We start from the raw sequence: 288358 nt of genomic DNA, 5'->3' as shown, positions 1-288358 counted from the left end.
TCTCCATAAGCAACCAATTAAAAGGCCTTTTCTTCACCAGAAAGTAATCAGACAGGAAAGGGTTGGAGAGTGCTCTGAAGTGGAGAACCAGGCCTCTCCATTCCACATCATCATGAAGGTCCAAAAGTATGCTCACCCCCAGCCTCCTCCTGGAGATTACATTAAGCAGAGCATTCTGCACATGCTTTTCTAATACTATTAATTTCTCAATCTTGTATTTCTCAGCTTCCAAATCATGTTTCAAATTGTGTTGTCAGATCTAGCTTCCTTTTTTTAACTGACTTTTTTTGCAAATTAGAAAAAAAAATTTAAATCATCTTAATTCTGTTACATAGCTTTGTAAGCAGGTGGTCAGAGGTAAAACACAACAGATAAAATTACGGTCAAGGTTGAGAAAGGCAACAGTCTCTGAATAATAGTAATTTTAAATGTTGGTTCACCTTAGAACATTTCCCTAAAATCTTTCAGTCCTTTTTTAATCAATCCCACTAAAGATTCTTCTTTCCACCTGATCAAAGATGAACTAGAAAGACACTTCCATTAACTGAAATAGTCAAAGATTTCTTCTTTCTCTTAATCTGATGATGATCCTAACCCAGTTAAGGCATGAGGAAAGAGAATACTTCTCTTAACTGGATAAATCAAGGGCCTGTCTGTCCTAGTCCAGAAACTGCCCTTATCTTCAAGGGGAGTAGAGTTCCTAATTGAATTTTTTACCAAAAATATTTTTTAATTAATTAGCTTGTTTTATTCAGATACTGAATTGTCAAGTAATGGTTGCAATCAATGATTTAAACAATGCAAAATGATGATTTTAAGAAAATTTTCTAACAACCTTAAAGCTACTCCATATTTTGTTCCCAGAACTGTATTTTTAGCACCATCAAAACAAAATGCAATTAAGTTTGCTTTGAACTATTCATTATCAAGCCACAATCATTTAAAGTACGCAATAATATATTGTAAATATATTCTGCTGTGGTTGATGTGAATTCTTTTACAACAACACATGGCATTACTGATTTAGGAACTGATTGAACTAAATACTGTTCCTGCATTTAACAACCAAGCTCACAAAATTCCTGAAAAATTAACAACTGTTCAATCCAATTAACAAGTCTGCTCAAACAAACTACTGTTTAGCTAACAATCTCCAGTCCTACAATAGTAACTGGAGAATGGTGAACATAATCTGGTGATATGTGGAAGAATATGATTCTTGCTTCCTCTAAGAACAAGACTTCCACAATCTTGTGACAATATCAGAACCGGTAAGGCTGAGTTTCTATGACCCTCCTTTAGGAGTGAATTCCTGAAGAGTGCCTGATGTCTGAAGGGTGTGCTGGTAAGGTAAGACTCTCCTAGGATTCCTGAGACTTCCTACCTGGGAAAGAAGAAAAGTAAAGAATGATTTTCCCTTGGTATATTCATTTCTACTGTTAAGATCAAAATTTTGTGGTTCTCTTGAAAGGCAAGTCAAAGCTGTAAGGGAAGGTGTTTTGAGGATGGATAGATAGATAGATAAATAAAGATAGGTAGATAATGTTTCAGACAGAACAGACCTGTTGTTTGCCTTGGGCCTTTTCATAAAGAGGCCTGGGGTTCGGTCTTCAGACTTTGGATTGTTTCTGTTCATTCCTTTCAGAAGTGGGTGAGGAAGCCTCAGCCCTCTTGCCCCACTAAAACTGTAGCTCCTCCTACCCTGGAAAAGGAAGCTAAAAACAAATCTGTCAGGAAAGAAAGGATAGAAAAGCTCAAGTGAAAGTGTTGAGATTTGGGGGGGGGGTTTATAGTAAAGATGTGACTATAAATGTAAAATTTTTAGCCATCAGATCAACAGACTGATAAATGGAGCCAGCCCAAAGTGCTGAGAAGCTTGATTTTGGAGTGAAAAGACAATGAAGTCAGTTTAAAAAAAAAATACCGACCAAAAAAAACCCCATGCTTCCTGAGTCAGATATAATTAAATCAACGATCACCCAATGGTGGCCAAATGGCATCCAAGCTAACAAAGGCTGGAGATTCCACTTCTTGGACTTGACAACTTCCCAGTAGCCCATTCACAGCTAAAACCCTCTAAAAGTCAGTTAGCACTGAAAGGCTAACAGAAACCTGTCTTCTTTTTTTCTTACATAAAGTTAGGTTGGAGTCACAGACACAGACTATTTACAGACATTAATTTTGTCTGAGAGCCAAGAATATTTGCATATCTCCTGGGTGTGTGTATTTCAAGCCAGGAGTGCTTTAGGAGCTATAATTAGAGGCAGAGGGGGGAAACAAACCCAAATGCAAATGAATTGGCAAAGGGCCTTCAACTCCAATGCTGATCTTGGGAGAACTATTCAATGGTTAGCCTTTAATTTAGAGAAAGTGTTCAATAAAATTCAATCACCATCATCTTTACTGAATTAGTTTATGGCAAGTAACAATCCATTAGCGTGTGAATCCATTGGCATTTAGGTTAAAGAACTTTCTATCATGTAGGTGACTTAGTATTGGAACTATTCAGGGAGGTTATGAAACCTTTGCCAAACAGCCTTTCAAACCGGAAAATACATAGATGATTTAGGTTAAGTTGTATCTTGAGGCAAGGGGCTAGACAAGATGACCTTTTAAATCTTAGCTTGAGGATTATATTTAAAAAGCATGACTGTCAGAGTTAAATGAAGGAAAATAATATGCTACTATTTAAAAAATACTATGATGAGGTGTCACAAGTGGTTTGGCTGCTATTGTCGGCTATAATTGCAGAGACTCATAAATGATGCCTTATGTGTATATGGGCTCCTCCCAGTGGGTTACATCAAAACAAAACAAAACAAAAACCCTTAGTAAGTTCTGGTAGCATTTCTGTGAAGCATAGGATAGATAGGATGTCCATCTTGCAAATGGCCAAGAGACCAAGGGCCAGAGAAGTTTAAAAGTCTTTTTACAAGGTCACAAAGACCTTTGTTAACTCCCATACCAGTAATCTTTCTTGACAGTGTTTTTCTAACCACTGTGTCAATACACTTAGATTACACAAATATTCTTAGTTGTATCCTTGTTCCCCTTTGACAATAGAAGGGAGAAAAGTAAAGGCATAATGTGTAGAATACTAGGCCTAGAGTCAAGAACTGAGTTCAAATCCAGCCTCAGACACTTACTAGTTGTGTTGTCTTGGTCACAAGTCACTTAACCTTGGTATGCCTCAGTTTACTCAACTGTAAAATGGAGACAATAATAGCACCTACCTCCCAGAATTGTTGTGAGGAATAAATGAAATAATGTTTGTAAAGGAATATTTGGAAGTGCCTGCCACTTTATTAATGCTATCTATTTTTGTTGTTATTAGTATTCGGAAATCAAAGTTAGACAATTGAATGGTAGGAGTAAGGATAGGGATAGAAGAATGAGGCCTTCCTTCCTCTCCCTCACATGATTTGTCCCAACAAGTTCAAGGCATCATGGACTAAATGATACATTAGAAATTAACATCATAGGATTTAAAAGAGGAGAGGACTTTAGAGAATTGACCTGTTCAACTGTCTCTTAGATGAGGAAATTGAAGGGAAATGACTTTTCTAATGTCATTACAGTAAGTGGCAGAACTAATATTGGAACCCATGTCTTCCCACTCCAAATGATAGTACACAATTTAATTGTTTCTTTGTGTAAAAACCACAAGGGAAATAGATAAATTAAGCTACTTGTTGGAAGATTTTTTTTTAAATTATAGAAAATTCTTAGGATGAGTTGAAGTGGGAATCACATTTAATTGGTCTTCATCTGAATTTTGGGAGGCTGGGTGGTTGGTGACTTTTCTTTCATGTTATGTACATTGTACATAGCCAGCATTCAGTCCATGTTTATTGAATGAATAAATGAAACAGTCACATGCCCAGAGCCTCCACTGACTTCACTGTGGTTTCAGCTCCCTATAATTCAGATAGAAATCTTGGTTTATCTTATCACTTTCCTATGTAAACTCATCCTTCTTACAAGATGTCTCCAAACTATACCCATTGCACTTGTCAGTTGACTAACAGAACAAAACAGGCAGGCAGACAAAAAAATGTTAAAGGACTACCCAATAATAACATCCCAGGCCAACCTATAATCACCCCTTACAATAATATTAAATGTAACAGGTGGTGCTTTCTAAATATCTATCTAGAAGGGAAGTTATAGTAATGGATCTTTTGATTCTCACATAATCCTAGACTGAAAAGTGATCTCAAAATTCATATGGTCCAATTTGTGTCAAATAAGGACCTGGCTTCAAACCCTGCCTCAAACACTTTCTAGTTGTGTGATTAGTCATTTAACCTCTTTGGGCCTCAGTTTCCCCATCTGTTAAATTAAGGGATTGGACTTGATAATCTCTATGGTACCTTCCATCTCTAAATCTATGATTCTATGAACACTTTCCTCCTTTCCCCATCTTGACCTCTTAGTAAACAAGTTCAATTCTACACTGCCCTCTTCTTTTGAGTCTCTTTATCATATCCATGATCTTACCTTGCTAAACCTCAGCCTTGAATCACTTCCACCATCTTCTGCCTGTGCTCTTAGGCATGAGCATCTAAATGAAGGTGGAGAAAATCACAAAACTGTGCTGTCTGGATACATTACAAATTTAGGTTACATAACCTTCCCTGGGTCCTTCCTGCTGCTAAGCAAAATTTTGGCACCTCCCCAATTAACTCACTATCCCATTCACTACTGAAGCTTTTCTAAGCCTTTTTGACCTTCCTTAAACCACATGGTTTCCCCTACCTTCTCTCTTAGCTGAGAATCTTGCCTTATATTTTACTGAAAAAAATTGAGGTCATTGTCCATGAACTTCCCCTTCTCTTCTCTTCCACCCAGATGCCTTCTGCCACTATCTTTTCCTTCACCTCTGCCTCTCCTAAAGAGGTGGCCATGCTCTTTGCCAAGGCTAACCCATCTACATGAACAAGACAACCAACTCCATCCTATCTTCTTCAACTGATTATCTCTTCCATCATTCCCACTGTCTTTTTTTATCTTCAGTCTCTCTCTGTCTACTGACTGGTTCCCTACTGCCTACAAACATGCCCATGCTTCTCCCAACCTCGAAGCACCTTCACTTGATCCATCCATCCCTGCTAACTACCATCCCACATCTTTCTTCCCTTATGTGGCTTAGGTCATTAAAAATCCTGTATAGGGTAGATGCCTCCTCCACTTTGTAATGAAGCCTTAATACTTTTAGCTGTCATTGCTTCCCTTTCTGGGCAGCTAGGTGGCACAGTGGACAGAGTACGGGGCCTGAAGTCAGGAAGACTCATCTTCCTAAGTTCAATTCCGGCCTCAGACACTAGCTTTGTGATCCTGGGCAAGTTACTTAACCTTGTTTGCCTCAGTTTCTTCATCTGTAAAAAAGCTGGAGAAGGAAATGGCAAACCACTCCATTATCTTTGCCAAAAAAATCCCAAATGGGGTCTCAAAGAGTCAGATATGATTGAAACAGCTCAACAAGCTTTCCTTTCTAAATGCTTATAATAACACATTCTAGAATTTTGCTAGGAAAACTGAAGTCAAATTCACTGATTTACAGTGTTTACACTTTTCTTTGTTTTCTCTTTCTGAAAATCAGGATAATTGAATTTCTTTAGTCCTATACCACCTTTCCTGTTTAGTGATAATACTGACAAGTGTCCCATCAATAAGTGTCATAACCTCTTTGTTTCTCAGTGGGGATAATAATGCCAAATACAACATACTACTAATCTTTGATCTGTAGCACCACTTAAGTACAAGGTAGTGTTATAGCCAAGGGCAAATAATGCCCAATATAATGTATTATACAAATGGTCAAATTCCTTCCCTTCATCCCCTTCCTGTTATGCAGTTTGAAAACTGACTTTGGCTGGGGGGGAGGGGGGCCTAAATGTTTCCAAAACTGGTAATGAAGTTTAGTTCCCTAATCTTCCTAAAATCTCAGATATTTAAAGAATATAAACTCAGCCTTCCAGGAGTTTGAATTGGCAGTGTCCACTTGGCATGTGGATAACTATTTCAATCTGATCGGGACCTCCCTGGAGGTAGTACCAGAAGATGGCAAGAACACCGAACAACCCATGAAGGCTCTGAGCAGTACTTTCCCCTAGCAAGTGGAGAGAAGTTTGGAAAGGAGCAACCAGAGAATGATTTCTCCTACTGTAATTTTTCTGGAAGGATATTTTGAATACTTCCCTACAAAAATCTTTGGGTAAGAGATCAAAGAAAAAAGAAAGAACTCATGTGTAGAAAAAGAAGGAAGGAAGGAAGCTAGCTCATTAGGATATCTTTTTTTAAATGCAGAGAACAGGAAGCAGACCAGAAAAAGAAAAAACACAGACACACAGGACAACTTTAAAAGCTACAAGGTGAATTTATTATATACTTGAAAAGAAAAGAAAGGTATACAAAATAGAAATCTGAAGTTTCATGTACAATCTTTCCTTTTCATTTTATTATGAATATGGCAATACTCATTTCTAACACTTCATTATTATTCCTTATTTTATTTCGGTAAACGTATTCTATGTGGCAAAGTAGTTACTTCAGAGTCAAGCTAAAGTTGAGAAAGAGATTAGGATCATGTAGGATGGGAGCAAACACCAGGCATCAAATTATAAATTATGAAGGCTTTAATCATAAGGCCTGACTCAGGACTGAACTCTATCAGTTTAGGTTTGATGTTGGAACAAAATCTGACACTCATAAATCATTCCACAAAAAGAAGTTTACTTAATTCTAACATAGAAAGGCTAATCAAGAATACAGTAGCATTTAGCTCTGGTAAATACGTGATTCTCCCCACCCCCACCCCAGCACATACCCACTTCCTCATGGAAATACATCTGGTCAACAAGACAGAGTGTGGTGACTCATACAGCCTCAGGACAACCACCAAATCTGAAAGGTTAAGACTACATGTGGGCGGGCCTGACTGTCATCTTAGTTGACCTGGAAGCCAGTTAATATAGCCAGAAGCTACCAGAAAGCTAGGTCAAGGGAGGTATGATTTGAGCCTTGGTTCCTAGGGATAATCAAGTCCAGGGAGCAGCTTTGTTGCCTTTTAGGAAAACAACAACAACAATAACAACAACAGCTAGCCTAACTCATGTTGAAAGGGAGAAGGGAACTATGGATATCATTCCTATAACGTAACCCATGGTGACAAGGTCCTAAGGACCTTCTAGATGATCTTCTGTCAATTAAATGTTTTTAGGGTTTTTACTGGACAATTCTTCTGGCATAGGCAGTATTGAGGAGAAAAAGAAAAATAGAGAGGGAAAAAAAACAGCCTTCCTGAAAAGTCACCATAAAGAAAAAGAAGAAAATGTGGAGAATGAAGACCAGAAATCCTTGGCTTTTCTTTCCCACTTCAGAAGGACTGAGTCTCAGATCTCAACAATGTAGTTCATGTGGGGGTGAGGCCAAATCTTTGCAATTCACATTGGATTTTCTGATATAAGGTGATGATGAGTTAGAGCAGCACCAGAAATATCAGGGCCACAGCACTGGTGGTGTGACCTCTGTCCCAGTCAGCAATTTTTTATCATGCATCCAGGTCATCAGTGCTGAAGTACCTAAGAAGTCATAAGCCTCTTGCCTGCAACCTGTTCTGGGACCTCAATTAATACACAGGCTCTCCCCATACCTCCACTCACTCTTTAGTCCCTAGCCCACCACCAAAGCCTTCCTGGGAACCCTATCAGGCCAATGATAACAAATCTCTGCCTATTCAGAGACCTCTGTGCAGTGTGACATTCTTCTTCTGTAAGGCCTGCCTTTAATCAAAACACTCAAGTTTTCTCTTTTCTCCTTTCTTCCATGTAAATTCCAATCACCATAGTTAATCAGAAACATTTTTACCTCCCTCATGTCATTAGAAAGTAAGGCACCTCCTAACAATTCCACCCCATGGTGTCCCAACCCAAGCCCTCTATGGGAAATAAGTACCCAAACCATCCTAGGGCAAAAGAGACCTGCCGATGAAAGAAAAAATCTGCAGCTGTTTTCCTGGGGTATATGGCACCCCCAAGAGAACAAGGAAGACTAATCTTTCTGAGTTCAAATCTGGCCTCAGACAATTACGAGCTGTATGACCTTGGGCAAGTGACTTAACCCCGTTAGCCTTAGTTCCTCATCTGTTAAATGAGCTGGAGAAGGAAATGGAGAACCATTACAGTGTCTTTGCCAAGAAAACCTCAAATAAGGTCATGGAGAGTTGGACACATCTGAAGAATGACAAGAACAAAAGAGGGAACAAGGACCTTGAGTCCCAGGTGACTCCATGTAAGGAATGGAACAAGGAAGGAGCCGAGAGGATTAAATGGAACTATTTCTAAAAGCAATCCATCCTTATCAGGCCAGTCTTTCTGGAAGCTAGAACCAAAGAACTTCTGGGCTGCAAAGGTCTCACCTTTTCTGGAAGAGGGATGATTTGTTGAGGACATAGCCTCTGGCAGGTGGGACACCCAAGTATGACGGTCAAGGATATTGGATGAAGTTGCTGTTTCAAGAGCCCATCCAAAGTTCAATAATGCCAACTGCCTGACGACAGTATGGGAGGTATAAAACCTGGCAGATGTGATGATGGTAGGTCTAATTTCTTACCTCTTTCATGATGAAGAGGGTCTGCTGATCAGAAGCAATGGCGCAAGAGAGTTTATAAGAAAGGAATATAGACTCTACAAGAGCTTTGAGGGTTGTTCCAGTAAATGGCAGACAACTAGCACTGCTATGACATAACCTGAGTAGGTATCAGTAAGGGCAAACTTCTTGCCTGAACTGGTGGAAGGAGACCAATATAAGGCAGGATCAAATTTTTTTTTTTTTAGACAGGCTGGTCATAACATGGGACAGACATAAGGAGCCTGAATCTACCCAATCTATGGAACCCATTTCCTTTAAAAATGGAACCCTTTCCCTCATAATTAGATCCCTATGGGAAGCAGGCAATAAATTAATCTAGAGGCAGCTAGGTGGTAGAGTCAGGGAGGCCTAGAGTCAGGAAGACCTGAGTTCAAATCTGGCCTTAGATAATTCTTGGGCAAGTCCTTTAACCTTGGTTTGTCTGTTTCCTCAACTGTAATATGAGAATAATAACAGCACCTACCTCACAGGGTTGTGAGAATCAAATGTCATAATACTTGTAAAGTGCTTAGCACATTGCCTGAAACACAGAAGGTGCTTAAAAATGTTTATTTCCTCCCTTCCTTTGTAAGGCTAGGTAAGAGTAGTTCCGTATCTCAACCACCTAAAGACAAAGGGTGGTCTCCATCCGTAACCTCTAAGATTTAACTGAGTGCAAGAAGTCCTCAGGGAGCTCCCCAAGCCTATGTAACTCTGCTGTGGAAAAAAGTATCTGCATTGGCTCTCTTAGCCCATATCCTTGGGGGTCATTGCTCCAGTCACTCATCAGGTTGCCATTTGACCTTCTTTTGCACCCAGTTCTTTGGTGGTATCCCACCGCCACCCAGTCAGTGGAAGAAATCACATTCTAGTGTGTAGGAATAGAATAAGTCTGGGGCTTTCTTACCATCAGCAGGAGCTCCCAAGTCTCTTTCTCAGTTCTATTCTCATTCTCTTGTCTTATGGCTCTGATTTAAGCAGGATGCTCCAAAACCTCTGGGTCAGAGACTCTACTTTCATCCCAAGTCTGTAGGTTGTACCTTTTAAGTCCCCACTCCATCTACAGAGGATCCTTTACTCACCTAGTCATTACCTCCATTAGTTATCCCTTGGACTTCATTGTATGAATCTTAAAAGTAAGATCTCTGTCTCTAGTTACTGAATATGTTGGGCCATGCTATTTTCAATGTTATTCTGCAAGTCAACTTCAGCAGGATAGTCAACAACCAGGGAATGCTAGTTCTCCCTAGTTGTTTCCTCCATTTTGCTGCTAACTTGGAGGGAAAGCTGAGCCAACACATGACTGGCAACGGTGGAGCAGAAAAGCAGTGGGCAGCTTTGAGAGATCTGGTGCACAGCACCATATTGACTCATCTGGGCCAGAACACTCACAGACATCAAGACTGGTTTGATGAAAACGATGGGGAAATTCAGAAGCTGCTAAAGAAAAATGAGAACTCCACAGGGTTTTACAGCAGGAAACTTTTCTCTTTTTAAGAAGGCAGCATTTAAACCAAGATTAGAAGGAAAGTAGAAAATTGGGAAAGAATTTTTACAACCAGTCTTTCTCATAAGGGCCTCATTTCTAAAATACAGACAGAATTAAGTCAAATTTATAAGAATAAAAGTCATTCCCCAATTGATAAATGGTCAAAGGATATGAACAGGCAGTTCTCAGATGAAGAAATTAAAGCCATCTGTAGTCACATGAAAAAAATGCTCTAAATCACTATTGATTAGAGAAATGCAAATCAAAACAACTCTGAGGTACCACATCACACCTATCAAATTGGCCAAGATGACAAAATAAGAAAATGATAAATGTTGGAGAAGATGTGGGAAAATTGGAACACTAATGCATTGTTGGTGGAGTTGTGAAATGGTACAACCATTTTGGAGAGCAATTTGGAACTATGCCCAAAGGGCTATAAAAACGTGCATACTCTTTGACCTGGCAATAGCACTTCTAGGGCTATATCCTAAAGAGATCATACAAATGGGAAAAGGACACACATGTACAAAAATATTTATAGCAGTTCTTTTTGTGGTGGCAAAGAATTGTAAATTGAGAGGATGCCCATCAATTGGGGAATGGCTGAAAAAGCTGTGGTATATGAATGTAAGGGAATACTATTGTGCTATAAGAAATGATGAACAGGCTGACTTCAGAAAAACCTGGAAAGATTTGTATGGTCTGATGCTGAGTGAAGTGAGCAGAACCAGGAGAATGCTGTACACAATAACAGCCACGTTGTGCGATAACTAGTATTGATAAACTTAACCCTTCCCAGCAATACAAGGATCTAAGACATCTCCAAAGAACTCGTGATGGAAAATGCCATCCACATCCAAAGAAAGAACTACGGAGTTTGAATGCTATTTTTTTTCTTCTGTTGAGTTTTGTTTCCTCTTTCAGGTGGTTCCTCCTATTGGTTCTAATTCTTACTTACAACATTGCTAATGTGAAAATGTTTAATAAGAATGTATATGTATAGCCTATATCAGATTGTGTGCAGTCTTGGGGACAGTGGTGGGGAGGGAGGGGGAGAAAAATTTTAAACTCAAAAGCATATGGACGTGATTGTTGATAATCATCAAAATAAATTAATTTTTTAAAAAAAGGAGGCACCATTTAACTCTAAAAGTGAAGTGCAAACACAGTTTAGAGAGGTGTAGGATTCTTGGTTCAGTAAGAAGGTAGACAAAATTCAGTTTCCAAAGCACCTTAATGATTCCCTGAAGGCTACTTATAGGCCAAAGATCTATGGTACATCTCAATTACTCAGTACTAATGGAGCCACATCGATTAGTGAAAAGGACAGGCTCCTGGAAAGATGGGCTGAACACTTCCATAGTGTTCTCAACAGACTATTATCGGCCAATGCTGAATCCACTGAACGTTCACCTCAGGAATCAATTCCTCTCTAGTCAAATTTCCAATTGAAAAAGAATATCTGTATGCCATTAGACTCCTCCCATGTGGCGAAGAGCCTGATGCTGATTCTATTACAGCTGAGATTTCCAAGGCAGGGGATCCACTGCTCAGACAAAAACTGATGGATATCTGCCAGTTATATGACAAGAAAAGGTTATTCCCGAGAGTTCAAGGATGCCTCCATAGGCCATCTCTATACAGGTAAAGGAAATAGATTGTCCTGTGAACGTCAGGGGTGGTGGGGTCCTCTCTCTTAGCCATTGTTGGCAATATACTTGCCAGATTCCTCAACGTGCTGATCCTTCACCCGGCAGATGGTCATCTTCCTGAGAGCCAATGTGGCTTCAGAAAGGGCCAAGGAATGGTCCATATGGGGTCTGATCCCTGAAAACTCCAGGAGAAATTCCAGGAGCAGAACAGAGGTCTGTACACAATGTTCATCAATCTGACCAAGGTCTTTGATACTGTCAGTCATTAGGGCTTGTGGAAGATCATGGCAAAATGTGGTTTCCTGGAGAAATTCATCCATATTGTATGCTACTTCCACAATCGCATGCTTGCCTGAGTCTGGATAACGGACAATGCTTTTGTGCTTTCCCAGCCACCAATGAAGTGAAGCAAGGCTGTGTGCTTGCTTCCATGCTTTTTAGCATGGTGTTTTCAGCAATGCTATCAGAGGCCTTTAGTGGGGACAAAAATGGCATCAAGGTCAGCTGCTTCACTGATGGTACATTTAACTTGAAAAGGCTACAAGCTAAGACTAAAGTGGAAGGACAGTTGGTGCAGGACTTTTTGCTCACAGATGATTGTGCCCTCAATGCAGTCTCTGAGGCTGAGATGCAATAAAGTGTGGATTGATTCTCTGCTACTTCTGCTGGTTTTGGCCTAACAATTAACATCAAGAAAATACAGGTTCTCCACCAACCAGCAACACAGCATTCACATGTGAAATCATCAGTTACAGCCAATGGAGAAATTTTGAACACTATGGATAAGTTCACTTACCTTGGCAGCATACTTTCCAGGGACATCCACACAAAAGACGAGGTTGACGCACACACTGTCAAAGCTAGCTCAGTGTTTGGGAGGCTCCAAAGGAAAGCACGGGAGACAAGAAGTACTAGCCTGCCTACCAAACTGAAGGTTTACAGAGTCACTGTGCTGACCTCATTGTTGTATGCCTGTGAAACCTGGACAGTATACCAGCACCATGCCAGGAAACCGAATCTCTTTCATTTGAATTGTCTTAGGAAGATTCTAAACATCACCTGGCAAGACAAGGCAACAGACACTGAGGTCCTTTCTCAAGCTGAACTGCTAAGCATTCAAACTCTACTGCAGAAAGCACAATTCTGATGGGCTGGCCATATTGTTTGTTCTTCAAATGCCAAATGTATGTTGGCCTAAAAGACTGTTTTATGGAGAACTCATGCAAGTCAGGGGCTCACATGGTAGTCAGCAGAAGTGCTACGAGGACACTCTCAAATTGTATCCGAAGAACACTGGAAGCGATTATGAGACATGGGAGACACAGGCACAGGACTGCCTAGCATGGCATGCCTGCATCAAAGAAGGCACTGTGTTCTGTGAGTGAAGGTGAATTGCAGTAGCTCAAAAGCAACATAAGCTTTGCAAATGTAGAGACATCTCTGTTCCTAATGTTAACATGGACTATTGGTGTCCAACCTGTGGTAGAGCATTCCAAGCTCATCTTGGTCAGATCAGCCACAGTTGGACACACTGTACCCTGACTCCAAGTGATGTCATTTTGGTCCTCTTCAAGAACAAAGGACAGCAAGCAACAAACCTGAGTCCTCCCTCTTTTCTGTCAGTCGTCCCATGCCCCTTCTCTTATCCCTTTCCTCTACTACTTTCTGGTAGGGTAAGATAAATTTCTATACCCCACTAAGTATAGATATTATTCCCTCTTTGAGTCAATCTGATGAGAGGTTCAATTGCTCCCCCCTCATCACCCATCTTCCCCTTTATTGTAAAAGCTCTTTTGTGCCTTTTTTATGTGAAATAATTTACCACATTCTACATCTCCTTCCCCCCTTCTCCTAGTGCATTCCTTTTTCTCACCTCTCAATTTTATTTCTTTTTAGATATCATCTCATCATATTCAACTCACATCCATGACCTGTGTCTATGTATACCCCTTCTAACTGCCCTAATAATGATAAAGTTCCTGGGAGTTACAAATATCATCTTTTCATACAGGAAGTTAAACAGTTTAACCCTATTGGATCCCTTATGGTTTCTCTTTCCTGTTCACCTTTTCATGTTTCTCTTGAGTCTGGTATTTAAACGTCAAATTTTTTATTCAGCTCTGGTCTTTTCATCAAGACAGTTTGAAAGTCATTAAATATCCTTTTTTTTTTTTCTTGAAGGATTATCTTTAGTTTTGCTGGGTAGGTGATTCTTGGTTGTGATTCTAGCTCCTTTGCCTTCTGGAATATCATATTCCAAGCCCTCCAATCCTTTAATGTAGAAATTGCTAGACCTTGTGTTATCCTGACCATAGTTCCATGATATTTGAATTTTTTGTTTTTGGCTGCTTGCAATATTTCTCCTTGACTGGGAGCTCTGGAATTTGGCTATAATATTTCTGGTAGTTTTCATTTTGGGATCATTTTCAGGAGGTAATCAGTGAGTTCTTTCAATTTCTATTTTACCCTCTGTTGTAGAATATCAGTTTTTCTTGATAATTTCTTGAAATATGATGTCTAGGCTCATTTTCTAGTCATAGCATTCAGGTATTCCAATAATTCTTAAATTATCTCTCCTTAATCTATTTTCCAGGTCAGTTGTTTTTCCAATCCAGATATTTCACATTTTCATCTTCTTTTTTAATTCTTTTGATTTTGTTTTACTGTTTCTTGATGCCTCATGGAATCATTAACTTCTGCTTGCCCAATTCTAATTTTTAAGGGATTATTTTCTTCATTGAGCTTTTGTACCTCTTTTTCCATTTGGCCATTTCTGCTTTTTAAGGAATTCTTCTCTTCAGTGGGTTTTTGTGCCTCTTTTGCCATTTGACCTATTCTGTTAAGATGCTATTTTCTTTAGTATTTTTTTTTGCCTCCCTTATCAAGCTCTTGACTCTTTTTTCAGGATTTTCTTTCATAACTGCCATTTCTTTTCCCAATTTTTCCTTTACCTCTACCATTTGATTTTTAAAATCTTTTTTAAGCTCTTCCAGGAATTCTTTTTGGACCTGAGACCAATTCACATTTTTCTTTGAGGCTTTGGATATAATAGTTTAACTTTGTTGTCTTTTTCTGAGGTTGGTTCTGATCTTCCCTGCCCCCACAGTAACTTTCCACACTCTGGTTCTTTTGTTGTCGTTTGTTCATTTTTCCAGTCTATTTCTTGAATTCTACCTTGATGTTAAAGTTGTGATCTGCTCCTGTGGTCAAAGGGCCACTGTCCCAAGCTTCAAGGTTTTGTGCAGCTGTTTTCAGAACTAGTTCTGGGGGTCTGTAAGTTTTCAGTTCTTCTAAGGTGGTATGGTCTAAGGAGAGCTGTGTTTACTACTCTCCTGGCCTGTGCTCTGGTATACTACAGCTCAGGCACAAATGGTCCAGGTGAACATTAGGAACAGAGATGTCTCTAAATTTGCACAGCTCATGTTTCTTTTGAGCTACTTCAATTCCCTTTCACTCCAAAAGGTCTGCTCTTTTATGCCATGGAACTGTGACCAGGATCCCTGCATCCCTGCCAGTGTAAGCTCTAGTGTGTTGGTGTTCCTTCTTGCCCTGGGACTGTGATGCAGGACTGCAACTGGATCTGTGTATGGGCAATACAACAGAATCCTGTGCCCAGTACCAGCAAAGAGACCCCTGTAATCTCCCTCTGACCAGCTGCCCAACCCCCTGAGTGTCTCTGGGTTGAGAGCTCCAGAAGCCTCTACTGCCAATTCACTTGCCCCTAAGGGCTGTTGCTGGTTGCGGAGGCGAGGGATGGAGAGGAGAAAGGAGGAGTTTGTCTGTTCTGTACTGTGCTTCCTGTCTTGCCCTGGTGCGACAGACTTTTCTTGACAATCTTCTAGGTTGTCTTCTGCTAGAAAATTGTTTTACCCTTTCCTTTTGTGGGTTTTGCTGCTCCAGAATTTGTTTTGAAGTGTTATTTTTAATATGTTTGGAGGGGAAAGCAAGGGAAAGCCCCTACCTTTCCTATGACATTTTAGCTCTGCCAACTACTGGCTTTTGTTTTTGTTTTTCTTTTTGGTGAGGTAATCTGGGTTAAGTGACTTCTTCGGGGTCACACAGTTAGTAAGTGTCAAATGTCTGAGGTGGGATTTGAACGCAGGTCCTCCTGACTCTAGGGCTGGAGCTCTGTCCACTGTGTCACCCTAGCCACCCCAAACTATTGCCTTTTGAATGTCCCCTGAATTCCAAATATGTGGCTGTAGCCAATCAAATATAATTGTATTCAGCATATAGTTAGTAGACTGAAACCAGATATGGAATGTCTACACATGGTCCAAGTCTACATGGAAATTGTATCAGCCAAGCACTCTGTACATGCTCATAAGGACTGGGCTTGAGGATCAGTCCCCATTACACTTTCCATGTACTCTTGGCTTTATGTCAGCTCAGGGTGAAAGGGGGCCAGTCCTCTGTTACAAATGTATAAAGTAATTTTTTCATTTGTTTCAGAAAAACAATTCAATCAGTCAACTGAATTGGACCCAAGAGAAGGAGTATCTCAACTAAACTACAATTTCATTCTACAGAATTCCAAGTTTTAGCTCAATGAAAACATCCACAGTTTCTTTATAGTCTCTATGTCTGTGTCTGTTTTCTTCTGTGTTGTGTTCTGTTCAATAAATATTAATTACCTAAGTGCAAGACATTGTACTAAGCTAGGAATACAAACACGGAAAGTAATATTGCCCTTGCTCCCATGCACCTCACAGTCTACCTATAACATTTATCTGTATGTAGAAGTGGTGATGTAAAGAAGGTTTAACACCCTTATTTGTCCCCTTCACTCTACTACTAATTCATTGCCTACATAGGTTTCCAAGTATGACACTTCTACTTTGCTCTGGGAAGTTATCTCAAAGGACCGATCTCTCTCTCAGCTCCAAAACCTTAGCCATGGTATCCTACAAAAACATCTCGGTATTAGACCATAGGATCACATTTATCTTTCTTTCTTCTTTGGAAATGCTCCCCCTTAAATTACCTTCCTATTTCTAGTAACTATACTCAGACTAGTAAAGAGCTGTGGTTAACACTTATAAAAATAAAGTAAATGTTTAAAACAAAGACAGTTAAACTTTCCCAAGCCCAGAAAGAAAAACTTCTGTGTTCCAAGAGAAAGCTCAAGAGAAGAAAGGAAATATAGGATTATGACTTACGGATCTATAGTTTAGAGGGGGTTTCAGCAACACAGCATCTTTCCTTAAATTCCTTGTACCCTATTGACCCCAAAACCTCACATCCAGGATCTTGGCCTTGTTCATTCTGGCTTCTGCTCTCTCAGCTCCTTATGGCTTATCATAGCCCTCTTCATGTTCTGTGCACCTTCCACATATCTAGGCAGTGGCTTGGCTCTTCTTTGAACTTCTCTTCCTAGACTCACTGTACTGACTTTTAAAAGTCACCTGGAGGCATGGCCTATAATTTGTCATCCTATGGCATTGCTTGCCTTTGATTTGCTCAAGAGACTTATCTAAATTTCACAAATGGATGACCTGGTATGGCCAAATTTTTACAGTTAGTTTAACATGTCATTATCAGTCTCCTTTTCTATAAGTAGCTCCTTTACATGGATAAGTAGGAAATACAAGGTAATTTGGAGGGGGGAGGGGAGGCCAAGAAAGGCTTCCCAGAGGAGATGGTACCTGAAGTGAGTCAAGCTTTAAAGCAAAGAAAGAGGGTTCTGAAAGACAGAAGTGAGGAGGGAGCCTTTTCCCTACATGGGGGTCAGCCCACACTAAGGCATGGACCTTGAGATGGAACCCCAAGTTTAGGGAACAACTAGTAGACCAGTTTAGCTGAAACACAGAATGAATAAAGAGGAGCAAGACATGATCTGGAAAGGAAGGGTGGAGACAGTTTGTAAAGGGCTTTAAATGACTCGCAATTTAGTGATTTCCTTCCTCAGGCTCCCTTTGAACATATGTGCACATACACAAAGCACACACATAGAGGCAATGAGGCTGTCCCACAAGAAATGTGGATAGTCTGGAATGCCCAGTAAGATGTCTATAGTTGTTTTCTCTGCAGGGTGGCTGATCTGGAATTTTCCTGGCAAGATTCCAGCCATACACTGAAAGAACAAATTGAGAGAAGGGCGGGTTTAGGAGCGCCACGGTAGGGGAAATATGAAAATATGTGCCTCTCAACATCTGGGATTCTTCTTTTCCCTTTTTATATAAATATAATACAAATTAAAATTAATATTTCAACTCAGTTAAAAACATAATTATTATGGGCTAACTTTATTTGAAAAGCAATTTGTATTAACTTTTTGTTATCTTCATCAAGTTTCCAGTGCTTAGCACAGTGCTTGATACATTTTTTGTTTTGTTTTGTTGTTTTTGTTTCAGTCACGTCCAACACTTTGTGACCACATTTGGGTTTTCTTGGCAGAGGTACTGGAGCGGTTTGCCATTTCCTTCTCCAGCTCATTTTACAGATGAGGAACTAAGGCAAACAGAGTTAAGTGACTTGCCCAGGGTCACACAACCAGATTTGAACTCATGAAAATGATTCTAAGCCCAATGCTTTATCCACTGCACCACCTAGCTGGCACTTGGTACATAGTAGCTGGTTAATAAATGTTTATTGATCGATTATTGCTTGATCAAATGAGACAATATATGTAAAGAACTTTGAAAACTTTAAAGTGTTATAAATGATAGCTCAGCTATTATTGTTAATTCAACAGCAAATATTTACTGAGTATTTACAAGGTTGAAAGCACTGAATTGGTCCTGATCTAAGCCACTAAGACATGGTTATTTGTTCTCATGAAGCTTATGGTCTTTCTGGTTGGGAGGTAAAGTCCAGGTAAACATATCCAATCAATCAACAAGTATTTATTGAGTATCTACTATGTTCCAGTCACTGTAATAAGCCCTGCAGATACAAATACAATGAATGAAATAATCCCTACTCTCAGGGTGCCCATATTCTCACAAAGGAGACAAACATAAATAAATATATACAGAAAAAATATATAAAGAGAAAAAACCAAAGTAGTTTAAATACAAAATATTTTGGGTTTGGGGACACTAGCTGTTAAGTGAATCAAGTATGTCTTCATGTAGACTGATGCCTGCATATGAAGTCTATGAGGTAGAGGTAAAGAAAGAGTACATGCTATATATGTATACAGGATGATAGCTTGAAGGTATGCTAGAGCCTGGTGATGGAAGAGACTTGGGAAAGCTTGAGGGCATCAGGGAAGGAAACAGTAAATAAGAAGAGGTTGAAGATGAGGGACACAGAGAGAGAGAGAGAGAGAGAGAGAGAGAGAGAGAGAGAGAGAGAGAGAGAGAGAGAGAGAGAGAGAGAGAAAGAGAGAGAGAGAGAGAGAATAATACGAGGTTGCAATCTGCTGGAGAAAGGTGGAAATAGCATCAAGGGCACATGTAGCGGGGGGGGGGGAAACTCACAGGCAAGGAGAAAGGCTATTTGATAGTCAGTCAATAAACATTGATTATTAAATGTGTATTTTGTGCCAAGCACTGTGCTTGCACTGGGAATACAAAGAAAGGCAAAACAGTCCCTATTCTTTAGAGATCACATGTACAAACCACTACGTACAAACAAACTTTATACAGGACAAATTGGAAAGAATCAACAGAATTAAGGGGGCTGAGGCAGAGCCAAGATGGTGGAGTAAAGTCAACCAGCATCTCCCAAATTTCCTCCCAAACAACACTGCCTCAAAACAAATTCTGGAGTGACGAAACAAACAAAAGGACTAGGTGAAAAAATATTCCAACCAAAGACCAAGAAGGCCAGCAGGAAAGCTTTGTCTCACTCGGGTAAGAGGAGAGCACAGTCCAGTGCATGCCTTGCCCAGAAAGCCAGCAGCAAGGCTCCCTGTGCCTGTGCAAGCCAGAAGCGAGGCCCACCCCGAGCCCTGGTGTAAACCAGCAGCAAGGTCCCAAGACCTGGTGCAAGTCAGCGGCAAATCTTGGGGGCAACTGAATCTGCAGCAGCAACTTACAGAGCTCTCAGCCCACAGACAGTAAGGGGGCTGGACAACTAGTCACAGGGAAATTACAGGGGACCCTTCTTGGCACTAGGTGTAGGACTCTATTGCATTACCCATAGTGGATACCAGTCGCAGTCCCAGGGTAAGAAGAAGCAACAGTACACTAGAGGTCCTGGTCTTAGGGAAGTGGAGACCCTGGTCACAGTTCCAGGGAAGAAAAAAATCCTTATGGTCACTCCATATCAGAGTGCAGGCCAGGAGAGTAGTGACTACCCCTCTCCTCAGATCATACACGTCAGAACATCCAAAAACTTATAGACCCCCAGAACAAAAAAAAACTGAAGCCTGGGACAGTGCCTTCTCCATTCCAGGAACATAGTCCAACTTTAACATAAACTTGAAGGTCAAAAAATAGGCTGGGAAAATGAGCAAGCCACATACACATACAAAACAAAGAAACAAACAAACAAACAAAACCGTGACTACAAAAAGTTACTATGGTGACAGGAAGGATCAAAACACAAACTCAGAAGAGGCTAACAATATCAAAACAGCTAAATGCAAAGCCTCAAAGAAAAGAGTGAATTGGTCTTGGGCCCAAAAAGATTTACTAGAAGAGCTCAAAATTTATTTTTAAAATCAAATAAGAAAGGTAGATGAAAATGGGGGAAAGAAATGAGAGTGATGCAAGAAAATCATGGGGAAAAAAAGTCAACAGCTTGGTAAAAAGGAAGCACAAAAAATGGAAAAAGATGTACAAATATTCACTGAAAAAAGAACTCCCTAAAAAGTAGAATTGGCCAAACGGAAAAGGAGGTACAAAAGCTTAATGAAGAAAATGATCCCTTAAAAATTAGAACTGGGCAAGTGGAAGCTAATGACTCCATGAGGCATCAAGAAACAATAAAAAAAATCAAAAGAATGAAAAAATAGAAGAATGTGTGAACTATCTCATTGGAAAAACAAGTGACCTGGAAAACTGATCAAGGAGAAATAATTTAAGAATTATTGGACTACTTGAATGCTATGACCAAAAAAAGAATCTAGATATCATATTTCAAAAAATTACCAAGGAAAACTGTCCTGGTATTTTACAACCAGAAGGTAAAATAGAAATTGAAATAATCCACTAATCACTTCCTGAAAGAAATCCCAAAATGAAAACTCCCAGAAATATTATAGCCAAATTCCAGAGCTCCCAGGTCAAGGAAAATATTGCAAATAGCCAAAAAGAAACAATTCAAATATCATGGACCCACAGACAAGATAACAGAAAATTTAGCAACTTCTACATTAAAGGACTGGAGGTCTTGAAATATGATATTCTGGAGGGCAAAGGAGCTAATATTACAAACAAGACTCACCTACCCAGCAAAACTGGGTATAATTGTTCAGGGGGAAAATGGATATTCAATAAAATAGAAGACTTTCAAGCATTCCTGATGAAAAGACCAGAGCTGAATGTAAAATTTGACTTTTAAATACCAGACGCAAGAGAAGCATAAAAAGATAAATAGGAAAGAGAAACCATAAGGGATTCAATAAGGTTAACCTGTTTAAATTCCTATATGAGAAGATGATACTTATAACTCCTAAGAACTTTATCATTATTAGGGCAGTTAGAATGTGGATATACATAGACAATGAGCACGGGTATAAGTTGAATATGAGGGGATGATTATCTAAAAAAAAAATAAAATTAAAAGTTGAAAAAGAGAAATGCATTGGGAGAAGGGGGGAAGGGAGAAGTAGAATGGGGTAAATTATGTGTCATAAAAGATGTGCAAAAGAACTTTTAGAGTGGAAGGAAAGATGGGGAAGGAGGGGACTGTATATGAATCTTACTCTCATCAGAATTGGCTCAAAGAAGGAATAATATACACACTCAGTTGGATATAGAAATCTATCTTACCACACAGGAAAGTAGGAGGGGAAGGGATAAGAGAAGGGATGGTGGTGCTGACAGAAGGCAGAGTGGACTGGAGGAGGTAAAAATCAGAAGCAAAACACTTTTGAGAATGGACAGGGTGAACAGAGGGTGGGGGTTGGGGTATGGGGGGTTTAGGGTGGAGGGAAATGTGAATAAGATAAACATTTATAAAACAGAAGTGGATAGAAGAATGGATTAGAAACCAGAATCCAACAATATGCTGTTTACAAGAAACACACCTGAAGCACAGTGACACACACAGAGTAAAGGTAAGGGGCTGGAGCAGTACCTATTATGTTTCAACTGAAGTAAAAAACAAAACAAAATAAAACAAAAAGTGTTATGATCGCAGACAAAGCAAAAGCAAAAAATAGATCTAATTAAAAGAGATAAGCAAGGAATCTACATTTTGCTAAAAGGTACCATAGACAGAGAAGTAAGATCAATACTAAACATATATGCACCAAATGATATAGCATCCAAGTTTAAGAATTTTAAGAAGGAAAAGTTAAATGAGTTATAGGAGGCAATAGACATAAAACTATACTAGTGGGAGACTTTAACTTTCCTCTCTCAGAACTAGATAAATCTAACCAAAAAATAAACAAGAAAGAAATTAAAGAGATGAATAGAATTTTTTTTTTAAAGTTAGATATGATAGACCTCTGGAGAAAATTTAATGGCAATAGAAAGCAATGTGCCTTTTTTCTCAGTGGTACATGGCACCTATACAAAAACTTACCATGTATTATTAGGGCATAAAAACCTCACAGCCAAAGGCAAAAAAGCAGAAATATTAAATCCATCCTTTTCAGATCATAATGCAATAAAAATAACATTCAATAAAGGGCCATGGAAACATAGATTGAAAATTAATTGGAAACTAAGTAATCTAATCCTAAAGAATGAGTGAGTCAAAGAACAAATCAGAGAAATAATTATTTCATTTAAAAAGAATAACAACAATGAGACAACATGCCAAGCTTTATGGGATGCACCCAAAGCAGTACTCAAGGAGAAACATGTATCTTTAAATGCTTATCATCAGTAAAATAGAGAATGAGCAGATTAATAAATTGGGCATGCAGTTAAAAAAAAACTAGAAAAAGAACAAATTAAAAATTAAACACCAAATTGGAAATCCTGAAAATCAAAGGAGAGATTAATAAACTGATAGTAAGAAAACCTTTGAACTAATAAATACAATTAGAGGCTGGTTTAATGGGGGAAAACCCCAATAAAACAAACTATTTATTAATTTGATTAAAAAAAGAAAACCAAATTACCAGTATCAAAAGTGAAGAGTGAATCCCCCACCAATAAAGAAATTAAAGCAATTATTAGGAGCTATCTTGCCCAATTAAATGCCAATAAATCTAACAATCTAAGTGAAATGGATGAATATTTACAAAAATTTAATTGCCCAGATGAACAAAAGAGAAAGAATACTCAAATTATCCTATTTTAGAAAAAAGCAATTGAAAAAGCCCTCAGGGATGCCATTATCACCACTATTGTTCACTGTTGTGCTAGAAGTGCTAGATATAGCAATAAGAGAGGGAAAAGAAATTGAAGGAATTAAAATAGGCAATGAGGAAACAAAACTATTACTCTTTGCGGATAATATGATGGTACACTTGGAAAATCCCGAAGAATCAACTGAAAAAACTAGTTGAAGTAATTAAAAACTTTAGTGAAATTGCAGGATATAAAATACACACAAATCATCAGCATTTCTATGTTACCAACAAAGTCCAGAAGCAAGAGATAGAAAGAGAAATTCCATTTAAAATAATTGCAGGCAATATAAAATACTTGGGAGTCTACCTACCAAGACAAATCCAGGAACTTTATGTATACAATTATAAAACAAATAAAGTCAGATCTAAACAATTAGAAAAATATCAATTGCTCATGGATAGGGCCAAGCCAATATAATAAAAATGACAATTCTACCTAAATTAACATACTTATTTAGCACCATACCAATCAAACTACCAAAAAATTATAGAGCTAGAAAAAATAACAAAATTCATACGGAAGAACAAAGGGTCAAGAATATCAAGAGAATTAATGGGACAAAAAGTTTGAAGGAAGGTGGCCTAGCTATAGCAAATCTCAAATTGTATTACAAAGCAGTAATCATCAGAACAATCTGGTACTGGCAAAGAAATAGAATGATGGACCCAGTGGAATAGAATAGGTACACAATGTACAGTAGGAAAATGACCATAGTAATCTTGCATTTGATAAGCAGAAAGATTCATACTTTTGAGACAAGAACTCACTATTTGACAAAAACTGCTGAGAAAACTGTAAAGCAGTTTAGTAGAAACTGCGTATAGACCAACACTTTATACCGTATACCAAGATAAGGTCAAAATGAGTACATAATTTAGAAATAAAGGGTGATACCATAAGCAAATCATGGGAAAGTGGAATAGCTTATCTGTCAGATCTATGGATGAGGAAAGAATTTATTATCAAAGAAGAGAGAGCACATCATGGGATATAAAATGGGTAACTTTGATTACATTAAATTAAAAGGTTTTGCATAAACAAAACCATTACAGCCAAGATTAGAAGGAAAACAGAAAGGTGTGTGTGGGGCAGATTTTACAGCAAGTTTCTCTTATAAAGGCCTCATTTCATAAATACATAGAGAACTGAGTCAAATTTATAATACAAGTCATTCACCAATTGATAAATGATCAAAGGATATGAGTGGGTAGTTTTCAAATGAAGAAATCAAAAGCTAATCATAAGCATATGAAGAAGTGCTCTAAATCACTTTGGATGAGAGAAATGCAAATTAAAACAGCTCTGAGGTACAATCCCATACCTATCAGATTGGGAATATAACAGAAAAAGAAAATGACCAATATTGGAGGAGATGTAGGAAAATGAGACACTAATGCACTGTTGGTGAAGTTGTAAACTAATTCAACCATCTGGAAAGCAATTTGGAACTATGCCCAAATGGCTATAAAACTGTGTGACCTTTTGACCCAGCAATATCACTACTAGGTCTGTATCACAAAGAGATAGACAACAAAAAGGAAAAGAACCTATATGTACCAAAATACTTGAAGCAGCTCTTTTTGTGGTGGCAAAGAATTGGAAATTGAGGGGATGCCCATCAAATGGGAAATGGCTGAACAAGTTGTGGCATATGATTGTAATGGAGTACTACTGTGCTAAAAGAAATGATGAGCAAGATACTTTCAGAAAAACTTTTAACGACTTAACCTGAACTAATGCAAAAGGAAGTGAGCAGAACCAGGAGAATATTGTACATAGTTACAACAATACTGTACAATGATAAACTCTGGATGACGGCTACTCTCAGCAATACAAAGATCCAAGGCAATTCTGAAGGACCTGTAATGAAAAATGCTATCTACTTCCAGAGAAAGAAATGATGGAATCTCAGTGCAGATTGAATCATACTGGTTTTTTAAATTTTCTTTAGTTTTCTTGGTTTTTTTGGGGGGAAGGAGTGTTGTGTTTTCTTTCACAACATGACTAAAATGGAAAAATGTTTTGCATGACTGCACATGTATAGCCTCTATCAAATTGCTTGCCTTCTCAATGAGGGGAGAATGGAGGGAGAGTGGGAAAGAATTTGGAATTTAAAATTATAAAAAATGTGTTAAAATTATTCTACATGTAATTGAAAAAAGCAAATAAAATATTAAAATAGTTTTAAATTAATTAATTAAAAATAATTAAGGGGATTTGGGAAAGGCTTACTGTAGAAGGCATGCTTTCAGTTGGGATGTTAGTTGAAACTTGGAGGCCATGGAAGCAAAGATGAGGAGAAAAAGCATTTTAGGCATGGAGGATAGTTGCCAGTGAAAATGGCTGGAGTTTGGGAAATGGGATGTCTAGTTCAGGGAAAAGTAAGGTCAATGTCACTGTATTGCGGAGTATACGGAAGAAAGGCAGGTATAAGATGCAAGAAAGGGGGAGGGGCTGATTATGAAGGGTTTAGAATGCTAAACAGATTTTCATATTTGATCCTGGAGGTAATAGGGAGCTAATAATTTCTTTATTAGTGAGGTGACATAGTGACATGGTTAGATTTATACTTTGGAAAGATCACTTTGATAGCTAAGTGGAAAATAGACTGGAATGGGAGAGAATGGTGGCAGAGAGACCAACCAGCAGGCTACTGCAATAATTCAGGTATGAGGTACATCAGGCTGGTGGCAGTATCAGAGGATGGAAAAGGAAGAAGTTGCTAAGGTAAAATTGACAGGCCCATGACAACAGATCAGATATAAGTGAGTGAGAATGAAAAGTTGAGAATGACAGATTGCAAGCTTAGGGGACTAGGAGGATGATGGTGTCCTCAACAAAAATAGCAAAGTTTGGAAGTGGGGAGTATTATGTAGAGGAAGACAATTAGCTCAGTTTTGGACATTGAGTTTAATGTGACATCTTAAATATGACATTTAGTTCAAGATGTCTAATAGGCAGTTAGAGATTTGAGGACAGAGATCAGCAGAGAGGTCACTACCAAGAAAGAACAGTGTCATGAAAACCTAGAGAAGAGAATATCAAGGAGAAAAGTGTAATTGACAAAGTCAAAGCTGCACAGAGGTCAAGAAGAATGAAGATGGAGAAAAAGCCATTAGATTTGGAAATTAAGAGATTATTAGTAACTCTGGAGACAGCAGTTTCAGTTGAATGATGAAGTTGAAAGCCAGACTGCAGAAAATTAAGAAGAAAGGACATGGGGGTGCCTAATGTAGACAACCTTCTCAAGGAGTTTAAGCCACTAAAGAAAGAAGAGATATGGGATGATAGCTATCAGGGATTAATGGATCAATTGAGGGTTTTTTGAGGCATAGCAGCTAGTAGATAGAGATTGACATTAAGCAAGAGTGGGGATGATAGAAGAATCAATTTTCTGTAAAATACAGGATGGAATGGGTTCATTTGTGCAGGTAGAAGGATTTGCCTTGCCAAGGAGAAGGACCACCTGTGAGACAGGAATGAAGGAAGAGATCAGCAGAAAGCATCTGGGTGAAGTGAGATAAGGAAGAGGGGAAAAGAGGGAGTCCTTGGAAAATAGCCTCATTTTTTTCAGTAAAATATGAAGCAAAATTTTCAGCTGAGAGGATGGGGTAGGGAAACCTGGGAGGTTTGAGGAAAGATGAAAATGTTTGGGAGAGCCACTATTGGTAAGTGGGATGGCAAGTTAATTGAGGAGGTGTAAAAGGATTGCCTAGCAGACTTGAGGCTATGCAGCATAAATTTGTAATGGATCTAGTCAGCATGGTTTCATAATTTTCTCCGGTTTCATTCAGTAGCATATGTGTAGGAACAAAGGCAGCAGATGGAGGGAGTGATCCAAGGAGAACACTTGACAGGGCAATGTTGGAGATAGGCTACAGGGCCAGGGGACTCAAGAAGACAGTACAGAGTTGAATTAGTTCAAGAAGCGGTCAAGATGGGGAAAGGAGGAGAATGTATCTAGTGCAAGGTTGATGACCTGTGAGAGAACGGAGGGGTCTAAGGATTGGAGGTCACTGTGAAGACAAAAAATAGGTTTGGGGTTGCGAAGCAAAGAGGTAGAATGACAATCGATTGTGATCAAATAAGGTAATTTCAGACTTCATGAACCTAGAAGGGATTCATTTGTGGGTGATGGCAAAATTAAGGGTATGATCAATTTGTGTGGCTGAGTGAGGTGGAGTAGTAGGTCATAGGAAATAAGTAAGTTTAGGAACCATGAGGGTAGGATGTTTGAAGGAGTATCAGTATATGTTCATGTACCCTAGAATGAAGGCAGGAGTTGGAGTGGAGAGAAAAACTATAAGCCAGGCACTGAAGTAAGTGAAGAAAGAAAGGGAGTGTTCCAGAAGTTGGTACAACAGCCATCATCAGAGTGTTCTGGGCTGGTTCTGACTCAGCCAATTCTCTGGAAGTTTAGGTTTGATGTTGAAATGAAAGAAGACCTCAGAGTGAACAAAAAGAGATTTACTTGGCCATTTACACAACAGGTGGATATTCAACAAGTATACACTTTGAGGACACATCCAGTTGATTCAGCTGAGTGAAGCTCACCTCCCGAGTTGCACATTATGATCCAACTTCCATATATCAGAGACGGTGTCCCTGGAGCTCCTCATGGCTGCTTTGTACTTAGGTGATCAGGAAGTGATGTCAACAGCATGAGTTTTTACTTTTCTAAGACAGCCAAGTCTCAAGGATGGTCTCGATACCTTTTCAGGAAAAAACTAGTCTAACTCGCACAGGGGAAGAAGTTAGGATTTTGATCATAACACGTAGAAACTGAGGAAAAGGAAGAGGGAAGATAATGGCATGACATTTTTGAGATGAAGAAAAGGAAAGAAGATGGAATTCATGTTGAATGGCCTCACTTTTTTTCCAGAAAGAGGCAATGTCTTCATCTAAGAGGGAAGGTGTTTGAGTCTTGAGGAGGGAAGAAAAGATTTGGGAAAATGTTTGTGGAGAGTGAGATAGAAAGTCAAATAAGGAGGAATAAGAGAATTTCTTTGTTGCAGTGGATGCCTAGTTGAAATGGAATACCATGAATGTGTAATGGACCCAGTCAGCACAGTTGCATAATTTTCTCAAGCTACATTCATCAGTGAGTAGTAGAGTAGGAGTAGAGAAAGCAGATGATGGGAGTAATCCAGAGCTGAGGTTTGGCAAAGGATATACAGCACTAGGACAAGGGGGAAATGAATTCAAGAGCAGAGGACAATGTAGAGTTGAATTGGCTGAGTATGGGGTCAGTATTGAAGAGAGAAAGAAGTGAAATTAGAGCAGGAATAGTAGCTTTAAAAATACTGATGGGTGGAGCGACTAGAGGTCTTGATGAAGGTGAGAATGGTTAGGAAGAGCGAGGCATAGGAAGAGACAGAATGATAGCAGGTTATGTCCAGATAGAGGGGTGTCAGAATTCTTAATTAGGAAAGTGGAACATCTGTGGGTAATGGTGAGATCTAGTGTGTGACCCATCCCTACATGTAAATATAATAGAAAGCAATAGGATTAATACAAATAAAGACACAAAGGAGCTTTCCTCATCATTGGTTGATGACAGTCTGTTAAGAACACTATAGAAATGTTCTCTAGGATCACATCCTTATCACTAATCAATGTGGCTCCATCAGCACTGAGTAGTTGAGATGCATCATAGATCTTTGGCCCACAAGTAGCTTTCAGGAATCCATTAAAGCACTTTGGATTATTACTATCAGTAATAGTATTATTATTACTAAAAACTGAATTTCATCTGTCTTCTTATTGAGCCAAGAATTCTGCATCTCTCCCAGCTTTGCTTGCACTTTACTTTTGATAGAGCTAAACCTTGCCTTCTTAGAGACAGATAAAATATCCTGCTGGTAAACCCTTCTTCTTCTTGTTTTTCATTTAGCAGCTTCTGAATTTCCCCATCATTTTTGTTAAACTAATCCTGATGTCTGTGAGTGTTCTGACCCAGAAAGCTGTCCATTCCTCTTCTGCTCTACTCATACTGACGATTGTTGGCTCAGTTTTCCCTCCAAGTTAGTAACAAACTGTTCATGGTGGCAGAAGCACTCTAATCTGTTGGCATTAAGTCTTCTGGTAGTCATCTTGCCCTGGGATCTCTGCTTTTGTTGAATGCCAGTGGTCAGCTTGGAGAAGATGTCTATGATTGGTCCAGCACTTTGTGCCACACATTGCCTTCCTTACTCTCACATCCTGTCTGTCTCTTCTCCTTACAAAGACACAGTCTATTAAATGCAATGTTTACTGTGAAGGTGCATTCAGGAAGTTTTATTGTATTTAGGTAAAGATAAGATAGTGTTAGTGATAAGAAAGTCATGAGACACATAAGTCTTCCTTTGTAAGTGACCACTGCTGTTACTGTCGCTGTTTCTGTCTCCATTCCTCCCAAGGACTCCCTGCCATGTCTGGTAGTCTGTGCCTACTCTTGCATTAAAGTCACCTAGAATTACAAGCTTGTCCTCTTTTAGCATATTGATGATGAGGATCTCCAGGTCTTCATAAAATTTTTCTTTGACCTCATCAGGGTTCGTCATGGTGGGAGCAAAGGCACTGATGATGGCATGGTGCTTTCCTACAAGTGGCAATCACTTTTTGCCATAATCACATAATTTTGTCATAAATCACTTGTTGTCATAAGTCTGTCATTCACTCCTTTTGGGAGGCACACAAGCTTGTTTACTAGATCAGTTTTGATTTCAAAATGTAGGCAGCTTCACGGTACTCCTCATCACTCTAGCCACTCCAGAAAAACGTGTATCCAATTCCAACTTTGGTAATCAGTTCTTCATTTGCTAGCCTTGTTTCACTCAGGGCTGCTACTTGGATGCAATATCTGCTGAATTCTCTCTCAACAAGAACTGTTTGTCTTTTAGGTCTGCTGAATTTCATGTTATCCAGAAGTATGGCCATTCCATGTACTAATAGTGAGTGGAATCATCTTTGCAAAACATTTTTTGTACTTTTTTTGTGTTTCTACTGTAGGGTGGGATCCCTACCTGTTGCAGGAAGTAAGTCAGGGTTAGATTACATGAAGCAGACAATTTTTAGGGCACTTTTCAAACCCCTTCTTTGTGCCACGACGTAAGCAGTACAGTCCGTTAAAAAGGCTGCTCAAACATCCTGGGGGCTACTGAATCCTAGTGCTGCTTCAGTCCAGTGCGAGGATGACCCTCTGGCCTGGGCTGCCTGTGTGCAGGGCTGTGACTGCACCTGCTGCTTTGTCACTTGCTTGTTGCCGTAGGACTTTGAGGTAGGTAAAAATGTAAAACAGCATGGGTGGTATCTTAGGATTCCTGCCTAAATTGGATTTAAATGAGGAAGAGCTGTGTGAAGTCATCGCCTCACTCTCTCTCCAGAGTCATCAAAGTTCAATGGCAAGAGAAAGGTGAAGACGACCGGCAACGGCTTGGGATGCTGTGGATGACCTTGGTGTCTTCCATGTCTAACCAAGCTCTAAGCACTCCACGCTGCCTGCTTCAGCCACCTTCATGGCTGTTGGGACAAATTGTTCTTATCTGTCCTGTATGCTGGGAGAAGTCTTCACATGCTTGGGGCAGACACCCTCCAACTCACCGACTGGCTTAAGACCCCTCGGTTACTCTCAACCTGGGTTAACCCATCTGCCAGGACAGCTTTACCAAGGTGTGGCCACTGAACATGCTACAGCTTCTTGTAGCCACAGGTGAGAGTCGGGTGAATCAGATGGACACCAAAGTGAGACCTGAAAAGGGCTTGGCAGTCCTCACACCAGTGGTGCTAGTTTTCCCTAAACACCCTACATGCCAACATGCTAAGTACCTCCTAACAGAGGAGTGATGAATTCAGAATGCAGATTGAGACGTATACATTTTTTTTAATATGGCCAATGTGGGACTATACATAGTTTTGTTTGATTATACTTATTTGTTTTAAGGGCTTTGTTTTTTCTTTCTTTTTGAGGTGAGGGAGTAAGAAAAAGCAAACATGAATTTAGTTAATTGAAAAAATATTTAATTTAAACATTTTTAATATTCATCATTTCTTAAGGGCAAATAGGTGGTATAGCAGATAGAGCACTGGACTCTGAGTTAGGAAGGCCTGAGTTCTAATATAGTTTATTGACTTTTTTAATGTAATTCCAAATTGTTTTTCAAATAATTGGGCCACCAGAGCATTAATGTTCCTTCCTTCTCATAGTCCTTTCAGCATTTGCCATTTTTGCCTTTTGTCATCTTTGCTAATCCAGATTAGTACGAGATTAAACCTCATAGTTGTTTGAATTTATATTTCTCTTATGAACAGTGATTTGGAGAATTCTTTCTCATAGTTGTTCTCGGATTTCTTCTTCTGAAAACTGCCTGTTTATGTCCTAAGACAGATTAGTTATTGAAGAATAATAAGTACCTCCCTCACGGTACTTACCTTGTACAAGATTACTGGTTTCTGTATAGGGATAATTTGGATGCTAAGTACATTTCACAAGTTTATCTTATCTGAGATAGGAAGGGAACCTCCAAGGTCATCTAGAGTCAGTCTCAGTAACTATTAGCCAACTTGGATAAAGTCCATTTAAAAGTAAAACCTTAGGGGCAGCTAGGTGGCACAGTGGATAGAGCACAGCGGATAAATCCAGCCTCAGACCAAATGCTTGACAATTACTAGCTGTGTGACCCTGGGCAAGTCACTTAACCCCAACTGCCTAAAAAAAAAAAGAAGTAAAACCTTTAGCCAAGATCAGTGGTTCTCAAATGCTGGGGCCTCACAACTCTTTTACGATCTTAAAAATAAGTGAGGACACCACAAAAATCTTTGGGGAATGTTAATATTTACTGCATTAAAAATTAAAACATCTTAGTATTTCTATGAAAATAGTTTTGACCTCATGAACTCCTGGAAGTGTCTCATGAATCCCAAGGGGTCTCTAGATCATACTTAGAAAATAAGATTAAAGCAATTAGTAAAGAAATGGGTGGAAAGTCTCTTAATGAATTTGGAGGTCTAGGGTCTCTTCCCCAGATAAATGGGTGGGAATAAAACCTCTGCCATATATCTAGACCCAAGGTTGGGAAGACTTTGTTTTTTGTTCTCAGTCACCAATGGTGGGAGCTCTTTCTGTGCTCTCCTCCATTTAGTCTCATCTAGTATAGCCAGGCTCGCTCTGGCGCTGGGTGCTGCTGGCTCCCTCCACCTGGGCTCCTGGGTTCCTTTTCTTCCAAGTCTCTAGAATTATTCCATAATGCATATAGCTTGCTGTGGAGGCATCCACATGTCCCGCATCCTCCATCAGGCTGCTCCACTTAAACTATCCACACTCCGTAGCTCAGGAACGTCCCTAGAAACTATGCCTGGCTCCTTTTCCATGTGGCTCAGTTTCTTCCGTCTCCTTATCCTCTGATAAAATCTCTTGTATTTAGGTAAACTCTCAGTAAAGTTGCAGTCCTGAGAATTCTAATCAGGCTAGAACCTCATAGGAAATGTATTCTGTTCAGTCAGATGGGTCCCCTATACATGTGATATTTTATTAAAATATTTGGGATAACTTCTAAATTTTAAAATAATTTCCTCATTTTTGCATTATAATTTTGTCACTTCCTCTTTCGGAAGGAGTCTCAGTATATTTCAAGCCCCACAGTGATCTGGGCCCAGAAGGATAGGAAGGAATAGAAGGCTTGTGCCATGACAGGGTAAGGTTGAGCCAGGGTGAGGTGTTACATTGGCTGCCCAGTCCTGTTCATCCAGTCTCACTGCCTTAGGTGTAAGCAACAAGCCCATACTATCTCTTGGCTCCCTCATTTTTTTCTATTCTAATTACCCCTTACTCCTCCCTAGGCACACTCCAAGCCTTTTCATTAATTGTCTAGCCCATTCCATTGTGCTCTTTAGAACCCTGGTCTACTGATCACAAACTTCCCTACTTCCCTAACCTTTTAAACCAATTACCTCTTTCCTTTAACATACACCCAGATCTTACAAAAGGATTCTATATCTCCTATCTCCACTGGTGGCTATGCTTTCTCTCTCCCCTCAACTCACAAAGGTAGGAAAAAAAGCACTTATACTTTTGGTTCATCATCACCACCAGTCCTAGATCATTTCTCTACCTCCCTCTCTCACTGACCTTTCCTTTTGTGGAGTCTATGCAATACGCTAGTACCGTCCACTCTCTATTCCTGCTGCTGTCATTTGCTTACCTCCAGGCTATTCTAACTTTTTCAGTGACTTTTGTACCTGATTCACCACCTTCCCTATCATCTGGTCCCTTGCAATTAATCCTGGGGACTTCAGGATTTATATTGACAACATCTGTAACATCTGGCCACACAATTCCTTAAGCTCCTCAATTCCAGTTCATCCCATTTCAGACATACACTAGCATAGGTCACACCTTAGATTTCACCAACATCCAGAACCTTAAAATTCTACCCATCAACCACAATCTCCAATCCTAACACAATGCTAAACCTACTTTTAGACCTTATGATGATCTTGAGTTCCTTTTGTTGTTGCCATTAAGTTGCTTCAATTATGTCTGACTCTTTGTGACCTCATTTGGGGTTTTCTTGGCAAAAATACTGGAGTGGTTTGCCATTTCCTTCTCTAGCTCATTTTACAGATCAGGAAACTGAGGCAAATAGGGTTATATGACTTGCCCAGGGTCACACAGCTACTAAGTGTCTACCACAGGATTTGAAATCAGGTCTTTCTGACTCCAGGCCCAGCACTCTATACCCTGAGCCACCTAGCTGCCTCCTAATGGATTGGTCCCCTATGCCATCATTATCCTTCCAACTCATTTCCCTTACTTTGGATACAATAACTTCCATGTCTAGCCATGGTCTGTCACTTTAATGTTTCACTAGGCATTACCTTAAAATCTGTTTATCCCTTCCCTTTTCCCCAGCTACTGATCTTCCACCATTCTTCATTCCTGGGAGCCCCCCATCATAAAAGCAACATTTACTCTAATATAAGCTAAGCAAGTTTCTCTTTAAAAAGTATTGAAGTTATCCTTGAGACTTAGTTGGTCCAGGGGGCTGAGGTTTAAACTGTTGATGTAATTGCCTGATGGCCTAAGTATAAAAGCCAATTCACTAAGAGGCAGGAGTAACTTTCTCCTTCAGGCTTGACACACAATTTTGACTTGGCTCACCAGCATGGCTAATACCCATTTGGGGAAGCTGTGCCCAACTGAATCAATGCTGAATTTTATGCTGAATCAACTGAATTTGATCCTTGATAAAACTATTTCTTTGGTAGGTGCCTGGCACAGAGTACCTCAGATGGTGTTTCTCCACTTGGAGGGCTAGGGCTTCTGGGAAAGTCATGATGATGTGGAATGGAAATATCTCGGAGAAATTCTAGAGCATGTGGGGACATTCTGTATTTGGTTCTGGCTGGTTAATCTTGTGACAAAGAAGAAAGTCTTTGATTGCAGCGGCCTCAAAAAGAAACTGTCAGCCTCAGACATAGCCAAGAAATTCAGTGTTCCTGTTGCTTACAGCCACTGGTAAAGGGAGTACAGCCTTTAACCTTGTGAGTTCCTAAGGTTCCTAAGGCATCTCAGCACTCCGGCATTCCAGAGTTTGTGTCTGCAGTCAGCATGCCCTCAATGCCCCTAGAAGTAAGAAATAACCTTCCAGGAGTGATCTTCAGGACCCTAGTCCATCAATAAATGAGATAAGAATTCATCTAGCAGGGATACCACTTTTGGACTTGAATTTGATGGAACCAATGCTATGAAGGAACTGAGCTATGTCGGAGCCCCCCCCCAGACCTTAGGTAACCCAGACCTTAGGTAATGCCTCTGAGGTACTAGGGAAAGTTTTGTACTTTCTTCTTGCTATATCTTTGAAGTAAATATCCTTTCACAAAAGCTACCCAGTGTTAAGTGGTTAAATGGAACTGGGACCTAGTCACTGGTCCCTGATAATGGTGAGGGGCAAGATAATGGGAACTTGAGTTGGTAGTGGTAGAGAAGAGACATATCAACTCCTCAGAGTTACCCCCTGGAATTCCAAAGGACAGGTGTAGCCACCCTGACTCTAACAGAGAGAGAGCCTACACACTACATTTCCTCTTAATTGCTAGATGTGCCACATTTCATTTTAATCCTGAATCTGAAGCACTAGACCAACCTGAACCAGGCCTGGTGCACAATCTTCTAGCTTATGGAACAATGCATGCTCATTCACCTAAGATTGGAAAGAGTAAACACAGAAGAGGAAGCCCCAAACCCTGGATCTGGCTTGTCTATGCACCATAGGGCCTCAGCTCCCATTCGCTTATGGTACATAGCAACTGCAGGAGAGGGAGGAGGAAAGCCAATTTTTCCCTACTGTCCTAATGGGAAGTTCCAGGTAACATGACACTGCCAGAATGTACTTCCTCTGCAACAGGGTCTAATAACACCCTTGTCTCTACCTAAGCCTGAGCATTGCTAAAGGTGTTGACTCTGCCTCCTGTGCCAGGGATGGAGAGAACACTCCCAAAAACATTGCCACTGACCACCTGTACCAGTGAGAGAGCAGCCCCCATATCCTATCCATTCTGGGGCCAGAATGGTGCCTCACTATGCCAGGGCTGTATAACCCTTGCTGGTTTTGCGAGCCAGGATAATATTGTCCCTAGCTGGTCCACCCCATTGATGAGGTCAGGGTGGAAGAGAATGTTTGGGACCCGCTTATCTACCCATTACTAGAAATCTTGCGAAAAATGGGACTCACATTTTGTCAAAGTGAGCATGTAATCAGTCTGTCTTTTTAAAGTAGTGAAGTGCCCCTAGCCTCAAGAATCCTATTGAGGTATATTCATTCTACAAAGGTTTCTGGATTCCTGGATTCACTAATGTCCTTTCAAGTGTCTCCCTCAGTGTCTTCCATCAGAGTCCCAATGAAGTCAGTGTGGCAAAATTCTCAAAATGCCATATAAAAAGTCTTAAACAGTTCCTTCAGTAGAGATCTTAGAAATCCCCAAATTCTAGTCTTTAAGGAAGGTCTAGAGCAGGGGCAAGGAACCTGTGGCCTTGAGGCCACATGTGGCCCTCCAAGTCCTCAAGTGCAGCCCTTTGATGGAATCCAAACTTTACAGAACAAATCCCCTTAATAAAAGGATTTGTTCTATATAACTTGGACTCAGTTAAAAGGCCACACTTGAAGACCCAAGAAGGCAACATGTGGCTTCAAGGCCACAGGTTCCCCGTCCCTGGTCTAGACTCTAGACTTACCTGATGAGCATTGAGATACTATTATCTCTTTTTTTTAAATATAAATTTATTTATTTTTAGTTTTCAACATTCACTTCCACAAGTTTTTGAGTTCCAAATTTTCACCCCATCTCACCCATACCCCCACCCCAAGATGGCATGCATTCTGAATATCCCTTCCCTAGTCTGTCCTCTCTTCTATCTCTCCCCCCTCCCTTCTCTTATCCCCTTCCCCTTCTATTTTCCTGTAGGGCAGGATAGACTTCTGTACCCCATTTCCTGTATTTCTTATTTCCCAGTAGCATGTGAAAACATTTTTTTTAAACATATGTTTTTAAAACTTTAGGTTTTAAATTTTCTCTCTTCTTCCCTCCCCACCCACCCTCACTGAAAAGGCAAGCAACTTACTATAGGTTGTACATGTGCAGTTATGCAAAACATTTCCATAGTAGACATGTTGTGAAAAACTAACTCTATTTCCCTTAATCCTATCCTGCCCTCCCATTTATTCTACTCTTTCTTTTGACCCTGTCCCTCCTCAGAAGTATTCACTTCTTATTACCCCCTTTCCCAATCTGCCCTCCTCTCTATCATCCCCCTGCTCTCTTGTCCCATTTCTCCCCCTATTTTCCTGTAGGGTAAGACAGATTTCCATACCCAATTGAATGTGTATGTTATTCCTCCTTAAGCCAAATCCTATGAGAATAAGATTCACTCATTCCCTCTCACCTTCCCCTTCCCTCCACTGTAAGAGACTTTTCTTTTCTGTTTTTTTTTTGTGAGATAATTTACCCCATTCTACCTCTCCCTTTCTTCTTCTCCGAGTATATCCTCTCTCATCCCTTAATTTTATTCTCCAGATATGACCCCTTAATCTTCAACTCACCCTGTGCCCTCTATCTATCTATCTATACATACGTATAATTTTTTTCCTCCAACTACCCTAATACTGACAAAGGTCTCATGAGTTATAAATATCATCTTTCCATGCAGGAATGTAAACAGTTCAATCTTAATAAGTCTCTTATGATTTCTCTTTCCTGTTTACCTCTTCATGTTCCACTTGAGTCCTGTATTTGAAAGTCAAATTTTCTATTCAGCTCTGGTCTTTTCATCAAGAATGCTTGAAAGTCCTCTATTTCACTGAATGACCATTTTTTCCCCTGAAGGATTATACTCAGTTTTGCTGGGTAGGTGATTCTTGGTTGTAATCCTATCTCCTTTGCCCTCCAGAATATTATATTCCATGCCCTGCGGTCCTTTAATGTAGAAGCTGCTAAATCTTGTGTTATCCTGATTGTGTTTCCACAGTACTTGAATTGTTTCTTTCTGGCAGCTTGTAATATTTTCTCCTTGACCTGGGAACTCTGGAATTTGGCTACAATATTCCTAGGAGTTTTCCTTTGGGGATCTCTTTCAGGAGGAGATCTGTGGATTCTTTCAATTTCTATTTTGCCCTCTGGTTCTAAATATCAGGGCAGTTTTCCTTGATAATTTCTTGAAAGATGATGTCTAGGCTCTTTTTTTGATCATGGCTTTCAGATAGTCCAATAATTTTTAAATTCTCTCTCCTGGATCTATTTTCCAGGTCAGTTGTTTTTCCAATGAGATATTTCACATTGTTTTCTAATTTTTCATTCTTTTGGATTTGTTTTACAGTGTCTTGATTTCTCATAAAGTCACTAGCTTCCAATTGCTCTATTCTAATTTTTAAGGAAGTATTTTCTTCAGTAATCTTTTGGACTTCCTTTTCCATTTGGCCAATTTTTCTTTTTAGGGCATTTTTCTCCTCATTGGCTTTTTGGACCTCTTTTGCCATTTGGGTTAGGCTGTTTTTTAAGGTGTTATTTTCTTCAGTATTTTTGTGGGTCTCCTTTAGCAAGCTGTTGACTTGTTTTTCATGATTTTCTTGCATCACTCTCATTTCTCTTCCCAGTTTTTCCTCTACTTCCCTTACTTGCTTCTCAAAATCCCTTTTGAGCTCTTCCAAGGCCTGGGACTGATTCATATTTTTCTTGGAGGCTTTGGATGTAGGAGCTTTGACTTTGTTGTCTTCTTCTGGTTGTATATTTTGATCTTTTTCACCAAAGTAAGATAATATAGTCTGACTCTTTTTGCGCTGCTTGCTCATGATCCCGGCCAATTACTTGAGTTTTAAACTTCTTGTTAAGGTATTAATCTGCTTCCAATGTGGAGAATGTACTGTCCCAAGCTTCAGCGGGTTTGTACAGCTGTTTTCAGAGATACTTGTAGGGACCTGTAAATTTTCAGTTCTTCTAAGGTGGTATGATAAGGGGCGAGGTGTTTAAGAGGCGAGGTGGTCACTCCTTTCCTGGCCTGTGACCACAGGTATTCCTTTCTGTCCTGTAACTGTGAGGAGGGGTTCCTTCCACAGCCACTACAAGCTCCACCACCAGCGCTCCTCCTCACCCCAGCACCCTGCCCAGAACTGTGACCCAGATCCAAACCCGGGCAAAGCAAGAGATTCCTGCCTCAGCACTGGCAAAGAGATCCCTGCAATCCCTCTCTGATCAGTCACTGGATTCCCCCTCAGTCTATGGGCCATGCTCTCGGGGAATGGAGCTGAGACCCTGCCTTCCTGTCTCAGCACCGCAGAAACAGACTTTTCCCACTGACCTTCTAAGCTGTTTTTGGCATTTGTGGATTGAGAAGTCTGGAAACCTCCACAGCTGCCTGAGATTCAGTCCTCTGAGGCCTGCTCCAGGTTCACTGCGGCTTGCGTGCCCACGCTGCACTGTGCTCCCAGCCTGGCTTGATATACCTTTCTGATCAACCATCCAGGTTGTCTTGGGCTGGAAATTTGTTTCACTCTGTCTTTTTGTGGGTTCTGCTGCTTCAGAATTTGTTTAGAGCCATTTTTTATGAGTATTTGGAGGGGTCTGGGGGAGAGCTCAAGCAAGTCACTGCTTTCACTCTGCCATCTTGGCTCCGACCTACACTGTTATCTCCAAAAACAAAAAGTATGTGAATTCAACAAATGACAGCTGGCAGCATTTATCATCTTCCGGGCATGGTTCTTAAAGACACAAAGACTATTCAGATCTGTCCCTAGTTGCTAAATGCTCACAAACATTTTATTGTCTCATCTCCTTCAGTCAAATAAATGTATTTGCCTCACAGTTTATGGCCAGAACTTCTAGAAGCACAGAGGCCACAAGAGGCCATAGGCTTCAGTATCAGGGTATCCTTTGATTTTCTGATTCCTGTCCAGCCACTTATTAACCAAGTGCAATGTGCTAAAACTGCATCTTTTTCTGGTCCCCCTGACCATTCCTTCCCCTTCCAGTCTGTATAGTCTGTATATACATTTTAGCAGGAAATAAGATTGCAAAGGGGAACCTAGAAATCATATGCAAACCACCCCAAAGATCTAGGGAGTATAATTTACAAACTGAATCATATATTAACTAAAATTCAAATCCTGGTAATATGTGCTGAATCAGAGAAAACCATCTAGGCTCTGTCAAGGTTCTGGCCTATGATATGTAAATTCCAGACAAAATCCAGACCTCCACACCTCCAGATCAGCAGAATATCAAAAAGATGCTGATAATTTTGAGATAATTTGGTTATGTTAATGAACTAACCCCAAGGTGGCACAGATAGGAGTTGGTATATTCCTCCCCCCCAAAAAAAAACCCTATAAAAATGGAACCTCAAACTCCTTCCCCTCCCTCAGCACTCTTCCATCTCCATCAGGTCCATGCTGCCCAGTGCTCTCAACTCTAGTCCATGGTTACATGAGTGATATTCTCTGCTTCTCCTTCCTCCCATATTCTTCCGCATCAACTGCCTTCCTTCATCATCCCATTCCTTGTCCCTATGCCACCACCTGCCCCTACACCACTTTTCACTGCTTGTCTCTACCTTTCTGAGCTTTCAGCCATCACACCCCTGTGTTTAATTAAAGTGTGGTTTCCTGCTGCCTCATGCTCTTTCATGGCAAGTACCCAAAGAACTGGATGTGCCTATCCCTATTTCATAATTTCATAAATTAATTATCAATTCATGTGACCTTGGGCAAATTACTTTCCTTCTCAGAGTCTTGGTTATCCAATCTACAAAATAAGGGAGCTGGGTCTCTTTAAGGTTTAGCCCAGTTTGAAGGCCACAATTCTATGATCACCTGAGCCTCACCTTCCTTCACATTGTCTTTCCCCCACCTGACCAGTCATTCTGATACAATGCTGATGGCACCAAATATTGTAGGCCATATTGGTCCAGTGTTTCAGGTCTAGGCTTGGAATGAAATTAGACACTGATTGACCACCTAACAATTAACAGAAGGAAATTTACCTCTCTGTTGCTCTGAAAGAACATTTAACAAAAGTACAGTATTTATTCAGTTGGGCACAGCTTCCCCACCTTTGAATTGGCCATGCTGGGGAGCCTGTCAGAAGTATGTGCCAAGTCTGAAATAGGAGCTCTTTGTAGGGTGACATATTCTTAAGCCAACAAGAAGCTACATCAATGGCTTAAACCTTAGGCCCCTGAACCAATTAAATTTCAAAGATGGCTTCAATACCTTTTAAGGAAAAACTAGCCTAGCCTATGCAGGGTTAGATGTTGTTGCTTCTATAACATGTCCTGCATCTGATTTTTCTGTTCCTGTTCCAGACCTTCTGAACATAGCTGGAGAGAGTCACAAAATCAATCTGATTTCACCCGCTCTAAATTCACAGTATAGAACCTAAGCTAAAAGTAGCACACCATAGTGGTTAGAGAAGTGTGAAGTCAGCAATGCCTAAGGTCAAATCCTATCTGTGACACATAAAGGCTGTGTGACCCATGGGAACTTACTTAACCTCTCAATACCCCAAGAAACACCCTAAGAATATAAAATGCAGAGCTGGTGCACATCTGCATTGAAAGACGAAGCTGAATCACTTGAAGTTCCCTATCAATCAATCAATAAACTTTTATTAAGTGCCTACTATGTGCCATATATTGTGCTCAGTGCTGGGGATACAAAATGAGGAAAAAAGAGAGTCCCTGACCTCAAGGGGCTTAAAATCTAATGTGGGAGACATAAATATAAATATGTATAAACAAGCTATATCCAGGATAAATAGGAAATAAACAAAGGGAAGGTACTAGAGGATTGTGAAAAGCTTGTTGTAGAAGGTAGGATTTTAGTTGGGATTTAAAGGAAGCCAGGGAAGTGAATAGGCAGGGTTGAGAATATATTACCTATGCCAGTAACATCAGAGATCTGGTCCAAAATAAAAACAGACTAAAACAAAACACTCTAAGCTGAGCCCTCATTTCTCCTAGACAGTCCTTCTACTATTTCCTTATTGACTCCTTATCTTACTCCCTACCATGACTCTTTCCTTCTTCTTGCTTCCAACCTAACCTTTACTCCTTGCAATTACAGAAGATTACCTGGCCTCCTCTTTCAATGAGTAGATGAGATCATCCCAAGTAAACTTCTTCCTCAAAGGAGGGCCTTGGACTATCTAATCACCTGCCTCCCTCAGTGGCCTTCTCTCCAGCCTCAGATACTTTTCAGGGACTCATTCTTTAATGGTTAGCACATTTTCACCTGTCATACTCTCCTCATCCCACTGATTTTGAACCTCTCCTATCTTTGTTGAAACAAAGAAGCAGACAGGTGGAACAGTAATCAGAGTACTGGGCCTGGAGTCAGGAAGACTTGAGTTCTAATCCAGCCTCAGATACTTACTAGCTGTAACCCTGGGCAAGTCACTTAATGGCTATCTGCCTCATTTTCTCAAATGTAAAATGGGGATCATAATAACATTTATCTCCTAGGGTTGGTGTGAGGATCAAATGATATAATATTTGTAAAACATTTAGCCTAGTGCCTGGCACATAGATGCTTAATTATTGTTTGTTTCCTTCATTCCCTACCACCCACTCCTGTATTCCCATATATCCTAACCATTCTTCCCAAATACCTCACTCCAAATCTATGTGCCACTTTCACTGTACTTTCTGTAATGCCTGTTCTATAGTTAACAAAGTCGATTTCACCTTAAACTTTTCCTTTCTCCCTGTACTTATGTGTTGTGATTCTCACTGAGGCCCAGATGTCACTCCAGATGATACTCAGTCCCTGGCCAACCTTTCCAATACTGGTTGTACTTTCATTCATGCTCTTCCTCTTCCCTTCCCTGACCACATTGATCTGTGGTTGGAGAGTATACATATTAGCTCCTTACTGCAACTTCCAGACTCTCCCTCTACCATCATTGCTCAGTAATTTCTCTTTCTTTGAGATTCATTCAATACACTTTTATTACCAAATCAAGATCCTGGTAGCTACTATATACCAACCCCTAGGACACTCTCCTTCCTTATGATTTCAGGACCTGGCTCACAATCTTTCTCTCCAAACCAACACTTGCCCTCATGCTACTGAAATTCAAAATACATATTGATACTCCCTCAAGCACCAAAGGGCAGTTAAGGTGATGTAGTGGATAGAGTGCCAAGCCTGGAGTCAGGAAGCTTCACCTTCATGAGTTCAAATTTGGCCTCAGACACTTTCTAGCTGTGTGACTCTGGGCAAATCACTTAACCCTGTTTGCCTCAGTTTCCTCATATGCAAAATTTGTGACAGAAGGAAAGGGCAAACTACTTCAGTATCTTTGCCAAGAAAACTCCAAATGGGGTTACAGTGAGTTAGATATGACTGAAATGACTGAATAACAAAAAACCCCCTAATTTCCTAGTTCCTTAATCTACTGAATTCCCACGACCTCCATTCCACCTTAGCCACACACAAAGATGGTCATATCCTTGATCTTGCCTCACTTATAAATGTATCTCTCCCATGTTCAAGGACTCTGAAATTTCCTTATCTTATCACAATTCTACCTTTCCCTCTGCCTTACAACCTCAAATCCTGTTCTTCATTTTCATAGTGACCACCAATTTCTGGATGCCCCCAGTTCTCTCCTAGGCCATTGCACTGGCTACAGTCTCTTACCTTCCCTATCTGGGCCCTCTGGTGGACAAAATCAAGTCAATAAACATTTATTAAGTACTCACTATGTGCAATGCACTGTGCTAAGTGTTGGGAATATGAAGAAAGATGAAAACAATCCCTGCTCTCAAGAGGTTCACAATCTAATGGGGCAGATGACACGCAAACAACTATGTACAAACAACTTAGAAACAGGAAAAAATTGGAAAACAGTCAACAGAGAGAAGTACAGGGTTGGGGAATACAGAAAAAAGAAAATTTTACAGAGGGTGAGATTTTACTTGAGACTTGAAGGAAGAATGGGGAGGCACTGTGAATAGCTGGTGAAAACACATAGAGTCAGGAGATGGAGTGTTTTATTTGACAAATAACAAGGAGACCAGTTCACTGGATCATAAAGTACATGGAGGAGAATAAAAAGTAAGAATGCTGCATAAGTAGGAAGGAAGGGATCAGGCTATAAAGCAAAATGGAAGATTTTCCATCTGATCTTGGAAGTGATAGGAAGCCACTGAAGCTTATTGACCAGAGAAGAGAGAGTAACACGGTCAGGAATGAACTTTAGGGAGAAAGACTTGAGGTAGGGGAACCAACCAACAGGCTACCGCAACAGTCCAGGTGAGGTGATGAGGACCTGCACTTGGATGAAGGAAGTATTAGAGGTGAGAAGGGGTCAACAAACAAAAGATGTAACAAAGGTAGAAATGATGGGACTTGGAAATTATTTGGACACAGGGAGTGAAAGAGTGGAGAAAGTTAAGGCTGCCAATTGCCCTTTTTCTTTGGGGCAGGACTTGTTTTCTTCTCCCTCTCTTAGAACACAGAAACATCATCCTTGTTTTTCTCCTGATTGCTATATTTACCTTTTTCATATTTCTCTTGATTCTTATGTTTGTATTCCAAAGCTCCTACTGAGCTCAGGTCTTTTCAGCCAGATGTCTTGGAAGTTCTCTATCTGACTCATGATCCTTTTTGTCCCTCCTGAGGGATTATATTCAGTTTGCTCAATGTGTTATTCTTGATTGCAAGACCATAATCTTTTGATTTTTGGAAAATTACACCCCAAGTGCTCCTTTCCTTTGTCATTACCAAATCTTGTGTGATCTTGATTGTGGCTCCCAAGTCCTTGAATTCTTTATTTCTCAATGCTTGCAGTATTTTTATCTTTTAGAAGCTCTGGATTTTGGTTATGATACTGCTTGGAGTCTTCATTTTGGGGTTTTTTTTAGGACATGATCAGTGAAATCTTTCTGGTTCAATTAGATCTGGACAGTTTTTATTTATGATTTCTTTTTATAAATTCAATTTTATTTTATTTTCAGTTTCAAATTCTCTCCCTCAATCTTCCTCCCCTGTCCTCCTCCACCTTTTGAGAAGGCAAGAAAAATAAAGCCCATTACAAATATGTGTAGTCATGAAAACAAATTCTCACATTAACAATGTCCAAGAAAGAAAGAAATTAAGAAAGGAAGAAAGAAGAAAAGAAAGGAAGAAAGGAAGGGAGGAAGGGAGGGAATGGAGGGAGGAAGAGAGGCATGGGAGAAGCAGGAAGGAAAGAAGGAGGAAAAGAAAATGTGTTTAATCTGCACTTTGAGTCTATCATTACTCTATTAGGAGGTACACAGCATGTCTTATCATGACTCCTTTGGAGTTATGGTTGATTATTGTGTTGATCAAAGTTTCTAAGTATTTCAGAATGGATTATCTTTATATTATTGTTGTTATCATATAAATTGTTCTCCTGGTTCTGCTCACTTTACTTTTTATCAGTTCATAGAAGTCTTCCCAGATTTTTCTGAAACCATCCCTTTCATCATTTCTTACAGCACAATAGTATTCCATGACATTCATATACTATAACTTGTGCAGCCATTCCATAATTGATGAGTATCTTCTCATCTTCCAGGTCTTTGCTACCACAAAAAGAGTTGCCATAAATGTTTTTATACATATATATCTTTTCCTTCTTCCTCTGATTTCTTTGGGGGTATAGATCTAGTAGTTTTATTGCTGGGTCAAAGGGTATGCACAGTTTTATAGCTTTTTTGGACATAGTTCCAAATTGCTTTCCATAATGTTTGGAACAGTTCACAGCTCTACCAACAGTGCATTAAAGTTTCTGTCTCCTCACAGCCTCTCTAGCATTTCTCATTTTCCTTTTTTTTTTTTTGTCAACAGCCAATTTTATGGATGTGAGATGGTACCTCAGAGTTGTTTTAAATTGCATTTCTCTAATTATTAGTGATTTAGAACATTTTTTCATATGGCTATTGATTGCTTGGATTTCTTCCTCTGAAAACTACTGATAATTTATCAATTGAGGAATGCCTCTTACTCTTATAAATTTGACTCAGTACCTATGTATGTATATATATATATATGCATAATAAAAGAAATTCATGATTTCTTCAATATAATATACAGGCTTTTTTTTTGGTAAATGGCTGGCTTTCACAATGTTCAGTAAGTCAGAGTTTTTTTCCTGAGGTATCTTATTTTTTTTCTTTTATCAGTCTTGTGACTTTGCTTTCATATTTCTTGTCTCATGGAATCATTAACTCATATTTGTTTCATTATAATTTTTACTTAGTCTGTAACTTTGGTAAGGTTATACCTCTGGTAAGCTGTTAATTGTCTTTTCTCTAATGCTCTATTTCTTTTAATAATTCATTCTTCTAATTACAATTCTTCTTCCTCATCTGAAATCACTTAGATGCCTTCAGCCATTATTCTCTGCCTTTAACCCCCCCCACTTCCCCCCCCCCAATCTCTAATGAGAAAATGGCCCTTCTCCTTGCCAAGGCTAACACCTTTACTTGAACAAGTGATCTCAATCCATACTGTAATCTCCAGCAAATTGCCCACTCTATCACATCATTTTCTGCTTCCCTACTGCCTAGAAACACGTCCATGTCTCCCATATTTTCATAAAATTCTCATTTGATCCATCTATCCCCCATAGCTTTTGCCCCATATCTCTCCTCCCTTTCATAGGTAAACCCCTATAGGTGCCTCCACTTCTTTTTCTTTTAATCTCTTCTTAACTTTCTACCACCTAGTTTCCAATTTCATCTTTCAACTAAAACTGCTCCTTCCAAAGTTGCCAGTTATTAACTGCCACATCTAACAACCTTTTCTTGAGACTCACCCTTTTTGACCTCTCTGCAACTTTTAACACTGTTGAATCTCTCTAGGTTTTTAGATCACTCCCACTTATTTGACTGCTCTTTCTCAGTCTCCTTTGTTGGATCTTCATCCAGGTCATAACCTTTAACTTTGGTGATCCTACAAGACTCTGTCCTGGGCCCTCTCTTCTTCTTTTATACTATTTCACTTGGTAATCTCATCACTCCTGTGGATCCAATTTTCATCTACACAGATGACTCTCAGATCTACTTGTCCACCCAGAACCTCTCTGGCCTCCAGTTTTGCATCTCCAACTTCCTATTAGACATTTTGTTTCTTTTTTTTGTTTTTGTTTTTGTTTTTGCTAGGCAATGGGGTTAAGTGACTTGCCCAGGGTCACACAGCTAGTAAGTGTTATGTGTCTGAGGCCAGATTTGAACTCAGGTCCTCCTGAATCCAGGGCCGGTGCTCTATCCACTGCACCACCTAGCTGCCCCCCATTAGATATTTTGAAATTGATGTCCCGTAGCCATCTTAAATTCAACATGTCCAAAAGTGAATTAATTATCTTTTCCCCCAAACTCTTCCTCGTCCTAACTTCTCTATCATTCTCAAGGATACCATCACCCTCTCAATCATCCAGGCTTGCAACTTAAGTGTATCCTCAACTCTTTACTCTCACTCACTCTCCAAATCCAACCTGTTGCCAACTCCTATTGATTTTATCTTCATGATATCTCTCTCATATATATTCCCTTTTCTCTTCTGACATTGCTGCCAATCTGGTCCAGGCCCTCATCATCCCACACTTGGACTACTGCAATAGCTTGCTGGTTGGTCTCTTGCTTAAGTCACTCCCCACTCCAGTCCATTCTCCACTCCTTTGTTAAAGTGATCTTCCTGAAGTGCAGGGGTGACTAGATTATATCTTCCCCTCTCCCTTGTCACTCAATAAATTCCAATAGTTCTCTATCACCTCTGGCATCAAATACAAAATCCTCTGGCATTCCAAGCCTTTTATAACCTGCCCCACCCCTTCCCAGTCTTCTTGCACCTTAAACTCTCTTCTCCCCAGCATGTACTCTGTGATACAGTGACACTGGCCTCCTTGCTGTTGCTTTAATAAGAAACACCATCTCCTGACTGGGCATTTTCACTGGCTGTCCCCCATGACTGGAATATCTTCTCTCCTCATCTTTGCTTTCTGGTTTCCCCGACTTGCTTCAAGTCCCAGCTAAAATCCCCCCTTCTATAAGAAACCTCTCCTAATCTCCCTCAATTCTAGTGATTTTCTTTGTTGATTATTTCCAGTTTATCCTGTATGTAACTTGCCTGTACGTAGTTGTTTGCATGCTGTCTCTCCATGAAACTCTTTGAGAGTAGGAATTGTCTTTTCCCGTCTTTGCATGTAGTAATTGCTTAATAAATGTTTTTTGACTGACTACTGACAGATTATATTTATAATTTGGTTTTTAAATTCTCATTTAATTTCTTCTATGAATTCTATTTGACCTCGAATCCAAGCCATGTTTTCCTTTACGTTTTAACAGGAGATGTTGTCAAATCATTCTATTCTTGGTTTGTTTCTTGGGTGCCCCTGGTTCAACACTATTTCTTTACCAAAAGCATTTTTTGTTCATTAGCTTACTCTTTCTTTTGGCCTTACTTCCTGAACTGGGATGTTAGGTTAGGGATAGGCTCTCCACACTTCTGTAGGAAATGCCAGAATAATTTTTGGTCCTGATTTGTAGTCTCTGTTGATATTACTCCTGCTTTCTCTGGATATTGAGTGCTTCAAGGATCTCAGAAGTGGCTGAGGTCAGGGAGACGTAAGCTTTCTGTGAATCCTAAGTGCTATAATATAGGGTGACATCTGATCATCGCCCTTCAGATGTGAACTTTTGTCAAGCTTCTGATCATATCTGGGAAGTGCAACACAATTACAGGCTTGCCCTTAGTTGGAACCCCAGGGGTCTATTCTCTTCCTGTTCCTTATCTTGTACATGACCTCAGGTTCCCCTCCCTTCTAGATCCACTGTGGTTCTTTGTTCATATGTGCAAAGCTGCAGGCTCTGGCCCAGTCCCCATGTTGAAAGGCTCTGAGCAGACTCTTTTGGCTTTTACCCTCTTCCTGTGCCTGTGAGTCTCAAGCTGTTTCTCTGTGCTGACCTGGGCTAGAAAAGTGTCCCACTGTTATTTCTTCCTGGATTTCCCCCTCAGAAATCTAGTTGTAATGCTTCTTTTTCTTCTACCTTCTTTAATAGTCTTCCAAGCTTGTTACTTTTGGACCAAGATTTGAACCTTGGCCCTTTCTGTTTCTGTGTATACCAAAGCCAAACACTATTCCTCTCTTGTAGCCCTTTACAATTTAGGACACAGAATAATCAAAAACAGTTATTAATCTTGGATTTTCTTCTTATCCAGAGAAAGCTAGCTTTAAAATACTATTTAAATCAGCAAATAATGAACTTTAAAGAACAGATAAACTTCGGGTTTAACATATCCTTGGATATGGGAAGAAGGGGCAAGCCAATGATACTCTTTTCATCAAGGTCTCCACTGGGGGAAACAAGTTGTCTCATTCTTCTGAGAGCAACAGCTCAATTCCTGTTGCTCCCAATAACTGCCTTCCAGTCCTTGGGCTCCTGCTAGTACCTCCATTCAGTCTCTTCACTTAAATTACAGGTGCCAGCCATGTCTAACCCCACACAAGCTCTTGGAATCAGCTCTTTCTTTCTCCCAGGTAAGAAAGAAAACAAAGCTGTCTGTCGGTAACTATATTTCCTAGAAATCTCATCCAGGTAGACTCTGAAAACTTCTCTTCTGCCTGCAGAAATTCTTTCTCAAAAGCCCCTTACACAAGTAAATAAAACAATACAAAGGTAATTTCTTTTTTGGGGGGGAGGAAGGAGGTAACAGGAGTGGGGGTGGGAATTAATCTTTGAAGAAGGTTAAGTATTCTGAAAATCGGAGGTAAGGAAAGAGTGCATTCTAGGTATGGGGGAATAGTCTGTTCAAAGGGAAAGAGATTCAGAATGGCAAGATCGGGCAGAATTTGTGCTTCCTTAGCATAACCTTTAAGTTCTCTATATCATTTCCATAACATAGAAGCCATAAAAGCTTAGATGGAAAAGAGGTCATAATGAGTAGCTGACACTTAAATGCTTGTTGAATTGACTTCTTAAGCGGCTGGAACATATAGCCAGGCCAAACTCTGCATATTGTCTCTAGAAGGTTGTGGAGATGATTCCTTTTTAGGCAAGGATTGGACTAGATGGTATTTGAGGTCCCTTCCAACTTTTGCAATTCTGTGAATCCTTGAAGTAACGTGCCCAAGGTCACACACATAGGAAAGTGGTGAGCAAGACTTTAAAAGCAGATCCTTTGATTCCAAATCCAGTGCTCTCTCCATTTTGTTATGCTGCCTTTCATATAGTGGTGAAATTTATAAGTGTGGAGGGGACTGGGGGTGGATTTACGGAAAAAATCAGCTTTGGTTTTAAATCTGTTCAGTTTGAGATACTCAGGAGACATCCAGGTGGAGATGCCTATCTAGCAGGCAGCTGGAGATGCTCTCGGAGTCCTTTTAACTATGATAATTGAATAAATGAGGGCTAAGATCGCCCTGGCAAATAATAATTCCTCCAGGAAGCTTTTCCTAATCTCTGAGGAAGTTACGGAACTTCTCCTCTCCCCCCTCCTTCCCCCCGCTTTGTTTATATATAACAAGAACTCCTATTTACGAAGAACTTTAAGGTTAGAAAATGCTTTGTACTCTTCGAAAGTAGTTCACGTATTATCATTACCATTTTACAGATGAGGAGATTGTAGACTTGCCTAGGGTCTCAAAGCGAACTCGAACCCCCCTCCTCCTGGCTCTAAGTCTGCTTTCTATCATCGTAGGCTCCGCTGCCTCTCCCGGGCATTAGTAAAGTGCCCTGGGTTTGAGCAGTGTTGAGCGGTCAGCGCACACCGGGACAGCTGCACGCGCTGTTACGGCTCTAACACTCGGACCTGTCGGGACCCAACAAGGTTAGAGCCCCCCAAGCCAGGAAACGTGCAAGAAGCATCAGGTGGGGAGAAAGACCGAAGCGAGCCTAGACAAAACCTGCGGATCCGTTCCGGGCGAGAGGAGGGGCTTATCTGCAGCTCCGAGAGTCTGCCGCAAAACGGCTCGCGAGATTTTATCGGGGAGGGGGGCGGAGAGTGAGGCCCGCGGGGCCCTGCCGTGCTCTGCCTTTCCCTGCCCCGCCCAGGCAGAGCGTCGAGTCCCGCCCAATGAGCCTCGGCTCCGCCCCCGGGTTGATCGTCGCCTTCTCCTGTGAGCGTGCGCTGGCGCGGGTCCTCGCGCGGCGCGTGCCCCGGCCGTCAGCTTTGGCGAGGTGGGCGCGCGCGCGCCGCGTATAGTGCTGGGGGAGCGGGACAGGGTAGTGAGGCAGCATTGGCCGAGAGGACTCACTCGTTGGCCAGAACCTAGCAGCAAGTTACGGAGGCCCCAGCTCGGCCTGGGCGGGAAGGGACCGGACGCGCCCGTCACGGGCGCCAGCTCCACTCCGCTCACCGCCCCCGCGCAGACGATTGGGTTCGCGGCGGTCCCGGCTTCAGCCGCGCCGCCGTGTCGGGGACCATGAGCCGCCGGGCCCCGCCGCGGGCCCCTCCGGGCTGAGGGGCCGCCGCCGCGTGGGCTGCGGAGGGCGGACGACCCCGGCCACTGCCGCCGGGTCCCCAGCGAGCCCCTGGCCCCAAGGCTGGGGCCCCGCGCCGCGCCCCGGAGCCCGCGCGCCCGGAGAAAGAATGCACTCGCCCGTGGACCCCAGCGCCAAGCAGGCTCTGAGGAAAAAGCCCCCCGAAAGGACCCCGGAGGTGAGCGAGCCCCGGCTCCGGCCGGGCCGCCGGAGCAGGAAGCTGCGCTAGGCGGGGCGGGGTGGAGGCGGCGAGGAGTGGGGAGCTTGGCCGGCTTGTCCTGACAACTTTTCAGAGGGCAGCACTCCTGGGGGCAGTAGGGATTGGTATAACTGGGGGCGCCCCGCCAGCCCTCAACGCCCGCGCCGCCCCGGGGCGCGGGGTCCCACTTGGCCGGGGCGTCGGTGCAAATGATTGAAAAGTAGTATTCGAGACTTGTCAGCGCCCGGCCCGGCGGTCATGAAGCAGTCAGAGCTCCCCGGTGACAGGGGGCTTTGGGCCGCCCTGGGTAGTCTGGGCACATAGCGGCGAGAGGATGATGGTTTGGGTGCCACCTTTCTGGAGATGGGACCCGCTGGACGAGACACTTTGACCTTGCGTTTGTCCCAATGATGGCAACAACTGCTGTGGACACTTCACACAAAAGGAACCTGCTCCCCGGGTGTCTCGTACACATTGCCAGATTGCCACAAGGCACGGTCCTGAAACTTGACCCCTGGATCTACAGTGGCTTACTTGAGGTTAAGTCTCAATTTTGGCAGCATACCTTTAGCTAGATGGTTTGCGCCTCCCTGATCTTTCTCTGTGTCCAACTTGGAATATTTTCTCGAAATTGAGTCAGTTCAGTAGGTTACCTTTTGTAATGTAAGTGACATTTCTCTTTCAGAGCAGCTGCTCTCTTTACTTCCAGTCATTTCCTATTTTTCTGTAATCCCTAAATGTACTTTTGACAGAAATCTTGGGCAGCTTTGAGAAGCAGAATAGGTGAAGTATCATACTTTTCCTAAATGAAATTGTGCAGGCAGGTGACAAGGAATTAACCAAAAAATTAAGACTCCTTGAAGCATGAAATGAACCTGAAATTAAGTAATTACTTAAATAAGGCTCTCATAGTGTTTTAAAAGGTTTTTGTTTTTTAGCTAGGCAGTGGGGTTAAGTGACTTGCCCAGGGTCATACAGCTAGTACGTGTCAAGTGTCTGAGGTCACATTTGAACTCAGGTCCTCCTGACTCCAGGGCTGGTGCTCTATCCACTGCGCCACCTAGCTGCCCCTTAAAAGTATTTTTAAAAAAATATTTTTTAAACAGTTTCTGTAGTTGAACACTGACCTCAATGCATTTTCTGTTAAATTATGTAACCTTTGAGCTGGTGATGAAACTTGTCAAGAGACGAATTGCAGGCAGTTGTACCTTTTGTTTGGAAATTTGCCATCTGCTTTACCCGAATGCAGATTTCAAGTTTTTTGTTTTTGTTTTTAAGAAGTAATACAATCAAGTTGAGGTGTTTTAGTCTTAAGGTTTTCTAGAAGTCTGCTGTACAACTTGCATTGTAGTAGACAGTGTTTTGATTTTTGCCGTCTTTTGTCTTTTTATACTGAAATAATTTGTGTACTTAACTCTTGTGTTATATAGTGGAAAGAACACAGACTTGAGAGGTAGAGAGACCAATGTTGAGCACAGTGCCTGGCACAAAAGTAGGCTCTATTAAGAGCTTATTGACTGACTGACCTGGATTCAAATCCTGCTGTTGTGATCTGGACCAGATCATTTCATCTCTCTGAGCCTCAGTTTCCTCATCTGTAAAATGGGGGAGATTTGGGGTAGGTGGCCTCCAATATCCCTTCTAGCTCTTAAGTCTGTGATTCTGTAATTTCAATACTTTAAGGATCCATGCAGTTCCTGTCTAAGTAGGTGGTTTTCAGAAATTTCTCAAACTGAAAAATTCATCACCCAGATAATCATCTCTGTATTTAGCTAGGCTGGTTCTTAGCCTAGCTTACATAGGGCTCTATCACCAGGCCTATATTTGAAGCCTTTCTTAGCTTGGAAATTGCAAAAACTTGCATTCTGATTGAATAGATTTTTTGAGCCAAGGGTTGCTTGCATGTCAGAGGAATGGGAAGTGAGAAGAGAGACAATCATCTGTCAAGAACAGCAAATAAGACATTATGGCTAGATTATAGATTGTAAAAATAGATTGTGAAAGGATTTAAATGCCAAGGAAAAGAGGTTATATTTGATGCTAAAGGTAATAGGGAGCAGCTGAAGTTTTTTGAATATGGAAGTGATATCAGTCAATCAATATTTATTAAGTGTCTGATATGTGCCAGGCACTGTGCAGAGGATACAAAAAGAGCCAAAAGACAGTCCCTGCCTTAAGGAAATAATTGACATGGGGAAGCCACTAGAATTAAGAGGGGTTGGAAAAGGCTTCCTGTAAAAGATAGGATTTTAGGGGCAGCTAGGTGGTGCAGTGGATAAAACTCTGGCCTTGGAGTCAGGAAGACCTGAGTTCAAATGTGACCTCAGACACTTGACACTAGGTGTGTGACCTTGGGTAAGTCCCTTAACCCTGATTGCTGCCAACCCCCCCCATAGGATTTTGGTTGGAGCTGAAAGGAAGCTAGGCAAGTCAGTAAGCAGAGTTGAGGGTTAGACCTACACTTTAGGAAAATCTTCTTGACAGCTATGTGGAAGATAAATTGGAATGGGGAGAGACTTGGGGAAGGTTTTCTGTCCAGTAGTAGATTACAATGCATGTCTTACTTTTCTATCTTTGGGGCTATAATAATGGTAACTAGCATTTATAAAGTGCTTTAAAGTTTACCACAGTGGGTAAACTTCTGTCTCTTTTATTCTCATGTGTTCTTCCACTGCCATTTACATAGTTCTCTAAGGGAGATCCATAATTTTAATTTGTTGGAGATTTTGATTCATTTTTGCTGGACCTTATTCAAGCTGTTCTGGTGCTTCATGTTTTGAGATTAGAATGAAATGAGATACTTGTAGACTAAGAGTTAACAAAAGGAAGTTTACTTGTTTGTAGCACAGAACTCAGCAAGAGTTCAGTCTTAGTTCCCTTCATTTCCACATGGAAACACGTCTGCTCACCAGGGTGTGTTGAATATAGTAAGTCATACAGCAGTGGGCTGTCTTCAAAGTCTGAGAGCTGCTTTCTTTTGGGCTGGCCTTTTATGCCACAGGTGACCAGGAAGCTGTGTCAGTGGCTCAGACTTTAGCTTCCTGGACCAGTTCAGTTTCAGGATCAGAATTTCTGCCTTTTAGGGAAAAGAACCTAGCCTACCCTACATGCAAGATTCTGCTCCTAGAACAGTCCAGCCTTTGATGGCAAAGTCTTAAATGGCCTTAGTGGACAGTCCTCACTTTGAGGCTGGAAGAATACTGGAATAGATGGCACTGGAGGAGGAAATTAGCACTGGTAAAAGAAAAGAAAGAAAGGAAAAAAAGACAATATGAATTTCACTTAAAGTAGTGCAGGACCAGGGTGATTGAATTTGCAGGATAGAAAAGAGCAGAAATCCCAGCTTTGCCCTCTGTGCTTTGGGAGGACCGGATACTAGGCCTGTTATGTAGTAAGTGATGTTGAGTGCAGTTCACAGTGCATCTCCCATGTAAAAATAAAGACACTAAAAAGGAGAAGCAGTAGGAACATGAGTAGTATAGTGCAAATAATGACACTGTTTGCACCCTCAGTGATCTTCATCATTGGCCACGGTCATCTGTAGTAAAGTGGTTAAGAGGTCATTGAACCACTTCATGTAGGCTGCTCCAGTGCTACCAGCTTCTTAGTGCTCCCTGTCCCACCGGGCGGACTCTTCCCTCTCTGGGAGCCTCATCTGGGAGAGTTAATGGCAAGTCTCTGCTTCTCTGCTGAGGGGCTGCTGCCTTCCTGAAGGTGCGTCTTCTTTGGTTTTGAGGAGGCAGAATGTTAGGGCTGCAACCAGAGGCCTATACAACACAATCCTAAATTGTTTTCCCCAAAAGCTCCATCAGCAGAGAATTTGTGTCCATCTCTTAGTGCTGCTCATGATCCTTAAGACAGTCACTCCGAATAGTCTGCTTTATGCTTATGCTTTCAAAGAATACCGTTGGTGAACAAAGCTGAATTCAAGATAGCTCTTCAATACAAAACAAATTTGTTTAGCAAACCTTGATTCACTATAGGTTCATGCAACCCAATTTATTTAACTTATGCAACTCAGTAATTCTTTTTTTTTTTACTTATGTCCCAGACCTTCTCTTCAAGTTCTCAGCTCCACTTTCTCTCCTTACAAGCAGCAAATGTCCTCATGACCAACTTTATTAAGAAGACCATCTGGTGTGAATTCTCTTGTCTCTGTTGGATACTTATATTTTCATCCTCTCCAATGTCACAATAAATATTTTTTCTTTCTAAAGCCAAATCTTTTTTCCTACTATTTCTTAGTACTGTTGTCTTAAATATAAATTGGTTGTTTATAATATTCATGTCTTTGTCCTGCCAGTTACCTAAATCATTGTTTCTCTTTGAAAATTGTTAGTCTGATTATTCACTTGTATAAAGGGCTGTAGGGGGCCTTGTAATCTGCAGTTGAGTGTGAGTTTTCCTACCTTGATCTTATTTATATTCTTTTTTTTTTTAACTTCAGAGGATCAATCATTTTGTCTCTTTCCTTCAATTTATCTTCTTCTGTTTCCCTCCTCTGCTGACTCCTTTCCTTCTGCTTTCAAACATGCTCTACTATCTTGGGGAAACAAGCAGTTGCTTCCTTCTGTCTTTATTTTTCTCTTTTCAGATATTTGATAAGCCAGGCGTACTGTTTTTCCCATACATATAGAAGGAAATAGAAGTTAACATAATTCTTAACCATTCTGCCACTTGGTTACTCTTCTGGTTTAAAGTTTTAGATGTGTTAGTTTGTGAAGGCATCAGTTTATGATTATGTGCAAATATAAAGGCTTGAGAAGTTAGGGAGATTAGTCAAGTGAGAACTGCAGACTGGAAAGAGTAGCAGGGGGGGTAAGAGGGTTAAGGAATATGGAGTGTTGTGAATTTTAATTAACAGGAAAAAATGACTTTTGTTGCACATGTCATAGTCTTAAAGAGGTTAAATAGTTTCATATGCTTTTAAGCCCTTTGCATGCAAAACACCCTGAACTCTCTGAATGCTGAATTCTGAAAAGTCAAATAATAAAAAACTTTTTTGCCACTAAAAACATTCAGTTTCATGGCTGAAAGATTATCAAACTTTGTACAGTTAATGATGATTGCTATCTGTATGTTAACTTTTTATTGAAAGAAGATTGGCTGGTTGCATTCAGTTTATGTTTGTACTTTGGGGCTAAACAAATTTGTTTTGTATTGAAGAGCTATCTTGAACATTTAAGATCAGATTAAATTTTCAGTTTTCAAGAAAAACAGAAAAATAGGTCAGCATATATTGCTTTGAGGCAATGGTTTTTATCGTCAGATCAAGACCCAAAGTAATGTCTCTGATCAGCTGGGGGTTTTCAAAGCTTCTGACTCTGAAGCAGTCAAGGCAGACTTCATGGAGGAGGTTGTGCTTGAATAGGGCCTTGAAAGGGTTAGACTATGTGCAAATAAATCATCCTCTCAGTGTTACAGACAACTCTCCAAGATTTTAAGTTGCAATGGAGTTACTTAGCTGCATTCTTAGAGGAAATTTCCTCACCTGAAGTTCCCAGTGAAATCATAGATCCAGCTTTAAAAAAAGGTAGATTGCATTACTTACCTTTAGATGTAATGTCTTTGAATATTAGGGATTGGAATAGATTCAGAATGTTTCAGATGTCTCACTGGTTGGGAATTCTTATGGCTGACTGCAAATAGGTCTTTTAGAAACATGTACTTATAGATAGTTTAGTAGTAGAAATTTAGGTGAATTATAATCTCAGTGCTTGATTTTTTTGTCTTTGAGAAGTATAATCATTTTAGTGTCTTTGTATCTCAAAATATTTCCTAAGATTTAATTTTTTTAAAGAGAACTTTCATTCCTGATTTTTAATTCTCATTTAATTCAAGTAATATCTTACTGTAATTATACATTTTGTCACTTTAGGGAAAAATATGCACAAACAACCTTTTAGCAATAGGAGGGATATATAGTCTGATCAGTTTAGGTGAAGAAATGTCAAACTGGCAGGGTGAGGTGGCACAAGCCTGTAATCTTAGCTACCAGGGAGGATGAGGATGGTGATCTGTAGAGCGTGAGAATTCTCGTTTTCCGTGGACTACGCTGATCACTTGTTCTTACTAAATTCAGCATTGATATGATGAGCCCCCATTTGGCGGAAGGGACAAAGGAAGGAAGTGTAGATTGGGTCAGGTGGGAATTGGAGCTGGTTAAAGTTCCCATGAGGATCAGTAGTGACATCAGGCCTGTCAGTAGTGGACCCTTTACTTCCACCCTGGGTAGATGGAGAGAACCAGTCTTAAAGAAAAAAAAAATAGAAATGCCAAAATGAGAGAATTGAGATGCCTCAACTTGTTTTGAAGTTAGTCAGTGACGTGCATTAGCTTGAAAGCCTTGTCAGAGAATATTGCTTGAGGCAGTTTTGTCCTGACAAATTGAAGAAAATTTAGAGATGTGGTAAGGTTTAGGGGTGGGTGGGAGAAAGAAATAGTGTGGGAAAAGACAATTAAGAAAAAAATAATCTTAACCATTGAATGAAGAAGGCTTGTTGTATGAAAAATGTTATGTTCAGTGAAATGTGCATATCATCACATTAAGAGAAAAGCTAGGGTTTTTTATAATTTTATTTTACTGTGTACCATAGGAGACATTTAAGCAGTAGAATAGTGTTCTTAGATTCATCATTTCATTGTTCAGAACTTCATTTTAAACCTTATCTGTAAATGGATTTAATTTTACTTATACTTCCTATCTAATAAGTAAAGTACTTGTACATCTTAAAGGCTCCTACACACACTTGACTGCTTTTTCCTAGTCTTTGCTGCATTATCATCTATGCCCTGCCCCTACAACCATGGGTGTTCTCCTAGGCTATCATGGATCCTCTTTTTTCTCTCTGCTCTCTGTCAATGATCTCATCAGTTCCTAAGGGTTCAATATCATCTCCATGCAGATTACTCCTAGATCTTTATATCCAGCCCTAATCTCTAGTTGCCACATGACCAGCTGCCTGTTGGTTATTCCAACTGAATGTGCCATGGGCATCTTAAACTCTAGATATATAAAGCAAAAGACATTGTTGTTTCTACCCCCCAACCTCACTGGTCCTCCACATATTTCTCTGTGGAATCTACTACCATTCTTCCAGTCACCCACCCTCAGTCATCCCATACTCTTTGTTCTCCCTTTTCCCCTAATATCCAACCAGTTGGAAGTCTTGTTAATTTTGCAACACATCTTTCATTCCCATTCTGCTCAGATGTTCACTACTTTAGTTTACTCTTATCATCCCATGGCTTATTTATTATAACAGTCTGCTATTTAGACTCCTTTTAGTCTTTTACTTTTCCAATCTATCCCTCCATACAGCTGCCAAAATAATCTTCCTAAAGCAAAAGTCTGACCATGCCAATCCTTTGCTTATGATCTATTGCCTCTAGATTAAAATAAAAATACCTTAGTTTGACATTTAAAAGTCTTCAACATCTGACTCCAGTCTACCTGTCCAGGCTTGTTTTATATTTTTCCTTTTAATCACTCTTTGTTCCTACTAAACTGACTTAGTGGCTATCAAAGGAATGCTGTATTCCATCTCTTGCCTCTCTACCTTTGCAGAGGCTGATCCTCTCTCCTGGAATGTATTCTCTCCTCACCTTCACTTCTTAGAATTTCAGCTTCCTTCAAAGCTAAACAGTTAGTTAGAATTCTAACTTCCTTCTAAGCTTAACAGTTATAGAGACTCTGCTAAGGAGACTTTACTGATCCCCAATGGTGAGTGCTTGCTTGGGTACATGTTATGTAGGTACTTAATAAATACCTATTAGATTGAATTTAGTTGTTGGACTGAATCCAGCAGTTCCCAAACTGTGGTTTCCTGTACTCCCTAGGGATCTCTGAGACCCTTTTGGGGGGACCTATTAGTTCAAAACTATTTTCATAATATTACTAAGACATTTTAATTTCTAATATGGTAAATATTGGTAGATAAAAATCCATATAAACAAAAGCTCTTCGGAGTTCCTCAATAATTTTTAAGAATATAAGAGGATCCTGAACTATAGTTTGAGAACCATTAGATTAGATTATAGAAATGTAAGTCATGTGATATCCAGTAGTATTATGAGACTGTCATGAAAATGATCATATTTGATGGAGTCACAGGTAAAGAATGTTAAAGGTAACATTTTGTAAAACCTGTTTTTGAAAGGTGTTACTTCTATGAAAGGACAAAAATAGGGACATTTCAGATGTTTGTGGTGCATATCCATAAGTCCAGTTAAATTTAAAATTGACAAATGACAAAACTGATAGTAGATACTGAAGACGTTTTTAAGTTAATTTACAAATGAAAAAGATACTTTCACCTGACATATAATGTATTGAGGGAGATAAAGTTGTTTATAGTACTCAATACTTAGCACATGTATTTTGCTGTTGCTGAATTTGTAACATTTAAGTATTTTATTTGTCCAGTGGGGAAAATGTAGCCGTTTTCTTCCTTGATTGACCAGGGACTATTACTGTGTATTCACTCAGGTAATAGGGCTAGGGGTGCCCTAATGAGGATCTTCCATTTGCATGGCATGAATTGCGTCAACAAATTGGCAAAGAACTTCCCTTTACAATCCTCTAGTGAAGTCTTTCTAGCAGAGGGCATGGGTCTGTGGGGACATCTGACCTTGAAGTTTCCCTGATGGAATCTGCCTACACCTCTAAGAAAGACATTGGTCGGGCTTTGCAGGAACCCTAGCTGAGGGCCACCCAAAACCTATCATGTCATTGATATAAATGCTTTGTTATAGGTATCTGTTTTCCATTTTTATAGTGATATGTGAGAGGGTTGACTTTTCAGTGTCTTAAGAGCCTTGTAGTCTTACAATAATTGTGGTTGCTATTCTTGTTATAGTGCTCTGGCTTTTACTTTCCATAAGTACTTTTGATATTCAACTAGTGGCCCACTTTTTACTTTTCATATTAGAAAACTGTCTTTTATTTTTTAAATTAACAAAGATTTATTTTTTTCTTCTCTCCCTTTGGAAAAAGAATAATATAACAGTGAAACAAAAAAAAATTTCCGTGTTGGCGTCGTCCAAAAATGTATATGTCATTCTGCATCTTAAGTCCATAACCTTTCTGTTAGTAACTGGCTAGCATGCATCATCACTGGCCCCCTGGAATCAAGATTGTGCTTAGTTATCATCATCATTGGTTCCCTGGAATTGTGGTTGGTCATTGCATTGAACAGGAAGAAAACAAGCATTATTAAGCTAGGTACTGTGTGTTAGGCACGCTGATAAGAGCTTTACAAATATTATCTCATTTGATCTCTGTAATAACCTTGTAAGTAAGTGCTACTATTATCCCTAATTTCTAGTTGAGGAAACTGAGGCAGAGAGCAGTTATATGATTTGCTCAGGGTCACACAGCTAGTAAGTATCCAAGGTTGGATTTGAACTTAGGTTCTTAACTTCACGCCCTGTGCTCTTTTCACTACACCACCTAGCTTCAGTCTTCTAAAGCTGTTTGTATTTACAATGTTGTTGGATAAGTTCTTGTTCTTTCCATGCTTCATTTTGTGCAAGTCTTCCCAGGTTTCTGTGAAACCAATTCTTTCATATTTTAGGTTACAGTGGTATTTCATTACACTCATAATTTGTTTGGCCAATTCCCCAATTCAGGGGTACCACCTTCATTTCCAGGTCTTTGCCACTACAAACAGATCATCTATAAGTATTTTTGTATATATGGGTCCTTTTCTTCTTTCTTTGATTTCTTTGGGCTAAATCAGTGTAATGAACTGAGACACAGTAAATGCTGTGGTATATTGATTGGATTTCACCTTTTTTTTGTTTCTAGATACTATCATGATCTTTATACCTTGTGAAGGGGAAAATACTGAGGCTTCTATACAGAGGACCTCTGTAGTGGTCAACCAGTGAGGTCCTGTAAGAACTTCCAGTAGATATTTTATCTTTTACCACATCTACCTTTGACTTGTTGTAGCACCAGCTGACTGGTTCTGTATATCTTACTTGTCCTTTTATGCCGCTGACAACTTCAGTACTGACATGGACAAGTTCTTTCTTTTCTTTGGACTCCAGTTTTCCTACTTATACTATGAGGCTGACTAGAAAGACTTTGAGGTTCCTCAAACTCTAATATTCAGTACAATCATCTAGTTTTAAGTTTTAGAGATAGTTCCCTGCCATTCATTGATTACTGTGCTTACAATCAAAGTAATTAGGAGTACATGCATCCAAAAATTTGTTTTTGCATAGTTAGTAATCTTGTATAGTTTAGTTAAAATTTCTTAAATGAGCCTATTTTATAATTTTTAAAATTTTAAACAGTAAACACAGAGTAGAAAGATTAACTGTGGAAGGTGACAGAGGCAAGATTTTACCCTATTCTTTCATATTCTTTACTGTTTTTAGTTTCTTTTTTCTGTAAACTTTCATGTCCAAGTTGTTTTGAATCTTCATTTTTCCTTTTCACCTCAAGTCTTTTGCTGTCATAAAGTTAACAACAAAATAGTCTCTTCTAAGGGAGCCTAGTGGAAAAGTAGTGTAAGTGGGAATTGGTGATTACTTAGGCCTGGCACTTGGATTAACTGTTATTCTTGTGGGGTGGTATATTGTTGGGCAAAATTTTCTGGTCTAATAAACAGTTAGATAGAAAACCCTTTTGGTTGAAAATATTTGTAAAATGTACTGTATTTTCCTAAATAGAATGTAGGTATTACAATTTAATTTTTGGTAGATCAAGGGCAATAAAATACAGTATTTATATTGTCTTTTAGGTGTAGGATGTATACATTAGGTTATTAGGCAGAATTTGTTTTAGTCATATTATAATGGTTCTTGTTATTTTTTAAAGAAATACTTCATACAGATTTGTTGCCCCATCTTAAAAATGGGAATTAAAAATCTTCCTTAATTGGATTGATTCTTTTTATTAGGTATTTCTAACAATTAAGTGTTTTGTACATATAATTATTAAACTGAGAAGTTAGAAAATAAAACTGTAATGAATTCTGTGTGACTTTTGTTTGAGTAGTTTAATAGACTGGGAATGTGTGTGTGTGTGTGTGTGTGAGAGAGAGAGAGAGAGAGAGAGAGAGAGAGAGAGAAAATGTGTGTGTGTGTGTGTGTGTGTGTGTGTGTGTGTGTGTGTGTGTGCACATACTGGTGAAAGGCTTGCCACACCCTGGCCCTCCTGTTGGCTAACCCTTGGCAAGGGTGTGGTAGATCAATAAAAGGAAGTGCTGAGTCATCTTCCTTTCTCCCCTCCCCCCCCCCACCCTTTAGGGTGAGCATAAACTGTACCTTGCCCTTAGTTTTTTGTTGACTTCCCTGCTATTTACTAATTTCTTAGCCTGACATTGCAGCTTGCTCTTCAAGATTGAAGGTATCGGACTCGATGACCTTTAAATTTATTGCCTGCTGCAAAATTCTTTTACTGCTTCTAGATTACCAGACAAGTTTCTTTCATCTCATTTTGCTTAATTCCAAGTTGACGTCAGAAACAGAGTTCCTGCTGCCTAAGAGTGCTGCTCTGTGGTACACAGTTTGTACTTCAAAAGAAATTAAGTACTTGCTCCCTGCCCGTAGGAGGGTCGTAGCCTGATTGGAGATACAAAACATCATTTAAAAACTTTTCTATGAGATCTGAAGACAATAATATATTAGTAAACACTATATTTTTATCTAATTAGGCCAAGCAGATGAAGAGAGTTTGATGCAAGCGGTTTTTCATTGCCCATCTTGTATTATGATGGTTATGCTTTTTGAAAGGATATGTAAGCTTTTTGAAAGCAGGAACTGTTTCATTTTTTTACTTTCAAGCCACTGCACATAATAGAAGCTTAAGAAATATTTGATTTGAATTGCTGAATTGTAATCTCCTACAACAGCTAGGTGGCATAGTAGATAGAGCTCCTGGCCAGGAATCAGGAAGACTCATCTTGTGAGTTCAAATGTGATCTCAGACACTTATTAGTTGTGTGACCCTTGGGAAATCACATAACCTTATTTGCCTCAGTTTCCCCATTTGTAAAATGAGCTGGAGAAAGAAATGGCAAATCGCTCTAGCATCTCTGCCAAGAAAACCCCATGGACGTATGGTCCACTGGGTCACAAAGAGTCAGACACTACTGAACAAGTCGTACAATATGCCATTATATTCATACACCATGATTTAACTATTCCCCGGTTGACAGCCCTCTACTTTGTTTCCAGTTCTTTGCTACCACAAAAAGTGCTGCCATGAATATTTTGGTATATATGGAGCCTTTATTTTGTCAGTGACAAAACCATTCAAACAGATATTCGTAGTCAAGTGAAACAAATTTTGACATTGACCACGTTCAAAAATACATGTCTCATTCTGCATCTTGACTCTATCATTTCTGTCCAGAGGAGACTAACATGCTTCATTACAGGTGATCTGGAGCTGTGGTTGATCATTACATGTCATTTTTTAAGTCCCTAAAAGTTGTCTTTACAGTATTGTTATTATATAAATTGTTCTCCTGTTTTTACTTGTTTCTGTATCACTTCATTTAAATTTTCCCAGTTTTCTCTGGATCTACCCTTTTCACCTTTCATTATGACATGATAATATTCTTATGTTCACAAACCACAATTTTTGTCTAGCTAATTCATGTGGAATCCCGTAATTTCTACTTCTTTAGTATATAAAAAAGAATGGCTACACACATTTTTATATAATGGGTCATTTTCCTTTGCTCTTTTTTAGAATTGTAATTTTTTGGGCATAGTTGCATGTTACTTCCTAGAATAAACTCGATCAGTTCTCAGCTCCACCACCACTGTCTCAGTGTTACTGTTTTCAAAAGAGCCCTTTTACAGTTGTCATTTTTTCATTTTTTGGGAGGGGGAGGTCAAGTCCCAGAGTTGCTCTAATTTTCATTTCTTTAATGAATTATAACTGTTTTTTTAATATGGTCGTTGATGGCTGGGATTTCTTCTTTTGAGAATTGACTATTCTTATCCTTTGGCTATTTAGCCATTGAGAAATATTTTTATAAACTGGAATTTAGTACCTTATGTATTTTGGGCTATGAGATGATTATTGGAGAACCTTACTACAAAGATTTTTTTTTTATCCTCTAGTTAACAGTTTCCCTTCTAACCAGAAAACCTTTGATTTTACTTAATCGAAGTTATTCATTTTTCTTCTGTGATCCTTTCTATCTATTGTTTGGTCATGAACTCTTTCATTCTCAATGGATCTGACAGGTAATTTCTTCCCTTCCCCTCTAATTTTTTTATAATGTGACTCTTAAGTCATATATCCATTTGGAGTATACCTTGTTATGTAGTATGAGATACTGGTCTGAAGTCCAAATCTCATTTTTCTACCTTATTGTTTTACAGTTTTTCTAGCATTTTTTGTTGAACATTGAGTCCTGATTCTAGCAACTGAGGTGTTTGAGTTTATTGAACTTCGTTCTTTTGCTTCTGTATAGCCAGTTGACTCCACAGATTGACCTCTATTTCTTAATTAATGCTAAATCATTTTGATGATTACTGCTGTGTATAGCTTGAAATTTGGAACAGCTAATCTACCTACCTTCTCATTTTTTCCCACATTTTCCTTGAAATTTTCGACCTTTTGATCATCCATGTGAATTTTTTTAGATCTATTAAGTAATTTTTTTGTAGTTTAGTATGGTACTAAATAAATTAATTCATATAAAATTTAATTTTTATTATATTGGCACAGCCTTCCTATGAGCAATTAATTTTTCTCTAGTTACTTAACTTTTTATTTTTGTGCAATAGTTTGTAGTTGTGTTCATATAGTTGTTGTGTATGTGTCTTAGTAGGTAGATTACCAAACATTTTATACCCTCCATAGTTATTTTTGAATGCAATTTCTTTTTCTGTATGTTCATGATAGATTTTGATGGCAATATAAGCAAATGCTTTTGCTTTATGTGGGTTTGTTTTAAATCCTACAACTTTGTTGAAGATATTTATTGAAGATACTGTTTCACTCAATTCACTCAAATACTCCTGTATTTGACTTCTTTAGAATCACTTTATCATCTGCAAAAATTTGTAGTTTTGTTAATTTCTTATTGTACTGTAGCTATATAGTATATGTATATACACACTACATATATTTTGTACATATATAGCTAGCATTTCTAGAGCTATGTAAAATAATAGTGGCAATAATGATCATTCTTCCTTTATCCCTGATTTTTGTGGGAGAGGCCTCTAGTCTGTCTTCATTTCATGTAATGTTGGCTCTTGATTGTAGGTAGATAATATTCTGTTAAAGGCAGGTCCATTTATTCCTTGGCTTTTAGTGTTTTAGAAATGGATGTTGAATTTTGTCACAAGTTCTTTCAAAATCATATTTTAAAAATAAATTTTGTTATTTATGTATTCTTAATATAAAACAAAATATGTTTCTGTAGCCACTTTGCTTGTATCTTTTTTTTTTCTCTCTTTTTGGGTGTCGATGTTCATTAAGACTGTTGGTCTTTGGTTTCTTTCTCTGCTTTGTCTTTCCCTATGTTAGACCATTTGCGTAACAGAATTTGGAAGGATTCTTTCACACACACCCACACAGACACACAGACACACACACATTTTATTTATTATTATTTGAATGATAATCTAATTAACATAGGTATATAGTTTTAGGTTTTTTTTTCTTTGTAAGTTTATGGCTTTTTCAGAGTTTCTTTTTCTGATGGTAGGTTATTAAAATAATTTATTTCTTGTTCTAATTTGGATTTTTTATAGTTTTTAAATATTCATTTCATCTTATGTTGATATATAATTGGGCAATACAGTTTCTTATAGTTTAATTTATTTCATCTTCAATAGTAATTAATTCCCTCTTTTCATTTTTGATACAAATAGTTTGGTTTCTCCTCTGTTAAAAAAATCAGTTCAGTTAAATTTATCTATTTTACTAGCTTCTTTAAAAATCTAATATTCAGTTTTTTTCTTCCAATTTTGTTGATTTATTCATTGATTTTCACAATTTCTACTTCAGTATTTACTTGGGTTTTCTTTTTTTTTTAAATGATTATTCTTTTTCTGATCCTTTTCTCTCTTTTAAACTATACTCTCTCTTTTCCTCGTCCTTGACTATTTCTATGTTGAGTTTGATGTTTTTCTGCACCAAACTCTGTGTCTGGTTCAGATGAGTAAAGTTCATGGAATGCCTCTTATCCTCTACTCTTTCTCTACCTTTGTATGCTCTTCATCTTGTGAACTTGATCATGTGACATAGTAAATTGATCATGTGACATAGTAAATTCCCTCCTTTTTTCCTCCTTTTCTCCCCAGCATATTACTCTTCCCTCCCATTTCCTTCTTTTATTTTTATTTTTCTTAATTTCCTGGTTTAATTCTGTAATGCAAATTGACGGATTTGCATGTTGCATTTTCACTTAACCTTTTGTCACAGGATGGTAGTGTTTATCTATGCACCCATATTATTTTTCTAAAGATGATTTTTTTAGGAAAATAAATGTCATCCCTCTTTCTTTTTGTAACAACAAACCCAACATGTACTGCAATTAATGTTTCTATAACAATCCTTTTAAACTGTTCAGTTTTCTTGGAGAAATTGTAGTCAAATTGGTCCTACATAGACTGCCTTTATAATGCCACTTATTTTACCTTCTGACCTGGAAAGCGTGTGAAAGAGAACTGTTTTTCTTTAATAGATTGTATGTCAAATGTCTTCACAAAATGTGGATCGCATACATCATTTGTGAGCCCTCTTCATGTTCCACTGGAGTCCTGTATTTGAAAGTCAGATTTTCTGCTTAGCTCTGGTCTTTTCATCAGGAATGCTTGAAAGTCCTCTATTTCACTGAATGACCATTTTTTCCCCTGCAGGATTATACTCAGTTTTGCTGGGTAGGTGATTCTTGGTTGTAATCCTATCTCCTTTGCCCTCCGGAATATTATATTCCATGCCCTGCGGTCCTTTAATGTAGAAGCTGCTAAATCTTGTGTTATCCTGATTGTGTTTCCACAGTACTTGAATTGTTTCTCTCTGGCAGCTTGTAATATTTTCTCCTTGACCTGGGAACTCTGGAATTTGGCTACAATATTCCTAGGAGTTTTCCTTTGGGGATCTCTTTCAGGAGGAGGTCTGTGGATTCTTTCAATTTCTATTTTGCCCTCTGGTTCTAAACTATCAGGGCAGTTTTCCTTGATAATTTCTTGAAAGATGATGTCTAGGCTCTTTTTTTGATCATGGCTTTCAGATAGTCCATTAATTTTTACATTCTCTCTCCTGGATCTATTTTCCAGGTCAGTTGTTTTTCCAATGAGATATTTCACATTGTTTTCTAATTTTTCATTCTTTTGGATTTGTTTTACAGTGTCTTGATTTCTCATAAAGTCACTAGCTTCCAATTGCTCTATTCTAATTTTTAAGGAAGTATTTTCTTCAGTAATCTTTTGGACTTCCTTTTCCATTTGGCCAATTTTTCTTTTTAGGGCATTTTTCTCCTCATTGGCTTTTTGGACCTCTTTTGCCATTTGGGTTAGGCTGTTTTTTAAGGTGTTATTTTCTTCAGTATTTTTGGGGTCTCCTTTAGCAAGCTGTTGACTTGTTTTTCATGATTTTCTTGCATCACTCTCATTTCTCTTCCAGTTTTTCCTCTACTTCCCTTACTTGCTTCTCAAAATCCCTTTTGAGCTCTTGCAAGGCCTGGGACTGATTCATATTTTTCTTGGAGGCTTTGGATGTAGGAGCTTTGATTTTGTTGTCTTCTTCTGGTTGTATATTTTGATCTTCTTTGTCACCAAAGTAAGATAATATAGTCTGACTCTTTTTGCGCTGCTTGCTCATGATCCCGGCCAATTACTTGAGTTTTAAACTCTTTGTTAAGGTAAGAGTCTGCTTCCAATGTGGAGAATGTACTGTCCCAAGCATCGGGGGTTTGTGTAGCTGTTTTCAGAGATACTTGTAGGGACCTGTGAATTTTCAGATCTTCCAAGGTGGTATGATAAGGGGCGAGGTGTTTACTCCTTTCCTGGCCTGTGACCACAAGTATTCCTTTCTGTCCTGTAACTGTGAGGAGGGGTTCCTCTCCACAGCCACTACAAGCTCCACCATGCCAGCCCTCCTCCTCACCCCAGCACTGCCGCCCAGAACTGTGACCGAGATCCAAACCCGGGCAAAGCAAGAGATTCCTGCCTCAGCACTGGCAAAGAGATCCCTGCAGTCCCTCTCTGATTAGCCACTGGATTCTCCCACAGTCTGTGGGCCGGAAGCTCGGGAAGCAGCTGCCCCCCCAGGGCCCAGGCTCTTGGGGAATGGAGCTGAGACCCCGCCTTCCTCTCTGACCACGGACAGAAACAGACTTTTTCCCACTGACCTTCTAACTTGTCTTTGGCATTGGTGGATTGAGGAGTCTGGAAACCACAGCTGCCCGCGATTCAGTCCTCTGAGGCCTGCTCCCGGTTTGCTGCGGCCTGCGTGCCCACGCCATGTTGCGTTGCGCTCCCAGCCCGGCGCGACACACCTTTCTGATCAATCATCCAGGTTGTCTTGGGCTGGAAATTTGTTTCACTCTGTCTTTCTGTGGGTTCTGCTGCTTCAGAATTTGTTTAGAGCCATTTTTTATGAGTATTTGGAGGGGTTTGGGGGAGAGCTCAAGCAAGTCAGTGCTTTCACTTCGCCTTCTTGGCTCCGCCCCCCATTTCCTTCTTTTAACAAGACCATGGTAACAGAACAAAACCATCGTTGAGCCCTTTGCCTATCATATTTATCTTTCATTATGACTTTTAAAGACATTAGGGTTCTGTGATGACACTTGTTTCTTCTCCCTCCATTAGATTGTAAAAAAAAAATCCTCATTTAGTCCCTTCCAATTGATCAGATGTGTTTATATTTATGTGTTTCACTTGACTTCTACATTTGCATTTCATAGTTTCCAGTTATTTCTATCCTTTTCTTCAGGAATGTTTGCAATCCTCTATTTCATTAAAGATCCATTTTCTTCCCATATATATTATACTCAGTTTTGGTAAATAAGTAATTATTGGGTTTATGCCTTTATCTTTTGCTTTTTAGAATATTGTATATGAATCTATTTTCTCATGTATAGTAAGTAGCAGCTGCCAAGTCTTCTGTGATTCTGATTGTAGCTCCTTGTTAACTGAATTCTTTCTTTTTGTTTGCTTGAATTATTTTTCATACTGGAAGGTCTGGATTTTGGCTATGATGTTCCTGGACGTTTAGATTTTGTTTTGGGTGGCAGCTGAATTCTTTCCATTTTCATTTTTGCCTTCTGGTTCTAACACATGTAGTCAGTCTTATTTGTTATTATTTTTTTTTGGAAATATGGTATCCAGGATTTTTTTTTCTTAGAGATTTAAATAGCTTTCATTGTAACAGATAAAAGCCCTGTCTAACTGGGCCAGGACTTATAAACCCATATGTCTGGTCCCAGGAGATTGCTATAGAAATAGCAAGAAGTCATGATTAGTAAACTCATCAGGAATTCAGGGAAGAGTTTCTGGTCAGAAAGGGCTTAGGCAGATTATTAAATCACGAGAATTCATGGGTCCTCTTCCTTTCCTCCTGTTATTTGTAGCTGTCCAAGTTGGATAAGATCTGGCCAGCTGGCAAGAAAGCAGAAAGTCTAGCCAATGGTCACATCCACCAGGCTCAGCTTCTTTGTGGCTGGCAGTACTTTTTGTGGAGCTGGGTACTCGGGATGAGTAGGAGGCCATGACTGAGGCCATTCAGGCTAGTCAGTCTGTGGGGGAAGTTAGAGGAGTCAAGGGCCTGAGGAGCACAGAGGAGGATGTCAGGCTTGCTTAGGCTAAATACTAGTCTGATTATTCTTGAGATAATATCTCCACGACTTATTTTCCAGGTCAGCAGTTTTTGATGGGGTGTATATTAGTTTTCTTTAAAATTAAAAAAAATTGTTTTAATATTTTCTGTTGTTCAATGGAATCCTTGCTTTCTGGTTGGTTTATTGATTTTCTTAGAGTTTAATTTTTGGTAAGGTTTATTTCATTATATTGTAAGCTGTTAATTCACCTTGCAATTTTTTCCCCTTCCTAGCTGTTTTGTCATTTAATATATAACATTTTCTTATTTTTATGTCATTTCTTCCAGGTATTGTGGCCAGGATATTCATTTCTCTGAAGCTTTACTTAGATTTCTTATGTCATTACTCTTTTTCTTCTGGGGTTACCTCTTGGGCTTCTCTCAAACCATAGCAGTTCTTCATTATGTTCTGCGTTGTCTTCTGTTTGCTCATGTCCTCAGCCTCAGTTTCTGTACTGGAGCTTTGTGTTTTGGTCATTCTCTGTTAATCCCATTCTCTTGTATGGTATTGACAGGTCGTGCTTGGTTCTGGGTGTTGTGGCTCACACCTAGGCCCAGGCTTCTACGGGAATTTCTGGGTTTTAGTTCTGTCTCCTGGTGACTCAGCATAGGTTTTGCCTTTGGTTCTTTCTTTGTCTCCTTCTGTAGTCTGGAGTTTGCTCCTTCTTACTGGGAATCTGACAAACTGACAAAATATTGTTGATTGTATTGTAAGATGCTAGCTACTTATCTTCCCAGGTGGTACCTTGGCCTTTTTCTCCTCTGCTCCCTGCCCTGGGTTGTCTGGTCTGGTTTTGTCTCCAGTGAGGATGCCTAGGTAGTGTAGTTGGACACTAGACTGCCTGGGTGCTGGTCTGGGTTTGTCTATGTCAGATTGATTTGCCTACTTACTAGGCTTCCTAGGTGCTTTGCTTGGCCCTCTCTTCTGTGGCCACTGCACCCCTTCCAGCTGCCTGGGCCCTGTCTTCTGTTGTGTCTCTGAGTGGATTGTCCGGTTGGCTCTGTCTCCTGCTATGGCTCAGGCAGGGCTGCCAGGGACCAGCCCTGTGGACTGATCTGGCCCTGTCTTGTGCTCTGGATACATACTGCGCTTTGCCTTCTATTTAATGTGGCTTGTTTGTGCTTCCTTAGGGTCCTGGAATGGATAGAGGAGCTTATAGCTCTTTTTCTTTATCATTAATCTTGGTATGTTTTTAGAGCTTCATTTCAAATGTTTGTGGGGAATATCTGTTTTTTTAGGTTCTAACATGCTTCATTTTCCCATGATACCCCCTCAGAAGATACCTTAATTTTAATGAATTCTGTAGACCTGCCATACTGCCCTAATTGCTGTTCCTTATACACATCATTTCAGCTGCCTCCCTGGAATGCAATGCTCTCTTTCCTCATTTTTGCCTTTTAGACTCTCAGCGTTGCATGGAAATTTAGCTTAAGCTCTACCGTCTGCTGCAGATCTTTCCCATACTAGTGCCTCTGAGGTTACCTCTAAGGTTACCTTCTACTCTGTATATTATTACATCTCCTGTTTTTACCTATGTATATACATGTTTTCTCTCCCCCATTGGAATATAAATTCCTTGAGGCCAGATCTTCCTTTTCTTTCTGTGTAAGTGCTTAGTAATTGCTTATTGGTTGATACTTTCTACAGTGTTTCTGTCTAATTATTGTATAGACTTAATTTTAATTACTCCATATTTGGCACATAATTCCTTTTTTTGAGGTTTTTGGATTGGAGAAGTTATGTAGAAAACGACTTGATTTTGTGATCAGGAGTTTTCATTCTATTGGAGCATACAAAATGTAAATAGAGATGTGTGTATTCATTTAAGGGAGGAGAGAGATCTTATTACTAATTACTAGGGGAAGGTCAGGAAAGGTTTCTTATGAGAGGTTGCACATGAGTAAGGTAGTAGTCAGGAGAGAGTATATTCCAAGCCTGAGAGACAGCTTCTCAAAGGTATAGGCAGATTTAGAAGATGGATGAGTTTTGTATGGAATTGTACATGAAATTTGTGAACCGTACTATAATTCATGCTTATTCATCTGTATGACTTATTCTGTCCTGACAAAAATTAAAAGGAGGGAGATGAATTTTTACACATTGGTCACTGTGCCCAAGACCAGAGCTTGCCTTCCGAGGAATGTCTCCAACAACCATGGGGTGATGTGGGGGTAGGGGATGAGAGTGAAATATTTCCAATAGCCCCTTGTGCATGGTTAGATTAGGTTATAACTTCCTTGAGAGGTGACTTCCTTAGGGGAAGCAGAGAAGGGAATAAGCATTTATATGGCTCCTGCTGTGTACCAGGCACTATACTAAATGCTTTGCAGATATTTCATTTGAATATCATAATAACCCTATGAGTTAAGTGCTGTTGTTATCTTCATTTTACAGTTGAGGAAACTGAGGCAAACAGAGGTTAGGTAACTTGCCCAGGGTCATGTGGTAAGTGTCTGAGGCAAGAGTTGAACTCAAATCTTCCTGACTCCAGGCCTAGCACTCTATCCACTGTGCCACCTAGCTGTCTCATTCTTAGAAAGTGAAAGGTTGGAAGCTTGTACTTGCAGAAGAGGAACTCTTGGGCACTCTTGGTAAATAAGGGTAGATATGAGCCCTGTGATTGGCTGTTGCAGGAAGTTTTGATATATATCTGGCTTCCCACCTTTTGATTAGTTCTAATGAGGCTACGCTCCACTTAGGGTGAAGCCATATTTCTTAGAGATCCCCAGCCCCTGCTTTGGAGACTTCTTGTTTTAGAGGTCATCAACTTGTATATTGGAGTGCCTGAGTACAAGAGGGGAGGGTATGGGTTGATATGAAAACCAAGCCAGGTGTTGAACTACTTAAATGGGGGAGAATGACCTAGAGCCCTATAGATAACTTCAACCCAATCTGGATCAAGTGATATACATAGATGGGATGAATTTCAAGGGAGAAGGATGGTTGAGTGATAGTGGCAGAGAGAGAGATACATAGAAGTGAGAACCAAGGAGAATGTCAACAACTGCTATTATCTTTGTGTGTGGGTAGGCTGAAGAGAAGGAACACTGGGCCTTGGAGAGGATGGCCAGGTAGTGTCTTCTGGGGAGAATTTTGTTTCAGTCTTAAGTGCAAGACACTGGAAAACTTGTGAAAGGAAGAGTTCTGAGATGAAGGGAAATTTGTCAGCTTATAGAGTGGTATTTCCAGAGTGTACAGTGGAAGGAGAAAATAAGGAATTTGAAACTAAAAGTTAAGTAGCTCTTGGCTTTTCACAGGAATTAGGAGAAGATGGGAGTATGCCATAGAGCTCCTTTCCTTTCTCAATGATAGTGTAATGGCAGAGGGTGAGTCTTTGACTCTTTCACTAAGTGATAATTTATTTCAAATGTCAACAGATTGTAACATTTGTCTCAAAGAATGGTGCTGATTTGCTGCTTTTAGGAATTTTTGATTTTGTTCATTTTCTACTTTAATAGCATTTCTTGTAGTTGGTGGACTTCATTCTTGTGTTTTGCCAATATTCTATCCCTAAATGTAAAGAAACTGCTGATAGCTTGCTGCAGCACAGACTTATTTTGAATGCACAGATTAAGTTAGTAGCAGGACACACAGTATTTGGGAACCTAATAGGAATAGTTGTTTTTAACTGTTTTCAAAAACTGTAGTTGATCTGTCATATATACAAAAAAAATTTACACATTCACTAAAATTTACTATTTCCTACATTAGTAATCAACCTTGTAACTGTACTTTTGGAGCAGCTGTCTTACGTAGACTCTACAGATATGATGATTAGATGTAAAGAGTTGCATAAATATACCTTCTTTGGGTGATTTATATTTAACTAAGTGATCATTGACTTTTAATTATTAGAAAGGTCATATGATGGATTGTTATGTCATGCCAATAAGTCAGTTATTTCCTGAGAGGTCTTACTATGATGTTATTCATTATAGTAAGTAAAACAATTTAATCATAGTTTCTCTTATGGAGGAATTATTTTTGCTCACCATTTTATTCCTATTGACTGCTCATACCCATAATAGATTTTGGAGTCCCTCAGCAGCATCTCCATTTGGATATCTCTTTGGCCTCTCAAACTCAACATGTGCAAAATATAACTCATTGCCTTTCCACCTAAACTCATACTTTCCCCAAACGTACCTATTTCTTTTTAGAAATTTTCTATTTCTGTCCATCTTGTGATTCAAGTTTGCAACCTTGAAGTCATCCACCTTCCCTAAAGTTGACATCCAGTCAGTTGGCAAGTCTTGTCAGTTTGTCACTACCACATCTCTCATTTGTTCTTTTTTCTAATCATAAGACCACCTCCCTAGTACAGGTGGGCCATTGGGGTCTTTCATATGGATGGATAACACTAGACTTCTGCTTGAGTGACCTGCTTCCAGTCTCTCTCCCTCTTCGTTCCATCTTCTACAGATATGACCGTGCCATTTCCCTGCTCAAGAATCTTCTAAGGCTGTATATTGCCTCTAGGATAAAAGGCAAATTCTTTCATTGTTATTGAAGCCCTTTACAATCTGACTTTTCTCTACCTTCCCAGACTTACTTAGCTTTTCTCTCCTTCACACACTCTTTATTGCTGCCAGACTGGCCTACTTGTTGCTTTTGGAACTCTGCATCCTATCTCCTGCCTTTGCCTTTTCTGGGACCATTCCTCATGCATACTTCCTCTTTACCTGAAGGAGGCTGTTCAAGATTCAGTTCATGTCCTTCAAGGAAACCATCCTGGTCCTAATGGTTAATGCTTCCTTTAGAATCCCTGGCTTTTTTCGGGTTTCTCTTCCTACTGGAAGCCTTTGATAATCTTCCTAGTTGTCAGTGCTCTCTCCTTCCTAGATGTTTATCTCTCATATGGTTTTCTTCCCTGTCCTCCCAGTAGAATGTTGAGCTCCTTGTTCTGAGGGCAAGAACTGTTTTTCATCTTTGTATTTCCAGCATCTTGCACAGTGCTTTGCACTTAGAAATGTAATAAATTGACTAGAATTGAAATGACAACCTGAATTTGGGGTATTTGTTGGTATTTTCTTAATATATAATGGAGATTATTTGGAGTAGAGACTTCTGATTGGCAGATGTAATAATAAAACTAATGATTGTTTTTCCGTATTCAAGATTTAGTGCTGGAAGGGTCCCTTAGAAACCAGTCTCCTCATTTTATAAATGGGGAAATTAAAGCCCAGAGAGGGAAACTAACTTTTCTTACTCACCCAGGTAAATAAGCTTTAGAAGGAGAATTTGAATTTAGTTCCTCTGATTTCATATCAGATACTTTCCTGCTGTACTGAATTACCCTCCCTAATTTTAAAGGAAGAAAAATTAATTTTTTGGTGTGCCTAACACAAACTAGGATCACATATAAATTCCTTGTTTTGTGTTCCCTTTCCTCTTCCCCCAAGCATTTTATGCATAACTTAAAGATCAGTTGATCTGGACAAATGCTGTTTTAAGAGATGAATGTGTTGCCTTGTTCTTGGAAACAAGCACATGACTTCTTATGCCAGTGCTAAGGCACTTTTGTTTTCTTGTAGACAACTTTTAGCAAATATCATTCAGTATTGTCTGACTGAGTATAATAAAGAACTGGTAAGACTAACTAGACTGACTTTGAATACAGTCTGAATTTATTAGAACAGTAGGGTTCCTCAGCAATCTGTTGCTCCAGATCAAGGGAGGTTTATATTTCAGAAAGATTCTTAGGCTTTTCTTGTTGCTAGTTTTAGTGTAGGGAGTTGAGAGTTTTGATATGCAAAAGTTTATATAATACACATAAGAGTTTTTTTGAGTAGTCTGTAGCTATTTTATAGGTAATAGCTTGTGGCATATAATGATGCTATGCTAATTTTAAGTTCTTGATTTTACACATTTGATGAAAATAGAATTTTTGTGTTAAATTAAGTTTTTGTGACCAGGTAGTACTTTAAAGACACAAATCTTAAATTGCTGTGGATTCCTGGCTATTTTACCTTATTTATGAATATTATAACTAAAAAAAAGTTTTATTCATGCCTTTGGTTTACTTATTATAATTAAGCCCAGAATTGCTCCTGTCCCAGCCCTAGTATGTTATTTTTGTTTAAGTAAAACTCATTCTTCATTTACCTATAAATATAACCATTATAAATATATGTATGTATATATTTATATCTATATGGAAAATATATGTACTATAGAATATATATATAAATAAATATATAGAAAAAAATACATATTTTTTCCCTCCTATTTGCACTTTCAGGTATACTTAATACTATAAATTTACTTATAGGTTCGTAGATTCAGGGACCTTGGAGGTCACAAAGCCCATTTCCCTTATTTTATAGATGAAGAAACAGGTTCAGTGGTATTAAGGGACTTGCCCAAGGTAACCGAAGTAGAGATATATCAGGGGCAGAGCCAGTATTGGAACCCAGGCCGCCTTACTCCAGCCTCAATAAGAGCAAGTACTGACATTTTTTATATCCTCAGTGCCTAGTAGGCCCTTAGTAAATGCTTACTGGTTGACTGAAGATTGCTTAGTTGTCTTCAATCACAGTCCTTTAATTAGAATAGAAAATACATAATGAATTTTGTTAAACTTATATAAATAATTAAAATTTTATGGGACTTAATTTCTCTCAAACTGAGAATAACTTTTAGCAGATTTAATAAGCCCTTTTTATACTTTAGTACGGTAATTGTTTATTTAAGAGACTTTTAGCTTTAGCTTTGATTGTAGGGTATTTGTGGACATTTGTAGACACTAGTAAGTAGAACTGTTGTTTGGATTTCATGTTAGACAGTTATATTTCACAATTACTCAGCATTTGCATTACTCAGCAGTTAACCATTTCATGTTAATTTTTATGCCTAAGGTGTAAAACTAGCTGTTTCAGTACTGAAGTTTGAGATAGGCCAAGCATCTCCATGATATTTCATCTCCTGATACTTCTGACCGGAGGTAGCAGAGTATGCAAGAGAGAGCATTGGCTCTGGAGTCAGAGAAGGACTTAGATTTAAATGCCACCTCTGATACTTAACTTTATCTGTGAGGACAATCATTTCACCTCCATTGGCCTAAATTTCATCGTATCTGAAATGAAGAGGTTAGACCTGGGATGGGGAACCTGTGGCCTTGAGGCCACATGTAGCCTTCTAGGTCCTTGGGTGCAGCCTTTTGACTGAGTATAAGTTTTATAGAACAAATGCTTTTATTAAGGGGAAGTTCTGTGAATTTTGGATTAAGTCAAAGGGCCCCACTTGAAGACCTAGAGGGCCACAGGTTGCTCACCCCTGGATTAGACTATAGGTATCTGAAGTTCCTTTCTGTCCTAGATCTGTCATCATAATCAGGCCCCCCCCTTTTTTTTTAAAAAGAAATTTTACTGTCTAGCTCAGGGCTTCTTAAACTTTTTCCACTTGTGACTCCTTTTTGCCTGAGAAATTTTTATGCGACCCTGGCTATATAGGTATGTAAAATAGGTACACAAATGAAAACATGGTGATGATAAATCATAAAGAAATTTATTTTAAAACAATTCTTTGATATACATATAATTTTACCATTTATTAAAGATAAAAGCAAATTTGCACACTAAGGAGATGGATGTGCTTGTTTATTTTTACATAAAGAATTAAATCTTGGGGGAAGATTTGATATTGTAGGTCATAGAGCATCTTCAACATTTTTCCAGAATTGATCAATATTTTGATTTTATAATCATTGATGCTGAGAATGCCACTTCACATAAATACGTAGTATAAAATGGCAGAAGTATGGTTAGGGCCATTTCAGAAATTGTTGGAAAATATGCCCTAATCCCAAGTCAGAATTCATCTAATGATTTTTTAGGAAACTCAAGTTTTAAACCTGTGTTGCTTGATAACTCAGCAAATTCTGATTGAACTTTTAATGGCAAATGACTGACGTTTTTGATTTCAATTGAGTATGGTTTATGAACCCAACTTTTTTTTTTAGAATCAGAATTTGAAGGGAAGTATTTCTAAAACTGTCTCCAAACACTTCAGCTGATCAATTATAACTTACAATTAAATCTTTGGGAAGATTTTTTTCAATTATAAAATCATCTGTAGCTGTAAACATTTATAAAGAACCAATTTCCACACTATTCTTCCACATGTTAACTTTTTATAGTAAAAATTTTGAGTTTTACCTTTTAACATAAATGTGTTATAATTTTTTTCCTTGAAGCAACATGTTTAAATCATTGTTTTTTGAAAATATCTGACAAATAACACAGTTTTGAAAAACATGTCATTATGAAAAAAATTAACAAAATTAGATTTCTGCTCAGTCAAAAATATAACAACTTCATATTTCAATTTCAGTAAATCTGTTTAAATTTCGCTCTCTTGAGAGCCACTTTGCCTCCATATGGAGTAATAAGCTTTTGTAACTGGAGTCCACCTCTTTCTAAAGGTTTGAAAACAAATGACTGTTAAGGGCATGGCTTTTAATGAAGTTAATGGTTTTGATAGTATCATTAAGCCAGCTAATTCTGGTGATTTCTTTTTGGCTATGAGTGCCTCCTGATGGATCATGCAGTGAGTAAAAGTGATACGTTCATTGCCACCAGCTTTAACTTTTGCTACAAATCCAGCATTCTTGCCCATCATTGCTCCAGCACCATCTGTACAGACTTCCATGCAGTTTTCCCACTGTAAACCTTCATTTGTGAAAAATTCATCAACTTCAAGATATATATCTTCCTCTCTTGGGTTCCCTTCCAAAAGGTGACAAAACAATAATTTCTCATGTATGTTTCCTTCATAAACTTATCTTACATAAAATAACAGCTGTGCCATGTTAGAAATATCAGTTATTTTATCTAACTGAATTTCGAAGTTTGGGCTACTCTTAAGCCTCGTAATAAGCTGCTGGTATTTGTCAATGCTAATTTCAGAAATTCTTTTGGAAACAGTATCATTCGATAAAAGAATTTTATGAGTTTTTACTAGCTGTGTGACTCTGGGCAAGTCACTTAATTCCAATTACCTCACAAAAAAAAAAAAAAAAGAGAGAATTTTATGAATTTCATCCCCATACTTTTTCCCATGAACTATTTCTGACGTTTTAATAGCAGTAGGTAACGTGAAATCTTCTCCTATCATGTAGGGCTTTTTAGTTTTTGCAGTTAAATAAGAAGTTTCATAAGATGCAAGTCAATACTTTTTGTTGACAGTAACAAATTTTGCAAAACATTGTTTTTCTTTATTTGAAGATCTTAAAAGTCATTCAGAACCTTCCTTTGGTTTATTGCAGTACACTGCATGCTTGGTATTAAGATGCCATTTTAGTTGGACTGGTTTCATGCTTTCTGCAGCCAAAACTTCATTAAAACTTAAGCAAAGAAGTTTTTCCATATCATCATTATTAGAAGTAAATCCATGTTGCAAAAATAATCTGACATTTTTTTTTCTTGTCAGTTAGGTGCACTACAACCTGGTAGCAAAGACTCTGCTGCATTGTCATCAGTATTTTTACCTCTTCTGTCTAAATTTAACTACTTATCCATAGCTGAAAAATATTTTGTCCTAAAATATAAATAAATATTTCTAGTAATTTCTCAAATACTAGCTTTGGTTTATAAAATTACATTTGTGCTTAATTTGAAAAATTGATGTTCCAACTTATATACACATACAGTGGGAATGGTGGAGAAATATTATTAAAAGGCTTTTGTCTTTACTTGCTTCAGTTAAATGCTTATGTTTCTGTAAAAGAAGGAGATAACGGCAATTTTAAAAATCAAACATTCTGTTGCAGTCCAATCCAAAGATATACTAATTTGATACTTATATGCTGAGAAATGGTGGTAGGCAAACATTAAAAATCTTAATTTTCTGCAATTAAATTGTTATGTTTCTGTAAGAGCAGAAAACTTTGTATGTACAGTAAAAGCACTGCATTTCATAACATAGAGTAGTCTTGAATCTAAGGTGAAGTGTTTCTGGCAGTGTTTATTGGCATTGCATGGTGTGACATGGCATGTGTAGTGCAAAGTGCGCATGTTGTATGTTTAGGATCAAGGCTGCAGTGAAGTTGCATGATGCAACGTGGGCAAGTGCTGCCAGAAACACCTTGGATTCATTACACATTTGGTTTTGAATTAATTTTTAGTGATTGCTCATTCAGAAATCTTTCACTGTTGCCATATTTTTTGCAACCTCCACATTCAGGGGTTGCAACCCGCAGTTTAAGAAGTGCTGTGGGCTAGCTCAGGAGTTTTTAACTTCGTGTTCATGAGCATTAAAACATTTTTTTAACATTTAATATAGTTGGTTTCCTTTGTAATCCTACATATTTTACTCTATATATTTAAAAACATTATTCTGAAAAAGTCTGTAGTTTCATCAGACAACAGAGGGTCCATGACCCAACAACAGTTAGGAATCCTTGTAATATAAATATTTAGAATTGGTTTATCTAGCATTTAATTAGAAATAAATATTAACTAGTGTTACTCTGCCAGTGAAAGGTACTTCTGTCTCTGTCTCCCTTTTATCACTAAATTTTGGGGAAAATAGTCTACATTTTTCTTCCATTTATTTATCACTCCTGCTTCTACTACTTTACTGGGATTGCCCTCTTCAAGATCACTGATAACCTCCTAATTGTCAAATGGGGTTTTCACTTTCCACTCCCTGTCCCTTCTTGGTTTCCCCACATCATTTGATGCTGCTCAGTATTCTTCTCTTACTAGAATTCTTTTGGTTTCTAAGATCACACACTATCCTGGTTTTCTTTCTTCTGTGCCTTCATGGGCTGGTTATCTTCAGAAGCATAAATGTTGATGTTACTCAAAAGAGAATTAAAGAGGGCCATAAACAATCTGTATTTTCTCCCTTGGCATTTTTATTCACTTCCATGCCTCCAGCCATCATCTCTATGAAGATTACTCCCAAATCTTTGTGTTTAGACCTTGAGGGCAGAAGGGGATCACTTCTTACTGGAAAAAGCACCTACTTTGGTGTCAGAGGACTCTGATGCTTACCACTTTCATCACCTTAAGCAAGTCACTTTACCCCTTTGAGTCTCAATTTTTGTATTTGTAAAGTGAGGAGAAGTCTCTTTCTATTCAGAATTGTTTAAGGTGAAGCCACTAAACTGTGTGATGAAGAGAGAGAGAAGGATTTCAATAGGTTGAAATGTCTAGTCGATTCACAAATGTATAGGGACAGTGTAAGTCTATGCAAATGTGCCTGAGTGAGAGAAGACAAGTCAGTAGGATAGCATGCATGAAGAATAAGGTGAGATGAAGCTGGAAAGGTAGAGCCCCAGGCTGTAAGGCCTTGAATGATAAGATCAGGAGCTTATAGTAGGAAGTTAGGACCCACTGAACTATTTTGAATATCAAAGTGATGTGTTTGGATCCAAGTGTTAGGAAAATTACTTTAGAAGCCATGAAAAGCATGGTTTTAAGAGAGAAGAGACTGGGTATAATATTATACTTCAAAAGAGAAGGAATGAAGGCCTGAACCAGGTTTGTTTTAAAGTGAATGGTGAGGAGGAGACTAATGCAAAGGATGTTGAGGTAGAAATGACAGGACTTGGTAATTAACTCAGTGAGAGAGAAGGAGCAACAAGTCAAAGATTTCTTCTCATTCTCTTCTTTCCCAATCTCTACCTATTAAAATAACGACCAGCATTCAGGGTTCATTTGAGATAGTGCTTCCTTCATGAATCCTTTCCCATCCCTCTTCCTGAATTTCTCTCACCTCAGTGTGTTTTCATAGCATCACATTCGTACTCATCTTGGTACTCATCTTGTCAGTACCCCTAGTTGCTTCTTGCTTCAGCCCATCTTGATTGGATGGCTAGAGGGTAGAGCAAAAAACTCATTCCATAGCTTCCCTTTGTAGGGGGCACGAAATCCCAGCCATCGCACTACTTGTCACAAGCTTCTTTGGTTGTTTTCTGTGCCTTCTTTGTCAAGTAGTAAAATTGATGAGCTTTGTGACAGCTGTTTTACCTTTAAAGGGAGGGAGAAAAGGGAGGAAATACGTATTTATATAGTGCCTACTATATAGGCACCACTGGGCTAATCATTTTACAAATATTATCTTATTTGATCTTTATAACAACCCTAGGAGATTGATGGAATCTTTTACAGTTGAGGAAACTGAAGCAGATAGGTTAAATCACTTGCCCCATTTTACAGTTGAGCAGACAGGTCAAATAACTTCCCCAGGGTCGCATAGCTAAGTAGATGTTTCAAGCTGGATCTGAACTCAGGTCTTTTTGATTCCAAACTCAGCTGTCATCAAAGATCTGTTTCAGTTAACTGCAGATTTCACAACTATGTCCTGGGTGGTTGAGATTGCCAGAAATCTAAAGTCCAAATTAATGTGGAGACGGGGGTAGGGACTGAAGGTGGGGTACAAAGAAGGGAGGAGGACCTCTTTGTACTTAGAAATTTCTATTTGAATGAAAACCTAAAATCTCTGTTTTTCTTTCTACAGGATTTAAATACTATTTATTCTTATCTTCACGGGATGGAGATTTTGTCAAATCTCAGGGAACATCAGCTAAGGTAAATAGCCAACAAATACCCCAGAATAAGAAGAAAGATGTGAGTCATTAGAAAGAATAAAACTTACTAGCTGTGTGACCCTGGGCAAGTCACTTAGCCCCAATTGCCTAAAAAAAAAAAACCAAAACAAACAAAAACCTAGAAAGAATAAAAAGCTGTTTCCCTTTAGTGGTTTTCATTGTAGACAGGGCTTACTGAATAAAGATTAAATATTGTTATACAAAAAATCCATAATAGTGAAAAATATTTCAAAACTCCTTTTAGTTGATTTTGTTATAGTTATGAAATTCAGTATTGTGAACAATTAAGTTTAACATATTTTTTTTAAAAATCATCTTTATTTTGTAATAGTCACTTGGTATTTTTAAAAAGTGTAATTTATCTAGTGATATATTATAGAACTGAAGGATGTGAGTGTCCTACTCACTTATAGTTGAAGCCTCATCCTAGATTGTGACTATTAGAGGTGATGATAATGATAATATATTTCGATGCTGCTCTCTGCCTTTGAAAATGATGTGTTCTCTGTTGATTTCTTTATCTGTACAAGATTTGGGGTGTTGGGTAGAAGAGTCATCATCATTCCCATTCCTTGGCATTTCGGGGTCTGGGTAGCAAAGTGGTGCAGAGAATAAAAGCACCAGGCCTGGAGTCAGGCAGGCCTGAGTTATGAGGCTCACTTACACACCCACGGGAATCCTGACAAAGACACCGCCATTCTGCTTTGCTTGAATTCCCTTTCCAAACCCAGCGTGGGTGGGATGTCTTGATGCATTGGAAAGGCCAACTTATTTTTGTACTTATGGACTATTCTCTCTTGTCCAGCATGAGTAGATGACCATCTTATGACCATTTAGTGGAGATGCCCCATGCCTCACCCAACCCAAGACCCTTCCTGTTAATATGTCATTTTTGGCCCTCAAGAGCAAGGTGACCAATGAGATTCTGTATTTTACCATGCCTGTTTTGCATATTTGGGTATCAAACCCTATGAAAACAAGGTCCTGGAAGGAGGGATCTCAAATTGTGAGGAAGATCTGAGGTCCACTTCATTAGAGGGAACCATGGACCCTTTAATGAAGTGCCTTTGGCTCAGAACTCTGCCTCAGTTTCTTTTATTGTAGGTTGGACAATTTCAATCCCCACAGGCCTGCCAACCAAGGTTTACAGTCTACAACAGACGGCCTGCTTTATATTTCTCCTATTCTCAAGGCCCGGCAGGCATCGCTAGACCCCTTTACTCATGAAAAAAATTGAGAAGTGAAATTTAAGGCAGTGATACTTCATTCCTGTGTTTTTAAGCTTTTTTTAATACAACATACTTGAAAACTCAAGAATTTATTTTTGGTTGGGAGAAGGGGTCTTAGTTCAGCTTGCTTGCTAATGACACTTAGTAGAGTAGATTATGGGAAGGTTTTTTGAAAAGAAAAGTTTGACTAACATTGCAGGGAGTTTGGTGTAGGTCTGAGTGTTCTAGTTGCGGATACTAGAAACTGAGTTTGTATCTTGACTCTTTTACTAGAGCTAACATTTGATATAGCACTTTAAACTTTGCAAAGCATTTTATGTACATTAACTCACTTTAGCTTCACAAAAATGATGGGTACTATAGTTATCCCTTTTTTACAGATGAGGAAACTAAGACTGAGAGATGAAGTGGCTTGCCAAAGGTCACCTAGCCATTAGTGAAAAGAATGCTAGATTTGGAGTGCAGGACCTGGGTTAAGGTCTCATCTTTGTCACTTATTACTTGTGTGTCCCTGGCAAATTACTTTTCCTTCTATGGGTCTTAAGTTTATTTATCTGTAAATGAAAAGATTGGACTGCTGAATGGGTTAGACCTGACTCAAGCCAGTTTCCTGGTAGTTTATGTCTCATATTGGAATTAAATGAAACACTGATAGGTCAGAGTTTGGAAAGGATACTGAACTAGGATACAGGATGTGGCCTTCCCTTACCTCTGTGTGGAAACCATTCTGGTCAGCAAGACAGAGTCTGGTGCCTGCCAAATCTGAAGGGCCTATACTTGATACAGGTGGGCCTTTTTATGGCTTAGTTGAATATTAAGCTATATCAATACAGCTTGAAGCTGTATCAACAACAGCTAGATAACTTGAGCCTTATCCTCTTGTGTCAATCAAATCTTAGCTTCTTTGTCTTTTAGGAAAAGAACTAGATTAACCACATGGGGGATAAAGGAAAGAGGACCCTGTTTCTGTTAGAGACTGATTTCTATGGTGCCTGACAGCTCCAAATCTATAATTCTATGAAGTATCGGAGGCTGAATTTGAGCCCAGGTCTGCTTCATTCTGAAGTGTAGCATACTATCTAATGTGCTGTGCCATCCTGCTCTCTGAGCCTCTTTTGTACAAAGGAGATTAGTTGATCGATAAGCATTGGTTTAATACCTGCTATGTAACAGGCCCTGTGCTAGGCCTTGGGGATGCAAAGAAAAATTACAGTTATCCCTTTTGCATCACAACTTTGCATTGCGCTTTTGATATATTATGGATTGGCATAGGAAATTAAATGGGAATTTTTGGGGAGTTTTGTGGAAGCTCCAGAAGATATGTGAAGGCCAGCAGACAACACAGAGCCTGTGACCAAATACTTAACCCATATTTTTACAATAAGGTACTGTAAACACTCCATAAAAGAAAAAGAAAAAATTCAGACTTATCTGGTATGAAGGGAGGGCCAAAAGATTTTACACAGGTTTTCCAGATCATGAGGCTGTCACGAGCCCTTAACACCTTCGATGTGGAAGGGATAACTGTAATCACTCTTGCCCTCTTGAAGCTTATATTCTTTTGGAGAACAGTATGTCCATATATAACCATATACAGAATAAATATGTATAGAAAAAATATAAAATAAATACAAAGTAAATACAAAGTAATTGGAGAAGGGGAAATAGGGGAAGATTTCGTGTAGAAGTGAGAAAGAAACGATTCTCTGGAGGCAGGGGTAAGGAGGGAGTGGAGTGCATGCTGTACATGTGGGGTATGGAAGAATGTCTAGTTCAGAAGCATGTAGAGTTTGTTGTGTGACTTACAGAGACAAAGCTAGAGTGAACAAGGGAAATAATGGACAATGAGTCTGGAAAGATAGATTGGGGCCAGTGGTGAAGGGCATTAAGAACCAAATAGAGAAGTTTGTATGTGATCCTAGAGTCAACTGAGAGACAGTGGAGTTTACTGAGCAGGAGAGAAACATAGTTAGAACAGTGCTTAAGGAAAATTACTTTGACAGCTATGTGGAGGATGGATTGGCGAAGGGAGAGATTTGAGGCTGGAAGACCAATTAGGAGACCATTGAAATAGTCCAGGTGAGGGATCTCATGAGGCCTGAGTTGAGGGCCTGAACTTACGCTGATGGTTGTCTGAATTAGGGAGAAATTGGATGTCAGGAGATTTTTTTGGAGGTAGAAACTACAGGATTTGGCAACTAACTGGATGTGTGGCGTGAGGGAGAGTGAGGGATGGTGATGATATCCTTAGCACTTAGCTCACAAAGTTCTTTTGAAGACCAAATGAAATGAGGGATGTAAAGTGCTTTGTAAGTCTTAATATGTGATATAAATATCCATATCATTGCTAATAATATTGATGAAGGAGAAGAATATTGTAACACTTTGTACAAAATATTGTAGACCCCACATTCAGGGCAGATTTTGAGCTCAGGTTCTAATTTATTTAAAGATGTGGGTTGATCTAAAGAATTTTCTAACTTCTATACAGGCAGCTATTGTCTGGGGTAGGATGCAGTGGGGTAAATATTCAAAAAATAATTTGAACTTTTTTGAGCAGATTTGGAGCTTATTTTTTCATTTAGCTTAATATTAAAATTGGTGTGAATTCACTGAGCGTGTATGAACTTATGGCAGGGGCAGTAGTCTTAGGGCACTCTTGGTGCCTGAGGAATCTGGTCTGAAATTTCATATTATCTGCAAGAGTGCTGAATTTGTCCTGCTGAACATAGTCAGAGGACCTGATTCTCAGAGGACCTGGGAATTCTGACTGTCCCAATCGGTGACTTTGGGTAAGTCACTTAACTTCTCTAAGCCTCAGTTCCTTCATTTAAAAAAAAAAATCTTTGTGACCTATAAGGTCCTTTGTAGCTTTAGTTATGATTTTATGATCCTTTGGTTCTATTATATTTTATGTAAATGGTGACTCAGTAGTCTAGATGTGGACTCAGATTGTATCCTGGTTTCATCTCTTTTGTTGTGATTGTGTTACCTCCGTGCTGGTTTATTTTTCTTGTCTGCTTGTGGTTGACTGGCTGCTTTTCTCATTTCTCTTTTCCTGTCTAGCTGATTCTAACTTCCAGAGATGACATCCTTTATCCCTCAGTAACCATGTTATTCTTAAAGGCTTCTCGCCCTAGCCTTGGTGCCTTTTGCTGTAATGCTCTAGATATACAGGGAGTTTTTTATTTTCTTCTGGATAATGGAAATTATTAAATTGTTGCCATGTGTCAGATAAGGGCTCGACACAGGGAAAGAGCATGACTGACCTGAAGTAATAATGTTTTTAAAATGTAGAGATTAAGCCATGCTTTGTGTTTTAGTGATAAATTGATAAGCTTGATTTGTCAAAAAGGAAAGTTTAGTAAATATATTGTACAACAATATGATTTTTAAAAACATATTTGAAAGTGCTTCTTTGAACAGAAGATGGGATTTATAACTGATTGGATCTAATAATGTAACACTGCTCAGTGATAGCTTAGTTTATGTCAAAGGTCGTCCTTTAAGCTATGTAACTTGAATAATAGTCTGTTATAAAAGATTTAACTTATATTTTTGTTTATCAGGTTAATATCTGCAAGAGCACGGTATGAAAGATATAATGGCAATCAAATTCTTTTTTGGTAAGTGTTACTAACTTGGGTGGCTTTAATGTTTTATTAAATTTTACCTTTGGTATCAGTTGTTATGAAACAGAAATTATACAGACAACTAGAAATGATTGATTTTGTTTTGGTCATTTATGAATTATATAAAATTGTAAAGCATGATTACTTTTAGGTCTACATTTTGGCAGATTGGTACCAGTTGCCAAAGGAAAACCAGATAAACCAAAAAAAGTTAATACCTATATGAATGGAATTTTTTAGCTACCAAATTTATTTAGGGTCTCCAATTTAATGACATTGGTACACCCAATATTTAGACTGTTGCTAGATATCATGATTTTGGAACAGTTCCTACGCACACAAATGTTAAGCATTCAGGGACTGGGTGTATACGTAAAATATTTTATTTTGAGTACAGACATCCTTAGACCATCATCAGTAGGAAAGAAGCTTAAAGGGTTAATTTTTTGGGGTAGTTTTATGAAATGACATGACTCTTCACATGTATTCTTCTGGTTTATTTTGTAATTAGACCAGAGTTAGTATTTACTATGTAACAGAATTTTGTTTCTGTGAAGCTAGATAGCCAATATAGAAATGGAATATGTGACCTTTAGGCTGTGTCTAAAGTAATTTAGCCACATGAGTTAATAAACCCTATCAGTTAAATGTAATTTGAACAGTTTTGACCCGTGTGGTAATCTAGATACTGAAGAAATCTGAGTAGCATAACCCATTTGATTAGCAATTAAAAATTTTCTTTAAATCATTATACTGAGAACACTTATTGGCAAAGACTTTCGATGACTTGCATAAAGTTTGAATTCACCTAGTATTGAGACTAAATAAATGTGACTAAATATTTCTTTTTTATAGCCCTGAAACCATTGCCAGATGTTGGTATATTCTTCTTTCTGGATCTGTATTTATGAATGAATCTGTAATTTTCGCTCCTCAAAGGTATGTTATAAGAGTGTTGTTATAGTAGTGATTTCAGGTCAGATAATCTGTATTATAAACTGTTTTGCTTGGTTTTGTGATGCTTATGCTTATGTGAATAAAGAGACAGTTCTTTAGCATCTGTCATGGAAGATGCTTGACAGGGATCAGACTGTAGTTTCTATTTCTGATAGCATTATATTTAAATGTTTAGAGTAGGGGTTTTTAAACTTGGGCCTGTGAATTTTTTTTTTAAAGATAGTTACATTGCAGTATAATTGGTTTCTTTTTGTAATCCTGTATATTTTATTTCATGCATTTAAATATAACCTTGTAAGAAGGGATCCATGGGTTTCACCATACTGCTACACCATACTAGGGGTCAGTGACCCCTAAAAAGTTAAGGAACTGACCTAGAGCTTATTTGGTCAGTCTGTACTTTGAGCCTTCATTTGTAGTGCTTGCTCTTTTTATGTTACATTATTTCTACATTGGCCAAATTCAGATATACACCATAGTTTTGGAAACTAAAGTATGAGGGGTGCCTGTTTCTCTTCTCTTGGTAGAGAAGTGGTGGACCACAGGTGTGGAACAATGCATTTATTGTCAAGATAGCAGTTACAGTGCCTGTTTCTTATTGTGTCATAGCTTTCTTGCCATTCCTGGCTAAACTTCGTGAGAAAGCCATTTAGGATTGAGACCTTAGCGTGTTTCCTTACTCTCTCTGCTGAACTCTTTTCATTCTAGCTTCTGACCTCACCATTTGACTGAAATTGCTCTCTTCAAAGTCACCCACAATTTCTTAATTGTAAAAATCTAATTGCCTTTTCTCAATCCTGATCCTCCTTGACCTGTTTGTAGTGAATGTCTACAGCATTTGACACTGTTGACCTCGTCCTCTTGGATATTCTTTCCTTACTAGGTTTTCATGACATTATTCTCTTGTAGGTTTCCTTCTTATCAGACCTGTCTTTGTCAGTCTCCTTTGTTGGTTCTTCATCCATACCATGCCTGCTAACCATGAATGTCCTATAATGGCTTTATCCTTACCTTCCTCTTTCTGTTCTATATTATCTCACTTGATGATCTCATCAGCTCCCACAGGTTCATTTATCATCTCAATACACATGTCTATATATCTATTCACATCTATATAACCACTCTAGTCTCTCTGCTGAGCTAAACCACATATCTCCAACTACCCTTCCGACATCTTGAACTGGCTCTGCTGTAGACATGTCAATGTCAACATGTCTAAAACAGAACTCATTTTCTTTCCTCTCAAACCCTCTCCCTTCTGAACTTACTTATTATTGTCAAGGATACCACCATCCTTCCAGTCACTCAGGATGAGTATCATCCTAACATCAGTATCATCCTTCGCTCTTGACTTTAACTTATACTGCATTTCCAGTCCACTGCCAAATTTTGTCATTTCTGCCTTCACAGTATCCTGTATTTAACTCCTTCTCTTTATTCATGAAGCTACAGTTCAGGTCCTCTTTTCCTCTTCTCTGGACTACTGCATTAGCCTTCTAGTTGATTTTCCTGCTTTGAATTTTTGCCTATTTCATTAGGCTTATTTTTCTAAGGTATAAGTGTGACCATGTCAAGCCCATGCTATCCAGTGGCACTCTATTACTTCTAAAATCAAATATAAAGTCCTCTGTTATTTAAAGCTCTTCATAACTTGGACCCCTTCCTATTTTTCCAGCCTTCTTATACCTTAATCCTGGTCCTTGAACGTGACACTTTTATTTCCTGTCACTCTGCCTTTGCCCTGGTTATTTCACAGGGTGATTTCTCTCCCTTCCCCACTTTTATCTCTGGCCTTCCCTGGCATCCTCAAGTTTAAGTGGTCTTTCCCAATCCCAATCTTATTGCCAGTATCTTGTCCTTTCAGATTACCTTCATATATTCTATGTGTATATTTATGTTTGTGTGTGTGTATGTGTATATATGTATATATGTATATGACTATCCTATAGATTCACAGTCATTTGCATATTGTTTTGCCATGAGAGTGTATGCCACTTGAAGGCAGGGAACTAGCTTTTGCCCTTCTTTGTATCTCTAGCATTTACCCCAGTGCCTGGCACATAGTAAGGGTGTTAACTGACTGGCTCAACTTTTTTTCTGGATAATAAGAGAGAGTTCTTAGAGGATATGGGTTATTGGGAAGTGATATTGGTGTAAAAAATGTCATCAATAAAACATTTAAAAAATTAGCATGCTCTCCATTCAGGGGAGAAGAGAAAATAGTCTAGAAGATTAACTGTATATGTTACATCTGGATCAATGTAAAATGCTTCCATCCCTGGAACCTCTAATTAGCATAAAAGAACTAAAGTTAATGGATCTCCTAGGAACCAGATGCTAGTATAGTTTGAGTAGAATTAGGGGGAAAAAAGCAAAGATTATTAGGAGTATGAGTAGGTAGATCTTTCTGAGGTGAGTAAAGGAGTGGTAGTGGAAGAGCTATATTTAGGGAAGGTTTGCTAGTATCAGTTTATTGAACCCCAAGATCTTTTGAATTTTAGACTATGAGAATCTTAGAAGCTCATTTACCTTAGGCAATGTGAATTTTACCTTTCTTTTTATTTTTCCTTTAAACACAACAAAGTTTCCAAATTTTATTGATGTTAGAGCAAAGAAGGGCCAAGATGGAAAGAACCATAATATTTGAAGCTAGACATGATGTTAGAGATATTAGAGATGTACAGTCCAATGTTTGTAGCTAGAAAAATGGCAGTCTAAAGAGGGAAAGAGATTTGCCTCCTATAGATGATAGCTATGAATTACTGTTAGGGCTGGGTTATAATCTCTGCTTAATTTACCACATTGCTGCTGTGTACCATGTAGCTTCTTTAATGTTACTCTTCTGGTGAGAGAGCAATGTAGCTCTCACTTCTATAATTCTAGCTTTGCTTAATGATTCAAACAGTGCTATTATTTATTTACTTTATACCCAGTTTATTGCTTACCAGATTTTTCAAGGTAATTAAAGCTAAAGCTCAGGTCTTTTGTTACATATTAGCAGCTCTGGCAAAGTCGAATAATTGAAGTTAATATTTTATTGAAGTTGTAGTTTGAGATTTTATGTGAGTTACACATGCTATCCTCTCCTTTTGGCATCATTTCTAACTCTCATCAAGGGGTAGTTCTGTGTTCAGTTCCTTCGTTTTTCATAAAACTGATAATTCATGGGTGTATTATAAGATGTTAAAAAACCTTTAAAAATTGAAGTGATCATTTTGGCAGGTTTTTTTTAGGCTATTATTAACTCTTTGGTGAATGTGAGGAAAAATTGTAACTGAGTCCCAAAAAATTTAGATGTAGGTAAATGATGTCAATTTTCACAAGCTGCACTTTTAATGTGATTATTAGGAAAATTAGTAGCATACAGCATTGCAAAAGGTTAGAAAGGTGTTTGAGTTTAATAAAATGCAGCCATTTGCCACAGCTTTTAGGATACATGTTAAAAAACAACAACAGTGTAAGTATATTATAAAATTTAAACCCAAAGATTAACGATAAAATTTCACCCCAGAGTCAAAGGTTTCTAATAAGGCAGAACAAGTGTGAGAGAGTTAATTGTACATGATTATATTTGTCAGTGAATTTGTCGGTAGGCCATTTCCAAATTTCAGATCATGGTAACATACAAATATAGTTATGGAAGTAATAGGGTTTGTTAAATTATGTGGTTCATCAAAATGCCTGAGTGTCTTATATAATTATCTTATCAATCAATTGATTAATTATCTTAAAGGAATATCTGACAAATTCCTTTCATCACTTCAGTCTGCTGTTTGTTTAGGTATTATATTTCAGCCCAAATGAATTTGATCTTATTTTGGAGAACAGAAAAACTTTCTGAAATCTCCTGTTATTTTCTGGATGAGGTGGATGGGGGGAAGGTGAACAATGTAGATGATACCTATGATTCATGAAAGCTTTGCAGATTCTTGGTTTTTTCTTTTGTTTTTTGTTTTTTTGCTGCTGTAGATTGTGACTTAGATATTGCATGACCTTTAAGAATGCATTTTAACTGTCTTTGGGGGGAGATAGTCGCTTTACTTAATACGTTGTAAACAAAAGCACTTGTGAATGTATCAGTACTTACTCTTTATCAAATGTAAGCCCTGCCACTTGTAGATTAACAATGCTGTTTCTGCTTTAGTTGCTGGCATGTAGCCTGTATCTCCAAAGTTTTAAATAAGGCATTGTGATGTAGCCAGTTACTGAATCCTGCCATTTGTAGAACATCTCTCATATTTTTCCCTTTTTATTCCTACTGGTACTGCCTTAGTACAGGCCCTTAATACAGGCTATCGTAGGAGCCTCCTAATAGGCTCTCCCACCTTCATTCTCTTCCTTATCCTATCCATCCTTCAGCCCATTGCCAGATTATTTTTCGATACATAGAACTGAACATAGCAATCTTACACAGAAAAAGTCTTCATTGACTATTTACTGTCAAGTAATAATACTGATAGCTGACATTTTTATAGCACTTCAAGGCTTTCAAATTCTTTTACACACAATGTTATTTGACCAGTCTTGTAAGATGTAATTACCATGTCCCTATTTTTCAGATGAGGAAGCTGACACTTAGGAAGGTTGAGGTAATTGCCCAAGGTTATACAGCTAGTAAGTGTCATGGGGGAGATTCAAATTCAGATTTATGCAGACTCTGAATTTAATCCTTTTTTTTAAGGTTTATTATCCCCAGTGACTTTATTACAGTGCCCATACTGTATAATATGTGTGCATTTGTTCATTAGCTCCGTGATTTAGCAGACATTTATTAGGGCTTACTGTACATAGAATATTGTGTAAGGGGGAATGATAGATAAAAAGATGTTATAAGACATAGCCCTTGTCTTCATGGAACTTAATGTTTACTCGTTACTGTTTATATACATACATACATATATGTATGTATGTATGTTGTATGTTGTATGTATTGTATATACTGGCAAGATAAATCCCAGAGCAAGACTATCTATATAAACACTAGAAGTACGCCAAAGGAGTTAGGATTATCTTCTAATGCTATCAATTTGAGCCCCCATTTTGGTGTGTTCTTCCTAATATCAGTCACTTAGGTATCTCTTCCCTCTCACCTAACCTGTGCCTATTAATATCTTCTCAATAACTCATTAATTGGTGCCCAAATATCATTTAACTAATTAACATCAATTAGCCTTTATAAAAAGAATATTTACTGAAAAGATAGGACAAGTAAGGAAGTACACATTCCCCCGGGACTAGGAGCACACTCTCCCTTAAGTGCCTCAGTCCCTAGGGACAGTGGGCTTAAATTAAGATGTTTGTAACAAGGCACTAAATTCACCAAGTTTATTTCTGAATGTAGTTGGTAGACAAAGTCGTTCTATTGCAGGGCGGAGTGAAGCGTGTTCATTCTAGTTATTTGACCCCCTGATGCTCTCTTTACCTTTTTGGAAGCTCACAAGATCACACCCTAGTCTGTTTACTCTCTAATATTTCCTTTATCTAAGGCAGGAAAGAATAGACACAGCAGGAATCCTTCAATAGCAAGTCCATGTCCTCATAGCTTCATGTCAGCTCAGATTAGGAGAGTAGGCCATTGACATTCTTCGAATCCAGAGGCTCACAACAGTTACTGCCCCTTCACTCAAACACAGACAGTCAGGAAAGAAAGAACCCAGTGCTCTTTCCACTACATCATGTTGCAAATTCAAATGCCTAGCTTGGCATTCAAGGCCATTTTACAATTTGGTGCCACTGTACTTTTCTAGCCTTATTTTGTATTACTTCCTTCAATATATTCCACTAAATACTTTCGATTGATTGATCTAGCCAAACCTATCTTCCTTCTGTTCTGAAAAAACTCCATGTGTTTTTCCTCTTTCTTGCCTTTGCTTATGCTGTTCTTATGCCTTTTTGCATTTCTACTATTCTTTTAATGTCAGTCATTCAGCCAATCATCATGAATTAATTAAGTGCTAAGCCTGATGCTAGGTGCTTGGGATACAAATGTAAAGAATGATATAATCCTTGCTATTAAAGAGCTTACATTCTAATGGTGGATGAGTTCATTTAAAATGAACAATGACTTAATTTAAAAGCATGTACAGAAGAAATAAAAGACAATAGGGATAAATACAAGGTGTAGTTAAATGCAAATTACATACAATTCATATACCTCCTTCATAATACCTTCCCATGTTTGTAGTGACTGTCACCTTTAGGTCTCTCAAAAGTAGCATTTTATTTTGCAGCTTTCTGTTGGACTTATTATGTAATGTCCATCAAAATTCTTTATTGTCTTATCTCCCTTCTATTCTGTAAATTCCAAGATTTTTAAGTACCCTAACTTGGTTAAACTTTTTATCTCATATAGAACCTAATACACTACCTTTCAGCCAGTAGGTGCTTAACAAATGCTGTGTTGATCAAAGTAACTTAGCTTAGCTTTCTTCATTAAAAGTAAATGTTCTGCTATGCTGAAAGGGTTTTATGTTTGTTCTTAGATATTAGGTGAGTAGATTAATGTTTTAATTCTTTAAAGATAGACAATAGTTTTAGAGCTTTTCAAAAAAGAAATTGGCTGTTTGCCTTCTGTGCATTCTAAAATAGTTGTAATAATAATTGTTCATATTTGTCCATCACTTTATGTTTATAAAATGCTTTGCATATTTTATCTCATTTAATCTTCATAGTACATGATTTTATTTTATCTTCACAGTGACCGTGGGGTGAGGTAGGCGCCACATTTATCCCCATGATACAGATTAAGAAAACCAGGTACAAGGAGAGGTTAAAGTGATTTGCCCAAAATTAAACAGCTAATACATTGCAAAGCTGAAATCCCAACCCATGGCTTTTGAATTTGTTTGGTACTCTAACATATCATAAAATTAATGTTTAAAATTAAGTTCATAATACATCATTTAAAAATAAGTAAAATAAATACATAACTTTGTTAAGGTGCAGTAGGTGCCGTTTCCCTGGTTTTTGATCTATGGCTGGTTGTAGAGGATATTCCTGGCTTCTTTGATGAAGCTACCTCATTGACCACCTTATGCTATATTTCCTTATTTTGAATTACTGCCATACCATAATCATAATTTAATCACACCAGACTTTAACATAATTGATTTTTGAGTAATCTAGACTAGAGGGATCATTTTTTATATTGGTCTCAATTTCTGGACCATTGAAGGAGCTCTCTGCTATTTTTCTGTAGAAAGTCTTGTCAAAATGAGTGCTATTTTTTTTTTTAAACTCCGGATGGTTTTCTGAATCAGAACCTTAAGTTCTGGCTTTTCATATAAATTGCCTTGACTTGTATCAAAACCACTTAGTGTCTAATAAAACAAGATTATGTTTGTATCCCATAGCAACCCTGGAATTTCCTTCTTTAATTTTGATATGATGGTATTAAAGATGTGTACTCAAGTAATATCGAGCATCATAAGACTTGGTACTTGGATTTACACTTACTAATTATTTTTATTAGAGTTAGAAAAGTTAGCTTTCTTTAACTTCTTCATGTAATATTCTCTTTGTTTAGAAGGAAACAACCGTGTGTTAGAATAATAGAAAAGATTCACTGAATTGCTATTTTGTTTTGGATCGCTTTTTATTATAGTCTTTAGCTTATGACAATTATGGAAGAAACAGGAAACAGCATTAAGTTCAAAATGAAAGACAGATTGAGCCAGTATTTCAGTATAATTTCCAAATATTTATGAAGCATAGAAACAGTGTAAAAAAATAGAAAGAATAATATACTGCAAGTTGGAAGATCTGAATTCTATTTGACTCTTTTACTAACTGTGCGACCTTGGGAAAATCACTTCACCACTCTTTGTTTTGTCTTCATTCTCTATCTCATATGATTATTGTAAAAAATTAAAGGAGATAATGTCTGTAAAGTATTTTGTAAATTTAAAAGCTCTCTGTCAGTTACTGCCCATTATATTTCCTTAATTCAACGTAAATTGCAGTATTTAGGAAGTTCTGAGACTTGGGTACTTTTCATATCACTAATTAGAGACCAACTTAGAAAAAAAGGTGTTTATCAAATGGTATTCTGATAATTATAGTCTCTTTACTACATTGTTTTCTCACCATCCCACGTTGGTAAAAACAAACAACTTGTTTTTCTGTTTTCACAGTTTTGGTAAACAGTTTGGAGGAAAAAGAGGATGTGACTGTATTGTACTAGAGCCTTCAGAAATGATTGTGGTAAGAACTTTAAAGTATGTTGCATATGTTTTAATGTGCTTCAATAACTTCTCTCCCCCACCCTCCCTACTCCTATTTTGTGTGCATTTTTAGCAAAACTATATCCCATGGTTAAATGAATGAATAAATGAAAAAGTGCTCATAAACACCATGTGCAGATCACTGTGTACCTGGATGTACCAATAAGAGATGTTGTCAGTAGGAACATTAGAACTACTTCTTTCATTTAGACTGTAGTTTTTTTATTATCACATACCAAACCTCTTTGAATATGATACAGGCATTGGATGGTGGCTTAGATATGCTAGTTTCCCTATTGGCCTTAATGATGCTTATGCTGATTAAATCATTACTGTGATCAAAAGTTTTGAATTTGAAGGCATGGAAATAGGGACCATGATTTTTCAATAACTGATTTCTTCAATTGCTGTTAAATTTCATTAGCAGTTATTAAATACCTTCAGGCCTTGTAGCATCGGACTAGAGACGTTAGGGAAGAGTTAGAACCCAGAGAGACAGTTAAAAAATTTACAGCCTGGTTAAGCTAAGATCTCCATAGATGGTGGAAAAGAACAGTAAATTTAGTAGATATTTAACTTTATATACCCTTACTATCACTGTTTCCCAGAAGCTAGCTGAGTTTTTACATACTTCAGACAGTGTTAGGAAGATCAATCTGAACTTGAAGGTTAGAAAGCTATTCCCCTCTTCTAGAATTCTTCTAGAATTCTCCCTTCCCATCTTTTTTATCCAAAGATAAGCCCTACTTTAAGTTACCAGACATTTCTTAAGCACCTAACTCTAGCCATCTTTGATTTCTTGAACCCATGTTAAACACCCATTACTCTGTACTTCCCTAAATTGTAGCACTTAAATGTCCATTGCCACTCATTTGGGCCCATAATCTTATATTTCTTTGCAAGTTATAATGCAAAGGGTTCTTGTTTTAGCGTCAGAAAACTTAGCAGCTATGTGACCTCACATAAGTCACTAAAACTCTGATCCTTAGTTTCCTCATCTGAAAAATGGAGACAAAAATTGTACCCTGTATTAGGATAATTATAAGTATCAAGTCACATAAAGATGTAACTATCGTTACATAAATGTAAGATAATATAATTATTGTTTAATAATTATTATGTGTGGTTTGTATTTTATGGCCTTGTATAAGTTGTTATCTTCTAAATGGATGGAGGAATATAACCTCTATTTTTTCTTTATCTCTTCTGTCACCTAATGTGCTAAACACTTAGTGACCCTCAAATATTATGATATGCAGTATTCTCCCCATACCACTTCCCAGTCTAAAAATGTTGTGTGTTGGGAAGAAGAGGAGGTCTTATTTTTTCTTGACATAGAGCATAGTTATATGTGTCAGGAACTATGCTAGGTGCTGGGCATACAGATAAAACAAAATAGCTTTTGCCCTCAAGTTTACATTTTAAATGGGGGAAATAATACATATGTGTATAAGTATATACAAATCACATATAAGTTAAACCTTAGATGGAAAAACCTTAATATCTGGGGGGATCAGGAAAGGCCCTATGCAGAAGGTGGTACTTGGGCTGAGTCATGGAGGACACAAAGAATTTTAGGTGACAGCGTTATGGTGGCAGAGCATTTCAGTAATGCTCTGTGCATTATTGCCTGTGCAAAAACACAGAGATGAGAGATGAACTATTGTGTGTGAGAATCCTCAAGTAGATCAGTAAAGCTAGTCTTTAGAGAATATGGGTGGGAATAATGTCCTAAGTAAATAAGAAGGAAAAGGTCCAAGTTGTGAAAAGCTTTAGATGCCAAACAGAGATTCTGTATTTGATCCTAGAGGTAATAGAGAATCTGGGAGAGAAGGTAACATTGTCAGACCTGTTCTTTAGGAAGATCACTTTTGTGACTTTGTAGAAGATGAACTGGAGCAGGGAGAGACTTGAGGCAAGGAGACTTATCTAGAAGTTGTTGGACAAGAACAGATGAGAAGTGATGAGGGCCTGTACTAAGGTGTTGGCTGTGTAGATGAAAAAAGGGGGGGTGGTATATCTGAGAGATGTTGTGGACATAGAAATGACAAGATTTAGCACCTGATTAGATATGTAGGGTTAATGAGAGTGAGTTAAAGTTGATACTGAGGTTGTGAATCTGAATGAATGGCAGTATGTTGGTATCCTTAATGCAAATAGGAAAATTGGGAATAAGGGTAGGTTTAGGGGCTCGGGGAGTTAACAGTTTGAGTTTTAAACATTGAATCTGATTTGCCTATGGGACATCCAGTTCAAAATGGCCAATAAATAGTCTGTAATACAGAACTGAAGCTCAGGAGTGAGACTACGACTGGAAATACGTATGCATCTCAGATTCATCTATATAGAGATGATAATTAAACCCATGAAAGTTGATGAGGTTACAAAGTGAGACTGTAGAGAGAAAAGAGAAGAGGGCTCAGGGTAGGACGAAGGCCTATACGTCCAGGTAGTGGTCAGCAAAGGAGATGGAAGAATGTTTGGACAGATAGGAAGAAAACCATGAAAGAGCAGTGTAGTAAAAAACCCAGAGAAGAGAGAATATTTAGGAGAGAGTGGTCAGCAGTGTAAAATTCTGCAAATAGGTCAAGAATGGTAAGCACTGAGATATGGCCATTACATTTTTCAGTTAAGAGATTGTTCATGAAAGCAGTTTCAGTTGAGTAATGAAGTTGGAAACCAGATTGTAGAAGGGTGGGAAAGTGGAAATACTGAAGATAGACTGTTTTCCCAAAGAATTGGGTTGGGAAAGGGAGGAGAGCTATAGGATAATAGCTAGTGCAGATGGTAGGATTAGGTGAGAGTATTTTTAAGGATGGGGGAAATGTGCCTGTTTAGGAAGCAGGGAAGGAGATAGTAGAAAGGAAGAGATTGAAGATTAATGAGAGAGAAGAGATGATAGTGGGAGCAATTTGCTATAGAAGATGGAAGGAGATGGGATCCAGCATACATGTACCAAGGTTAGTTTTTTTGGGGAAAAAGGCCACTTCTTCAAAGACTGGAGTAAAGCATGAGATAATTGGGGATGATGTCAAGGGGATTTGAGATGAAGAAAAGAGACTTCTCAGCAAATGTCCCTGATTTTCTCCATAAATTATCAATTGAGGTCTTCATCTGAGAGGACTGGGAGAGGAGGGTCTTGAGAAGATGTGAAACCAGTGTTGTTAATGGGATAGGAAGTCATTTAGAGAGAAGTAGAAGGATTTCTTTGCTTCAATGAGGACAAGTTCTAACTGGAAAACATATATTAGTAGTGGATCCCGTCAGAACCCCCTCCTCCCCTCCAGGACTTTTCCCAGCTCTCTACAGCAAAGCAGAAGTAATTGGAGAATTCAAGTGATGGGAACATTCCTGAGTTGGAGCTTAAGATATGAGCAGCAATTTGGGGTATCAAGGAATTTTAGACTAGAGGATGTGTAGAGTTGAATTGATTTCATTAAGGCATCAGGATTATCAAAGGAGGAGAACATAGCATGTACAGGGGTGATGGCCCAGGAAAGAACTCAAAGAAATGTAAGATACTTAGGAGAGTTTTGGCTTAATGGACAGAGAGTTAGTTTCAGAGCCAGTAAGACTTTGGTCCGTGTCCAGCCTCTAACACATATTGGCTGCATGACCCTGGGCACATCACTTAATCCTTTAGTGCTTTAGACAACTCTTTAAGATTACGTATTTCATAGGAGGGGTCAACCTGCATTGGTAGAGGGAATTTCCTTCTTCTTGTTTTTCATCTCCCTTTTATGTGTTGTCTTCTCCCATAAGAATATAAGCTCCTTGAAGCCAGGGGCTGTCTTTCTTTTTTGCTTGTATTTGTTTTCTTGGCATGTAGCACAGTGCCTGGCACATAGTAAGTGCTTAATAAATGCTTTATATATTTTTATTTGTCTGCAGAATCATAGGTCTAGTTCTTAGTGTCTGAGACATAGGGAGAGATTTTATGATAGATCATGGTTAGATAAGAACAGCTTAGAGTTCTTGATCCTGGAAATGATGACAAGTTGTATAACTGATGTAGAATGGATGAGTTGAGTGGGTTGATGAATTGGGAAATTAAGATGTAAGAAAAACTACCTGTGTGTTTTAAGTCCCCTAATACGAGGGTAGGAGCAAGATGGTGAGCTAGGTACTGAATTTGTTGAGAAAGGAAGGAGGATATTTTGGGAGAGGTTTCCTGTGAATATTGCTCAATTATATCCAGTCTGAAATGATATTTTCTGCTTGAAGCTTTTTCTGCTATCTTCCTTCCAACTGGAGGTAACCCCTCCCTACCTACTTAGCCCTACCCCCCCAAATACTTATTGTACCTCTTATGGCACTTAACATTCTTACTGTAGTAATGTATTTTGTCTCATTCATTCCATTTGACTATGTATTTTAGAGATTGTATCTTAAGATCTCTGTCTCCCCATAGTGCCTAGCATGGGTCACTGCACACAGTACACTGATTGAATTAACTGGCCTTTTCCTATTCATAATGAAGAATGACACATAATTGATTCTCTGCTTAGGTTCTTCAAAGTGTGAAAGATTTTCTTATGAATGAAGGGTACAATTCTCTCCTTTATTTTTATTTTTTGCTTTTAGATTATAGTTATTAAATATTATGCTCAGTTTTTCTTAGTGCCAACATCATTATAGTTAGTATTGTTCCCACGACTTATGGTTCATATTTCCTGCTTTCCAATGTCACAGAAGATAAGGTTTTTTAAAAAAGTATTCTATCGTGTAGAAAACTCAACTTGTCTTTTTTTTTCAGCAAATTTTTGTCAAAGTTACCTGTGACCTGTCTTTTATCTTGTTTGCTAATTTATTAGGGTAGAAAATAGTCTACTAAAATTGATACTTTGCCTGCTTTAGTATTGAGATCGCAAACTTTTTATTAAACATGTCCCATGATATACTTTTATGGAAAAATGCCAATTTCCGGCAGACTGCCTGCCCCACTCATTTCCTTCTGTGAATAGCAATAGACTTTTCTTGCTAAATATTGATATGCTCTTTGGTAAAGTTAATATGAGATTTCATAAGATCATTCTGTTGGACACATTAGTTCAAAAAATCTTATTGACAGACTTTTAAATTTGTTATTTATATTTAAGTATTTGAGAAAGGCTTACTTCAATTTGAACTTTAGTTTTCTTCCCTAATAAAATAATTTTCTTCAAAATTATGACTATTCTGAATTATCTTTTATCACCTGAAAATTCTTGAAAAAGAAGAGTTGTGATGAGGCACTGGGTGATTCGGCTGCTGGAGAACACCGTTGCCCATGGTGGTTTTCCAAGCTGGTATCTACTGGTTCCCCTGCCTGTATTGAGACTCTTGGGGTAGGGGTGGGGTCCTGGTGTTGCCATTTGCCTGCTCCACCAAGGTGGGTCTCAGGGCCCCCCTCTGGTATTCTGAGGTGGGGCTTGCCACTGATTTTCTGGGACACCTCTTGTCCTATACTGCTCCCCCTCCCCCTGAGTGAGAGGGACCTTTCTTGTCAATCCCCAGAGCTTGACTTGTAGCTGGGCTACAAGACTGCTGCACCCTGTCTTTTGGCTGGCTCAGGGTTTTTCCTGGATTGATATTTTCTGGGCTTTCAGAGGTCAGTAAGAGAGGGTGAGAGTGACGTACTTCCTACTCCGCCATCTTGGCTCTGCTTTGTTCTCTACTAGTTAGTAGAAGCACTACCCCTTTTTGAAACATAGCAGTTATTTATCATAAGAGGGCTGTATCTGTCTGGGTAAGTTGCCATGGCTTGTAGTGAATGTGCATTTGCAAAGCTGAATCTTTCAGCAGGAAACTTCTCACAGATGGGGGTTAGAGACCTGTTGATGGAGATGGGCAGTCCTTGAGATTGAGTAAGAGTAAGGAGTGGAGGTGATGTACCTCACTTTATACACTATAGCAGATAAATGAATCTCTCTCTCCACCCCCCCCCCACACCTACGATTGTATTACATTGAATATCGTATAAGCAGTGGACTAGGCCTGTAATTTCCTTGGCATGGGGACATTCCAGATGAGGAGATTCTTTCCACCACTTCAGCTTGGCACTTTCTCTGCAACTTTTAGTCTTAGTTACTCAAGTCACTGAGAGGTGAAGGTCACATAGAAGTGAATGTCTGAGGTGGGGCTTGAACCCGGGTCTTGTTTAACTCTGAGGCCACTCTCTTACTCCTCATGCTGCCTCTTTGTTAGTATGGTAGCACATATGTCTGAGATAGGCACGTTGTTTAGTAACTTAGGTCATTGATTTGGAAAGAAGAAAATAGACTGGTTTACCTTTGGAAAACTGTACCATGCTTTTTATGATCCCAAACCATTAATTAGGATAATGATACAAATTTTAAATGCAAATATTTGCAAATATAATGTCATATGGTCATGAATTTTGCACAGCTACAGGCTCTGAAGAATCAAACTTGTGACTCATTGTGGCCTCAAGGGAGCTGCTATATATTCCAGTGATGACCTGTACAATAAAGTTGAAAAAAGGTAGTGGTGAGTCTATTAATGTTGTAAGATGGGGAGGAATAACAGATGGACACTCCTGATAGCTCTAGTACCTATGAAATGTTAAACTATGTAGAAGAATCCCTCAGTTCCCCTTCCCTGGCACATTAGGTGGGTCCTTTGTGGTGGATTTATGGTAGAATGAGGACAAAAAATCTCACAGGACAAGAAGGAATAGTTGGATTGGTCCTGGAAAGGGAAATATTTCAATCCTGCCATGAATTTGTAAACCTGTAGTTGTGAATGTTCTTATTATATATTGCTTACATATTATCTTAAAGCCATGTTTGTATAATATATAAGAGCATTCCATAAAACCCTTCTGGAAATGTCAGCAGAATTATTCTTACTGGTTTTTTTTTAATGGTGTGGTTATGAACAATTAAATGTTCTGTTTGTTTTATATGTTACAGTTTTTGAAATTAAGGATCTTTCTTTTATGTAAAGAAAGACCAGAGGTTGGATAGCATACCAGATACTTGTAAAGATCTCTTCAAACTATAAAGTGCTATGAAATGTAATTTATTATTACCAGCTTTTAGTTAAATATTCAGTGTGGTGTAGTGGCAAGGGGGAAGAAAACACCAGCACTTTGCAGATATTATCCCATTTGATCCTCATAGCAGCCCTGGGAGGTGAATGTTATTATTATCCTCATTTTACAGTTGAGGAAACTGAGGCAGACAGTGGTTTAAGTGACTTGCCCAGGGTCACACAGATAGTAAATATCTGAGGCCAGATTTGAACTCCATTTTGCCTGATTCCAGGCCCTGTGCTCTTTTCACAGTACCATCCAGCAGCCTATGGCAGTGACTATAGCACTGGATTGAAGTTAGAGGAACTAGGTTTGAATCCCAAGCTCTGCTGGTTCTTACCTGTGGGACCTTGGATAGATTTCTTTACCCTCTCTGGTCAGCTGCTATCTTATCTGTAAAATGAACGGGGTTGTATTAGATAATCTGAGAGCCCTTTCAGGTTGCTTATGGGATAAATTAAATATTTTAGTTGTAAGTCCAAGATTTTCCAGGTTTTTAAAAATGAACACATTTACTTTTTTTGTTGTTGTTGTTTTGTTTAGGCAGTGGGGTTAAGTGACTTGCCCAGGGTTACATGGCTAATGTTATGTGGCTGAGGCCGGATTTGAAGTCAGGTCCTCCTGAATCCAGGACCAGTGCTCTGTCCACTGCACCACTTCTTAAATTAAAAAAAGAAATCATTTCCCCAAGGTGTAAATGTACCCTTGGTCTGTAAGGCAATAATAAGTTTGTTTGGAAGAAAGATCTAATTATGATCATCTTTAAATACCATACTGAGTGTCAGACTTTATTCTGTATACATTGGGCGGGGGTGGGGAATTCAACAAGGGAATGACAAGAATGTAAGTGCTATTTTTGGAAGATTATTTACTTCAACAGGAATAGGAAGGATTATAAAGGAATAGAATAGAGACAGAAGAGTTGGTCCAATTGTGATGTCATAAGGGTTGCCAGAGAGCAGTGGAATAGCAACGAAGGACCAGTTGAGATACAGAATAGGAAGGAAGCAGCAGCAAAACTTGGTGGCTCTTTAAGGAGATGAAGCGTCAAGATTTTTGAGGTTTTGAACCTAACTGGAGATATGATGGCACTACAGAATGAAATAAGGAGGCAAGGAGGAGCTAGTTTGGGGAAGGTGAGGAGCGTTAGTGTTAGTACTGTTGACTAGGACAGCTAATGTTTTTCTTTATTCTGACAGTAAGTTACTAGCTACCTCAATGTCCGATACTGATTTGTTGTCAGAATAAAGAAAAACATTTCCAGCATTTAAAAAAATTTATAATTAAAAATAAGAGAAGAAAAAACTAAAATCCTCTAATAGCAAACGTTTGGAAGAAAAGCTTAAACTTGGGATGTCATTAAAACAGTAGTATTAAGTATAAGAAATTGTAATATTTGGCAGCAAATATCTTATTTGATACTTTGCTTTTATGTGAAGCTTTGGAAAATTATCAGTGAGCAGAAACTGATTTATTTTTCTTTAGAAAATATATCATTGGTTGATTTTAAGAAAGGCAAGAAGATTTTAACTCTTCTAATCCCTGAGTAAGCCATTTTATACTATGCCATTTCATTGCAAAGCTTAAATCTTTTTCCTCCATAGAGGTTGTTGAAGATGATAACTTCTTTTAGCAAATATGTGATGATTACTAACTGATAAATACATTTAATTTTTTTTAAGGCAATTAGGATTAAGTGACTTGCTCAAGGTCACCCAGCTAGTAAGTGTCAAGTGTTTGGTCTGAGGCCAGATTTGAAGTCAGGTCCTCTTGACTTCAGGGCCAGTGCTCTATCCACTGCATCATCCAGAGCCCCTTTGGTATCGTATTCAAAATGGCTTGGTAAATAACTGACCTCTCTTCATATTCACGAAGGGGATGACACTCATGTGTGCCAACTCGTGAAAAGGGGACAGTAGTAGGTGGTGATAAAAGTTATGATTGGGAAGTTGATGGCAGTTACTGGTAGGCAAGCTGTATATGTAGCTCTGAATCCTTTTGTATTCTTTGAATTCTTGACAGACATCCCTTAATTTCTCAAACTGACACTCCATTTTTTTTTATGATAGATATGTTCTGCTTTCATAGTATCTCTTGCTATCCTTTGCTTTGAACATTTCATAGCTAATGGGTACCTCCAGCAGATGGAAGATGGAGCCCTGAAAAGTAATAAGTTCAAAGGAGTTGCAAATTTTTGGATTTGAGGGGAGAGAGATTTTTTAATTTACTTATTATACCATAGAATTATTGAAGAGTCCAATTTGTAAACTGTAAAAAAACTGTATAAAATGAATTTTAATAATATCATTACTCTTTCCAGTTAGTACAATATAAAATCAATAATAATATATCCATTTGCCAATTATTTGAAAATGAACCTTTTTATTTATTTTAAAACAAATGCTTTTACATATTTATTTATACACTGTTTGGGGGAAGACTCTTGGCTTTGAATAGTTATTATCACAGTATATGAATACGTTATGTTTTAAAGAGTAGGTGGCCTAAAAAGGGTAAATGTCTGGAAAATACTCAGCAAATTACTTCTGCTGTTGCGAAGCCTGAAGGAATGAATTGGATTGAACAGAAAGTTGAAAGTCTTTTTGATAGCTTTAAATGTTAAATATAAAAATATTCACTTGGTTTTAAAGGGAAGATTTTTCTTCCTGTTCACAGAACCTAAAGATAAATATCCTTTTTTTAATTTTTAAAATTTTATTTTACTTAATTGAGTGTATTTGAGTGATATATTTCCACAAAAAATGAAAAGCCATATTATAGAAATCCTGGCATTATTAATTTTCAATTGAGAAAAGAACCAAAAACTAGTTCTTGAAAAGAATTTTTGCTCTCCAATTCTTACTCTCCAAAGACAGTAGTGTAGACTATTATTTGGATTACAGTGTTGTCTGATTTATGGGGAACAATTCTTATGTTCCATTTTGTTAACCTGACACTTAAAACAGTTTTTATGGTGTTTCATTGTAGCAATTATCAATATAAATAACTACTTTTTCTAAAGCCTTGAAATGCATTTCTTAGCCTCTTATGTAATTCTCTTTCTGGAAATGAAGCTCCTAATAATAGAGAATTTTCATAGGAAAAAAATTGGGTTATCAAAATATTATGATATCTTAGATTTATATAGGTAGCTGTAATCATCAAAAAATGAATTACCTTTATATGCTAGAGAGTTATTGAGTTCATAGAATTATAGAGTTGGAAGGGGCATTGTCTAGTCCACTTTGTGTTATATGATAAGTCTAACTTCTGTTTGAATACCTCCAGCAACAGTGAATTTTTTATTTCTTAAGGTAGGTAATGAGTTCTTTTATCCATTTGGATTTTTACATATTTAATAATTTTTCAAATCTTATTCTGTCAAAATATTGGCAGCTTCTGTTTCCTTCTTTCCATTTACATGGACACCTCCCAAATTCAGGCCCTAATTGTTTCTGATCTAGACCATTGCTGTTGCTTCCTAATTGGTTTCATTGTCTCCCACTGTCCCCTTTGTAATCTGCCCTCCATGTTGCTGCTAAAGCAATATTTCTTTTTTTTAACATTCTTTTTTTAAAAATTTCAAATTCCAAATTCCTTCTTCCCTCTGTCTCTGACCCCCCCTACCCCTGACAGCAAGCAGTTTGATATAGATTATACACATGCAATCATGTAAAACATTTTCACATTGCTCATGTTGTTAAAAAAAAAAGTAAAAAAAAAAGACAAAAATAAACAAAGTGAAAAATAGCATGCTTTAATTCTTATAGGATTTGGCTTAAGGAGGGAATAACATACACATTCAATTGGGTATGGAAGTTTGTCTTACCCTACAAGAAAATAGGGGGAGAAGGGAACAAGAGGGCAGGGGGATGATAGAGAGGAGGGCAGATTGGAAAAGGGTGTAATCAGAAGTAAATACTTTCTGCAGAGGAACAGGATCAAAAGAAAGAGTAGAATAAATGGGAGGGCAGAATGGGATTAAGGGAGGTGGAGTTGGTTTTTCCGCAACATGTCTGCTGTGGAAGTGTTTTGCATAACTGCACATGTACAACCTGTATTGAGTTGTTTGCCTTTTTGATGGGGTGGGGGGGGAAGGAGGAGGAGAGAGGGTTTGGAGCCTAAAGTTTTGGAAACATATGTTTAAGAGAAAAGTTTTCACATGCTATGGGAAATGAGAAATACAGGAAATGGGGTATGGAAGTCTGTCCTGCCCTACAGGGGAATGGAAGGGGAAGGGGATAAGAGAAGAGGGGGGAGAGAGAGAGGAGAGGACAGACTGGGGGAAGGGATGTTCAGAATGCATGCCATCTTGGGGTGGGGGGAGGGTGAGACGGGGTGAAAATTTGGAACTCAAAAACTTGTGGAAATGAATGTTGAAAACTACAAATAAATAAATTTACATCAAAAATAAATAAAATAGTGAATTCTTATCCCAGAAAAAAAAAGAAAAGAAAAATAGTATGCTTTAATCTGCATTCAGACTTCATTCATTCTTTCTCTGGAGGTGGATAATGAAATGACATTTATAAAATGCCTACTATATACCAGAGACTGTTCTGAGTGCTTCATCTGACAGCAGTCCTGTGAGGTAGATGTTGTTGTTAGCCCTGACCAAATGACCAAAATGCCACGGCAGCTCTACGACTGCATTAACTCTAAAAAAACCAGAGAGCTTACAGGTTATAAAAACCACAGTCAATTCTAAAAATAATAATAATAATAAAAAAGAGATAGCAGTGGTCGTAAGCAAAAAGTTTTATTCCATTGGAAGAGGGAAACTAGATACATATATGCCGGGTCTCCTAGTAGGAGATCAACTTTAGTGTGGACAGATCTCAATATTTAATGGCTGTAGCCCTGGCAGTAGAGGGGTAACAGCAATAATGAGACAATTTGGATTCATAGCAGGACTTCATGACTGGAACACAGCTACTACAGGTGCTTGTCCAAGCTCAGGGACCACTGATGCTGGTTTGAAAAAATTCTGGCAAAGCAATATTTCTCTTTTTTAGGCAGTTAGGGTTAAGTGACTTGCCCAGGGTCACACAGCTAGTAAGTGTCAAGTGTTTGGTCTGAGGCCAAATTTGAACTCAGGTCCTCCTGACTTCAGGGCCGGTGCTCTATCCACTGCACCATCTAGCTTCCCCTCAAAGCAGTATTTCTAAAGCATAATACTGGCCATAATATTTTCCTGCTCAAATCCCAGTGGCTTCTAAAATAAAATATAGGGTCTTTTGTTTGACATTTAAGGTCCTTTACGTTCTGGTTTCATCTTACCTTCTTAAAAAATTTTTTTTAAGGGTTTCAAATTTTATTCTTTATTTTTACCATTTAAAAATTTTTTTGAGTTACAGATTCTCTCTCTTCCTCAAACCCCCCCCCCCACATTGAGAAGATTGTTGTGTTGTCTGATTTATGAGGAACAATTCTTATGTTCCATTTTGTTAACTTGTTTGGTAACAGTTTTTGCATGCAATATGATATCAATTATATATGTGAAATCATGCAAAATATTTCTATATTACATGTCACAAAAAAAGCAAGAAAAATAAAGTGAAAAAGTTGTACTTCAATTTGCACTCAGAGTTCATTAGTTCTTTTCCTTTTTCTTTGATCTCTTTGAGATACAGACCTAGTAGTGATATTGCTGGGTCAAAGGATATGCACAGTTTTATAGCTCTTTGGGGAAAGTTCCAAATTGTTCTTTGAATGGTTAGAACAGTTCACAGCTCTGCCAGCAGTGCATTAGTGTCCCAGTTTTTCCATAAACTCTCCAGCATTTGTCATTTTCCTTTTCTGTCATATGAGTCAATCGGATAGGTATGAGGTGGTACCTTAGGGTTGTTTCAATGAGCATTTCTCTAGTCAGTAGTGATTTAGACCACATTTTCATATGACTATAGATAACTTTTATTCTGAAAACTTCTTGTTTATATCGTTTGACCATTTAGCAGTTAGGAAATGGCCCTTATTTTTTATAAATTTGACTCAATTCCCTGTGTACTTGAGAAATGAGATCTTTATCAGAGAAATTTGCTATACATTTAAAAAAATGTTTGTTGTCCATGATGCCTTTTAGAAAAATATAGTTTCTCTGATTATCTCTTTTAATTAGGTCCATTTTTGCTTTTGTTTCATCTGAGGTCATGATTGCCACTCTTGCCTTCTTTTTAATCTCAGCTGAAGTATAATATATTCTGCTCCAGTCCATTATTTTACCTCTGTGTGTGTCTTTCTGTTTCAAATGTGTTTCTTGTAAACAATATATTGTTTGATTCTAATTTCTAATCCTTTCTGCTAACATTTTATGGGTGAGTTCATCCAATTCACATTCACAGTTATGATAACTCTATATTTCTTTCCAGTCTATTTTCTTCTGTTTATCCTTCTTTCTTTCCTCTCTCTCTGTCGCTCTCTACTTCCCCCACCCCCGTCTCTCCTTGGAAGTCTGTTTTGCTTCTGATCACTGCCTCCTTTAATTTACCCTCCCTTTTATTGTCTTCTCCCCCTCCCCCATCTTTTCCCCCTTTTACTTCCTTGTTAGATTTCTATATCTTGCTGAGTGTGTGTATATGTTCTTCCCTCTTTGAACCAGTTCTGCTGAGAATGAGGTTCCAGTGTTGCCTGCCAGCCCCATCCCTGCATTTCTCCACTGTAAAGCCTCTTTCTTGCATACCCCTTCTATGTGAGATAATTTTCCCCATTCTTTTTCTCCCTTTCTCCTTCTCCCAGTGTATCGCTCTTTCTCAGTCCTTAATTTTTTTTTATCTTTTTTAAATAAAATTTTTTTAGATCATCTTAATATAATCAACTTACACTCATGACCTCTGTCTCCATAGACTCCTTCTAACTGCATTACTAATGATAATGTTTTTTTAGGAGTTATGTGTATCATCTTCCCATGTAGAAATGTAAACACTTTAAATTTATGATTTCTTTATGATTAACTCTTATGATTTCTTTTTCATTTTTACCTTTTTATGCTTGTCTTGAGTCTTATGTCTGAATGTCAGATTTTCTGTTCAGCTCTGGGCTTTTCATCAGGAATTCTTGAAAGTTCTCTATTTCATTAAATATGCAGTTAGCACTTGATACATTATACTCAGTTTTGCTAGGTAGATGTTTTTCTTGGTTGTAATCTTAGCTCCTTTGCTTTCTGGAATATCATATTCTAAGTCCTCTGCTCCTTTAACATGGAAGCTACTAAATCTTATATGATTCTGACTGGCTCCATGATATTTGAATAGTTTCTTTGTGGCTGTTTGCAACATTTTCTCCTTGACCTGAGAGTCCTGGAATTTGGCTATGCTATTTCTGGGAGTTTTCATTTTGGGATCTCTTTGAGCTGATTGGTGAACATTTTTGATTTCTATTTTAACCTCTGGACTTAGGCAGTTTTCCTTCATAATTTCTTGAAATATGATGTCTTGGCTCTTTTTTGGTCATTTCTTTAGGTAGTCCAATAATTATCTCTCCTTGATCTGTTTTCCAGGTCAGTTGTTTTTCTGACAAGATACCTCACATTTTCTTCAATTTTTTTCGTTCTTTTGACATGTTTTTTAAAAATTTTTATTATTTCATGATGTCCCATGGAATCATTAGCTTTCACTTGCCTAAATCTAATTTTTAAGGCATTATTTTCTTCAGATAGCATTTGTACCTTTATTTCCAATGGGTCAGTTCTGTTTTTTAAGGGGTTCTTAAGTGAATTTTTGTGTCTCTTTTACCATTTGGTTAATTCTCGTTTGTGTGTGTGTGTGTGTGTGTGTGTGTGTGTGTGTGTGTGATTTTCTTCTTTTTTGTGCCTCTTTTACCAAGCTGTTAATTTTCTTTTCATAATTTTCTTGTACCACTCTCATTTATTTTCACAGTTTTTCTTCTCTCACTTTTATCTCTTTAACTCCTCTGAGAATTCTTGTTAGGCTTATGTTTAATTCACATTATTTTCTCTGGGACTTTGCTTATGGCTGTTTTTACATTATTGCCTTCTGAGTTTGTGTCTTGGTTTTGCCTGACACCACAGTAACTTTGTATGGTCAGGTTCTTTTTTGTTTGCTCATTTTTCCAGCCTATTCTTGACTTTGAACTTTATGTTAAAGTTTGCTTTGCTCAGCTAGGGGTGGGGATGTACTGTCCCAAGCTTCAGGGTTTTTTTGTATTACTGTTTTCAGACTTAGTTGTGGGGGTGGTGGAGGCACAGGGAGATCTGTAAGCTTTTGGTGCTTCTAAGGTGGTGTGATCTGAGGACAGGTATGGTCACTGCTTTCCTGGTCTGTGCTCTGTTCTTTACCTAGGAAGGGCCCCTGTTCCCCTACAGTCACAAGTGCTAGTGAGCCTCTCAGCCATGGAACTCTGACCAGGTCCTCTGCTCCCTTGTGAGCAACCATAAGCTCTCCTTTCTGCCCTGGAAGTACATCTAAGAACTGGAGTTCTCAGTGGAGAGCAATGGGCAATGGAGTTGCCATATTAACAGAGCCTAGTCCTGTGCCCAGTGTCAGCTAAGGTTCTTCTGTAATCTCTTTCTGACTTGATGTCCAATCCTTTTACTATCTCTGGGCTCAGAGCTCCTGAGTATGTTGCTGCCGCTGTTGGTACCTCCAAGACCCACCACTGGTGTTGCTGCTGTGTGCGCTGTAGACCTGCCCTCCTCCCGATATTACTGTTTTGGACCAGAAAACTGTGTCACTCTAACCTTTTGTTGGCTGTGCTGTTCCAGAGTTCAATTTGATGTGTATTTTAAAGTTGTTTGGAAAGGACTGTTGGGAGAGTTCAGCTGGAATGCTCATTCTGCTCCATCATCTTGCCTCTGCTGACCTCAGCCTATCTTTCAATCAAATCAGTCAGTGTTTATTAAGAACTTACTATGTGCCAGGCACTGTGATAAGCCTTGGGGAGAGAGACAAAAGGCAGTCTCTGCCCTTAAGGAGCTCACAGTCTAATGGGGGAGACACCATGAGAACAAAAATTTACAGAGTAAGCTATATATAAGATAAATGGGAAATAATTGAAGGAAGCCACTGGAATTAAAAGGGGTTGTGGGAGGCTTCTTTTAGAAGGTGGGATTTTAGTTGGGACTTAAAGGAAGCCAGGGAGGTCAGTAGTTGGAGCAGAAGAGGGGGTACATTCCAGATATGAGGTCAACCAGAGAAAATACCCAGAGCCAAGAGAACAGCCCAGATGCCAGTATTGCTTTTATTATACATTATTCCACTTTATGCACTCTACCAACCAATCAAACTGAATGATTGCTGTTCTCCTCTTCTCTACTTCTTCATACCTAGGATGTGCTCCCTACTCACTTCTACCTAATCCCCAGCTTCCTTCAAAGCTCCAAGTGCAAATTCATACATGAATCCTTTCCTGATGACTCTTGCTGCTAGGCCCAAATCCTCTACTCACTGAAATTACTTTGAATTCACTTTGTACTTAATTGTGTACATGTTGTTTCTTCCATAGAATGTAAGCTCCTTGAGATCAGGACTGTTTCTTTTTTTGCATTTCTGTTATCCAGTACTTGGCATACAGTAGGTACACAATATTTATCAGTTATGCTGTTTAAAAATAGTTGCACTAAGCACATGGGATATAAAGACAGAGCAAAAACTACTCTCTAACCTCTAGGACATTTTACTTACTGGCCACTACCTGCCATGCTGCCTCTACTGAAACCATTGCTTCACTTTGCTTCCACTAGGTCCTTTGGCTCTGATAGGTCAGCTTTTATCTTACCCTCCCAGTCTCCATGACTTTTCTAGCTCATTCCTTGTCATACTCAATGTGTAGTACCTCGTTCTTCTGTTTTCCCCTTTTCCTTTCCAGCTTCCATTTATCCAAATCCCATTCCTCATCCCCCACTTTTAGATTCCTTGTTCCCATCCCCCTTCAATGCTGTTATCCCCAAGTCCGAACCGGATGCCTCCCACCTCTTCCATTTTGCCTTCTAAAATCCCTGTGTTGTAGGCATCAGATTTTCTTTCATCCTAAATATTTTCTTCTTCTACTCCTTCCGTCTTATATTAGTCACTTAAACCTTGCTCCCCCCAATTATACAACCTCTCTGACCACTCATTGCAGTACTGGCTACACCTTCACTCATTCCCTTTCATTCACAAGTCAAAGCAGAGAAGTTAGAATATTCCTTCTCTTCTCAGTGCCATTTCTAAGTTCTCCTCCTACTTTCCCCAGTGAGTAACGTGTTCTCCTTTGAAGTCCATGCTATTCATATCTATCACCCAATCAAAATCCTGGTAAATGTTATCTACAGATTCCTAGGTTACTACCATCCTTCCCCAGTGAATTTGGTGCCTGGTTCACCATTTGTCTCTTCTCTCCAGCTCTTGCCCCCATGCTAGGGATCTTCAGCAAGTATATTGATTCTCCAGCAAACACATAAACCACTTAGTTCCTCTAATTACTTGCTTTCCATGAGCTGCTCCTCCACCCAAACTCAGGCACATACAAATATGATTATACCTTTGATCGTGACATCATCCACAAATATATATATCACTTCCATGATCAAGAATTCTAAAATTCCCTTATCTGACCATATTCTATTGGTTTTCAATGTCTTTTGCCTTCCTTTACTGAATCTTATTCTTTTTCCACTCTGTGGCTTCTACTACCCTGACCTCTCTGTTCTCTCCCAGGCTATCTCCCCTCTAACTAGCCACACTCCTTCCTCTTTCCCTCATTTTGACCCCTTGGCGATTTAATTCAACTTTACACTTGCCGAACTAGTTTTACACTTGCCGAACTAGTTCAGCTGTACACTGCCCATTTCTCATGAGTCCCTAGACACCTTGTATCACCTATTATACCCTACCAAACTTTAGCTTTGAATCATTTCTACCATCTGCTACCTTTGCTCCTACACATGTGCTCCTGAACAGGGATGTGGAAAATCATGTAACTGTTCTGAAGGGAATCCACTACACATTTGTTATACAACCTGAAGTGGGCCCTCACTGCTATAAGGAAGTCTTTTTACATTTCCATTATCAACTTAACTATCCCACTCTGTAGTAGCTCCTCCAAACTTCCTCTTACCCTCCCATGGCCCCTTATCCCCACCCCCTCAGAACATTGCCTCATATTTGATTGAAAAAATTGAGGGCATTTGAATTCTCTCTTTTCCTCTTCCTCATCTCATATCACTCATAGCCTTCCACATGTGCAAGCAATCTCATTCTATCCATCTTCTTCAACAGATTACCTCCCTCTGTCATCTTCACTTTCTTATTTAACTTTAATGACTCTCTGTCTGCTGGTTCTTTCCCTACCCCCCACAAACATAAGCATGTCTCTCCCATCCTTAAAAAAACTCACTTAGTCCTTCCATCTCTGCTATTATTCCATATTTTTTCTACCCTTTGTGATCAAACTCCTTTCAGAGGCCACCTAAAATAGGTGCCTTCACTTTGTCTCTTCTCACTTTCCATTACAACCTGGTTTCTGACCTCATTATTCCACTAAAGCTGCTCTTTCCAAAGTTACCTAAGATACCTTAATTGCCAGATCCATGGCCTTTTCTCAATCCTCATTCTTCTTGAAATCTGCAACCTTTGACACTGTTGATCATCTTCTTGTCCTTAATAGTCTCTTCTCTCAAGGTTTTTGGCACACTGTTTTCTCCTGATTCTTCTCCAGTGTGTAAGACCACTCCTCAGTCTCCTTTGCTGGATCCTCATCTAGGTCATGACGTCTAACCATAGGTGTTCCACAGGGTTTTATCCTAGGCCCTTTTCTCTGTCTATGCCGTTTCACTTGTTGATCTCATTAGCTTTCATGGATTTAACTAACATCTCTATGCTGAGTCTCAAATATACCTATCCTGTCCTAACCTTTGCTGACCTCTAATCTCTTATTTCCAATTGCCCTTCTGAAATCTCAACCTTGATGTCCAGTAGACATCTAGATTAAATTTAATATGTCCAAAACAGAACTCGAGGGCAACATCATCTCCTCCCAGTCTCTTCAAGCTGGCAACCTCCAGTTTTCTTATACCTGACTTCCTACCACATACTCTTTGAGCCATTGACACCATCCTCATAGCTGTTCCACAAACAAGACACTCCATCTCTTAGCTCTGAGTATTTTCTTTAGCTGTCCCTCGTGCCTGGAATGCTTTCCCTCCTCATCTCTGCCTCCTGGCGTCCTGTAAGCCCCAACTAAAATCAGTCTTTTACCGGAAGCCTTTCCCAACCCCTCTTAATTCCAGTGCTCTCCTTCTTTTGATTAGTTACTATTTATCTGATATATAGCTTGCTTGTATATATTTGTTTGCTTGTACTCTCCTATTAAATAATGGGCTCCTTGAGTACAGAGACAGTGTTTTGCTTCTTTCTCTATCTCCTGTGTTGACCATAATGGCACATAATAAGTGCTTAATAAATAAATACTCTACCTACCTCTCATCCCCTTCCTACCGTTCTCTTCCCTCCCCTCCATCTGTTTGTCCTTGTCTAAGCATGTTAACCCATGATATACCTCATTTTCCTAATGTCTTACATTCGTACTTGGGTCTGAAAAGTTTTAAACCAAGTTATTGTTAAATGAAAAATTTATATGGTTTACTGTTTTCTTTAACTTGCCCAATAGCTGTTGCACAAATATTTGTCTTTTTATTTACTTAGAAATTTAAACTTATGATCTAAAATAAATAGTAATGAAATAATCATGATTTAATTAGATTTATTTATTCAGTGCCTTTTATCTGTAAGTCATTGTACTAGATTCAGTGTATGGGGGTATACAAAGATACACAAGCTGTACCTTCAAAGAACTTAAAGTAATAGGATAGACAAAAGCACACAACTCTTAGGACAGTTTGTGTTAAGTGTTTTCAGAGAAAATTATGAGGAGATAAGGATTTGGGGAGGATTGTTGAGAACTAAGCAGAAGAAAAATATATTGGAGAGGAAGATAATAAAGATATATTAGAAGTGGGTGCTTCGTTCACTAAGATCTTGGACTAAACTTGAGGGGTTGGGAATTGATTGGAAATCAAGGACATAGGTGAAAGGGTTTTCCTTGAAAAGAAAGGACAGGAGAGACCAAGTGAAGATACAGAGGAACTCTGAGGGAAGTTTGAGGGAAGTTCATTCCAAATATTCTAGGATATTCCAAAAGAGTAGAGGGCAAGGTAGTGCTAGGAGTAAGATACAAAACTTGAGCATAGAAAAAGTTTATAGTAGGTGTGTCATGTCACTTGCTCTGCTACTGAGCTTACTTCAGTAGGTTATAGTGAGCATTCATGACATAGGTGCTTTGACAGCAGAGTTACTGTGAATTCCCCAATGTATACATAATCAATTTGGCTTCATACTTATTGGTATATTGTGACTAGAATAAGTATAAAAATTAACCAAATCTTTATTAAATATGTAGTTATATAGACAAGATAGGGGGCTTGTGAATGTGTTTTTGTTTTTAGTATTTTATTTTTATTCTAGTGATTTACTGACTTTGATTTTATGTTGGCTAATAAAATGTCATCAGGCAGTATATAATTATATTCACTAATTGTAATTCTAGAATGTGTAATTCAGTTAGAAAAAGAGAGCAAGAAAGTCAGTTTTCTGGAAGCTAACCTGGCCTTCTCATAATGTCACTTCAGATTTTGTTGAACTAGTGAGTGCATAATTACATAACCTCCTTTTTTATGGTAACTTGTTGGGTCATAGCAAGTTATATATATGACTTCCTTATGAGCTTCATAAGACTCAATAGAATTTCAATGATATGGGAAAACTGGAAGTTTAACCAGGAGCTCCAACATGTATTTCAGGTAGAGAATTCCAAAGATAATGAAGAAGATCTCCTCCAAAGAGAAATTGCTGGAAGACAATCTCGAAGAAGGTTTAGGAAAATTAACCACAGGGGAGAACGACAGACCATTACTGACAATGTGGATGCTAACAGTTACCTTACTGTAAGTATGCTTGGAACCATCATATTATTCTGATTTTATTTTTATGAGATATTAGTATTTTTTGTAGATGTCAGAATGACTTATGATTATAGTCATAAGCCTTATTGTATGTAACCCATATCTTCCCTATCCTCAAAAAGCCCTCACTTGATTCTTCTGTCCCTGCTAACTATTGTTCTATGTTTCTTCTGCCCATTGTAGCTAAACTCCTTGAAAATACCATATATAGGCAGTGTTTCTACTTTCTCTCCTCTCATTCTTCTCTTAACCTCTTTCTAGCTTCTGACTTTATCATTCCACCAAAACTGCTCTCTCCAAAGAATGGTCTCCTAATTGCCAAATCCGATGGCCTTTTCTCAGTTCTCATTCTCCTTGACCTTTCTGTATCCTTTGACACTGCTGACTGCTTTTTCTTCCTTGATATTTTCTTCTCTCTAGATTTTTGGGACATTACTCTTTTCTGGTTCTCCTTCTACCTTTCTAACCACTCATACTCTATCTCTCTTGCTGTATCCTCTTCCAGATGATGCTCTCTATCCTTAAGTGTCCTTCAGAGTTCTGTCCTGGGCCCTCTTCTCCCTTTATACTGTTTCACTTGGTGACCTCATCAGCTCCCATGGATTTAGTTGCCATCTTTATCTCTTTTCTCACCTCCAATCTTGCCTCTCCAACTGCCTTTCAGACGTCTCAAACTGGATATTTGTAAAAGTAAACTAAGATAGAATCTGGATTATCTGTTAAATTTCTTTATTTGTGGCTTGTTTATATGTGGATGAACTTTGACCATTTCATTCCTGTTAACAAAAAGATGCCGTGTCTGTGGTATTTCTGATTTCTAAATAGAGTTGAAGTAGCAGACTTCACTTTTTGTTAAATCTACATTTTTGCATTTAGTACAATTTTTCGAAGGGAGGAAACTGTATATTCATCTGTAGATTGTTTTTATTCTGCTGAATATCATCTGTAGAAAGGTATTTGATCTGGCTACCAGGCTATTGGAGATGGCCTTTAGAAAATTGAGCTTCCTGTCTGTCTTACCTATAGGTATGGAATAGAAAAGAGAAATATTCTATTTTATTTGTATTTTTTTTTTAACTGATGGGATTGATCATTAGAAAAAACTGGCTTATGGTAGCTTAAATTTCAGGTATTGACTTAAAATGTCATCATTAATGATAATTTGTGGCATATGCAAACACTGTGGTAGAAAATTAATAATCAGTAAGCATTTATTAAGCATTTCTTACATGCCCAAAACTCTGGAAAGGTACAAAAGAGAGACAGCCCATGTCTTCAAGGAGCATATATTTCACTTGAATATATAATATATTCACTAATTAGTAAAATACAGGACATTTGCAGAATAAATATGCAGTGATTTGGGGACGGGACACTAAAAAGCAGAGAATTAAATGAAAGAGGCGGCACTTGAACTGAGCCTGGACAGGAGGCTTGGGGATCCAGGGGAAATGGAGGTAAGGGTGAGCATTTTCGGCCTGGGGGACAGGCTGTGTAAAGACACGGAGGCGGGAGTCACTGACTCGGAGGAAGAGCTCCTTATTTGTGAACTATCTTCATCTTGTTTTTTTTTAGTATAATCCGAATGTCAAATTAAATCCCTGGGAAGGGTATCAGCATTGGTATTTTTTGGTTGAATGGGTAGTATGAGGTATGTTTATATCCTTCAGAGAATATTTTCATTCAACAGACACGTAGGTTATTTCGTTCAACAGACTGTTTTATACTTTTGGTATTTTGGTATTATGGGTTGATAGATGAGATCTACCTGAATTATATGCCTAGGTTTTTAACAGACTTAACAAAATGGGTCCATCATTACACATATTGAAAATGACATTGAGCTGGGCTCAAAATTGAATAGGTGGAACTGAATGGGTTTTGGTTGTGTAACACTTTCATTGACTCTGATCTGTCTTAAACAAAAACCTGCCTTCACTAGTATTTTTCCAGTTAAGTGTGATAGCTTGGAGTACTACCTAGGGAACAGCTCCTCCTCTGACACCTATTCTGTGTGACCTTGGGCAGTTCACCACTTAACTTCTTATTGCTTGAGACATTTCTCCAGGATAATAAGAGCTGTGGCTGATCTCCATTTAGTGAAGAAGTTTCATCACCTAAAATCTTGTTATAATGGTGAAATCTCACTTCTACCCAGATTCTGGAGGGAAAGTGGATATATTCCTTGTTGCCCTTTCCCTGTCCCAGACCATCCCTTTTACCTCTGTCACTTAGCAGCCTCCTCCTTTGAAGTTTGTGAAATAAAAAAAATTTCATGCAAATCCAGATCATGGTGGCTGTTGTATACTATCCCCAGGTCATTTTCTCTTATTTCTCAAGGAGTTTGGCACGTGGATCATCATCCTCTTTTCCCCTATGATTTTGTTGTTCTTGTTTAGTCATTTCAATCATGTCCAATTCTTTGTGACTGCATTTGGAGTTTTCTTGGCAAAGATACTGGTGTGGTTTACCATTTCCTTCAGCTCATTTTATAGGTGAGGAACTGAGGCAAACAGGGTTAAGCCCAGAGTCAGATAGCTAGTAAGTGTCTGAGGCCAGATTTGAACTCAGGAAGATCAGTCTTCCTGACTTCTGCTTCCTTAACTAGAAACTCTGATACCCTTCTATCTGACTTTTTTCAAATTGTCTATATCAGATGGCACTGATGTACTTGACTCATTTGTGATTTTTTGAGTAAGCAGTCTTTAACAGGATAAAAAATTAAGACATCCCTCTTAATTTCAAAATTTTACAAAAGGAAGATTAAAAAACCCAACAATGGTGATTATTACATTTTTTGCTTTTATTTTTCTAGAAACTCAGCCTAGATTCATACATAATTTATCAATGTCCAAGTGACATATCTTTGTGAAAGATGACCCTTTCTTAGCTAACATAACAGCTGAGGAAAAAAATGGCTTATGCAGGCAGCTGCAAAGATTGTAGGGAAAATTGAATCTGTGCTGTCTTTTTATTATTCCTTCAGTTTTACTGGTTCTAATTTTAGAAGCTTACATCACCTTAGTTGTGATGACTGCTTCTGTTAACTGCCCGTCTTGGCTTACTTTCTCTCCCTCCCTCATTACCTTTTCTCTATACCTCCCTGAGGATGTATCATATTTTTATACTACATCTGGGTCCTACTGATCCTATTCACTGAGTTTTTCTGTAGCAGTTTAGTGATCATTTAGCAGTCATGGCAGCTAATGTACTTAAAGTATATAGTCAGAAGGCTGGAAAAAACTAAGGGCAGCTTGTGGCTTTTCTTTACTAGGCTCAGGAAGTTTGGGGAGAAATAAACTTTTGAGCCAAATGTTACAAAGGGCTACTACTCAGAGTTATTCATTTAAATGTTTCAGGTTAAACTTAAAGAATTGGAAAGCAGATCACAGTGATACTCATCAAAGAGGGTTGATCCAGGCTACTTGCAGGTGGTGCTACATCTTTTACTGCTATCGATTACAATCATTGTTTGCTCATTAACGTTCCAAAGGTTTTAAGTGACCCAGCATTATAAACTAGCAGTGCAACTTTTCCAGGTTTTAATTTCAGAACCCAAAATTCTTAAAAACTAGAGGAAAAAGCTTAACCTTTTATTTTAAGGATCTTGGCTTCTAAGTTCAGTGCCCCCTCCCCCCAAACCAAAAACCCTTACATTTTTATTTTTCCCTCTTGCTTCATTTCTCATCTATTGAGAGTTTCCCCTTAGTGTAGGTAATAACTGTTAAGATTAAAAACAAAATAATATATGCATATCTGAGATAGGTACAAAAACCCACTTGCACTTTACTTGTGGAACTCTTTTGTTGTTTAGTCATTTCAGTTGTGTTTGGGGGTTTTCTTGGCTGAGATATTCGAGTGGTTTGCCATTTCCTTCTCCAGCTCATTTTATAGATGAGGAAACTGACTTGCCCAGGGTCTAAGTGTCTGAGGCTGGTGTGCAACCTAGTTGCCCAGGGATCTTGATAATACTAGCAAATAGCCTCTCAAACAGTACCCTGTCTAGCTTGCCTGCCTTGAAATATATTTAGAAACAAGGAGTTTTTGTGCACAAGCACTTAAGAATTATTATTAGGTGTAGAATTGAGTCATCCTATATTATGATTTTATTAGAGGGCAGTGGAGTGGAAGATGCTAGAATCTGAGTCAGTTAATCATTTACTATTTTGCTGTGTGCTAAGAATACAAAGACAACAGTAAAATATTCTCTGCCCTCAAAGTGCTTATGATTTAGCCATGGAAAGCAACATGTACATAAATAGGTGTATATATAACACAGATAACAGGCTGTTTGGGAAGAAGGCACTAGTAGCTGTGGAGAGTGGAGTCAGGAAGGGCTTCCTGGAGAAGGTGGTCTTTGAGTTGAGCCTTGTAGGAAATTCCACAAGGCAAAGATGAGAAGCGAGTTTATCCTAGGCATGGACAACCAATGTTAAGGCACAGAGATAATAAGAAGGCTAGTTTGACTAGACTACAGTAAATGTGAAATGGATTGGCAATATGTAATACAATTTGAAGAATTTTTAATGCCATATTCACAAGTTCTCATTTGATCTTAGAAGTGATGGGGAGCACTGAAATTTTTGAGCAGGGATGTGGCATGGTCAAACCTGCATGTAATGAAAATCACCTTGGCAGCTGGGTGGAAGCATGGATTTGAGTAGGGAGAGATGAGACAAAGAGAAATTTGGAGAATGTTTGCAATAGTCCAGTTGAGAGATGATGAAGGCTTGAACTAGGTTAGTGACTTTGTGACTGGAGAGAAGGGGGAAGAATATGAGAGATTTTATGGAGGCTGAAACAAGATTTTACATCTGATTGGATATGTGCAGTGAAAGGAAGTGGAGAAACTAAGTATATCACCAAAGTTGTAAACCTGGGTTACTGGAACCCTTTGGTTAAAGTAGAAAAGTTGGGAAAAGGAGTGGGTTTTTGGGAAAAGATTATAAGTTTTATTTTGGACATAAGTTCTGTTTAATTTGATGTGCCTGAAGAACCTCTATTTGGAAATGTACAGATAGGTAGTTGCTAATGTGGGATTGGAGTTTAATAGAGAGACTTGGGCTGAATACATTGGAGTCATCTACATCTTGGTTGGTATTTAAACCCATTAGATGAAGTTACCCAGAAAGAGTGTAGAGAGAGAAAGTGGGTCCAAGGACAGAGCCTTGGGCTATGCAATTAAAGGATGTGATCTGGATGAGGAGTCAGCAAAGGAGACCTAGAAGTAACTTGGTGGGAGAACAAAGAGAGAGCAGCATCAGAGGACAGAGAGTGTAGGAGGAATAGCAGTTGTTAGTGTCATGATGCAGAGAAATTAAGAAGGATGAGAATTGAGGAAAGACTATTAGATTTGGCAATTAAAAGATCATTGGTGACTTAGGAGAGAAGCACTTTCAATTGAGTATTACTCAGATTTGAAGTCAGATTACAAAGGATTGAGAAGTAAGTGAAAAGGCATCTTTTTATAGGAGTTTGGCAGACAATTGCAGGTGATAGAAGCTCATCAGGAGAGTTTCTGAAGGCTGAGCGAAGTGGGGTGTATTTATAGGCTTTAGGAAAGATTGCAGACTAGAGCAAGGGAAAGAGAATGTATGAGGAGAATCAGGAGAGACTCAAATTTGACTTTTCCTCTGTGTGATCATGAACACATCACTGAGCTTCTCTGAGCCCTATTTTACACATCTGTAAAATGAAGATTAAATACTTGTGGTATGAGACAGTGTATGTAAAGTGGTTTGTGAACTTTAAAGTATTGTTAGTAATGATATTTACATCATTTAAAATTTTCTGTTTGTACTTTTTTGGGGCTACTGTCTGTCAGTGTTAATAACTGATAATCATTATGGTGACCCTGATACATTTCATGATTAGGTACCTTCAGACTCGGTTGTAAATCATTTAATCTCTCCAAGTGTCACTTTCTTCATCTGCAAAGTGTGGTTATACTAAATGGCCTCTGAGGTTCCTTATTGCCTCAAATTTAGGATACTGTAAAATACTCAGATGGGTCTGTAATTACCATCTTTTTTGTGATTTACCTCCAATGAAGCAGTTTGAAATTCACCCATGTCTACATACCCTGTGTGACTATTATCCATGGTGCCTGATTCTTAGCACCCTCTGCTTTCTTTCCCGCCACTCTGGCACCATCACATCAGAAATGGAAAAGGTCTATGCAAGACTGAATTTAGTTTTAAGTTTTTCTTTGTTTCACAGATTGTTGTGGCCAAAAAAAAAATTCATCATAAGGTGGTCAACCTACTTGTGATGTGCCTATGTGATTAGCTCAGTTGGTCCTCAGAAAACAGATTCAGTCTTTTAGTGGTGGAGCTATATTTGGAGCCTTATTAGAGTGATATAATAACAAATTATGTTCAGTACAGTTTAGTGTTAAATGTTTTGTAGTTCTTTGAAAATGGACATATCACATTTATGTGATGTATTACTTCTATGGAAGTATTCTTATTTAACTAGGAATATCAAGGTTCCATAATACCCTATTTCCTAGTCATCTTGAATAAACGAGTCTATTATAAATACAATAGAAGCATAAGATCCCTTATAAAATTTTCTTTCATGACATATTCAAATCTAAAGATCTTATTTGTAGAGTATTGCCAATATTTTTAATTTCTTTTTTTAAAAGTTTTTTTTTAAGTTATCTCTTTAAAACAAATATACACATGTCTTCAAAAGCAAAATAAACAGACCACTGGGTGGAGACAAGGGTCCAAACAAGTGAATGCCCTTAAAAGGACTTGCTGTCGCATTGTTTAAAAGTCCAGCTCAGGAGCTTTCTATAAAGTCCCTGGCTGGCTGGAGGCTGTAAGCAGAGTATGGGATTAATGGTAGCCTTTTGTTTACTTGGCAGAAAAGTCATGGGCTATAATCAGGTGCCTTAATTGTAGGTGCTGTGTGTAATCTGGTTTAAAAAAAGAGAGAAGAGTTCTCGAATTTGGGAAAAGGAATGTCCACTTATATACTCAAATTGATTTGGATGCAAGCATCTTCAGATTTGATAAGCTTGACATAGCCTATCACTTCATTAACTCTGAGAACCAGATCTCATGTAACCTGGACCACTACGTTAGCTCTAAAAGCGTGTGTGTGTGTGTGTGTGTGTGTGTGTGTGTGAGAGAGAGAGAGTGTGTGTGTGTGTGTGTGTGTGTGTGTGTGTGTGTGTGTGTGAGAGAGAGAGAGAGAGAGAGAGAGAGAGAGAGAGAGAGAGAGAGCGCGCGCAAGCATGTGAGCACTTGCTTTCATCTTGTATTAAAAGCCAAAAAGGCCAACATCTTATTTTCAGGCTCAAGTTGGTGGACAAATAAAAAAAATGTTGCGACCCGTTCTTCCCACCAAGACTTTTTGTCCCCTGAATTTCCTAATGGCCTGTCTAGCTTGTATATCTGAAGGTTGTGGAATCACAAAGATGGTAAGGGTTCTGGTTAGAGTAAGCCATCTGTTCATGGAGCAGCATATAGTCAAATTCCTGTCGGTAAATGGGCATATATTTGTAAAAGTAACTCTAGTTGAAGTGCTCGATCACTGTATAGGAGGGGAAGTGCACAGTATAGGAGCAGGGCAGAGTTGAGTGAGCACAAAAATCAAAGGCATTATTGTAGGAATCTCACATTCTTTTCCTCCCGTGGTCCCAGGGGCAGCTGGAGCCTTCCTGGCTCCTAAGGGCAAAAACAGCAGCTGTAGGGTGATGTTTTAGGTAATATTCGGTTGGGGGGGGTGTGTGTGTGGAAGGGACTAGTGTTGTGTGGGTATTCCAGCCTGAATTCCATTCTAAGAGTATAGTCAAGATCTTAGTTCTGTTTTGTGTATTATTTTTGAAGGCACAGCCATCAAGGCTTAGAACCTAGGTGTCACACTCCTCATTCTTTTTCACAATCAAGTCTTATTTCATTCTGCCTTTACATTATCTCTTGTATATGCTCCCTTCTCACACTACCACACCTTGGTGAAAGCCTTTGTCACCTCACCTAGCCTATTGTAATAGCATACTAATTGTTCCCTCTTACATAAACACACACACACATACACACACACACACACACACGTACGCATGCACGCACACGCGCACGTAAAATCCTCTATTTGGCTTTTAAAGCCTGTCATAACCTGGCTATTAGTTTTACTTTTCTAGTCTACTTATACCTTACTCCTTTCCCAAATGCTTTATAGTTCAGTGACCCTTATTTCCTTGTTCTTGCTCTCAAAAGACATGCCATCTCCTGACTGCATTTTCACTGACTTTTCTCTATGCCTGTAATTTTCTTCTTCCTCAGCTCTTACCTTTTGACTTTACTAGCTTCTTTTAGGTCTTAGCTAAAATGCTCCTTTTTTTTTAAAAAGTAATGCTCAAAACCTTCTTTCTTCTTATTAGTGCTTTTCTTCTGAGATTGTTTTCAATTTATCTGGTACATATCTTTTTTTTTTGTACATAGCTGTACTGGTGTTGTCCCTCTCCACCCTTCCCCTCTTTGCATTGTGAGTTACTTGATGGCAAGGATTGCTTTTTTATCTTCTTTATGTGAGATGCTTAAGAAAAATACTTGTTGAATTGACAACTTCTGGAGAGGTCACTGTTGACCTTGAAGATGGAGGTGAAGAGCTCAGCCCTGCGCATTGGTCCTTTAATGGAAAAATATTTTAAACACACGAAGTATTTCAGATTTTAAAAAAAGCTATTTAAGTTGTCTTGCTTTTCACTTTTCTGAGTACTAGGCAATTTGAGCGTATTTTCATGCTATTTTAAAATTTTAAAATTGTTATTTCCATTGACTCTTGGTCCTTTGGGGATCATTTATTAGTCTTACAGGTAAATACTAAAATTTCAAATTTTCAACAATGTTACATATTTTAATTCTTAATAAAAATGCTATCCTTTAGTGGGCATATACAGGATTTGGAATTCAGGAGATGTGGGAGAGATTGAGCCCTGCCATCAGCTTATGAAACTTTCATCATGGTTTTTTTTTTAAAAATATATCTCTGGGGCTTAGTTTCCTATTTTGTAAAATAAGTGGTTTGAAGGAAAATATGTAAGGTCCTTCCAATCCTATGGTTTAAAGCTTATTAAAGCCATGTGTTTATTTATGCTGTAAGTCTACAATTTTAAGATGAAGACAGGTTTGAACATTGCTATATTTTAAGTATTATATCATTCCAGAGAAGGAAAAAAATGTTCTTAAGGTGGCTAGACCATATACATGTTTCCTAGAAAAAACAAAGCAGAGCAAATCTTTTTTCTTTCCCTCATCCTTTGCCCTCTATCCCTTTTCTGCTAATGTTTTCCTGCAGCTGGTTCAAAAAAATTGAAAGGGTCTAGAGAAATTTAAAAATTAGGTACAGGAAAGGTACCTATTCTTCATTTTCTCTAGAAATGTCTCTGTCTCTAGAGGATTAGGTTAAGCAAATATTTGATGAAGCTACCTGTGGAATGTAGTGGCAAAAGGAGGTTGGGTAGACACATACCCTGGTATATAGAATTAGGTTACTTTGTTTCTGTTAGCAGCTGTGTTAGCCTGGAAGATTGTGGGTGTTGGTCTGCCATGAAATGGCTGTTACTGTGAGCTGATTGGTAGAAAAGAGGAATAGATGATGTCATCTTCACTTACAGGCAAAGCTAGAAGGAAATAGATTCCCCCCACCCCCATTATTGAGGTTTTGTTTACAGTGGTTATAAAATACATGCACATGCACGTGGTAGTGGGTTGAATCTTGTGTGCACTGAAGTAGCTTTTAAAATGTTAGGAGATGAACATCTCAGTAGCTAAGCTGTTAAGGGCTTATAAGTGTATAGTCAGCACATATACAACAAAGGGGGAAAAGGCTTCTTTTAGATTTTCCTTTCATATTTTGGGTTGTAATTAGTTCTATGACCATAGATTTGTCTGATATTCTTGAGATTGTAATGTTTTTATAAATATGACTACTTTTTTGAGTTTTTAATGAAACTAGGAAAGTTCATTTTATCCATTAAGATTACTGACCACTGTTGCCTAATGTATTTTTCTTTAATTCTGGAAAATAATAGTTAAGGTAGTTTTAATGGATTTTCTTTTCAGGACACTTGAAATCATTTTTAGTTTATTAGTTGCTTAAAACTCAAACTAAACATATAATAATTAGAAGCTAGATTGTTTCTTTGCTCCATCTTGTGAGATTTAATTAGTCTTAAATGACAGTTTTGTCTTTTCATGGCTACATTTCAGTGTTTTTAAAAAGTAATTATGCAGTTTGTGAGATCTTAGGTTCAAATCTCATTATATTTTTACCAGCTTGCTTCTTTGTTACTTTTGAGACAATATTTAAAGTTTTCCTAAGCTTAATTAAAGTCTGGATAATGACACCTTTATTTAGATTGACAGTTCCTTGCTGTTTACAAGATAACTTATCCTTTGCTCAGGGGTGTTAGGGAACTCAGTCTTTGGGTAATTGATAACTATCAGAGATTTTGGGGGGGATTCTTTTAACTAATAACCTTGTTCCTTAAGGTTCTATCTTTATGCCCTTCTCCCAAGTTGCTCCCTTTCCCCCAAACAAACCTCTCCTATAGGAAAAGTAAATTTTAGGTTGTTTACATGTTGTCATTACTCCAGTGAGTTTGCTGCATCAGAGTTTGCCGTTTCTTGCTGTTGATGTATATTTTACTCCTGGAAAATACATCTTATTTTGGCTACTGAGAGGAAATACTCCTACTTCCTTAAGTGCATTTTTTGTGTGAGATTGAAGTGGTTGGAAGAGTGGATATCCATCACGTGATAGGAACTCGTAGCAGTAATGATGACAACTAGAGGAATTATCCAGTAAAATATAGGGGGTGGTATTGGTGTGTGTGTGTGAGAATTAAGGAGTTTTCCATAGATTCTATAAATCATGACATTTTGGGAAGACATTTTCATTTTGTCAAAACGCAGAAGTGTTCAGACATTAGATATACCGTTTCTCTTTTGGTGTCATAGCCAGATTTCTTTCTAGGAACAAAGCTTCTCTTCAGTTTTTTTTCAGGTAACCCAAAAGGCTAGTTCTTTAGAGGAACTGTACATGATACCAACAAAATTATTGTACTGCTGGATCTTTTTGGTTTTAATTTTTGCAAGATTATATTTTCTTCCTACTTGTCAGTTAAATTGTCCCTCCTTGGCTAGCTGTTACTGCAGTGGTGACATTTGGCTTTTTTTTTTTAATCTTAGATGACTTGATTTCACTTTTAAAATTCATGTTTTCCATACATTAAAGTCTTGTTGAAGATCATTCTCTTCTGAATATTTATTTCCTAATAGCTATGAAGCAGAAGCTCTGGAAATGAGTATTACGAAGACAAACATGACAGCTGGGAGAGAGCAAGGGCTGCCTCAGATGCTTAGAAAGCAAGACTGAATTGCTGCAGCTCATTCTCTTTTCCCTTGGGATCACAGAAGTGTGTTAAATTTGAATACTAGAATTAGAAAGCACTATTCCCCAATGTACCCAATTGTGGATTCATTATGAATTAAAGCAAAGAAAAATTATAAAAGAAGAAAGGTTATGTGCTACCAGCGATATGTTTTATCCTGCAGGTTAGAACACTCAATTGACGAATTTTGAAGAAAATAAAGAGCATGCTGATATATTTCATGAAGGGGAGGGGTGTATGTATGTGTGTGTTGGGGTGGAGGTTTCAGTAAAGTTGCCCCGTGTGCTACATCTGCAGATACAGTAGCCAATTGATCTAATGCAGTTTCTGAAGGCTTTCTATACAGGTGATGTCATCCTTTTAGCTCCATTCCCCTCCCACTTTCTTTCCTCCTTATTAGATATTTCATCTTACTGCGGAGCATAGAATCGATAGGAGCTTCTCCTCAGGGAGCCTCTGGGAAGCAGACACAGATAGCAGGAATTAAGACACTAGCACTCAGTCTTGCTGTGGCAGAAGATGTAATATTTGTATTCATTGTATAAATGTTTTAATTGCAAAAGCGAAGCTTAGATTAACCATAGTATCTGGCTGGTGCTTTAGGATTGGAAACAGCACTGCAGAGTTGTAAATCGTGCGTGTGAAAAAGAAAAGGAAAAGAATTTGGATTACAAAGATTCAGAAGCAACACAGAATAAACCTGTTAGAATATTTCATTAGTTGGATTTTTCTTCCTCTCTTTTGGTTGGTAAGGAAAAAAAAAAGAAGAAACTTAATTTTAAGGAGACAGAGTTTGCTTCAGATGCAGAAGAATCATTGTAATGTTTGATTTATGGAATGAAATAAGTAGAAGAAAAGCAGGCATGAAGATATTCTCTTGTTAGTGATTCTACATTTTTGGGAACAAATGCTGGAAAGTATTGGAAGCTCAGGTTTGGTGTATGTTGCATTACTTGTTTAATCTGATCCAGAATTAACTGTTTGGTTACCACTGTGTAGGTATGTGCTAAGCGACTGAGGAAGCATGTGGATATCTGAATGCCCAGAGCCTGAAGCACAAAAACATCTTGATTTACATTTGTATGCTTGTTAAAAGGAACATTTTTATAGGAATTGAGTCAGTCTAAGGCTCAAAGGTACTGAAATCCAGTTAAGCCAGTAATTTTGAAATTCACTGTGGAAAGGAATCCTAAGTTTCCTTCATACATTACTACATTGGTTTATGATTTGTGAAGAGAAAACAGAAAGGATTTTGGCAGTATTCTTTTCCGTGTGCCTTCGGTTTAAAAAAAGGAAACTTTACTTTCTAGTCCAGGAAATGGCTTTTCTTGTTCGCTGTTATGCCAATTGTCTGCAGCCATGGGCCTCCAAAGTAAGTGATTATCATTGTTTTCCTTGAGCTTGATGAACAGTAATAGTATTTTTGTTTCCTAAAACTAAGCATGACATATATGCGGTTTTAAATTGTGAATGAGCTTTTAGTATTCCTGACAGCATCTATCTGATTTCTAAACTTTTAAGAATAAATATAAAACCTCACTCCTCTTATTTGAATAAATACCTCAATCCTCTTATTCAAAATAAAATGGAAAAAAAAACCCCTCTAAACTTTTGACTGAGCTAAGAGAAAAATTTAGAAAATGCCTGTTTCATAATGGGTAAAGCTTAAATACATTGAACTTCAAGTTTTATATTCTAGAAACCAGATATTGTCAGAATTTGGTGTTCATATAACATTTGTTCATGGCTTTGGGCTTTTTATTTGGATAAATGATGTTTCGCTACCAGCTTACCAAGATCTTTCTTATACAAAGCTACCACATTTCTGATCTTAGTTTGACTCTGCAGAAATGAAATTAGCTGGTATATAGAACTCTTATGTTTAACATTTTTAATTGTGATAAAATTATAAATATGTATTTTGAAATAAATCATAATTTAGTTATGCTATGTTTTGGAGTATGAATGATTACCATTACTGGTAATCGATATCCTTAGCAATATGATCTTTATGTAATGAACAAAAAATGCTACAGTAATATTCCTAAATGTCATCCAGTTAGTGATATGGAACCTTTAGCGACCTAACACTGGGTTTCTCTTTATACACAAGTTGTTCATGTGCAGCTTACAGCTTATGAAAAACCTTATTACCTTTTTAAGAAAAGTTTGTTAACTATTCTTCAGAAAGTTCTATCAGTGGACCCAACTAAAATAGTTTTATTTAATGTGGTTTGTTCTGTATGGGTCTGTCTTGAACGAGTTACTAGATATTAGATACAATGGTAGTGATTGCCACACCTTCCACCTTTTAAATTTTTATTTATTTGGAGTAATATGTTGTGTATTCTGATTCCTACTGTCAAAAAGCATACTCATAGTTATATGATTTAACACATTTTCTTCTTTATTGTACCATTGCATAAAGATAAGCTTTCCATGTAGATGTCTTGATTTGGTCAGGAACAATGGAAACGCTTTCTAGGATGGTCTAAAAGCTATGCCTTTGTTGAATAAAAGCTATCAAGATTAGACCTCACGTTTCCATTAAGTAATGACAAATGTCCTTTTGAACATTATTCAGTCAGAAGCATTTTACTGAACTAAATTAAGGGACAGATGTATCCCTTGGATTTGAGCCTTTTGCTCGTGACAAGACATGAAGATTGGTTTGAAGTTATTCGGTGAAAGATTGAAAATGAGAGAGAAAATATAATCTTGATTGGAAAAAAAGGGAAAATTTGACTTGATAATGTTTCAGTTTTTTAGGTATTTATGCAATTGTTATATGCTTTTTATTTACATAAAAATAATCTAATTATTAGATGATAAATTTTGATTCTTAAGTATATTTTGATTCCTTTTCTGCCACCCTGCTGCTAATGCCATACATTACTGAGGGCCATTTTATATTTTTCTTTGTTTTAATAGCTTACCATGATTAAAGAATTCATCACCAAGTGGGTAACCTTGATGGGATTAGCTCATTCTATTACTGGGGCCATGTTGGAAGTTTTTTCAATTTGGTAATACTTGCCAGATCTTTCTTTCTCTTACAGCCTTTGATCACCTATGATCACAACCCCTCCACATCTACTTCACATTAGAGTAGAACTTTGTGGAATCTTTTCATTTTGACTGATGTTACTCTAAATGTGAGAGCTTGTCAAATGGCCAGTTAGTGGATGTATTACTTGAGGAGCTGAATCATAGCAGTTTTTATATTCTTGGCTATAAATGAAATCAGAAGAAAGATGTTTAGCTAACTGGAAGGGTGGCTCACAGGTACTACTTGTAGAAGCAAAGAAGTTGGCAGAGTTGATTTTATCATGTGCCCAAAAGCAACATAAAACATTTTTCATGGAATATTTGGTTATTTATATTGTAGTATTCAAGACAGTTGTTTGCAAAAAGACTGCCATGAAAATAATTTCAGCATATTCACCAAAATTGGTTACAGAGGATGGAGGAAGTAGAGAACTTTTATGACAGATTTGATAAGACAGTCCAATTAAATCAACATACACTCTGATTGTTTTAGGGCAATCAGAGACTTCAGTGCAAAAGTGGGGAAAGGTGAATATTGTGAAAGGTATTTGGGAAAAAATGGTTGAAGAAATAGGAATGAAGAGAGGCCAAAGATGCTGCTTAGACTCCTAATGTCTTTATATCATGAACACTTTCTTCTGGAAAAAAGGTGGAAATGCTAGACATAGAAAGCATTAAATAACATCACAAAAATGAAATAGTTTATATTTTAACAGGCAAGGAAACTTTGAATGAGCTATATATATTTAGACCTCACTAATCAGAGCAAGGATCAGATTACATAAAAAGTAAGGAGAAAGAATAATGAGAAAAACATTTGTCGTTCAATTGACAGCTAATTTCGGAGCTATTTACATAATTGATCTTGAAAATGAGAAACTAACTGATTTTTATACTGATTTTGATAACTGATTTTTATGAATTTTTCCATAAGTAAAGTTGTTATAAATTAATTGCCACAGTAAGAAAATAAAAAGAACTCAGAAAGGATCCAGGTCAGCAAAAGCTTGACTTACTTGCCAACTGGAGACAAATAGTGGCCAAAGGCACTACCAGGTCAGATTGTAATTTGTTAGAATATGAATAAAGAATATAACAGATGATGGATGATCATCAGCAATATTGTGTCAAAGCTGAGAAGAGTGGAGGGTCAAAACTAGCTTAAAGAAATCTTGACAAGAGATCCAAAGCAAAATTATTGTATGGACATTTTAGGATGAAAATAGGATGGCAAACAAAAGAAAAATAGCGAAGGTCTACAGAAATTATTTTCACAAGTTATTTTCACCATCAAGATTAGTAGAGTCCCTACATGTAACATCGTAGTTCTTGATGTGCATATATGGGAGGTAGAAATGCTACTAAAAAGAACAAGGACAGGAAAAGGAACCAAATTGGACCAAATTTTTATAGCAAAAATCTGTATTGGAGAGGATTCAGTTTTATTGAGGGACTGATATGCAAGGTATCTGAAGGAAAAGGCAATAAAGAGATGTGGGAAAAAACTAAGACTTTATGAATAATGAACAGAAGATGACTGAGAACATCAACTCAGTGCTCAACTATATGCCTGTTTTCCAGCTGTTAAAATTGTTATGTGAATATAGTACATGTATAAATTAAAGGTATCCTTAATGAGAATATTAGTAGGAAAAGATTGGACTTCTGTAAGCGATATTAAACACTGGGTCACATCTTTACTATTTTGCAGTTGAATGAAAGATGTGGAGAATACAATATTCTGTTGACTTATTGTTTGTTGATTATGAATCAGTCAGCAAGTATTTATTAAGTATGTACTGTATGCTCTGCATGGTACTATGTATACAGTGATAATATAGTCTCTTCCGGTGCTCACAGAGCTTACATTCTAATGGAGATACCATGTACATAAATCTGTAATACAAGGTAGAGTATAGATAGAAGTTAAAGCACCTCCAGATTAAAGGCTTCTTGTAGAAGGTGGCATTGAAGCTTAAAGGCATCCAGAGATGCCAAGAAGTAAAGTTGAGGGAAGCATTCCAGGTATGGGGGACATCAGTGCAAAAGTATAGAGATGGGAAAATGGACCGTTGTTTGAGTAATAAGTAGGTCTGTATGACTTCTCCATGTTTTTGTGGACAGCAGTGTATATGAATACTGGACAGATTAGGTTGTTATGAAGAACTTTAAATGATAGAGAACTTTATATCTGGTCCTTGAGGGAACCAGTGCTATTTATTGAAAAGGGTAACGTGGTCATATGTACACTTTAGAAAAATCACTTTGGCAGCTGAATGAAAGATGGATTGGAGTAGGAAGAGGCTTGAAGCAAGGATATCAATTAAAAGACTATTGCAGTAGTCCTGGTGAGAAGTGATGAGGGCCTTCCTGAACTAGTGTTCAGTGCAAAACTAGATACTTCAGTGCAGAAGTGGGGAAAGGTGAATTAAGAGGAGATATATACAAGAGACATTGTGGAGGCAGATAAGATTTGACCACAGATTGGACATGTGGGTTGAGTGCAAATAGAAAATAAAGGATGACACTTAGCCACAAACCTGTGTAACTGGGAGAATGGCAGTGCCCTCTAAGGAAGTTGGGGAGAGGAAAGGATTTAGGAAGAAAGATATTAAGTGCTATTCAGGGAATATGGAGTTTGAGAGGCCTATGGGACATCCAGTTTACAATGTCACATAGGAAGTTGGTATTATGAGACTGGAGCTCAAGAGAGACTGGGGCTGGATATATATATACAACATATACATTTACACATACACATACGTATATATTTACATATATATATATATATATATATACACATATGCACACATATACAGATGTGTGTGTTTGTGTGTATATATCTGAACCCTCTGCATAGAGATAACAATTGAACCCGTGGGGGTTGATGAGATATAGCTAAGCAGCTAGGTGGTACAGTGGGATAGGCTGCTGGGTCTGGAGATAGCAGTTTTAAAGCACTTAGCCAAGTAAAATGAGATAATATTTGTAAAGCATCTGGACTTCAGTAGGTATTTAATGAATGCTTGTTTCCTTCCTTCATACTTGAGGTATTATAGAGAGAAAAGAGAAAATGTCATAGGGTACAGTTTTAGGTGACATCCACAGTTAATACATGTAACACGAATAAAGATCCAACAAAGGAGACTGAGAAGGATCAGTCAGACGGGAAGAGAATCATGAGAAACTCGAATCTGAGAAACCTGGGGAAAAGAAAATAGACAGGAGGAGAAATATCAGATGCTTGAAGAGTGGTTACAAAGAATGAGTATTGAGGAAAGGCCATTGAATTTGATAATTAACAGATCACTGGTCATTTTGGAGAGAGCAGTTTCAGTTGAATGATCAAGTCAGAAGCCAGACTGCAGAGAATTTGTAAGAGTGAGAGGATGGGAAGTGGAGACCTGTAGCATAGATGGCTTTTTAAAAGTTGAGGAGGGCAGGAAAAATGTAGGACAATAGCTGGTAGTTTTAGTAGGAGCTCTGGTGAAGATTTTTTTTTTTTAAAGACAGAATTTAGGGGCATGTTTGTAGTCAGGTACCAGTAGAAAGGGAAAGATTGAAGATGAGAATATACTTAGTATAGCGAAATCCTGGCTCTTTTCCAACAAGATGTCTCCCATCCATACATTAAAAATAATTCAGTGTCCTTGAAATTCAGATATAACAGTAGAAACAGCTCTGTGCAGAAGCCATTCATAAAAACAAAGTGGGTATAAAAGGAGATCTGTCTGTATGTTCACCAGTAATGAACATTTTGATGGAGGAGATTCAGCACAGACTCCAAACTGAAGGATGTTTCTATTTGGGTGATGATGTCCTCAAAAGGTTCCTTTTTGTCGATGATAATTGTGCTGCTTTTGTCCAGGCCTAGAACATTATAGATCTCCTGGAAAAGATCATTCAAAAGAATCTTGACATAAGAAAGGCAAAATTATAATGAACATTTATTTCCCAGATTATGACATGTGACACCTGTACAGCTTTTCTGTTAGTGTGTGTATCTGGAATAAATGGTATAAATTAGCAACCGGTTGGGTCCAGAGTTGAACAGGAGGAGGGGTAGAAGGCAGTCAGTAACATATAATCAAGAGGAACTTTGAAGGACAGGGATAAAAGATGTCTTCAAGGAAATATAAGATAGGAAGAAAAGATTGGCTGGTCACATGTGATGTTGAGAGATTGTAGGTGAACAGGCAGAGTACTCTACTGGTATCCTTGTTATGTCATGCTACAATCTTGACTTATTGAGCTTTTTTTAGTCTTCTAAAAGTCTGGGTCTCTAGACCTAGAATTCACTCAAATTGTAGTTTAGGCACATGTTACAATGTTACCCTAAATACAAAATTTTACATTTATAACAATTGTATGTCATCTAACTGGATTTGACCTGTTATAGTCAAGACCTTTTTGAATTCTCATTCTGCTTTTCAGCATATTAGCTGTCCTCCCATCTTCGTGTAATCTGTAGATTTATAATCAGTGTTATAGTCATTGTATGTTTTTCTTGGCTATGAATATGTCATGATGCATGTTACATAGTTCTCCTGGGTTTCTCTCAACCTATTCCTATAGTAATTTTTTTAAGGTGTGGTAATACTCTGTACCATTCATATGCCATAATTTGTTTAACCATTACCCAGTCAGTGGACACCCTCTTTGTTTCCAATTCTTTGTCAGTCAACCAGCATTTGTTAAATGTTTACTATGTGCCTGGCACAGTTATAGTTTCTCTAAAACAAAAAAGCATTGTTATGAATATTTTTGTATGTATGGGTACTTTTTCCTTTTCTTTTTTTTCCTTCAGTCTCTTTGGGCTGTAAGCCTAGTTGGTATCATGAAGAGCAATTCATAGTTTTAGTGACTTTTTGGTGACACCTCCATATTGCTTTCTAGAATAGTTGAATCAGTTCATAACTTATTGGTCCAAACCACATCCTTTTCAAAACTGTCATTTTCTCCTTTTTTTGGTCACCTTTGCCAATATAAGGATGTGAGATGGAACCTCAGAGCTATTTTAATTCTCATTTCTCAACATTAATAGCTTGGATTATTTTTTCCACATGGTTCCTGATAGCTTGCCTTTTTCTCTTTAGAAAACGTCATATTCTTTGATCATTTTTCTGTGAAGAGTGACTCATATATTTGTATTAGTTTCCTATATATCTTGATTGTCAGACCTTTATCAGAGAAGGGTGCTGCAAAGATTTTTCCCAGTTAACTGTTTCTCTTCTGTTTTGATCTGTTTGTATAAAATTTAAAAGTTTTATGTAATAAAAATTACCCATTTTAATTCTTATGAGCCTTTCTATGTCTTGTTTGATCAAAAACTTTTTTCTATCCATAAATGAGATGTCTCCTTCTTTGCTCCTCAGATTTTATTGTGATTTGACCTTTTATATTTAGGTCGTTTATGCATTTGGTAATTTTTCTGTTATTATCTGGAATGCCCCTATCCTCCTGTGCACTTACACTTGAAACCAAGGTGTCATCCTGACTCCTCACTTTATGTCAACCCCCATACCCAATCTGTTGCCAAGTCCTTGTTTCTGCCTTTGCAACATCTCATTTATAAATCCCCTTTTTTCTTCTGATACAGCCTACCACCTTGTTGGGAGCCTTCATTATTTCACACCTGGACCAATAGCATGATGGTTGGCCTCTCTGCCTCATGGAGCTTCCCACTCTAGTCCATCTGCCATCAGGAGGCTCAATATAAAGGATAGTTCTAACTATGTCACTTTCTCTTCTCCCTCCTTGGGCGCCCCCCCCCCATTTACCCTCTAGTTCAGTACATTCTGCTGGCTTCATATTATCTTCAGGATCAAATATAAAACCCTCTGGTTTTTTGTAATCCAGCTCCTCCTTTCTTTTGAGAAAAATCATTTTGCATCTGAGTCCCCTTGACATACTCTATAATCTAGTGATACTCTCTTCAAACAAGATACTGTGCCAATTTCAGGCGTTTTCATTGGATGCTCCCCATACCTGGAATAATATTACTTTTCATCTCCATCTTCTGGCGCTTCTATGCCTTTCCTAGACCTCCTCAATCTTAGTACTTTCTCTGTGAGATTATCTCTGGGGTGTGTGTGTGGTGTGTGTGTGTGTGTGTGTTTTGTACATAATTTACTTACCTCTTCCATTAGACTGTCTGCTTGGGTACAGGGACTGCTTTTTTTTTTTTTTTTTGCTTTTCTTTGTGTCCCTAATGCTTGAAACATATTCTTGTTTAATAAATGCTTATTAACTATGATTTGACTTTTTATATCTATGTCATATATTCATTTGGAACTTAATTTGGTATTTAGTGTGAGAAGTTAGTCTGTATCTAATTTACAAGGGTGCTTTCTATTTTCCTAGCAATTTTTGTGAGATAAAGAGCTCTTCTTTACCCTGGCAATTGGAAATTTATTCATTGAGCACTATACTGTTATGAGTGATTTCTTTTGGATTTTTTATACCTAATCTTTTGTATTGATCAACTTTTCTATGATATAACACAGTGCCATTATGTGCTTAGTCAATATTCTTTCTATGTTGAATGAAAAAACAAAACAAAACAAAAAGCCTCTTTTACTCGGAAGCCTTGTACAACAAATATTCTGCTAAAGTCCAGAAACATTTTTGTTTTGATGGAAGCAAGTATTTTTTTTTTCTGTATCCAGATTAGACAACAAAATAGTTTCATTTTATTGTTTCCCATTAATCAGGGAGATAACATCTAAAGTGAAATTGAAGTCATTTTTAAAATTTTTTCAGAGTTTCCTCCTCTGTTAGATGAGGGGGTAGATCATAAGATTTTTAAGGTCCTTTCTTTCCCCAAATCCTAGGGAGAAAAGATTTTTGCTAAAGGAGGAGGGTGACAAATTTTCTCTGTGAGTTGTATTGACTTCTTGTCTGAAAACTTTTCTGTGTCCTTAGAACTCTAAAACTGTATCTTTAATCATAGTAAAAGCATATTTGGATCATGCTGTTCTAAAAGAGACATTTATTTTCTTATTAAAATTTTGAGGTGCACTCAATATACCTAAAGTGAAAATTTATTTCATGTAGAAGTGTTAACATCACTAATACTATTTAAAAATTAATTTATTAATTTCTTTTGGGTTTTCAGCATTCATTTCCATAAGCTTTTGAGTTTTAAATTTTCTTCTCCTCCCCTCTCCCCAAGATGGTGTGCAGTCTCATATAAGCTCTACATATACATTCATATTAAACATATTTTCACATTAGTCTTGTTATAAAGAAGAATTAGAACCAATGGGAGGAACTATGAGAAAGAAGAAACAAAACAAAATAATAACAACCAAAAAAAGAGAGCAAATAGTATTCTTCGATCTGCATTCAGATTCCATAGTTCTTTCTCTGGATATGGACAGCATTTTCCATCATGAGTCTTAGATCCTTGCATTTCTAAGAAGAGCCAAGTCTATGAAAGTTAGTCATTTCACAGTGTGGCTATAACTATGTACATTGTTCTCCACATCAGTTCACGAGTCTTTCCATTTTTCTGAAGTACGCCATTATTATAGCACAATAGTATTCTGTTACATTCATGTACTACAACTTGTTAAGCCATTTTCTAGTTGATAGGTCCCCTCAATTTCCAATTCTTGGCCACCAGAAAAAGAACTGCTGTGAATATTTTTGTACGTGTGGTTCCTTTTCCCATTTGTATGATCTCTTTACTGGGTCAAAGGGTATGCAGATTTTTTTTTGGTTTGTTTGGGGTTTTTTTTGGTGAGGCAGTCGGGGTTAAGTGACTTGCCTAGGGTCACACAGCTAGTAAATGTTATGTGTCTGAGGCCGGAATTAAACTCAGGTCTTCGTGACTGAGGCAGATGCTCTATCCACTGCCACCACCTAGCTGCCCCAGGGTATGCAGTTTTAAAGCCCTTTGGGCATAGTTCCAAATTGCTCTCCAGAATTGTTGGATCAGTTCACAACTCCACCAACAGTGCATTAGTGTTCCAGTTTTCCCACATCTTCTCCAACATTTATCATTTTCTTGTTTTGTTATATTAACCAATCTGATTGGTGTGAGGTATTACCTCAGAGTTTTTTTGATTTGCATTTCTCTAATCATTAGTGATTTAGAGCATTTTTTCATATGACTAGATAGCTTTAATTTCTTCCTCTGAAAACTGCCTGTTCATATCCTTTTACCATTTATCAATTGGGGAATGACTTGTATTCTTATAAATTTGACTCAGTTCTCTATATATTTTAGAAATGAAGCCCTTATCAGAGACACTGGCTGTAAAATTTGTTTCCCTGCTTTTTGCTTTCCTTCTGATCTTGGTTGCACTGGCTTTGTTTGTGCAAAACCTTTTCAGTTTAATGTAATCAAAATCATACATTTCGCATTTCATAATGTTCTCTATCTCTTGTTTGTTCATAAATTCTTCCCTTCTTCATAAATACAGGTAAAGTATTCCTTGCTCTCCTAGTTTGCTTATAGTATCAGCCTTTATATCTGAATCATGTACCTATTTTGACTTTATCTCATCAAGAACACTTTAAAGGGTATACACTTGAATTTTTTTTCCTTTTTCTTTTTTCAGCTTCCAGCAGACCTTAACAAGTTGCACCTTACAGAAAACCCTCATCCACAGGTGACCCACGTCCCTTCTAGCCAGTCTGGATGTAGCATTGCCAGTGACTCAGGGAGCAGCAGTTTATCTGATATCTACCAGGTAATATTTTAAGAACAGCTGACTTGTGTGTTGTTACAGTAATCAAAAAGATTGTCTTTATCACTTTTATAAACAGCAAATAACTAAGTATTATTAACAGTTGTATTACCTCAGTCCAGTTATTGTCTCAATGAGTCTGTGACCTTATGTGATTTTTTTTCGTTTGATGAAATATATATGCTACTAGAGTATTGAAACACTCTAATTCAACAGTGTTTCAGAAGGTAGGATTTTAACTGGAGCTTGAAGAAAGCTGGGAGGTGAAGAAGAAGAGAATGCCAGAATTGGAGGCCAGCTAGTGAAAATGCCTGAAGTCAGTAGATGGAGTATTTTGTTCAAGGTACAGTAAGGATGATGGTAGTATTAGATTGTAAAGTATGTGGAAAGGAGTAAGGGGTAAGAAGACTGGAAAGGTAGAAAGAAGGCAGGTTATGAAGGGTTTTAAAAGCCAAGTAGGAGATTTTGCATTTGCTCCTAGAGGTAATAGGAAACCACTGGAGTTTATTGAGTAGGACGACATGATTAGACGAACTGCACTTTAGGAAGATCACTTGATGGTTGAATGGAGAAGCAGGAAGGTCAAGTAGCAGACTATTTAATAGTCCAGGAGTGAGGTAATAAGTGCCTACAACACTTGAAGCAAAGGTTGAATCAGTAGGACTTGGCAACAGATAGGTGATGAAGGATGAGAGAGAGTGCTGTGTCTAGAATGACATCTAGATTGGGAGCCTGGGGAAACAAAATGTAACAGTGGTAAAAACAATGATAATAATGGCATTTATGTAATGTTTTAAGGTTTGCAAGTCACTTTGTATATGTTATCTCATTTGATCCTCACAACGATCCCACTCTGTCCCTCATTTTTAAATCTTTCTCTGTTTATTGGCTCCTCCCCTGCTACCTACAAATTTGCCCATGTCTCCCTCATTCTTAAAAAAAAAAAAACTCATTTGGGGAGCAGTTAGGTGGCGCAGTAGGTAGAGCTCTGGCCTTGGAGTCAGGAGGACTTGAGTTCAAATCCAGCCTCAGACACTTAACAGTTAGTAGCTGTGTGACCCTGGGCAAGTCACTTAACCCCGATCACCTCACCAAAAAACAGAAAACCCCCCAAAATAAACAACTCATTTGATCCTTTCATCACCCTATTATCCTATATTTCTTTTGCCCTTTGTAGCTAAACTCTGATAAAGGCCTCCACTTTCTCTCCTCTCACTCTCTTCTTAAACCCCTTATAATCTTGTTTCCAACCTCATCATTCACTGAAACTGTTCTCTCCAAAGTTATCGTGATTTCTTGATGGACAGATCCAATAGACTTTTCACAATGCTCATTCTTCTTGAACTCTGCAGTGTTCGACACTGTTGATCTCCTTCTCCTGATACTCTCTTCTCTAGGTTTTTGAGGCATTGCTTTCTCCTGGTTCTCTTCCTATCTGACTTTTCCGTCTCAGTCTCCTTTGTTAGATCCTCATCCAGATCACACCCTCTAACTATAAGTGCTCCACAGGGTTCTGTCCCGGGCCTTCTTCTCTTCTTCCTCTCTACTGCTTCACTTGATCAGCTCCCAGATTTAATTTTCATCTTTATGCTGATGATTCCCAAATCTACCTACTCTGTCCTGATCTCTCTACTAACTTTCTATCTCACATCTCCTTTTGCCTTTCACACACTTCGAACTGGATATCCACTCGATATCTTAAATTCAACATATTCAAAACCTTTCCCCCTAAACTCTACTCCCCCCCCCCCCATTTCCCTTTCCTGTTCTTGTAGGGACCATGTTGTATTGCAACAGCATCTTCCCAGCCATAACTTAGGAGTCATCCTGGATATTATTATCTCTTATTATCTCCTGTTATCTCTTAGCCTCTCACTGTCTTGTGCGGGCCCTCTTCCCCCCCCCCCCATATTCAGTCCTTTACCAAGGGTCTGTTGATTTCATCTTTGCAGCAATATTCCCCCTTCTCTCTTCTGACATTGCTAGCACTCTGGTGCAGGCCCTCATCATCACACTCTGAATTATTTTAGTAGCTTTCTGATGAGTCTCTCTGCCTCAGGTATCTGCCCCTTCTAATCACTCCTTCATTCAGCCACCAAAGTTATTTTCCTAAAGTGTAGATATGACTATATCACTCCCTACTGAGCAAACTTGAGTGGCTCCCTATGCAATCAAATGCATCAATGGATCAAGTGCAAAATCATCTTTTTGAGGTTCAAAACCCTTCATAACTTAGCCTCCTTCAGCCTTTCCATGTTTCTTACACCTTGTGCTCATGTTTTCTTGGATCCAGTGACAGTTCTAAGCATTCTCTCACACTCCCCCCCCCCCCCCCCCCCCCCCCCCCGCCCTTGACCGCTCTGCCTTCCTTTAAATCCCTTCTATAGGAAGCTTTTGCAAACTCCTTTTAATTCTGATGTCTTCCTTCTTTAATTATTTCCTATTTAACCTATATGTAGCTTTTTGTATGTATTTGTGGGCTTGTCTCCCTCATTAGATTGCAAAACTATCTTTTGCCTCCTTTGTATCCCAGGACTTAGCATAGTACGTGGGACTTAGACGGTGCTTAATAAATGTTTATTGACTGACTGAGGTAGATTACTAATGTTATCTCTATTTTAAGTAAGGGGAAACAGGTTAAGTGATTTGCCCAAGGTTACATAGCTGTTAAGTATCTGAGGTAAGATTAGAACTCAGGTCTTCCTAGGTTAGCACTCTACAGGCATACCTTAGAGATATTATGGGTTCAGTTCCAGACCACTGCAATAAAACAAATAGCACAATAAAGCAAATAACACTAATTTCTTAGTTTCCCAGTGTATATAAAAGTTATATTTACACTCTAGTGTAGACTGTTTATGAAGTGCAATAGTATTATGTCTAAAAATATACATACCTTAATTTTAAAAAAACTTCATTGCTAAAAAATGTTATCATCTAATCCTTTAGCGAATAATAATCTTTTTGCTGGTTAAGTGTTGTGGTTGCTGAAGATTGGGACGGCTGTGGCAATTTCTTAAAATAAGACAACAATGATATTTGCCATATCAATCGACTCTTCCTTTCATTTGAACATTTAAAGGCCATTGTAGGGTTATTAATTGTGCTAATTTCAATATTGTTGTATCTCAGGCAATAGGGAGACCTGAGGAGAGGGAGAGAGAAGGGCAATGGCCTGTTGGTGGAGCAGTCAGAACACATACATCATTTATTAAGTTTGCCATTTTAACATGGGTGCAGTCTGTGGTACTCAAAACAGTTACAATAGTAACTTCAAAGATCACTGATCACAGATCGCCACAGATATAATAATAATGAAAAACTTTGAAATATTGTGAGAAATACCAAAATGTGACACACAGACATAATGTGAACACGAGCTATTGGGAAAAATGGTGGTGATAGACTTGCGTGCAGGGTTGCCACAAATCTTCAATTTGTAAAAAATGTGGTATCTGTGAAGCACAATAAATGGAGGTGTGCCTATATACACTTAGCCCCCAGCTGCTTCATCAGTTTTTTTATATGTAAATTTGGGTGTTAATTATCTCTAAAATTCCTTCCAGCTCTAAATTCTGTGATCTTATGAATTGCAGCTTAACTTGGCTTGTTAAATTGGTATACTTATCTAGAAATAATCTTTGAGCCATACTGTTTTGGAGGCTAGGAAATATAAATTATATCACTGTAAACCATATTGGCACTACTTCCATGCTGCAGACAGCAGCGCTCTACCCCGTAAGTTTGTTCAGGAGTAAGAATCAGAATTGTTTGGTAGCCTGAACCTCCTTAGTAGTGACTTTCAGTTCTTTGTCTTCCATTCCTCCTATGCTAGTTGACTCTATTTACTAAACTGAGCTTCTTTGGCATACCATTTGAAAACCAGGAATTGAGAACTGGCAAATAGAGAGAAGAACGTCTTGTAAAGACAATCAGCTTTTTTTAAAAAAAAATTTCACCCTTCTGTCATCTAGTGTATGTTGTAGTGAATAGTGAAATGGGCCGGAGAAAAGCCCAACCATATTGGTTTATGAAGTAAATAAAAGGGAATAGCTTTAAGTGACACTAATAACAATTGGTATATTATGCCTTTTAAAAATAATTGACAGCAATATTGAAGATTTCATATTGACCTTAGAAGAAATAGTAATGAGGGCAGCTAAGTGGCACAGTGGATAGAGCTCTGGCCTTGGAGTCAGAAAGACCTGAGTTCAAATCTAGTCTCAGACATGTCACTTACTAGCTGTGTGACCATGGGCCAGTCACTTAACCCCGACTGCCTCACCAAAAAAAAAAAAGAAAAGAAAAAGAAAAAATAGTAATGAGAAAGTAGTGAGATATGGTCTTGTATAACTTTTCTTTCTAAGCTTGAAAAAGGAGGTTTTTTTTTGTTGTTGTTTAGATTGTACTTTGAAATATTGTTCCCCTTATTTTCAACGTCATTCTACTTCAGGATGCTAAAACAGGAAAAGACCATCTGCTGTTTTTCGAAGGTGCTGGGTCATCAGAAAATTGCCATGGCCTGTTTGACTCATTCTGTTCATGCTGTAAAAAACCTTCCTTGGCAGAGGGGGGGAACATAATTAATGTGTCCTTTTACCTTTTTCTAGTAATGTAATCCACATGATTTTGGAAATTTGAAATAGTGCCAAATGATAAAACTTGTGATCTTTTTACTTAGGGTTAATGGCTTATGCCTGTGGCTTTGTATAGAGTTGATGGTTGCCTTTTAATGTATACTGAATTATATTTACTTTATAAATTACTTTTAAGTATTGCCTCTCTCTTCTATGCATATGACTTAGCATCACTACACTCCTTATAAAAAATATGCATTAGCATGAGGGAATGTTAAGAAATTCCTTTCTCTTTAAAATAAACTATACTTGCATTGATAATTGTCCTAAAATGGCTCATTTGCCTGTTGTCACAGTTTAATAAATACACTTAGAATTTATTTGGAAAGGATTTAAAACAAAAATAGAATTGTATCTTAAATATTGAGCTTCCTTGCTAAGGCACCATTGTAGGATACAAATCATAAGAAACACTCAATCTCTGTTCTTAACTTGGGGAGACAAGACTGAAAATATATGATGGTGCTTATGTAGCTAACATGTTCTAAAACTGTGTGATAGAAATTATAAGTGTTATGCCAGTTTGGAGAGAAAAGACGAAGTTAGTTGGGCAGTAAAGAGTAAGGAGGTCTTACGAGGTAGGAAGGAAACAATCTTAGCTGGCTGAATATATATAAAAAGCATCACAAGGCCTTTGGAAACCACTGTTTCTTATTATTCTAATTTTGCTGCCTCAGAATATTGAGTTTAAAAGTAAGAAATGCATTGTTTGGTCAGTACCTCAGACCATCCAACACAATGCGCTGTTTCTGCCATTGACACCAGAAGATTATATGTGGTGATAAGGCTTGTGGTCCTTTTCTTTACCTCAGAAATGTAGCCCTTTATTCCTTCTCTGTCTTTATCTTTGGTTCCATTCTTTTCTATTTCTTTTCTTTCTCTAGGATTAAACTTTGAACAAATAGAGGTTCAGTAAAGGTACTGATTACATTTATTTGATAAATACATGAAGACTGAAAGTGGGAGTACTCTGATTAGGGTTAAATCATCTTGGTTTGCCATCAGTTTAGGAGAGTACATGTAGAGAGTAATGTATACCATAATTGTATGTGTTGGGAAATAAGAGCTGCCTAAAACTTTTTTTTTTTTTTTTTGCTATGGAGAAAATAATCCTACTGACTTTAATGCATTACAGTATATAGTATGATTATTTTTTGTTAAAAGGAATGTTAAATTGATTTTTGCACAGAAGTTTCCTTTAGAAGAGCTCAGAGTACTTTCATATCTCTTAACAATTAAGCAATATTTATTGAATGTTGGTCTTATTTTTAATTATAATACCATGTGAGTAATGGAATAAAATTGCCAGCATTACTAGTATTGTAGAATAACTAAGAAAAGTTCATTGGTATACTTCTGATAATCAGAAATCGAATTGTGGTCTCCTGACATTATCCTAATATTGAGAGGTAATAATTCTGATTTGTTCTTGCCCTTATTATACCACATGTGGAGTTTTGTATTTACCTTTGAGTACTACATTTCAGAAGAGACATTGACAAGGTAGAACTTATTTGGCCATAGTGAAGGGTCTCGAAACCTTACTACATAAGGATTAGTTGAAAGATCTGAGAAAGTTAAGCCTATAGAAAGGGAAAGAAAAATTGGAGAGGATGAGAAAGGGGATATGGTTACTACTTTTACATATTTAGAGTGATGTCATATTGATAGGGATTAAATTTGTTTTCCTGGGTCCCAGTAGGCAGAGCTAGTCTGAGTGGTTGAAATTAGACAGAGACCAATTTTGGTTCAATATAAAGCAATAGTTTTAGGAGCTGTTCAAAAGTGAAAAAGGCTGCTTTGGAAGGTAATAAGTTACCCCATCACTGGTAGTAGTTAAGTCTAGGATGGATAAACCATTTGCTAGGATATTGTGTATATGTATGAATCTCAGCTCCTTTGTGGTGACTGAATTTAAGCATGAGGCAGTGAAGCCAGCTCTGGTTCATGAAGTGAGTGGAGTTGGTGTACAAATATCTCCCCTCTTTCTTACTTCACTATTACTGTTAATGGAACCACCACCTCCCAGTTATCTACGTTCTCAACCTAGATGTCATCCTCAACTCCTCACTTTCACCCCCATATCCAATTAATTGCCATGTTCTTGTTTTTATCTTTGCAACATGACCCCTTCTCTGTTCTGATACTGCCACCACCACTGCAGGTCCTCATCTCTTCCCACCTAGACTTTTGCAGTAGGTTTGGCCTTCCCACCTCAATTCTCTCCCATTCTAATTTAAACTCCACCCAGTTAAATTGCTCTTCCTAAAGTGTAAGTCTGATCATGCCACCCCCTATTCACAAAACTCCAGTGTCTCCCCGTTAACTCCAGCAGGAAATATAAAATCATCTGTTTGGCTTTTTTTTTAAATAATATTTTATTTTCCGGAAACCACAATTACATGTAAAAATAATTTTAAATGTTTTTTTTTTAAAGTTTTGAGCTTCAAATTCTATCCCTCCCTTCCTTCCCTCCCTCCTCCCTGAAAAGGTAAGCAATCTGATATAGGTTATACATGTACACTCATATGAAACATTTCCATATTAGTCATTTTGTGCAAAGAGACTTGAAACAAAGAAGAAAGAAAGTGAAAAATAGTATGTTTCAGTCTGTATTCAGATAGCATCAGTTCTTTCTGTGGAGGTGGATAGCATTTTTCATCATGAGTCTTTTGGGATTTTCTAGGATCATTGTATTGCTGAGAGTAGCCAAGTCATTCACAGTTCTTCATCATACAATACTGCTGTTGCTGTGTACAATGTTTTCCTGGTTTCTGCTCGCTTCACTTTGTATCAGTTCATGTAATGTCTTTCTGGGTGTTTCTGAAATCATTCTGTTTGTCATTTCTTATAACACAATAATATTCTGTCTTAACTGTATATCACAACTTGTTAATCCATTCCCCAATTGATGATCATCCCTTCAATTTCCAATTCTTTGCCACCACAAAAAGAGCTGCTATAAATATTTTTGTACATGTGGGTCTTTTCCCCCTTTTTTCTGGATCTCTTTGGGATACAGACCTAGTAGTGGTATTGCTGGATCAAGGAATATTCACAATTTTTTAACCCTTTGGGCATAGTTCCAAATTGCTCTCCAGAATGTTTGGATCAGTTCACAACTCCACCAGCAGTGTGTTAGTGTCCCAGTTTTCACACATACCTTTCGATATTTGTCATTTTCCTTTTTTGTCCCATTAGGCCAATCTGATAGGTAGGGGGTGTTACCTCTGGGTTGTTTTAATTTGTATTTCTCTAATCAATAGTGATTTAGAAAATTTTTTATATGACTATAGATAGCTTTGATTTCTTTGTCTGAAAACTGCCTGTTCATATTCTTTGACTATCAATTGGGGAATGACTTATATTCTTATGAATTTGACTCTGTTCTCTGTGTATATGAGAAAGAAGGCCTTTGTGAGGGATACTTGCTGTACGTTTTTCTCCCAGTTTTTTGTTTCTTTCAAATTCTGGTTGCATTGGTTTTGTTTGTTCAGAAAATTTAAAATTTTATATAATCAAAACGAGAGAGAGAGAGAGAGAGAGAGAGAGAGAGAGAGAGAGAGAGAGAGAGAGAGAGAGAGAGAGAAAGGGAGAGAGGGAAAGGGAGAGAGGATGCATGATAGCAGGCAGCATGAGGCAGTGGAAAAAGCCCTCAGTTTTGGAGGAGTTGTTGTTCAGTCATTCAGTCGTGTTGGCCCTTCTATCCTTCACAGTCTCCCAAGGTTTTTCCAACCTCATGTTCATCGCGTACATGACACTCTCCATCTCCTTCCTTGCTGTTGCACTTTCCTTTTCCTTTCAGTGTTTCCCAACATCAGGATCTTTTCCAGCATGTCTTTGTCTTCTCATTGTGTGGCCAAAGTATTTAAGCTTCAGCTTCAGTATTTGATGTTCTCATGAATGCTCTAAATTAATTTCTTGAAGTATTGCCTGATTTACCTGTAGTCCAACTCTCATAGTCATACCTTGCTTCTGGAAAAACCATAGCTTTGACTGTATGGATTTTTGTCAGCAAGATGGTGTCTGCTTTCTAACATGCTATCCAGATTCGCCATAGCTTTCCTTCTAAGGAGCAAATGTCTTTTAATTTCATGGCTTCAGTCACCATCTGCCTTGATCTTTAAGCCCAAGAATATAAAATCTGACACTGTTTCCACTTCTCTCTCTACTTGCCAACAAGTGATGGGACCAGTTGCCATGATCTTAGTTTTGTTTTTGTTTTCTTTTTTTTTTAATGTTAAATTTCAAGCCAGCTTTTACATTCTCCTCTTTCTCTCTCATCAAGAGGCTTCTTAATTCACTTTCTGCCATCAGAGTGGTATCATCTGCATATCTGAAATTGTTGCTGTTTTCCCCAGCAACCTTAATTTCTGCTTTTGATTAGTCCAGTTTAGCATTTTGCATAAGGTACTCTGAATGTAAGTTAAATAAATAAGGTGACAACATGCAGCCTTGTACTGCTTTTACAATCTTAAACCAATCAGTGGTTCAGTGTTTGGTTCTGGCTGTTGCTTCTTATTCCTAGTCTGCATGCGGGTTCCTCAGGAGACAAGTAAGATGATCCGGTACTTCCATCTCTTTGAGGACTTGCCACATTTTGTTGTGATCTGCACAGTCAGAAGCTTTAGCATAGTCAGTGAAGCAGCAGTAGATGTTTTTTCTGGAACTCCCTTACTTTCTCCACAATCCAGCAAACGTTGGCAATTTTGTTTCTAGTCCATCTGCCTCTTTGAAAATCAGCCTACTCTTCTGGTAATTCTCAGTTCCCATGTTGCTGAAGCCTAGCTTACAGAATGTTAAGCATAAACTTGCTGGCATGTGTAATGAGTGCAATTGTTTGGTAATTTGAACATTCTTTGGCATTGCCCTTCTTTAGGACTGGGACATAAACTGATCTTTCCCGAACCAGCGGCCACTGTTGAGTTTTCTGAATTTTCTGGCATATTGAGTATAGCAACATCTTTTAGGATTTTAAATAGCTTGGCTGGAATTCTGTCACCTCCACTAGTAGCCTTATTGTTAGAGTACATGAAGTTGGAGTACATGAATTCAGATTCTGCCTCTGATGCTTAGTACTTTTTTTGCCTTGGAGTAGCTTTTACCTCTGGGCCTCAGAGGGAGATGACCTTTAAAGTTCCTTCCAGTTCTAAAGCTACTGTCTGTGAGACACAGGGATTAGGCTGTAGCCAGGCCTGTACATATTACAAGGGAGTGATCCTGTAATACAGCTAGAATTTTAAAAGAGGAAGTCTCTAGTGTGCGGTTCAGCTAGAAATTCAAGCTCTGTGGGAATTAGGGAGTACTTCTGTTGGTAGAACCTGAAACGTGCGTGCATGGTACAAAGATTTCTTTACTTCAGGTATACTGGAAGGCTTTCTAGTATTGCTGTATTACCTCATGGACCCTGTGGGTGTGTAAAAAGCACCCAACACTTCTGTTTCTTGCACATGACATTTCATCTTTTATCTCCCTGTCTTTGCATTGGCTTTGCCCTGTGCCTAGAAATGCACTCTTTTATCACCTCTGCTTCATAGAAATCCTCTCTTCCTTCAAGATATAGCTCAAGTACCACTTTCTACTTGAAGCTCGGGTCTTCCTCAGCCTAGTGTTTTCAGGCCACACCCGTCAAATAACAAGTATTTATTGAGCACATACTGTTTTGTGGCAGACACTGTGTTAGGCACTGGGGATACAAATGCAATAAATGAAGTAGTCCTTGTTCCTTGTTTCTTACATAGTATTGTGGATTAAGCTCTGGACTGGAGTCGAGAAAACCTGAGTTCAAATATGACCTCAGGTACTTAGTAGCTGTGACCCTTGGCAAGTCATTTAAGCTTTATCTGCCTCACTTTCCTCATCTGTAAAATTCAGATAGTAACACCACCTACTTCCTAGAGTTGTTGTAAGCATAAAATAGATCATATTTATAAAGAGTTTTGCAAACCTTAAAGTGCTATGTAAATCCTAGCTGTTATTATTGTTATTATTATTCGAATGGAGGAAACCATAAAGACATTTGTAAGCACATACAGAAAAAACGTAAGTAGTAAATACATGGTAGCCTGAGAGGAAAGATACTAGTAGTTGAGGGGATTGGTGAAGGCTTCATGGCTTAAATTGCATTTTGAAGAAAAAGAGGGATTCTGTGAAAGAGAGGTGAGAAAGGAGTACATTCCAGGCAGGAGGGACAGCCCAGGCAAAGACATGGAGATAGGAGATGGGAAGAATATCTGAGGAACAGAAGTCCATTTTGGCTAGGGAAAATGATGTATCACATGTCTGGAAAGATAGGTTGGGGCAAGGTTTTGAAAGGCTTAAAGCCAAATGGAGACTATAGGGAGCCACTGGAATTTATTGAGTTAGGAGAATCACTTATCTGCATTTAAAATTATTATAGCAACATTGTGTAGGATGGAAAGGAGTCGTGAGCAGCTTGAGAAAAGGAGATCGGTTAGGAGGCTCTAAGGCAGTAATATAGCTAAGAGATGATGTTGACTTGAGCCAACATTGTAGTTGTGTGAGTGAAGAAAAGGGTCAAATGTGAAACATGTTGTGGAGTTAGAAATGGTAAGATTTGGCAAAGGATTGGATATGTTGGTTGAGGAAGAGTGAAGCATAAGATTAATGCCAAGTATAAGAACCTGGGACACTAGAAGAATAGTTGTACCTTAGAAATAGGGAAATTAGGAAGACAGGTAAGCATGTCTCTGTGGAAAAGAGACAAGGAAAATCAGGTACTCACTAGAGCTAACAGCATGTATCCTTCCTCTGTGTTTGATAGTTTTATCCTTACAAGATAAGTAAACCTGCTGTTATACCTCTTGCTTGTTTTGCATCTGTAACTTTTGCCACTCTGACACTTGAGTTTAGGATGGCTGCCTGTGTCTTCTTACAGCACTTCTAAAGTGATAACATGAAGCAAAGTGGGGGAAAAATGAATAAAGAGGCTCAGATAGAAGGACTAATCTTAGTTAAGAATAAGTAGTACATCTTCATTTGTGGCCAGATAAAGTATGTTTTACACCGAGAAGTTTTTAGGGAAATAGAGCATGTAGCCTGAGGAACTCACACCACGACCTCTATCTTCTCTCTGAAGTAAGTGACTAGGGAATATGCTAATGTGTGAGGGTTGAGGGTGGTATAGGAGGTAAGAGAAGAGAACGGGTTTGAAATAGGGAGTTGATAAATATGTATTAGAAGGATTGGTAGGATGAGGTAGTACATCTTTTGGTAAGGCCCTTCTGGGTTATATAAAATAATTTTTGTAGTAACTTCATCTTATTTTAATAATTTTCTCTAGCCATGCTCAGTAGCCCAGGTATGAAGATTTATATTAGGTGTGATGGAAAGTCAAATAATCAAGGGTGTCTGTGGTATAGCTAGTGAAACATTTAAGTGGCTAACCACAAGGTCAGTACTGGTTAAAGAGACAAGCATAACCAGAATGGGAAAGAGATTTAGAAGATTGATTTCAGTAAAGGGACTAAACGCTAAGGTTAGGTAAAATGAATAGTAGGTTAGTGTGAATGAGAGTAGTGTGGAAGAAAAACTCCTTAGTCTGGATTTTAGTTACTGTCTGTGAGGGACAGACTTGTTGCTTAAGTTTAGGGGTTTTTGTTTTGTTTTGTTTTATTTTTTATATATACCTGAACAAATCAAGGGTGGTGTTAATGCCAGCCCAGCCTTGGAGAACATATCTTTTCAACATGTGTCTTTAACTATTGCCTCTAAGAGTTTCTCTTTCATTGTAGTTGTACTTTGTACATCTTTGTAGCCAAAAAAGATACTTTGTTAATTGGATTAAATAAGAAGGCATTGGGGCAGGTAGGGGGCACAGTAAGTTCCAGGCCTCATCTTCTGAGTTCAAATGTGTCCTCAGACACTTAACTAGCTGTGTGATCCTGGACAAGTCGCTTAATTCTGTTTGCCTCAGTTCCTCATCTGTAAAATGAGCTCGAGAAGGAGATGGCAACCCCTTGCAGTGTCTTTGCTAAGAAAATTCCAAATGAGTTAATGAAGAGTCGGACACAATGAAATGACTAAACAGCAATAACAGCAACAAAAAGAAGGCATTCCTGTGTCTTAGTTGGGTCACCATAAACAAGAAAAGAGGCAGCATGACTTCTTTTAATAGCTAGAGAGCTGTTCTGGAATCTAGGAAGTCCTTGAGTTCAAGTCCTGCCTCTGACACATACTAGTTGAGTGACCCTGGACAGGTTCCTTAAACCTGTTGTCCTGTAGGCAGCTCTCTAAAATTCTAAGTGCCAACCTGAGTTGGTAAAGAGGAGTTTCTTTGCTTTAGCAATTTCACAAATCGTGAAAGCATAGGTCCATTTCCTCTTCCTGTGCCACAACTTTATCTTCATTTCAGGCATTGAGATCCCTCCCTGAACTTGATTACATCTGCTATTCGAGAAAGACTGATTACGCCTTTAATTTAAATGAGACCAAGGGCTTCATTTCAGAACATAATGTGCTTTCTTATTTTTTTATAAGACAACTGAGAATCTTATATACTTCCAAAGTAGGATTGGTGGAAAGGGATAGAATGTTTGTGAGCCAAGAGAGGGATTTCTGTTTTCCTTATTGTGGAGGTGGTAGAGTTTGAAGGTGACAGTGACAGTGTGGTGTTGCTGAAGGTGGGGTAAAGAAGGACTTCACTGCAGTTGAAGGCCAATATTGTTTAAAAGGCTGTTAGCATGGTATGGAAAAAGGGAAATCATGAGCTGAGTACAGAAGTTGTAAGAATAATCTGTTGGTTAGCAGATTACAGCAAGGATGGAGAAAAGATCATATAAACTGCATGCACCTCAAAAGAAGAAAGGTCATTTGGAGATGGTGGCATTGTAATGACTTTGAAATAGCAGTGGAGATTGAGGTAAATTGAGATTGATTGATCCTTGTTTTGTGGTTTTGGAGGATATTCTGTGAAAATGAATGAAAAAGGATGTTAGCGTCCTTGGAAAGGAGATGGGAAAAATTGTATGGTGTTGAAGAGTTTAAGGATATAGGGAAGTTTATATTGACAATAAGTCTGGCATTCCAAGGGGTCCAATAGAATGGGCAAGGAAATACGAGAGTTCGATTGATTAGAATGTGGATGGGAGTTTAGTCAACTCAGCAATAATTTATTGAACACTGACTATGCACTAGGCACTATACTAAGTGTGATACAAAGAAGGGCAAAAGACAGTGCCTGCTTCTAAGGACCTCACAGTCTAATGGGGGGAGATAATACCCAAACAAATACGTCCAAACAACTATATACAAGATAAATTGGAAATAATTAACAGAAGGAAGGCATTAGCTTTAAGGAGGATTAGGAAAGACTTCTTGTAGAAGGTAGGGTTTTATTTGGGATTTGAATAAGCCAGGGAGGTCAGGAAATGGAGGTGAAGAAGGACAGAGTTCCACATGTAGTGTGTAGACATGGAGTCAGAAGATGAGTGTTTTGTGTGAGGAACAGGGAGTACCTACGGCACTGGATCATAAGAATATGTGGAGGGGAGTAAATTGCTAGAAGACTGGAAAAATAGGAATAGGCCAGATTATGAAGGTTTTAAAAAACAAGACAGTGGATTTTATATTTGATCCTGAAAGTGATAAGGAACCACTAGAATTTATTGAATGGTGATTGGAGTGAGTAGGCAGGAGAAGGGTGACATAATCAGACTTGTACTTTAGGACAATCAATTTAATAAGTTTAGGCTTGTGGGTTGAATGAATGTTAGCTTTTGTTAGGATAGGGATAGGAACTAGACTGATGTTTTCATAAATATGGAGAATTCTGAAAGTTCCTTCTACAGAGCTGTCTCTATAGAGCAGTGAGAGATTAAGTAACTTGCTTAGGATTACAAAGGGTCAGTATGTCAGAAGTGGGACTTGGATCCAGGTTCTTCTGGTTCTAAGGCTGCTCCATCCATTATGTTATGCTGCCTCTGAGTTGAGCCATTTTGCCTCCAAAATTTGTATGGGAATTTTGAATTCTGGTGTACTGGAATACTTCTGCCAAGTCTCATACCAGGTGGTTTTTTTGTTGCTCAATAGTGGCACATGAACCCTAAATCATCTTCTGGCTCCTGATACGTGGGATTTCTGGTGGTGTTTTCAAAAAGTAGAGCCTGGCTGATTAGGTAGGCCTTATATATGAAATCTCAGGTTGTCTTTGTGTCCCTTAAACTACTAGGCATTTTCTACTGTTAGATTCAGGGAGAATAGAAGAAAGTGAGGGGCTCAGGGAAGGCCCGTATTATGCCCCATCCCAGGTTGTCTTCTGGCTCTTGATACCGTTGTGGGACGTCTGTATTGGAGTTACAGAAACCTCCTGCCACTTTGTACTGAAGTAGAGGAACCACCTCTATTACCTGATAGTCTGGCAAGTCCCGGGAGAAAATATGAGAAACAGAATAATCAGTGTTCACATCCCAGATTTGGAGATGTTTTCTCCCAACGCCTTTGTATTAAACCATGGCCTTTAGACCTGTTAGTGTTTTTGTTGGTGGAAAGTTGGTGCTTGCAGTCCAGACTCGGTGTGTGTCTGTGGGAGATTTTAGGGAGTGGCAGAGATAGTAAGAGATAACTGCAAATTGGGAACCATTCAGGGCAGGATATATGCATCTCCAGGATAAGAAAGACCTAGGCTTCTGGAAAACAGCTTGAACTTGGGTAGAGCATTGATTGTGTCCTGTACACCCTGTATTGTGTGCCTCACCAGTCTTCACATTCCATGTGCTTTGAATTCTGATTGGCAACCAGCCCATCCTTTTCATTTTAGACCCTTGAATATTGATGTGCCTTACAGGCTCTCTTGTAGTGAACCAGCTCGGTCTTTGGATTTAATATTTGCCCATCTCTCCAAGCAGAGTAACGGTCTGGAAACTTCTTCAGTTCTAGAATTGGCTCTTGCCTGATCGAAACCCGAAGTTCTGGAAGCTTATAGTTTCCCAGAACAGTTATTTATTAGAATTATATGCTCTCTGAGGGGAGGGACAATTTTTTGCTTTTCTTTGTATCCCCAGAACTTTTAGTACAGTGGCTGGCACATATTATGTACTTTATAAATGCTTCTTGTTGACTGATAACATTTTTTCTGAATTTGACCTGTTTCACCATGAAATAACTTTTTTTTTAGTGATTATAAAATCATTTGTTGTGCCAATGATAACTTTCAATATTTTTTATATGGGCCAGTGATTCATAGGTTATCTTTTAATAATAATCAAAATAAGCAGATATATATTATATATAATATTGTGTGTGTGTGTGTGTGTGTGTATGTAGACACACACACACATATGTTAGAAAAAAGTTGTGGAAATCCAGTATATCCTGGGCTCTCATTTATTCCATTTGAGGTCCTTCGGGAAAAAAAATTTAGTTGAGTTATCCTGGACCAAAGTACAGTATTCCTCTCTCCTCATCTCTGTCACACTTTAAAATCAGTACATTTTCCACTGTGTAAATTCTAACAAATCCTTCAGAACCCCATTCTTGTATTAATAAGATCATTTTATAGAAGTGATCTTTAAAGAAAAAAGTCTCGTTCTTTAACTTCATAGCAAATTCCACATTATAGCAATACTGGCTACAAATAACCATCAGCTTTTGAAATCATAGATGTTTATGTAAGCAAACAAATTCTCACTTCCTGCAGATAGATCTGGTGAATACTATCTGTCAGCAAACTTCTCACATGATATATCATATGATGTCACAGTGGAAGAACCCAATGTGGACAGTTTTACTTTTTGCAATCCAGCAGGGAACACAAAAAAGTAAGAAACAGATTAAACATTTTGCTAATGGTGAGAACACCTGCTTACCAAGTAACTGGCCTCATTCAACTGAAATTTAGATTTTTTGTTTGTTTGTTTCCTCTTGTGTGTTTTCAAAGATCATTGAAATCTATGGGTTTTGTTTGTTTTGCCCTTTCTTTCCCCTGTGGTCCCTCCCTCCAGATTGCAGAGAAGTTGATGTTTTTATTTTTTCATTGCTGGTTATTGGCTCTGCTCTTGTGTGACTCAATGCCTTGTTACTATTTCTGACCTTCATGATGCTTATCCTTCTTTCTTCTTTTCTTATCTCTTCTGTCTCTCATGCTTTTTTATACTTTTCAGCACTTGTGTTAAAAGGTTATTTTAAAAAAATGACTATTAATTAAAGCTAAGTTTTTCTTCAGGTTACTGAGTTGATCAGTTGCGATACATAAATCTTATCTTTAGCTCTTTGATTTTTATTGGTTCTTAATACATTTCTTTTAAACCAAAAAACTTTTTGATTCAGAGCAACACTAAAGAATTAGAGAAGAGCTAACACTGAAAAACTGAGTACACAAATAATGGATGTGCTCAGGGTAACCCAGTCTCTATCTTCAATCTAACGTGTCCTTTCCCTCACTCAATTCATTCAACAAACATTAAGTACCTACTGTGTGCCAGAATTTGTAGTTATAAAAGGGACCGTAATGATCACTTAGTCTAGTCTTTTGATTTTACAGAGGAGGAAACTGAAGCCTGAGTAATTTGCCCAAGGTTACAGAGCTGCTTAGTGGCAGAACATCAGGTTGTTGTAAATTTTTCCTGTTTCTTTTCTGAAAATTGTTTGCTTTTTTCTTTGTCTTAAGGGAAAAAAGCTATCTCAGTTTTTCAGGATAATGGTATATCTGAACCTTGCACTTTATATTATATTTCTGTTTCTTAGAATTTTCTTTGCATCCCCGGAAAACATGAAGCTTTCCTGACGATCTGTATTTTCTTCTCTTTTCCAGAAGATGCTTAAACTTGTGTTATTATAAACTATCTAGCTTAGCTAGATCACTCTCTTCTTTGTTGGACAAAGGATATGATTTATACACACAAGAAATGGGATTTTTTTTTTGCTTGTTGCTTTATGTCAGAGTATGCAGTCCTGTTTTATTTTCTACAAGTTTTTGCTTCACGCAATTGAATTTTGTCCCTATATTCTTAATGGAGAGTAATGACGTTTCTTTTAAAAAAAAAAACCAAAAAACCAAAAAACCAAGCCTTTATTTATGCCTTTAAAAAAGTCTAAGTGCTTTAAAATAACTCCTCTATAGTACTTTACCTTTTTTTTTTTTAAATTAAAGATAAGCAAAACTGTCCTATGGAGCAGTTATGAGTGACAGAGGATGTAATATTTTTTACCCATGGTTTTCCACCTTTATACTGAGAGAAAAAAGTGTGCTCTGTGTTTAATCTTTTGGAACCATCAGTAGTCATTGTATTTGGTTTCAGGTCTATTTGTGTTCATTTTTATAATTGTTGTTTATGTTGGACAACTTTTACCCTGGATCATTTTATATGACCCTTAATGTGTTTCTCCAGCTTTCTCAAGTTGGTGTTCCTTTTAGTAATGTTCTGTAATACTTATACTGCACAGTTGTTCAGAGCTGGATAACTTTCACCAAGAATGCTATAACTGAATTGGATATTAAAAACCTGGTGGTATCATTGTATATAGTGAATTGTAGAGCCATTGGCAAATGTTAAAGGTATTAATATTTTTGGGAATGTGATTGTGGTTCATAAGATTAATATAATGTAGCTATGACTTTTTGTATTTTTACAGTTTACCTGACATTGTTATTACTGTGGAATGTGCAGACATAAATATCTGATTTTTGACAGATCCTAAGTTTACTAAGTTAATAGTACCTTTTTAGGGATATTTGTAAAACAACCAGAGGCTTACTCTGCTCTCTTGCTCCATATGATCTCTATTCAGTTCCTATAACACTTGATATTGTAATACAGCATAATAAGAATTAAATTCCAAAGATTCCCTTAATTTTCTTTTATCATTTGGTAACTAGGTTGTCTTTTATGACAAGCATAATTATAGCTGTAGTGATGCTCTACTTGTTTGGAGGTTAATCCTTTATCACTCTCACCCCTTACTGTGGACCATTTAATAAAGATGGAAATAGCCCTTTATAACTATAGTCCCTATCAGAAACTAACATTTAGAGCTATCCAAAACTTAATTGACTTCCTGTAGAAAGATAATAGGTTTTTTTCTTACTCAAAATCATAGATGCTTGTGATGGAAACTTTGTCTTTAAAAAAAGGTTTAAATTATATTTAGTTTACTACTTTCTTTTGACTTTGAGCTAGATCTCCTATGACACTGATGAGGCGTTTCAGTAAATATACTCTCCTTTTTTAGAAATTAGCACTAGATAAAGATTGAGGAATCAATTAGGTAGAGATGATAATTGAGCCTGCTGAAGCAGATGAGATCACCAAAGAAGGAAATGTAGAGAGACATGAAAAGTCGCCCTAGGGGTATTGGGGTACCTGTACCAGATTATGACCTAGCAAAGGAGACTGAGAAAAATGCAGGTTGGTTAGGCAGGAAGAGAACTAGGAGAAATTACTGTTGTGGAAAACCCGAGAGAAAGGAGTATGTCTCATTCTCTGATATAATAATAGATAAATGTGACATTATTGTTTTTATCTGGAGTTTTGTGGAAAAGCCAACAATAATAAATAAACTATTTATAAAAAGATGACTAGAACTTTGCTTAGTGGGTTGTATATTTATCTGTGTGTGCATGTGCATATTTCAGTAAAAATTACCTGGTTCTTTCGATAGGAGGAAATAGAGATGAGGGAAGAAAGCATTTTGGGCATAAACAATAAGTGTGAAAGCAAGAAATTGTTAAATGTATAATTTAGAATATGTGATGTGGAGTAATAGATTGAGATTAAAGCTGCAAAGGTTAGTGTGGCGGTATAGTTGGGGGAGGCCTTAATGCCTGCTAATTAGATTTTATGGAGGAGTCAATGTGGAATCATTAAAGGCTTTTAAGTAGAGGAATCACTCAATCATACATAGGGAAGAAGGATAGATTAGAAATTAGCAATAGTATGATGGCAGTGAAAGGCCAGATAGTAAAGACATTGAAAAAAGATATGGTAAAGATATTGAAGAATTAAATTTATTTATGTATTTGGTTTTTTTTGGCAGTTGGGGTTAAGTGACTTGCTCAGGCTCACACAGCTAATAAGTGTCAAGTGTTTGGTCTGAGGCTGGATTTGAACTCAGGTCCTCCTGACTTCAGGGCTGGTGCTCTATCCACTGCGCCATGTAGCTGTCTGAAGAATTTAAATTGATAAGCTGTAGCAAGTGATTTTGTTAAATGTGATCATTAAGGAAGATGGATTGGGTATACCATTGACATGACTAGAGAAGTCAGAAAGAGACTAAGATTTTAGTCATGTTCAGTTTTTAGTGTTAGTAAGATATTCAAATAGAGATACCCTATGAGGCAGTTGAAGATGAAGGTCTGTAGTTCAAAAGACAGGTCAGGAGATAGATCTCTGGAAGTTATTTGCCTAGACTTAGTAGTTGACGTCTTAGATATGAATTAGAATGCCAAGGGAAAAAATAGAGAGAAGGAGAATAAGGGCACAACTTTGGCAAATAACACCTTTAAAAAAAGGGGTAAGGAACAGGAGCCAGAGAATTGTCAGAGAGACCAAAGTTATGTCACAAAATTAAGGAAGAAGAAGAGTGTAAAGGAAGATTGGCTGGTAAACAGTGTCAGATAGTAAAATGGGTAATTGGATCTGGCAATTAGAAGATCACTATTGACCTTTAAAAATGGTTTCATTAGTCTTTGGATTGGAAGCTAGAATATTTGTGGAGTAAGCCAAAAGAAGCATTAGATATGGACATGAAAATAATTTGGATGATGTTTCCACAGCTTCCTTTGATAACCTTGTTTCTGGGTTAAATTAGTTTTAATTCTGGTTCATCAAAATGGTGAATTCTTCATCATAACAAATATATATATTTTTTCACCATAACAAATATTGAAGACCATTTGTGGAATTATAGAGGCATGTGAATGTGGGGGGATACCTACTTGTATGAAATTACAGCTTCCTGAACTATTAATGTAATGCTAGGATATTTGTCCTTCTGTATAGTAAACTAAAGAGTCTTATTGTTTCTACAAGTTTTTCCATTATTTTCCATTTGTTCAATCTTGACGTAAGTATTTTGGCAATATTGTCTTTTATGCTAATGAAATCGATGATTTTGAGATGCAAATAAAAAAAGTCCAGAATTAGATATTAAAACAATTATGATTCTTTTGTACATTTTTCCCATTTAAGCAATTACATCTGAATGTACTAAAAAAATCAGTGAACTTCTTTATAGGAGCACGTCTTGGATTATTAAACAACTAAACTTTTAGTTTGACGAAAAAGTTCATATTAAATTTGAACACAAAATATGTTAGGATTTCATTTAGTGGGAGTGTTGGTTAATAATGGATGCTTATTTGATTTGTCAAGGAAGAATTGTGTAGAGAATTATAACTGTTCATAAAAAGTTTTTCCTGCACTTGTGTTAGAGGCCCCTTTCACCAAACACCATGTTGTTTTCTTTCTGATTTCTTGCTTAGAGGAGTATCTGACTAGAAAATAGTTTATTTTTTGCTATCCACATCCAAAGAAAGAATTGATGGAGTCTGACTACAGATTGAAGGATACTGTTTTCATTTTCTTTAATTTTTTCATGTTTTTTTTTCTTTTGCAAACTGTTACTTCTTTCACAACATGACTAATATGGAAATAGGTTTTACATGATTACACATAAATAACCTTTATCAAATTGCTTAACCATCTTAGGGAGCGGGGAGAGAAGGAGGGGTGAAAATTTGGAACTCAAAATTTTATAAAAAATGAATGTTAAAAATTGTCTTTATATAATTGGAAAAAAAATAAAATACTATAAAAAAGAAAATAGCTTATTTTTGTCATCATATTTAAATTGATTTACCCTATTTTGTATAAAACGTTGTGAAATGGAATAGTTAATCTGATATGGTTTCTTTTTGTAGGCTACAGAAAGTGAGATAGGAGATGTGGATTTGACAGGTCTACCTGAAGCACCTGTTGATTCTGAGGATGAAGAAGAGGAAGATGAAGACATTGATCGAACAGCTGATCCATTGCTAGGGAGAGATCTTGTCCGAGAATGTCTTGAAAAGGAGCCTGCAGATAAAACTGATGATGACATTGGTAGGATACATAATATGCCAATTAATTATTACCTAAAATTTAACTTGAAAGAAGTCATCTTAAAGCTGAAAATTGCTTAGAACTCTTTTCTTTATGTCCTTGTGTTGTGATCCTTAAGTGTTTAAAACTCCTGTAGTACTGTCGTATGGTGTCTAGTTTTCCCCCTTTCACATAACATACTGTATCATATATCGACTACACAAAGATTAACATTCTTTGTATTCTAAGAAGTATCACAATATGGCATTGTTATGCTAAGGAAAGTTACCTCATTTACATTTCCAATTATATTACTTAATACCATCATATTGACATGAATCAGTTAAAAATGTGTCTTAGAGCCACATATTGTAGGCCTTTGTATTAGAAGATGGGCTGCAACTGATAGTGACTGTGATGTTTGTGCTTCAGTGCCTCATAGAAAGCTTTCTGTAGTATGTCTTGTCAAATTGTATTCAAAACTCTTAAACTTAGACCATGTTATCCAAGAAAAAACTCTTTAATGATTATTTATAGATAACATGTATATAGATAGCACTTTTAAGATTTGCAGAGCACTTTATATACATTTTTTTCACTTGAATCTCACAACCCTTTGTTTAGTACAGCAATACCTGTACTGTGGGTATTATTATAATCTTCATGTTACAGATGAGGAAACGAGCTTGAAGTAAAGGGACTTGTCCATGGTTACGTAGCTAGTGCATGTAAAAGGTGTTATTTCAACTCAGGAATTTTTTTAAAATTTAGATCTTTCTGACTCCGGGTCCAGCGCTCACCAGTATCACACTGCTTCTCTGAATGAAGAAAAAATATATTTTGTGTTATTTAGCCAAAGCACAGACTTTGAAATGTAGTCAATTCTCAGTTATCTCTGAGTTGATTGTCATAGGACTGATTGTCTGGATCAGATAATGCTTTACATTTCTTATTTGTGTGATTTCTTACTCTGTTTAATTAAGTACATTTTTACATAAATGTGATCTTTTATTATAGCCTAGTAGTTCCCAGCCTGTTGACTTCCCTTGTAGGCAGTGAGATTGTTAGAAAGGGTTCTTTCATTAAATGACTCGGTATCATAAATAAATATATTTTCTGCAGACAGAATAATCTGTCTCCCACATATATTTATTACTGTTTTCAAATATATATAGCTGCTGTTGTGGTTACTAAAATACAAATTTAAAGGTATTTCCAAATCCATAGCAATTTTTTTGGCATGTATTTTATTAGTCAACAGTTACTATTACTATCATGTACAATATGTACAACAGTACAACTATTCTCATGTAAATCCGTCAATTTTTTTTAATGCTAAAAACAGGTCATCAAACTTGACAAGAGTATAAGAGCTAACATAGATGGCTTTTTAAAGCAGGTCATCCCAGAGAAGGTATGAACCAGTAATCTTGGAGAGAGACCAGCTTTTCTTTGGGAAAGGGGTGGGAGTGGTGTGTGCTTTGTATTAGACTCATAGGGAGAATACTGTCTTTAGTAGGTGAAGGAAGAATTCAGGTGGGTGCCAGGTTTGGGACTTTGGATAGCTCCAGAGTTCAGATGGTTTCATTATTTTGTTTTTGAAGGGTTGTGAATTCCCAGGTCATCATATATACCTCAGTTCACATGTAAGTATTGAACAATTTTTTAGTACCAAATAGAAAGGATTTTTTTTTATTGTATCTTTTAAAAATATCTATTCTACTGTGTTCCTCTTTTAGCACAAAAAATCAGCACTTGACTAAGAATTTTAAGCTCGTATTTAACTTGGGTTACTGTTTTTAAATTGTAGCCCTCCCTTACTGTTGTCATACTAATGTTTCATTTTCTATAGAGCAATTACTGGAAATTATGCATCAACTACCTGCCTTTGCAAATATGACCATGTCTGTAAGAAGAGAACTTTGCTCAGTTATGATCTTTGAAGTGGTAGACCAGGCTGGAGCTGTCATTCTTGCAGATGGTCAAGAAGTAAGTCATGGCAAATAAATGTTTGTTATATGTTAATGAAATGGTTTAAAAGATAGCTTTTCTTGAAACATATCTGCAAGTTAGTTTTTGAAATTTTTACAGAGTTGTAATATGCAGTCAGTATTTGTAATTATTTTTGTCTCGTAGTTTTAAAATTTTATACATTTTGAAAATGTCAGTTAGGTTTTCTGAGCATTTCAGTTGCTACACAGAAGAGTTTTTTCCTTTTTTCTATTGGGTTTGGTTTAACTTCTGTCTTTGGGCCCTATAGGTTCCTGTTTCAGTCTTAATCTGAATAAAATCATTATTAAAGCATGGTGCTATGGAAAGGGAACTAGATTTGGGGTCAGAGGCCCTTGTTTTGAATACTAAGATCTCTTTGACTTTGGACAAATTTTTAAATTTCTTTGGATCTCAGTTTCCTCATCCATGAAATGAGGTTGGAGTAGTTGATGTCTAAGGTCCCTTCTAACTCTGTAGCCTATGATTTTAAGATTACTTGAGCTGTAACATAGAAGATAGCTTGGAGAGGGAGAGACTAGAATCAGAAAATTGTAACCAAGAACTATTCTCAGCCTTATCCTTTTAAATATATTTTTTTTGTGTGTGTGAATTTCAGCTAAACTGAGCTGCTTGCTGTTCCATACACAATACTGTATCTTCCCTTTCTAGTATGTTGCACGGGCTACCCTCCCTTCTTACCTCTTGGAATCTCTAAGTCACTTCAAGACTTAATTCAAGTTTTACTTCCTCTGTGAAGACCTTCTCTGACCCTCCGCCTGCTGTTGTGCATAGTGCATCCCCCTAGCTCACCCAAAATTACTTTGTACATATTTTATATTTATTTTGCTTTGTACACATTGTCTTTCCTCCAGTAGATTGTAAACTCCTTGAAACTAGGCACTGTTTTCTTTTTTGACTTGAAATCTGGCGCCTGGAACACAGTAGATATTTAATGAACATTTGTTGAAGTTCTTGACTGAAAACATTGATGGATCATGCAAAGTTGGGAAGAACAGATAAAGGTTGGAACACAAAATTACTATGCAGAAAGTTTCTGACAGGCTGGAAAAATAGGCCAAATATAGCAAGTTATAATTTAATATGGCTAAATGTGTAGTTCTGCGTTTTATGTTTTTTAAAAAATCAATTCCATGAGTAAAATGGGTGCTTTTTGCTCTTATTCATATTGTGTCATGGACCAACTCTCTTAACTGATCTTCTTGAATCCGTTTGACTTGCTTGGTCCTCTGACCAGCATTCACTTCATGTGTATAACCAGGTTACCAGTAATATTGAGAAGTAGCTTGGTGTAGTGGCTAGAGAGCCAACTTTGAAGCCTTGAAGTCCCACCTCTGAAACATATTGACTATGTTACTCGAAGGCAAGTTCACTTAAGGGTTTTGGGAAGTTCTCTTAAGACGGTAAGTTATAGAGAAGGTGCCAGCATATATGGGCTGAAGGAATTTCCATACCCGGAAGTTCACTTTATAAATGAAATCACAAGTCAGGCCCTGTCTTTTTTTTTTTTTGGGGGGGGCAGTTGTGGTTAAGTGATTTGCCCAGGGTCACACAGCTAGTAAGTGTCAGGTGTTCGGTCTGAGGCCGGATTTGAATTCAGGTCCTCCTGGCTTCAGGGCCAGTACTCTATCCACTGTGCCACCTAGCTGACCTCAGGCCCTATCCTGTCTCGTATAACATCAACCATCCAATAACAAGCATTTCCAGACCATTTTCCAGGAATTAGGAATTTGAATACAAAATAGACATAGTCCTTGCCCTCAAGGAGCTTACATTCTTGTGGCTATTCTGGATGTTCAGAAAATGGTTTTTTTGGAGAGGAAAATACAGGGGAATCAAAAGCCTTTTGGAGGATGTGTCACATCAACTTAAGTCTTGAAGGGAGTGAAGGATCATGTGAGACAGAGGGGAAAGAGGTAAGCATTCCAGGTTTGGAGGATAGCCTGTCAAACAGCATGGAGATGGGGGATCTCTACTGTTGGAGGTAGGAGATGGAACATCTGGGGAACATGAAGCAGACAAATTCGTTCAGAACATAGAGTGAATGTTTAATATGCCTGGAAAGATAGGCTTGAGCTAGATTGTGAAAAGCTTTAAATAACAGAAGTAATCGGTACTGACTGAGGCTCAAAAACATTACACATTATAAAAATGAGAAAAAAGTGTTGTTGGATAAGTGGGTAAGTGAATGTGTGTCATAGAATAGCTAAGGTCTGGGGAAGGAAGAGAATACCTAGTGTTTTTAGATGAGACTGGTCCTGTGACTCTCATCCCTTCATTTTCTAATTGTTTTCACTTTCGTTCACCCAAAACAATTGGTCCACATACATTCTGGGATTTTCTAGTTGAATAGCTTTTAACTAGATGCAATATAGGTTCCCTATAATGAAGTTATTAAAGTCCTCCATAAAGCGACTTTGGGGTTGCTTTTTCCAGATAGAAAAATGCATTTTCCCTCACTCAGAATTGGTTGGGGAAAGGAGAATAGGCAAAAGAAATGGTAGAAAATCAAGCAGAGATTAGTAATTTTGAGTTGGAATCCTTTGTCTGAGAAACAGAACTAACAGTAGTATGTCAGATAATTGACTTTTTGTTATATTGATGTTTTTGGAGCATAATTTGACCTGTAATATCTGAGGTTTAGGAGGTAAATGAGTTTTATTGCAACAGCATTCATGTCTTAAATTTGGAATTCTGTCTTAGTAATTTCTACTTCTGTAAACTTCATGAGTCGTTTGACCCACGTGGCTCTCCTTCTTTCAGGCTTTCATGTAATTTCAGTTCCGTGTTTAGGATGCTACTGCTATTACTACTATTGCTACTTCTACTAATATAGCATGTTTATATGGCATTTTATAGTGTATAAAATACTTTCCTCACAACTATTTTATGAAGTAGATAGTATAAATATTACTATCGTCTCCATTTTATAGATGAGAAAATTGAGACCCAGAGAGGTTAAATATTCCCAAGGTTAATAATCATTCTTTCATTTATAAATTTCAGGGAATAATCACAACTTATGTTTAGGAGGAAATTATCTATCTATAATTTATTGATAACAGGATGAAGGACCTTAGTAATCCAGCTGACATTTATCTACCATTTAGAATTTACACACTTTATCTTATTTGATCCTCACAACAACTCTTTGGGGTTGGTGCTATGGATTTTTTTTTTTTACGATGATGCTATTGAGACTAAGAGACTTAAAGCAATTTGCTTAGGGTCACAAATGTAGTAAGTGGAGGAAACAGGAAACAGTTTTTGCATACAAATTTCTCCTAAATCACACACACACACACGCACACGCACACGCACATGCACACACACAAGTATGGCCAAATACAGCCAATTTGGACAGTTATCCAGAACCTTCCACCTAGGAAATAGCCAGGATTTAAGGCAGTTGGGGTTAAGTGATTTGCCCCTGATCACGCAGCTGGTCTTAAATAGCTAGAATGTAGCAATGTACTGGAACTAGCCAGTCAGGATTGTGCACTGAGCTGAATGGTCCATAAACATTGCAGTTTACAATTTTATAATTAAGAGGCAAGAAAAGGAGCCCATTACAAATGTGCTGATAATATTGTAAAGTTCCTCCTTTATCCCCCAAACTTTTTTGCATGCCCCATTAATGACTTAGTGATATACAGATGCAACTGAGATAGTTCTTTGTAACCATGTAAATTAATGGTTACATCTATATATTCATTTGTCACTTTGGCTGTTTCTTTCCATATGTGTTCTCTTCTCACTCTGGGAAAAGGGCTTTGTCAGACCAGACTGACACAAGCAGTGATAGAGCTAGGAGTAAAACCTAGGCCTTCAAGTCTGATGCACCTTTCAGTAGACTATTTTAAAGTATAGTCTTTATGGAGAGAAAAATGTTCTTTTCTGAAGGGCAGACTTTTAATTGAAAACAGTCATTCAAATGGAAGTAGTTTCTGTATGGGAAATGGTGTTGGAATTACTCCTGCTGTGAATAAGCAAGAAATATTTGAAGTCACTAAGATTTTGTCTTTTAAATGCTCTAAAAGAAAATATTAAAATATAAGTTTTTTCTTGCAGAAGCTTTGAAAAAAAAGTATTTTATATTGTCATTTATCCACCTAAAACTCAACATTAAGACTCCTTTTTTCCTACAAATGTTCCTGCAAAAACTTACTCTTGGGTAATTATGAAGGTAGTAGCTCTCATTTTCTGGTGGAAGCAGTGGATTAGACAAAACAGTCATTTTTTGCATGAGGCAGAATATGTTGGTAAAGTATTTAGTAACATGTAATCCTGTTTTGAAGAGAGTATTCATTATTACAAGTTATTTAAAAGTAATTTTCTATTTTTCTTCTGTAGCTTGATTCATGGTATGTCATTTTAAATGGAACTGTAGAAATCAGTTATCCTGATGGAAAATGTGAAAGCCTGTGTATGGGAAATAGCTTTGGAATTATTCCTACTCTGGATAAGCAGTACATGAATGGAGTTGTCAAAACCAAAGTAGATGACTGTCAGGTAAGCATATCTAAATATGCATGGATAGGAATGGTTGTGATTCAAAACGGCTGAGCAGACAGTTTCTCATTCCTTGAACTGTTAAAAAAACAACAACCCAACAAAGCTTTATTTAATAAATTGAATTTAAAAAGCTGTGACTTGTGAAAGGAAAACTAAAATTTATAAAGATTGTTTTGTAATGTTTCCACTCATGTGTTTAGTTGAATTATTCTGTTTCTAAGTTAAGAAATAAGAACTTGGTACTTACTGGCTTGCCTTGGAACACCCTCACTCTGTATTTATCAGGAATTAGATGTTTATTTCTGTGTTTTGGATGGCATTCTAAATTCATTGGATTTTCATGTTGAGATTATTAATTGTAGTTGAACTTTAGATAGTAATTGAAGGAGCTGATCAAGAAAGGTCTAATGCCCCTGGGTTTTTTACAGTTGTGCTCTGCTTTGGTAGATGATGATATATTTATGTATTATCAGTTTATTAAATGTCTCCATGTTATTCTTGGGCAGTTTGTGTGCATAGCCCAGCAAGACTATTGGAGAATCTTGAATCATGTTGAAAAAAATACCCATAAAGTTGAAGAAGAAGGAGAAATTGTTATGGTACAAGAGCACAGAGAGCTGGATCGTAGTGGAACTCGAAAAGGGCATATTGTCATCAAGGTAGGTTTTTTGGTGTTTTGTGTCAAAAGACCTAGAAAAGTCAAGAATAATGTCTGGTCTAATTCCCAGATATTAGAGGTGAAGAAACCATATCTATAGAGCTGGTGCCCTTTTATAGATATGGTCAGGTAAGAGAAATGAATTGTTCAAGGTTGCACAGTTAGTCCCATTCTTCTTATTTCCATTCTTGGCCTCCTTCTGTTGTATGAGGAATGTTAAAATTGCTCTTGCTGTCACTCTAGAGAAAAACATTCATCTTATGCTAAAGCTTTTTTGAATTGCTTTTCACGTTAGGCAAAAGTATTAGGGAAGGATTAGAATATATTTTTCTTAATAATAGAACAAGAGTCTGTAAATGGATTTTATTTTACATTTTTAATACTAAAATATTGCTACATTACTTTAGCATTTTAAGTCAAGAGAATTTTAGTATTTTGCTTACCCCAAATTAATATCAGAATACATTGATAATCCATTAATTCATTACTGATTCATTAAGTATTAACAATGATTAATAATTCATTAGTTAATAAATTATTAGAATAGTGTAGCTGCTCTATACAAATTAAGCCATATTAAAATGCAAAACAGAATAACCCCAAACTTAATAAATGCTGAGAAGCAATGCTATCTACTTTTGTAGTTCTTTCAGCTTTTGCAGAAGTGTCTCAGTACAGTTTTTATTAGTCTGGGCTTAGCAGAAGGTAGACAGTTCACCATGAGCAAAGTTGTGGAGTTTGTGTCATTTGTCTTCTCTCTGCAGTTTCTTCTTTCTCTACCTTTTGCCCTTTTTCTGTACCCTTTTTCTTATCTTTGTTGGCCTCAAGTCACAGGAAAGCAGAGGAGGACTAGATAAAAATGTATTTTTACACTTGTTGATTAATTGACTGATAATTTATATATAAAATTAATTTAAGAAATACTGAGAAAACATTGGGAAATAGTTTTAACTGAACCTGGCACTGAAGTATTACCTCAACCTCAGTTCACTGGTCACTAAAGTCCTCTTTAAATGCCTCATTATGTAGTGGAGGTGGCCTTGCATTCTGAAGGATATGCCAGTCAAGTATAAGCTCTGGCAGGTTCTACCAGTCAATCACCAAGCATTTGTTAAGTGTTTTCTGTGTGCCAGTTCTTGTGCTAAGTCCTGGGGATACAAAGACAAAGTCAAAACAGCCCTTGCCTCTAAGCACACAAATATAAATCAGAACATAGAAGATAAATGCAGAGTAGCTGGATGGTAACCTTAGAGTTGATGGCACCAAAAATAGAAGAAATAAAGGTTTTGAATTTTGATGACTAGAAGGATGTTGATGTCTTTGTCACAGTAATTGGAAGTTCAGAAGGATGGATTTTGTGGGGAAAGATAATGAATTCTATTTTAGACATGTTGAGATTTAGGTGCCTACAGGACATCTTCTTTGAAATATCTACCATATGGTTGGTGACACTGTACTCAGGAGAAACACACGGGCTGGGTAAATAAACCTGGGCATCATCACAGATATAAATATTGTATCATGGGCACTGAGCATAGTGATAGGAGAGAGAAAAGAGGAGAGGGACTGAGCAGAGCCTTGAGAGATACCCACATTTAGTGGGATTGACATAGATGAAGATCTAGTAGAAGAATTAAGAAGTTCTCTCTACTGAGGTGATCAGCGGTGTTAAATGTTACAGAGATACCAAGAAGGATGCCCATTAAGAAGAGGCCACTGGATTTGTGATTTAGTAACTTTGAAGAGAGCAGTTTCAGTTGAATGATGGAGTCACAAGCCAGACTGAAAACAGTGTAGAAGAAGGTGAGAGATGAGGAAGTGAAGGCACTGATTTGCTTTTTCAAGGAGTTTAGTTTGGAGGGGGAGGAGAGAAATATAGGATGATAGCTGGCAGGCATGAGCTAATGCCTGTTTGTAGGCATCAAGGAAAGAGCTAGTCGATAGGGAGAGATTAAAGATTAGGAAATGGGATGACAGTGAGGACAGTCTTCTGGAGAAGATGGCCATAGGTGGGATCAAGGGATAGAGGACTTATCCACACAGAAAGGCCACTTCATCATCAGAGGCTGGAATGAAGGAAGATATAGTGGTGGTCAATGCCAGAGGGATGTGAAGTAAGGAGAAGGAAAAAGAGGGAAATCCTGATAAAAGCTTCAATTTATTTTTGAACACTAATGAAGTGAGGTCCTCAGCGAAGTGAGCGGGGAAAGTGCTTATGTGAGAGCTTTAGGAGAAGGAACACTTTCAAATAGCTGCTATGCTGGATAGGCTGGGAAATCAAATGGAAAGTAGTAGAATTACCTTGCTGTGGGGAGGACGCAGTCAGCATGGTATTGTGATTTCTTCTAATTCTCTTCAGGATTGCATGAACAGTAGTGAAGAAGCCTAATCAGTGATTAGGATTTGGCAAAACATACTCAGCAATAAGATAAGGGAAGAAGGGATTCAATAATAGAGGATGGTGTAGAGTTGAATTGGTTTGATCAAGGGGGTCAAAATTGAGAAAAGGCAGTGGAGGAATGTAGCCAGAGCAGTAGTGATAGCCTGGAATAGTGCTAAGTATTGTTGCAGTCTGAGGTCAGAGTAGGTTAGGAGGAGTGAAGCATATTAAAAAGGCATTTTAGATCATTTGGAAATAGGGAGGTATTTGGGGGTGGGACAGAGGGGCCTCTAAAATTGAGTTTTTAAAGTTATTCATTTTAACTTCATTTTTTAGGGTGACTGGGGGAGTAATACATACTTTCTTCATTGGAGCACAGTTTAGCCCTCTTCCACCCTCTTTCCTAACCTTAAACTAATCTCTTATTTTTCCTCCCTTTGCTAGAAGGCACCTAGATATAGATATCCCTAGACTTAAAAACACCTTCTTTATAAATGACTGATTTACAAATACTGTTCCCTTCTCCTTCCCTCTCTAAGTCTGCCTAAAATGACATAACACCTCCTTTCTCACACTATGAGATTCATATTATGCAAATATTTAGAGTTTTTAGAGAACCTGTGAATTCAGAAGTGTGGAAAAAGGGGAAAAACTGTGAAAAACCAGGTTTTTAAAGCATGAAACATTTTCCTGACCTGTAGATGTGGAGTAGATGTTTCATTGTAGAGCTTCTAATAGCTTGAGAACACTATACTAGATGGAAGAGGAGTGCAGATATGTATATAATTAAAAACATTGTTTATAGGAGAGTTCCTTCTGGTACCATCCAACTAACTACATTAAGCATTGGGAAATGATTTGTTTTCTTATACATTTTAGTTCATATTTAAGGATTTTTAATACTCTACCCACAAGGTACTACATCTTATCTGATGTCATAGAAAAAATTCCTGTCTCCTACATTATTTCAACTTCTCTGGTCTTTTCTAACAAAATACAACTGTTCCTAGAATCTACTTTCCTTGTTCATAGGGGTATTAAGTTGGTATCATTTGCAAAAAAGATATGTGACAAGTAATTTGTGATTGTGTCCAATCTGATCATTTGAGAAGGAAATATTAATGTGAAGCCAACTTGCTTGTATAGTTTTCTAGAAATATTTATCTTTGTATTTTTAGGCAACACCTGAACGACTCATCATGCATTTAATAGAAGAACATTCAGTTGTGGACCCAACTTACATAGAAGATTTTCTGTTGACATATAGGACATTTCTTGAAAGCCCCTTAGAAGTTGGAAATAAGTTATTGGAATGGTTCAAACTTGACAGTTTAAGAGACAAGGTTAGTTTTAGAAAAAGAAAAATGTTCAAGTGACTATTTTTAAAGGTTGAATCTGGATGTATTTGTGGTATAAATCTAATAAACAGTTAGTTGATGGTCTAAATGTGAAATGATCTTTATAGTTAATTTTTATGGCATCAGTATTTTGTGTGGAAGTTGCTGGAAGAGTGTATTATCATTTAGTTTTGAGTTGAAATAGTATTATTGGGGATACTCTTTTTAAAAATTGTAAACTAAAATACAGAACAGCAATGCTAGGTTGCATTATGGCTGAGGATTATAGTAACCTCAGCTTTAAAGAAAGAGCAAGAAGTTTTCTGAGGGTCCTAATACAGTGGTTTTTTTCAATGGCAGAATGAATTCTGGGAAAAGAACACTTAACCTGAAGACTAAATCAGTCAGTTTCCAAGAGAGTATAAAGGAATTTTTCTAAAACCACAGACAACCAAACCAAACCAAAAAATCCCCTTCAAACAGTTGTCCAAAGAAGACTTAATGTTTTCTGAATATGAGAGTTCTATAATCATTTGACAATTATTTCAGTAAAAACTTAAATGATCTCAGAGGGCCTTCTTTAAAATTCTCTCGATTTTTTTCTCCAAATAAATGCCATAAATTAGAAATACTGTGTTAAAATGGTTCATTGCACTGTCTTAAATAGTATGGTTGTATTAAATAGGCTATTTTCTCTTTACAAGGTAGGATATGTTTATATTTTTAATGAAATAGAAATATCTTAGCAATCTAAGTGGAAAGCGACTTATTTTAAGAAAAGAGAAATTTGAGTCATAATTACCCTGATTTACTTCTAATGTTGGATTTTAATAAAAGTAAGTCATCTGCTCTTGTAGTAAGATTCTGTAATGCCATCTCTTATATACTCAGATTTAGAGATGAGTGGGTGCAGAATATGCCATTTCATCACAACAAATTTTGTTAAGTAGTGTTTAAACAGGTGAACATTAAACAAATCATAGAACCAGCAGTTTTGAAGTACGCAAATGTATTTATTGATCAATTAAAGGAATCATAGAGAATGAGGAGTGTATATGACTAAAGTTGCCTTTGATATTAGGTATATTGTACAGTTGTTAAGTAACCCATAATTTCCATCTGCTAATTTTTAACTTAACTTGAAGGAAAGCATATAAATGGGCTTGTTTCTTTGAAGACCCTTCCAATATTAATAAGAAAAAAGGAGAATATAGTCCTATTGTTCATATTAATATGCTTATAATGCACAATTATACCAAACATATTTACAGCAGCATGAAAAGAAGCATGTTGTAGTGCATTAAGGATCCTGTCTTGTAGTCAAGACGATCTGTATTCCAGTCCTAACATACATTAACCCCATCACCTTGGACTGATCACCTAACCTCATGTTGCCTCAGTCACATCTTTTAAGACAACAATTTACATAATATTTGCCAATATGCATTGGTACAATGGGTTTGCTGACCAGGATTTCCTGACACAAGTAAAAATCACAACTCCAGAATAAAAAAAGATTCCTCTTCATTCCAGCCACTCAGTTTACACTTTTATAGAGCTTTAAGGGTTACACAGCTCTTACCTCATTAAAAAGAACTGTGAGGTGTAGGTAGCATGATTATTATTATACCCATTTTGTGGACAAAAAAACCCCTAAAGAGTCAGAAGTTACATGATTTGTTATTGATCCTGTAGTTATTATGAGTTTGAGGCAGGATTTAAACCCAGATTTACAGACTCCCACGTCCATTGGTTTATCCACTATGCCAGAATAATATGGTAGTCTATCCCCCAGGGTTTTTGGAAGGTTTAACAAATATCATGGATTTTTAAAAATGTATTAGTAGTGTGTCTTTGTCAGTCAAATACAGCCCATAACAATAATTTATCCGTTTTGCCTATCCATCTAACAGAGGAATGCAGAATGCATTTCTAGGCTAAATGTGGCTATTCAGTTCCTGGTTCCTGAATCTAAATCTAAGATTTCTCCATAATAGTGCTAAGCCAACTATTCTTACAGACCCCTAAAACCAATATGGTCATTTGGTGGTGGTTACCTGTAGACACAATTAAGCCTAGGCTTATTTTCCTTAAAAGTGGGAACTGTGTTCTTCCCTGAAAAAATAATTGCTTTACAAAAGATTTTCAAAATTTGTTCTTTGGGAGAAATAACCTAATTACCCCACTGTTAGCATATGTTAGTATTCATGTTGCAATAGGGATTTAAAATAATTCAGTTTTCATTTATTTTGGCCAAGCTGCTAGAGTCATGTTAATGAAAATTCATTGAGGAAGTTCCTTTATCATAATTATATACCCTGATTTATTCCTTTTTCTTCAGGTCACACGAGTAGTGCTTTTATGGGTAAATAATCATTTCAATGATTTTGAAGGAGACCCTGCTATGACTGGATTTCTAGAAGAATTTGAAAAAAACCTAGAAGATACAGTAAGATGATAATTTTAATTTTCTAATCTCTTATGATTTTCTTTCGAAAAGAGTGACAGCTCAGTTAGTATCATTCAGATAACACACACACACACACATACACACAACTATTGTGACAAGTTTTATTATTCAGTTAATGTCTGTAGTTTATGACAGGTTACTGCCATTTTGGCTCAACCATGAATACCTCTAGGAGCAAAATAGAGGGCTGAAGGAGTACAAATATTGTACTGTAGGTTATTCACATTGACCAGTTATTATTAAACAGGAAAAGTGATAGCTTATGGAAAATTAGAGTTATAGTTGAAATGGCTGGTGGATTTTCTGAGTCCAGCTACTACTTCAGAAATCTTTTATTTTTTTACTTCCTTCTCTTTTGCTGTGTAATCAGTAAATCAGTATACTATATGTTTATCTTTGTACTGAGAATTATAAAGAATGAGGGGAATCATAGTCATAGAATTTAGGACTAGAAGGGACCCTGTGTATCATTTGGTCTCACCTCTTTATTTTTTTACAAATATGGAAATTGAGTCCCCGCATCACCTAAACCATAAATAACAGTGCCTAGAATATAATTTATGTCCTCTGAAATGCAGTGCTCTTTCCATTCTATCATACTGGAAAACAGTTCAGATGATAAGACTTAAATATATAAAGTCATCAGAAAATAATAGGGTTTTTTTTTTTGGTTTGTTTTTGGGGGTTTTTTTTTTTGCGAGGCAGTTGGGGTTAAGTGACTTGCGCAGGGTCACACAGCTAGTAAAGGTCAAGTGTCAGGTCTGAGACCGGATTTGAACTCATGTCCTGACTCCACAGCTGGTGTTCTATCCACTGCGCCACCTAGCTGCCCCTTAGAAAATAATGGCTAAGGGTGAAGCTGTTAGGTCATTTAAGGGAGAGTTTGAGGAGAGGATGTTGGAGCAATTGAGAGAGAATTAACTCATTCAGTGCGGGACCTAACCCTGTCTCTAGATAGAAAGAGGTTAATAAAGAGAATGCTTTATACAAAAAAGAACAGAGGCCCAGAGGTAAGAAGAAGGAGTCCTGTCTGAGGTAGAGGGCATCTCTGTGTTGGAACATAATACAGAATTAGTAGTATAAATGTATTCCTGCATAGAAACAGAGTGTATTAGATTAACTTTAAAAATCATTTCAAAGTGGTTTCAGGTTAATGATTCTGTGGCTGTAAGAGAGCTCAGGTGATTTCATCCCAGTGTTTTATACCTATCACTTGGTGTTATTCCATTTATTATCTGAAAAATAAAATTTTTTTAAATTTTGAACTTTAAACACCAAGTAAAGCATTCTGTGTATTTTTTTTGAAAGTTTTTATAGATATTTTCTGTCTTTTAAATCATCATAGTGTTCTAGGTATTCCCCTTGCCCTCTTTCTAGAGAGCCATTCCCTATAACAAATAACTTTTTTTTTTGAGAGGAAAAAAAGGGAAAAAATGTTAGCACAGCTGATTGATACATTGAAAAAAATCCGAAAAACGTATGTAATGTTTAATACCTGTGGACCTTCCACTTCCACAAAGGCGTGGGTTGGGGATGCCCTTTCCTATCTTTTCTTCTGAGTCCTACTTGTCTTTATAATTGTCACATTTATTTTTAATTTGTGTGTGTACAGTCTGCATCATTATTCTTTCAATTTACATTGTTGTAGTTACTGTGTATGTTGGTTTTTTTTTTTTAAAGGCAATTGGAGTTAAGTGACTTACTCAGGGTCACATAGCTAGTAAATGTGAAATGTTTGGTCTGAGGCCGGATTTGAACTCAGGTCCTCCTGACTTCAGGGCTAGTGCTCTATCCACTGCGCCACCTAGCTGCCCCTTGTATATTGTTTTCTTGGCTCTGTTTACTTTGCATTAGTTCATAAAAATCATTCCATGCCTCTATGTATTCATCACACATCATTTCTTATCCATCCCATTATACCCAATTAACACAGTTTAGCCATTCATTCCCCAATTGATGAGTGTGTACTTGTTTCCATTTCTTAGCTGTCACAAAAAGTGCTGCTTACAAATATTTTGGAGTGTATGGGAACTTTCTTCTTATCAATGGTTTCCTTGGGATAAAAAAGTCCAATAATGAGGTTCAAAGTGTACGGACATTTTAGTCACTTTATTTGCATAATTTCAAATTGTTTTTCATGAAATTAGTGTGCCATTTCACAGCTGAAACAACACTATATTAGTGTCTGTCCTTCTACAACCCCTCCAACATTGTTGCCATTTTTTGTCATTTTTGCCAATTTACAAGGTGTGGAGTGAGGCCTTATGGTTTTTTCAGTTGCGAATCTCTTCTTATTAGTTATTTAGAGTATTTTTTTTTCATGTGGCTGTGAATGCTTTGCATTTAGGGTTGAGAATTATTTGTTCATATCCTTTGATCATTTGCTATTGTAGAATGACTGTTAGTCATACTATATATATATTTATTACTTGTTTATATATCTCAGGTACCAGAGAAGTTTGACAAAGATTTTTTTCCCCATTCGACCTCTTCCCTTCTTATCCTAGATGTATTAATTTTTCCGTGCAGAAACTTTTCAGTTTCAAGTTCCCTCTTCTGCTGCAAACACTATTATGTTCCTTCAATTACTGTAATGGTTTTTTTTTTACCCAGTGGCTCTCTTCCTCTCCCCCTGCGTCTCCTCTTCATGTTTGATGTTTCCTCTTCCTCGCTTCCCCTTCAGCTAGTCCTGTTCATTAGTTTTTTAATTTCATAATGTTTTTGCATTCCTTTCCAAAAAAATATTTCTTGTACTCTTATTATCCATCTTCTCTTTCTGTTTACTCTAGACCTTCTTTCACAGATTCATCACTCCTGTAATTGTTTGATCTCTCTCTCTTTTCTCGTTATACTTCATGTTATCAAAGATTCCAGGGTATCCATTCTAGGCTCTTCCTTATAGGCACTTTCTGCTATTGCCTTGTAAGGCTTGCCCCATGGATCCCCCCTTTTCATTGTGCATCGTTTCCAGAACAATGCCAATTATTTATTGCAGGTGTCAAAGAGGACACTACTCCATGGTAGGACCCCTTCCCCACCAGGTCCCTAATCATGCACCCCACCACTGATCTACACCCTCTCTTGTTGACCTTTTTTTCTCCATTTGCCTGGAAAGCTCTTCCCTGTGTCCATGCCCTCCTCCTTCTCAAGATGCAGTTGCCCCCAGGTGTTCTAGGGCTTCCCTTCCTCCCCTTGAAGACTTTTCCAGCACTAACTTTCCCAGGACTCATCTAGTCCTTATCTCCCTTCACCAAGTATCTTTCTTCACTCACAGGAGCATTCATTTGTGGAATCTTCTCTCATCTCCAAAGTATGGCATTCACCCCTCATCCCCCCTTTAAAATTATTTTCTTATTCCTCATCATCCACTGCCTTGTAGGCTTTTCTTTTTCTGAGACCTCAGACGGAGATCACCTTTCCCTCATTGCTGGCCTTTAATTTGATCACTCCTCCCTATTCACTTGTTCCCTTTCCCCACTTTTACGTACCCCTCCATGTTGTAATGCAGTCCCACGAAAGAAGCATTCAGCTGTAGACAGGATGTCACTAGGTTCTGTCCTTAATGTTCCCTGTCCGCCTCTTACTTTTGATACTTCTCTCAGATTTCTGCCTTCATCCCTGTCTCCTTGTGTACATTTAAAAAGAAGTCTCCTGTTGGTCTTTCTGTTGTCACTCTGTTGCTGTTACTGTTCTTGCCTTCTGCATTTATTCATTCCTTCCGCATTCCTTTTGTTTGGGGGTGTTCAAAATGAAAATAATCTCTTTAGTTCTGGTTTTCTTTCCAAAAATGTTTCAAACTCTTCTTCATTATTGAATGTCCATCTTTTGCCCTATATGGTTAAACTCAGATTTTAGGATAGATTACTGGGGCTACATTCTCAGTCCCAGAGCTTTTCATACACATTATTCCTCGCCCTCTTCCTTTTTTCTAATTGGAGCAGAATATTCTTGCATTGTTGAATCTCCTTTCGTTTATGTTTGAAGGTCTTTCTCCTGATGACTTGCAGAACTTGTTTCTGAGTTGAATTGCTAAATTAAACCACTGTGTATCTTGGAGTTTGCAGTCTTGGTTGTGTTTTTGTTTGGTTTTTTTCCCAGCAGAGGCAATCTGTGAATTCTTTCAATTGGAATTTCATTTTCTGTGTTCAGAAGTTCTCGTCAGTTCTGTTATTTCCTGCATTATGAAATTAAGGTTTTTCTCCGTGTCATGCTCTTCTGGGAGGCCCAAGATCCTTAGATTATCTCTATGCATTCTCTCTTTGAGATCTGTCTGTATGTTTTGCTCACATAGTGAACTAATGTTCTTGTTTTTAGTTTCATTTTTTCTGTTATCTTTCAGTTCTGTCTATTTGCATTCCCAATCTGTTTTCTCTTTTGGTTCTTAGGTAAGGCTTGTCAATGCAGATTCAAGTTTTTCTGTTCTCATTTCTGTTGTGCAGGACATAAATTCTACTCTCATAATTCTCGTTTCTCTTTAAACCACTCAGGAATTATATATTGTGGTTCCACGTTTCCTTCAGATCACAAGAGTCCACCATCTCAAGTGTTGGATCATTTTCCTTTATTTTGCAGTATTTATTCATAGATACTTCAACTTGTTTATTAGATGTGGAGGCTATATTTGTTTCTGTTGTAACTGTTTTTTTTCTAGTGATTTATCTGTTCACATTGGTACTCTCAGCCTTTATCATTCATTTCCTGACTCCCTTCCTTTTGATTTTGGTTTCATTGGGTGCTGGATCTCAAAACATTTTAGTCTCCTTCCACACTAGGCAATTCATGGTTCACCAGATTAAGTCTTTGCCCCAAGTGACTTGAATGGTCAGAACTGGCCCCAGATGAATACTGTGCTCTTTCCCTCGGTCTTAGTGGAGTGCTGCCTATCTCTCCACAAGCGGCATGTACTATCTGGGTGACTTAACACACTCCTTGTCTTCCTCAATTCTCTGGTCTGACATCAGCAGTTCACAGCCAGTTTTCCCTTGCAACAGCAGTTCAGAACTTGACAATACTAGTGCTTCTGGCTTGTGACCCATGGCAGGCTTTTGTTTCTTATGGGCTATTGCCATGCTGGCTGTTGAGGTCTGAGCAAACTTTCACAGCCGGGAGCTGGGGCACTAGAAAGAAGGAGGGGGAGCCTGGTTGCTGGCATGGGTTTTGGTGTAGGGCTGTGTTATGTCCTTGGGTCTGCTTGTGTGGCCTTGATGCCAGTAGTGTAGGAGGTAGGAGAGGGGTGATAAGTGAGCCTAGGGTGAGTGTCAGTTCCTGGAATTTTATTTTTTGCGGAGAGGGTCACCTTCTTTTGGATTCCGGGTGTCTTAGACCACGGAGGCATTTGAAAGTTGCTTTGTCTTTGGTGCATAATTTCTGTTTTGGAGAGATTTGAGGGGTTGTGGGATCAGAAAATGTTTATTCCATCATAATATTGCTCATATGATTCAGAGGTCCTCACCTCCATTTATTCTTAAGCATTCTTGTGTGCCTTTTATTTTATAATGTCAGACAGTGAGTCAGCTAGCATTTATTAATCCTTTGCTATTGTGTCAAGCATTGAGCTCAACTCTGGGGTTACAGCTTTGGAAGATATAACCTTAGTGGGAAGCTCCTAGCCTTTTCAGTGCATTTATCAGTTATGTTCATTTTTTCCCCTTTTTCTTTTTTTTCCTTAAAAGATACTATTTGTTATAAGGGGAAGCTTTCTGGGAAGGAGGAATACTGGGGAAAATTATTATGATATAAAAGCAAAAGACAATAAAATTTATTTTAAAAGGTGTTCATTGGTAACTTTGAAGGGAGCAGTTGGATGATGAAATTGAGAGCAAGATTGGAGAGATTTAAGAAGAGAGTGAGGGAAGAGGAAGTGGGGTCACTTGATTGTAGACAACCTTCTCAAGGAGTTTAACTTTGAAAGAGAGAAGATAGCAGGATGAGAGCTAGTAGAGATGAATGTATCAGGTGAGGAATTTTGTTTTTAGGTTGGTTGAGATATTAGTTTGTCTGAGGCAAGCAAGGAAGCGGCCGGTGGATAGAAAGAGATTGAAGATGAAAGAGTAGGAATAGTAAAGTGTATGGCCTTGTAAATAAGATGGAAAGGGATAGGAAGAAGGCTTACATGGTGGAGAGGTTTTCCTTGGCTCTGAAACAGTGATCTGGTGAGGTTATTAATAAATAATTATGACTAAAATACTTTAACAATGTGGTCTTTTCATGTTTTAAGGGAAAAATACAGGCAGTTTCCTATTTTTATTTACAGAAAATGAAGGGGCATCTCCGTTTGTTAAATATTGCCTGTGCTGCAAAGGCTAAATGGAGGCAAATTATTTTGCAGAAGACTTCCCGAGAATCACCACTTTTTTTCAGCCTCACTGGAGGAAATGAGGGGTTTGGTATTTTTGTGGAAGGAGTAGAACCAGGCAGCAAAGCTGCTGAAGCTGGACTTAAACGTGGTGACCAGGTAAAAAAAGATTATAAATAATATTTCCAGTAACAAAAATCTTTATAACATTTTCCTTTTAAGCATAATAAATATAAAATGTTTCGTGACATTTTCTGTTATCTCAAAAGAAATTTTGTATGTTGTATGGAGAGTACTTTTGACTCATATGATCCCTGACATAGTTTGATCACTTCCTTCCTCCTCTCTTGCCTTTCTTCATCCTTTATCTTGCCGTTTCTTCACTCACTATCGTCTCTCCCTCCGTCTCTCCATCCATCCCTCTTGTCCTTAAAAAGGTTCAGTCAGCGAAATTTTAGTTCATTTCAAAAGTATAACAATTTTCTATGTTAAAAAATAATGTTCAGGCAGCTGCTTCAGTAGAGTGGCAGTTCAAACTAAGTGGCTTTCTTGTGGTAGCATCATTGCCAGTTACCCAAAATGAGTGAGGAGGGAGTCCTATGGGACCCATTCACTGATACTTCAATACAGGACCAGGGCTGATGAAAAAAAATTTCCACTGGTGCTCCTTTGGAGTAAGCCAACTAACTTAAATATTTCTGTTTAGTAATAATAACAGTGATGGCTAACATTTATAAAATCACTCTCAGGTTTTCATAGCTTTTTATACACGTTATGTCATTTGACCTGAATAACCACCCTGTGTGGCAGGTGCTATTATTTCTCTCTTATGAGAAAATGGGGGCTAAGAGAGGTTAACTATCCCTAAGCTCATTAGCTATGAAGGATTTGAGACAGGATTCCAAGTCAGGTTAATATTATTCTTAAATCCATTACAACTCTTTCAAGTAGTTGAAAGAGTTGTAATGGATTTAAGAATATTATTGTTTAATGTATGTTTAATTATTTCTTTAGGATATGTGTTTAATAATACCATTTATATGTCTTAAGGATTTCTAAAGCACTTTACAAATATTATTCATTTTACCCTCACAACACCCTTGAAATGTAGGTGCTATTATTATCATCATCTACATTTTACAGAGGAGGAAACTGAGGCAGACAAGTTAAGCAATACAGCTAGTACTTTTCTGAGGCTGCATTTGAATTCAGGTATTCGTAACTCCATGTCCAGCACTCTGTGCACTGTGCCACCTTGCTGTCTCATGTATTAACAGAAATATACATTGACAAAGTTTATAACTTTTAACAGCAAAAAAGAACAAAAACCATAGGATCATTAGCATTTATTAATGTAGTTTTCTTTTCATTTGATTACTAATACACTGTTTTTCCTTTAAGGTAATGGAAGTTAATGGACAAAATTTTGAGAACATTACATTGGGGAAGGCTCTTGAAATATTAAAGAATAATACTCATCTCTCTCTGACTATAAAGACCAACATCTTTGGTGAGTTTTGTTGCATAATAAACTACTCTGAAAACATTTCTCAATGGAAAGAAGGTGGGTTTTTTTTTAGCTACTTTTGAAAATAAGGAGAATTAAAGAAGGAACAGAACCTCTCTGTTTGACCTAAATGGGACAGTAATATCAGATGGCAAAGAAAAGGAAGTGCCTTATGGTTTCTCTGCCAAGGAGAATGATCCTTAGACTACAAAAGGACAAAGCAAAAAACAGTATTAATAGAGAATCAAAAACCCAGGGTAAGACAGGAAATCTGAAGAAAGCAGCTAAAAAATATGCCTTCCATGAAGTTGAGTCACCAGGCCTTATATGCTCTACTTCCTCAGAATCTGAAAGAGTTTGAATTTGTAATTGCTGAGCCACTATGTGATTGATCCTTGAGTGATCTTGGAATGTGAAAAATAAGAGGCATGTAACAGGACTTGTGCCAAATATCTTGATTTTTCAGGAAAGGGAAGAGATTAGAGTCTGCACAAAATTCCTAGATTGTATTATTTAAGGGATGATTTTTTTGAACACCTGGACAGAAAAGTGATGGTCGCTAAGAGCTTCCTTCTTCTTATTTCTTGACAGAGTTAATGGACTGTTAGAGCAGAAGAATATAGCTGTATTTTCCTGAGATTTCAGCAAAACATTTGAGTTTTTCATGTATCTATATGGAAAAGATGGAGACCTGAGGGCTAGAAAATGGGAGACTGTAGAACTAATTGAATGACTTAACCCAAAAAGTGATTATTAATGAATAGTGATATGTCAGTGTGGATGAGGTGTGTCTCGTGAGGCTCCCTAAGAATCTTTCCTTGGCCTTCATGGCATTCTTTTTGTAAAATCTCTATTTTCCCTTTTCTTACAAAAATCTTCCTATTTCCAAATGTACCACATTAAAAAGAAGAGAAGATAAATGAACTTTACAGCAGCGTTGTCACTTTTATAGGATGTATGGGGAATATTTTATTCCTGGTGTGGAAAAAAAATAGAGGTAAAATGACTAGCTTAAGGCTAACATAAAGCAGGGTCTGTAAGCTGAATCATCTCACACCTATGGCTTTCTGTACCATATTGCTCTTTCTGTTGCACCAGAATGTAATCAAGCATGTAGCATGTTTTACACACACACACACACACACACACACACACACACACACACACTCTCATTATATAATTTAAAATGTCTATATAGATTGTTTTTATTCATATCATCTTAGGATATGCCATTCATTTGGAGATGAATGAATAAAAAATATACTTTAATATACTTTTAATGTCCTATATTTCTTCCCACACTTAAGTACTTGAATTTAAACAAAAAACAACAACAACAACAGTGAGGATGCATGATCATATATTTAAGATTTGGGGCAGAAATGTAAAATATTTAAAGATTAGAGAGTAGTATATTCAGGTGATAATTCCTGATATGCAGAACCAACTATATATATATATATATATATATATATATATATGTATATATATATATATATATATGTATATATATATATATATATATATATATGATGTGTGTGTGTGTGTGTATATATGTATATATGTGTGTGTATACACACACACACACACACACACACACACACACATCTTAAATTCATAGAATGTCGTAGTTGGAAAGAACATTAGAATTTATCTAGTGAAACATTCTCATCATACAGGTGGTAAAACAGAATAAATGACTTGCCCAGAGCCATTTTGACATGTACACACAGAGTTAAAGTTCCAACCAACTCATTCCTCAGTCCTTATCCTTACTTAGTGATCTGGCTTCTGATCTTATCACTCAACTGAAACATCTCTCTGCAGATATTAATAATGCCTTAATTGCCAAATATGATAATCTTTTCTCAGTCTCCTTTCTTCTTGGATTCTCTGATGCGTATGACATGAGTGACCACTCTCATCTCTAGGCTTTTGTGACAGTACTTTCTTCTGATTTTCCCACTCTGTCTGACCACTTGCTTTCATTCTCTTTGGCTGGTTCACTATCCAGATCACTCCCCATAACTGTGGGTGTATGTTCAGACTCTGGCTTGGACCTTCAAGCTCTTTTCTCTCTTCATACTCTCTCTCATTGACCTCATCAGCATTTATGGGTTTAATTATCATCTCTAAGGAGATGACTCACATCTATATATCCAGCCCCAGTCTTTCTCCCGTGCACTAGTCTCACATCATGAATTGCCTTTTGGGCATTTGAAAGTGAACATCTTAGAGAAGTCTCAAACTCGCCATGTACAAAACAGAATTCATTTTCTTTCCCATAGGGCTTTCTCTGCTACTGAAATTAGACACTGGCATTCCTCTGTTTTCCCAGTTTCATAACCTCTGCATTATCCTCTGCACTCACTCTCCCTCCCCCCACATTTCTAGCCACTTCATAGGTCTTGCTGTTTCTACCTGTATGTCTCTAGCATCCAACTCCTCTCTACTCAAACAGCTACTGCCTTCGTTTGGGCTCTCATTGTCTGTGATCCATGGTATTACAGCGTCCTCCTGATTGGTCTCAAGTATCTCACTCCAATTCATCCAAAGCTGCCAAAATGATTTTCCTTAAAAACAGATCCAACCACACCACTTTCCTACTCAACTCCAGTGGTCATTCAGTAAATATTTATTAAGTGCCTACCATGTGCTAGGCACTGTGCCTAAGCACTGAGGATGTAAAGAAAGCTAAGATTGTCCCTATCTGAAGGAGCTCACAGAATAATGGGGGAAATAGCACAGGAGCAACTATATAGTCAAAGTATATATACAGGATAAGTTTCAAATAGTTCACAAAGGGAGGACACTAGAATTAAGGGGGAATCAGGAAAGATTTCCATAGAAGATGGAATTTTAGCTCCATATATAAAAACTGCAGAAGTAGTATCTAGATGGTTAGCTTTAAATGGATATAGCATAGTTGTACAATCTTTACATTTTGCTTGTATATGAATTTGAAGAAAGCCAGTACTTTGTGGCATGTAACATAGAGCTTTTCTAATCCAAAGCATATTTTAAAAAAATATAATTCTGTATAGCAGGAATGCCACATATTGGCATGGGGGCTTCTCCCCCTACCACCTTCTATTCCCATTTAATGTTTTGATTACCAAGTGCAATTTCAGATAGTTGACCCATCTAATTTTTAAGTTTTTTTTTAATTTTTAATTTTTTTCATTGTGAAGAAAGCATTTTATAAGTTTTTTTTAAATTAATTTATTTTGGATTATCAACAATCACTTCCATAAGCTTTTGAGTTTTAAATTTTTCTCCCCTTTCCTCCCCACCTCCCTCCCCAAGATGGCATGCAATCTCATATACGCTATACATATACATTCCTATTAAAGATATTTTCACACTAGTGATGTTGTAAGTAAGACTTAAAACTAATAGGAGGAACCACCAGAAAGAGTAAACAAAACACAACAGAAGAAAAAAAAATAGCAAATAGTATGCTTCGATCTGCATTCAAACTCCATAGTTCTTTCTTTGTATGTGGATAGCATTTTCCATCATCAGGCCTTTGGAGATGTCTTAGATCCTTGTACTGCTGAGAAGCGTTAAGTCTATCAATATTAGTCATTGCACAGTGTGGCTGTTACCGTGTGCAGTGTTCTCCTGGTTCTGTTCACTTCACTCAGCATCAGACCATACAAGTCTTTCCAGGTTTTTCTGAAGTCCACCTGCTCATCATTTCTTATAGCACAGTAGAATTCCATTACATTCATATACCACAACTTGTTCAGCCATTCCCCAATTGATGGACATCCTCTCAATTTCCAATTCTTTGCCACCACAGAAGAGCTGCTATAAGTATTTTTGTACATGTGTGTCCTTTTCCCATTTGTGTGATCTCTTTGGGATATAGCCCTAAAAGTTCTATTGCTTGGTCAAAGAGTATGCACATTTTTATAGCTCTCTGGGCATGGTTCCAAATTGCTTTCCAAAGTAGTTGGATCATTTCACCACTCAACCAACAATGCATTAGTGTTCCAATTTTCCCACATCTTCTCCAACATTTATCATTTTCCTGTTTTGTCATGTTGGCCAATCTGATAGGTGTGATGTCGTATCTCAGAGTTGTTTTGATTTGCATAAAAATATATTAAAATTGTTTTTGTACCCTTCATTTCTGAATATATCCTTCCCCTATTAAGCCATTTCTTGTAACAGAATACAAAAGAGAAGGAAAAAAGAAAGCAGTGAAGCAAAACTAACCAGTACATCAACTGGATCTGATAATGTATGCAGTTTTCCATACCCCTTTACCATATCTTGGTCTTCACTTGTTCATTTTTTTCTTCTTTATCCTAAGGGTGAGTCTCTTTCAAGATCCAGTAACAGGCCTTCTTCTCTTCTCTACTATCTCATTCTTGGCAACCTCATCACCTCCCATGAGTTTAATTATCACTTATTTTTAGATGACTTCCATATTTATGTGTTCAGCCCTAATACTTCCTTTAACCTCCAACCTACCATCTCTGATTACATGCTAGATACCTCTGTACCTGGATGTTCTGCCAGGTCCTGAAACTCAACATCTGAAAAAGTAGATTGAAACATTTATTAAATGCTTAATATATGCATGTGTTAGGTGTACATATTATAAAGACAAAAAAAATTTACCTGGTTCTTAGCCTAAAACCCATCTCTTCACTCAGCTTCTCTCTGTTTATCTCTGTCTGTCTCTCTCTGTCTTTCTCTGAGTGGCTTTAATATATTGCTGCCACCCCACCCCCTGGTCAGTCATGGTTAAAACCCCATAGTCATCCTTTGAATCTTTCTTTTCTTTGTTGCTCCACCCTTCCCCAGATAATCACTCACCAAGTCCTTTCAGTTCTATTTCTGTATCTTTTATATTGATCCCTCTCATTCACATTGCCATTAACATAGTATCAATCAAAAAACATTTATTAATCACCCATTCTGTGTCAAGCACTGTTTTAAAAGTTGGAGATACAAATAGAGAAGTGAAACAGTCCTGGCTTTCCAGGAGCTTGCATTGGGGGGGACAGTGTGTGTGTGTGTGTATGTGTATGTATATGTATAAAAGAGAGGTAATACCGGAGATGAGAGGTACTGGGAGGATATAGAAAGACTTTTTTTTAAAAGATGATACATGAGCCAAATCTTGAAATAGGGATTCTAAAATGCGTGGGTGAGGAAAGCATGCATTACAGCTATAGGTAACTACTAGGACAGAGACACAGAGATGTGAAGTAGAGTGCTGTGTGGGGAATAGTTAAGAAGGACAGTTTGACTGAACAGTAGGGTACCTGAAGAGGAGAAATGTGTAATAAGACTAGAAAGGTAGATTGGGGCCAGGTTGTAAAGAGCTTTAAGCAGCAATCAGGGAAGTTAAAAAGTAGGCCCTTATCACCAGGAATATTGTAAACAGTTCATAATTAATCCTTCCCAATATTCAAGTTACTTGTGGGTGAATAATGGACAATTCAAAATATCCCAAAGAAAATATGTAGGCTTAAATTCTTCTATATAGAGCCATGAACCCTTTTGTCATATGGGGAATGAATGAATGGATGGATGGATGAATGAGCATTTTATTAAGTACTTATATATAGAGTACTATGCTAAGCACTGGAGGCACAAATAGAAAAGTGGAAACAGTCCTTGCTCTCAAGTAGTTCACATTCTAGTGGATAAGGTAGATGGAAAGTTCCATGGTCCCGAGCACATATGAGGGAGCATGGCATTCTAGTGCCTCATCTGCTCTGTCTCAGGCAGCATCTGGAAGCTCACTCCTGGCAGAAATAGAGTAGGAGGTAATGGATTCCTGGCCTTGAGACTGACATGTCCTGGAGCTAATTGAAGCAGGTATAGTGGTGCTTTGGTTTTTGGAGTGTCTTTGTTGTTCCTTCTAATAACATTCATATTACATTGCTTTAATATCTCGAAATTTATTTATTCATTTTCCAGTTGTTGAGTATGTAATTTCTAGCTTCTTTACTGTTAACCTGTGAATATTTGTTGCATGTATTGTTTTGATATATATATTTATATATCATTTATATATTTATATATATACTGTTTTGAAGGGCATGAACAATTTAGTAATTTTTCTGGCACAGATGATAATTTTCTTCCCACGATGTGCCTAATTACAATTTCTCTAGGGATGAATTAGTGCTGACTTTCCACACCTTCCTAAGCATTGACTTTTCCCATATTTCACAGCCTCAGTTTAATGATTATTTTATTGTGCATTTCTCTTAATAATTTTGGACACTTTCTCATGTCCTTTGATTACCTGTTTATTTGGGAATAACTTTCATACATTTTTGAATGTCAGCCTTGTACTAGAGATACAAGATAAAAAGATTTTTCTCAGTCTCTGTTCTTACTCTGGATGCATTGAGATTGTTTGTGCAAAGGATTTAAAATTTTATGTCATTGAAATTGTAACTTCCTTGTGAATTGGTATTTTTTTCATTCATTTTATTTCTATCTCCAGCACCTAGCACAGTGCCTGGTACGTAGTAGGCACTTAATAAATATTTATTGAGTGTTGGTGATTTACCATCTCTTCTGTTGTGTATCTGGTTTAGAATTCTTTACCATACATAGTTGGGCAAAATATGACAGCTGCATTTTTTATTGTGTGACTTTTTATATTGACTAGAGCTCTTTACTAGCACAGATCCCTTCTGTAGAAAATATTTGGCTGTTTTGGAATCAGGAAGACTTTAGTTCTAATTCTGTCTCAGACACTTACCAGCTATGTGACCTTTGACCAATCACTTACTGGCTTCACTTTACTCATCTATACAATGGAAATAATAATGGCACCTACATTACAGGGTTCCTGTGAGGTCAAATGAGGTAATAAGGGGAAAAGTGCTTTGCAGACTTTAATGTGATATGTAGATGTCATTTATGACATTGATAATATAAATATTAGTGGTGATTATGATGATGGTGATGATGAGTCAAGAAAAATAGGAAGTTTCAAAAAAGCTAAGTTGACATATTCGTTTTTATAAATAGTGGCCTTAGATTTTGTCAGTCATGGGAGGAGTTTTCTAGTAATAAAAAGAATTGTAATTTTTATTTCTTTATTTCCACAGTATTTAAAGAATTAATTAGTAGGACAAAGCAAGACAAAAATGGTGTTCCTCATATTCCCAAAATTGCTGAGAAGAAAAGTAATCGCTATTCTATTCCTGATATGCCTGGAGATATGGAACAGATGTTTCCACAGGAGAAAGGAAATAAAAAAATTAAAGCAAACACTGTTTCAGGTGGAAGAAACAAAATAAGGAAAATTTTGGATAAAACACGATTCAGCATCTTGCCTCCCAAGTTATTCAGGTAAATAATGATATTTAAATTAAAAATTTAAGTTCCATAGCAGTTTTCATGGTGATGGCAATTGGAATTTTAAAAAAAGTCTACTTTTTTTGTTTCTTAGAACTTCCTTGTGAATATTTTATGCATTTTCTATCCTTTGGCATGTGCTTATTTTTAGTCTTTGAATGTTATCACCTATATATTTTTATTTTTATTTATGTCTCTTTTTGGCAACTCAGTCTTGTTAATAATGTTCCACAGAGCTGATTTTTTATTTCTGACAGTGTGCACTGCACCAAAACTCTTGAATATATTTACAGGATTTTAAGTATACATTGAAATAAATAAAATACTGGAAAAACTGCACAAGAGTATAGCCTTACAAATTTTGTATTTTCCATTTTTGAAGATGTACATGGCCATCAAATATTTCTTTAGTAGATCTTGGATCTTTGTGGATAGTCTTTCTGTTACTGTAAATCTCGTTTTGTCTTATGCCATTCTTGTATATGTTCCTTAGACCTTCCACAGAGATCTAACAGATAGTTTCTATCCAATGTGCTGGCCACCTTTATCTAGCTTATTTTTTTTTTAAACATTCTATGAGTGCAAAACACTAGAGCTTTTCATCTGTTATACTTTACTACACGACCAGCCCACCTCCTTTTCCACTTGTACATTTCCTCATTGTGTCCTTTTGCTACTTCTTGAGTGTAGTTCATAGTAGAAACAAGATGCAGCCTACTTCAGCCCATTATGCAAAGCTCCTATAACTTTGACTCTTTGGCATCTGTGATGTTCCAAAATCAATATCACTAGGTGAACGTTTTTGTTGAAATGATTTTGTTTTTGTGCTAGAAAACAGCTTGGAGTCATTGAAAGCATTACACAGTTTGTGAAGTACACACACAGTTCACTCTTGTGTGCCTTTCAAAAAGTCCTTTAAGCATTTCAAACTCAACATGTCCAAGATAGAACTTATTATCTCTCTCCTTAAATCCATCTCTCTTCCCCATTTCCCTTTTAGTTTTGAAGGCACCACCATCCTTTCAGTTACCCACGTTTGCAATCTTAATGTCATATTCAACACCTAATTCTCACTTCTTATATATATCTGATCAATGATATAACCTTTCTCTTTCTACTTTCACAACATCTCTTGTATATTTTACTTTCTTTACTCAAATAAACTTTCATCACCCAAGTTACCACCACCCCAGTTTAAATCATCATCACATCTTATCTGGACTATTTGCAATAGCCTTCTAATTAGTCCACCTCCCTCAAGTCTATCCCCGTTTCAGTCCTCCTTCACAAAGCTTCTAAAGTATTTTCATATAATATATCACCAAATGATTCTTCACAAAGCCACCAAAGTCTGACTGTCACTTCTCCTTTTCCCCAATGCACAAAACTCTAGAAGCTCCCCATTATGCTTCCAGTATCAGATGTAAAGACCTTTCTTTGGCATGTAAAGCTCTTTTCAGTCTACTTACTTTTAACTTCTTACCTTCTTACGCTTTATTGCCTACCATGTACACACACAACACTCAAACTCCCATCATCGTGGTTTTTTTGCTCCAGTTCGTCCCTGAAATGCTCTCCTACCTCACTTCCACCTCTTAGAATTTGTCTTTTTCAGCACTCATCTCTAATGTCGCTTTTTGCAAGAAGTCTCTCTTGGGTCCCCTAGCGGCTGGAGTCTTCCCTTCTAAGTGTATTTTCTATCTATGCAACATATATCTTGCATATTAGTATTTATATACATGTTGTCTACCTCAAAGCTCTTTGAGGGCAGAAACTTTTTGCCCATTACTTTAGCACAGTGCCAAGCATTATAGTAACAGCTGCATTAATGTTTTCCAGCTGTTAGATTAATTGATATGATTCAATTTGATGCCCAGCTATAATGCCTAGCCTTGGTGTACTAAATCCACGGGCTGGCCATAGAACCGCTTGTCACAGTCTGGACAACAAACATTTCTCTTTAGTTTTAACTGAATGGATTGGTAGACTGATTTCTTTATTTATTCATTATGTATATCATTGAGGTGGCTCTGCAATGTTCTAGGTCTTGATGTTATCAGCACTGTAGCATCCTTGGAAAAAGGTATCTGTAGGACCTCAACAGCTATAAAGAATCTCTTCAATTTGTACCCAGAATAGGACGCTCATCATGACAATAGGAAATACCTTAGTGGACGTAGGTCTCCTTTTTATATAGTCTGCTTAATATTAGTCAAGAGGCTTGTTGAATGAAATTTAGCTTGTTGCATTTATCTGTAAATATGTGTAATCTTAATATATGTATGAGAGACATTGTTGAATGCTTGTAAGACCTTTTAATCTACTGAATCAAATGTATTTATATAGTTAGCAAACAATAAATACAGTGAGATCAAACAAGAAATACAGTAAGAATCTTGTATTTTCTGTGCCTTTAAACCACATATCTGATTTTTGAAGTTTTAAGTAATTGTAGAATACCATCTTTGAAAGTATGCCTAATCTCATTTAATATTTTCATCAAAAATACCCCTAGCTTGTACATGGAGAATTCTCATAAAGATTTTGTTGAGATAGTAAGGTGGGCATGTGGGTGGGATATTATTGGTATCCCCTTGATTATCTTTTTCAGTAGCGATACCGTCCATGATTTTTCCCTACTTTGCCCCCTTTTTAGACTTATTTTTACTTCCATTGCTTTTGGCTTTTAAGAAATGTATCACCTTTCACTGTTCTTTTTCTCTAGTATTTTAGAATTTAGTTTGTGTTTTAAATCACTGTTACTTATGGCTTCTTGGAATGGTATTTACTGGACAGTGTGGTTTTTGGTATCTTTGACTTTCCCATTATTATAATTCCTTTACTAAAATTTTTGAAGGAAATTAAGGTCCTCAAGGTCAATATCTATACTTTTTTTCATTTCCTATTTTTGTTGTCATTGATTGTAATTGGAATAGGTCAGATTGAAGATGTGGCAGTTGTTTCTGGTTCAGGTGTTTCCAGTTTCACGTTTGTCCTTCTGATTTGATGTTAACTTTGACTTGGCTCAATCTGTGGTCTGACTATACACAGCTGATTTCTACAACTGATTCATAGCTCAGCCACCAATAGTTCTTGACTGTTAGGGTAGAGTAAATAATTATATTCTCTCTCTCTCTAACACTGCTGGAAGAAAGTATTTATGCTATTTATCTGTGAGCCTTCTATGTATAAGCCTTAGGCCTCTTTTTTTCTTATGTCTGAAAGACACAATAGCTATTAAATATACCATTTCTTATCCCAGTGTCTTTTGCGTAGTCTGTCCTCTATTTGTAGATTAATTTCCCTTCTCACTTCTAAGGCTCAGCTCAGGTGCCACTACTCATAGAAAGACTTTACTGAACCCCACAGTTATCAGTGATCTTTCCCTTCTGCTAACTTTATACTTGCTTATTTATACATCTGGTATGTCCTCACTATACTGTAAGCTATTTGAGGGCAGGAACCACTTTCCCCCCTAATGTTTATATCCCTAGTATAATGGACATATATATACTTAGTAAAATATTTGTTGTGCTAAATAGTATTGGATAATGTCCTTGAAATTTCTGAGAATCACCAAGAGAAATTAGTTTCTGGCAAATGTTATGTGTTCAGCCTTTCCCTGTTTGTCTCCTCTCCCTTCCCCTTCGCTCCAGTTGTAGTGCTGATTTACCAGGCTTGATCTTTTGATCCCTTAGAATGGAGTTAATTTCAGTAAGCTTCTGTATTTATAGTTGAAATAAAACTACTTGAAAAAAATTTCATTCTACCATACTTGACTAGGCGTAGAAATCTTTAGGTTGTGCTGAAATCGTAATATAAATGTTGCTTGTGTATATAAATCAGATTTCAAGGCTTAAAGATTTAGAGATAAAGTGGAACTGATTACCATATAATTTCTTTCTTCTAATTTTTTTTTCTGAATTTACTCTCTTTCTACTTATGTTTTAGAGGAAAATATGTCTCTTCTCCTTTTCAGCCGTGTGTGTGTGTGTGTGTGTGTGTGTGTGTGTGTGTGTGTATGTGTATGTGTATATATTCCTTATCCCATCCCTTCTAAATTTTTCTAGATGTTGATATATCAGTTAACCTTTATTTTTCCTTGTATCTTCAATCTCTTAATAACCACTGACTTGCCTATAAATATGCTCATGTCTCCATAATCCCAAATCCTTATGTTCTCTCACATTAGCCCTATTTTCCTTTTGTTGACAAACTTCTTTCAAAGAGGAGTTCACATTCACTGTCTGTATCTTTTCACATCCCACTTATTTGTATTTTTGGTTCTGCTTTCACCATTTCATTGAAGTTATCTTTTGAAAAGTCATGAATGATGAGTAGAACCATGTTGGCAGGGTACAGGGAACATTCCAGCTGAACTCTCCCAATATTCTCCTCCAAACTACTTTAAAATAACATGTCAAATTGAATTCTAGAGCTCCATAGCCAGCAAAAGGTCAGAGTGAGGCATTTTTTGAAGCACAAGGCAGCTTAGGAGGTTGAAAGGAGAGGTCTGTGACACTCTGACCTGGACCACCACTTGGCAGCAACATCAGTTGTGAACCTGGGAGTCTTTGGGGGCAGCAGCAACAGCAGTAGTTCTATGAGCTCTCACCGTCCAGAGATGGTAAGGGATTAGACAAAGGGTGAAAAAGAGATTATAAGTGACCCCTGTATGGGCAGTGGGCTCAGGACCAGGAGCTGCTTGGCAGTTAACTCAGTAGAGAGTATAAGGACCTTAGTTCCTGGTAGCAGTTAAGAGAACACTATTACCTATGGACTTGGGAGCAGGGGTACTGCCTAGGTAAGGACCAGAATGCAGATTAGGAGAGCAGTGACCTTACCTCTCTCTAGATCACACCACCTTGGAAAACCAAAAACTTACATACCTCAGAACTAACTGCAGAAACAACAGGGCAAAAAAAAGCCTGAAGCTTGGGACAGTGATTGCTCTCCCCCCACCCCCCCACGCTCTATCATCATCACCACCACTACCACCACATTCACCCTGAGAGGTGAGCAGAGCCCAGTCCTAACATAAAGTTCAAAGTCAAAAAAGAAGCTGAGAAAATGAGCATACAACAGAAAACCACAAAAAGCTGCTCTGGTGACAGGGAAGCTCAAGACACAAAGTCAGAAGATGACAATGATATGAAAACATCCACAAGCAAAGACTCAAAGAAACATACAGATTAGAGACAAGCCAAGAATTTCTAGGAGAGTAGAAAGAGTTTTTTTTAAAAAGAGCAAAAAAAATTTTTTTTAATTAAATAAGAATGGCAGAGGAAAAATTGAGGAAAGAAATGAGAGCAATGGAAGAAAATTATGAAGTGAGAATTTACAACTTAGTTAAAGAGGCACAAAAAATACCAGATAAAGTAACTGCTTACAAAGCAGAATTGGCCAAAACAGAAAAAGAGGTTTAAAAAAAAAGCTCATTAAAAAAATTATTCCTTAAAAATTGGAATTGGGCAAGGGGAATCTAATGACTCTATGAGACATCATGAAACAATAAAACAGAATCAAAAGAATGAAAAAAAGAAAAGAAAATGTGAAATATTGCATCCAAAAAAAGTAAAACTGACCTGGAAAATAGATCTAGGAAAAATAACGTAAGAATTATTGGACTAATTGAAAGCCATGATCAGAAAAAGATCTTGGGCATCATATTTCAAAAAACCATCAAGAAAAATTGCCAAGATATTTTAGAACCACAGGACAAAATAAAAATTCAAAGAATTTACCAATCACCCCCTGAAAGAGATTCTGAAATAAAAACTCCCAAGAATATTATAGCCAAATTGCAGAGCTCTCAGGTCAAGGGGGAACTGTTGCAAGTAGCCAGAAAGAAACCATTCAAATATTGTGGAGCAACAGGTTCACACAAGATTTAGCAGCTTCTGTGTTAAAGGAACACAGGACTTGGAGTATGATATTGCGGAAGGCCAAGAAGCTACGATCACAACAAAGAATAACCTATCCAACAAAACTCAGTCTGCTTTTACTAGGGGTGGGGAAAATGGGATGGCCATTTAATGAAATAGAGAACTTTCAAATAATCTTGGTATAAAGACCAGAGCTGAATAGAAATTTTGATAGTCAAACACAAGACTCAAGAGAAGCATAAAAGGGTAAACATGAGAAAGAAATAATAAGGGACTTACTAAAGTTGAACTTTTTACATTCCTATGTTATTGAGAAGATGAAAGTCCTGATAAATTTATCATTATTAGGATAGTTAGAAGGAGGTTACATTGACAAAAGATAGGGGTGTGAGTTGTTGAGATGATCTCACAAAAAGAATGAAAGGGTGAGAAAAAGGGATGTACTTGGAGAAGGGGGAAGAGAGAAGTAGAATGGGAAAACTTATCTCCTGTAAACAAGATGTGCAGTGAAGATGAGTAGGCAATGCTTGAACCTCTCTCATCTGAACTTGTTTAAAGAGGGAAGAATATGTATTCATATTCAGTTGAGCATAGGAATCTGTCTTATCCAACATGGATGTAGGAAGGGACTAAGAGAAAGTGGGAGAAGGGTCATAGAGGACAGGCAGATTAAGAGAGGCTAGAGGTCAGAAGCAAAACAGACTTTGTATAGTAGGGCCAGAATGAAAAAAAAGAAGAAGAAATAGAAGGAAATAGGATGGAGGGAAATGCACTATTATTGTAACACTGAATGTGAATGGGCCAAATTCACCCATACAACAGAAATAACAGAATGGATTAGAAACCAGAATCCAACATGTTGTTTAGAAGAAACGCATTTGAAATGGAAAGACAGAGTTAAAACAAGGGCCTGGAGTAAAATCTGTTATGCATCACCTGAAGTTAAAAAAAAAAGTCAGAGGCAGCAGTTATGATCTTAGACAAAGCAAAAGTAAAAATAGATAAGCATTAATCAATCAAGGAAACTACATTTTGCTGAAAGGTACCACAGGCAATGAAGTAATACCAATACTAAACATATGCATCAAATGACATAGCAGTCACATTCTTACAGAAAAGTTCAATGTGTTAAAGGAGAAAATAGGCAATAAAATTATACTAGTGGGAGACCTCAATTTACCCCTCTTGAGGTAGATAAATCTAACCATTAAATAAATAAGAAGTTAAGGACATTAATAGAATATTAGAAAGGTTAGATATGACAGACCTTGAGAAAATGAATGGGAATACGAAGGAGTATTACTTATTTCTCAGCTATACATGGCAGAATACAAAAATTGGACATAAATTAGGATATTAAAAATATCACAAGCAAATGTGGAATAGCATAATTATTAAATATACCCTTTTCAGACCCTAATGCAATAAAAATTACATGCAATAAAGGGCTTTGGAAGCATAGATTAAAAATTAATTGGAAACTAAATATGTAATCCTAAAGAATGAATGGGTCAAAGAGCAAATCATAGAAACAATCAATAATTTCATTAAAGACAATGCCAGTAATGAGATAGAAAACCAAGATTTGTGGAATGCAGCTGAAGTGGTACTTAAGGGAAAATTTATATTTTTAAATGTGTACATCAATAAAAGAAAAAAGAGTCAGTCAGTGACTTGGGCATGCAACTTAAAACTAGAAAAAGAATAAATGAAAAATTCTTTAATAAACACCAAAATAGAGATCCTGAAAATCAAAGGAGAGATTAATAAAGTAAAAGTTAAAAAAAATTATTGAACTAATAAATAAAAGTATGATCTGGTCTTATAAAAAAGCCAATACAATAGACAAGGCATTGATTAATTGTAATTTAAAAAATTGGGAAAATGCAATGCCATTGTAGATGAAATTACAGCAAGTATTTGGAGCTATTTTGCCCTTTGCCAATAAAACTGACCATGTATGTAAAATGGGTGAATATTTACAAAAATTTAAACTGCCCAGATTAACAGAAAAATAAATAGAATATTTAGATAGCTCTATTTTAGACAAAGAAATTGAATCTGCCATGAATGATCTTCCCAAGGGAAAAAAAAAAGTTGGAGATGGGTTTACAAGTGAATTCCACCAAACATTTAAAGAACAATTAATTTTCCAGTACTATGTAAAATATTTGAAAAATAGGTAAAGAAGTAGTCCCACCCATCATCTACCTTATTTGAACCAAATATGCTTTTGATAACCAAACCAGGGAGAGAGCAGAAACAGAGAAAGGAAACTATAGTCCAATTTCCCTAATAAATATTGATTTAAATATGTGTATATAATTATTTAAAATAAATTATTATCAAGGAGATTCTAGCATTGTATCACAAGTATCATATATACTGTGGCCAGGTGAGATTTATACCAGGAATGCAAGGCTGGCTCAATGTTAGGAAAACTATCAGCATAATGGACCATAACAACAACAAAAACAACAAAAATCATATGATTGTCGCAATAGATACAGAAAAAACTTTTAACAAAATACCACACTCATTCCTGTTAACAGTAGAAAGCTTAGGAACGAATGGAGCTTTTCTTAAAATCATGAGTAGTATCTATTTAAATATTTTAAAACCATCCACAAGCATTATCTGTAATAGAGATAAACTTGAAACCTTATCGTTAAGATCAGGGATGAAGCAAGTTTATCTGTTATCACCAGTATTATTTGATATTGTCCTAAAAATACTAGAGGAGAAAAAGAAGTGGAAGGAATTAGAATAGGCAATGACAAAACAAAACTATCACTGTGTGCAGACAATATGATGGAATCCTTAGAGAACCCTAGAGAGTCAATTAAACTTGTTAACACAATAACGCTAGCAAAGTTGAAGGATATAAAATAAGCTCACATAAAGCATCAGCATTTCTGTATATTACTAACAAAATCCAGTAGGAAGAGATAGAAAAAAATTCCATTTAAAATAACAGCAGATGGTAGAAAGTACTTGGGAGTTTACCTGCCAAGGCACATATAGGAACTGAATGAACATAATTACAAAACATTCTTAACACAAATCAAGACAGATCTAACCAATTGGAGTAACATTAATTGCTCATGGGTAGGCCATAATAAAATGACTCTTCTGTGAAAATTAATTTATTCAGTACCATGCCATTGAAACTACCAAAGAATTATTTTATAGAGCTAGAAAAAATAAACACAGAATTCATCTGGAAGAACAAAAAGTCAAGAATATCAAAGGAATCAATGAAAAAAAATTGAAGGAAGGTGGCTTTAATAGTATCAGATTTCAAACTATATTACAAAGTGGTAAGCAGCAAAAAGGCTGATACTGCCTAAGAAATAGAGTAGTGGATTAGTGGAAAAATTAGATATTTTATATGCAGAGGAAATAACCATAGTAGTCTAGTGTTTGATAAACCTAGTGATCCAAGCTTTTGGGGAAAGACTCACTATTTGACAAAAACTGCTAGGAAACTGGGAAGTAGGCAGAAACTAGGGATAGAGGCCAACAACTCACATCATATACCAAGGTAAGCTCAAAATGGTCATATAATTTAGACATAGAAGGTAATATAAGTAACATATGGGAGCATGGAAAATAATTCAGATCTATGGATAAAGGGAGAATTTATGACCAAAAGATAAAGAGGATCATGAGAGAGGCAATATGAATAAATGATTACATAAAATTAAAAGTATTTGCAGAAACAAAACCAGTGCAGCCAAAATTTAGAAGGAAAGCAGGAAATTGGTGAAAAAATCTTTATAGGAAGTTTCTCTGATAAAAGCTTTGTTTCTCAAATATATAGGGAACTGTCAAATTTCTAAAAATAAGAGGATATGAGGAAGCAGTTTTCAGAAGAAATAGAAGCTGTCAATAGTCATATAAAAAAAGTTCTAAGTCACTATTCTTTAGAGAAATGCAAATTAAAACAACTCTGAGGTACCACTTCACACTATGTGATTGTCTAACCTGACAGAAAAGGAAAATGATAAATATTGGAGGAGATTTGGAAAAAAAAACTGGTACACTAATACACTGTGGTGAAATTTTGAACTAGTCCAACCATTCTGGTGAATAATTTGGAAGTATGCTCAAACTGTACATACCTTCTGACTTGGCAATATAAATATGAGGATATCCCAAAGAGATTGAAGAAAAAGGAAAAAGGACCTATATGGACAAAAATATTTATATCAGTTCTTTTTATAGTGGCAAAGAATTGGAAATTGAGGGCATGCCCATAAATTTGGACAAGTTGTGGTCTATGTCTGTGATGGAATACTATTGTACTATAAGAAATGACAAGGAGAATGGTTTAACAACAACAAAAAAAAACCCCACTACCTTCCTTGGAAGACTCATATGAGCTGATATAAAGTGAAAGGGGCAGAACCAGGAGAACATTGTATGCAGTAACAACAATACTGTAACAGTGATAAACTGTGAAAGACTTAGTTACTCAAATAAATGTAATGATCAGTGATGATTCCAGAGAACTTATAAATGATGTACAACTCCAGAGAGAGAACTGATGACTTCTGAGTGTGAAGTGAAGCAACTTTTTTCCACTTTATTTTTCTTGCCCTTTTTTTTTCTTTTTTGGTAAAATGGCTAATATGGGAATTTGTTTTGTATGACTTCCTATGTGTTATGAATAGCATATTGATTGCCTTTTCAGTAGATGGGTGAGGAGAAGGGAGAAAGGGAGAGAATTTGAAAAAATAGGTGAAGTCTCACCCACCATCTTGCTTATATGAGCCAAATATACTTTTGATAACTAAACTAGGGAGAGCAAAAACAGAGAAAGAAAACTATAGTCCAGTTTCCCTAATGAATATTGACTTAAATATGTGTATAATTATTTAAAATAAATTATTATCAAGGAGATTATAGCAATATAACACAAGGATCATACTTTTTAAAATGAATACTTTAAAAAAACATAAAATGAAAAGTCATGACTGACTTAATCACCAGGTCCTTTTCTCATTCCTTATTATTTCTGCAACATTTGATACTCTATATTGACCCTTTATTCTTAAAATTCTAAAGTATCCTCATTTTTTCTGCCCATGCCTTGGGTTCTTTTTCTGTTTCTCTTGGTTTATCTTTCTTCTCCTGTCCCCTTCATATGGGTATTCTCAAGGTTCTTTCCCGAGTCTATTTTTTTTAGTGCTTTATTCTTGACCTCTTGACCCTATGTGGTTTTAATTATCACAGTTACATGGATGATTCTTAGTTCTATATTTCCACCCTGCATTCCATTTCTGTGCTTCAGACTGCTTGTGGGGTATCTCTACTTCAAGTCACTCATATTTAAAACTAAACTAATTTACCATTCCAAAATTACTTTTCTGTAACTATTTTTGTTAAATGTCACCATTGTTATCCTATATACTTGAGATCTAAATCTTTTTTTGGCTCCCTCATCCAGTTATTCACAGAATCAGTCATCAAAGAATTGGAAGAGACCTCAGAGTCCATTTTACCTAGAAGAACTCTCAACTTTAACATATCTGATAAGTGGCTATCTAGTCTCCTTTTGCAGACCTCCAGTGTGCGGGAAAACCATTACTTTCCAAGTCATTCTATCCAAGTTTTGGATAGCTCTGGTAGGAAATTTTTCCTGTTATCAAGGCTAAATTTGCCTCTCTGCCACTTCTCTCCATTGTTCCTGTCTCTGCCCTCTGGGGTGAAACAATTCATCGAATCCACCTTCAAGTCTTCTAATGCTTTATGACAGCTATCATGTCCCCCCTGAGTCTTTTTTTCCCCTTGACTGAACATCCTTGAGACTTGACATTACCAAGTCTTGTTAGTTTTGTATTCAGTTCCTTGTCATTCCTGTGACCAACCCTTATTCTCAGCTTTTATTACTCTTAATTTGGACTATTGCACCAGTTTCCTATTTGATCTCCCCACATCTAGTATTACCTCAGTTGCTTGATGAAGGGGAAATATGCTTGAGTTCTTCTGTTTCTTTTCTTTTAGGTACTGAACAATCAGTGCCTAAAAAGCTGAATCCCACTAAATAAATAGTATAGTTTGGCTTGTGAAAGGCAGATTACTGGAAACTTAGCCAAAGAAAACAGAGGAAATTTTCAGTGCAGTAAAAAATACAAATCTAGTATAAATTGTACTAACTAATAAATGTTTTCTAAAAAGAACAGTTAATTCACTAATGAATATAGACATCTATCAAAAATAATTCCTACCTTTTGTCTCAAATACAGCTTTTTTTCCAGCAACCAGGTGGCTTTCCTATGAAAGCAGCAGTACTTTAGAGAAAAAAAACATGTATTTAAATCCTTGTTTTTTCCTATGTAATCTTAGACAAGATATTTCACTTTAGAGAGTCCCAATTTCCTTTTTTTTAAAATGTGTGTTGGTTTTAGTTTCCTTAGTTGTAAAGTGAGTGTGTTGGACTTTTGTTTTTATCTTCTATAATCCTTATCTATAATCTTAACCGTATAAGATGTATTCCTTCAAATATCTGACCTCAGCCCAGTGGGGTGTGCCTGCTCATAAGAATGCACTTACTCTAACTGGGAGGGGGAGGGTATTGAAAATAAGAGATTGATATCACTCTTCTGTTGATCAGAAGAAAAACTTTTTTTCTCTCTCTTTTTTTTTTTTACTGAAATTGTTTATTTTTCAGTGGTCAAGCATTTTTTTTTCTCCCTCCTACCTCCCTAATTCTAAAGAGGGGTAAAAAAACCCAAACTTTCTAACAGGTATAGAAAAATTGAAAATCCATATTGGCAGTGTCCAAAAACTGTGTCTCATTTTCCATATCATTAATTCATCTGTCTGTCAGAAGAGATGGTAGCATTCTTTATCATTGGCCCTCTGGAATCATGTTTGATCAGAGTTTGTAAGTTCAGAATTGTTCATTTTTACAGCATTGATGCTGTAATATAATTACTCTCCTAGTTCTGTTCATTTTAATCTGCAACAGTTTATAATTTTTTTCAGGCTTCTCTGAAACCATTTCTTTCATCTTTTCTTATAGCTTTTCTGCATACAGTATTATTCTATTATATTAATATACTACATAATTTATTCAGACATTTCCCCGTTGATTTGTAACTCTAGTTTCCAGTTCTTTCCTACCACAAAAGGAGCTGCTGTTAATATTTTTGTAAATGTTGGTCCTGTTCTTTCTTTTATCTCTTTGGGCTATAGTAGTAGTAGTAGTTACGTTGCTGGGCTAAAGGGTCTGCACAGTTTAGTAACTTACCTGAGCACAATTCCAAATTGCTTTCCAGAATGGCTGGAATTACCAGATTACAACAGCTCCATCAACAGTGCATCAATGTGCCTGTTTTTCCAAAGCCCCTCCAACATTTATCATTTTCCTTTTTTTCTCAATTTTGACAGATCTGATAGCTATGAGGTAGGACCTCAAGTTTAATTTGCATTTCTCTAATTATTTGTAATTTGAGTATTTTTCATAATTCTATAAATAGCTTGAATTTCTTTGTTTGAGAATTGCCTGTTCATAGCCTATGGCCATTTATAAATTGGAGAATGGCTTTTATTCTTATACATGTGGATCTGTTCCATATCTGTAGGTACATGTGGGTATATTTATTATATGTGTGTATGTATACATACATATACATATATAATTTTGATTAAAAAGTATTTTCTGATTATGTGTACAATTTTTTAACTTTTTTTTTCTTCTTCAAATTTTGAGTTCCAAATTCTCTCCCACCTGCCTTCCCCCCATGTAGTTCTCCCCCACCCATTGAGAAGGCAAGCAATTCAATATAGGTTATACATGTGCAGTCATGGAAAACATGTTTCAATATTAATCATGTTTTGAATCAAAACACCAGGAAGTATAAAGTTAAAAAAAGTATGCTTTGATCTAGATTCAGACTCCATCATTTCTTTCTCTGGAGGTAGATAGCATTTTTCCTCATGAGTCCTTTGGAATTGTCTTAGATCATTGTATTGCTGAGAATAGCTAAGTCACAGTTCTTCATCATACAATATTGCTTTTACTGTGTACAGTGTTTCCTGGTTCTGCTCACTTCGTATTGCTTTAGTTCATGCAAGTCCTTCCAGGTTTTTCTGAAATCTGCCTGTTCATCATTTTTTATTGCACTGTAGTATTCCATTACATTCATTTACTACAGCTTGTTCAGCTATTCCCCATTTGATCCCCCTCAGTTTCCATTTTTTTTTTGGCACCACAAAATGAGCTGCTATAAATATTTTTGTACGCTTTTCCCTTTTTTTATGATCTCTTTGGGATATAGACCTGGTAGTGGATCAAACGGTATATGCACAGTTTGATTGCCCTTTGGGCATAGCTCCAAATTGCTATCCAGAATGGTTGAATCAATTCACAGCTCCACCAAGAATGAATTAGTGTCCCAGTTTTCTCACATCTACTCCAACATTGATCATTTTCCTTTTCTGTTATATTAGCCAGTTAGGTATGAGGTGGTACCTCAGAGTTGTTTCAATTTTCATTTCTCTAATCAGTAGTTATTTGGGACATTTTTTAAAATATGGCTGTAGATAGCTTTGATTTCTTCATCTGAAAATTGCTTGTACGTATTCTTTGACCATTTGTCAGTTGAGGAATGACTTTTCATGTATATGGTTTTTAAAAAGCTCTGTGTGTGTGTGTGTGTGTGTGTGTGTGTGTGTAGTGCTTAAAACTTCACAAAGACTTCTGGAACACCCTGCCTTAAATATATTGGATTCATTTGTGCAAAATCTTTTAAATTTTATTTAATTAATATTGTACGTTTTGTCTTTTATGAATCTTCTTTGTGTCTTGTTTGGTCATGAACTCTTTCCCTATCAATAGATCTGCGAAGTAATTTATTTTAGCCTTCTAATTAGTTTATGATATGATTACTTGTGTGTGTGTGTGTGTGTGTGTGTGTGTGTGTGTATGTGTGTGTGTGTGTGTAAGTAACATACCCATTTGGAGCTTATATTGGCATATGGTATAAGGCATTGGTCTAAACCTATATTCTACCTGACAGCTGTCCAGTTTCCAGTTTTCCCAGTAATTTATGTCAGACAATGAATGCTTACACTAGTAGCTATGGTCTTTGGGATTATCAAATATCAGGCTGCTAGGTTCCTTTGCTTAGGTATGTTGTATACTTAATATGTTTCACTGATGAATCCCTCTATTTTTTAATCAGCATTAAATTGTTTTGATGATTACTGTTTTGTGATTTGATGTTGCTAGACCTTGCCTCCTTCCCATTTGTTTTTGATATTTTTCTTCATAATCTTGACCTTTTGTTCCTCTTGCTAAATTTCATTATTTTTTTCAGCTCTATAAAGTAATCCTTTGTTTCCTATTGCCATGTTTAACAATTACAAAAATCGTACAAATTTGTAAATTTTAATTACTCAGAGTAATATGTTTTAGTGTTCTGAGAGTATGCTACCTTAAATTTAGCGAGGACTCTTTTTTTCTTATTACCTCATTAGTTGTCAAAATAATTGCCTTTCCGTGTTTACAATGTTGGTCTTTTATTTTCAGTCATACCTTTGTTGACCTCTTTCTCTTTTTAAACATATTTGTTATTCAAAGTAAATTTAGTATTAGAAAATTGTGTATTGTTCAACAATGTCTTGTTTTTATTCCTGCATCCCCTTTTCAGGAGACTTTTTGGGTAAGAAATGACCTAATTCTTTTTGGAGTGGACATAACAGCACAGCTTTCTAACAAGCATGGATGCTTTGCCACTTGAATATAATTTCATTCATCTCATGGCATGGATTGTGTATCTAATTGCAGAATTAAAGGGACCTCAGAGTCCATCTAGTTTGATTGGAACCTAAATAGGAATTCCCTCTTACAATATCTCCTACAAATATTCAGAATTTGATTGAAATCAAAGTCCCATTGATGGGAAAGAACCTCAAATAAGGACCCTTTTTTGGGCTGACTGTACCCTGGTCCCAAGTACAGGTTAGGATTTGGTGAGATTGAGTCAGTCAACTTCCCCCCAAACCTTTTACCAGATAATAACAGTAGGAATACATGCAAACATTTAATGAAGATACACAATACATTGATGAGTGCAACTTTCCAGCACCCTCAGTTCCCCATGGGATATTCTTAACTTGGTAGCAACAGCAGCCTTCAGTGAGGTGTCTGTTAGTTCTAAAGAGCTGTACTTCTTGGTAATGTCTTACATGAGGTTCTTTATGTCACTAAAGGTATGCTTTAGTGCTTTGGCCAGTTAGTGAAGCAAGGAGGGATTTATTTCCTAATTTGAAACATGAGTGAACTGTGTATCTTTTAAAAAACAATATTTTATCATGATGATACTTATATTCTCCTTCATGTTCTCTATGTTAATGAACATAGGACTGTTGGCTGCAATTGGGCCTTGAATATATAATTATGCCACATATCCTAGCAAGGCCCTTAGGCCTAGTTAGTCAGTCATAAACAGGTCTCCAAGCCTGTAGATCATGGATAGCACTCACTTCAAAGACCATTCTATTTATTCCTGGCTCTCATTTTTAGGCCATTTTGGCTTACATTTAACCCATTGTTGCCAGTTCTACCTATTTGACCAAGCAAAGTAAATCTAATCCCTTCTTCAAATCCCTGCTTCAAACACTTGAAAATAGTTATACTAACTCTTTCCATCAGGCCAATTAGTCCTGGAGTTCTTTTACTCATTCTTGGGATGGTGTGGTTTCCATCTCTGTGGAATGCTCTGTAAGTTGTTCATTTGCTCCTAAAAAATGGTACCTAGAACTAAAGCATAATAATCTAGATATGGTCGGGCAATGATGCTCCCACTTTTTTTGTCTTGTAATTATTGTCTGTATTTTAGATAGACAGGGTGGCATCATGGATAGAGAGCTGTCTTCAAAGCCAGGATGATTCATGGGTTCAAATCCTCCCTCTAATCCATTCTGACTATGGCCCTGGAAAAATCACCCACCCTCTCAGTGTTGGAGGCAGCTTCATCAAAGATACTTATTTCAGAGAAGGTGTTGACCTTGTATTGGTAGAAGGACTTTCCTCATTCAGGAATTCTGTATACCAGTGACATCACAGGTCTAAGATCTCCCACTGTCCTGTTTTACTAAAGAGGAAAAGAGTCTAAGAAGTTCAGTGACTTGCAGGTGGTCAAATGGCAGATAAGTATTTAGGCAGGTAAGATTTGAATTCCACTCCTCTCCTTCCACTGTATCATAATGCATACAGATATCAGGTCATGTAAAAGGGGCTGGCCCAGATTCTTTCCTTGAGTAAAATCTTCTGTATCATGGCAAAGTAGAAAAAGACTAAATTATGTAGCTTTTGGTATTCTAGTTGGTAACCCTGCAATCAGTTAAATTCACCAACACTAGTACCTAGTATGTGTGCAGTATGTGAGGAATTATGAGTAGTGGCCTTGGATTCAAGAAGACCTGAGTTGAAGTCCTATCTGTGATACATTCTGACTTATGTTTTGTTCTGTTTGAGCTCTCATACCCCTAGGTATGTAGGCAGATAAGCTGTAGGGAAGGTAAAGGAGAAATTTCTCTCTTGGTTCTTCCTTATAACAAAGAAATTGTGTCTGGTCAAAAAGAAATGTTTAAGACACTCTTCTGAATCTGGAAATACAGAGAAAAAAATAACATGTAGTTTCTTTTTTGTGAAAATGTCTATGATATCATTGCTTTCTGCTGATATGAAACACATTCAGGTAATTCGTCTGTACTTATCTTGAGTCCTCAGAATACATCACATGCTTTACATATACTTAAATTCTCACATATTAGATAATTTTAATATGGTGACTTTTCTTATTTTCTTCCTCTCTTTTTCTTCCTCTCTGTTTCATTCTCTACCACCACCTTTATAAGTTTATTGTTAACATGTTAAAACTGAAAAATATTTGGTTATACCTTCTTAAAAACAAAAAAGAGGTACAAATTGGATATTGTTATTTCTCTTTTTGTGTATGAGTTGAGTTGTTTTAGTTTAGTCCTGACAAAAATACCCCTTGATACTGCTGTTATAATAACAAGATTGCCTTTTTCCCTTTCCTTGTAATCCCCTTGGTATCACAATTAATTTTTAAGCGTTACTGTCTTGAACTGATTAGTATTCATCTTCAGTCTACATATAGAGTAAAAGTTATGTTTACTGTTAAATTCCTTGAAATATGGATAATATGTGAAGCTTTTTTTTTTTTTGGCAGTGATGGCAATGTGAGCCAGTCACAAGATGACAGTGTCCTTGGAACAAGGCAGTGTAGGCATAGTCTAGCTATAATGCCTATTCCTGGAACTCTTTCCTCAAGTAGCCCTGATCTCCTGCAGCCTACAACTAGCATGTTGGATTTTTCTAATCCAACAGGTAAGTATTCTGCTCATTTTATTTAAGGTCAATTAATTGAATATTGTATTTGGGAGAAAATATATAGCTGAATTGTACAGGAACTATCAAACTAATGATAGATTTATATTAACCTGGTTCTCCAAACTGTGGGTTATGAATTCATGGAGGAAATTGAAGAGGGAAGATATATTCTGTATGAACAAGACTGAGTTATCTTCCCAGAAGACCCGTAGAAGTGTCCAAGATTGTGACAAGGCTGTTGGTTATGATGTCAGAATTATTTGGCTTTGCCTAATTAATCCTGGAAGAGAATGTGGGAATGAAATCTAAGGAAAGTTTTTTTCTTCAAGGCCACAAAATATGCATCCCATGATGTACAGGAGAGATACAAGTTCAGAGTGTGTGTGTGTGTGTGTGTATGATAAATTACCTTTTTACCTTTAAAATAAATTACTTATATTTCACAAATATATAAAGCTTTTGAGTTTCTGTTGCTTTCAAAATGTTAGGAAATTACAGCATTGTAGTCATTATTGTAATAACTAAGATTTCAGTGCATACCATTGGTGGTATTTTTATTTAATATATTTTCTTTACTAATTTATTCCTGTCTTTATTCAATATTTGTTTTGTGTTCACCCCTTACTTAATCACCTTTAGATACCTCAACATTATTGACTAATCAGTTAGGTATTTTTAAGAGGCTATTTATTATATACCAGGCATTGTGTAAGTATTGAGTATAAAGACAAAAATGAAACTGTCTTGCCCTCAAAGAGCTTGCATTCTAATGGTGGAGAGAGTATGTACATATATATGCATAAAGAAGATGCAAATAAAGTAAATACAAGATAGCCTTGGATGGGAAGGCACCAGTAGGTTCAGGAACTTGGAAAAGCCTTCCGTACAATGTGGCATTTGAGCTGGTTCCTGAAGGAAGGCTGGAACTCAAAGAGACAGAAATAGGAGAGAGCATTCCAACCACGAAGGGCAGTCATTGCAAAGGCATGAGAGATGATAGAGTGTCATGTGAGAAGTAACAAGTATGTGACTATGGATAGAACATAGAGTGTGTAGAAGGAAATAGCATGTAAGAATACTGAAGAGGTAGAAAGGTTTGTAAAGAACTTTAAGTATGAAATGGAAAGTTTTTTTGTATTATTTTGTTTTGTTTTGTTTATTCCTGAGGTAATAGGGAGCCCCTGAAGTTTGTGGAGATCAGATTACATTGATGGCTTCATAGAGGAATAGATTGAAGTTTGGAAATGAGCCCAATTTAGATGCTATTGGAATAGTCCAGCTAGGAATAATGAGGCCCTAAACTAGGGTAATAACTGTGTAAGTAGACAGAAAGTGACATATGGGAGAGTTGTTATAGAGAAAGAAATTATGAGATTTTCAGCTTATTGAAAACGTGGGGTGAGAGTGAGGAATTGAGAATGAAACCCAGGTTGAGAACCTGGGTAATTAAAAAGATAATGATCCACTTGGGAATAGGTTTTGGGAGAAAGATAATTACTTTTGTTATAGACCTGTAGGACCAAGTAGTTAAGGTTACTATTATGCTGCTAAAATTAGATCTTATTGGGAAGATAAACTCTTTGAAGAGTCAGTCATTTTTAGCAATGGACATAGTGCTTTATACAAAGTAGATGCTTAATAAATATTGACTGAATTAAAATTCAATTCATTTCAACAGGAATGCCTACTGTACAATGTTTGGAGGTAGAAAAAGTTAAAATCCAGCTTGCCCCCTTCCTACTTTTCCATTCTTCTTACTCCTACCCCACCCCTAGCCTCGTCCCCCACCACATGTTCTGAGATCCAGTTACCGTGGCTTCCTTGCTGTTCATGAATGAGACTTTTCATCTCTTGACTTCAGGCATTTTCTCTTGGCTGTCTCTCATGCCTGGAGTACTCTCCCTCCTCATCTCTGCCTCCTAACTTTCTTGACTTCATTCAAGTCTCAGCTAAAATCCCACCTTCTCCAAAAAGCCCTTCCCAATTCCCCTTAATGCTAGTGCCCTCCTTCTGTTAATTCTTTCTAATGTATCCAGTTTATATCTTGTTTGTACTTGCTTGGATGTTGTTTCCCTGTTTAATTGTAAGCTCCTTGACAGCAGAGACTATTGTTTACCTTTCTTTATAGTTTTGGCACTTAGCAGAGTGCTTGGCACATAGTAGGTGCTAAATGAATGCTTGTTGACTTGAGAAAAATGGAAGTCCTTGCCCTCATTATACTTCAGCCAGATACATAAAAGTATAAAACAATTTGTATATTTTTTTATTCTGAACTTAACAAAAAAAGAGCATTTCCACATATACAGCAGTACTTAAAGAGAGGATTTTATATGAAACTGTAAATCTCCGCTTTATACTGCTTGCTTTATTTTTTAGAATTTTGGTTTAATTTTTTTTTCGATTCAGATATATTTTCTCTCTTTCCCATCTCTATACTCCCAGCTGATCCCCAACAAATTCCCACATTGGCCACATCCAAAAAAATATATATATGTGCATGTTATATATATATATATATATATACATACACACACACACACACACACACACACACACATACACACACACACACACCACACACATATATATATCTATATATAGATATATAGATATATAGATATTTCACTCCCACCCTAGGTCTGCCACTTCTCTTGTCAGAAGGTCCTCTGGAGATGTGGTTGGTCATGGCCTTTTAAATTCTTCAAAGTTATTTACCTTTTCAGTGTCATTCTGTGTCATTCTACAAATTGTGCTCTTGGTTCTGCTCATTTTTCTCTGTATCAGTTTACGCTACTCAGGATTCTCTCTAATTATCTCTTTACTTCTTATGCCACAATAATCTATTACATTCATGTGCCACAGCAGTTCCCCAGGTGAGCAGCATAAATTGCCATTCTTTGCTCTTTTTTTTTTCCCCTTTTAATTCCTCTACATGAGCAGGAGTATTTTTTTTTCGTTGTGGCTATTTGGACCAGCTTTTGAAAGATAAAATCATTCTTATGAGTCAAGCAATTTGCTTCTGTACTTTGGATACAGGGAAAATACTAGCAAATGTCTATATAATTAAAGCCCCTGAACTTTCTGTGTTATGAGGCAAGTTTGACATAATGGAAAGAATGCTGGAATTAGAGGACCTGGATTTTAATCTCTGCTTTTCTCCTTGATATCTTTAGGCAAGTCACTTAAACTCAATTCCTCATCCATAAAATAAAGAGATTGAATGAAATGTTATCTCAAGTCCCTAAGTCTGTGAATCCTGTGCCAGGCCTGTGATCTTATTTCCCAAACTCCTCATGCTTTCTTTCCTTCTGTCCAGGTGGCCTAAACAGTATATTCTTATAAATATTGAAGGTTAGAATACTTAGCAAGTTTTTTTTTCTTATACTTGGGTTTACTTCTGTTCTCATAAATATTTATTCAATAAAAACCTTATGTCTTAGTTATCATTATTGTAATGATTATTGAGCCTTTCCTCTCTAGTTAAAAAAAAGTAAAATTAGTGAAAATTATATATATTTCTGTAAAAAGAAAAAGAAACATTTTCATTCATTGACAAAAATACATTTTTCATGAATAATTGCCTTAGAAAATAAGTAAAAATAAAAGGATAGTTGATTGTTTTGGTAATAGTTTTCCTTGATTTGAACACGTATGAACATAAGTCTAAACATACAAATATGCCAATATAAGTTATATCTTGATAAACCCTCTTATCAGGAAATAATTAAGGAATTGGTATTTAATGCAAATCAGATGAATGAATTGGTATTTAATTTAATATATATATGTATAAAATTGTTGATATATTTGTTTCAAGCAAAGCATTTTTTCTTGATTAAATTCATTATTGTCCATGAATGAATGAAAATGCGATAGAATTTCCCTATAATTGCTTTGGAATTAACAGGCAGTTTTTTCAGGTTCTTTTTGGATATGAACTCGTTCAAACTAAATATTGGTCAGTTTCTGTAAATCAGCTATAAATAAAACCTACTTCTTAAACGTGCTTATTGTTCGTCCTGATTTGTTATTTTGGTGTGTGCATGTGCGTACCCATGAGTATGTGCATGTAAACATTCCATTGCCTCACCACTATCTCAGTATAACACTTGTACAGACCAGTTACTGGAGTCAGTTACAAGGGAACTATTCAAAAGTATGCCTTAGGTATAAATTTTTAAAGTCCGTATTTCTGAATCAGAATTCTGTTAAGAGTATGTTCACGTGAAAAGATCCCCACAGCAACATTTCCCAAAGGAACAGTAAAGGAATCCTGTTATTAAACCATCTGATGATGCAAGTTTACCAGAGGCGTTTCATTTAGAGGATAATGCTGTTCTTCCCATACTTTGTTTGAAGTATTCATTTTAGACCATTTAGTAAGATGCACGTGAGAGCAGATTTCTGGAAGTATCTTACAATAATAGCAGGTGAAGCTTATTAATGTTTATCAGAGCAGATTAGATTTCTTTTTGTGCTGCGTGCTAAACATTTTTTAACTGAAAAAGAAAAAAGCCTTTAGAATAGTTTAATATTTTGCTTCTTATGATTGGAATTTAAAACATGGTTTTGCTTTGTTTTTGCTGCCTGTAGCTGTTGGTTTTTACTGTAAGTATGTTTTGGATTGCAAGTTCTTTGCATGGTATATTTGTGTTATATTAATTGCTTCCTGTGTTTTAAGAGTTATTATTTTGTCCTTTTTACTAAATATCCAAATACAACATGTGAAAGTTAATTTTCTGTGAGATTATAATTTTAAAAGGTTTAAATCCAAAAGTTACTATTTGAAATCATGACAGATTTTTATAATAGTTTATATTCAAATCATTTTTAATAATCCTGAATTGGAAATTGTCAGTAAGGGAAGGAGATTGTAATTTCTCAGATCAACTCTCCAGTACCTAGAAAGAAGGTGGTGTACTAAAGTGTAAATAATTTTGGAAGAACAATCAAAAGAAGTAGATGTAATGCTAGCTGTTCCAGTAAATCACTGTTACCTTGAGTAAATCACTTCCCAAAATGAAGGTTTGGTAGGCTTTGGGGCTGATTTTCTTCATGTATAGTTAGATTCCTTTCAAAAAAGATTGTATAGTCCTACTGGTACATGTCCTTATTTCTCTACCACCTATCCTATGTTAAATTTTGTTACTTTTAGATATTTTTGTCAATTTGATAAGTGTAAAATAATACTTAAAATTTTGCTTTTCTGATTATGTCCAATTTTTTTTCAAGTGATTATTTATATTATGTGTGTCTGATTTTATCAAGAGAGGCTTCTGTGCTTGACTCCATTCTACCTCTTACTTTAAAAACTATTTTATTGATGCCGTTTGTTCTCATAGTGAGCTGTTTTCTGAAAATACCCCACTATTCCATAAACCAACATCCCTTTTTGTAAAATTCATGTCTTGTTATGAGACCTTGGCCAAGTGACTTTACCTTACTGGATCTTGCTTTCTTCAACATAAAATGTAAAGAACTAGGTTTCTTAGGTCTCTTTTCACCCTAAATTCTGTGATCTTATTATTCAGTGTTACTCTTGAATATTTATATCAATACTTTATATGTGTTACTTTTTGATTTTTTATGTGCTGTGAATGTTCTTCCTAGTTCAATACTTTAAAAAATATTATGTAATTTTTGTGGTACAGAATTTTATTTTCAAGTAATCAGATCTAATTAACTATACCTTGTATTGTCTTTCCTTTTCTTGACATTTATATATTTTTCTGCTCTCCATAATTTAGATAAAAATATCATTCCCCTTAATTTTTACAGTTCATTTTCTTATGTTTTACTGTGTGATACAGCAGAATTTCTTGTGATATATATATCGTGAACCTAAAATTTTTTTTCATCAGGTTGTTCTTCTTTCTTTTTCCTTCACATTTATTAAATAATCTTTTTCTCAGTTTTTATGCCAAAAACTTATAATACATCATGGGACAATTTGAAAAAGTAGACGTCCTCATCTACAAACGGAGGGGTTGGACGAGATGGCCTTTGAGATTCTTTAAAGCTCTCTCTATATGTGTCTTTTTGTTTTACATGATTCTGTTTCTAAAATTTCTGTCCTGTTCCACTTGTTTTTGTTTCAGGTTTTTGGTCCAGTCCAAGATAGATTTATTGAAAACTTTGTTGTAATATGTTTTAAAGTGAGGAAAGCCAGATCTGCATCCATTCCCCCACCTCCCACCCCCACTTCCCACTACTATTTCAAAATCATTCTTGCCCATTTATTTTTCCATATAATGTCTAGTTTAATAATAATAATAAAAAAGCATTTTAATGATATAGGATTTACAATATACTTTATGTATTTTGACTCTTATTTGAGTTTCATAATAATCCTGTGCAGTCAGTGCTATACATGGTTTTATTTCCATTTTACACATAAAGAAAATAAGGGAAGGGGAGGCTGAGTGACATGCCTGTGGCCACTTAGCTAATAGCTTTCAGATTGGAGTATGGTTAAGAAGGGTAGTGATAAAATATATCCAGCAAGGCATAGTGAGAATGTATTTTCCTGGAGTTTCACAAATCTAATCAAAAGGACTTTAAATTGATTAGGGAGAGAGGAGAGAGAAGAGAGAATATTAACAGTGTACTTCCATCAATCTATATGGCATAGAGAATAGCTATGTAGGGCCACAGAGTAGGGACAAGAATAGATACAGAGATATTCAGAAGTTTATGCGAGACAGAATGCGAGGAAGGAGCCAGTGAGAAAGTCCATGCCTGATATAATTTTTAAAATGTAGAAAAGTGTAGGTTGAAGAGATGTGGAGAAGCGATCTCGACCTCAGCAGTGTCACCAGGATGTGGTGGAGAGAGACTTTTGTTGTTGTTGTGTTTGTTCTTTCTTTATGAGGACCATGACATCAGGGAGATGATGACATGACTTGCAATTGACTTTTAATTGGAATATGACTCTAGAAGGATGTGCTTTATTCAAAAGAAGCAGAATAGATGTAAGGGATGGTATTGGGAGAATAGCACTGTATTTTCTCTTAATGTACTGGGGAGAAGCATAATATAGTGCATTTAGGTAAAGATCAATAGAGGTAGAAATAGAAATATATGTCAGATCACCTAGATTTTAAAGGAAATACATAAAAAGTTTGAGAAATAAATCATAAACTTTGCATAGAGGCATGATGGTAGTGATTAGGGATGCAAATTATCCAGGTATTTGCTGGACCTTCCGTTTTGTCAAAAGCAGATAAGCTAATAATGTTTGAACATGCCGTAATGGCAGTTTCATTCTTCCAAAGGTAGGGAAATCCACAAGGGAAGTCCTGTTCTTAATCTGAAAGTGACTAAGAAGGAGCAACTGGTTGCTACGGTGGAAATTGAGAACCAGGGGAAAAGTGACTGTCCAGAAACTAGATATGACATAATCAAGATTTAAAAAAAAAAAGTCAAGCATTGGGCTAAATCTAAGAAGATAAAATTTAGTCAGGAATAAATGTAAATTCTTTAATTGAATTCAGAAGCTTAATTTCACCCATATATGACAGTGGATGTCATAGGTAGGCAGCAGTTTATCTAAAAATTATATGGAGGTATTAGTGAAATGTAAGCTCTGAATGAGTCAAGAATGATATGGGAACCAAAAAAAACCTAATGCAGTTTTAGACTTTATTAAGAGAATCCCAGAGTCTGAGAAAAAGAAGGTGGTATTTCTTTTGTTTTGTTTTGCTTAGGCAGTGAGGGTTAAGTGACTTGCCCAAGGTCACACAGCTAGTAAGTGCCACCCAGCTGCCCCCAAGAAGGTGATGTCTCTCCTGTAGTCTACCCTGGTCAGACCATATTTGAATATTTTATTCAATTCTGGGCACCACATTTTATGACCTAGATTTATAAGATGTATGATGTCCAGAGGGGAGTAGCCGGGGTGGTGAAGGGCTTAAGTTCATGAGGATTGACTAAAAGACTTGGGGATATTTTACACTGGTGAAGGGAAGACTTAGAAGGATATAATAGCTGTTTTCAGATATTTAAAGAACTGTGAGTCATAAGAGGTTTTGAACTTTTGTTTGGTCCCCAGTAGTAGAACCAGGAGTGAAAGGAGGAAATTACAAAAAGGCTTGATATGCAGAAAACTTCCTGAAGCACAGTGCTACCCAAAGGTTGGACCACCTTATGAAATATTGGATTCCTTCTTGTTAAAAGTCCGTTTTCAAGCAAAGATGACCACTTCTTGGTGTGTGAAGTATAGACGATTTTAGTTCAGACAGCCTCAAGTACTGATATTCTCCTCCCAGATGTTTATCCCATAACCTCGTTGTGATCCTCCTCATTCTTTGTTACACCTGTTACAGCCTGGTTCACTCATGGTCAGTCAGTCTTTTCCATGATCTGAAAGGCATTGTACTCATCATGGTAAGAAGAAAGAAGCTGATTTTAAGACTTGGTTGCAGTACTGGGAATAGATTCCCAAGCAGTAGATTGGGCATAGTATGAAAGTATGTAGGAAAGTATGTGCATTTTTGAGGCTTTATAATTTAATTTCTCACTGGATTTGGTATTTATCCTGTATTGATCAAAATAGGTCATTATTAGTAATTGAAAGAAATGTGTTTATCATTATAGACAGTGTGGCATAATGAATAGAAAGCTAGCCTCAGAGCCAGGAAAACCTGAGTTCAAATGTTACCTTTGACCCTCGGCAAATCACTTCTCAGTACTCTACGCAACTCTAAGACTTTAAATTGCAAGGAAGGTGCTGTTGTATATTTGTAGAGGAAGTTTCCTTATATGTGAATTTCCTGTGTACATGTCCAGTCCCTCTACCTATTTTTTTTCATTATGTTTATGATGTTTTAAATATTGAGGACTAAATATCTTCTTCCCTTCAGTTTGGTGGCATCGCAAAGTAAATGCAAATAGAAGTCTCCCACATTACACTAAGAAATTGAAAACATCATGTGTTTGTGTTTATTCTTTTCAAAACAAGTTAATGAATACATTTTAAAATTTTACAAAAATAATATTGGGTATCTTTTTATTCACATAGATATTCCGGATCAAGTTATAAGAGTTTTTAAAGCAGATCAACAAAGCTGCTACATTATCATCAGTAAGGACACCACAGCCAAAGAAGTCGTTTCCCACGCAGTACATGAGTTCAGCTTGACAGGAGCCCCTGAGACGTATTCCCTCTGTGAGGTTTCTGTTAGTCCAGAAGGTGTTATAAAGCAGAGAAGACTTCCAGATCAATTCTCCAAATTAGCAGATAGAATTCAACTAAATGGAAGGTAAATGTGGCCTTGCTTTTTAGAGGGTATGATCTCAAAATTTAAAGCACTTGTAATAAAACATAAGTAATAACCTTCAGTGTTGCATTAGAAATGTAAGAGCATAATTGAGTTTTATTGTTTAAGTTTATCTAAAATTCAAATTAAATTCTCTTTCTAATTTTTGATCCATCTTTGAAATTGAAAGGATGAATATTTGCTTACTTTTAAAGAAATAATTCCTGGTAGCTTAATTTTTTAGCTCAAGAATTGTGGAGGCAGGAGCAGCTACGTGGTGCGGTAGATAGAGCACTGACCTTAAATCAGGAGGACCTGAGTTCAAATCCAGCCTCAGACCAAACACCTTGCACTTATTAGCTGTGTGACCCTGAGCAAGTCACTTAACCCAATTGCCTTAAAAAAAAAAAAGAATGGTAGAGGCCATTAGTGTCAGAGCAATTTAATGCTCAAAGGGAGATGGGAGAGACTTGGATATGTGTGTAGACATCAGGGAAGGAATGAGTGGATAGAGAAAGCCTTAAAATGATGGGAATGATACTGAAGGTTTATTTTTCAGTGATTTCCAGTGTGCATTCCAGCTTCAGTAATCTGTGAAGCTATGAGTGAATGCAGTGTGTCCTTGTGTTATGATATAGCTTGTGTCAACCTCCATATCAGAGTTTGTTCTAGACAAATGGATTAGGTTGTGTCCACATTTTACTTTCTCTCAAGCTGGCGACAGTTACAGTGCAGAACTGGCTTGATTTGGAAGTTGGGGTGTTTATATGCCTTTTTAATAGGGCCTGATATCATCCCATTATCATTTACCTCAGGACAGAGGAAATACTTGTCCTATCAGACCACCCCCCAACCATACCAGGCTACTGCCAGCCTTGGGCTGCCTAGGCAGAAGAATCTGTCTCCACCCAAGCCGGAGCAGAACACAGTGAAGCTTCCATATTTTTGAGTAAATCAATTCAGGCTTGGATTGGGGTTTGACTAGGATAAGGAGATTCAGAGATTCAATGCAATCTCATTATCAGTAATGTCCTTCTAAAGGAGAGTCTGAACTTTGGAAGGGGGAGGGGGCTGAAAGAGGGGGGAAGCTCTGAGTCTCCAAGATACAGATTACTAAGAAAAAGTCATTTTTCACACTTGACTAGAGCAAAGGGTTTGCAAAGCCATTGAATGACAGCTGGAAGAGACCTCAAGGTCATGGGCTCTAACACCTTCCTCTCAACGATGAGAAAACAGGCTTAATGAATTAAAGTGGCTTAATGAAGGTCACCCCAGCAGAAGTGTGACCAGACTCAGAACCCAGATAAGGAGGAGTAGAATTGGACTTAAGACCCACATTTCCCTAGGATTTTCTTATGATTCCCTGGATTATTCTTTTTCCAGTGATTTACACTCATATTAGGAAGTAATAGAGAAAAAGGCTTATAGTAAGCACTGTAAGTACACAGGACACTTGTCTCTCAGAGTTTTCCCTCTGAAGTCCCTAGCTGTAGTATAATGTACCCTCTAGCTGCTTGATAGAATACTTTGCCACTGTTATGGCAAAAATGTCATCCCTGATATATAACATTAAACTGAAAAGGCATTAGAGTGAATTATTATACAGCATGGTCTAGAACAAATGTTAAACTGGAGTCCACAGAAGTCTGTGGATAGATTTCAGGGGGTTTATGAACTTGGATAGAGAAAAAAAATGACCCTTTCCTTAATTAGGTAAAAAAAGAGGTCCATTACACACAAAAGGTTAAAAATTCCTAGCCAAAAATAATTAAATAATTTATTTTCCTTATTTTTATCATTTTAATATTAGCAGTATCACTAGGCATGTTGATATATACTTTCCAACCTAATATGTAGAGTTTTAGAAGTCATGTGGAAAGTGTATACTTTATAGTCATTTTATCTTCCTTTAAAAAATTATATTGATATCTTTTGTTTTTCATATAACTAGACTTTTCCCCCCATATTCCTCTATCTACCCCTTCCAGAGAAATATGAGAAATAATATTTTTAGTGGGGGAAAAAACAGAAAGAAGAGGGGGAAAAATCAGCAAAATTCATCATTACATCAAAAAAAGTCTGATATATAATGTACCAATATGTGGATCTCTCCTTCTGCAGTGGAGTGGGATGGGGGTGTCTTCTCATATCTCTTTGGGCCCATGTTTGTTCTTTGTATCACCTTTGATAATTTTGTGATTGTTCTTTCCATTTACCTTCTTGGAGCCTTTGTATATGTTATTTTTTTGGCTCTGTTTACTTCATTCTTTATGTTGTGTAGCTCTTTCCATGTTTCTGAGTAGTCATCATTTCTTACAACACAGTACTATTCCATTATATTATGTACCACAGTTTGTTTAGCCATTCCTCAGTTAATGGTTTGTTGTTTGTCCTTTGTTCTCAAAGAAGACCAATGACATCACAAGGGTGATGTCTTGACTTGTGTATGAATTAGATTTGAATGATATTCTTTCCTCCAGAGTCATCAAAGGCCAGTGGCAAGACAAAGGTCAAGGTAATTGGTGATAGACCAAGATGCAGTGGGTGACCTTGGTCTTTCTAAATTAAGGTTTTTCCCAGGTCTCAGTTTGTCTGAGGCCACGCTCATTCAGTGATTAAGGGCTAGGTAAGAATTGAGACAAAAGATGGTCTATTTTACCATCACAGAGATCATTCTGGTAGGGGAAAACCCTCTGAGTTTCTTTCTTTTTTTTTTTTTAAACCCTCTGAGTTTCTGACCAGAACAGAAAACAGTTGCTATTTACACTCATTTAGGACATCAGAACCTAAAGGATGATCCACTGAGAGCTTGGGCTGGGGCTATTATTAGCCGTTCAATGAAAGCCAGAATGATTTGGGTTGAAAAGTTTAGTCAAGTTGGGCTTTTTGTAAAGCCTGTTTTTAAAGATACGTATTTCAAGAAATCGAAACCAAAAACTGACCAGGACAAAAAGTAAATTGTTCCAGCTTTTTGAAAAAAAAAAATTGAGAAGAAGAAGAAGGAAGTAATAGCAGCAGCATTTCCCAACTTCCATTTGAATTGAAGGTTGGGTCTCCAGAGGGCAGCTGCTACTACTTTCAGATAACATGGTAAAGATAGTTAATGCAAAACATTCTCCTGAGAACTTGATTCATTCCTTCCTACCAATACACAGAAGCTTAAACTTAGCCCATAATAGTAGTGAGGCACATATATAAGAAATATGTGTGATAGGATTTAACTCACATCACCTGCTCTGTGTAGAGAATTCTTGCAGATCCGTTGTTGTTCATCCTTCATTTGAAGAGGACCAGTGCCATCACAAGGGTGTTGTCTTGACTTGCCGGTGAATTGGATGTGTAAATTCATCAGTCTCCTCTAATAAATGGGCATTTACTTTGGTGTACACAAATGATGAGTTCAGGGGTGCACCCCAAGAATGTTGGGGTGCCACCTGAAATAATGGAGTAAAGATGTGAGGGTTCTATTATCCTGAAAGAAATTCACTCAGTCTCCAAGTTAAAGAAATGTATTTATTGGGGTAATGCAACCAAGCAGGTCTGCTTCCTGTGAGGTAGAGCCCCAGTGTGCTCTACTTCACATGAGAGAGCATAGGCAGTGAGCCTTGCTTCTCGTAGGAAGCAAAGGCAGTTGGCCAGGTTAAAGGTATGGTTTAAATACAATTTTATGGAATGAGGAGAAGGGGAGGACTGCTCCAGGATGTCATGTAGTCCATACAGATAAGCAAAGACAGTAGGAAAGGGGAAGGGAAGAGTTGTCAGGTAAATTGCTGGTGCTTTATGAAAGCACACAGGTAAGTCCATTTGAGGGGCTTCAGTGCATAGTGTTCTTTGATCAGTTTCCTGACTGGTCACATCCTGCATCTTATCTCATATCCTGCATCCTGTTTGCTCTGTCTTACCTCATCATTAAGACTTTCTTTTTATCAGTGGCTTATACTTATGGTATATATGTAGTAATGGAAGCTCTAAGTCAGAGAGTATGGACATTTTAGTCATTTTATTTGCATAATTCCTAATTGCTTTTCAAAAGGGATATACTGATTGACAGCTTTACCAACAATACACTAGTGGACCTGTCTTCTCACAACTTTAATCACGCCCATTTTTTCTTCCAGAGTGTGCAATAAAACTTCAGGGTTGTTTTGATTTGCATTTCTTTTAATATCAGTGTTTTGGAAAATCACATGGTTGTTATTAGCTTGTAATTTTTCTTTTGAGAATTGTTTACTGAATATTTTTGTTCGTGAATTGTTTAGTTTTTTATTCAGAAAAATAACTACTCTTTGTAATTGAAATAATTTAAAAGTATTGCTTTCCTGTTATTAATATTTTAACTAATATTTGCTGAATTTCTGCCAGAATATGATTGTCAGTATTGATGCGTGTACTTAAGGTCAAGGTACAGTTCACGTATTTTTTATCTTGTGAACATATAAAAGTAATCACTTACCAACCAGCTATATAGTCTTTATTTCAAATGTTGATTCACCAGTTCATTCTAATAAACATTTTGTAGAGAATATAATTGGCCAGATGAATACTTACTGAGAAATAATAAATACATAAGATGAAATGTGTGTGTGTGTATATATATATATATATTTTTTTTTTTGCTATGATTAACTTTTTCTCTCTCTTGCTCTCTTTTTTTTAAAGGTACTATCTAAAAAATAACATGGAAACTGAAACCTTGTGCTCAGATGAAGATGCCCAAGAATTACTTAGGGAAAGTCAGATAACCTTATTGCAACTTAGTACCATTGAGGTAGCAACTCAGCTGTCAATGAGGGACTTTGAATTATTTCGAAATATTGAGCCTACTGAATACATCGATGATCTTTTTAAGTTGAACTCCAAAACAGGGAATGCTCACTTGAAAGAGTTTGAGAACATTATAAACCAAGAAACATTCTGGGTTGCAACGGAAATTTTGACAGAATCAAATCAGCTCAAAAGGATGAAGATTATTAAGCATTTTATTAAAATTGCTCTTCACTGTCGAGAGTGCAAGAACTTCAATTCCATGTTTGCAGTAATAAGGTAATTTTTTTAGATTACGTATATATAATTGAGTACAGCTCTGAGTAATATTAATAATGAGGCTAAAGTTCTGTTTTAGAGTTTACTTCTTCCAGAGAAACTGCCAGAGTCTGCAGTAAAACTTCAGGTTTGTTTTGATTTGTATTTCTTTTAGTATTAGTGTTTTGGAAAATCTTTCACATGGTTGTTATTAGCTTGTAATTGTTTATTGAATATTGATTCATGAATTATCAGTTATCAGATATCATTAATTTTTCACCTAACAATCTTATTTTCTACCATAGCTTCTAAGCCATTTAAATTCTTCCCAAATTTCTATCTCTAGGGCTGAGCTCCAGACCTATGTTTCCAGCATTCATTATTAAGCTGTTTCAATACCTTCTCTATAGTTCTTCTTGCATCTAGTCCATCCTGTATATTGATTCTAAAAATAATCTTTCTTTTGTATTGATGTTTGTGTCATTTTTTTCTCTAAAATATGCATAGACTTGTTATTATCAGAATCTATCACTGCCTTATCTTTTCAGGCAGTGCACACCTGAGAATATTTTGGTGATGCAAAATACCAACCATTATATGAAGTAGGCATTAAGAAAAGGATACTTTTTTTTTAATAGAGGCAGCTAGGTAGTACTGTGGATAGCACCCTGGAATTGGAGTCAGGAAGACCTGACCTTGTGACCTTGGGCAAGTCACTTAATCTAAGGAAACTAAGTTTTCTCATCTATAAAAATGAGGATGATAACTCCTACCTCCCAGAGTTGTTATGATCAAATAATATGTACTTTGTCCACCTAAAGTGCTGTGTGCTAGTTTTTGTAAAGCCAAAAGTACTTTGAGCAATGTTTATTTTCAAGCTTTTTAAAAAAATTATTATATGCTCAACTTTAAATAGGGATGGGGGGGCACTGTGTGATTTTGTTGGTATAGGGAAGTTCTGGATGAAGAAACTCTGACTAAAGAGGTCAGCATCTTCTCTGCAATTTATATTCTTATAGAGTTGCCTAGAGCACTGAGAGATTAAGTGACTTGCTCAGGATAACTAACACATGTGGCAGAAGTGAGACTTGAACCTATGTCCTCCTGGTTTTGAGGCTCTATACATTGTGCAACACTACCTGTCTTTAATTTTAAATGACAGATACAAAGAAACACATTCATAGTTATGTACACTTAAATGAATTTTGACAGTTATATCCATAAATAATCTTTTTCCTCTGTATTATATTTTTTCTTTAATTCTTAATTCATATATGTTTTGGTATATATATATATATATATTTCTTCTTATGTGGTAGTGGTATATAGCCAGATAAGTAGATAAAGTGCCGTACCTAGAGTCAGGAAAACCCGAGTTCAAATCCAGCCTCAGATACTTAGTAGCTGTGTGACCCTAGGTAAATATGTGACTTCTGTCTTTGTTTCCTTATCTGTAAAATGAGAATAGGACCTATTTCTAGGGTTGTTGTGAGGATAAAATGAGATAATATTTGTAAAACCCTTTGCAAATCTTAATTCACTATTATATAAATGTTAATCTTGTTATTTTGCATACATCTATTCTGGTTGTTTTTTATTTGCTTAAATTGCTTCATTTGCAAATTGTTTTATATTCCTTAATAATTTTGATACTATTTTAGTATTGCATTGAGATATTATATTATGTTCAACCATTTGCCAGTTGTGAACACACATACACACACACACACACACACACACACACACACACACACACACACACACACCCTACATCAACTTTCTTTTGAATGGTGGGGGACATACTTCATCGCAATTCCTCTGGAATCATGATTGGTCATTTGTGTTGATCAGAGTTTCTTGCTACCTCTTTATAACAAAGAAGATCTATTCCCATGTCCCACTTTGCTCTTTCCCTCACCCAGAGTTCAGAGACGGGTTCATAACCTTTTTTCTTTCCTTTTAAACTCCTCTTAGCCATCAGTCTTCCATTGCCAGAGTTATTTCTGCTTAGGATGAATCCCTCTCTTAATCCCTTTTCTTTCTCCCTTTTTCCCTCACATTACCTTGTTGAGTGAAATGTGTTTTTACACCCAGCTCTCTCTCCCCTCCTCTGGACAGTTCAAATGAAAGTGAGTTTCAGGAGTTGCTCACCCCTCTCCTTTTTTTCTTTGTTTTTTACTTGCACACCTAAAGTAGCTGAGATAGTCTCACCCATCTTTCCTATTCTCCACCCCCTCCCCCAATTCTTCTTTTATCATCATCAAATTCTTCTTTTAAGATCATCAAATCATAACAAAACCACACCTGGGCCTTTGCCTCATTAGACTTCCTCTTTGACCCCTTTTGATGATAGGGTTCTGATGGGACACACATTCATCTCCCTGTATTAGAATGTTAACACTTCATCCTTGTTTTATCCCTTATGATTGCTTGCTCATATTTACCTTTTGATGTTAGTCTTGACTCTTGCATTTGTACTTGAGAACTTCTACATAGCTCAGGTCTTTTCATCAGGAATGCTTGGAAGTCCTCTATTTCATTAGATCCATTTTTTTCCCACTGTAGGATTATACTCATTTTTGTTGGTTAAGTTGTTCTTGATTTTAAGGCTATATCTTTTGACTTCTGGAATTTTGTATTCCTAAGTCTCCATTCATTTTTGTGTTGGCTGCTGCTGAATCTTGTGTGAGCCTAATTGTTACTCCTCTGTACTTGAGTTCTTTCTTTATGGCTGCTTGCAGAATTTTTTTCTTTGATCTATGAGCTCAGGATTTGGGAAATAATGTTCTTAGCATTTTTCACTTTAGATTTTCTTTTAGTAGATAACTAATAGATTTCAAAAATTTGTACTCTGCCTTCTGTTTCTAAGAGATTTGGGAAATTTTCTCTTATAATTTCTTTAAATATGATGTCTAGCCCTTTTTTTGGTTATAGATTTCGGGTAGTTCAATGACTCTCAACTCAGTTCTCCTGGATCAGTTTTTCAGGTCAATTAAAATAAATTTATTTAAACATCTTCAGTTTTGTGACTTTGTTTTATGCACAGTAATACAAACATTCTAGAGTCACACTAGACCATAAGATCTAGGGCTAGAGAAGAAATTACATCGTTCAGTTCCATAATTATAAAGAAGAGGAAGTGAGTCCAGAGAGGTGAAATGACTTACCCATGATCATTTTAAAGGATATGAACAATTAATTTGAGTAAGGCAAAGTATTTTCAGAAATGACTAATGTACAAACAAAAGGTAATTTTTTTTCTTTCTGTTTCTTTGTTGTTCATTCATTTTCAGTCATGTCCAAACCTCATTCAAGGTTTTCTTGGCAAAGATACTATAGTGGTTTGCCATGTTCCTTCTCCCAACTCATTTTATAGATGAAGAAACTGAGGCAGATGGGGTATAGTGACTTACCCAGGGTCACACAGTTAGTACGTATCTGAGGCCAGATTTGAACTCAAGAAGATGAGTCTTCCTGATGTAGGCCCAACGCTCTATCCACTGTACCACCTAGCTGCCCCTCTGTTTCTTTACTATGACATAATTTTTACCATACGTATTTTTTAACATAATGCTCTTTTTTTTCTTTTTGATGACTCTCTTAGGGCATATTCCTTACAATTGGATTATTAGGTCAAAGTGTATAATGATTTTTCATGATTCTTTTTTATATTTTCAGATTACTCTTCTAAAGGAATCTACCAGCTCACTATTCCAACTAACAATGTATGAGTGTTCTGGTTTTTTCACAGTCCTACTAGCATTAGTTTTGTTTCCTTTTAGTTATTTTTGTCCATTTGCTGGTTGTGAAGTGGTACCATAAAGTTGTTTATATTTGCATTTTTCTGAATATTGAGGTTTAACTTTTTTCAGGTAGTTATATGTGTAACAATAGTATATGTATCTTCTTGTGTAAATTATCCCATCATCTTTTGATGTGACCTTTGGCAAGCTACTATATCTTTCTGGGCCTCAGTTTTCTAATCTATAAAATGTAGGGTTTGGATTAGATCTCGCCATATCCCTTTAAGCTCTCATTCCTGAAATCTCATACTACATCCCTCCAGTCCCCTTCAATCTCTGTGCTCCAACTAAACCAGACTGTTCTTTGACCCCAAACACATACACCATTGTTCCTTGGTGTCTTTATTTATGCTCTTATTCCCTATATTTAGAATTCCCACTCTCCATATCTTTGCCTGTTGTGTTCTTAACCGGCTTTTAAAATCCAATTCATAAGCTCCCATTTCTATGGAACTTTTCCTTTTTCTCCCAGTCTTTCACCTTAGAACATATATAACCTTTTTTTTGTATCTATTTAGTATGTAATCTTAAGAGTTGAAGCAGTGAAAAGTGAGGTAATTAAGTACAATCTAGCTTGGGAAGGAAGGAAGATTATTAAAGTATGAAACTAATTTTTTAACTTGTGAAAAAAATTTTGTTAAGAATATTCTTTTTTTACGTGCTATTTGTATAGTACCTTAAGATTTATAAAAACCTTTCCATATATCTCATTTGGTGCTCACAGCGTTCTTCTAATATAGATGACTGTATCTCTGCTGTCATCTAATATAGATGAATATAGCATATATCATTCATAAATAATGATTTAGATAGAGCTTTAGTAGGCAGGCCGTGAGATAATTCAGCCAAAAAATAAAACTATCCTGGAAAATATAAGAAACATAGTAACATATCTTTTTTAACGATCCAAATTTTTATGTACTTGTTGGGATAAGAAAAATTTGTTTTTATTGAATTATTACATATTGATATTATTATTCATATGATAAAGCATATTTTTAAACAGTTTGGAGACCTTTTCTATTGGATCAGCCAATCAGCTTAGTGTCTAATGCATACACTAAGTTTTTTAACTGTAGTTAATATGGAACAACATAAACATGGTCTTTCCTTTAGGGATTATATAATCTTGTTAGAGAGCTAGACCTAGCTACAGTGACATATAATTAACAATATGTTAAACTTATTAAAATATGGACATTACATTAAAGTCAGAGCATGATGGAGTATTTTACAAGTACTTTAACCAATATTCCTTCCTTCAGCAAGAATTTATTAGGTCATTTATTCATTTATGCATTTATTATGTATTAATATGCAAGATATTGTGGGTACAAATTTGTGTTAGCACATGAAACATTTATACAATGTATTTATACAAATTTATGTGTTTTTAAAAAATGTAATGTGTATATTTGACAGAATGAATGATAAGTAAACTTTCCCAGGGTCACACAGTCAGTTAAGTGTCTAAAAATGGATTTGAACTCAGGGCTTCCTGACTTCAGATCCAAGGCTCTATCCATTAATAATCTTAGTAACTAAATAGGACAAGCTAGAGAACTGAACCTAGAAGCAGAGAATGTTATCTGTATATTTGGAGGCAAACAGGTTAAGGAACTATTGGTGAGGGAGAGCATAAAGATTTCTAGAGGAGGATTAATGTAGGAACAAAATTCCTTTAAGATACTGCAAGTAACACGACTTTAGAGCACAGGGAAAGAGAGGGATTAGTCTTTAAGATGAGCTGGGACACATTTTCTCCCTTTCTTCTTCATTCTAAAAGTAGTCAATCTATGAGTTTTTTTTATTAAGTGCCTATATATTAGTCCCTGTGTGAGGCACTAGGGATACAAATGTGAAAGTGAGACAGTTGTTGTATCCCTCAAGGGGTTTACATTGTTTTGAAGGGATACAATATTTTCACAGACAAGGTGTTAATTAAATACAAAATAATTTTGGGAACTGACACCTTTGGTGTCATTTTCCAATAATAAACTCCGCTACAGTATAGGCAGTCTCTTATAGTCTGGTTCCTTCTGTACTCACTTCACCATGCTGCCTCACTGGATGTTGACATTTTGTATTTCTTCTTTTGATGGCTGTTCATATGCTTTGACCACTTAATTTATTGGTGAATGACTCTTGATTTTATATATTTTTATCAACTACCTCCACATCTTAGTTATCAAACTTAATATCAGAAATACTTGAAGTGAAAATTTTCTTATCAGCATTTTCTCTTCTTTTTCTACTTAAATTGATTTTGTGCAAATGTTTTTCAATTACATAATAACCAAAATTTGCCATTTTTTCTTTTGTGATCTCTTCTATACCTTGTTTGTTTATTTCTTCAAGCCATAAATATGAAAGATGCTAACTCTCTCATAAGCTTTTTTAATGACAACCTTTTATATTAAGATTACTAATTTATTTAAATATACAATGTGAGATGCTGGTCTAAATCTGATTTCTGCTAGACTACTTTCTTGACAACTACTTTCTCTAGGACTTGCTTTAGCATTATTATAACCCATTAAATTTTTTTATTAGATCCTACTTCAAATATAGCCTACCTCCTATGAAATTATTTAAATAACTTACTTCCATCATCTCTTTAATATGAAAAATCCCTCTACAGAAGTATGATGCTATTCCTGGACATACCACCTTGTATGATACTTGTCTCTCTTTCTGTAAATCCTAGATAGATCTACCCAAGGTACTGAAGGCCTTTTTCTCTTAAGACTTGAAGAGAATATCAGGGTAGCATTTAGGTTGTCTATTGTTATCACTTCCTCACATCACCAGTGTACATTTTTCCTGTATCACACATGACATGAATATTATATTTTACTCCACTTACCAAGCACAAGCATTATTGATAATAGGCTGCAACCTACTTGTACTGTGTACTTTTCCAGTGCCCTTTGGGTCATCATTTGCAGTTTAGCTACTGCTAAAACATTTTAGTGATACAAAATTTTATTTTGAATTAAATGTTAGCTCTAGGATTGGAACTGCCTTCACAGTCCTATCATCATTTTTTCTTTCTAAGTTAAGAATACAGTTATGATAAGAATACGGTTAAGTTGGTAAGTTGTAGGCAAATAGCTTGGTTACTGCTAAATCTTGTCAAAATTTTACCTTCTATCTTTTATAAAATACTAGTTTTCATTAAGATGTTTACTTTTAATGATTGTTTATTAATCATTTGCAGTGGTCTGAACCTTGCATCTGTTGCAAGACTCAGAGGTACTTGGGAGAAACTGCCAAGCAAATATGAAAAACACCTTCGAGATCTTCAAGATCTTTTTGATCCATCCAGAAACATGGCAAAGTATCGAAATATTCTTAGTAGTCAAAGCATGCAACCTCCAATTATTCCACTCTTTCCTGTTGTCAAGAAGGATATTACATTTCTACATGAAGGTATTTCAACCATAAAAAAATTCTAATAAAACTGCATTACCAAATAAAGTTTTGAGAAATTCTATTTCCATTCCACCATATACATATATATATATATACATATATATATATATATATATATATATATATATATATATATATATATATATATATATATATATATATATATATATTTAAATAAGTATTGGTGTAGATAATGGAAAAAGTTCATTTTCAACATTTGCGCATGCAGTCTTTTCATTCTAAAATTGAGTTTAAAATGTCCTCAGTCTCTTAGCTTCAGAACTCACGAAAGTACTAATCTGATATCTCTTCCAGTCCAAGCACTATAATAAGGTATGTTAACTTACTTGGGGTTTTCTCCCACTTCCTTTTTCATCATTTTCCAAATGAGGAAATAGTATTCAGAATTATTTTCCTGACTCATTCCTGCAAAATAGCTCTAAGTGGTCCCAAGAATCAAGTGTGATAGCATCAGTTGTGTGAAGCACAGATTTTTCTAGTTTTGGTAATTATACTATTCAGAAACTAGACTATTTAGAAAGTAAGTTTAGTATAGTACTACGAACATAATTACCCTCCAAATTGGACCACCAGAGAACTATGCCATTGGACTCTGCATTTCCTATATTTATTAGTTTCACTCTCTTCCACCAGTCTCTTCCACCCGCCTCCACCCCTTTACTCCAGTGTTTTGGTTTAAATTTGCTGACAGACTTAATGGTCTCTTCTTAATACTTCCATTGATCTCAAATCTCCCAGTGTTTAATTATTCTCTTTTATTAAAATAGGCTCCTTTGGAAGTATCATTCAGCTCTTTGATTAGAAACATTCAGTGCTGCATTAGAGAATAGGACTGAGCTGTATGCATGATTAAGAAATATACTTACAGGATGGCCTGGTTTACTGCATGAGCCTGCAGCATAGCTCAGTTGCTTGAAAGAGCTGATGCAGATGTCTAACCTACCACTCAATATTAACTTAAGCACAAGACAGATATTATCTCTGGAAGCCTAGCACGTGAAATGACTGTAAAATAAGTCAATGGACTCCTCAAGCCACATAAGAAGTTTTTTTTTTTTAAATTTTAGTGCCATGCCTTGTGCTCTAACAAGTTACCACCTAGGAATAGGCTTAGGTAGTTTTAGAAATTTTTGCCCTTTTAAAGGCTGTCTGGTACATTAAATAAGAATGTGATAACCCCTTCTAAATACTTAACTTTTGTCCAAACCTGATAGAGTGTATCTAGCTCCCCCACCTTTCTAAAACTGCTTTCATTTTGTAGGAAATGATTCCAAGGTAGATGGCTTAGTAAACTTTGAGAAACTAAGAATGATTGCCAAAGAAATCCGTCAAGTTGTCCGAATGACTTCTGCTAACATGGATCCAGCTGTAATGTTCCGACAAAGGTACAGAGTTGAATATAAACGTTACGTTGTGTGAATTAAGATCAAGACACAGGGTTTTGTATAGTTCTTGTATAAAATAAAATTATCATTAATTTTCAGTTCGGGGGGGGAAGGTGAGGCAATTGGAGTTAAGCGACTTGCCCAGGGTCACACAGAAACTACCATAATTATTAAAAATCATCTTTTCTGGGATTCTTAAGAAAAACTTAATAATGTTATCTTGTTTAATAATTTCTCCTACATTTAAAAATTCCAAAGCCTCTTTACTTTTGTAAAATATATGCGGTTTCTTAAGTTGTAGTAATATTGTTCAATATTTGTTGCTGCTTCTTTAGGATACTTGATGAACAGCAGATTTCATAATCAATAGTGAGCATTTTTGATGCTTAACCAAAATAAATATAAGTTTCATAGAATTTAGAAGTACTCATTGATTAATTTATATGGACTCTTTCCAAAAACCTTGCAGAGGTTTTTTTTAATTATGTTTTAATTTTTAATTACTTGTAATTAAAAATTTATGCATATGATGTTTAAAGGAGTCATTGAATTTTGTTTGATAAAACTTACACTATTAAGTAGGTCAGTTAGTGTACATTTATGGCCTTAGTCAAGTTTCTTACTCAGGCCCTGGATGTAATAACTCTGATTTCAAATTGGAACAGAAACCACCTAAACCACAAAAATTAAATTTGAGGCAGACATGGTTGTGTTAATCAATTTTTCTTTTTTGGTTTATCCTCTTTTGCCTTTTTAAACATAAATGACACTTTTGTGTTTTAAAAATGAGTACACATTTCATTCTGGCCCTCCTTCTTCTAGGACTGTTGTGTAGGGGGGTCAATGAGGAGAGTCACCAAATTGCTTTTCTTGGACTGTTGTCCAATGACTCTGCATTCTCTGTGCTTGTATTATGCTGTGGAGTCTTTCTAAGCAGATGGTGTGATTGTAGCTCTAGCTGTTAAGAAGCAGACTGCTCTGATTACAAAGAATGATTCAGGAATGGGCCCAGCTGAGAACAGACTTGAGAAATGCTGAAATGCAAGGCAGTAAAGACAGACTTAGCTGAATGACGCTGAAGGGGTGGGGGGCAGAGGTGAAGAATGTCATGGGGATGAGTGCACTAGGAGGTACTCAAAACACCAAATAAGATACTTTGATGGATAATTATTTGCGATCCTTTTGGAACCACTTTATTTGGTAGCCATACCTTACCAGGCTGTTTTAAATGTTAACATATACAAAGTCCAAATGATTTCATTTGCAAATTAAAGCTCCCAAACTGTGGTTTTAAAAATGCTTGATTGTATTGGGCCAGAAGTAAGGAAGATCTGAGTTCAAATCCACCTTTGGACACTTAACTAGCTATATGACCTTGGGCAAGTCATTTGACCTCTGCCTCAGTTTCTTCAACTGTAAAGTTAGGATAATAATAGCACCTACTTCACAGAGTTGTTGAAAGGAACAAATGAGATAATATTTGTAAAAAGTGCCTAGCGCAGTGCTGAGCACATCATAGACTTTAAATAACTGTTTGTTTGCCTTCCTTCTCCCACACTGCCAGCAGCCCCAAGTTTGAGGAATTTATTGGTTATACTTGATTGCAAAATACATTAAAGAAAAGTTTTTTAACTTAAAAATGAAATTCTAAAGCCTCTGACTGTGTAGTTTCTACCACTGTAACGTCTCTCTAAATGTTATGATGTCTGTTATGAATTATGAATGATGTACCTTAGAACAAGAAAATACTGACATTTAAAGTCTATCATATTCAAATATTGTTTTTTCTAACTTTTTCAAAAACATGAACTTTTGCTTGAGTTCATTGCCAAGTATTGGTCCCCAAATTTATATATGTCAAATACTGTGTGTTTTATGTTCTCTACATGTTGTAAATCATCATTCCACCTTATCCCCCCTACCCTCGTGTTCCATTAAAACCATTTATTTCCCTAGTAGGAAATAGTGTTGTTTTTTTTTTCCCTGTTAAAGTTTTCTTTTCTCTTCTATCTGGATAGTTTCTCTGACTCTCATCTATGATCTTTCTCCTGTGCTTTCCTATTCAAACACGTGCTTGAATGTTTATGGGTCTTGCTTACAGGAAGAAGAGGTGGAGGAGTTTGGGGTAAGTGTAGAGATGAATGCAAATAAGATAAAAGTTATGCAATCCTTAACATACTGCATCCTTCTCATTAGTGCATGCCTATAAAACAGCATGCATTGTATTAACCTTGTAATTCTGCATTTTGGATAAATGCCCTTTCCTTAAAGGACACAAAAGTGGTAATGAAGCTTCCTGTTTTCCTTTTAAGTTTCCATGTCAGTCTCCTACATCATAGAGAGCACCTTTGTTTAGGAGGTTCTTAAGGTCTATATTTATTACTATGACAGATTTAATGAAAGTAGATGAATCTCAAAGATTTATATTTAAAGAGATAAAGAGTAATTACTATGAAAATCTTTTGAAAGGTGCTTTTTTTTTTAAACCCCAGGCAGCAGTTATCTCAAAGGGCATCCCACAAATCTTAACATATACTTTTAAATGATTCATTTTAAATTAAATATTTCTGCAGTTATTAGAAACACAGGGGAGTATTACTAAATCAAACATATGGTAGTGGATTATAGCACTAAAGGTTGGGAATCTGGTATGGGACATAGCCAAAGCTCTTGAGTTCAATAAGATTTATTCAATTAAGCCTTTGTGGTCAATTTTCTTGTGGATTTGGTTTAATATAATTAAATCATGGTTAACATAGTAAAAATAATAAAGCTTTAAAGCATTTTTAAAGCACATTTGTAAAAATTCTCTTCTATGGATAGTTGCTTTTTGTGGGCAAGGGATCCTGATTTCTTTAGTGTATAGAACATTGTGTGAAGAAACCACTAAAGTAGACGAGCAACTCAAAGGATCACAGAACTGGGGAGTTGAAAGGCACTTCATCTGCCATCTAGACAACCTATCCATGAAACATCCCTGACAAATGACATTTGCTTGCTTCAAGCCTTTGCTTGAAGACCTCCAAAGGAAAGAGAACTCACCACCTTTCAAAGCACCTCATTCCACTTTCAGACAGCTCTAATATATGACATTTTTCTGGACATCAAGCCTTAAATGGCCCCTTTGCAACTTCTTCCTATTGTTTCTTGTTTTTCCCTCTGGAGCCCAATAGAGCATATCTATTCCCTTCTCCATAGCAGCCTTTAAGATACTTGATGTTACTTATAATGTCTTTCCTAAGTCATTTTCAAGTTAAAACATGCCTAGTTCTTTCAACAGATCATCTTATGTTCTGGCCTCATGGTCCTTCACTATCCTGGTGGTTCTCCCGTGCTCTTTCTTTAGTTGATCAGTATCCTTAAACTGTCATTCCTGTAACTGAACGCAATACTCTGGGTAAGGTCTGGTGAAAATGGAACATGGTGAAATTCTCATCTCCTTATTCCCAAAAGCCATGCTAGCCTTGATGCAGCCCAGCATCACATTGCTGAGTCATTGAGCTTGCCATTCATCCAGGTCCCTAGGTCTTTTTCAGAACTGCTGCCTAGCTGTGCCTCTTCCATCTTTTACTTAAGAAATTGACTTTTTTGTATCCAAATACAAGACTTGACTGTTATCTGTAATGAAATCTTTGTCCCATGATCTCTCTTCTGATGATCTTTTTGGATCTTGTCTCTGTTGTTCAGTGTGTTCGTCATCCCTTAGTTTTGGATCATCACAAATTTGATGAGCATTCCATGAATTTATTATATATTTTTTTCCAACTCACTGATGAAAATGTTAAACGGTACAGAGCCCGGTATACCTGGGCTAATTCACTAGAGATGTCTTCCTAATACATCAGCCAACAAACATTTATTAAGTGCTTACTGTTTGCCGGGCACTAGGGATTCAGGTACAAAGAATTAAACATCTCTAATTGACATTGAATAGTTATTGCTTGTGTTGGGACAATCAGCCAGTTCTGAATGCATCTTACTGTATTCTAATCTTGTCTACAGTATTTTTCTGTCTTATCCAGAAGAATAATTTGAGATATGTTTTCAGAAGCTTTTATAAAACTGAAGTTAACTATATCAGTAGTATCCCCCTCATCTACTGGATTAGTTATCCTGTCAGAAGAGGAAAGTAAGGTTAGTAGTGTAGCATGTTGTTCTTGATGCAGCCATGTTGGATCTTTTTTGTAATCACCGCTTCCCATTCTGGATGCTTACAATCATCCATTTTATTAATAATCCTTTCTACAGTTTCCCCAGGAACAAAAATCAAGCTCATTGGTCTATAGTCTGCAAACTCTGTTCTCTTCTTCTTCTTCTTCTTCTTTTTTTTTTAAGTCAGTTGCTCTTCTCCAATCTTGTACCTCTCCCATTTTCTATGGTCTTTCAGGTATCAGCTAGGCAGTCATATCTGCCCATTCTTTCAGTACCTGAGGCTGTACTTCATCTGGGCTACTTTTAACCTCCCTCTTCCTTCCTTTTCCCTCTCCCCCATTTTCTTTCTCTCTGTTTCTCCTCACCTTCCTTCCATCCTTCCCTCATTTCCTCTTCCCTTTCCCCTTCTTTACTCTCCCTTCATCTTCCTTTTCTTCTTCTTCCATCTTCCTTCTTCCCTTTCACTCCTCATTCACTTCTTCCTCCCTTTCTCCTTCCTCATGTGCTTCCTTCCCTCATCACTTCTTCTTCTTAATCCCTTCTTTTGCCCCTCTCTCATTTATCTTCCTCTCCTCTCTCAATTGCCCTCCCTTCCCTTTTACCACCTTTTCTTTTCCTTTTTTTCTTTCTTCACCTGTAAGATAAAGTTGTTGGTCTAGATAATCTCTAATTCCCTCTCAGTTATAAAATCTTATGATTCTGTGGAAGTAAAGAGACAGAACTGTCAATAAATTTTGCCCCTTCATGTTACTTATACCTGTGCTCCATCTGAATATACATACTGTAGAAATAATCACACATATACTGTTATAGTATGCAAGTCATATATTCAACTATGCATATATGAGCATGTCAGCATATCAAACGTGTACACCATATAGCCATATATAGACATATTTATGTCTATGGGGAAAGGGAGAAGAATCAAATATGTTTAAGGATATTTGGATTAGTTTAGGTCTCTAGGGAATCATTTAGTGCTACCATTTTACACAAGGATTTTTTACCTTCCATAGATGAGTAAGGATAATGAGAAAAGAGCATGAAGTTAAAACAATTGCTTACAGCGTTTAAGATCCTGTGATCTTTTGAATGGGCATACTTGAAATTCCATTCCTATTTTTTCTAAGCCAAGGCCTTTGCTTAATCTGAAGACGGCTTTCTATCCTGTTTCTGGCTTTCATTTGTTTTTTTGGTAATCTTTGCTTTTCTTAATGTGGTCCTAACCCTTGACTGAACATACCTGTCATGTTTGCTGTGCCTTCATATGTTTTTCCTATGTTATGTTTTGTCCTTTCTGACTTCCCTTGCAAAACATTTCTGTCCCTGTGCCAAGAATGTTGTTCTGATCATAATTTTTGCCAGTTACTTGTGTATAAATGGTCTGTATTCCCAGTCCTTTTCCTGTTTCTTCCATCGATGGGTTATCTTGAAAGTATATTTGTCAACATTAGTTATTATTTTTTGCACATCAGAGCATTTTCCTAAAATGTGTTCCCAAATACAAGTACTTGATTTGAGACTTTTTCATTTTATTATATTCAAGGAGGGTTTTCTGGTGTCTTTGAGTAATGAGATTATTGAGTAAAGAAATCACCAGAAGATAGATGATTTTTTCCACTAGTATATATTTATACACTTGTATATTTATACAAGTTGATGGTTGCTAGAATTTATTCTATGTGGCCACCATTCAGTTGTCCATGCAGTGCAAATTGTTTTGAAATAAGTGAGTCCAAAAGTTAACCATTTTGTAATTGGAATTTCGTTAGCAAGAACAAGATTCACGGACATTGAAATTGTTTTCTTCCCAAATTGTAGCAGAAGGCATTATGGATAAGAGTTACAAAGGAAGAATTAGAGTGAATAAGCTGTTCCACTTTTTGCTGCTGCTGCTTGCTGCTGCTGCTGCTGTTGTCCCTGCCCTAGACTGTTCTGCCTTGTACTATTCAGAAGAATTAAGATAAGATAGGTAGAAGGCAGAGACCAGTTCCACGGTGGGGTGGAGGGCAAGGGGGATGGTAATGGGAATTTTTTGTAGCCAAGGATCTCCCACTGCCTCTGGGGACCACTGCATTTGTGCTTAACCTTACTTATCATTAATGGGTCCTATACAAATGTCGCCAGTTGTAAACATGGCCTTACATACTATATGTTTAATTCCCAGTGAGTCTGGGGAGAGAGTGAGGCCCAGTTACTGGATTAGCAACTAGGGTCACTGGTTTATGTATTCTTATTTATTTTCTTGACATGGCATACCCTTCCTGTCACTTCTACAACATGGACCTATTGTGATTATAGATTTAGAATTAGAAGTCATCTTTTTACAGATGAGGTAACTGAGGCTGAAAGCAATTCATTGATTTGCCCCCAGTTGCATAGCTAATATGTGGAACAGGATTTGAACTCAGGCCTTTCTTACTCCAGCCCGACCCTCTATTTATTCTATCACATAAATGACAGTGGTGAGTGAGGGCAGGAGCTAATTTAGCCTTCCTTCCTAGAGTCTAACTGGGCCTTCTAGATTTAGGCTAGAGTCAGGGTGGGGGGGGTGTCAGCTGAGATGGTCTTTCCTGCTGCCTTCTAGCACCTGTGCCAAAGTCGCAGGATAGACACAGTCAGAAACACCTTACCTCATTCATAGCTAGTTTTTACCTCATTTTTGTGAATTCTGCATTTTTCTGTATAACCTTTTTCTTAATTCAGAGCAATGCCACATCATCGAGCCATTTTAAGAAATTTATTGTTATATTAATGCTATTCACCCTTTAACTCATTAGCATCAGCATGCAATAGCATTAACTGAAGGGATTGAATTAATCTGTGCCAGCATTTTAGACTGATTTCTCACTAAAAAGTTCATTGAAAAAACTATTTTTCATCTGTTATCTTTCTGTAGATCATTGAGTCAGGGCAGCACAAATTCAAACATGCTGGATGTTCAGGGAGGTGCTCACAAAAAACGGGCCCGCCGAAGCTCACTGCTGAATGCCAAGAAGTTGTATGAGGATGCTCAGATGGCTAGGAAAGTGAAGCAGTATCTTGCCAACCTTAATGTGGAAACTGATGAGGAAAAGTTCCAGATAATGTCCCTACAGTGGGAGCCTGCATATAATACTTGTAAGTAGCAGTGCCTCTGCCTTGTACGTTTCTGTAGCACCAGGACAAAGGGAAGAGCCTACCTTTACTCCACTGACTTAAACACTAAGAGTGTTATTCCGTGCAAACCACACCAAGATGATTTATTTTTGAGGTACTCTGGAAAATACTAAAAGGACCTTGTTAGTGATTGAGAAGACTTTGTGCCCTTAACTATATTTAAGAGTTTAGGGGGAAAAAAAGAACGTTGAAAAATTATTTTTCTCCAATAGGTCTTTAGCAGATCGTTCATTATTTCTTCCTGTTATTTTGTGCAGCTTGCTGCATGACTTCTTTTTTGAACTGGAAGAAACTTGGAACAGTAGCTTTCATTTGGTCATTCTGCACTTGGATGGACAATGTTATGATCCCTTTAGCCATTGCTCTTCCAACTCCCAGTTTTATCCTGGAGCATTGAGGGGGAAATTGTATAGTGGGGTGTGTGTATGTGTGTCATTGAGAACAGCCCACTCATTTTATAGATGTCAGTCGGTCAGTCAGCATTTATGAAGCACAGGCACCATGCTAATAAGCAATAGGAATGCAAATGTAAGCAAAAAGAGAGAAGCCCCTGCTATCCAGGAGCTTGCATTTTAAGGAGGAAAACAACACATAAAAGAAAACTGAAAATGTGTGGGTGTAAGGGAGGGAAGAGAAAGTACCTGGTACCTGGCATGATGGATAAGTCCAGAGTAGCGTAGCGCTGGGTGGGAAATAAAAAGATGGCTGGCCTGGGCATCCATCTTAAAAGGAGGTTCTGGGAGGAGCCCTCCACTCTCCAATCAGAAGGAGGGGTCCCAGGGTCAGAGGTTACTGATGAACGATGAGTTCCATGGCTGAAGTTATCTTCTGATGAAAAAGGAAACTGAAACACAAAAATATGTACAGGGTGCCTACTGAACATTAAAATGAAAAAAAATGTACCAGATAGATGTTTTTCACAGCATTTGAGCAAGCTGAATTACATTTATTAACAGGATGCAATACATAAAGGGAACAGCCTCTGCCTGATATGGTGGATAGGGCCCTGGACTTGAAGTCAGGAAGAAATGCAATAAAGTGCTGCATCAGACACATATTAGCTATATGACCCTGGTTAAGTCACTTTCTTTCCAATTAGTCTCTTGAGTTTTCTCATAAATAGCCTCAAAAGGATGTGAATAAAATGTGGGTGTGACAGTAAAGTAATGAGTCGATTAGTATTGAGAAGGAAGAAAGAGAACTTTTAAGATTTAAACTGTGAACCTGTAATTAGGCAATCAAGATTTTCCAAAATTAAGAATAGAAGGGGATGCTGCTTTGGGTTCAGTGACAGCTCTTGGCATCCGTGATAGTTACCATAGCCTTTCTCTAAACAGTTGAATTGACCTCAGCAAATGAAGCAGAATATTCCAAGGTGTATTATTTGTCTTTTATATCAGAATGGCAGTTCTGTTGAGGAAAAGGGTTTTTTTTACCTTTTCCTTTTTTTTGTTTGTTTAGGGAGGTTTTAATGATTTATTTTGAGAAACATAAGGAAGTAGTTCTTGAATATTGTAAACACGTGCCATCAAGATCATCACATGACTAGCTAGGCAGAATTTTGAGAGATAAGCTTACCATACTAGTTTTGCCTTTGCCTGCAGCAACACATAGGCACTTAAAAAAAAAAAACAAACCAGTTCCAGAAGGGCTGGAGGAAAGAGAATAGAAGAAATGTCCTTTTCTTCCTCCTCTTTTAAAAAAAGTAGTCTTGTTGATGCCTTTTGTCCTGAGGGAAGTCTTTTGCCTCTCTCTGTATTCCCAGCACTTAGTACAGTTTGGGCTTTTCTTGTCAAAGATGCCGGAATGGTTTGCCATTTCCTTCTCCACTTCATTTTGCAGATGAGGAAACTGAGGTGTATAGGATTAAGTGACTTGCTTAGGGTCGCACAGCTAGTAGGTATCTGAAGCTGGATCTGGAGTCGGGAAGATGCCTTCCTGACTTCAGGCCTGACGCTCTACCCACCGTGCCACCAAGCTACCTGCTTGGCACACAGGAACTTAAATGTTTATCTATTGATTTTATACCACAATCACTTCCCAATACTATCCCCAACCCCACTCTACCTCACCCTTCCCCGTGGAACCATCTCTTTTAACAAAAGAAAAAAAAACACGTCTTCATCTGATATTTCTTACCTATATTCTGTTGCCTCTTTACTGAGAGGAGAAAACTATGTTTACTTTTTAACCAGTATTGGTCGTTGCTTTGAATTTGAATTTTTTGTCTTTTAGTGTTTTAGTGTTCTTTTCATTTAAATTATTATGGTCCCTTTGTATACTTTTTTGATCCTGGTTTCTCACTTTGTCTTAGTTCATACAAGTGTTCCCATGCTCTGAATTCATCATAGTCATGTGAAGAATAAAATTATATTCATATGCCACAGTTTGTTAAAATATTCTTTAGGGGAAGGGCACTCAATTTTCCCCATTTTTTTGGTACTATAAAAAACAGTACATAGACTTTGAAAGTAATTTGCCACCATAGTCCAGCATAGTTCTTGTAATCCATGTCTTCTACACATTGTGAGTAACTCATCAATGCTGTCGGTTTGGCATTTGAAACAAGGTAAAGAAAGGAAGTGTGTATTATCCTGAAGCTGAATCTTTATTAATATTATCTGAACTATATCCATTGTATCACAATGAAAGACCAGAGACACCTCTAAGAGGATGGATTATTTTTCCTATGCTGGGATAATAAAGATAGTGGAACTTAGGCATTTCACATTTTTTCAACTTTAATCACAATTTTAAAATATTACACAAAAAGTTTCATTTGTGTGTTGTGATGATTCCTGAAAAAAATGCAAAAATGAAGCTGTTTTATTTTATATTTTTAAGTTAAACTCTTTTTGAGACATTAACCTATAAATATAATCTTTACAATGTTGCACTACCAATAGCGCTTTGAAATAATGTTGTTAATAAGTTGTAACTCAAGCTTTTTAGTGATAACCTAAGATGCAAATAGGAAGGTCTGACTATGGGCCGTGTCCCCTGTTACATTGTATCACCTAATAGTATCTTTTCATAGCTCTAGACCACAGTATCATATGGAGAATGTTTCTACATTGTTAATCTACTAACTGTTGTAGAGGAGGTTCTTTTTTTTTAAGTTGGGCTTTGTAGTATCTGAGGTTATGTCCAACTTTGAGATTCTGTGGTTCTACTTCTGATGTAATATGCTTGTCCAAAATATAAACTATTTTAAAAAGTAATTATTGTCTTAAGTGGGACTATAATAGTTCTGTTGAATAAAATATAAGGTGACTTACTTCCTATTTACCCGTAAAAGTGACCAAGAATTTAAGTGAAAGACGATCAACAAAATCATCAGAAATGTCTCCGGTACCCTTGAGATCAGTTGGTCCGATCACAAAAGCCCATCTGCATCAGCCAAACAGAGTGAGCCAGGTGCTTCAAGTTCCTGCTGTTAATTTGTACCCCATCAGGAAAAAGTGTCCAGCAAAAGAGCATGTTGCATTTGGTGAGTATGTGTAGTGAGCTCTGAAACCTCTTAAATCAGAGGCTGAGCTGCTGTTTACTTAAATGCTAAACATGACGTAGCTGAACTTTAATTTCCATGGTAGCACAATTTGTGGATTAGTTTTATTTCAGTGAGTAGAACAAATCTACTATATGCTCTTTAGATGCTCCTTAATGAAAGCTTCTATCTTCCTTCATATTATGTCTTTGAAACTTTCACCATTGTAATTCAGAAATTGAAGTCCTTGCAAATCTAAAAATCAGTAGAATACTAATGAGCTGAAACTGCATGTAATGATTTACCATCATTATGCCTGTTTCTGTTCTAAATGTGAAGAATAAATTATGGTGTTAACAGTTCATACACTGATTAAATTTTTAATGCAGGTGTAGTGCTGAATGCTTGCCATTCTCATCTACTTGGGTTAAGAGTCAAGAGCTTGATTCACTGAATAGTAATCAAAGCAGTTCAAATGAGATGAAAAAGTTAACTTTCCTCTTTCTTGGGATCAGTTTCTTCATTTGTCAAATAAGAGGGAAAGATTAAAGAGACTAGATGACCTGTGGTCCCTTCTAGCTCTAAATCCTATGAACTTACAGGGTTGAAATTTGGAAGCATGTGTTTTTTAAAGAATGGGCTACACTCATTAGATCTATAGTTTGGCTTATTTCTGATTATTGTTCATGTACTGCTTCCCACAGCTGCTAAGTGAGAAGCATACAGAGTCAGGTAGCAAAATAATGTGACAAGTTTATATGGCAATGAAGCACAAAATATAGTGATCTTTTTTGACACGAATACATCATAGTCTATTCACTTAATTTTACTCCTATGTAATTTGCAAATCCTGAAGCACTAATCACATCCTGCTACCTAGATATGAAAAAAGATTAATAGGGAGGTCACGTGGTATGTAGTGGAGAGAGTTTGGACTTTGGAATTAGAGGACCTGGGTCAAACTCAGGCTTTGCTCCTTATATTGTGTGACCTTAGGTTACTTAATCTTTCTGGACCTTTTGATCTTCAAGGTTCCTCTTTTCTTTAAGTCCTGTGATCCACATTAGAGTTTAATATAGAGGGCAGACATCCTGTCCTGGTCCCATGACATTTTCCTGCTCCATTAAATGGGAACCTCCACTGCATTTCCAGAGTTCTTCCACATGGAATTGAATAAGGAATGCTAATATTAGACATTCACCCCTTCCTTTACCTTCTTAGGATACTCTGGGGAGCAGGGAAAGGGAATGTGTCCTCCCCACCCTTTCACTCTCTGCCAGCTACACACTAATTTTCTGTAAATTTATTTTTTGTTGTTGTGTAATTTTTTCCTTCAGTATGAATTTAGTGCTCATGAAAGGGGCTGCACTGACAGCTCTGTAGTCTCCTTTGTTCATACATACACAGAGCATAACACTACAGGTAGTTTCAGTGCAAAGTTTCCCACACTTTCCCGTTAACATATCCGTGTACTGCTAGAAGGAAGAGGAAAGCTAGAACCTTGCTTTCTCTGTTAAGACTACTGAACAGTGACACATTTGTGAGGAGTGCAGTGTATGGCGGGTGGTTGGTTGTCTTGTTTGTGAGTCATTGTTCTCAGATTACCAAATTTCTTTCCCTTGGGCTACCAGAAAAGAAAAAGTTACCAGGTCGTGGGCACTGCTGACATAGACTGAATTTGAATTGGAAGCCTAGAGATGAAAATCTCTGTATACCATTACCAAACCATTCACTATCCTTTGTCATTTACATATTTCACTTGACTGTAATAGTCCTTCTGCATTATGATTTTAGTTGTTCAGATAAATATGAATAATAAAAATTGGGTAGTTTTACTTGTGTCATTCTTTTGTTTTCATTTTAGGTACAAGTGCGCCACAAAAAATTTTAGGAATGTCTGAAGAAGTGAGTGGTAAGAAACTAGCAGAAGATACTTTATCAATGTCATCATCTTTGCATTCTAGCCCTCCTGCATCTCCTCAAGGTTCTCCTCGCAAAGGTAGGGCAAAGTCTCATGAAGTACATCTCTTGTTAATAAACCTCAAATATATTTTCCCGTAAACTGTTCTAATAAGAGGAATTGATGCTCACAAGTTTTTAGTGAAGAAGTATAGTTTTTAATATTAAAAGTTAAATCTTAAACTTGTTTATATAAAGCCTAAAATGTTTATCCTTCTTAAGTTTCATTACTATAATCACCCCCCCCCAAAAAAAAGTCCTAATTGTGAGCATTAACGACTTAATTGAAGTAAGAGAGTGCAGCCCAGACTTCTGGTTATTTTCTTAATGCTTTTATCAGTCACATTATCACATTGAATTATTTATAAACACTTCATTCTGGAGAAATAAGAATAGGACTTTCACTAATAAAATTATGTTTTTAGATTACTACAAAATTAGAAATAAAAATAATAAGTTGATTTTTAGCTACCACTTTAAAGTGTTAAATTAGTTTACAAAATTTAAAATAACTCCACTATTGATAAATATATTCACAAATGTGCTGAAGTTTAATAACTGCTGAATCTGCAGTCTTAAACACAAAAAGTTATTGATTATTTGACATTCTTTTGAGTTATAACATTTTTTAATCTAAGAGCTTTTTCATTGTTCAGCTTAATAATTGAGAGTTGGTAGTTTTTAATATAAACTGCATTCGTTGGATTGCAAATGACGTTATCTGTGTGTGTATGTGCGTGTATGTCTGTGTGTATCACACACCCATGACTCTTGCTTCAGCCCTTCAAGACGCATGATGTTTATATATACTTAGGCAAAAGAGCTGCCTATGGGTATTGAAAGTCATCCAATCAGCCCTGTCGATGAAATTAGATGATGTGTGCCAAGCACTTTTTCTGTAAAATAGGATAATGGTACAAAACAAATATCTTATTGTTATTTTGTTTTATTATTTTCTTAGAGATATTGAGGGCCTTGCTCTTAAGTTTCTCCTCACATAGTAGGCTGTGACCACTTTGGGACAATTTTTTGAAGGGAAATTGGTGTAATGGAGAGATTCTTAACTTTTGTTGTTTTAAAGATACCTTTGGTATTGAAACCTATGGACCTCTTCTCAGAAGTGCATAAAGTGCATAAGAAAAAATAAATTGGTTTACAAAGAAAACCAATAAAAAAAAAACCCAACAAGCAATATCACCCTGACTGTGACTTAAGGCATAGTCATGGGAAATGGAAGATAAAAGAAATCCTTCCTTTTCTCTTCTCCCTTGTGGAAAGCCCTGCTCTCACTATTATGGTGCTCAGAACCTGGTTCTAAATTTATTTCACATACCTTTCCATGGTCTGTAGTTGAGTATGATTTTTATAGATTGGTATGAACCAAGGTTGCATTTTATCTCATGAAGATGTGAAGAGATTATTTTGAGCTAATTCCTTAATGTGAATCTAATATAATCATATTCTGTCCACTTCTACAAAACTAATTTCCAACCAAAGATTAGTTTCACTTTTTATATCTACATACAGAATTTTGACCTATTGGGTAGTATAATTTTCCACACAGTCAATGATTACTTTTGAGAATCTCTTCTCAAATTTTTTTGCAAAAGTGATTTTAAAGAAATAGTAGCAAGAACCTGTGATATTCTGTTATTCCCAAGACCCAATTTCAGAGGACTACGTATGTATGTAAAAAGTTTCTCTGAGGCTTTATTTAAGGGTTCTTGTCAAATTATTTCCACTGAAGTTTTCAAGAGGAACTTCTCTTGTGACATGCGATTTCAATTAATTTTCTTCTGGTTTCCTGAGAATCTTTATTTTCCAAATGGTTGCATTAGTTTAACTTGCTTTTAACAACAAAAAAAGCACCAATGTATTTTAGTCAAAGCATTTTTTTCTTATACGTTGTGCTGACTTTTGATTATTTTAGTAAAATTACACAAGTAATTCAGTAAGTATCTCTAGTACTTTGATAGCAGTAGATTGCTAACTTTCTTGATTCTTTATCTAGTGTTAAGCTTAAATAAAAATGATAGTACTTTATAGGTGTCAGAAAAATTCAATTGAAAAAGTGAGAGTTTTTGCATATTTCCTTCTAGTTGGCAATATCAGATCTGACCATGGCAGCCAGCTGCATCTTTATGGGTCCTCCTCATGCCTTACCAGTGAGACCAGCACCAAGACCAGTGGCCCTCGAAACTGCGGAATAGGTGGGGTTTATTTGCAAAAGAAAATCCTTCAGATTACTGACAGTACAGCCAGAAGAACAGACAGAATTGAGAAGGCCACTGAGGAAACTAGAAACAGGACAGATTATGACAGCACAACCAGGAAGACAATAACTTCCACATTTAGAAGATTTAGGGAAAGGACCCTATCGAGGGAGAGAATAGTGATTAACAGGAAAGTGACTGCAGATTCCTTTCAAGACACAGAGAGCTCTGGAAAGGAAAAGGCTATTGGAGGATATTTCGTCAGGGATGAAAAAGAAAGGGACATCTCCGACACAGCTAGCCAATGCACCAGGAACAGTCTCAACTGTTTATGTCTGCTGCTCAATCTTAAAAGAAGGAAGACACTCTAAGATGGGATTTAAAAATATTTTATTTTATGTTAGCATTGAATTTGTTTTATCATTAATATGAATGTAAATTCCTAATAGTTTACATTCTTTGTCTATTTATATAGAAAGTCTAGGCAAAGAGACTGGTAAAATTGCATTTGTCCATGTTAGTGCTAAGATTAGAATTTCTGTAGAAGTAAAAAAAAAAATAAAAGAGTGTGGAATTAAAATGCCATAGTTTTACGTATGCTGTTTTATTAGTATATTGAGATAATATTTACTCTGGAAAACTTTTTATATTTTATTTCCTACTGACAGCAACTGATTTGGGGTAGGATATCGGGTAGGGAGTCTAAAGATACTTAGTTTTCAGAAAACCGAGTTCCTTCCTTATACAATAAGCTTCCAAATATCAGTGATATGGTTAGCAAACATTTTCCACTTTGATTTTGTTTATAATCATATTTCCTTGGGACTAACCAGATGATGATTACTTGTTTAAAATTAGCTGTTTTGGGACCAGTTAGAAAAAGTAACTTCTTGCTTTCAAGAAGGGATAGATGAGCCAAGTTTTCACTCTTGGCTGTTTGAATATCTTTGATATAGTTTAGTAGATAAAAATTTCAGGTGATTAAGGAGGCCATCATAAGGATGGACATACTTATGTCCTAAGTAAGAAATGTCTTCAGAACTATACATTGAGAGAATAATGATATAATCTCTTCCTCTGGAGTTCTGTAATCTCACTCAGACGCTAGGATTGTCTGTACCTTCAAGAAAAAAGAAAAAAGATTTTTTCAGGGTAAGTCCTAAAGAGGTCGTTTAATTCTTTCCTGGAAATCAGTTAACATAAGGGAAAGCAGCCTGGTACAATGGAAGGAACCTTGGATCAGTTACCAGAAAATCTGGATTCTAATTCAGACTATGCCATTGTCCCTGGACAGGTAATTTCTAATCTGGGCTTCAGTTTCCACTTTTGAAATGAGGAATTTGAACTGGATGACTTCTAATCTCTTCCAGCTCTTGTTTTGTGATTGTAACTACTTTCTGTTGCTTGCTCGATTGCCAGGTGGATCACATTTTAAGTAATAATTGTTTTCCTTTACTCCTTCCCCCCCCCCCACACACCTCTTTAATATTAAATGCTTCTGCTTCATAGGGTTATTGTGAGAACAAATGGAAAAGAATATGTTTAGGTAAATTCTTAAGCTTCATAGGATTATAAAGCTGGAAGGAACCTTAGAAGTCATATATTGCAGCCTCTGAGGAGAAATAGGCCCAGAGAAGCTGTGATTTGTTATGATTTGGACTTCCCTGGCAGAGCCAAGCTTAGAATTTTGTATGAAAATTTCATATGTCCCAATTATTTAGAAGTATTAGATAACTTTGGTGTGTGATCTGTAAAAAATGTTCCCCAAACTTGGGGAAAAATGAAGAATGATACCATATGTCCTTATCCTAAGGATGGCATTAAATTTACCTGGAAAGGAAAGTGATATTGTAAGGAAGAATCGTAGGGTGAAGGAGGTTCTTCCTGTGGAATATTTTGAGGCACTATTTCTAAATGATCATTTCACAGACATTTCACATTCTTTTCATATAGGGTTCACAATGCTTACAGTGACTCAAGAACCCAAACCAGCATACATATGATCTGTTGACATCGAAGTAAAATCTCCATGGATGTCATAACCAAAATGATTCCGGGGGGGGAAGGGGAAGTAGTAGCCCTCCTTTTCCGCATTTGAATTTGAAGATAATTATCACAATATATCAAGTAATTTTATATAGGCTTATTTGATTTGGACTTGTGGTTTGACAACCAGGGATTTCATTTTTGCCATAATTGATTTTGGGATACTTAATTATTCAAGTTAGCTATTAATTGTTTCCATTATTATTCTATAATAATAGCAGGTCACATGTAGTATTCTGAAGGCTTTTTTTCTTTTTTTGGTAACTACAGCTCTGTCACATTTTTAAAAAATTAAGTCACACCTCATTTATTGTGTAAGAGTGCAGTTCATTGCACAGTGAGTTTGTTGCAGCCTCACTTTGTCCAGGGCCTGTACTTTGAATTTCCTTTCTACTAATTGGAAACATATTTACCCTGATCTCATCATGCTGTGGCTCATTCCTCTTTATGAGTACAGCACACAAATTCAAGATGATTGGCTGTAGATATTTTGTTCATAATTGATACTGTTGAAATTGTTTGTTATTATTGTTGGGTTGTTTTTTCTCTCTTTTGCAAAAGATCAGAGAATGATGGCAGTTGCACAACAATTAAAGCTCCATCTCCTATTGAAATATCAGTTTTCGTATGGGTGAACTGAACTTCTTCAAACTGATAGATTGTTTCTTTCATTGAATGAATCCATATAGAGGAATGAGAACTATTAATGTGCAGACCATTTGTCCTAGAGAAGACTTTATGGTTTTTTAACCAGACTTCTAGAGAATATCCTAAATACTTCACTCTTGGGACACTGGTCTTTCCTTTTGTAAGGTAATGCTCTTTTCTGAGCCCCTTTTTAAGATTTGTTAGACATTTATATAAGAACACCTCCTTTATTTCTTTCTAGATTACATATTCATGAATGGAGGGAGACATTTCATTTTGAAATGTCTGCTAAAGATTCATTTTAGTCTGCCATACTCTCCTCCCCATGCGAAAAATCCACACTGACTCAAGAAAATGTACTAAAGGCTAAAACCTCAAAAAATATGGGGAAATAAATAGAATTCAATAGATTTTTTTCTTTTAGAAAAATTGAATGACCAGTTTTTTTGGGTTTGTGGTTGTTTTTGTTTGTTTTGTTTTTGGTTGAGTGCTTGCATACTCTGATAGATTTTATAATAATATAAGTTTCTTAGCACATGAATTTCTAATCTGAATTTGGTTATAGAGTATGCTGGGTTGTTGGCATTGCCATTTTTATTCCCCTGGGGACATGACCCTTGATTAATGTGTTCTTGGCTTTTTTGTTGACTGACTTTACCCAAACTTAAACTTCCTCCCCTCGTGCTGGTCCAAACACAGACACATCTGCTGAGGGAAGCAGAGATTAAAGACTTATCCTAGGTTAGCTGGTGTTTGCGATCATGTAAATGTGACCTATGCTACTTGACAACACAGAATTTTATTATTGAACTAGTATCAAAGAGAATATTTGGACTAAGGATATCACGAAATTGATTTAATACGTAAGTGAAATCTCATATAAGTGAAGGGACGGTGAGAGAACACTAACTTCAGCATGTTCATCCTCAGACCTGGACAAACTACATTGCAGAGTACCAAACGAAGCAGTCAATCAAATGGCTTTTATTAAGTGATTAAGTGCCTACCATGTACTGAGCATCAGAGATGCAAAGATAAAAACAAAACAGTCTGTACCCTCAAAGTTTTTATATTCTATAGTGGTAAGGGAGGGGGTAACAACAACATATACAGTAGATAAAAGTACAAAAAATTTAAAAAATATACAAAGTGAAAATGATAAGGGTGATATACTAGTAGCTGGGGGAGATTCAGAAAGCCTTCATAAAGAAGATGGCCTTGGATGTCCCCTGAGGAGGAAGTTTGCATTTAAGTCATGAAGATGAGAGATGGAATGTGAGGAACTACAAGGAAGCCTTTTTTTGGCTGGAATGTAGAATGTGTTTAGGGGAGTGTGTTATAAGCCTGGAAAGGTATATTGGAGCCAAATTGTGAAGGGTTTTAAATACCAAACAAATAATTTTATCCTAAAAGCCAAAAGGGAGCCATTGAACTTCCTTATTATATGAACTTCCTCAGATCTATGCTGTAGGAATATCACTTTGGCAGCTCTGTGGATAATGGATGGCAGAAGAGAGACTTGAGGCCGGGAGATCAATTAGGAGGCTCAATGAGAGGCAGTGAGGACCTAAAAAGGATGGTTGTCACGTGAGGAGAGAAGAACAAGTATGCATTAGATGTTGTAAAGGTAGAAATGTTGAGGTTGGTTAAGTTATTAGTTATTAGTTATGGGGTGGGGGAAGGGGACAAAGGAGAGTAGGGAATTGAGAATGGCTCTAAGATTATATGCCTAAATAACTGGAAGGAGAGAGAAGAGAACAGGCATTTATTAAATGTCTGCTATGTGCCAGGCACTGTGCTAAGTGCTTTGTGTAAATTTTATCATATAATCCTTATAACAGCCATGCAAGGTAGCTGCCATTATTGTATTATTGTAATTTTCTGCAGTTGGGTTAAAAACAGACAGTTCAGTGGATCCTTGCTAAGAACCCCCAAAATCTCTGTGGTACTTATAGAAAACAGATAAAGGGAGAAGGAGCTAGAGAGTACGTCACTACTGATTGGTAGGTATTTTTGGTTTTCTGCTTAGTAATGAGCTTGGGCATTTGAGGATTAATGGGTTAGGTGAGTTTCTGATCTAGGTTCATAGATAAATAAACATGGCTTGGGCAGTTTTACAACATATCGGGGGTGACAGAATAGAATCAATTACAAAATGGGATCAGAACAATTTGATTTTCTCAATTTTCCTCTTTTTGTCAAAGGGAGACGTGTACGATGATGATCATCAACCTATCCCCAATGTCCATTTAATTAGCAAATTTCAACTTGGAATCCAGATGTCCCATGTGGTTGTCTGGTCTCTGGAACGTCTTTTCTTGGAGTAATCTGGAACATGTCCTCAGGGGCAACTCTTCAGTAGAATTGTTTTTCTGATTCCAGGTTACTTGTAGAGACTCCTCACGTGTTCCCACTAAAATCTTTTACAACAGATCTCAATACAAGTTAGCACAGCCTCTCAAATTTCTCTTCTACAATAACTAGTTAATACTGTGAAAACCAGCTCAAACCTTAGAGTTCTGGTCTTAACAGTGGAGCTGTGGGTTGGGGTGGGGGGGAAGGACATCAGAGTAGGAACCTAGAGTTTGCTTGAAGCTTCAGAAAATGTAGGTTTTTACATGCCCCATTAGAATCATTTACATTTGACATACAAGATTGTCTTGTTGCTTTCTTAAAATTTTCCACTCTTACTCCAATTCCTTTAGGAGGATCAGATGCTATTGAGGATTCAATGCTGTATATGAAAACATAAGTAGCTCTTGCCAGGTAGAAGCTTTCCACTTCTGAGTTCAATAGTTACACAAATGAATTTACTTATAAAAGGCTGACTATACTCCAATTATAATACAAGACTTGGGAGAGGATACTTAAATAATTAATTCTAAAACAGCGCATATCAATAAGTTGTTTATAATAACACGTATTTGTACTACAGAACACATAGTAAAAATTGGTGTTATTTCCACATTAGTCCATGAGTTACATGGATTAAGAAAACTGATTGCACTGAAAGTCTCTTCGCCAAATTAAACTGAAGATGTTTCTGATTTCATATCTTTGTTTCACAGACTTTTATCTTTGCTAAATTGTTATCTTATTATTCAAAAAGGATGAGCTATTTCAGGGACTTAATCTTTCACATGACTATGCAGGCAGGTAGATGACAAGCCTGAGTACTAATTTACCTAGCTGTTTGGGATATGGAATGACTTACACATTCAAATGGAAAACAGCAAGATTCACATACTTGCATTGTGCTCATCTTCTACTGACTATGTGCTGTGATTATAGAAGTTTGATGTAAAAGGAAAAAGCAGGGATATGATCATGCCATCATCAAATTAGTCCTTCAGCTTTAGCCTAAGGGTACATATGAGACAGGATAGAGCATCCTTAGCTCTGTTTTATTTCAAGTAGGAATCAGTTCAGTTGCAAGTCATGGCATCATCTTCCTGATGTCATGGTCCTCTTTGAGAACAAGGGATAAACGGCACAACCTGTAAACAGGCCTAATCACCAAATGGGCATTGCCTCACTCAAAGTAAGAATTCAGAAAGACCTTAGGTTAAAAAGGCCAAGGTCTTCCACTGCATCGTGGGCCATCTCTACTTGTCCTGAGCTATATCTGGCCATTGGACCCAGATGTCTCTGAAGGAAAAAGTGAGGCTGGTGACTTTGTACAGCTCTTTCTCATTTGTGAGTCATGGCATCATCTTCCTGATATTGAGAATGAAAGACAAGCCACAACAATCCTTTAGGGCACATATGTGACAGGATAAGCATCCTTAGCTGTATTTGATTTCAGGTAAGAGTCACAGTTTAACAACCAACCATGCAATAATAATTTACCTCATCACCAGACTCAGGAATAGCCAAGTGGGAAACATTCCTGTTCAAAAGAACACAGTGAGTAAATTGAGCCAGAAGGATCCCACCTTACATTGATGCCAAGATTGTCCTCTCAGCCTTTTTCCAGATGCAGACTTCCACCTGCAACAGTTCAGAATCTCATTCCCTCCGAATAGCTTGTGGCATTTCTCTCAAATGGTGAATTACTGACTTAATGATTCCTCAGACAACTATACCTAAATTCAAATGTCAAATTAAAATCAGTTCAATCCCAGCATAGTACCAGATACAATTATTTTTTTACTCTCATGGAACAATAAGAAATAAAAATTTACCAGGACTCACATATATGAGAGATTTCACTTAACATCTTTCACTTGTTTTTCTTTCCTTCTAAAATTTAAATTTGTCCTGGTATAAAAAACAATTATTAGAAATCATTTCTGTATTATATATAAACTTGCAAATCCTTAACAGGTGAAATTGTTTCAAAACTGCATAATCCTAACAAGCTTTTTTCCCAGAACTGTTGAGCTTGTCCACACAAATGGTTTCTAGGGGTCCCTGGCAATTTACAAAATAAGGAGAATAAACAGGGACCCAAGAAAAGGGGCTAATCCTGAAGCCCCTACCTGTCCACCCCATCATATTCTTCTTTCAGACTGAGGTAAACCACATTCTCTCTACGTGGCAAGTTCCCTATTCTCAGTCTTGATTTAATTTGTTTTGCCCTGACTGAATTTCCCTTGTATCCTTCTGTGGCTGCCTTCTTGCCAGGATATCTTTTGGGGTTCCCATATAGCATCATGCATTCTGCACTTGTATCTACCAGAGTGGATGTGGTTTATTTTTAGGAACCCAGTATTTGGTAACTGGCACATGGGGCCTCCAGTCCCCCTCTGTAGCCATACATCAAAGCGACCTTGGCTCTCTTCCTAAGAGAGGGGAGTGAAGGGTATCCACTCCATCTACCTTTACAGCTGCTGTGGGCTGTACTATTTGACACCTCCACTCCCAAGGTGGAATAGACCTGCTGCACACCCTTCTAATCCAAGGAAGACTGCTCTAAATGCACAGGACCAATCCAGATAAGTCTTTCCACCTTATCCCCTCCTTTCTACACAGTAATCAGTGACCAGTTTTAGGTTTTAAAATTAAAACAATAGTCCCAAATAACTTAGTTAACAATCTTAAAATTTTCACAAGTGACAGCCAGATTGTTGTACCTGTAACTTCCTCTTAACTACAGGTAAAGATGGAAATACCCAGTTTTCTAAATGGCAGTTACAAAACATTATAAGACAGGGTTAGCAGGGCTGATGACATAATTGGTTTTAAACAATTTTCCCACCATCTTTTAGTTTCTTTTAGTTCATACTTTAATAACATCTAAATTATAAGAAGTTGCTTGACATAACTGATATAAAACTTTACCAATTTGAAACAATATTATGTATTTGAAACTTGAAACCAACCCATTACCAATCAGGTGACACCAGTTCTGTTGAATGTGTTTCCACATTACCCTATATAGAAAATCGGGCATCTCATCCCCATTGGCATTATATACTGGTCACATATAATTAAGGAACTAACAATAGTAGTTAACATTTATAGTGTCTGCCTTCTCAGGCATTGTGTTAGGCACTTTACACTCATGTGAAATAAACCGAGGTAACTTGCTTAAGGTCACCCAGTTAACAAATTTCAGATCTATGAATTTTCCCAATTAGTCTTAATGCTGAATAGTATCATAAATTCTGACTTATCTTAAACATCAAATTAAGAGAGACAATATTTCACTTAAAATGTGACTAGAATGAATTAAAATACCTGGATCTGTGTTCCAAATGGTATTACATAGAATCTGGAGTTATGATTTTAATACTGACTTTGGCATTATATTTTACACAAATGCTACTTATTCCAATCATTTCATATTATGGGGTTCACTATTTCCAGCCAATCTACTGCCAAAGATTGTAAAAATGGCAATCTAATATTATCCCAATCCACTCCAGTTATTACATTTAAGAGCATGTTTTAATTTAGTTGAAATCTCGGTTCCACAATCTCAGAAGAAACCCATAATTTATCAATTTACCCATGGCTCTCTATGATTTCTTCTTATGAATAGGAGTCTTACATAAATACACACACACACACACACGCATAATAAACGTGTGTGTATATATATATATATGTATATACATATACAGACACATACACATACATATTATAGTCAAGTTTCCAATTTTAATAAACACTGCAATTTAAAAAGTTACTTTGAATTTGACCAGTACTTAACTCTAGTTTGTAAGACTCCTTAAATTCTAGCTAGATATTCCAATCAAACTCAGTTACCTTTTGATTGTTTCCCGATTCACACAAACCTTTCCCCTTTTTGTGAGCCAGGAAAGTGTTAAGTGCCAGTTCTGTTCTAAAGTGCAGCCTCTTCCCTCTATTCACCTTGAAACTTTCATTAACAGTCCCTAAACCTATGTCTCTATAATCAGTGAAGCAACCTTCTTGTTTTGTGAGCCAGGGAAGGGTTAAGTGCCAGTTCTGTTCCAAAGTGCAAGCCTGGAAACATTCACTGACGTAGCCTCCAAGCCCATCTCTCCGTAATCAGTGAAGTGACTTTCTCTTAATAAATCTGTCATTCTGAGGAAGAAGATTCCCCCATCCCCCCCCCTTTTTTTGTCTGTCCTTTTATACCACACAACCTGGCCACAGTTTAGGAATGTAGAGGTAGGGAAAGAATATGTTTTTGAACTTTTAGGGGTTTAATTATTCTCAAGTAATCTTCACTTCACTGAGTATATTTTCTGTTTCTCTTCTGTTCACCTACCCGGGCTGCTGCAGTCAGCCAGGGATGGAGGGAGAGAAGGAGAAAGAGACTGTCTCACAATTACATGCCTTTTTGCTTTCGTATCCACATTCTTAACTACCTTTAACCTGGCTAACTGGCAAACCAGCATTTCTACATGTTTCTTCTAACTAGAATTCTTCCAGCAACTTTATGTTCTCAGCCTTTGAGTCTAGGAATTTGGTAGTGGCTTTTTTTTTTTAATGCTCTAAAAAAGGGGCCGTCTTATATCTTTCCACTATTTGTCTTCCTTGTTTTCCCAACCCGATGGAATGTAATTCCATCAAAAGGAGACTCTAGGCCTTTTGTTGCGTTCAGGACGTCCCCATATTTATGCAGTGTTTCAAATGTGTCCAACACAGGTGCCCTCCCCCCAACCTCCCCACGGAGGCCATCCAGGAATCCTCCCTGGCCTATCCCGTACTCTGTTGGCATTCCATTGGTATCCTGCCAACTGTACCGGTCGTAAGGTCTGGAATTCCCCTGGCTGGGGAACCCTGTATCTCCTCCATAACTGTGAGGTGTTATTTTTGATACCAAAAGAAGAGGCCAAGTATCTCCAGACTGATTGTAGGTAGTAGTTTAATCAGTCGTTATGAATTCTTACAAAACAGGGGCAAACTTCAGCCCCAGGTAGCAGCCAGGCAGTTCAGTGGATCCCTGCTAAGAATCCCCCAGGAGGAGCTAGAGAGTGCATCACTACTGATTGCTGGATACTTTTGGTTTTCTCCTTAATAATGAGCTTGGGCATTAAGCCATTGTTATGCCCAGACATAAGTTTGTGTGTTGATCATATACTGGTCTTGGTATTCTTGTTATGGCTTTCATAGGTCATAGTATCTTAAGTTTTGACTCAATGTATTCAGTATCTAAGTTATGATTTTTAACAGGTAACCATGTTTAGGCTTCCACCTTTCACAGAGTTTAAGTTTTTATGGCTTTTCCCCAATTGGGACCCTACAGCTACATTGAGAAAGCCAATGTTTAGAATACTGGAGGTGAGATAGTCACACTGGACTTTGACTTGGTCATAACATATGGAGTATGTATTCAATTCTGAGTAACACATTTTTAGGAAGTTCTTGACAAACTGAAGAATATCCAGGGAAGGGCTGGCCACAAAAATGTGAAGGATAAAGGGGGAAGGATAATAGTGATGATGATGATGATGATGATGATGATGGTAACAATAGTAGCTGATATTTGATAGAATTTTGAAGTTTGAAAAATGCTTTACATATATTCTCTTACTTAAATCTTACAATGACCATATGAGGTATTATGCTACAGGCATCACCCGCATGTTAGAGATGAGGAAATAGCTTCGGAGCAGTTAGGCAGTCAGTCCATGGTCTAAGTTTCAGAGGTGAGTTTCAAACCCAGGTCTTCCTGAGTAAGTCCAGAACTTTGATCCACTATGCCAAGCTGCCTTATCATAGCTGTCTTCATGTGATTGAAGGATTTTTATGTGGAAGAGGGATTACAATTGACTCCAGAGGCAGAACTTGGGGGCAATGGATAGGAAGATTTCTGCTCAATGAGAAGAAAAACCTGCTGTCGATTAGAGCCTCCCCAAATAGATTCTTTCCATTTTTGGAGGTCTTCAAGAGATTATTGAATGAATTCAGTTGTAATTTGGATTAGATGGCCTCTTGCTCCCTTCTAATCCTTGAGATCCTTCAGGTATTTATAAATTGCTTTATAAAAGCCAGATTATATTGATAGATAGCAAACTTTAAATTTCCAGTGGATACAATTTAGTGGCAAACTTAACTGTGAATAGAAAAGGAAATACTCATAAGTTTAGAGTGATGACAAGAAATAAAATCTAGAATAAGTTTATTAGGTACTTTTTATACAAAAACAAAACAAAACTAAAAAGGACATGACCTTGTAAAAATGAAAAAGAAGCAAATGGTGAAAACATTGAATGTAGCTCTGGCCATAGCGAGGTCTCAGGTATAAAATAGGCAATTGGATTAAATGACCCTTTAAGGGACCCTTCTAGTCCTCGATCTTGTTTTAACAAGGCATATTTTAGTTAGGTGCAAAGTTGATAAAGAATAATTAATTTGAATAGAATTTTTGTTTTCAGATCTAAAGTGAGATCTTCTTTGCATGTGTTGAGAATTGTGGTTTTCTCCTCTTGAGTTTTTATTGGAAAACTCATATATTCTCTAATCCATTGGTTTTATGCCATTTCTTATGTCTGCAAATTAACTTTCACTACACTCTTGAGGCTATTTCTGATCTGTGTACAGGTAATACCAGCCTAATATACAGGATTTTTTTCTTTGGATAGGTACTATTGATTGTTTTTTTTGACCCCGTAACTTTAAAGTCTGAAGTGGTTATTTTTTAATAAGTGCCATCTTATATCATGAATTTGTACTGCTGATATACAATTAAAATTGACAATGTTAACCCTATAACACCATTTCAAGGAATTGAGCTTTTTCTCCCTCCTTTTCTGTAACAAAGTAGTAAATAAATTCTCACTATATTGCTTTTGTTTTTTAAATATTTGTTAGTGGAGTTTTGTTGTTTTGTTTCTCAGGCTCTGCCCCTAGTATAAATATTTCTTTTTCCTCGTTTAGGTTATACCCATATGCCATCAGCTAAATCCGAAAACTTCTCAGACTCAAGCCATAGTGAGATTTCATCAAGGTCCAGCATCGTGAGTAATTGTTCTGTTGACTCAATGTCTGCAGCTCTACAGGAGGATCGGTCCTTACCCCAGTCTCTTAGTGGCATGGACTCAGTTGGAGCAGCAGAAAAGAAGGAACACGCTCCAGTGACAGCTGACCACAGCCAGCATGTGATTGGGTGAGCTGCTTTAATAATGTTGAGTTGGCTGCAAGACAGGAGACTGGGAAGCTGTGGTAGACAAAGTCATATATTCATCAGTAGTTTTAAAGAAGGCTGATTCAGTGTCCTAGGTTGGTCAGTCAGCTAAATGTTTTTTGAGTTTTACAAGAACAAGAAGGAAAGTGAAAGTTCTTCATTTTTAAATATTTTTTAATCCAGTATAAAAGTTCTCACCCTTTGGACAGTCAGATTATTGAAATGCGCAAAACATGTTAAAGAAGCACTGCATAATACTGGGTATATGCAATACTGATGTTATCTGTAAAATCTGCTTGTTGTTTTTTAAAAGACAAATTAATTAAAATATTAATCAAATACTGCTTAGTAATTTTTTTTTAACATTTCTAAAATAGTCCAAACTACGCTATTCTCTCTGAATACTATAATCACTGAGATTAATCCAGAATTTTGTTACATTGACTTACTGAGGAGGAATATATCAATTACAAGCCACATTTTTTCATTTGATTTGAAAAATGTTTTAATGCTGATTTTCAAGCTTAACACTTACGTATAGTTTTAAGGAATGCCATTTTGATCAATGATGCTATCCTTCAAATTTCTTTGTATTTTAAATTCAAACTAAATGCCATTAGAAGATTTAGAGATATCTTTTACTGTTTGTAATTTTAATTTTCATGCTTTGGTGAGCTTATTTTATCATTCACAAGTTGTACATGTTTGCTTAGTACCTCGCAGCAACGTAGGTACATTCATTTGAAAAGCTTTTTTTTTTTTTAATTAGTAAACAAGTAAAGAGGTTTTTTTTTTAAACCAGAAAAACAAGGCTTATTGTTCATATGTGCATTGTTTCCATCTTTAGATGGACACTCTCAAGGCCTTCTGTAGTCAAGGGTTTAGCTGTTTCATCATCTGTGAGCACTGAGGAGATTTCTCATGAACACATCACCATAGAAGCAGCTGACAGTGGCCGTGGAAGTTGGACTTCATGTTCAAGTAGTTCTCATGACAATTTCCAGAATATTCAGAACCAGAAGAGCTGGGACCTCTTAAATTCTTATCGACACACTCATTTGGATGTCCCCATTGCTGAAGTGGAACCCACAAACTGTGAGCCTTATTTGTATCCAGAAGGCTACTCTCAGACGAACAGTCAGCCTAAAGATGGCACAGAATGGGTACAGTCAAGACAGAGCTGGGCCTCCTCAAGCTCTCTCTCAGACACATATGAGACAAACTATGGGACAGTGAGGAGAAGAGTGGTAGAGGATTCAAGTGCAGAGCCAGAGGAGGCTTTGGATTCTCATCCTAGCACTGATGCCACATATAAAACGTTACGTCCAGTACAGAAAAAGGCTTGATAGGTAAGTGGTGTGTTGGGTTTTTTTTTCTTTTTAGAACTTTCTATTAAGTAATTTGGAAATGATGTTGGCAGATTTTGGCTCCATCCATCTCTGGATGTTGACAAACAAGAATTGAACTGCTGTAGCACATCAGAACTTGTGTATCAGTTTGGGGGAAAGCATGTAAAAGCATGGTAAAACCCTCAGCGTGGATGCCTCATTATCTACTAGGAGACTTATAAATCATCTTGCATAAAGTGTCCATGTGCCTGCAGCTTTCAGAATCCAAGAGTTTGACACATCATTCCTTTGAGAAATGTGCCAGCAAATGCCCTACAGGTAAAACGGCAGTACTTACATACTACATGTTTCTCAGAAGGTTGAAAAGTAGCTTCACTACTGTTGAAACTCGGAGAAGGAGCACTCTGATGTCTTTTCCTTTTTTTTCCATTTTCAGGTTTTCATTTGACCTTTATATGAAATGAAAGTTATTTGTATTTAGTAGAAATTTTTTTTCACTCGCTCCCACTCTTCCCTTTGCATACAAACATTTTTAGAATCCTCTTGGATTGGATCTGAACAATTGAAAGAAAAAAGAGAAGAAAAGTGTCAGTGGGTAAAGAAAAGGGGAATTGTTTTTTTTTTTAATATAGTCAAGGCTATAGGCATTTATTAAGCTCTTGCTGTATGCCAGGCACTAGAAAGGAAAAATCAGTCCCTGCCTTCAAGGATCTCATAGTCTCCTATGAACAAGCTCTGGACAGGATAAAATTAGAGACCATCTCAGGGGAAGACACTAGCATTAAGGGGAGTCACGATAGGTGGCTTGTAGAAGGTATGATCTTAGTTGAGATAAAGAAATAAAAAATGCCGGAAGGAGGAGACAGCCACTGAAACATACAGGCCGAGAGAGGGATTGTTGTGTTCAAGGAACAGCAAGGGGGCTGGTGTCCCTTGGGTTTAGACTGTGGTGGGAGGGAAGAAGGTGCAAGAAGACTGGAAAGTTAGGAAGGGACCAAGTTATAAAGGGCTTTAAAAGACAAAAGGAAAACCTTGTATTTGATCCTGGCTGTAATACTAGGGAGCCACTAGAGCTTATTGAATAGAGATGGATTTGCTTTAGTCACGGGAACTTCATTTCTCTGAAAACAGCTTTATTGCTGTGCTGAACTGACTGAAGCACTAGAGACTGGGAAGGTAGGAGATGCCGTGAGTGGATAGAGTGCTGGGTCTGAAGTCAGGAAGACTCATCTTTTTGAATTCACATCTAGCCTCAGATACCAGCTGTGTGACCCTGGGCAAGTTGCTTAACCCTGTTCACTTCAGTTGTTCATCTGTAAAAAATGATCTGGAGAAGGAAATGGCAAACCACTTCAGTATCTTTGCCAAGAATATCCCCAGAAGGGGTCACAAAGAGTCAGGCATGACTGAAACAACTGAACAACAACAAAAATTACTTAAGCAAGCCCTTTTCTTCATGGCATCTGGTAGAAACCTTGAATTTAATGTTGCTCTTTCTGGCTTCTTAGGGAAAAAAAAATGAAGACTTGAGTAGGGCCTAAAACAATTTTTAACCCACCCTCCTAGTCTGCAGCATGTGCGAGGAACTCTAACATTCATGCCTACAACAGAATTCCATTCTGATCACTCGTGCAATCTACACTAACTTATTATTTTGGTATTTGGCTGTCCACTACATTTTCCTGCATATCATATCTCTTTCCTCCTCCTCGTTCCCCACCCCGCTTTTACTCCTGCTGAGGAAGTATCCTTGAATACTGTAGCACTCCCTCCCCACCCCTACCCTTTTATAGCTGACATTCCTGTTAATACTTAATTTACTCAAGCAATGAATTCTACATAATATTTGTGATTGTGTGCTGCATATGTGTTGAAGGTTGAATTCTATCAACATTCAAAAAGAACAGAGAATACGAGGCACAGTATTTCATCCATTCGTTCAGTAAGGATTTATTGAAGATTATTATGTGCCCGCTGTAGGAGAAAGTAAAAGATTATGACATAACTTCCTACCCTCAAGTAGCTTAGTGTTTGGGTGAAAATAAGACATACTTAGATAAGAGTTAAATCTTGCCTTTTCCTGACTTTCTCAGTGACTGGGGGCAAATCTTTTTGTGGCTCAGAGTTAACTTCCCTTATCTCAGAGAGAGAACTATTCTCAGGTTGTGTGTGAAAGATCAGATTAATTGTGCTATAGGGGAACAGGCATCCAGAACTGTCTGGTGAAAGTGGTGTTGGCATCTGATGTAACCCCACCACCTAAAAAAAAATCTTGAGGTATATAAATAAAGAGAAACTGACACTGGATTCCTAACCAACATTTTAAGGAGAAATATGGTCCCTTTGTGACTTGTCCCATCTTTTCTTCTTTAATGTTGCCTCAGTGGTTTTTGGAATTTGATTCTCCTGAGATCAGTCAAAAAACATTTATTAGGTACCTAGTAAAAGCCACGGGCACCATATTAAGTGATACTTACCCAAATACAAAGAATGAAGCAATCTTTATTCTCATGATGCTTATATTCTATTGATTTAAAAGTATCTATATTGAATGCTGGTAAGAAAAAAAAATGCCCAGTTCTTTGAGTTTCTTAAAAGAGATGAATTCAAGGCTTTATGAACCTTCTACTTTAGTTTCTCCATTGCCGTTACTTTTAGAGGTAACTTTTGTTTCCTTTTAGTTCTTAGAACAATACTTGTACCTCTAAGATATGAAATTGAACAGTTAAATATATTTTCTTAGGGTCCAAATATGCAATAACCTTCCTAAAGAACTAGATAGAAAATCTTTGGCTTAAGATATTTTCTGGGGGCAGCTAGGTGGCGCAGTGGATAGAGCACTGGCCCTGGATTCAGGAGGACCTGAGTTCAAATCCAGTCTCACACATAACACTTACTAGCTGTGTGACCCTGGGCAGGTCACTTAACCCCACTACCTAACCAAAAAAAAAAAAAAAGAAAACAAAAAAGATATTTTCTGGAAAGCATTAGAAAATGTGCCATTTTCAGTCCCAGCACATTAATGAAATAATTTATACATCTCTAAATTCATTTCATTAATAATTGGTTTTTAATAAGATGCCATATAATATAGTCAGTATTTAGTATTTGTTTCGATTTGATTAAATGACTTAAGTTTTATGACTACCCTGGATGAGGATTAGATAGAGGAGAATTGTGAAAATAAGAATATAATTATTGACACTTCTCAGTCCAACTAATCAAGAAAGATAAAATTTTATGTTCACTTTGATATTTTAGTAATCCTTTATCTTTTCCTTGTTGCTGTATAAATGACTAGTTCTTTTGGTCCCCCTACGTGACTGTCTGATGTGTGTTAGCAAAAGTTGCAAAGGCCCTTTTAAAAATTAATCTGTATGTTCTGTTGTTTTTCTAGTCTGACAAGTTTACCTTCCTTTTTGAAACTTTTGACGTGGAGCATTCAATCTGCAAAGCTCACTGATACTATATAGGGATTATAGACTTGAGGAAGAAATATATTAGCTGATGATTATTTTACTAGTGAAAATACGAAATTATTAATTTGTTTTTCTCTGAACTTTATCAGAAAGCAGTAGTATCTTTCTTGGAATGAAGTAGTTACATAGTAGAGGTGCGTACTGGACCCTAATTTGTGTTGTGTTTGTTGGAGGCTATTTATACACCATTCACTATATTATTTGAAAGAATGACTAAAAATAGCGTATTTTGTCGGGGGGCGGAGGGGGAATCTACATTGTTTTATAGGAGTTTCATCCTGCAGTGTTCATACAAATATATTTGATTATGTAAGTATAGAAACAACCAATCCTGTGAGAAATACCATTTTGATTTACTGATTTTAGTACACTTCTTTTATGTTACTCTTGATTACACACAAGTATTCTACAACAGATGAAAGTTCCTAGAAATAAAACTCTTCATTACAGTATTCAATGTAATCAATGGAGACTGACGACTGAGAGGTGAAGATTCCTTTCAGTTTTTCAGTGCCAAAAGGTTTTCTTTAAATCTCTCATCATTGGAGGACTTTTTTGAAACCAGAGTCAAAAATTTGACCCAAGTTTTCAATGTCATTGATGTAATCTCTTGTAGTTCTTGATTATTCTATATACTATGATAAAAATTGGTAGAGCTCCTTTTCAATAAGTACTTAATATAGTTTTGAACAAAGAGATGGTTTTTAAAAATTGAAAACAGAAATCTGCCACTATCATTATATACTGAGGTTTTTTCATTTGCCTTTTTAATCATTTTTTTCCATTGTGACATTTTACTTTTCTTTTAAGTTTGTTTTTTCAAGTCTTATTTCCTCATTAACATTTCCATTGCTTATTTCTTATGCCAGTGTACTGTGTCACCTCACCTAAGAAGGACGATAGGTATAGGGGGCCACCTCCCACCCCACCAGGATACATGGGGATTTCTTTAGCGGACATAAAAGAAGGACCACCCCACCACCCACACGTAAAACCTCCAGACTATAGTGTGGCAGTACAGAGGTCAAAGATGGTACATAGCAACCTCTCTAGACTTTCATCAGCTTCTCTCGTTAGTGAACCTATGGCCTGTATTTCATCGAAGATCCTATCTCAGCCGCAGTGGCATAATCTGCAGCCATCCCATCCTAAACTAGCCGATGCGACTGATGCAGATAGTGAAGCAGATGGTATGTTGATGAACTAACTACCTTTGATTACTTTTAAATAAATTTCTGTGCAAATCAAATCTCACAGCTTTATGATTTTTCTGCCTTAATTTTTCTTAGTCATTAATGGTTTTGATTTTGATTTGTATTGATTTTGAAATGTATTTTAAAAAATATGTCAAACCCCTGTAGCATTTATGTAAGGAGACAACAAGCGGACTTCAGGCCTTAAACCAAGTGCTATTATCTTTTTTTAAGTAGTGTTCATACTAAGGTGCCATTTTAAGGAATAGTCATTTCAAAGTTTTGTATTATGAAAATGAGACATTGATTTATTATGCTAGTATTATTATGTCATGGGAACCTTAAACCATGATCTTTTTGTTATTAAAAATTATTTTGCCCAGCAGTTACAGATCCCTCTGCTGTGCTGCACAATTGTTGGTGTCACTTTATGTTGAGAGGCAGCTAGGTGTTACGATGAATAGAGCACTGGGCCTTGTATCAGAAGGACCTGAGTTTGAATTCCAGCTCGGACATTTACTGGCTGCCTGACCCTGGGCAAGTCACTTAATTGCTGTTTGCCTCAGTTTCCTTGACTGTAATATGGGCATAATAACAGCATCTATCTCCTAGGATTGTTGTGAGGATCTGATGAAATAATATTTGTAAAGCACTTATCACAGTGCCTAACACATAGGCACTAATACAAATGCTACCTGCTGTTATTAAATATTGTTGTTGTTATTTATTATCACTGTTTTGCAGTAGGCTCTCACAGCTGTAAATCGTCACCTTAAACTCCTGAAACTTGTAAATCTCTCCTCCCTCCCCAGTGAATAAGGCATAAGTGAATTTTTCAAAATGTCCATTGTTGAAAATGAATGTTATGGATATTTTTATTGTCTTTTTTCTTTCTTTCTTCCTTTTTTTTTTTTAAAGGCAATTGGGGTTAAGTGACTTACCCAGAGTCACACAGCTAGTAAGTGTCAAGTGTTTGGTCTGAGGCCGGATTTGAACTCAGGTCCTCCTGACTTCAGTGCCGGTACTCTATCTACTGTGCCACTTAGCTGCCCTGATATTTTTCTTTAATATTAAAACTCTTGACTGGTTTCCCCTGTAGGGTTTGTCCAAGTATAAGTATAGTTTGAGAAATGGTCTACTTTTTCTTAAACCTCTTTTTTGTACTTAACTGAGCACAGATAATTGGCTTATTTTCATTAATATGGTTGTAAAAGAAAATATTTGCTAATTATTTTAACATCAACTTTTTTTTCCTCACTTTCAGAAAATGAGCAAGTTTCAGCAGTCTAGCCTTTGGGGAAATCATCTTCAAAACAAGTTCACATCAAAATACTTTGTAAAGAAGGACCATAAGATTCTGTTAGCCAGTGCTGACAGCTTACTGCTGCTACACTAAGAAGTTTTTAGTGCCTGTGTTATGACCAGTGAGGTGGACCTGGCTGAATTGTGCCTCTATTGCATGTAGTCTCAACAGCCTGTGAAATCCATACTGACATGTGACGGAGCATCCAGTCTGCAAAACTCACTGACACTGTACATTGATATAATTGTTATAAGTGTCTGTCTACACACTAGGCCTTCATTGGGATAATCAATTTTGAGAACCACTTAAACTGTGGAAAATCATGTTTAGTATCATAGAGTATTTCTATGGATTTCCCTCGAAAATTATTTTAAGGTAACATTATGGTTTTCCAGCCAAGAATGTTAATTTCATGGACCTATTGGACATATATTATTTTCATGTCCATATTTTTCATGCACAACGTCAAAACTTCTGCCAAAAAACAAGGACTTTGCAGTGGTGTTTGAATAATAATTTATTAACTAATTGAGAGTTTTTAGAGTTTTCTTTATTTGTGTTTGAGTGTTATGCTGTGGTTGGCTAATGTGTATGTTTAGAAGGAAATAAAAATTAGACTCACTTTAACTATTCTTAGGATAGTCAATCAAGTGTCCTTTAAAGCAAAGCTTATGTTCCCCAAGGAAAAATACAAGGACAGATTACAGCATGGTTATACACATAAAATTGAGGGAAAGTATATTCTGAATGGAATGGAAACGATTTCTTGTTTGTGAATTTAGATCAGCAAAATGTCACCATCTTGTAGTCCCAGTTGGAAAAGTTTAGTGAGCCTGTCTTTTTAAAAAAAAAGAATCAAAGTATGAATCAATCAATAAATACTTACCAAATGCGTATGGTGTGCCAAGCACTGAGATGGGCCCTGGAGATACAAATGTAGAGAATAAAACAATCACTAACTCTTAAGAAACTTAGGTTCTGATGGGGGGAAATCATTACCTTGAAGTCTTAAGAGATTCCCTAAATTATTAAAATGGAGGTGCTCGAATGCATGAAACTCATCTCTATGACTAAAATGCTATAAGCTTAGTTAAATACAACTCCACTGTTTCTGAAGGTAAAAAGCAGCCTGGCAAATATACTTTAACTAGGAGTATAAAACAAGTAGGTCATAGTTTTGAATTGGGTTTTCAATTCCAGTTAATCACTTTGCGTACCTACAGAGAAGCAGAGTAGAAATGTTATCTACTAAGCCATTGAGTGCTATAAAAATATTTATGAAATGGAACTGCTGCATTTTTACCTATTTCTGATAATTTCCAATTATCATTGGGTTATATTTTACTGGTATGTGTGCATTTATGATATCAGTCCCACTGTCAAGTGGCCTGTTTTAAAATTTTAGCCAACCAAAGTATAGGCTTTTTTATTTTTGGGGTGGGAGAAAGGGGAGACCCAAACACAGGGGTATAAAAATGAACACGCTTGTTCTTTACCAGTGTAGGTACTCAAAGATGCATTCCAGTGACTTAATTGGACATGAATGTGTTAATATAGATTTGAACATGTAATTGTACATTTCTGTGACCTCATTTACAAGGTGGGCTAGATTTTTAACGTTTTTTACAAGCTGGGTGAAATGTTTTCTACATCCTAAGTTAAAAGAGTTTTTAAAGTTATTTTATATTATTTCAATTTTATAGTGTGCAAGGTAAGTAAAATAACATTCAGAAAGTTACGAGTACCAAAAAAAAATTCCAAAGCCAATTATGTGCATTACCCAAATGAACTTTGGGCAGAAATTGGTTAATATTTGAGTGTGTGTTGTCAATCATGTTTTCATTTGTGACTTTTTGTGTAAATGTTACTCTCAGTAGGACTATCTTCCCCTTTTCTATCCCTTCCTCTCAAAGCCCCAAGTCAGTACACAGTTCTAAAGTAATGGTATTTGTTCTCTTTTCCTCTGTAGGGCTTACAGTTAATCTTAAGAAAAGCAAGAAAGAAATCCATGCCTAAAAAATTATTTTGCCAAAATCATAGCTGATAACTGAAGCTCACATATTTCTTTCTCAGAGTGAAGGTTTCTGGATTAGATTAGCTGCTGCAGTAAGGACTTGACATAGCAGGGTTTTTTTTTTTTGCCCTAATGGGCTAGAAATAACATGAAAAGTAATATGGGAAATAAGTTACATGCTTTAAAACCATGTTGTAGTCATCCGACATGTAAAGAATTTACATTTAATCAGGAAGCTGTATATGTACATTGCCTGAAAAGAGGAATATTTTTTCTTTCATATACTTTTTTTTGCTCCTAGTTTGTGGACCACTTGCCATAACTAACAAAAAACAAAGCCGTGTCTTTCCTGCAAGTGTCTTGTTTAATTGGTGTGCAATATTCAGTAAGCTGTTTTATATCCACTCTCCAAGTTAGACTGGGGTTTATAAAACCTCTTCTTACTTAGCAGGCTTTTTCATGTGATAGGAAATCTGAGTAGGCATTTTACCTGGATAGAGGTATTTTATGTAAATCAAGATAGTCACATGAAGGGACTGGGAAGTAGGTGAACTTTTCTATGCTTCTGATTCAGAGTGGCTTACTGCTGCCTGGCCTGGCTGTGCATGCTAGGGATTCTAGTGATCACACTGATCAGGGACAACAGGTAAATGTGTAGTGGTTGTGTGTGGGTTTGAGAAGTAATTATTCCCTTTTTGTTGAGTTTGATTGTAGGTATTATTTTAAGTTGGTTTACAGTTTTTCATTTTCCTGGTTTGTCACTAAGCCATAGTGAGAGAAGCCACTGACCTTGTATGTCCCATAATCCCCTGTCTGGTTTCTTTTGACCTTTTCCAAATTCCTCACTTTAGTCAAGGGATGAACATGCCTCTCCCTGTGGCCCTTCTTACTCCACTAGAGCACTGGTATGTGGAGGAAGTGCTTTAAAAATCCCTGACGTGCCAAATGGGGCCAAGAAAGCAATTTAACTTCCACCAAATAATTTCTTAAAAATAAAATTTTAAGGAAAATAAATAATTCTAAAGAGCATCTTAATTTAAGATTAACATAAGTAGTGTTAATTTTTCTTTTGCACTTTTTCTTTCAATAAAAGCGGATGCTCTATTCATGACTGATAAAAATACCCACAAAATTAGTTTCAGCAGAGAGTGTTAAATTGCAAAGGAAATTCATTATTGTGCTAATCTTAAAGCTCAGAATCTTAGAGTAGCAGGACTTAGGGATGACTCTACCCAGCTTGTGAACATGAACCTAAGGCTTCCTTGTAATTATGTAGATCCCATCACTTGCAAGATTGAGTAAGTCCTTGTAAAGCATTTCCTCCCAAACCAAGAATGGAGGGAAAGCATTCTTATTTCCTTTATCTTAAAAGCAATTTGATTGCAATGGACTGACAAAAATTTTGTTGTCATTTTAAGCTTTATTGATTATTAGAAATAGTTTGAGAAATCCATTAACTTAAACTGATTGGGAGAAAAGGGATACTCTGTTTAGAAAAGCTTCCCAATATATCTAAAAATTAAAACTTGAACACCCAGTTCAGCTTTAGCTTAGGTTGTGCTTTTTGTGGCTGTCTTTATTTTTGATACACATGGAATGCAGTTTAACTTGGTATTATGAATTCTAAATATGTGAGAATATTGGCAAAAAAACCACACAAAACTGCACAGTTGAAATAATATTCCAGTGGTAACTGTGCTGCACAGTTCAGTGATTGTAAAGCATTCTGTAACAAGCAATGTCTGTCTCCTATTTTTTGATACCTCTTACACTTATGTCTTTTAGAAAGACAGTGCCTCTGTATGCTTTTTGTATTTTTACTGAGTGATTGTAAATATTTGTTATATTTTTGGTTAAGAGAATGTTTAAAAGTAATGTTTATTATCCAATCTACTAATATGTTGTTGAAAACAATAAACAATATATATACATTAAGATTCACTGGATCTTTTTGGTATGTATTACATAGATATTTAACTCTGAAATCAAACAAAAAGAATTGACTGGTGAGCTTTCTTGCATATTGGTGTTCTCTCTCAGATTCTGAAACCCTTATAGATTGTGTTCTTTTTAGATGGTATTTAGTGAACCACTAATTGTTATCTTATAATCACTGATGTGGTTCTTTCACAATTGGACTCAAGGTAGGTTCTCAGTCTCTGTAACTATCCTTTCTCATTCATTTCAACTCAGTCTTCTCCCTTGCCTGTCGTATCATTTGGATAGCCAGCCCATTCATTTTTAGTACATTATTACATAGGCATATGTGTGTATGTATGCACATGCAAATGTGTATGAAGATATAAAGTTGAATTATCTAAAGATAGATAATGAATTGAGTCAGAATTTAAAAGGAGAGAGAGTGGGCTGGATTGCAAATGGGAAATTGTGTAGGACTTTTAAGAATCCCAAGTTGCTGCCTTGTGAGGTTAACCTTCTGAACAGAAATGTTCTCTCAGAGATGCTCTGTAGTTTTACATCTTGAAATATCACAATCTCTGAAGAATCAGAATTTCAGATCTGTGAGAGTACTATGGAAGCATATTAAAAACATCCTTTTTAGTCTCTCTAGAAATACTTTAAAAAATTATTTCTAAAACCCTTTCCAGACTTTTCCCTTTAAGAAAGTAGGTACAAAAAAAAAAAGGCTAAGGCCTTCCTTGCAGAAGTGAATTAATCTTGATAAGTAAACTTGATTGAAGAATCATTACTTTCTCCACTCTTGAAACAATTGTCTGTTGGCGCTAGGCAACTCCAGGGAAATACCCTTCTCCATTGAAGTTTAGATTCTTAATATAATTCTCTGGGATTCCATTGATTCCTCCAAAGCTGTGGTTCAGGAGAAATGAAATGGTTACTCAACAATTCTGAAATGCTAGCCCAAACTGCATGTTAAATATCATAATTTTCTTTCTCCAATAAATGTTACCTAAAATCATCTTGGGACATAGAGTCATGTGAGGGAGAGAAGGGGGAGACCATTCCAGTTTAGACATCCTTCTGCAAGCTAGAAATGGCTTTTATATTAGATTGTTAAATTAAATTGTTTGTGGAAAACAAACCTAAATCACAGAGTACAGTATTGGTATTATTGTTTTTGTTTACACCTGGTACTGTTTCACATGTTTATGTATTTCCTGTGCTGAGCAGGTTGTAGGTATTTAATAAATACTTGATTGATTTCAGGTGACCCAGCAGGGAAATGGAAAGGCCCATTGGGGGTGCAAGTAGGAACCAAAATAATAATAATAATAATAATAATAATAATAATAATAATAATATTTATGTAGTACCTACTCTGTCTCCAGGTACTGGGCTGAGCTCTTTATAATTATTATCTCATTTGATCCTCGTAACAACCCTGGGGGGTAGTTGCTGTTATTATCCCCATTTTGCAGATGAGGAAACTGAGGCAGAATGACTTGCCCAGGATTACACAGTTAATAAGTTTCTGAAACAATTTTAATTCAAGTCATCCTGACTCCAGGCCCAGGTTTCTATTTTCTGCGCCATTGATGAAATCCTACCTGCTATCCCGAGCCCCAATATCCCAACTTCCTCATGTGCCCCACTATAGCAGCAGACGTGACCAGACCACACCATCTAGTTTCAGTCATACCACCTACAGGATACTGAACAGGATGTTGACCACAAAACCACTGAAGAGACTTTTCCGAAGTGGATGCCTGCAGAGTAATAGCAAAAACTGCCCTTTGGGTGAACTTATGATGTAGAGACGCTTATTATAATGTCATTATCTTACATTAGTAACCCCTCAAGTGGGATTTTTTTAATGCATCCGGAGTAGCTGCATGTACATTTCTACCAAGGCTATCTATCCTACCTCCCCCATTGGCAAGTCCCTCCTATATTTTAATATTTATATTTTCTGTTTTACTCCTAACATCATTTGCTCTATAAAAATCCCTATCCTACCTGCTAGGCCTAGCCCACTGTAAGCATAATCCTCAATAAATGCCTTTGCTTGGTTTGGAGATAGTCTGAGTCTGTGAATTCTTTCGAGACGACTTCACAACACACCTGGGTACCGCAACAACAGGAGGTGGAAGGTTGCATCATTGGTTTTTTGGAACCAACGCTGTTGATTGCATTCATTCTGAATTCCTATTATTTTGGTGTTTGTGTTATGATATATATTATTCTACATAACAAGTCGTCTCACGTTTCACTGAATCCCCCATATTTGTCGTTCTTTATGACACAATAAAATTTCGTTACATTTATATACCACAGTTTGCTCAGCCATTCCACAATTAATGAGCACCCATTTTTTTTCTAGACTTGCTGTTACAAAAAGTACTACTATTAATAATTTGGTATATAGGGGGGAAATAGGATACAAGCTCTTGGAGGGTAGCAACTGTATCATTTTTTATCTTTACATCCCCAGTGTCTCATCTCCAGGCACATTTTGGGCACTTGGAAATCCTTGTTGGATGAATAGCCTTTTTGTTAATGATTTTCTTGGGGTTTTATGATAAAAATACCTATATATTAACCTCTTAAAAACTATTGACTGAACTGATCTCCTTGCTGTCCGAGAGACTCTCAAAAGTCTTCTCTAGCACCACAATTTGAAAGCATCGATTTTGTGGTGCTCAGCTTTGCTTCAACTCTTACAGCCATACATGGCTCTTGCAAAAGCCATAGCTTTGATTATACAGACCTTTCTTGGCAAAGTCTGCTTTTTAGTGTACTTTCCAAATTTGCCATATCTTTCCTTCCAAGGAGCAAGTGTCTTTTAAATTCATAGCTACTGTTGCTGTAGGCAGTGATCTTTGAGCCCAAGAATATAAAATCTGGCACTGCTTCCATTTCTTCTCTACTTGCCAGAAATTGATGGGACCAGTTGCCATGATCTTAGTTGTTCTTTTTTGTTGTTGTTGTTAAGCTTCAAGCCAGCCTTCATACTCTCTTCTTCCAGCCCTCGTTAAGAAGCTTCTTTATTCTTCACTTTCTGCCACAAGAGTTAGGTATCATCTGCATATCTGGGATTATTGCTATTTTTTCTGTCAACCTTAATTCCAGGTTCTGATTCATCCAGCCTGACGTTTCACATGATGTATTCTGTGTAAGTGAAATAAATATGGTGATGAGATACTGCCTCGTCATTGTACTCCTTTTCCAGTCTTAAACTAGTCAGTTGTTCCATGTTTGGCTCTAACTGTTGCTTCTTGGCCTGCATACAAGTTCCTCAGGAGACAAGTAAGACAATCTGATACTCCCGTCTCTTTGAGGACTTGCCATATTTTGTTGTGGCCCAACGAGTCAAAAGTTTTAGTATAGCAAGTGAAACAGAAGCAGATGTTTTTCTGGAACTCACGTGCTTTCTCCAAAATCCAGCAAACATTGGCAATTTGGTCTCTAGTTCCTCTGCCTCTTCAAAAACCAGCCTGATCTTCTGGAAATTCTCAGTGCACATATTGCTGAAGCATAGTCTGCAGAATCTTAAGCATAACCTCACTGGTGTGAAATGAGCACGATTGTTCAGTAATTTGAATATCCCTTGGCATTGCCATGTGGGATGTAAACTGATCTTTTCCAGTCCAGTGGCCACTATTGTGTTTTCCAAATTTGCTGGTATATTGAGTGCAATACAAATAACATCATCTTTTAGGATTTTAAATAGCTCAGCTAGTATACCATCACCTCAACCGGCTTTATGGTTGGCAGTGCTTCCTAAGGCCCACTTGACTTTATTTTCCAGAATGTCAGGCTCTAGTTCAGTTAACACACCATCATAGTTATTGGTGTTGATGTTAAAATCTTTCTTTTGTGTATTGTCAACTCTTCTTAATTTCTTCTGCTTCTGTTTCATCACTACCATTTTTGTCTTTTATCATGCCCATTTTTTGCATGAAATTTTATACTTAATATCTCTAGTTTTCTTGAAGAGATCTCTGGTCTTTCCCATTCTATCAGTTTCTTCTATTTCTTTACGTTACTCATTAAAGAAACTTATCTCTCCTCACTATTCTCTGGAATTCTGCATTCAGTTGGGTATATCTTTCCCCTTTTTTTTTCAATCTTTTACTTCTTTCCTCATCTATTTGTAAAGCCTCATTAGACAGCCATTTTGCTTTCTTTCTCCTCTTTTTCTTTAAAATTTTTTTTGTTGTTGTTGTTGTTGCTGGCTTCTGCACAATATTGTGAACCTCTGTCCATAGTTCTTCAAGCATGCTAACAGGTTGAATCCCTTAACTCTATTCATCACCTCCACTTCACAAAAGGTGTTATTTAGGTCATACCTCTATGATCTGATGGTTTCCCCTACTTTCTTCAATTTAAGCCCCAATTTTACAATAAGCAGTTCATGATCTGAGCTCCAGGTCTTGTTTTAACTGACAATATAGAGCTCTCCTCCTTTGGCTGCAAAGTATATAATCAATCTGATCGCTATATTGACTCTGGTAAGGTCCATGTGTAGAGTTGCCTTTTGGGTTGTTGAAAAATAGTATTTGTTACAACCAATGAATTATCTTGACACAATTCTGTTAGTCTCTGGCCTGCTTCATTTTGTAATCCAAGGCCAAATTTGCATATCTTTTGATTTCCTGCTTTAGCATTCCAGTCTCTTGTGATGAATATAACACCTTTTTATTTTTTGGTGTTATTTCTAGAAGATGATGTAGGTCTTCATAGAACTGATCAACTTTGGTCTCTTCAGTGTCAGTGGCTGGAGCATAGACTTGTATTACTGTGATCTTTGCCAAGAAAACCCCATGGACAGTACTAAAATGATAAAAAGAGACAACATCAGAAAATGAGCCCCTCAGGTGGGAAGGTGTCCAAATATCTGTTGGACTCTAAGGTAAACCTTTCAACAACACTGCTATAGGTAGCCTCCCCTGAATGATCCAAATGGATATGAAGCTAAATTTAAAGAATACTTCAGGCTTGGGTGGTACTGGAGTCTCTAGTGCCATGAATCTGAATTCTCTTCTACAGTTTCACTTGTACCCCAATGGCCTGGCCATAAATTGCTTTCTTATCAACCCTTTATTTTCACAATTAAGGCTTTCTCCAGGAGAGGGTATCATTGCCCTCTGCCCACCTGTCAGGGAGGTGGGCTCTGTGACTTCTTTTCCCTTTCACAGAGTGCCTATTCTGATAGCAGTATCTGTTCAAGCCACAACTGTCCCAACCTACTGCTCAGATCTCACCAGCAGATCAGCCTATACCTGTATGGTTGTGTAGCCATGGCTGAAATCTGAATTAATTTGAGTGGGGCTCCACCCATGAGGTGGAATCTAATTGTCCCTAAGACAGACTGTACTTAGGGATTCTTGTAAGTATTTGGAGCCTTTCTTTAGGAGCAGCCTCATGTCAGGTATAGGCTGTAAATCCCTCTGACTAGACTAGCAATAGCAGCAGCAAACATGCCTAACACTGTCTGTGCAATGCTTGGTTGTGGCCAAGGTGAGGTTGTGGTCTGGTGTAGAGGCCTATAGATAACTGGGTTACTACTGAGTGTGACCTTGGGTACAGTGCAGGGGCCATAGCCTACTGGGATGAACCTGGGACTCTAGGTTCATGATGAATGCAGCTGAGGGATTGGCTCTGTCCTAGTGTGCCAGAAGAGGCATCCCTCTAGTTCTCTCACACAAGTTGAACCTCCAGTCACTTAAGGGTCAACAACCAGCCTTACATATCCATGGTCCTCACAGACTCCACACTGGCTTCACACAACCATCCGCCACTGCACTTGGCCTTTGGAAGTGTGAAACGGCAACAGAGGTGCAGGCAAGGGCCAGACTCCTGAAGAATCGAATAGTGCCTTCCCACAGTATACTCGGCCAATTCTGGAGAGTGGTGATGATGCAGGGTGGCATGGCTCCTTAGGGATTACTGCTCTTAGCAAGTACAATGCATTGGGGAGGTTGGAGCTGTGAGAGCTTACCTGTCAGATGTGGAAGAGGTAGAGGAGATGGGGCTGGCCTCAGCAGCAGATTGAATGTGAGAGGTAAGAGATAGTGCGGAATCCAAGATGATTCCTAGATTTTGAGCCTGAGGGACTGGGAGGATGGTGTTGTACTAGGGAAGGTGGGAGGAGAGAGGGTTTAGAAGTTCCACATAATAAATTCCATTTTGGACATTTTGAGTTTAAGATGTCTATTGGAAATTCAGTTTGAGATGTCTGAAAGGCAGTTGCAGATGCGAGATTGGAGATCAGCAGAGACGTTAGGGCAGGAAAAGTGGATTTGAGAATCATGAGCACGGAAAAGGATTTATGTCCATAAGAGCTGATGAGTTCACCAAGTAAAGTACTATAGAGGCAGAAGAGAAAAGGGTACAGAACCCTAAGAGACACCTATGGTCAGTGGGTATGGTATGGATGAGGATCCAGCCAAGAAGCAGTCAGGTAGGATGAGAACCAGGGGAGAGTAGTGTCTCAAAAACCTACAGAGAAGAGAGAGTATTGAGGAGAGAGTGATCAAGGATGTTAAAGGCTGCAGAAAGGTCAAGTAGAATGATGTTAGAAAACAAGGCCATTGGATTTGGCAACTAAGAGATCATTGGTAACTCTGGACAGAACAGTTTCAGTGGAATGACAAGGTCAAAATCCAGATTGTAAGGGATTAAGAAAAGTGAGAGGAAAGAAAGTGGAGGCACAGCCTTTATAAGGAGTTGAGCTATGAAGAGCAGAAGAGATATGACAATAGTAGGGATGGAAGGATCCAGTAAGAGATTTTTCAGGATCAGAGAGCCATGGATGTGTTTGAAGGTAGCAGGGAATGAGCCCAGTAGACAGAGAGAGTTTGAAAGTCATTGACAGAGTGGGGTAATCTATTGGAGGAGATGGGATGGAATGGGATCACTTGAACAGGTAAAGAAGTTATCCTTGGTAAGGAGTAAGGTCACTTCATCATGTGAGACAAGGGTGAAGGAGGAGAGTGTGGCAGAAGGCACCTGAGTGATAAGAGATGAGGACTAGGGAACCCATGGCCAATGGCTTGAATTTTTTCTGTAAGATATGAAGCAAGGATTTCAGATGTGAGGTCGAGGGGAGGAGGAGCCATGAGAAGTTTGAAGAGGAATGAAAAGGTTTGGAAGGGCCACTGTGGAGAGTGGGATAGTAAATGCGTAAGAGTGCAGTCGTGCAAAACATATTTCTGTTAGTCATGTTGTGAAAGAAAACACAGACCAAAACAACAACAACAAAAAATAAAATAAAGTAAAGAAAAAAGTATGCTTCTATCTGCATTCAAACTCCTTCATTTCTTTCTCTGGAGTTGGATAACATTTTTCATCACAAATCCTTGAAAATTGTATTCTGAGAATAGCTAAATCATTTACGGTTGATGATCATATAATGTTGCTGTTACTGTACACAATGCTCTCCTGGTTCTGCTCATCTTACTTTGCATCAGTTCATGTAAGTCTTTCCAGGTTTTTCTGAGATCATCCTACTAGTCATTTCTTATAGCACAATAGTATTCCATCACAACCGTATACAATGACTTGTTCATCCATTCTCCAGTTGATGGATATTCGTTCAATTTCCAATTCTTTGCCAACACTAAAAGAACTGCTATAAATACTTTTGTACATATAGGTCTTTTGACCTCAAGCCCAGTGATCACCAGGGGACAGAGCTGGCAGTGAAGAGAGCAGGGTCCTCGTCCTACCTGTGCGACTGTATTTCCTTTGCACTTAGTCTAAGAAGCTAAGTAACTTGTACTATAGCTATTTGTACTTATCTTAATGTATCTCCCTTCCCACCCCCATTGTAAATTCTTTGAGGCTAGGTGAGAGCATTTCTCAAAAGTGATTTGTGCTCTGTATCCCCAACATTGCCCAGCATTTACCCTGTACAAAGAAGCCCAAATATTTGTTGAATTGAATTAAATTGAATTGGTCCTTATTTTTCCCCTCTGTGATATGGAGCTCAGTGACTGTTCTGGGAATTAAATGAGAAAGTACATCACACTTTTTCCAGAATTTAAAAAAAAAAAGTGACATTAACATGAGGGATTTACTATTAATTTAGAATGCCCCACCTCCTTCTGTCTTCCAGATGTGAGTAAAAGGAGATACTCCATGGAGAGGCTATTGAATGAATAATGGTAGGAAGGACATTAGACCAAGTGGGAGGAGGCTGAATTTCTAGAGAAAGAGGAGAAAGAGCCTCTGTCCTGTCATACAGGGATGTTGAGAGACCAAAAAAGAAACCTTGACAAAAGGTTTGGAGCTCAAGTTCAAAGTCATATAAATAAAACTGTTTTCTCTATCTCCCCCACAGCCTTTCTGTGAGACTCATGAGATTAATGTACATAAAGCATTTCATAAATTTGAAAGCAGTATAGGTAGTGGGGCAATATATTTGTCCACATCCATGGTTTCTTTGATGTATGAAGCTTCTACCAATGCAGATACATAGCTATCCTCCAACTTAGAATCTTAGCAAGTTGCCCAGTGACACATAGCTAGTATATAGCAGACCTGAATTCAAGCCATCCTGTCTCTGAGGCTAGCTCTCAACCTGCTGTCTCTCCAAGTGCTATATTTTTCCATTGTTAATCCAACATTGATTAGTTGAGCAAGGTTAAAAGAGAATTAAAACCATCTGGACATTCACCAACTCTTTATTTGTATAATGGAACTTTCACAAAGAAATCTCTATGCAGCTTTATTGGGGAAACCCTGTCTTCCTGAAAATCCTCCAGAGGGAAACTGGAAATGGGTTGACTGAGTAACTGCCCTGGACAGCCCAGAAACTTTTTGTTCAGGTTCTGATCTCAAAGATGCCACAGGGAGGCAGCATTGCCTGTCACTTGGGATCCTCTGACTCCAGGAAGCTCATTCTCAATGTCTCAGAACACTGGCTGCTTTCAGCTTGCAGAGGTCCACAAAAGAAATAACCAACAACAAAAGAAAAACTAACTTCTTTGTCATGTTTGTTAAGTGGGCAGCCTGCACTTTGGAGTCATAGATTTCAGTAACTTGCAGGGACCTATAGTGATGCATTTTGTAGTGGTGTGGACCATGACATTAGGAAGATGATGCCATGACTTGTAACTGAATTGTATGTAAGTGAGGGAGAGCTGTGCAAAGTCACCAGCCTCACTTTCTCCTCCAGAGCTGTCTGGGTCCAGTGGCCAGATACAGATCAGGACAACTGGAGATGGCCCAGGATGCAGTGGGAGACTTTGGCATTTTTAAGCTAAGGTCTTTCTGAATTCTTATTTTAACTGATTTCAGTGATTCGTTTTATAGATTAAGAAACAGAAGGGAAGATACTTGCCCAAGACCACATGGCTAATTTAATGATAGAGCCAGCACTGAAACCCCAGGTTTCTAGTGCTTTGAACAAACCAGATTCTGTATCTCTGTGTCTCTCTTTCTCTGTCTTTCTCTGTCTGTCTCTATCTCTTCATTACAGTACAGATAAATGGGTAGAGGCAGTATGGCATAATGGAAAGAGCCCTGTATGTGAATTCAGAGAATCTGGAATTCCTCAGAATTCCTTATAATTCCTTGGAAAAATCCCATTCTGAACCTGTTTCCTTATCTGTAAAAGGAAGAGATGGGACTAGATGACTTCAAAGGTCTCTTCCAGTTCTATGTTTTTGACCTTATGAATGTAGTGCATAGGGGACAATATGGAACAGGAACTTAGGTTCCCCATATTCTTCATGTTAGGTCACTTACATAGAGCCAGCACAGGTAAGAGAATAGCACTTGAAGGCATGCTTCTCTAGGTTTTTCCTGGACTGATAGCAGAATGAGCACTGTATAGATTATCCCTCCATTTTCTGAACATGGGTTGCATGAGCAGGGAAGGAAAACATGTCAAGGAGGACATGCAGTGGGAGTATCAGTAAGCTTGTAACCTGAAAGAGTCTGGACCAATCCTGACTCTGGAGGGAGGAGTAGGACTGAACTAACCACATAAAGCTGGTTCTCACTTCTGTACAGCGTGTATGTGTCCCTTCTTTTCTTTTTTTTTTGGGGGGGTACCACACACCCCCCTGATTCTTGCAAGAACCACAAATAACTAAATGTCCCTTTGCTCACTTCAGTTTGTTTTGTTTCTTAAGGGAGGACAGAACTCCTCGTGGTTGCAGCTGCTAACCTTACCAAGCAGTGACTGAACCACATTCTCACAGACTTCAGTTTTCTCATCTGTACAACGAGGGGTTTGGATTAAAGGACCTCCCTTTCAGCTCTAGAGGATGGGCCCAGACTGCACCAATATCATCCTCTGAACTCATAGGATCCTGAAACATCAGAGATGGAAGGGACCTTAATTATCTAGTTCGGGAGAGTCAAATCCAAGTAGAAATAAGGCCCCTGAACTATATATACATAGGGAGAGATCCATGCAGTCACATATTGACTTAACCTCCCCCCCCATATTAACATTATCTATGTTCTATTGTGTTTTCATTTATTGTGTTATTTCCCAATTCCATTTTTATCTGGTTTGGTCATAGAGCTGTATGTTGGACACCTCTGATCTAGTCTAATCCCCTCATTTTACAGATGAAAAAAAAACCTGAGCCCTAGAAAGGTGAAGCAATTTACTCACGCTCACACAGGTAGTAAGTACCCAAAGTAAACTTTAAACTCACGTCTTCTGCCTCCAAATCTAGTGCTTTCTTCGATCCTCTTCTGTCTAACCCTGCAGCAATGATTATCTGCTCCAGTCATTTGGCACTAAACATGCTGCACTCTTTAGGAAGGGGTGCAGAGGCAGAGGAACCCAAATAGGACCCAGATCTGGAAGTTCCACCTCCCAACCCACCCTCCACCCCCTCTCCTTCCCCTGCCAAGAAAGCATTTAGGCGAGATCCAAGCCGACACTATTTATCGCCTATGTTTTGTGAGACTGACTGTGCGGCATATTGGAGAATTTGCATGCAAATGGCCTGGTTAGACTCTGCCAAGTGTTCATTGACTCTAATGAGGTCTTTGCTGCCCCTTCCTGTGCTCCTTCATGTCTCCTGTTTTGTGTAACTTGTCTGGACCGTCCTCCTCTTCTCCCCATATACACCAGTGTCTGTGGATGGCTCCACCCCCTATGCCGCTCCAACCTGGAACTCAGAATGCACCAAAAAGAGGATCTGAGGCTACGCATCTGGCAGATTTGCATCTGATCCTTGAGGCTGAGCTCCATTGTTAGTGGGCATAGGGAGGTGAGAGTAACTATGAATACAATGCATGGGGTGTTGTCTCCCGGACTACATTCTGTCCCTCACAGTGGAACAGAGTCTAGGACTGTGTATATGGACACTCAGAAACTATCTTTAGCTTTGATATTAAGGGACGCTTGGAATACTTCTTTACCAAAATCTCTGCGTGCAACACCTTCCCCTTTCCAACGAGAGCAAGGAGGCAAGCAGAAGAATGGGGTGAGGGGATTTAGGGTAGGGCTCCACTGCCTCAGAGCCCTTTCTAAAATCTGTATTTCATACTTTAGCATTGTTGAATGAACAAGTGAATGGATGATGCTGTGTCCTACACGGAAGGTACCTTTGTACCCAGTGCTGGGGGGAGATGTGGCTGACTTTATTTGGGGTACAATATTTAAAACATACACAAGATGGCACTCCAAGTTAGTTGCCAGATACACCTAGCATTCTGGCTATACTAAGCCATCAGATGGTGCTCCAGCTCATGAACTAGTAGGTTGAATAGCTAAGCATGCAGGGATTGGATATAGCATTTTCCTCCTGGTGGGGCTTCCTTTTGCTCTTACATGGGATATGCTTATTCTGAACAATAATTTCATAACTTATGCAATGGCCCTATCCCTCATTCAAATAGGACTGTTTTCTTTTTTCCAACTTTTGGTGGAGAAAGTTTTACTCACATAAAAATGAAAACAAATTCAAAATGAACAAGATATATCTTTAAAAGAAATCCCGAATGAGGAGAGCCCCACCACGACACCCCTTCTTTGTGAATATCCCTTGCGGGGCCCACAGGGAATGGGGGGGGAAACATCACCCCCAGCCCAATGGAAAGAATGCTGGGTTTGGAATCAAAGGACCTAAGTTCAAATCTCAGTTCTGCTGTGTGACTCTGGACATATCACTTTATGGATCTCGGTTTTCTCAACTGGAAAAAGAGGGGTGTTGGACTTGATATCTAAGATGGCTTCCACCTCTCAGTCTGTGAAAAACACTTCCAAATGTCTTCTAATATCAAAACTACAAGGGGGAACATTCATGTCTTCATTGTGAAACCACTTTTCAATAAATAATGGGTCATCTCAAACATTTTAAGGACACTTAAAATACAAAGAAACATCTAAGCTAGACCAGGATGATGCATCAATAAGATGCATTAATGAAACTACTTCCTGTTAATTTGAGTTTGAGAGGCAGCAGAATGATGTAGTGGTTAGAGCCTCAAAGCCAGGGAGACTTGGCTTCAATCCCAGGTACATCCCTAGTACATAGTGACCTTGTGACTCTGGGCAAGTCGTCCGGTGCTCTAGGACAACTCGTATTCAAAGAAGATGCTCACCTGCAATGATAGAAGGAATTTCCTCAACCTGGAGTTCCCTAAACTAACAAAATTTTAGGTCCAGTCCCAGACACAGTTAACTGTTACAGAGGATAGGGTGCTAAACTTGAAGTCAGAAAGACTTGAGTTCAAATCCTGCTTCAGACATTATTAGCTGTGTGACCCTGGGCAAGTCACTAAACCTTGTTTCATTTCCTCAGCTGTAAAATGGGGATAATATAAACTAATATCTATAAAGTGCTTAGCACAGAGCCTAGCACGTAGTAAGTGCTTAATAAATGTGTATTTCCTTCCCCCCTTTCCTTCAACTTTTATAGTATACATTTTTTTCTTGGTCTAGCAATAATTCAGTAGCCATTTACAGTCTTTCCTCAACTTATATCCTGGTATTTAAAACAACAGCAACAACATTAATATACCTATCTGGTATATTTCAGGAAGTATATTCTTAGGGGAAGTCACAATCTTCTGTGGTTTTTACCTTAAGCTCCAAGTCAGACAGGGTCATAGAAAGTTAGAATTTGGAGAGATCTTAGAATACTATTTGATCTAACCTTGTTCTTAAAATGGAAAAACTAAGAACTGGAGAGAGGAAGGGTTGTATAATGAGTGAATGGTAGATCCAGAGCTGGAAACCAGGTCTCCTGCTTTCCCAATCAGAGCTTACCATATACAGAGCACTAGATGGGAGACCATGAAAAAATGAGTCCTTGTTCTTCAATTGAGCTTTCAATCCGGAGATTCCTGCTATAAACAATTGAAGTCTGCTGCTGTCTCCCGGGCTAGACATTCCTGGGACTCAGAGGGAAATGACTGATGACTTTGAATCCCTGTTCATTCATCAAACTCAGTATTTGAGCACCTACATTGTGTTACAGAGGAAAGGAAAGACATGGTTGCTACTCCTAAGCAGGGTTAAAGTCTGGTCAGAGAGAGAGTACCAATCTTCACTATAAGGTCAGGTTGGAGGAAGAGAGGATTAGGCAGAGAGAACTAGGAGTCATGGACCTTGGTCTATAGTTACTGGAGCCTTCTGGTATTCCTGCCAGAATTTCCTCCCTCCAAAGGTTCTTGGGGCCCATAGGCCCTATAATCTGCTACTACAATGAACTGTGCACCTTTTGGGGGTGGTCACATGCTGCATATGTTGGAAAGAGACCTAAGTTCTAGTCCAACTCTGCAGCTATTTAGCCTTATGACCTGGGACAAGACACCTCAGTGTCTTTATAGGACAAATGAGAAGGTCAGGTCTCTAAAGTTCTATCAGCTCTACTAAGTTGGTGCTAATGTAATGAAAGGCCAGCGACCAAACGCCTATGTGCTCAGTTGATGCAATCCTCCATGTGGGAGAGGTTGGGGAGTCTGTTTCAGAATAGGCAGGAAAATGTGTGACAGAAGCACCTTGCTCCCTGAGTTAGGCCATGCACTGACATTCTGCAAGTGTTGTGGTTTGCTAGTCATGTGATGAAGAGGCAGATGGTTGATGGACGTGAAGCCCAGCTAGGGTGCATTCAAAAGTGACTAGTCAGCCAGGGCCTGTCTTTCTGCTTTCCTGCCCGGCTGGTGTCTTAATGAGAGACAATGATGTAAGGGGAGAAGCCTGGGTCTTTCCCCATCTGAGGCTAACACGTGTGCCCTGTGAGTACAGGATTCTGTCCTCTGCCTTTTTTCATTCATTCTTTCCAGTTTGGGAGGAAAAGGCTTGAGGAGGGTTACAACCTTGTAAGCTTCAAAATATCAGCAGGTCCATAGATCATGAAGGGTTTAGCAGCCAACTAGCCCAGCATCAATGCCTCAAGGAACGACCTTGGCGACCTAGCCCAGCCATTGCTGAGACTCAGACTCATTCAGCAGTCATGTCACATTTGGATGTGAACTTGCTAGGACCAAACTGAATTAAATCTGAGCATGCTCTTCCCAGAGACCAAGGTGAGATAAGGAAGAAGGACCCCAGGTGTTGAGGGACAGGATGTTTGCATATATCTTCTTGCTATATCTTTAAAGTAAATACTCCTTTGCAAAAACTGATTAGTCAGTCAAAAAACATTTATTAAGCACTTACTATGTGCCAGGCATTGTGCTAAGTAAGTATTAAGGATGAAGATAGTCCCTGCTTTTGAAGAGCTCAGTGTCTAATTGGGAAGACATTATGCTAACAACTACATACAAACAAAATACATATAGAATAAATTTGAAATAATCAACAGAGAAATTAATTAAGTGGAAGTGGAATGTTAATCACTGGCAGATAGTAGTGGGAGGAAACAAATTAGAATAGGAGCTTAAGTGGATAGTAGTAGAGAAAGATCCCACTAAACTCTCAAGGGTACACTAGAACTTTGGGGGTACCAACAGAACCCTAAGGGAGAGACGCACCCAGCCTTAATTTGGAAGAGTGAGACAAAAGCATTGTTACATGGGATCAGAATGATTTGGGGCCTCTAAATGGTCACTTATCATTTCTGACGTATGCTTTTCCTGTTTTCTCTGAGTAAGACTTGAGAACCTCAGTGTTTCAGTGGCCATCCCCCACTACAGTTAAACCTTTCTAAAAGGACAGGGTGGTTTTGTATTCTCACTTAAGGGACTCCACCTGGACTGGGAGCTCCCTGAGAGAAGCCAAGACGCCTTTGCCTTTTTTTCTCCATCCCATTTAAATTTTTTCAAATTTTCTTCATTTTTTAGGCAATTGGGGTTGTGACTTGCCCAGGGTCACGCAGCTCTAAGTGTCAAGTGTTTGGTCTGAGGCCAGATTTGAACTCAGGTCCTCCTGACTTCAGGGCCAGTGCTCTCTCCACTGCGCCACCTAGCTGCCCCTTTCTATCCCATTTAAGCTGGAGAAGAGTATACTGACTATACACAGAATAGATTCTCATCCTGATTGATTCAGTGAAAAATTAAGACCATGGAGTGTGGAATTCTTCAGGGAGTTAGCTACCAGAGGATCTGAGTAGGAGTAAGCCTGTGCAATGTGAGGAGACCTTTGTTTGAAACTTTGATCACCCAAAGGAAGATAAGTACATACCCATTAAAACCTCACGGAGAAGACTGAAAGACGTCACTCTGAGGGGCCTGGGTGGGAAACACCTTGGGCCTCAGAGCTTGTTCACATAAATATACATATACCCATAATAATAACATTAATAATCGCTGGCACTTCTACATACATGACATTATTTGATCCTCAACACCAAGTCTGTTGTAGGTGCTATTATCCCCTTTTGGGAGATGAAGAAACTGAGGCAGAAAGAGGTTAAGTGACTTGCCCAGGGTCATATAGCTGGCCAGTGTCTGGGGAATGGAGTTGAACACAGATTCACTTGGGTCTAGGTCCAGATCTTTCTCCACTAAACCAGGCTGACCCTGGGAATACCCACCTTTTCAAAGATGAGAAAGTTTCAGGATTTAGGATGAATTAATTGGCTTAGGCCATCGTGGATTTGGGATGAGCCTATGAAAGGAGGGAAGATTTGCAAGAGTCAGTTAAAGAAGATCCAGAAAGAGCTGAGGCAGGTCATAGATCTATAAAAAGACACCCTAAGCTTCATGGAAGAGAATCCTGGAAAGTTCTTAGACTATAGATGAGGCACACTTCCCTAGAGCTGGCAAAAGAGCAAGAGACTGAGCTATGACATGAAAGAACAATGCCAGGAGTCTGTCCTCCACGACAGAAGCATCTGTGTTAGGATCCCCATGCCAAGACCACCCCTCTTTTTTTACTATTAGGAGACACCCTGTTTTCCAGAGCTAAGGCCCAGCAAACAGGCTGTGCCCTGAGCTTGACATAACAGCAATGCTTTATGCTCACCCTCTGGATGATCTCAGCCATAGCAATATCCCAGAATGGTTTCACAGTAGCCCCAGGTGGTTCCTGAGCTCAGAAAAATACCTGCAGGAACCACATTCCAGTCATGAAGCCCTGCTATGAATCAAACCTGTTTCATTGTTGCTGTTACCCCTCATTGTCAGGGCTACCACTCACTGCATAGGCACTGCTATATGTAGGGGAGTCTGGCCTCACTAAAGCAGATCTCTTCCTAGAGGAGGTGCTGGTGCGTGTGTCTAGTTCCCCTTCTCTAGTGGAATAAAGAAAGGTTTTTTGCTTACAACCGCTGCTATAAAGATCTAACGTTCTTTGGTTTTATTTTGTTTTTATTTTATTAATTTTTTAGAGGTTAACTGTGATTGTGATAATCTGTGTGAGCTCTTGGGTGTTTTCAGATTTTCAGCAGTTGCATAATCTCTGTTACTCTTTGGTCATTTGTTTTTAGACAGCTAGGTAGCCCAGTGGATAGAACCCTGGGTATGAAATCAGGAAGACCTGAGCTCAAATCCAACCTTAGACACTTACTAGCTGTCTAACCTTGGGCAAATCACTTAATCTCTCTTAGCCTCAGTTTACTCAACTGTAAAATGAGGATAATAACAGCACCTTCCTTCCAGGGCTTTTGTGAGGATCGCATGAGAAAATACTTGTAAACCCTCAGCACAGTGCCTGGCACATAATAATAAATGCTCACTTTTTTCCTACTATGAGTTGCTGCAATGTTGCGGTGATAGTAGTAGTTTCCATTCTAGCAGCACCAAGATTGTTTCCCTTCTTGGGGAGGCAGGGAGGAATCTAAACCCTTAGGGAGCATTATAAGTCTATAGATCTATATACGTTCCTGTGGTATAAAGTCATACTTAGCAGAGAGATGAGAGTATCTTGATTTTTATGGACTCTTGTAAGTCTTTTGTGTTTTCTGTAGTATTTTGGTAGCTGAAGCAAAGGCTGCCCTGAAACCAATAGGTACCAATACTTCCATGGTCGGGGTGTGCTAGAGCTTCAGATTGTTAGATTTTCTGTGTGAATATTTATATCTTGGGAATCAGCTACATGCCAAAAATCAGAGCTTGGCTGTTTTATTGATTGTCTAGACTTAAGAAAGTGATTGAGAAAATGTTAATAATACAGATTAAACTTAAAAAGGTACTTTGCCTTTTTAGGGAGCTGATTGTTAAACATTTAACAATAAACC

At 37.3% G+C, this 288358-nt stretch overlaps 1 protein-coding gene across 1 annotated transcript; it reads left to right on the top strand.

Annotated features, from left to right (window-relative positions):
- The first annotated feature begins 50798 nt into the window (after nucleotides 1-50798).
- Nucleotides 50799-270776, top strand: RAPGEF6 (Rap guanine nucleotide exchange factor 6). Its single transcript, XM_020991169.2, is given in 30 exon segments — nucleotides 50799-51349; nucleotides 82639-82709; nucleotides 87528-87584; nucleotides 88446-88529; nucleotides 96680-96749; nucleotides 117598-117741; nucleotides 140782-140913; nucleotides 162424-162604; nucleotides 164436-164572; nucleotides 168947-169105; nucleotides 169615-169767; nucleotides 173325-173489; nucleotides 175825-175932; nucleotides 182207-182407; nucleotides 183650-183758; nucleotides 190847-191090; nucleotides 209194-209351; nucleotides 218374-218614; nucleotides 223271-223654; nucleotides 230657-230868; nucleotides 232154-232277; nucleotides 234379-234402; nucleotides 239329-239549; nucleotides 242887-243078; nucleotides 244940-245074; nucleotides 259257-259485; nucleotides 260351-260820; nucleotides 260823-260852; nucleotides 265201-265521; nucleotides 266789-270776. Coding segments are annotated over 30 exon segments (4851 nt in total). The 5' UTR covers nucleotides 50799-51280; the 3' UTR covers nucleotides 266815-270776.
- The last annotated feature ends 17582 nt before the right edge of the window (nucleotides 270777-288358 follow it).

Source organism: Phascolarctos cinereus, unplaced genomic scaffold (assembly GCF_003287225.1).
Source record: "Phascolarctos cinereus isolate Bilbo 61053 unplaced genomic scaffold, phaCin_HiC Scaffold_2;HRSCAF=192, whole genome shotgun sequence".
Lineage (NCBI taxonomy): Eukaryota > Metazoa > Chordata > Mammalia > Diprotodontia > Phascolarctidae > Phascolarctos > Phascolarctos cinereus.
Note: the sequence above shows the minus strand (reverse complement) of the source record. Positions and strands in the feature narration are given on the sequence as shown.